This window comes from Anomaloglossus baeobatrachus, chromosome 1 (genome assembly GCF_048569485.1).
Source record: "Anomaloglossus baeobatrachus isolate aAnoBae1 chromosome 1, aAnoBae1.hap1, whole genome shotgun sequence".
In the NCBI taxonomy this organism is placed as follows: domain Eukaryota; kingdom Metazoa; phylum Chordata; class Amphibia; order Anura; family Aromobatidae; genus Anomaloglossus; species Anomaloglossus baeobatrachus.
In genome coordinates, this window is record NC_134353.1 from 288,329,511 (window position 1) to 288,617,868 (window position 288,358).

General features: G+C 45.1%; 1 protein-coding gene across 2 annotated transcripts; it reads left to right on the forward strand.

Moving 5' to 3' along the window:
* The first annotated feature begins 22,817 nt into the window (after positions 1-22,817).
* EMCN (endomucin) lies at positions 22,818-239,748 on the forward strand. Of its 2 annotated transcripts, XM_075336840.1 has the most exons (12): positions 22,818-22,962; positions 43,763-43,828; positions 67,439-67,519; positions 114,804-114,857; positions 115,044-115,106; positions 119,753-119,860; positions 213,183-213,275; positions 218,673-218,741; positions 222,051-222,140; positions 233,728-233,752; positions 236,975-237,036; positions 238,664-239,748. In XM_075336840.1, exons 1-12 carry the CDS (start codon positions 22,908-22,910, stop codon positions 238,708-238,710), a joined length of 813 nt encoding a protein of 270 aa, XP_075192955.1. In that variant the 5' UTR covers positions 22,818-22,907; the 3' UTR covers positions 238,711-239,748. The 2 variants fall into 2 exon arrangements, with proteins under 2 accessions (XP_075192955.1, XP_075192965.1); XM_075336850.1 differs by lacking the exon at positions 233,728-233,752.
* The last annotated feature ends 48,610 nt before the right edge of the window (positions 239,749-288,358 follow it).

Below are 288,358 nucleotides of genomic sequence, written 5' to 3' on the forward strand. Positions count from 1 at the left end.
TAGTCCTGTTCCCCGGTTCTCCCTTTGCTACTGTGTTCCGAACGTCAAGGTCAGTGAGGTCCTTGATGGTCCCCTCACTGTGCAGATTTTATCAGGTCTGACTGAAACGTTTGCTTGACCTAGGATTCTGTACCCCGTCAGTGCTGTGGTTCCGGGAGTACTCCACCATACTCCTCCGGTAGGGTAGGGGCGCTACACAAACAAGATGGGAATGTCCAGCTATCATACCACTCAGGAAGGAGACTGCTTCTGACTACCAGAGATGAACTTACTTTGGTCAGACATGTGCATTTCAACCCAAGAACAAAAGCAAAAGACCTTGTGAAGATTCTAGCAGAAGCTGGTAAGATTGTGTTATTATCTTCAGAGAAACAAGTATGGTATTAACTTGGGCTAAAAGGCCACTCTGCCAGGATGAAGCCATTATTCCAAAAGAAACATAAAAAAGCCAGATTAATGTTTGCAAATGTACACAGGAGCAAAGACCTACATTTTTGGAGAAATATCCTGTGGTTTGACAAAACTAAAATTGAACTAATTGGTCATAATTAGAGTTGAGCGATGTTCGAGCCGAACGGTTCGCCAATTTCAAATTCGAGTGATTTTGGCCGACGTTTGAGTCGATCGACGAACTCGAACGATTTGCTTCAAGTTCAGCTGTTCGAGTTACGTTCGATAACGGTTCGATCACCAAAAAGCGTAGCTAGTTACTAGCTGGCTTTTCACTGTAATACTGTGAGTCACTGTGAATCATGATATTATCAAAATTCAGCGTATAGTGTACGAAGAGTTTAGATCAGTGCTGCTGCAGAGTGCTGAAAGAATGGCGATCGCCATTTTTTTTTTCCTAACCGTACAGTGGGGCAGGCCAGGCTGTCAGCCAATCACAGACACACACACAGCAAAGTGGATTTTTGCCAAACAAGCAAGGGCATGTGTCATTGGCTGTGCATGTCACATATCTTTGCCCTATAAGACCCGGCCATTTTCCATGTCGCCGCCATTGTTTCTCTGCTGCACGTGGGTGACAGTTACCGCTCCCGCTGCTGCCGCTGTGTGCGCTATATACATACAGTGCAATCTACACATCGCTTTAGGGACCTTTTCAGGGCTACATTACAGCTGTTCATAGCCATTTCTGCTAGGCAGGTCTGTGCCAGCGCTGTGCAGGGGTTTATATCACAGCGTCTGCCTAAATCAGCTCAGGCAATTCCTTGGGGCATTGTTTCATTGGCAGGGATAGAAAGTGAGGCTTCCTTTGCTGACCAGCTAGCTACAGCACCTGTGCATTCTACATACCTGTCCATTTCTGCTTTGCAATTGTAATTTCCAAAAGTGCTGCCACTTTTAGGGGCATACTAAAATTGTCTGGGATACTAACTTAGGCGGGCTTTGCACACTGCGACATTGCAGGTGCGATGTCGGTGGGGTCAAATTGAAAGTGACGCACATCCGGCATCGCATGCGACATCGCATGCGACATCGCAGTGTGTAAAGCCTGGATGATACGATTAACGAGCGCAAAAGCGTCGTAATCGTATCATCGGTGCAGCGTCGGCGTAATTCATTATTACGCCGACGCGATGGTCCGATGTTGTTCCTCGCTCCTGCGGCAGCACACATCGCTGTGTGTGAAGCTGCAGGAGCGAGGAACATCTCCTACCGGCGTCACTGCGGCTTCCGTAGGATATGCGGAAGGAAGGAGATGGGCAGGATGTTTACATCCTGCTCATCTCCGCCCCTCCGCTCCGATTGGCCGCCTGCCGTGTGACGTCGCAGTGACGCCGCACGACCCGCCCCCTTAACAAGGAGGCGGGTCGCCGGCCACAGGGACGTCGCAGGGCAGGTGAGTGTGTGTGTGAAGCTGGCATAGCGATAATTTTCGCTACGCCAGCTATCACCACATATCGCTGCTGCGACGGGGGCGGGCACTATCGCACTCGGCATCGCAGCATCGGCCTGCGATGTCGCAGTGTGCAAAGTGCCCCTTAGGGTTCCTCTGTTGTCAAGCAAGGTACACCAAGTGTGAATTCTACACACCTTTCCATTTCTGCTTTGCAATTTTAATTGCAAAAAGTGCTGCCACTTTTAGGGGCATACTAAAATTGTCTGGGATACTAACTTAGGGTTCCCTGCTGTCAAGCAAGGTACACCAAGTGTGCATTCTAAACACATGTCCATTTTTGCTACGTAATTTTATTTTCCAAAAGTGCTGCTACTTTTAGGGGCATACTAAAATTGTCTGGGATACTAACTTAGGGTTCCTCTGCTGTCAAGCAAGGTACACTAAGTGTGCATTCTACACACCTCTTCATTTTTGCTACGCAATTTTAATTGCAAAAAGTGCTGCCACTTTTAGGGGCATTCTAAAATTGTCTGGGATAGTCAATGTTGGTTCTTCAGCTGTCAATAAAGCTAGACCACCTCTGCAATCTACACCACCTCTCTAGTTTTGCTACAACATTTTAAGTGTCCAATTTGGTCACAAACAAAATGAGTGGCAAAAGGACAAATGCTGGTGGAAAGGGGAACAGGCATGTTGCAAAGGGAAAAAAAGTTTGTGTCCGTGGGGTAGGTGGTAAAGCTACAGTAACATCTGCTGAAGAAAGGCCATCTTCCAGCAAAAGTAAGATGTCTACTACTTTCCATGGACAATCTGATGTGATCCCTTTTTTACGGAACCGAACAATTTTAACAAAGGTAGATGATGCACATAAAAAGCACATGCTTGAATGGATCTCAAGTGCTCCATCAAGTGGCCTCTTCTCCACCTCAACTTTAACATCCAAAAAACTCCAGTCCTTTGAGTTGTCACCCCAATCGCACTTGCTTTCTACCAGCTCTCAAGTCTCCACCCGCCCTGCAGAGTATGTTGTAACAAAGATGGGTGAGTCTGTAGAGCTGTTCAGTCACACTATAGCCTGGGAATCAGAGGTCTTCTCCAAAGCTACAGTGAGTCCAGAATAGGAAATGATCTGCAGTGATGCCCAGAAGCTTTGTGAGTCAGATTCAGGCCCTGATGAAGAAGTTTATGAGCATAATGTAAACCCTCATTCCCAAACTGTAACTCCTCTTGGTGGAGACAATGAGGAACATACTGATGACGATGAGACTCAGATACCTGATTTGAATGACAACTTAACTATTCAGTCAGGGCCGGAAGAGGTTAGGTCTGAGGACGAGGGGAGTGCAAACACACAGGTTGATGATGAGGTTGTAGATCCTACTTACTGTCAACCCACAGTCAGGCACTCGAGGAGGTCAGCAGAGGCGGTGGAGGAGGATGCTACTGACGACGAGGTTAGCTTGCGCCTTCCTGGACAGAAACGGAGTACTGGAAGCACGTCAACAACTGCATCGTCAGCCACAATTCTACCTCTGAGCACAAGTCGTGGTAGCTCTGCAGGTCGCATGGGCTCTAAGCCTTCTCTAGCCTGGTCCTTTTATGACATCGCAAAGGATCTCCCAACTCATGTCATCTGTAAGATTTGTCACCAATGTCTAAGAAGAAGCCCAAAACTCACTATTTTGACTACTTCGTCCATGAACCGTCACATGAATTACAAGCATAAGTCCCAGTTGGAAGCTCACTGTGCTACAATGCGGCCTAGCGGAGCGGGCCAACCACCGTCTGCCCCTTCAAGTGCATCCGCGCGCTATTCATCCTCTATGACTGTGGGGACAGCAATCACACATGCTTTGCAATGCAGACCTTCCTCCTCTTTAACCACAACAGGCAGTGTGATTGGCAGGTTGTCAGTTGTTTTTGAAAGGGAAAAAGCTGCTGTTGTAGAGCTCTCTCAGACATCGAGAGCACCACCTTTAGATGAAGGCAACATTATGTCTCCGCCTGCACTTTCCTCACAGACCAGCAGTTTTCATGGAACACCCTACTCAACGTCATCTCAGCACAGCAGCCAGCCCTCGGTCCCTCAGATGTGGACAAGTAAAAGGCCATTTCCTCTGAGCCATGACAAAGCTAAGAGGTTGACTTTCACCCTCTGCAAGCTGTTGGCTACAGAAATGCTGCCTTTCCGCCTGGTGGACACAGAGGATTTTCGAGACCTTATGTCCGTCGCAGAGACCCAGTACCAGATACCCAGTCGCCACTACTTCTCCAAGAAAGGTGTGCCTGCGCTACACCAGCATGTCGCACACAACATCACTGCTTCCTTGAGAAACTCTGTGTGTGACAAGGTGAATTTCACCACTGATACTTGGACCAGTAAACATGGACAGGGGCGTTACATGTCGCTGACTGGGCACTGGGTAACTATGGTAAGAGATGGAGAAGGCTCTGCTGTATAAGTCTTGCCGTCCCCACAAGTTGTGCGTCAATCCTCTGTATGTAGAAGTTCCTCCACTGCTTCTGCCTCCTCAACCTCATCTGGGTCCTCCAACTCCGCCCAAAGCCTGTCTGGTTAGGCCACCCACGTTACTCCTTACTATGCTGGCAGCAGAGCTCAACGGCATCAGGCGGTCTTTACGTTGAAATGTCTGGGAAATAAGAGTCACACAGCTGAGGAGTTGTGGTCAGCTCTGGAGAGCGAGTTTCGTAAATGGTTGTCTCCACTCACCTTGCAGCCAGAGAAGGCCATGTGCGACAATGCTGCAAACCTGGGTGCGGCCCTTCGCTGGGGCAACGTGACACACATGCCTTGTATGGCTCACGTGTTGAACCTTGTTGTCCAGCAATTTTTAACCCACTATCCCGGCCTAGATGAGCTTCTGAACAGGGCACAGTCACTATCTGCTCACTTCCGCCATTCAAACGGCGCAGCTCACCGACTTGCATCGCTCCAGAAGTCTTTCAGCCTGCCGGTTCACCGCCTGAAATGCGATGTGGCGACACGCTGGAATTCGACTCTCCACATGTTGCAGCAACTGTGGCAGCACCGCAGAGCCCTGGCGCAATACGTTATGACGTATAGCCTGGGTCAACAAGATGCAGAGGTGGGGCAGATCACGCTGATGGAGTGGTCTCAGATCAAGGACCTATGTACCCTTCTGCACAGTTTCGACATGGCGACGAATATGTTTAGCGCTGACAATGCCATTATCAGCATGACAATTCCAGTCATTTACATGCTGAAACACACTCTAAACAGTATTCGGAGTCAGGGGGTGGGACAAGAGGAAGGGGAGGAAGTACAGGAGGATTCATATGCAGAAGGGATACCAAGATCTACAAGGTCCAGACGTTCAGCATCACCAAGGCGGCAGGCATGGAAGGGTGGGGGAGAGGGACTAACAAGGGCGCATGGTAGCAGCCAAGCTGTTGAGGAAGGTGCAGGAGCCCAGTAAGAAATGGAGGACGAACTGGCAATGAGCATGGAAGACTCAGCAGATGAGGGAGACCTTGGTCAAATTTCGGTTGTTCGAGGTTTGGGGGAGATGTCAGAGGAAGGAAGCACTGTTATCACCTCGCCGACACAAACACAGCAAGGACTTGGTCCGCATGGATGCGCAAGACACATGAGCGCCTTCTTGCTGCACTACCTACAATATGACCTTCTGATTGTCCGAATTAGAAGTAATGCTGACTACTGGGTTGCCACACTCTTAGATCCCCGGTACAAGTCAAAATTTGCCGAAATAATTCCAGCCATAGAAAGGGACGCATGTATGCAGAAGTATCAACAGAAGCTGTTATGCAATCTTAGCTCGACTTTTCCACTAAACACCAGTGGTGCACAGAGTGAATCTCACAGGAGTATCTCCAAGTGAATACAGATGCCATGACTCTGCAACTGGAGCCTTGCTCATTTTGGGCTTCCAATCTTGAAAAATGGCCTGAGCTTGCCACTTACGCCTTGGAGATCTTGTCGTGTCCTGCAGCCAGCGTTCTCTCGGAATGTGTCTTCAGTGCTGCTGGGTGTGTGCTGACAGATAAGCGCACGCGTCTGTCCAGTGACAATGTGGACAGACTAACGTTCATCAAGATGAACAAGTCATGGATCCGCAAGGACTTTGCTACCCCTGTGACATCCTGGGGAGAGTAAAGGTTTGTGTATTTGGATTGTGCTTGATGCAAATCAACATGTCAAGTTTGCAACTGGGGGACAAGTGATGCCACTGAAGTGGTGTCTGTGGCCCAATTTTTGGAAAAAAGAAAGACTCTGCTTGGAGTCCCATTGCTGTTTTTTTTAAAAATGTTCCAAGATGAACAAGTGATGGTTCAGCAAGGACTTTGCTACCCCTGTGTCATCCTGGGGAGAGTAAAGGCTGGCATATTTTATAATGTGCTTGATGCAAATCAACATGTCAAGTTTGCAACTGGGGGACAAGTGATGCCACTGAAGTGGTATCTGTGGCCCAATTTTTGGAAAAAAGGGAGACTCTGGTTGGAGTCCCTTTGCTGTGTTTTACATGATTTTAGAAGGGCATGACATTCCTCTATCTGTGTCTCCTCCTCCTTTTACTCATCCAGCTCTTTTGTTTTCACATGAGTATATGTGCTTGTCACTTTTCCATGTGTTTGTGGTGTCTTGTGAGTTGTTTGTCACCTTTTGAACACCTTAGAAGGTGTTTTCTATGTGTTTGTATGTGTTTGTGGTTGCCTGCCATTGTTTTCAATGGGGTTCAAAGGTGTTCGTCGAACGGCGGCTCAGTTCGGCGAACGTTTGACGAATGTTCGACAAACCGAACTCGAACACTGGGGGGGGGCCAAGACTAGTCATAATGACCATTGTTACGTTTGAAGGAAAAAGGAAAAAGCTATGAAACCTACAAACACCATCCCATCTGTGAAACACGGGGGTGGCAGCATCATGTTGGCGGGTTGTTTTGCCGCAGGAGGGACTGGTGCAGTTCACAAAATAGATGGCATCATGAGGACAGAAGATTATGTGGCAATACTGTCCTTTGATGCCTTGAACATGCTGCAACAGACAACATCCCCAAGCATGGCCGTTGGCACTTTAGTCAGTAATGGTGTTGAGAGGCATTTCTATGGAGGGCCATACAGCCCTCCATGTGCTAGCCAGAGGTACCCTGACTCCCATTATGTACCAGGATGAGATCGTCAAACCCATTGTCAGCCTATATGCAGATGCAGTGGGCCCTGGGTTCCTTCTGATGCATGAAAGTGTTAGGCCTCATGTTGCTCAAGTGTGTCAGCAATTCCTGCAGTAATTGATGCTATGAACTGGCCTGCCCATTCCCCAGACCTGAATCCCATCGAGGACATGTGGGACATCATGTCTCATTCCATCCACAAATGCCACGTTGCACCCAGACTGCCCAGGAGTTGACTGATGCTTTAATCCAGAACTGGGAGGAGCTCCCTCAGGAGAACATCCGCCGCCTCATTAGGACCATGCCCAGGCATTGTAGGGAGGTCATACAGGCACATGGAGGCCACCACACGCTACTGAGCTTCATTTCCTTGCCTTGAGGCATTTCCACTGAAGTTAGATCAGCCTGTAATTTGATTTTCCACTTTGATTTTGAGTATCATTCCAAATCGAGACCTTTTTGGAATTTTCATTTTGATTTACATTGATCATTTTTATGTTTTATTGTTCTCAACGCATTCCACTATGTAATGAATAAAGATTTGCAACTGGAATATTTCATGCACTGATATCTAGGATGTGGTATTTTAGTGTTCCTTTTATTTTTTTGAACAGTGTATATGCACAGCAGGTGAAATAAGTATTGAACATGTCCCCAACTTTCTACGTGAATATATTGTTAAACATGCTATTTTCATGAATTTCTCACCAGATGTTAGTAACATACAATCCAATCCACACAGGCAAATAATTCAACAATAGATGTCCATAAATTTTGTGATGTCTAATAATGAGAGATGACATGGGAAGAAAGTATTGAACAACCTTACTGAAATTTATTTAATACTTCATACAAAAGCCATTGTTGATGATGACAGTTTCAAAATGCCTTCTGTACTGCTAAATTAGTTGCATGCATTGCTCAGGTGTGATTTTGGTCCATTCTTCTGCACAAACACTTTTCAAATCCTGAAGGTTCTTTCTATAAACTCTGAGCTTTTGTTCCTTTCAAAAATGTTCTATTGGATTTAGGTCAGGTGATTCCTGGGCCATTCTAGTAGTATTTTTTTCTCTGAAACCAATTGAGTGTTTCCTTGGCTGTGCGCTTGGGATTATTGTCTTGTTTAAATGTCCACCCTCATTTTATCTTCATCATCCATGCAGATGGCAGCAGATTGCTATCAAAAATGTCTCTGTACATTTGTCCATTCTTTCTTTTTTCAATTATGTGAAGATGTCCATAAATTTAGTGATGTGTAATAATCAGAAATGACACGGAAAAGTATTGAACGCATGAAGAAAGAAAAAGAAAGAGAGGTGCATAAAGCCATGGAAAGTTATTACACCAGCTGAAATCTATCAGTAATTATACAGCAATCCTGCCACACAGTGAAAAATATTAGCTGGTTTAACTGATTGAAGTGTCTCATTACCAAGGTGCCACACAAGAAACATCTCATTATGTATAAATCCCTTGTACTATCTCAAGAATTTCGCAAACTTATTGTTGCAAAATATATTGATTGTCATGGCTTGGTTTTGAGATTTGATCTGGTGACCTTGTGCATCTTGGTTGGTTCCCCACTCTGTTGAGCTACAGTCTGCTTAGTCTCATACATCTTTCTGCTTCAAGTAAATTATACTTTCGCCTATGTCCCATATCTTTAGGGGCCGAGAGTCAACAAGTTATTATTATTTTGTCTTTATTTCATTGAGATCTACAGGCTTCGACATTTTCTGTTGAGACATTCGTCTCAGGTCTTGGGCTCATTTATGACAACCCTGACAAGGTCGCTGTAGCTAAATCCAAAATCCTTATATTGGCTCTGGGAGGTCATAGAGTTACTATTACTGTACTACTACTACTACTACTACTACTACTACTGCTTGGAGCTTAGATGCTGGACAGTGGAGACTTCCTTGAATGACCCAACTCTTCAGAGTCAATTCTACCAGGGACTTTTGGATCATATTAAGGACATGATGGTTTATAGTTCCTGTCCACAATCTTTGAAGGAAGCTACGACACACAAAAGGTTGATGCATAAAATGAGATTAATGGAAATAGGGGAAATATGTATAACTGGGTTAAAAACTGGCTCAGTAATAGGAAACAAAGACTGGTTATTAATGGAATACATTTGGACTGGGTTACAGTTAACAGTGGGGTACCACAAGGATTAGTATTGGGCCCTCTTTTTTTAACTTGTTTATTAATTATCATGTAGGAGGCATTGAGAGTAGAATATCAATATTTACAGATAATACTAAACTATGCAATGTAATTAATAAAGAGGAGGATAATTTAATATTGCAGAGGGATTTGTGTAAGCTGGAGGCTTGAGATGAAAAATGGCAATTGATGTTTCATGTGGATAAATGTAAGGTCATGGATTTGGGCATAGGAAATAAAATGTATAACTAGGTACTCACTTGTAAAAGACTGGGTAAAACTGTTACTGAAAAAGACGGGTGTACGGGTGGCTGGCAAATTCAACTTTACTGACCAGTGTCGGACAGCTGCTGCCAAGGCTCATAAAATAATGAGATGCATTAAAAGAGGCAAATAGATGTTAATGAGAACAACAAAGTTTTACCCCTATAAAAGTCATTAGTACAACTATACAAAAATAGTTGTACTAATATAAAAAATATTACAATTTTGGTCTCCGGTGTATAAAAGGACATAGCTGAACTAAGAGAGCAGCCAAGGTTATTAAGGGAATGGGTTGAAGGCAGTACCAAGCAAGTTATTAAATTTGGGGTTATTCAGTTTGCAAAAATTAAGGCTTAGGGGCAATCTTATTACAATGTACTAATATATGAAGGGACAGTACAGAGCTCTCTAATGATCTTTTTACACCTAGGCCTGCAACAGGGACAAGGGGGTATCCACTATGGTTAGAGGAAAGAAGGTTTAATCATAATAACAGATGCAGATTCTTAACTGTAAGAGCAGTGAGACTATGGAACGTTTTGCCACATAATATTGTAATGGTTGATTCATTACTAAAATTTAAGAGAGGCCTGGATGCCTGTCTTGAAAAATATAATATTACTGTTATGTGCACTAGATTCTGTGATTGGGCGATGATCCAGGGAACTAGTCTGATTGCCGTATGTGGAGTCAGGTAGGATGAACATGTTAGGTTAGATCATAGATTGAACTCGATGGCCATATTTAAAGGTTCTTTGGTGATATCTGAGATTGTCTCTGGTACAAGCTTCCGGGTTCTTTTCCCACAGATGTCTCTGGACGCTAAATTTGGTTTTATGTTACACCTGCCTTGAATCTTATTGATCCTGACTTAGCTCTAAACTGTGATTAATATCTCTTCTCTCTGTCAAATTTCAGTGATTGATATTGCTCCCCTTTCACAAAGCCAAGTTAATTTGAAAGTCGAGATTACCATATATTCAAAAGAGTCTGGATAAGGGTAATATGCGGCCATCCACCTCTTCAGACTTTTGCAAAGAAAAAAGATGGAGGATTGCATCCATGGATTTTAGAGAGAGTAATAAGATCACAGTCTGCAATCTGAATGGAAGATTGCTTTTAATACACCTGAAGGTAATTTTGAAAGTTTGGTAATGCCATTTGAATTAACCAATGCCCCAGCAGTCTTTCAAATTTTCATTAATTCAATTTTTTGTTCTGTTGTGGGTAGGTTTCTAGTAATTTATCCGGATGACATATTGGTTTATTCTCATACTCAGGAGTAGCACTGTTAGAATATCCGACAGGTCCTCTAGATTCTACATGACAATCATTTATTTGCGAAACTGAACAAATGTCAATCTGAAGTACAGCAGTTTCAGTTTTTAAGGAATTTGATTTCTGATTTGGGGTTTCAATAGATCCTTTTAAGGTACCGGCCGTCCTTGAATGGATAATCTAAAAGCATTGCAGAGATTTCTAGGCTGTGCAAATTATTATCGTAAGTTCATTAAGAACGTTTTGGTCACAGCCAAGCCTTTAACTGACATGACCAAGAAGGGAACAGACTTTTCTTTCTGGTCAGTTGAGGCAGTTAATGCTTTTTCTAATTTCAAGACAACATTCTTTAAAGGATCCTGTTCCATCAACCCGAGGTAGATCTGTCTTTCTTGGTCACGGTAGATGCTTTCCCTGTGTGGATGGGGTCTTTTCTTTCACAGAAATAGAATGGGTACCTACATCCTTATGCTTTTAACTTTCAGAAGTTATCTAAAGCGGAGTCTAATTATGATATTGGTGACCAAGAGCTCGAGGCTGTTAAAAGAGCTTTTGAGAAATGGAGACGTAAGAACTTGTTGGATATTTATACTGCTAAATGTTTAAACAGCAGACAGGCATGTGCTGAGGCCCTGGACAAACTGGGGGCCCACTCATAATTGGCAGGGGTGGTGACATTTTCTGTGGCTCCTAGGCATATTTCCAAGGACGGCATTGCTTAGGCTGGCAGCATCACTTTGCTGAATGCTGGCCCTTAAAACCCACACTTGCAGTACGAGAACGTGCTGAATGCTGCAAGCACATGTATTGTAGGACAGTGTTAATCTGTGGTCGGTGTTAGTGCGCAATGCACTTCCGTCCCACAGAGGAAAAGGAACAGCAGCCCCTGCGTCCATCAGTGCTGTATGTAGCCCCCCACCCCAGTAATATGTATGCCCCCAGTGCTTTATACTCCCCCACCCATGTAACATGTGTGATCCCCAGTGCTGTATGACCCTCCCACCCCAATAATGTGTATGCCCCCTAGTGATGTTTAACCCCACTCCAGTAACATGTATGTGTGGCGCCCCTGACCTGGTCAGGCACCACTGAGTACTGCACCCATGCTGGGGGCAGTACAATACAGGTAATACAGAAGGCTGACCGAGGTGTGACTACACAGGCGCATAGTGATCAGGTCTCACACATGTACCTTTGGGAGGACTCCTGAGAGCTTCCAGGAGGGGGCGTAGCCTCCATGTCCACTCAAGGGGTGTGGTAGAGAGCCTGGTTGCTAGGTGGCGTAGGCAGGCATGAGTGGGGAAAGGAAGTAAAGAGGAGGAGGAGTTGAGCAGTTAGTGAGAAGACAGCGGAGAGAGCAGATGTGCAGAACCCATGAGTGAGCCGGTTTAGTGTACAGCTCAGGGAGAGCAGAAGCAGATCCTGGAGCTGTGGCAGTCTAACAGCGTCCACGCAGTGACTACTGACGGGGGAGAACGGTCACCTGGTAGTGCCGCCCGAAATCCACCCAAGGCTAAAGAGAGAGCAATGGAGTGGAGAGTAAGAGGACTGCCAGGGAGGAACCAGGCCCAAACGGGTAACAGGTCCCAGTGCAGAGATAGATCCACCTTTCTTCTGCCAAACCTGCCTGAGGGGGCACTTCAAACCCCCAAGATAACACCACAGAGTCCGCAGCCACGTAGCAAAGTGAGGGCCCATAGCTCACAGGAGGCAAGCAGCCGGAGTGACCTGGTCCAGGCTACAAGCAAACGGGCCGAAACGAGGGGAGCAGTAACTTCCCTGGGTGACCCCCGTAGGGACTGCAAGTCGGGGTCATCACAAACAACAGAAGGGCTAAGGAAGGCGAGTCAGTAGCCACCCTCACAAGTCAGCCTGAAGGACACCTGGTTCCAGCCTGGTTCATCCCAGCTACGCCCGGGTTACTCACCCTTTCATCAACAGTGAGTAAAAACCCTGAAAGACATTCTGCTTGTGTTGAGTTATTCTGCAACTTGTGGTTCCACACACCTACACAGGGCCCTGGGGCTTGCCTCACTCTCAGGAGGATATTACAACTGACTGCACCCACCATCAGCCCCAGGTATCCCTTAACCTGCAGTGGCTGTCCCCATTGACCGCAATTCTGAGAGTGGCATCACGACAATCCCAAGAAGGTTCCCTACCTGTGACCAGAACCGTCCCATCACGTGGAGTCCCTAAAGGTAATGCACCGCTACACCGCACCTGTGGGGCTTCACATATGCCCCCTCAGTGCTGTATGCCCCCCAGTGCCATATGCTCTCCCACCCCAGTGCTGTGTATGCCCCCCAGTACTGTGTATGCCCCCCAGTAACATGTATATCCCTCCAGTAATGTGTATGCCCCCCAGTAATATGTATATCCACCGCAATGCGTATGGCTCACAGTAATATGTCTGACCCACAGCAACATATATTCACCCAGTGATGTCTACGCCCCAGTGATGTCTATGTCCCCAGTGATTTCTATTCCCCCAAGTCTCCCCAATGATGTCTATTCACCCAGCGATGTATTTGCCCTAGCCTCTCCTGTGATGTCTATGGCCCCAGCCACCTCTGTGATGTATTTGACCAGGCCCACTTGTGATGTATATACTGTAGTTCCCATGTCTCCTGTGATGATTCAGCACTCTTAATGTGCACTATGCAGCCTTGTCTGCTAGCAGTGACACTGCCAGGCTGTCACACAAACAGAATTAAAAGTGCAGTTGCAGCCCGACAGTGTCACTGCTAGCAGACATGGCTCCACAGTGCACTGTACAAGGCCATGCCTGTTAAAGTGATGGCCACCAAACAGCATGGCCTGAACAGCCACATGCCCAGGAGCAATTGGACTGGAGACAAGTGGGGGAGGTGAGGGAGGCTTGTTGTTGGCTTCCTCATATTAAGAATATCTCTAATTTGTCGGTGTGTACATGTAAGATGAGTATATCTATGTATGTCAGTGTATATGACAGTGTATATATTTATGTATTTTGTGAACTTAACTTCAAATATGTACGTATTGCTCTATGTACACATGTTTATGTATGCGCGTGTCAGCACATGCATGTGACCCACTGAGACTCTTTTGCCTGGGGCCCACGAAAACCTGGAGCTCGCCCTGCTTGCTGGAGTCTTCTTTTTGCCCTGTTTTATTTTACTGTGACTTATCTTCCTGGATCTAAAAATGTTAAGGCTGATGCTTGTTACTGTAGCTTTGTCCCAAAATTGAAGGACAAATAGGCAGTTAAGATTCTTAATGAGGAGGTGCTTGTGAGTGCTCTGGGGATAGATCTTAGTCCAAGATGCTCAGGACAGTGCTCTAAAAGATTTACCTATAAACAAGATTAACGTACCGCCCTCTTTATCCGCAAGTCTTAATAATGAAGTACATGATTCCGTCTTAGCTGGTCATTTGCCACTTGGAGATGTCTTTATAGGTTTTTTGATGGCAGAATGCTCTTATGGATGTGGATGAGTTTGTCCTTAAATGCAGAGTTTGTGAAAGGTCTACAGCTCCTTGTCGGGTCACTGGGGATTATCTTGTGCCTAACGAGGTTCTTTTGCAGCCCTGGATGTACACGTCTATGGATTTTGCCACAAATTTGCCAAACTCTTGTGGTAATACTGTCATGTGGTTGTCAGTGGACCGTTTTAGAAAAATGGTTCAATTAATCACACTTCAAAAAATGCCTACTGCTAAGAGCTTAGCTACATATCTTTTCTAATATTCTTAATATGCATAGTCTTCCCAAAAATATTATTTCTGATAGAAAGGTTCAATTTCTGACTGTCTCTCCAGTAAAGGAGACAAACTCTAGCACAGCGCCACCTATTGGAAGTAGCGATCCTAAAAGTCACAAGTGGATTTTCGACAATCCTTTGCAATATGACTCAGGATATATAAGCCAGATCAGAATCCCAATTTGCAGACACGGTGTTTCGGGGTGCTTGCCCCTCGTCAGTGCAAAGTATGGGGGTGTCTGATCTGGCTCATGAGAAAGCTATGTGGGGACCACGGGGGAACACTATTCTCCTTAAGGAGACTTTGCAAGCCAGTCTGGCTGCCAGGTAAGGGGACTTATAGCTGCAATGCCCCTCTGGGAAATATTCAAATTGTCTCTCCAGTAAAGGAGACAAACTCTAGCACAGCGCCACCTATTGGAAGTAGCGATCCTAAAAGTCACAAGTGGATTTTCGACAATCCTTTGCAATATGACTCAGGATATATAAGCCAGATCAGAATCCCAATTTGCAGACACGGTGTTTCGGGGTGCTTGCCCCTCGTCAGTGCAAAGTATGGGGGTGTCTGATCTGGCTCATGAGAAAGCTATGTGGGGACCACGGGGGAACACTATTCTCCTTAAGGAGACTTTGCAAGCCAGTCTGGCTGCCAGGTAAGGGGACTTATAGCTGCAATGCCCCTCTGGGAAATATTCAAATTGTCTCTCCAGTAAAGGAGACAAACTCTAGCACAGCGCCACCTATTGGAAGTAGCGATCCTAAAAGTCACAAGTGGATTTTCGACAATCCTTTGCAATATGACTCAGGATATATAAGCCAGATCAGAATCCCAATTTGCAGACACGGTGTTTCGGGGTGCTTGCCCCTCGTCAGTGCAAAGTATGGGGGTGTCTGATCTGGCTCATGAGAAAGCTATGTGGGGACCACGGGGGAACACTATTCTCCTTAAGGAGACTTTGCAAGCCAGTCTGGCTGCCAGGTAAGGGGACTTATAGCTGCAATGCCCCTCTGGGAAATATTCAAATTGTCTCTCCAGTAAAGGAGACAAACTCTAGCACAGCGCCACCTATTGGAAGTAGCGATCCTAAAAGTCACAAGTGGATTTTCGACAATCCTTTGCAATATGACTCAGGATATATAAGCCAGATCAGAATCCCAATTTGCAGACACGGTGTTTCGGGGTGCTTGCCCCTCGTCAGTGCAAAGTATGGGGGTGTCTGATCTGGCTCATGAGAAAGCTATGTGGGGACCACGGGGGAACACTATTCTCCTTAAGGAGACTTTGCAAGCCAGTCTGGCTGCCAGGTAAGGGGACTTATAGCTGCAATGCCCCTCTGGGAAATATTCAAATTGTCTCTCCAGTAAAGGAGACAAACTCTAGCACAGCGCCACCTATTGGAAGTAGCGATCCTAAAAGTCACAAGTGGATTTTCGACAATCCTTTGCAATATGACTCAGGATATATAAGCCAGATCAGAATCCCAATTTGCAGACACGGTGTTTCGGGGTGCTTGCCCCTCGTCAGTGCAAAGTATGGGGGTGTCTGATCTGGCTCATGAGAAAGCTATGTGGGGACCACGGGGGAACACTATTCTCCTTAAGGAGACTTTGCAAGCCAGTCTGGCTGCCAGGTAAGGGGACTTATAGCTGCAATGCCCCTCTGGGAAATATTCAAATTGTCTCTCCAGTAAAGGAGACAAACTCTAGCACAGCGCCACCTATTGGAAGTAGCGATCCTAAAAGTCACAAGTGGATTTTCGACAATCCTTTGCAATATGACTCAGGATATATAAGCCAGATCAGAATCCCAATTTGCAGACACGGTGTTTCGGGGTGCTTGCCCCTCGTCAGTGCAAAGTATGGGGGTGTCTGATCTGGCTCATGAGAAAGCTATGTGGGGACCACGGGGGAACACTATTCTCCTTAAGGAGACTTTGCAAGCCAGTCTGGCTGCCAGGTAAGGGGACTTATAGCTGCAATGCCCCTCTGGGAAATATTCAAATTGTCTCTCCAGTAAAGGAGACAAACTCTAGCACAGCGCCACCTATTGGAAGTAGCGATCCTAAAAGTCACAAGTGGATTTTCGACAATCCTTTGCAATATGACTCAGGATATATAAGCCAGATCAGAATCCCAATTTGCAGACACGGTGTTTCGGGGTGCTTGCCCCTCGTCAGTGCAAAGTATGGGGGTGTCTGATCTGGCTCATGAGAAAGCTATGTGGGGACCACGGGGGAACACTATTCTCCTTAAGGAGACTTTGCAAGCCAGTCTGGCTGCCAGGTAAGGGGACTTATAGCTGCAATGCCCCTCTGGGAAATATTCAAATTGTCTCTCCAGTAAAGGAGACAAACTCTAGCACAGCGCCACCTATTGGAAGTAGCGATCCTAAAAGTCACAAGTGGATTTTCGACAATCCTTTGCAATATGACTCAGGATATATAAGCCAGATCAGAATCCCAATTTGCAGACATGGTGTTTCGGGGTGCTTGCCCCTCGTCAGTGCAAAGTATGGGGGTGTCTGATCTGGCTCATGAGAAAGCTATGTGGGGACCACGGGGGAACACTATTCTCCTTAAGGAGACTTTGCAAGCCAGTCTGGCTGCCAGGTAAGGGGACTTATAGCTGCAATGCCCCTCTGGGAAATATTCAAATTGTCTCTCCAGTAAAGGAGACAAACTCTAGCACACTGACTAGCTTTTTACTCCAGATTGGCTATAAAGCTGTCGTTTTCCTCAGGTTATCATTAGAGATGAGTGAACTTGTTCAGTTTGCGTTCGCCAATTTAAAATTCAGTACAAGCATTTCGCTATCCGGTTCTAGGTTGCGTACTCAAGCATTTTTGGAAAAACTCGGTAATGATCAGCTATGTTCATTTTCCAAAATGCTTTTCTAATAACATATGATGCTTTTGTATAGGATTGTGGCGCTTTATGATGAATGGGGGAATGTGCTTAATGACGAAATGGGGTGGGGAGAGGACAGAGGAGCGAAACATTCTTTTTTCCTTAACTTTACCTTTGAATGTATCTGCAGCCAATGATCGCACAGAAAACATCCACAGACATAATGGTTTGTTTCATTGGCCTCCTAAGTCACATGTGTCTCTGCATGTAAAATGCTGACATGTGGCATCCGCACAATTTTGTGATTGTTAATGCTTAGGGAAGGTGCTGCTGCCAGTGCTGCTAGACAGTTATCTAGGGGTTTAATCATAGGTAGTTGACATAGCTAGGAGAGCGATACTGTAGAACAGGGATGTGCAGTGTAGAGAAAGGTGTGTGCCACAAATCAGCATTTCATAATATAAATAAGGATTGCTACTTGTGTGTGCTTGCTAAAGAGTTGCCAGTGAACAATCTAAATAGGTATTGGTAATTTACAGTGGCTGCTAAAACTTTGCCAGTGAACCATCTCATTAAGTATTGGTATTTTTTAGTGCCTGCTAAAAAGCTTCCAGGGAAAGATCTAAGTATTGATACTTTGCAATGCCTTCTAAAAATTTGGCAGTGAACCATCTCAATAGGTATTGCTACTATTTAGTGCTTGTTAAAAAATTGCCAATTTGCCAGTGAACCATCTAACTAGGTATTGATACTTATGTGGGCCATCCAAATATTGCTATCTCATTTTGTGTCATGTGTCTAAAAAGTGTGAGCCTAGGGTTGTGAAACATGTGTTTCAAAGAGGAAGGGTACATCAAACATAAGTTGGAAATTACGAGGATGTGGTGGAAGCGGGAACAGCTGGGGTGTTTGAGCTTTACGTGGAGGACGTTCTAATGGTAGTCAAAGCTCTACTGAGCAAACACTGGCTTGTCCTATCTCAAGAGAACTAAGAACAACTTCCGTTACTGGATGGGCCACTCCACTCCATTTTTTTGGCAGCCACACATTGCTTCAACTTGTAAATGAGGGCCAGAAACAGCATGTGCTATTTTGGATGGTAAGTGCTGCATCAAGTGGCCTCTCTTCTTCTTCCTGCACCTTAACATCACACACAGTTCATTCCTCAGAGGTGCTATCCCAATTACACTTGTTTCCCCCATGTCACAACTCTTCAACTGCCCAACTGTGGAGAACCACATATTGGCGAGTCTGAAGAGCTGTTCACATCTTCTATCTTCACATGTTCTATCACATGGACATCAGAGATCTGCTCCAAAGATTCACAGACTGAATAGGAGGAAAGCATCTGCACTGATGCCCAAAATCTTTGCCAGTTGAATCCGGACCCTCATCAACATACTTAATCCCTGGGGGTGGAGGTGATGATGATGATGATGCTGATGATGAACGCTAATACCTGAAGTGCATATTGTGATGTCAGGTCAGGAAGAGGAGGAGGGTGACTGTCTGGGCAGGGAGTGGGACAACAGAGAGGATGACGATGAAGTTGAATATTCCACTCGGTGAACCCAGATGCATGGAGTTGAGTAGCTCAGCTGAGGAGGCGGAGGAGGAGGAAGACAGGGTGCTTCCCACACAGACACGGAGTGATGCAACCAGGACACTGCATCCTCAGTCACAATTCTGTGACAGGTCTATATTTCGCATGGGTGGCAAGGGTTACCTAGCTTGGGTTATTTTTGTGACCGGAATGGATGACCCAACTCACGTTCTCTGCAAACTTTGTAAAACTACTCAGTAGAGGCAGAAATACAAATAATTTGTCTGCCCATATAACTGAATCTGATGTTTCTTCCTCCTCCGTCACCCTCAAAACTGTTCTCACCCTGGTCTCCACCCACAGAACCTCCACTTCTTTACCAACTACAGTTGGGGTGAGTGAGAGCTCATCAGTTGCTATGGAAGTGGACATGCCTGTGGATTTTGACCGATCTTTCAAACCAAGTACACCACATTTTGCAATGCACCATAACATATCTGTCTGCACATCCCTCACAGTGCACTAGTTTGTAGTGTACAACAAACTCCGCCCTCTCTCAGCACATCAGCCAGCCCTGTGTCCCACAGTTCTGGTCATGAAAAGGATTATTTCTTCCTACACACGCTAATGCTAAGAGCTTGAACCATATCAAATCTGTTGGCCACAGAAATGCTACTTTCCGCTTTGTTGATACAGAAAGTTTCTAAAAGCTGATGGCCATGGCAATCCCCAAGTACCAGTTGCCCAGTCATCAATACTTCTCTAATAAAGTTGTGACTGCGCTACACCATAAAGCTGCAAACAACATTAACTTTTCCATGAAAATCTCTGTGCCTCCCAGGGTGCATTTCACCACTGACACCTGGACAAGCAAGCATGATCAAAGGCGTTACATCTCGCTGACTGGGCACTGGGTTATTCTGGTGGCTGAGAGGACAAGTGGAAAAGGGGCTGCTTCCCAAGTCTTGAAATTCCCAAAGCTTGCGGGAAAAACCTCTGGATCTACCGCTTCCTCCACTGCTTCTGCTTTTTCCACCTCCTATAGGGCCTACACCTGCACCCTCAACCTCTGCCTTAATGTACCATGCATTAAAACAGTGCAGAGAGAATCCTCTCACCTCCATACAGCTCAGCCAAGGCTCAATGCAATCAGGCAGTGCTGAAATGATTATGCATTGGAGATAGCTGCACGGTTGTGGCCCACTATGCAGGCTGAGTTTGATCAATGGCTGTCTTCACTTAATGTGGAGCCAGGAAAGGCAAGGTGCGATAACAGCGCAACCCTGGTAGCGGCCCGTTGCCTGGGTGACATTACACATGTGCCTTGCATGGCTCACGTCCTCAAACTGGTTTTACAGCAATTTCTAGGCCACTGTCCCAAGCTGGATGCATTGCTGAAGAAGGCACAGTCGCTGTGTGCTTAATTTTAAAATTAGAAATACCAGGCCAGATCCTGTGTGTTGCATGGCTCATACCTGACTGCTGTGCAAACACTCTATGGGACAAAGGGGGGACAATAGATGCTTCTGTCCTGCTGTCTGCCTGATATGCTTTCAAGTATCAAGACTCCAAGATGGTTCTCCAAGCTGTCTTTTGTCTGTATTGGCAGGGGTGTGGGAGCAAGAGGCCTAAACCTGTCACTCATACACCTCTTGATTTGTAAAATGGAAATGCCAGGCCACATCCTGTATGTTGCAAGGACCATACCTGAATGCTGTGCAAAGACACTACTGGGAAATGGGGGAGGGGATTGATGCCACTATCCTACTGTCTGCCTGAAATATTTTTAAATCTCAAGACTCCAAGATGGGTCTTTAAGTTGCGTTTTGTCTGTACTTGCAGTGGTTTGGGAACACAAGGCCTAATCCTGTCACTCATCTACCTCTGGAGCTTTAAAATGGAAATCCAAGGTCACATACTGTGTGTTGCATGGACCATACCAGACTGATGTGCAAAGACACTATGGGGAAAAGAGTGGAGTGCAATTGGTGCCAATAACCTGCGGTCTGCCTGAAATTATTTTAAATAACAAGACTCCAAGATGGGTCTCCAAATTGTGTCTTTTCTGTACTGTGGGAGCAAGAGGCCTAATCCTGTCACGCATCCAGTTCTTGATTTTTAAAATCTAATTGCAAGGCCACATCCTGTGTGTTGCATGGACAATACCTGACTGCTGTGCAAAGATACTATGGGGTAATGGGGGGGCAATTGATGCATTTTCCTACTGTTTGCCCGAAATGTTTTTAATTATCAAGACCCAAAGATGGGTCTCCAAGTTGTGTCTTGTCTATATTGGTAGAGGTGTGGGAGCAAGAGGTCTAATCCTGTCACTCATCTACCTCTTGATTTCTAAAATAGAAATATCAGGCCACATCTTGTTTGTTGCATGGAGCATACCTAACTGCTGTGCAAAGAAACAATTGGGCAATGAGGGGCAATTGATGCCACTGTCCTCCTGTCTGCCTGAAATATTTCTGAATATCAAGACTCCAAGATGGGTCTCCAAGTTATGTCTTGTCTGTACTGCTAGGGGTGTGGGAGCAAGAGGCCTAATCCTGTCACTCATTCACCTCTTGAATTTTAAAATGGAAATGACAGGCCACATCCTGTGTGTTACATGGACCACACATTACTGTTGTGTAAAGATACTATGGGGCAAGGGAAGGGGGTGAGGGCAATTGATGCCACTGTCCTACTGTCTTCCTGAAATATTTGTGAATATCAAGACTCCAAGATGGGTCTCCAAGTTCTGTGTTGTCTGTACTACCAGGGGTGTTGGAACAAGAGGCATAATCCTGTCACTCATACACCTCTTGAATTTTAAAATGGAAATGACAGGCCACATCCTGTGTGTTGCATGGACCATACATGACTGTTGTGCAAAGATACTATGGGGCAATAGAAGGGGGTGGGGGCAATTGATGCCACTGTCCTCTTGTCTGCCTGAAATGATTTAACATATCAAGACTCCAAGATGGGTCTCCAAGTTGTGTATTGTCCATATGGCAGGGGTGTGGGAACAAGAGGCCTAATCCTGTCATTCAGCAACCTTTTGATTTTTAAAATGGAAATGCAAGGCCACATCCTGTGTGTTGTGTGGATCATACCTGACTGCTCTGCAAAGATACTATGGGGAAATGGGGGTAATTTAATGGTGATATAGATAGGTATTTACAGATGTTTACCCTTTTTTACAGTTATATTGAGATCACATTGCAGCTGGTTATCAGGCTCACGTGGATTGGCCAATATATAAGGTAAAAATCTTTTTGTCAATATTTCCAAAACAGTAATGCAATGTCTATGTCTTGTTACTCATTTTTCACATTATCTATGTATTTTTTTCCTTTCTCCAATATTCTTATAGCAGTAATGCAATGCAAATGGACCCTTATATTATTGAGTGCCACTGGATATTCTTTTGCACTAACAGTGAAATAGGCAGAAATGAAACAGCTCAGGTAAAGACTCGGAGGTCAGGCTGGATCTTCCTAAGCAAGATGTATAAAAATGGCCTTACAAACTGACCACAAAAGGGATGTGTGAATAACCCCTTATCTGTGTTTAGCTACAAGAATACTGGCCTAACTTTAAAGATGTAAGTTAAGTAACAAACGTTTGGCACATAATAACTACCATAATGTAAAATGTATTAATATATTATAGAATATTATGCATTAATATTATTATAAATACATACTTTGAAGATAATTATTTGGAAAATTATTAATTATAGTTTGCAACCTTAAGATTTCATGGGATACTTATATTGCTTGTTCTCACGCAGTGAAAAAAAAAATAATATTTAAGAACAACACATTCAAACACCAGATGAAAAGAACTTCCTGTGAACAATTTAAACAATACATCCCCCATGTCCTGAACTCCCAGCGGGAGCTTAGTGCATTTCCTCCAGTTCTTTTTCAGCCCTAAAATAAGCAGAAAGAGGCAGAGCCGGCACACACCTTTTCCACATAATAATTAAACCCTGCCTTGTTAGTAAAACGATTATGGGACAATAAGAGGACTATGTCATAGAGAACCATGAAGACCATTGGAGCTGATACTCTCCTTCTATCTGTCCTAATTCTGCTTATTGGTAAGTTACACGTATATATGTATACTAAATCTAGCTCCTATAATGTAGCTAAATTGTCTGAACAGCACTAACACTAATTAGGAATATACATGAAAACTTGGTGTATATGTCATATAAAACAATTACGTCTTCTTTTCCTATTTTTATATTTATACTGTATTACATCATTAATCTGAAGGATCATGAAAGTATGAAAACATATATGTTAACATCGGTAGCAACTTCACATATACTTTAAATAATCTTTTTTTTTTTGTTTGCACTTAACCAAGATGTCTGCCATTTACTTGAGCCGTAATGTTTTTCATATGCTAAAACTCTTTCTCTATCTCTCACTTCTCTCTCATTATAAATTGCTATGCATTTCTTAGTTGAAGATATTTGTTTTATATTTAAAAACTTTTAGACTTTGTTACAAAAATTGCACATTTTTTTTCTGTGACATTTTTGCTTTTTCTAATATTTAAAATTCTGAAAGCCAAATTATTATTTTTAGTGCATGATTACAATTATGAAATCTAAAAAATATAACAAAATAGGTAATAGAAAATTACATCCTTAAAAAATTTTGGTTGGTCTTTGTGAGGCAAGAACAGGGCATATATGAATAGCAATAAACTAAACATAAAAGCTCCATATACATATATTGATATTAATTTGACTTACAAATTAATAATTGCTCAGCTTAATATACTCGGCTAAGTCTAAAGGCCCCGTTACACGCAATGACATCGCTAACGAGATATCGCTGGGGTCACGGAATTCGTGACGCACATCCGGCGTCGTTAGTGACCTACGAGTGATCGCTAACGATCCGGAAAAAGGGAAAAATCGTTGATTGTTGACGCGTCGTTCCTTTCCAAAAAAATGTTGATATTTTCGGACGCAGGTTGTTCGTCGTTCCTGAAGCAGCACACATCGCTACGTGTGACACCCCAGGAACGACGAACAACAGCGTTCCTGCGTCCTCCGGCAATGAGGAGGGAGTGACGTTAATGCGGCTGCTCTCCGCCCCTCCGCTGCTATTGGTGGTCCGCTGTGTGACGTTGCTGTGACGCCGCAAGAACCGCTCCCTTAAAAAAGAGTTTGTTTGGTGGCCACAGCGACGTCGTTAGGTAGGTATGTGCGCGTGGCGTGTACTACCAATATTGTTCGCCACGGGCAGCGATTTGCCGGTGACGCATGCACGACGTGGACGGGTGCGATCGCTAGTGTCATCGCTAGTGATGTCGCAGCATGTAAAGCGGCCTTTAGGCTAAGTTTTATCAAGTGTATTAAAAGGTTTTATCCAGACGATTTTTTACTCTTTTCTCATGCAATCCATGTGCAAACAGTTTTCATACAGCAGCAGGTCCTAACGTTTTACAAGAGTAAATGCAATTTCCTATGTTAAACAATTAAAATGTATCAGTAAAAATTAGTTGCTATACGGTGCTTTATGTTGAAATCCAATTTTTGGGAGCACCCATAGTCTGGAATATAGGAGTCTAAAGGGTACTTTACACACTACGACATCGCTAGCGATCTCATTAGCGATGTGAAATTCCGGATCGCATTAGCGATCTAGAATTTCACATCGCTAATGAGATTGCTAGCGATGTCGCAGTGTGTAAAGTACCCTTAATTTGACAAACATGGAAAAATACTAGTGAATACTGTGATTTTTCCACACTCAAATTCGGTCGGTAATTTTTCCAATTTTCACTGCCCCATTAAATAAATTTGGTCTGAGTGCCTTCTCTTTTTTCACAGAAAGCACTCAGACCCAAAATACACTCTTGTGAACCTGGCCTATATACTGTATGTAGGCCTTGATTTTACTCCATGCATATGAAACAGGGCAAAGTTAAGCCAAATACAAAATTCATAGCAAGACATTAAATGGCCCATCCTAATCTCCTCTGGATCTTACTCGATGTGAAAATAAACTACGTTGCCACTCAGACTTCTTCTCCTTCCTCCTTGGGAAGCAAACAATAAAGGGAAGCATATAGAACTTACATAGGATGCTCCTTAAGTTCTTAGAAAAGTATTTCCCCCTATGACAGCTATAGTTTCTAGATGGTGGATTGTCTAGATATATTAAGGTTGCACAAGTAAACCTAAAGTATATCACCTATAGGTTGATATGATCATTTTTGTAATTAACATTCCATTCAAGGTAAATTGTATCTATCTCTTACTTCTGGCTACGGGTAATGGGGAGCTCTATTTTTCTTAAACACTGGGAATCTCAAAGATCTTTTCCTCAGTTGAAATACAGTAGAAGCTGCTCTCAAATATTCCTTAGGAGCAGATGTATAAACTTCTATATTAGCAATAGTATTTTCTGACAAAGTGATTGTTTTATCTCTATTGCTAAGGAACAAATGAGAAAATGTATGTCTGAAATTGAATTAATACTTTCACCAGTTAGTTCTTAGGCCAAAATCACACTTGCTAGTGCCTCGCGTGTAATTCGCGCAAGTCTCTCATGGCAGAACCCGGCTTAGCCGCACACTCCCCTGACAGGAGCGGGTCGGTTGCATGTATCTCTATGCAGCTCAGACGCTCCTGTATGCATAGTGTGCGGCCAAGCCGGGTTCTACTATGAGAGACTCGCGCGAGTTACACGCGAGGCACTAGCAAGTGTGATTCTGGCCTTATTGTTGTCTTGTGGGTGGTAATTTATTAATGTAGTATAATTAGCTCTATTGAGCTTGCCTTGGTGACCATTCGCAAGTGTTATAAATTTATTTCATACATTGGAATAGAGATTAAAAAAAAGACTTAGTGTCTCTCCTTACATGTCTATTTTCAGAAACAATTGTATCCTCAATAATATACAGTGATAGGTTAGGAGCTATTCCTTTGTTATCGCTACTAGAAATGCAGATGCCGATACAATTGAAAGCAATGATGATACAGGGAGCGGTGCGCTGCCTCTCTCATCATTCTCCTGCAGCGTCTGTCTGAGCTCTGCCTCTGACGACTCAGTACAGAGGAGTGCGATGACATCATTAGTGTGGCGCCTGCGTCCTGAGTTGTCAGAGCGGCAGAACAGTGGACATGCTGAGGAGACCGGAGCAGCGGGTGAACAAGGAGGAAGTGAGTATGTATTGATCACGGTGGCCAGATGACTATGGGGCTGCATAGTGCTGCTACATGGGGCTGCATAGTGCTGCTACATGGGGCTGCATAGTGCTGCTACATGTCCTGCATAGTGCTGCCACATGGGGCTGCATAGTGCTGCTACATGGGGTCTGCATGGGGCTGCATAGTGTTTCTACATGGGGGGCTGCATAGTGCTTCTACATGGGGGGCTGCTTAATGCTGCTACATGGGGGCTGCATGGTGCTGCTGCACGGTGCTGCTACATGGGGGCTTCTGCATGGTGCTGCTACATGGGGGCTGCTGCATGGTGCTGTTACATGTGGGCTGCTGCATGGTGCTGCTACATGGGGGGCTGCATGGTGCTGCTACATGGGGGTTGCATTATATTATGTGGAGCAATCTGGGCTGCATTATATTATATGGATAAATATTTGGTGCATTATTTTACATGGATGAATATTTGGTGCATTATTTTATATGGAGGACTATGGGGGCTGCATAACACTATGGAGGAATATGCGTATGCATTATATGGAGTAATATGAGGCTGCATTACATTATGTGGAACAATATGGATGCATTATGTTATATGGAGAAATGTGGGGGATGCATAATTCTATACCCCCCGAGCTGTATTTCCCCTCCACCCCAGTGCTGTATACCCCCCAGAGGTCTACGTCCCTTCTACCCCAGTACTGTATACCCCCCAGAGGTCTATGTCCCTTCCACCCCAGTGCTGTATACACCCCAGAGCTCTGTCCCTTCCAGGCACAGCTCATGATCCAAAGCATACCACATCATCTGTGAAACACGGCACGGGCAGTGTGCTGGTCGGGCATGCGTGTCTGTGAGTGGCACTGTTTATTAATGCGTGACACAGGACAGAAGCAGCCGGATTAATTCTGGGGTTTTCAGAGACATACAGTGTGCTCAAATCCAGCCAAATACAGCCAAATTGATTGGTCGGCGTTTCATAATACAGATGGAGAATGACCCAAAACATAAAGCCAAAGCAACGTAGGAGTTTATTAAAGCAGAGAAGTGGAAGATTTTTGAATGGCCAAGTCAGTCACCTGATCTCAACCCAATAGAGCCGCATTGCACTTGTTAAAGACTAAGGCGGGCTTTGCATGCTGCGACATCGGTAACAATGTGTTACCGATGCTGCAGCGATAGTCCCCGCCCCTGTTGCAGGTGCGATATCTTGTGATTGCTGCCGTAGCGAACATTATCGCTACGGCAGCTTCACATGCACTCACCTGCCCTGCGACGTCACTCTGGCCGGCGACCAGCCTCCTTACTAAGGGGGCGGGTCGTGCGGCATCATGGCGACGTCACACGGCAGGCAGCCAATAGAAGAGGAGGGGCAGAGATGAGCGGGACATAGCCGGCCGTGACGCAGGTAGGAGATGTTCCTCGCTCCAGCGATGTGTGCTGCCTGCTGGAACGAGGAACAACATTGTACCGTTGCAGCAGCGGCATTATGGAAATGTCGGACCCTACACCGATCATACGATAACGACGCTTTTGCGCTCGTTAATTGTATGTAAAAGGCTTTACACACTACGATGTCGAGAGCGACGCCGGATGTGCGTCACTTTCGATTTGACCCCACCGACATCGCATCTGCGATATCATAGTGTGCAAGGCCCACCTAAACTTCAGACAGAAAGGCCCACAAACAAACAGCTACTGAAAACCGCTGCAGTAAAGGCTGGCAGAGTATTAAACAGGAGCAAACACAGCGTCTGATGATGTCCATGAGTTCAAGGCTTCAGGCAGTCATTGCTAGAGATGAGCCACCCCCCTAGTGTTCGAGTTCGGTTCGGTTTGTCGAACGGCGGCTCAGTTCGGCTAACGTTTGACGAACACCTTCGAACCCCATTGAAAACAATGGGAGGCAAACACAAACACATACAAACACATTATACATGTACAAATACAGTTAATAAACCTTGCCATTACACTTACAGGTCCCCGTGATGCGTCCTGCACTTTGTCTCCCGCCGCTTTTCCTTCCGATCATCGCTGCACCCTCCCGGTAACCAGCACTGATGATAGGACCTTCTGTGACGTCGTAGTATGTGACCGGTCACGTGTGTATTATCTCATTGGCTACAGACTGGTCACATGGCTAGACGTCATGCTAGGTCCTCCTGACAGTGCATCTCTCCGGTACGCGGTGCTCGTTTGAGCATCTCCGTGTACCAGCAAGATGCTTGGGCACATGCTTGGCTCCCTGTTCCTGCATATGGATGCTCTTTACAGAGTCAGCCCACATGCAAGGACTGGATGCCACAGCCGGTGAATAATGGAGATCACCGTTGCTATAGTAACCCGCCTGTCAGATTACTATTTCAATGGTGGTAGCGGTGACGTCATCGCTTACAACTCACACCCTCCCCTCTGCTCACTCCCTGAGTGATTAGACTGCACGGGAGCAGCAGCGTTTTCCTCCCATGCAGTGCTGTCTGATGTAGCAGAGCTGCATGGGTTGAAGGAGAAAGAAGACAGAAGACCAGGATCGTGGAGGGGTGAGAGGGAGTAATAAACATGGAGTCTCTAAGTGTGTCTGTGTATTTATTTCTATTAAAGTATTTTTTCTCTGTGTGGTGTCTTTTTTTTAACCCTTTATTGGAGATTCTTAATGGCCGGGTCAAACTTGCCTGACATTAAGAATCTCTGGCTTAATACTAGCTAGTTAAACAAAGCTAGTATTAACCCATTATTACCCGCAAGCCACTCGGCATCAAGGCAGCTGGAAGAGTTGGATACAGCGCCAGATGATGGCGCTTTTATGAAAGCGAGATGGAGGGAGGAATGGAGGGATGGAGGGAGGGATGGATGGAGGGATGGATGAATGGATGGAGGGATAGATAGGGGATGGATGGATGGAGGGATGGATGGATAGAGGGATAGATGGATGGAGGGATGGATGGATGGATAGAGGGATGGATAGAGGGATGGATGGAGGGAGTGATGAAGGGAGGGATGAATGGATGTAGAGATGGAGGGAGGGATGGAGGGAGGGATGAATGGATGGAGGGAGGTATGGAGAGATGGATGGATGCATGGATGGGAGGGCAAACACCGGCACTACCGCACTCATCACCGCACACACACACCGCACTACAACCCCCATCATCACCGCCCACGTAGGCATTAGCTCAGTGACGTCCCCGCTGACAGCGCAGCTCATTCAGCTGCTGCGTGGATCTGACACAGAGCACTCGTGTTCTACAGCGCTCCATGTCAGCTTCATGTAGCAGAGCTGGATGCATCGCGGGACCTCTGTGGATTACGTCGGACCTGGAGGGGTATTTGGGGATTTTAATAAAATGGTGAAAGAGGGTGTTTTTTGTCTTTTATTCCAAATAAAGGATTTTTCCTTGTGTGTGTTTATTTACTTTCACTTACAGGTTAATCATGGAAGGTATCTCAGGGAGACGCCTGCCATGATTAACTCCTTATTACCCCAATTGCCACCGCACCAGGGCAATTCGGGATGAGCTGGGTAGAGTCCCAGGACTGTCACGTCTAATGGATGCAGTAATTCCGGGCGGCTGCTGGGTGATATTGTTAGGATCGTGGGCTCTCCATAACGTGGCGCTCCCCATTCTGAGAATACCAGCCTCCAGCCGTGTGGCTTTATCCTGACTGGTATCAAAATTGGGGGGAACCACAGTTTTTTTTGTTTTTTTTTTATTACTTATTTATTTATTTTACTGTACGAAATAGACACGCCCGCCGGCGGCTTTGATTGGTTGCAGTGAGACAGCTGTCACTCATCGTGGGGGCATGTCAAACGGCAACCAATCATGGGCGCCGGTGGGCGGGGAAAGCAGGGAATACCAGATTGAATAATGAGCGGCAGCCATTTTTAAAAGAGGAAAAGCCGCCAGAGCTTTGTGACAGCCGTGCAGCGCCACGCCCGTGATCGGTGAGTAGGAAAGAGAGAGGGATTGTGCTGGGGACGCAGGACGCATGCAGATATGCAACGTGCGCACATAGCCTTACTGTGAAAAGCCACGCTTTTGGTGATCAAATTGTTATTGAACGGTAACTCGAACTGCCGAACTTGAAGCATATCGTTCAAGTTCGTCGAACGACTTGAACACCGCCCAAAATCGCTTGAATTTGAAATTGGCGAACCGTTCGAATCGAACATCGCTCAACTCTAGTCATTGCCAACAAAGGGTTTCCACAAAGTATTAGAAATTAACATTTTATTTCCAAATATTTAATTTTGTCCAATTACTTTTGAGCCCCTGAAATGAAAGGATTGAGTTTATAAAATGCTTTAGTTCCTTACATTTTTATGCAATCTTTTTGTTCAATCCACTGAATTAAAGCTAAAAGTCTGAACTTCAACTCTATCTGAATTGTTTTGTTCAAAATCCATTGTGGTAATGTACAGAACAAAAATGTGATAAATGTCTCTGTCCAAATATATATGGACCTAACTGTATGTGCATTTAGATTGCAAAGTAGTATACTTACCTCATAAAAATAGTGATAGATTTTGCTTCTGGTACAATCTGTTAAGCTTGAAGGAGCAAATGTTGGCCATTTTTTAAAGAAGACGTCCCTCTAACCTTTTTCTCCCTAAACATGTTGAATATGCATACAATATGTACTGCAGTGTCAGTGGGTTCATATATTCACCTACCTCTGTTTTCTCTGGTATCCACCAACGTTCTGGTCCTCTTCATTGATGTCACCGCTCTTCAGACTCTCTGGGTCACACTGTGCTCTGTATGACCCAGAAATGGCTTTTATAATGTAAGCGAGTGAAGCATCAGAACAAGGCTTCAAATACTTACAAAGAGCATAGAATGAGACAAATAGCCTGATTAGCAGTGGCATCACTCAAGAGGATCAGGACTAAAACTCTAGTGCCGCCTATCGGAAGTAGCAATCCTCTGTGGATTAGTATTTTTAATAGGTGGTACTAGAGATAAAGTCCTCTTCTTCTCTAAAGAGGCAATTTGCATATTTAATTTCCCTTAGGAGCATTGCATGTCTTATAAACCGCGTTACACTGGGATGTCAGGCATGTCACTGTCCGCAAAGAGAAACATTACCCCTAAGACCCTAGTCAAAAGCCTCTCATACAGCCAAATCAGATGTCATGCTTTACACTGACTAAAGGCTGCTTTAGCGCTAGCGATGTCGCAGGTGAAAGCACCCGCCCCCGTCGGTTGTGCGTCACGAGCAAATCATTGCCCGTGGCGCACAACATCGCTCAGACACATCACACGTACTTAAATGCCTAGCGACGTCGCTGTGGCCGGCGAACCGCCTCCTTTCTAAGGGGGCGGTTTGTGCGGCGTCACAGCGACGCCATTTGGAATCCGTCCAATAGAAGTGAAGGGGCGGAGAGCAGCCGAAAGAAAGTGACGCCCACCTCGTTGCCGGAGGATGCAGGTAAGCTGTTGTTCCTCGTTCTTGGGGTGTCACACATAGTGATGTGTGCTGCCTCAGGAACGATGAACAACCTGCGTCCTGCAACAGCAATGATATTTGGGATTAGAATGACGTGTCAACGATCAACAATTAGGTGAGTAATTTTGATCGTTAGTAGTCATTCGTACGTTTCACACGCAACGACGTCACTAACGAGGCCGGATGTGCGTCACAAATTCCATGACCCCAACGACATCTCGTTAGCGATGTTGCTGCGTGTAAAGCCCCCTTAAGAGCAATACCCCATAACACTGTGTCTGCAACTTGAGATTCAGGCTTGGATTTTATCCTAAATCATATGACAAAGCTCATTAAAGGATCGATATTGCCTTTTAGGATTCATACTTCCAATAGCTGGCACTAGAGTTACAGTCCTATTCCTCTCTGAATAAGCAATTTGCATACGTAATTTCCAGAGGAGCATTGCATGGCTCATAAGCCTCCTTACACTAGCATGTCATCCTCCACAAGGAGAACTGTTACACCTTAGATCTCCAAAGAGGAGCAGAACAGTGTGGAAGATAGAGGAAGGTGAGTCTCACACTACAATGCATACACATATAGATAAGATAAATGGAAGATAAGGTTAATGCTACTTTAAAGGCTACTTTAAATTTCGGTATTATAACATGGAAGTTATTAGGATTTAACAAGTTTGAGTGGGATTTCTTGGTTTCTATATATACGTCTACAGGCTGCCTAATGGCAGTGTTTTGGAATTCCATAATTGTATATAATTAAGGAAAATTGCTACAGACTGCTCTGACCTTGTTATCAACTATATCATAATCCACGAAGAAAAGGGAATGAGGATCTGAACAGAACTTGTCCCAGATTAAGATCGATTATTTACTGGAAACATTTACAGTGTTTGCAAGAGGTTCTTGTTTTGTCTAAGAATTTGTCTGTTTAGCAACAGGGAACGTGCGTATTTTGGATTAAAGTCTTCCTTTCCTTTATGGATAGACTTTTTTTTAAAATTTTAATCAGTATCTTAATGATTTGTATATCTTAATGACTTTACTTTGTACTTTAAAGTAACAAATTAGTCCTTTAGAAAGCAGAATAGATGTGATGGTTAATAGGAGCGGCATTACAGATGTTGGAGAGTGAGCGTGGAGCACTCTGTTCTTCTTTCAATGATGCTCTATTTTGAAAAGTTATTTTTAATGTAACTTGAAGTACCCTGGAGAGATTTTGTTTAATTGGCATCTGCTCAGTTAAAGTATTATCTATTTATGTAAACCACTTTTTAAGAAAACCATTCAGTAAATGAGTGATGATAATAATAAGTATATGAATGAGTTTCTGCATTATGCCTTTCTTTCAGTGATTTGTTTAGCTTCTTTTTAATGTAACTATGCTACATTTGTGACCATGGAATCAGAATAGATAATTAAACACACATATATACCGGAAAATAAAGACTGCCTTTATGTCACGTCGTAGCTAACACACACATTACAGATTACCTTTCCTTCCATTGTTACTTCATGGATTTCTCTTCAAAGAAAATCTCTCTTAAGTACTGCCAGTTCTCCAGGTTGGCATATTTGCTTGTTTTTTTCTATGTGATAAATAAAGAAACATTTATGTATGGAGAAAAGCTTTACTAAGCCATTCGTTAAATCATAAGGGCAATTTTGTACATAGTAGTGTGGAGGTATACCATATCTTAACTAGAGTTGAGCGCGGTTCGTGGTTCGTGGTTCTCCAGTTCGCGGTTTGAGTGATTTTGGGGGTTGTTCTAGATCGAACTAGAACTCGAGCTTTTTGCTAAAGCTTGATAGTTCTAGTTACGTTCGAAAACGGTTCTAGCAGCAAGAAGCCAAGCTAATTACTAGCTGGCTTTCCGCTGTAATAGTGTAAGTCACTCTGTGACTCACACTATTATGAAATTTCAGCGTATAGTGTGCGGGAACAGCGCATTCAGATCACTGCTGCTGGGATAATGGCGATCGCCATTTTTTTTTTCTTGTCTTCCTTCCCTAAGCGCGTGCATGTAGTGGGGTGGGCCAGCATGTCAGCCAATCCCAGACACACACAGCTAAGTGGACTTTTAGCCAGAGAAGCAACGGCATGTGTGATAGGATGTCCATGTCACATGTCCCTGCATTATAAAAATGGGTATCTGCCCGTCCGGACGCCATTATCTCTTCTGCGTCTGGGTGTCAGTCACCGCTGGCGTAGCTCCTGTCTCCGATACTGCTGTGTACGGTCTACACACAGCGCTATACAGAATAGGGATAGAAGTTTCTATTAGCCCTTGTAAGGGCTAATAACAGCAGGCTCAGAGCCATAGGTGACAGTCAGGTCCGTGGAAACAGATTTTAACAGCTACAGAAGATAACAGCGTCTGTGTAGCTAAGGTCAGGGACTTCCTCGCTGCATTTCCCCATTAGGAGGGATAGAAAGTGAGGCTTCCTTTCCTATACACTAACCCACAACCCTGCCACTGTACCCTCATTGTTACTAAGCCATTATACTATCAAACACTGAGTAAACTTAGTGGCATCCTAAAAGTGGCTGTTGGACTTCCATTAGTGTTCCACTAGTGCAAATCTATTTGCAGCACCTCTGCATTGCACACTCAAACTCATTGTTACTAAGCCATTATACTAGCAAACACTGAGTAAACTTAATGGCATCCTAACAGTGGCTGTTGGACTTCATTAGTGTCCCACTAGTGCAAATCTATTTGCAGCACCTCTGCATTGCACACTCAAACTCATTGTTACTAAGCCATTATACTAGCAAACACTGAGTAAACTTAGTGGCATCCTAAAAGTGGCTGTTGGACTTCCATTATTGTCCCACTAGTGCAAAGCTATTTGCAGCACCTCTGCATTGCACACTCAAACTCATTGTTACTAAGCCATTATACTAGCAAACACTGAGTAAACTTAGTGGCATCCTAAAAGTGGCTGTTGGACTTCCATTAGTGTCCCACTAGTGCAAATCTATTTGCAGCACCTCTGCATTGCACACTCAAACTCATTGTTACTAAGCCATTATACTAGCAAACACTGAGTAAACTTAGTGGCATCCTAAAAGTGGCTGTTGGACTTCCATTAGTGTCCCACTGGTGCAAAGCTATTTGCAGCACCACTGCATTGCACACTCAAACTCATTGTTACTAAGCCATTATACTAGCAAACACTGAGTAAACTTAGTGGCATCCTAAAAGCCAAAAAAAGAAAATGCTTGAATGGATCTCAAGTTGTCCAACAAGTGCCCTCTCCGCCACCTCAACTACCGCATCCAAAAAACACCAGACCTCTGAGTTGTCATCCCAATCACAATTGTTTTCTCCCAGCTCTGAAGTCTCCATCCACCCTGCACAGTATGGTGGAACTGAGATGGCTGAGTCTGCAGAGCTGTTCAGTCACACTATAGCCTGGGAATCAGAGGTCTGCTCCCAAGCTACAGTGAGTACAGACCAGGAAATGGTCTGCAGTGATGCCCAGAACCTTTGTGACTCTGATTCAGGCCGTAAGGACCAAATTTCTGAGCATAATGTTGACCCTTATTCACAAACTGTAACACCTGTTGGTATAGACAATGAGGAACATACTGATGACGATGAGACTCAGATACCAGATTGGGATGACAACTTAAATATTGGTTCACGTCAGGAAGAGGCTCGGTCTGAGGGTGAGGGGAGTGCAATCACAACGCTTGATGAGGAAGTTCTAGATCCCACCTACTGTCAACCCACAGTCAGGCACTCGAGGAGGTCAACAGAGGCGGTGGAGGAGGATACTCCTGACAACGAAGTTACCTTGCGCCTTCCTGGACAGAGAAATAGTACTGGTAGCACGTCTACAACTGCATCCTCAGCCACCACTCTGCCTCTGAGCACTAGTCGGGGGGAGCTCAGCAGGTCGCATGCCCGCTAAGCCTTGCCTAGCCTGGACCTTTTTTGACATAGAAAAAGATCGCCCAAATTATGTGATATGTAAAATTTGTCGTGATTCTGTTAGTAGAGGGCAAAACCTCAGGAGTTTGACAACTTCTTCCATGAATCGTCACATGAATAAATATCATATGTCCCAGTGGGAAGCTCACCGTGCTGCAATGCGGTCTAGCGGAGCGAACCATCCACCGCCTGCCCCTTCAAGTGCATCTGCGCGCTCTTCATCTTCTAGGACTGTGGGGACAGCTGTCACACCTGGTTTTCCACGCACAACTTCCACCACTGTAACCGCAACAGGCAGTTTGCTTGGTAGGTCGTCATTTCGTTTGGAAGGGGAAACAAGTGCGTGTGTAAAGCTCTCTCAGACATCGATAGCATCAACGTTGGATGAAGGCAACATCATGTCTACGCCTGCACTTTCCTCACAAACCTGCATTTTTTCACGGACACCCTACTCACCACCGTCTACACACAGCAGCCAGATCTCTGTCCCTCAGATATGGACAAATAAAAGGCCATCTCCTGCGACCCATGACAAAGCTAAGAGGTTGACTTTATCCCTCTGTAAGCTCTTGGCTACCGAAATGCTGCCTTTCCGCCTGGTGGACACACAGGATTTTAGAGACCTTATGTCTGTCGCTGTGCCCCAGTACCAGATGCCCAGTCGCCACTACTTCTCTAAGAAAGGTGTGCCTGCGCTACACCAGCATGTCGCACACAACATCACTGCTTCCTTGTGAAACTCTGTGTGTGAACGGGTGCATTTCACCACCGATACTTGGACCAGTAAGCATGGACAGGGACGTTACCTGTCGCTGACTGGGCACTGGGTAACTATGGTGATAGATGGTGAAGGGTCTCCTGCACAAGTCTTGCCATCCCCACGACTTGTGTGTCAATCCAAAGTCTGTCCAAGTTCCGCCACTGCTTCTGCCTCCTCCACCTCGTCTGGGTCCTCCACCTCCGCCCCAAGCCTGCCTGGTCAGGCCACCAGCATTGTAACTGCGCAGAAGGAATCACGCACCCCTCATTACTATGCTTGCAGCAGAGCGCAACGGCATCAGGTGGTCTTTAGCTTGAAATGTCTTGGAAATAAGAGTCACACAGCGGCTGAGTTGTGGGCAGCCATGGAGACTGAGTTTAATAAATGGTTGTCTCCACTCAACCTGCAGCCTGGTAAGGCCGTGTGCGACAATGCTGCAAACCTGGGTGCGGCCCTTCGCCTGGGCAAGGTGACACATGTGCCTTGTATGGCTCACGTGTTGAACCTTGTTGTCCAGCAATTTTTAACACACTATCCCGGCCTAGATGGCCTTCTGAACAGGGCACGAAAACTGTCTGCTCACTTCCACCGTTCAACCACCGCAGCTGAGTGACTTGCATCGCTCCAGAAGTCTTTCGGCCTGCCGGTTCATCGCCTGAAATGCGATGTGTCGACACGCTGGAATTCGACTCTCCACATGTTACAGCAACTGTGGCAGCACCGTCGAGCCCTGGTGCAATACGTCATGACGTATAGCCTGGGCCAACGAGATGCAGAGGTGGGGAAGATCACCCTGATGGAGTGGTCTCAGATCAAGGACCTATGCACCCTTCTGCACAGTTTCTACGTGGCGACAAATATGTCTAGCGCTGACAATGCCATTATCAGCATGACAATTCCAGTCATTTACATGCTGGAGCACACGCTAAACACTATTCGGAGTCAGGGGGTGGGACAACAGGAAGGGGAGGAACTACAGGAGGATTCATATGCGCAAGACACAACAACATCACCAAGGTCCAGACGTTCATCATCACCAACGCGGCAGGCATGGGACCATGGGGGACAGGGATCAACAAGGGCACATAGTAGCAGGCGAAATATTGAGGAAGGTGCAGGAGAACATGAAGAAATGGAGGACGAACTGTCCATGGACATGGAAGACTCAGCGGATGAGGGAGACCTTGGTCAAATTTCTGTTGAAAGAGGTTGGGGGGATATGTCAGAGGAAGAAAGAACGGTTAGCACCTCTATGCCACAAACACAGCGTGGACTTGGTCCGCATGGCTGCGCAAGACACATGAGCGCCTTCTTGCTGCACTACCTCCAACATGACCCTCGTATTGTGAAAATTAGAAGTGATGATGACTACTGGCTTGCCACACTATTAGATCCCCGGTACAAGTCCAAATTTTGTGACATAATTCCAGCCATAGAAAGGGACGCACGTATGCAGGAGTATCAGCAGAAGCTGTTACTCGATCTTAGCTCGGCTTTTCCACCAAACAACCGTGGTGCAGGGAGTGAATCTCCCAGTTCTAACTTGACAAACATGGGACGGTCTCGTCATCTTCAACAGTCTACCCGTACCAGTAGCACTGTATCTGGTGCTGGTAGCAGCAATTTTATTTAATCTTTTCATAATTTTTTTAGACCATCCTTTGCAAGGCCACCAGAGACAACAAGTCTGACACATAGTCAACGGCTGGAGAGGATTATACAGGAGTATCTCCAAATGAACATCGATGCCATTACTTTGCAAATGGAGCCTTGCTCATTTTGGGCTTCAAATCTTGAAAAATTGCCAGAGCTCTCCACTTACGCCTTGGAGATTTTGTCGTGTCCAGCTGCCAGCGTTGTCTCTGAACTTGTCTTCAGTGCTGCTGGGTGTGTGCTGACAGATAAGCGCACGCGTCTGTCCAGTGACAATGTGGACAGACTAACGTTCATCAAAATGAACAAGTCATGGATCCACAAGGAATTTACTACCCCTGTGTCATCCTGGTGAGAGTAAATGCTTGTGGATTTTGAATGTGCTTGATGCAAATCTAGCTGTGAAGTGTACAACTGGGGCACAAGTGCTGCCACTGATGGGGTGGGTGTGTGTGGGGCCCAATTTTTGGAAAAAAGGGAGACTCGGCTTGGAGTAACCCTTGCTTGCTGTGTTTTTTAAAAGGAGCCAAGATGAACAGAGCTGGGATCAGGAAAGACTTAGCTACCTACCCCGGTGTCATCCTGGGGACGGTTAAGGATGGCATATTTTTGAATGTGCTTAATGCAAATCTACCTGTGAAGTGTACTTCTGGGGCACAAGTGCTGCCACTGAAGGGGTGGGTGTTTGCGTGGCCCAATTTTTGGAAAAAAGGGAGACTCCGCTTGGAGTAACCCTTGCTTACATTGTTTTTAAAAATGATCCAAGATGAACAGAGCTGGGATCAGGAAAGACTTAGCTACCTACCCCGGTGTCATCTTGGGGATGGTTAAGTATGGCGTATTTTTGAATGTGCTTGATGCAAATCTACCTGTGAAGTGTACAACTGGGGCACAAGTGCTGCCACTGAAGGGGTGGGTGTGCGTGTGGCCCAATTTTTGGAAAAAAGGAAGACTCCGCTTGGAGTAACCTTGCGGTGTTTTACATGATTTTAGAAGGGCATGCCATGCCTATACAGTCAGGGCCAGAAATATTTGGACAGTGACACAAGTTTTGTTATTTTAGCTGTTTACAAAAACATGTTCAGAAATACAATTATATATATAATATGGGCTGAAAGTGCACACTCCCAGCTGCAATATGAGAGTTTTCACATCCAAATCGGAGAAAGGGTTTAGGAATCATAGCTCTGTAATGCATAGCCTCCTCTTTTTCAAGGGACCAAAAGTAATTGGACAAGGGACTCTAAGGGCTGCAATTAACTCTGAGGGCATCTCCCTCGTTAACCTGTAATCAATGAAGTAGTTAAAAGGTCTGGGGTTTATTACAGGTGTGTGGTTTTGCATTTGGAAGCTGTTGCTGTGACCAGACAACATGCGGTCTAAGGAACTCTCAATTGAGGTGAAGCAGAACATCCTGAGGCTGAAAAAAAAGAAAAAATCCATCAGAGGTATAGCAGCCATGCTTGGAGTAGCAAAATCAACAGTCGGGTACATTCTGAGAAAAAAGGAATTGACTGGTGAGCTTGGGAACTCAAAAAGGCCTGGGCGTCCACAGATGACAACAGTTTTCGATGATCGCCGCATACTTTCTTTGGTGAAGAAGAACCCGTTCACAACATCAACTGAAGTCCAGAACACTCTCAGTGAAGTAGGTGTATCTGTCTCTAAGTCAACAGTAAAGAGAAGACTCCATGAAAGTAAATACAAAGGGTTCACATCTAGATGTAAACCATTCATCAATTCCAAAAATAGACAGGCCAGAGTTAAATTTGCTGAAAAACACCTCATGAAGCCAGCTCAGTTCTGGAAAAGTATTCTATGGACAGATGAGACAAAGATCAACCTGTACCAGAATGATGGGAAGAAAAAAGTTTGGAGAAGAAAGGGAATGGCACATGATCCAAGGCACACCACATCCTCTGTAAAACATGGTGGAGGCAACGTGATGGCATGGGCATGCATGGCTTTCAATGGCACTGGGTCACTTGTGTTTATTGATGACATAACAGCAGACAAGAGTAGCCGGATGAATTCTGAAGTGTACCGGGATATACTTTCAGCCCAGATTCAGCCAAATGCCGCAAAGTTGATCGGACGGCGCTTCATAGTACAGATAGACAATGACCCCAAGCATACAGCCAAAGCTACCCAGGAGTTCATGAGTGCAAAAAAGTGGAACATTCTGCAATGGCCAAGTCAATCACCAGATCTTAACCCAATTGAGCATGCATTTCACTTGCTCAAATCCAGACTTAAGACGGAAAGACCCACAAACAAGCAAGACCTGAAGGCTGCGGCTGTAAAGGCCTGGCAAAGCATTAAGAAGGAGGAAACCCAGCGTTTGGTGATGTCCATGGGTTCCAGACTTAAGGCAGTGATTGCCTCCAAAGGATTCGCAACAAAATATTGAAAATAAAAATATTTTGTTTGTGTTTGGTTTATTTGTCCAATTACTTTTGACCTCCTAAAATGTGGAGTGTTTGTAAAGAAATGTGTACAATTCCTTCAATTTCTATCAGATATTTTTGTTCAAACCTTCAAATTAAACGTTACAATCTGCACTTGAATTCTGTTGTAGAGGTTTCATTTCAAATCCAATGTGGTGGCATGCAGAGCCCAACTCGCGAAAATTGTGTCACTGTCCAAATATTTCTGGACCTAACTGTATCTGTGTCTCATCCTCTTTTCCTTGTAACGCTGTTTTGTTTTCACATGAGAATTTGTTCTTGTCACTTTCCCATGTGTTTGTCTGGTGTTGTGAGTTGTTTGTCACCTTTTGGACACCTTTGAGGGTGTTTTCTAGGTGTTTTTATGTGTTTGTGATGCCTCCCATTGTTTCCTATGCGGTTCGAGTGGTTCGCCGAACCGGTTCGCCGAACCGAACTCGAACGAGACCTCCGTTCGGCAAACCGAACTTAAGCCGAACCGCGACCGGTTCGCTCATCTCGAATCTTAACCTAACAAAGCACATCAATGTTATAGGAATGCTTGTTACCCAATTAGCGTTCATTAAAAGCCTTCTTTCGTCTTGACTTAGTGAGTGCCCCTATGTTACACAAAGCAGTCACCAAAAAGTTTGTTACAGATCATTCCACTGCATATGTTAGACTGCATGGCCAGTTGGTCCAAGCTGAGTATTTAAAAAACCATGACGATATCCAAGTTTTCCAAAATGCAAAAATTATTTTTTGTGATTGTTTTTAAAATCATACAGTGTGTAAATATACAAGATAAAAAGCATATCCTATTTGTTTCCTGTATATGTGCACACTAATGGGATTTGCAACTCTTTGACACCATTACATTCACGCATATAACTACATCAAGAGCGATGTCTGTATTCACTGCTGATAACAGTCAAGAAAAGTGTTATTAACAAAGTTGCCCACATACAGGTACATCATCTGTCGGAAGTAATTCCCTAACAATGTAGGTTATCACCCAAGCATAGACATTGTTCATGCAATCACCAGCTGAAGTTTGGTTGACATTGTTGGTAACTAGTCATGAGTGAGCATGCTTGGCACTGTTTGATAATCAAGCATCATGGTGGTCAAGGTATTTGATCGAGCATCGAGGTGCACTAGATGTTTGGTACTCAATTGAGCATCATTGTGCTAAAGACACTTTGTACTAGATCAAGCATCATGATGCTCGACAGCCTCACTACTCTATCAAGCATCATGGTGTTCCAGATGCTTGGTGCTTGATCGAGTATCTTACAGGAGCTCAACTGCCCACCTGGGAGGGGAACAGAGATATTTTCCAGAAAAATGCTCGAGTTTCCCATTGAGTTACATTATGCTTGGTACTAGAGTCGATCCCATCCGAGCTTCTTACCTGTTCGATTTGAGTACCAAGCACCCAAGCATTTTATTGCTCTCTCATTAGTAGTAACTAGTTATGAGAGAGCATGCTCACTACTGCTTATTGCTCGATCGAGCTCCAAATTTTAAAAATGTTCAAGTTTCCCATTGACTTTCTTAATACTCAGTACTCGAGTTGTGCCAAAACATCCTGATGCTCTATCAAGTTATGAGCAATGGCGAGCACGTATACTCATCACTTGTTGTAACCCTTTCACACTATCTGCTTCATTTTTTAACCACTGTGATCAAAACTGATTCCAGGACTAGTATGGAAGGAGTCTCTTTTTACCGTTTGCCAAATCAGCCCTCTCATTGCCATTATCTGATCGATGTTTCAGAAATTAATGGAATTATAACAATTATTTAAAAAAATAAATATAATAAATCAATGATAAAATTTACAATTAGAAAAAAAAATGAAAACCTAAAAGAAAAAAGTTACCATATATGTATCAAAATTTACCTGAAAACTCTACATCTAGTTTGGCAAAAACAAACAAAAAACAAGGCCTGAAATAGTTATACTGCTTTTATTTTAAAATATTAGTTCTGACGTTTAAGGAGGCAAAAAATGTAAAAAAAAAGCTTTTAAGGGAAAATGTCGATTCCCCAACTGTGATTATCCTGCAGATATAGGGTTATTCTACAGGTTAATAATGTTACAAAGTTGTCTGGCCACCTTACTGAAAGTTGAGTTATATGGAGGAAAATGAACTTTATTACTCCAGGTTAGAGATAAGTGAACCTGACTACCAAAACAACAAAGTTTGAGTTTGAAGCTCAAATGAGTTATGAGTCCAAACCACTCAAGCGAGCAGCGCTGTGCTTGGGTATGAGTGGTGCTCAGTCTGTGTGAGCCACGTGCCGTGTTTGAATAGCTTGCGATTGGGGTAAAATCAGTGTGATCAGATGTTCAGATGTAGTGTGCACACACAAGTAAAAAAAAAAATGTTAAAAACTCCGCTCACTGTCTCCCGGAAGTGTTCTGCTTATGGTTGGCAGCATGTGGGTGGAGACGCAAACTGCCCAATTACAGACTTCTATTGAGGTTCAGATCAAGTCGGGGTCAAAAAACAAACTTTTTTAAGGTTCAACTGTACCTGCCAAACTGAACTTCCAAGGGTTCGCTCATCTCTACTCCAGGTAGCCAGAGGCTTTCAGTCATAGAGGCATGCCCGGAGTGGTTTCAGTCACCTCTCAACACAAAGTGACTGATGGCTGTAAGCTGACAGATAGCTCACTCTGCACACATGCAGTTTCACAAATGCTACAGAGCAAGCTGTCAATCAAAGTACAGGGGTATGCTTACAGCTGGAGCTGACTGTGTTCTGAAGCCGATCTGGCACGGATCTATGACTAAAAACTGGAGGTTCTTGAGAGGAATAAAGTTAATTTTCTCCTGGTAACCAGGCTTTCAGTAAGGTGGACAAACAACATTAAAACACTATTATCCTACATATTGACCCCAGATCTGCAGGTTTATAGCATTAGGGGACATGACAAGTTGTTTTTGAGACAAAAATTGACTAAAGAGCAAAAAAACTCATTTTGTGAGCCCCTTTAATGTTTTGTAGGACCCATTTTCAGTTAATTCATCCTTTTTTTTCCTTTCTTTCACAAACCAACCTACATCACTTTGTTTGTAATCAGTTCCAGAATACTGTAGCACTCAGAGGTCCACTTGTGGGAAGTCAAAAGGGTTAAAATAAAGGAAACAATGACCTACACAGAAAACCTCTTGCACTGGGTGAGTTGCTTTAAAACTCAGCCGCCCAAATGTAAATAGAAGCTTTCCTGTCCCAGGATGATGTTATGTAAACTGAAATAAGGAGCTGCGTGCTTTGTTTTTGCAGTATGGATGAATGCACCAGACTATGTGAGCGCCTTCTTATTACTGTGAATGCATTGCATTCTGTATTGTAGTAAGTGTTACTGTGTTAATAAAGTCCTAATTGCATAAATAGGATTTAATTATTTATTCTAATGTTTGATACATTGCATTCTCATACTTAATGAACTTTCCTTTTCTTAACTATGTAGCATTATTGAATAATGTCAATGGAACAGATGAAAAACAAACCTCAACCAAACAGACAACATCTACAGGTAATTCCGAGTTTACAATCTTTACTTTCAATTGCTATGTAACATTACTTCATTCTTTAAAATTGAAAAATGACATTGCGAATCAACTAATTTCAATCAGTAATCAGAGACTATTAAAAATACACTCCAGCAGGGTCATGAAATTACACCTCTCAAAGGGGTGGTGTAGAATTAGCAAAAATGGGTGCTTTGTTTTAGAAACAAGGTATTAGCATACTTCCCCATGGGTTGTGACTTGTATTGCAGGTTTGTGTGACACCCCTGGACTATTTAGGGCGTCACAGGGTACTGCACTTCCTATTCTTGGTGCAGTATTCAATCCCTCATGGTTCTGGGTTCCCAACCTATGGTACCTCCTCCATCAGCATACAAAATTCCAACCACACCTTATACCACATCCTGTCAGGCACACCAGTGGACTACCTAGCTGCAATAGGGCCACCCACCTAGGGGTCAGGCAGACTGGTGGGAGGGAAATAGTCAATGAAGTTGTAGCCCTCGAGAAGTGAGGAGCTGGGGAGTGGTGGCTCCCTGTTTGTGGCAGGTTGGGCCGCAGACGGTGGTCTGGGCCAGAGGAGTCGGAGACCCGGTCGCAAGGTATTGAGGCTGGGTGACTAGACCTGGTCTTGGAGGATGGGAGGCATCTGAGTCTAATAACTGGTCCGGGGTACAGGACCCTAGGTCGGGGAGTAGCTTCAGGCAACCCAGCAATTAACCTGTGGAGGATAGTGACTTTATGGACTGTCCCCAAGAAGCTCAGAGATCAGGGACACTAGCGCAACAAGGGGATAGGGCTTTCCAACCCATGCAGCCCACATAAATCCTAAAACATAAACATAAATCATCTGGCTGCCCCACTTCATCCTCCCCGGGTACTTCCATCGGCAGTGGCGGTACTCCCTTACCGCGAACCACGGGTGGCGTCACGAATGCTAATCTCCTGTAAATAGTCCCCCCCCTTTACATTTGAGTGGCCGCAAGCCCCCGGGTCCGGAGACCCTTGAGCAACAGCAGCAACCCCGGATTCGAGTGGTTCGACCGCTGCAGGGGCTGCACACCTCAAATTTACGTGGCGTCATGAACAGGATTCGGACTGGACCCACTAACCTGGGTGACATGCGCCTTGAGAGTCCAAGATGCAGAGTCAATATCCTGTTCCCGCCATTTTACACCATCTTGATGCCAAAAAACCATCTGTCCGACCAAAAGAGCGCAAAGCTGAAGCTCCGCCCCTTGTCCTGAGAGCGTGGCCGGAACCGGAAGTTCCCAGGGTTCCCCTGCGCGAGAGTGATTGGCTGATGAAAACCAAGGGGGCGTGACGGGATGTAGCAGCGGAAGTGGAGCAGGGACGCCAGGCCATAAAGTTCCTGGACACCGCAGAGGCAGGATGACGACAGCAAGGGACTAGTCACCGGAGTGCGCTGCTCCTGGGACCGCGACCTGGATTGAACAAGAGACCGAGCAACTCTGCAGGAGGATGCGGACGCAGTTCCTGTACATCCTGGACCATTGGAGGAAGGAGATGAGGAGTCTGGCTGTGGCGGTGCGGGCCCGTGAGATGGAGGTCCCACGCGAGGAGCGGGTAAGCAGCTACCCATTCCCGGTTGACCCGGCCTACCCGGCAATGGGATTTGGTCTGCCTCCAGCCATCGCAAGCCCCCAGCCACTGCCAGCCCTGCCCTCGGTGGACGCCGAGCCACTACCCCCAACACCGACAGCGGAACCTTCAGTCCCAGTCTGTAGAGCGCAGGCTGCAACACCCCTAATCTCACCATCGTACAGACCAAGCCAGGCCGTGACGCAGCTAGTCTCAGCACCGGCCCGACCAGACCCAGCCGCATCACCGGGCCCGTACCTCGGTACGGAGCACCCAGACTCTTCAACCCCGGCTGTGGAACAGCCGGTTTCTGTACCCATCACAGCGGAGGCGGAGCCTGAGGAGATGCCGGTTTCGTGGCCGTGCGGTATCCCAGCGGCTGCCGGGGCCGTAGGAGTTTACTTGCAGCCAGTACCTGTAGGGGAGGCGAGGCCAGATGCTGACGCCCCCTATTGGGAAAGACAACAGCAAAAGCTGCACCTGGAAATTACTACCCGAGAACAGCGACGACGGGAGATTGCTGCCTGCACCAACTGACAAAAAGATCACCTGAACAATGCCACCTACCAAGTCAGAGGGCTGTGGTGCCGTGGCCTAGTGGAGCTATTTGTCCCCATTAAAGGATGGGGCTTGATTACGGAAGCGGGCCTCACGGCTGGAGTATTCGTTTCCCTGTGGGATGTGGAGGAGCACCTCCCTAGAGGGCACCCAGGTCGTGACCTGGAGCCAGGAGAAGTGGTCTCCTACTGCTGGCATTGCGGTGAGCTGGGCTGGTATGCCCTGGAGGTAAAGAGGCTTGTCCTCCTAGATGGGAAAGCCATGCCGGCCTCTGCAGTAAATTATGGGCTGTAATGGTAGTGGGACCCGGCTATCATAATGTTAAATGTTGTGTTTTTTCTAATGTTTCATAAGCTGCTATCAATGACAAGAAGAATATTGCAAAAATGTTGATTTATGCTTATTTATATGTTTACTAATTGACCAACTGCCTAATTTGATTAATGATTGCATTCAGTGAATGGACCCTGTTTTACCTTGTTGCTTATAATATATATGGACCTTGGCTGCGGGACTGGCGGCAGCAAGCACGAACTTGTGCTATTGTATATAGTTGCACCTAGTGCGCCCACCAGAATCATCTTTTAAGCCTCCAGGACTTCAACACCGTCACAAGGAACCGGGGGATCCAGGTTGTTTGGGTGGCGGGTTGAAGGGAGAGGGATAATGGGAATGGATTGTGGCAGGAATGGCTGCAGCAGAGTAGGCTGAGCCACCAACTACCGCTGCAACCGGTAGCGTTTCCATGATCCTTATAATAAAAATGAACTCTACGAGTTTGGTTATGTAACGTTTAAGTGATGTGCCTCCCCTGTGCGACCAGAGAAATTGTTAATTAAAGTTGTTATTCTTTTTCTTCCAGTTAAACAAAAATGAACCTCTGGGTGTCCTGTAGCTCGGGGACGAGCTACGTTTAACCAAGGGGGAATGTGACGCCCCTGGACTATTCAGGGCATCACAGGCAGGGTACTGCACTTCCTATTCTTGGTGCAGTATTCAACCCCTCTTGGTTCTGGGTTCCCAACCTATGGTACCTCCTCCATCAGTATCCAAAATCCCAACCACACCTTACACCACACCCTGTCAGGCACACCAGTGAGCTGCCTACCTGGAATAGGGCCGCCCACCTAGGGGTCAGGCAGACTGGTCGGAGGGAAGTCGTCAGTGAAGTTGTAGCCCTCGAGAAGTGAGGAGCTGGGGAGTGGTGGCTCCCTGTTTGTGGCAGGTCGGGTCGCAGATGGTGGTCTGAGCTGGAGGAGTCGAAGAACCGGTCACAGGGTATTGAGGCAAGGTGCCTAGACCTGGTCTTGGAGGACGGGAGGCATCTGAGTCTAATAGCCGGTCCGGGACCGAAATCACGGCGGGGTACAGGACCCTAGGTCAGGGAGTAGCTTCAGGCAACCTGGCAATTAACCTTTGGAGGATAGTGACTTTATGGACTGTTCCCAAGAAGCTTAGAGATCAGGGACACTAGCACAACAAGGGGGATAGAGCTTTTCAACCAATGCAGCCCACATAAATCCCAAGCGTGAGCCCTTGAGAGCACAGCTCCACTACTAACAAGGAGGGAGCGGGGCCCGGACAGCTTTAAGCCAACGGGCCATCAGAACACTTTGAAATTGTGCATGGAGGCAGGCTCCGGATCACCCGGCAGTACTATAGGGGACGGATACACTGACAGGCTCCCCCAAGAGGGCAGTGGCACCGAGAGACTTGGTTCACCTTGTTGTCAGAGTCTAGTTTGCGGTCGCACCATCACCGATGCTGCCTGAGTGAGTACATGGTCCTCCCCTGCTTCCAACCGGCCCTGCGCACCCCCCGCTTCACCATTATCCAGAGTCCCGGGGCCTCCCCTACCCATGGAGGGAACGTCATCTGGCTGTCCCACTTCATCTTCCCCAGGTAATCCCATCGGCAGCGGCAGTACTCCCTTACCACGAACCACAGGTGGCGTCACAAGCTCTCATCCGCTGTAAATAGTCCCCCCTTTACATTTGATTGGCCGCAAGCCCCCGGGTCCGGAGACCCTCGAGCCACAGCAGCAACCCCGGCTCGACCGCTGCAGGGGCGGCACATTTGCTTTACAAAAGACTGGCCTGAAATCTACACACAACTTGTGGGCAGTAGTGGTGGTGTTTTTACAAGAAACCACAACTGGGCAACTTTAGCCCACATGTCAACAGTGTTCTTATATTTTCACAAGGCAATCTTTAACCCTAAAACGCATACCTTGGGCCTCACAGGCCTGCTAGGTTACTTGTTTTCTATAGTAGATTTATGCGGTTGCGCGTTCTAGATTAATTTGCATTGTTAATGTTAGATGTTATATTTAGAAATCTTATGTATTAAACAGTGAATTTGCAAGTTTTATAGCAAACCCTTGGACAAACCCTCTCTGGGGTTGCGCGATAACTCAGCTGAGCCTGACTGTCAATGCTGCATGTTTTCCGTCTGAGGTTGCGCAGCGTGCACAGCAGACTTCCATCTCTGAGATATCGGTTAAAATGGCTGATCAATGGCAAGAATGTAGTATGGAGTTTACTGTTCAAGTAGCCATAAGAGCTGGAGTGGTTGTATGTGCAGCATTGAAGGAGGACGTTTCTGTGATAATGAAGAGCTCACCGACAGATCTAGTGATGGCTACAGATCAGAAAGTTGAAGAGATGATTATCTCCTCAATCAAACAGAAATATCAGTCTCCAAGTTTTATTGGAGAGGAATCTTTAGCCATCCCATCGATGGCACAACTAATTTTATTCACAGGTTTCCCTTTGTGGTCGTATCAATCGGTTTTGCAGTGGACCTGCTGATTAGTTGTCATAGACATAAGAAGCTTTTCACATTTATCCTGCAGCAGCTACATTGGCCTCTATGTGATGATACCTGGTTGTGTGAAAGGGAACATGTTACCTGATTCCTGCTGCTCAAACCGTGGGCAGTATTGATCAGAGGCGGGCTGCATAACTGCAGCAAGGGATATTTTTTTTCTGTGGCATGCTCTGGTGCTTCAGAGAAAATATACTGTAAAGGTCCGGCCAGGACCGCCCCTGCGAAGCTTTCCCCAGTCCTGCTCTAGGTGATTGACAGGTCTCTTACTATGGGAGAGACCAGTCAACCACCTGTAGCAGTGTTGTGAAAGCCTGGCCAGGGGAGGCACAGGTCTAGTCTCATCTCCAGCTAACTCAGTGGTTCCCAAGCACCAGTCCTCACTTGCCCCTAACAGGTCATATTTTCAGGATTTCCTTGGTATTACACAGGTGATGTGTTGGTAATGATTCCATCACCTGGAAATCTTGAAAACATGACGTCTTGAGGGTCGTGAGGACTGAAGTTTGGGAAACACTGTTCTAACTGATCTTCTCTGGCATTTCAGTGAAAAATGTACCTGCCTATAAGCATGCAGCCAGGCTCCTGATTCATGCTGCCAATGTTTTGGGCAGTATGAATCTAATTACAGGATCTCTGAGTTGTTCATATTAGTCAATATTTGTACTATAAGTGCACTATGGCAAACTAAGGGATTCATGATCTGGGAATCCCCACCCTTAATTCCCATATTTTGTAACTGTTTAATGGGGTAACCCATTTAAGAGCAAGACGTGCACATTAATTCTAGCAGTGGGAGGAAATCTCGCCCGCTATATATTCTAACATTAGAAAATTGTTGATTCACTTTACATTGATTTGTCTCATTGTCAATTCTAAATGCCCATGAAAATGAAGCCTGGACAGTTAATATACCCATCTCTATAAATGCTCTTATTTTAATGAAATAATTGAATTGATATATTTTAAACAGAAGAAGCACTAACGTTGGCAATATATTATACATCTTCATCCTGCCTTGCTACACATATTATTTTATTAGCTTTATACTAATTACAATTTGCCAACTTTCTAAATGCAATAATCAATAAATCCATTTTATCATTACTCATTTCAAAAGTCTCCTAATACAATTTAGTTTGCAAAATATACGCATTTGGGACAGTCATTGTAAATGAGATTTACGTGATTGGTCAATGCAAAATGTTGCTGCCACACTTTGTGTGATAAATTCCATGGACCGTTCCGCCATCAATTACTTGGCTGAAAAGCAAAAATACATGCAGACAATTCTAGACAGTAATCATTGAATAATTTTCGTTACATTACACAGGTACACAAAATTTGTGTTTATGAAAATTGTTTTCAAATACAATGACTGAAACACACTTATATTTTTAATACGTATGAATTTTGCACAAAATGTGCGTGAATTTACGTATGAATGAGATGACAAAGAAAAATCTTTATTGTAGTCACAACTGTTGTGCACAATATTATATTTATATATATATATATATACATACAGTCCAGACCAAAAGTTTGGACACACCGTCTCATCTCTAGAACAACTGTTAAGAGGAGACTTTGTGCAGCAGGCCTTCATGGTAAAAATAGCTGCTAGGAAACCACTGCTAAGGACAGGCAACAAGCAAAGAGACTTGTTTGGGTTAAAGAACACAAGGAATGGACATTAGACCAGTGGAAATTTGTGTTTTGGTCTGATGAGTCTAAATTTGAGATCTTTGGATCCAACCACCGTGTCTTTGTAGAAAAGGTGAACGGATGGACTCTACATGGCTGGTTCCCACCGTGAAGCATGGAGGAGGAGGTGTGATGGTGTGTGGGTGCTTTGCTGGTGACACTGTTGGGAAATCATTCAAAATTGAAGGCATACAGAACCAGCATGCCTACCACAGCATCTTGCAGAGGCATGCTATTCTGTCCGGTTTGCGTTCAGTTCCACCATCATTTATTTTTCAACAGGAAAATGACCCCAAACACACCTCTAGGCTGTGTAAGAGCTATTTGACTAAGAAGAAGAGTGATGGGGTGCTACACCAGATGACCTGGTCTCCAGAGTCACCAGACCTGAACCCAATCAGTAAAGTAATCAAAGCAAAAGGTGGCTACTTTGAAGAACCTAGAATATAAGACATATTTTCAGTTGTTTCACACTTTTTTAAGTATTTCATTCCACATGTTTTAATTCATAGTTTTGATGCCTTCAATGTGAATCTACAATTTTCAGAGTCCTGAAAATAAAGAAAACTCTTTGAATGAGAAGGTGTGTCCAAACTTTTGGTCTGTACTGTATATCTATATATATATTTAGTTATTGAATATTCTGCAACGTTATTGGAAATTAATTCATGCACCTTTTCCTTTTCACTTCAAAGCTTCACTTGCTACCTTTTTTCTTATAGAAGGACTGCAGATCTTCTCTGTGAAGCATCCAGCACTAGTCCCCCTCATGTTCATGTACCATCTACCTTGGCATCGTTGTTCCATCTCCTTGATATCCTAATGACATTTTTTTTCCTTGCCCTTTGCTAGCAACATCAAGGTTTTCAGAAAAGTATTCCAAATAGGACCATCAAAAATGTCATTTCAAACTCATGAGACAACCCAAAGCTTTGACATGTTTCGGCATGTTATCGACGATGGACTTAAATTTTCGATCTTTGTTGTTCCCTAGAAATTTCTTCACTTCTTTAAAAGAATCCCAAGCATTTTTTTTAATATCTTTCTTTTTTATTTCAAACATGTCATCCTTCATGAGTTTCCAAATAGCTGAACCCACAAAAAGGCCTTCCTTCAGATTTGTTTTCAACAGTTCTTGAAACTTAGTACACAGGTACACACAAATGTTTCTCCTTCTTTTGGTAGAGTTTTTACAAACTATTACATCAGTCCAAGCTTAATAAGGAGTGGTGGCAGGAGAACTTTAGTGGGATCAACTTAACTTTCCGCAAACATATTCTTGAGTCCAGGTTGCAAAGATGTTCTCATTGGCCAACTGGTTTGGCTCCACTGGTGTGTCCTATCTCGGCTATTCGATTCATATATCCTCCTTGCTGCCCAAGGAGCAAAGAGAGAACTTTCAGATCATCACATATTGACCATCCATGATCCTTGTAGTTAATTTTTTTAAGAATAAAGTCTAAATTCTCTTATCTTTCTTTGAAGTTCCCAGAATGCCCTACAGGTATTGAAGCATACATGCTGCCATTGTGCAATAGCACAGCTTTCAGACTATTTTTGGATGAATCCATAAAGAGTTTCCAACCACTCACAGACAAAGCACTCAATGTAAATTTTTTTCCATCAACCTAGGAACATCACTGGAATACACTAGAGCACCATCTTGAGAAAAGAATAAAAGGAATTGCTTGTGGAATTTTATTGTTTTGGAAGACTATGGAATCAGTATTTGTGAAAAAAATGTAAATGATGGAATTTTTTTTCATATTTTTACTGTCTATAGCTATCGAAAGTATATAAAAATCACCTCTTACCTTTCAAACAATTTTACCCTTGCAAACCTGTTATTATATATTTAACAGCTAAATTGTGATTAGTAATAAACTATAATTTACATAATTTTTTATTTGATAATTTTAGTAGTAAAACTGTGTTAGTTATTTGTTAATCCCTATTCAAACTGGCATAATGAGAGCTACACCAATTATGTGCCCTTTAATAATTGAAAAAGATGTTTCGTTGACAAAAGGTTTTACTGGAATGTGATGAAATAGCAAAGTATGACAAACTCTATTAAAGTTAACAGACTTAATTTAATCATATATTGAAATATGCCTCAGCAAACAATATTCAAATTCTTACTTTTCCATTCAAGTTTTCATCTTATTTTTATTTAGAGGGCATGTATGTAGACTGTCAACTGAATGTTACCCCCTTGGTTTAGGAGTGGTTTACTCCACTGTACTAATCCAAGTAGATAAAAAAAAGTAAAAGGCTAAGGGCCGCTTTACACGCTACGGCATCGCTAAAGCGATGTCGTTGGGGTCACGGAATTTGTGACGCACATCCGGCCGCGTTAGCGATGTCGTTGCATGTGACACCTTTGAGCGATTTTGAATCGTTGCAAAAACAGTCAAAATCGCTAATCGGTTACATGGTGGTCAAGTCCCAATTATCGTTGCAGCTGCATGTACGATGATGTTCGTGGTTCCTGCGGCAACACACATCACTATGTGTGATACCACAGGAACGAGGAACCTCACTTTACCTGCATCCACCGGAAATGAGGATGAAAGGAGGTGGGCGGAATGTTATGTCCCACTCATCTCCGCCCCTTCGCTTCTATTGGCCGGCTGCTTAGTGACGTTGTGGACTCTCATGGACTATGCCCTAGGACCACAAAGGCTGTGTGTTACGTTGCCCTATAGGCCCCCAGTTAAACAACTTGGACACTATTGTTATAGGGTCTCAACATAGTGGGATTGAGATCATAATGTCCCAGAGGAGGAGAACATCATCCATCTTCTGAAGCAGAGACTGTAGTTTATTTGTGTTTTGTGTAATGTGATTGGTGTCTTAAAGATTGTGAATCATCAAACACTACCATTGTTAAAGAGGGGAGGAATGTGAGAGTATTGGACTGTGGCTGTCGCGTTCCTACCCCTCCCCTGAAGTCATCAATTGCATCATATATTGTATTGTGAACTGTGGTGATAATGTATGGATTGTAATATATTGTCATTTATCAATAAAGATGTATAAATCCAGTGCAGACTTGTATTGAATAAAAAAGTTTTTTTCTTTCTTTATTGGAATAATAGAATGAATAAAAAATCCAGGGACATGCAAAAGTAAATTCTAGCCCCAGTTCAGAGCGACGCGTTTCAACAAGTTGTCTTAATCATTGTCATTTATAGTGTAAAAATGTATATGTAGTAATGATAGGGACAGAGACAAATTAACATTGAGACTAGCCCACCCTAGGATGTGTCAATTGAAAAGAGCAGTGACGGTTCGTTATGGAATTAGTCAGTGAAGGCCTAGTGAGCAAATGTGACAGATGTGTAGTTGGCTGGTCTTGAAAGCTTCATGCAGTAGGTGGCTTGTGGCAACAAAGGAAAAGAGACAGAAGGTAAGATAGCGTGAACCTCGAGAGTGTCTGGATACATAGGGGGAATAGCTTTGTAACTAGAGACTGATCCTTAAACAGGGTGGCCTCAGATGATGGGAGCCGGAAGACAGAACCCTAGCAGCAAGGCTCCTTGAACCATCAAGGTACTAGTTGACTTCTACTGATGCAGGACTCTAGTGGCAAGGCCCCTTAACCGTCAAGGTACTGGGTTAACCTCCCCTGTTGCGTAAATGTTCTCAAACAACCGAGTGGTATTACTCTAGACGTCTGGGAATTCAAAGCCTTACTCTGTTCATTATGGGACCCTTAAAGAGACTGGACGTGGGGCTGCAGGAAATGAGGGTGACTGTCACAGTGTGTGTTGTAACGCTTCACAGGGATGCACTGGTAAAGAGAAAAAAGTTGTTATTTAAAGTGAACTCTTGGTCTCCTTGTAAGTGTGAGTCATCATCTGATCCTGGCCAGCTGACATCAGCAGCAGTATGCGACCTACATGGGTTCTCAGCCACACGGCATAAGTGCACACTCTCAGCCAGGAGCAGATATAACACATAGCATGCCAAGGTATCTGGAGTCAATCCCTCGCCCATGACTACCGCCCCATGCAACTCTATAGAAGGAGCGCCATGCATATCGCTACCATCGTAGCTTCATCAAGGGTCATTCAGACACATAGACCCATAAGTCCCAAGTAACATTGAATATATACCATATTTTTTGGATTATAAGACACACTTTTCCTCCCAAAAATTTGGGAGAAAAATGAGGCGTGTGTCTTATAATGCGAATGTAGCTTACTGAGAGGTGGAGAATGGATGCTGTGCTGACTGCGAAGCCCTGTGCTGGCTGCGGTGGGGATGTGCTGACTGCGGTGGGGGCTGGACTGGCTGCGGTGGGGGCTGTGTGCAGCAGGGCGGTGCAGAGGGTGAAATGCTCTGTCGGCGGTGTGGGCTTCAAATAATGGTCAGGGCGTGTGCACATGGAGCTCTCGGCTCAAGATCTCATCTGCACAGGCACCGTCTCCAGCCTATTGATCTCATAGGAGCAGGCGTAAGGAAAATGGCGCCTGTGGGTGGTGCGTGCGCAGATTGAGATCTCGGCTTGTCATTGAGCCGAGAGCTCAATCTGCACATGTGCCGACTCCGGGTGCCATTTTTTTGAAGCTCGCACCACAGACAGAGTATCATTGACATCCACCACGCCTCTTTGCTCCATACAGACAGCACAACCCCCACCACAGCCAGCACAAACCCCACCACAACCAGCACAACAACCGCCCCTGCTTCCTGGGACGTCACTCCACCACCTCTGCCGCCCCCCCCCAGTAAAACACCACCGAAGTATAAGATGGCCCCCCTTTTTTTTACCTTTTTTTATCTTTAAAATTGGGGTGCATCTTATAATCCGATGCATCTTATAAAACAAAAAATACGGTAATTAGTGTTTTACCTCAGTATTTTTAATCCAAAACCAGAAGTGGATCAGTCAGAGCAAGAGGTTAGATACATGTTCACCACTTCTGAATTTTTACTCCCTCATGGTTTTGCCTTACAAATACTGAGGGGAAAAAAATCACCAAATACTCAGCATGTGCACATGACCTGAGAGTTTAGATCAGGGTAGAGTCACACTTGCGTATCGCTTCTGATGCGGATACGATATGCTAATGACCACCGGCTCAGACTCTGCTCCGAGCAGTGCCGTATTTGGATGTTTGGATGGTATTTGGATGGATATTTTGATTTCATGCTGCCCTAGGCACTGTCAGTGGTGGCGCCCCCTTCTGATCAGTCAGATTAAGGGTATGTGCACACAGCATTTTGTTTTCAGACAGATCCGCCCTGTAACCTGCCCAAAAAACCCAAACTCTAAATATAAAAAGAATGAACTCATATACTGCAATATAAAAATGACTTGCTGTCCATATGTTCAGTCTTTGGAGCTTTTTAACCGGGTCAGGTTTCCTCACATATAAAGTGGCTGAAAGTGACCGGACCATTATATGGGCGGCTGCTGCTTGGATGCCGCTTACTAGTTTATTTAAAAAATAAGTAAAATCCAGTAGCTAACAGATGTTGACAAAAACAACCAAGAAGCAACAGCAAAAAAAAAAATAAAAAATTGCTTCAGGATAGAATGACGACTATGTCCTCAAACGTCTTGTGTCTGAATAACTCAGGGAGTTCACAGACATCTACAAGACATGTGCACATGCCCTGAGGGTGCCTAAAGCCTTCAGATAGTAGTTATAACCTCCATACACATTAACCTAAAGTTGTCTAAACCCACCACTATCGACAGGTTCTGCTGACAGTCCAATGTGAATGGGGGCTCTAACTTCTGATTGTCGGGGGAAAAAGGTTCCAGCATGTCTGATTACAGAGTGTAGATCCTATTATCCTCTAAATGATAAGCTGCTGCCGGAGATGTCTAGCAGTGGCTCTAATAAAGAACATAGAAACACTTTGCAGAATGAGTGGTCCTGTATATTGGAGAGCCGAGCAAGATAGGTGTCGGACGAAAGATCAGACTACAGTCTATGGGGGCTTTAGTCCTTTACTTATTCGGCTGACAGACATGCAGATAGCTGTAATTTTAGTCCAGCACACTGCCCTATGTTTTAGGATCAAGACTGATAAGGTAAAGATTACAACAGCCACATGACTATCACCAGAACCACCATCAGTACAGTAATACATCACTAAAACCACACTAAATACAAGAATACATCACCAAAACCACAGTTAGTACAGTAATACATCAGCAGAACTACTGTCAATACGGTAATACATCACCAAAACGACCCTAAAGACAATAATACATCACCAAAACCACCATTAGTACATGGATACATTGCCAACTTTGTACAGCAATCAAGTGCAGTGTCAGGTTAGACCCATATACATATATGTATTGCATTAACATACAACTCCCAGTATGTCCTGAACAATGGTAAGAAGATGCTGGTAGTTGTTACCAGCCATGATTAGACTGTGGACCATATAGGAACCACAATACTGTTTAGTCACAGGCACTAGACTTAACTTTTGGAGGATATCTTATATGTTTGGGTCCATTAATTCTGAGTAGATTAGTAGGGCAGAGGTGGGCTCAGTAGGGAGAAGTGGCCTCATGGGGTGGGACTTGAGACCCCCACCAAATGCTCAAAAGACCTCTTAAGTGCACAGCTCAGGAGACAGGACTATGAAATTCTACTCCCAACATCCATTCTGTCTGCATGTTCTGGTTCTCTGAAACACTGGGGGCCACAGTGGTCGGACCCCCAGCGATTGGAAAGTTATTCCCCATCCCAAGGATAGGGGATAAGTTTCCAATGTGAAAAAACCCTTTAAAGCAGCCTTAACACTTCAGCCAAAGATGGGAAACTGATCACCCGATGCACGAGCAAAAACTTTCATTCGTTGGGTGAGATGATTTGTAAGCTGACTAAAAGGGAATCTGTCACCCCAAAATGACACCTAGACTGCAGAAATATTTATATGAAGGACGTGGTCTGAGGAGAAATAATCCCACCCATATAGAGTTCAGCTTAAAAGGAACCGGTCACGTAATCTTTTTAATATTAAAGTAACCCAAATGTTTTGTTAGTCAGAAAATGTGCATCGCCTACACTGCGTCACTAACAAGACATTGGGGGCAGTTTAATATCGAAAAATGGTGACAGGTTCTCTTTAATATTTACTGAAAAAGCCACATATATTTGATATGAAAATGAGGACATTTCTGTGCACCCTCAGCGCGGCCTAAGCCTGGGTGCACCAATACCACCAAATATAGGAAAATAGCCAAGTCTTTGTCTTGATTAATAGTGATCTATTGGTAAGAGTGAGCACTATAACATCAGATCTTCTGTCTGCACCGCACCCAACACAGGAGGAGCATAGCAGCACACTCCGAGTGTCAGTATAAGTGTGCACACAACACTGGAGGAGCACAGTGGCACACTCCAAATGTCAGTGCTGGTGTGCACACAACATGGCAGAGCACAGCGGCACAATCCAAGTGTCAGGGCAGGTGTGCACACAACATGGCGGAGCACAGTGGCACAATCCAAGTGTCAGTGCAGGTGTGCACACAACATGGAGGAGCACAGCCGCACACTCCAAGCGTCAGTGCGGGTGTGCACACAGCACTGGAGGAGCACAGCAGCACACTCCAAGCGTCAGTGCGGGTGTGCACACAACACAGGAGGAGCACAGCAGCACACTCCAAGTGTCAGTGCGAGTGTGCACACAACATGGCAGAGCACAGCAGCACAATCCAAGTGTCAGTGCAGGTATGCACACAACACAGTAGGAGCACAGCAGCACACTCCAAGCATCAGTGCTGCGTTCTGATGCCTGAATCCTTTGTCTGTAGCTGCCACTTGATGCACCTGGAAGTTTAGAAGTGAGCGGCTCCAGCGAGGAGGGGGACACGGCGCTGTGATGTGCTGTCTGCTCACTTCAACACCCTTCCTCATTGAATCTGCAGTCATATACAGGCAGCAACCAGGTATCAGAATGTACCTGCAGTCACATTGTGTGCACACCCACACTGACACTGCAGTCACATTGTGCACGCACCCACACCAACACTGCAGTCACATTGTGCACGCACCCACACTGACACTGCAGTCACATTGTGCACACCCACACTGACACTGCAGTCACATTCTGCACGCACCCACATTGACACTTGGAGTACTACTCTGCTCCTCCAGTGTCACAAAAGGTGCAAGTGAAAAGGTTTTGGTACCATGTTAGCCAGTTGAAAAATTATTGAATGTTCTCAGTGAGAGGAGCAAAATTATAATCTTGTGATACCTTTTAATGGCTAACTAAAATAAAATAAAGTGATGTTATAAAGCAAGCTTTCGAGACATCTCAGGTCCCTTCATGGTATGACAAAATATCTGAAAATATGGATATTGGGACAATAAAACTCACAACTAATCAAAGCTAATTAAGGATTCCCTTTCTAAGCTCAGTGTTTGTTTATTTAAATGTCTTTTATTATGCCATCCTTCTGCTCTGTTTGTGCATATATTTGTGTTTCTTCAGATATTTTGTCATACCATGCCTGATGAAGAGACCTGAGATGTCACTGAGAACATTCAATAACGAAAGGTGCAGAAATGCTAAGTGATTTTAGACAGCACTGACTCTCACCTAAGGACGAGGGACTGTATTTAATATGCAAATGGAAGAGTGCACCTCTGCACCAAGACATCGGCCGCGCCAGGGGGGACAGAACCGTCTGCATATATAGAATAAAATATTAAGTTAAAACTGTACATGCCAGAGCGACGTCCCCTGTATAAATGTGTCTGCAGATTAATTGCCATTTTGGGAGAAAAAGTAAAATGTCATCGTTCTTAGCAACACATTGTCCTGCGTCTCCCAAGACTTCCCTCTTGTTTGGTTTGCTGCACCACATACTGAAACAGTGCCCGTAAAGGGAATCTGTCACCAGGTTTTTGCTCCCCCATCTGAGACCAGCATAATGTAGATACAGAGACCCTGATTCCAGCAATGTGTCACTTACTGAGCTGTTTGCTGTTATTTTCTCTGCTGCAGATCTCGCAGTTTTACAGTGCTCATGAATATGCGGGACTACCTGCAGCACACCTGTAAAGATAAGCTACTGCTGATTAAAACAGTGATTTTATCAATACTACAGTAACCAGCCCAGTAAGTGACATCGGTGGAATCAGGATTTCTGCCCCTACATTATGCTGCTCTCAAATTAGGTGGCAAAAACCTGGTGACAAACTCTCTTTAAGACAAACAGTGTCAATATAATACTACTCACTAAAGAGTAACCACCATAAGTAAGCTCTAGGCTGTGCCCAAGAATAAATAATTGCCCATCACTTAGCTCACAGCACAAACAATGACCCCTCACACTCACTTATAGTATATAGCCTCTACATTATTCTCTCCTATAACATATTCCCACTACACTGTTCCCTCAAATGAAAACCCCCACTGCCCTCCCCACTATGAATTACACCCTCCAGACCTTCCTCATTTATGAACTATGTCCTCCACTGTCCCCACCTCTCCATGCAGCACCCACTTCACTGCCCCCGTCATGCTGTCCCCACTCTATAATGAACCTTCTAATTCGCATTCTGCATACCGGGCCCACCCAGGGTCCTAACTAAATGCTCCCCATGCCTTCCCTTCTCTATATCAAGTCCCCTCATGCTGCCCCTTATCCATATCAAGTCCCCTCATGCTGCCCCTTCTCCATATCAAGCCCCTCCATACCAAGCCCCCCCATGGTGCCCCTTCTCCATATCAAGCTCCTCCATACCAAGTCCCCCCATGGTGCCCCTTCTCCATATCAAGCCCCTCCATACCAAGCCCCCCCATGGTGCCCCTTCTCCATATCAAGCTCCCTCCATACAGAGCCCCCCATGCTACCCCATCCTCCATACGATGCCTCCCCCCATGCTACCCCATTCTCCATACGATGCCTCCCCCCATGCTACCCCATTCTCCATACTGCAACCCCCATTCGCTATGCTGTCCACCACCCTCAATTTCCATCCCCCCATTCTCCATGCTGCGCACCCCCATCCTGCTCCATCCCCCATGCTGCGCACCCCCATCCTGCTCCATCCACCATACTGCGCACCCCCATCCTGCTCCATCCCCTCATCCTCCATGTTGCGCCCCAATATCATGCTTCACCCCCCCATCCTCCATGTTGCACTCCCACATCATGCTTCATCCCCCTATCCTCCATGTTGCACCCCCACATCATGCTTCATCCCCCCATCCTCCATGTTGTGCCCCCACATCATGCTTCATCCCCCCATCCTCTATGTTGTGCCCCCACATCATGCTCCATCCCCACCCCCCATGTTGCACCCCTACATCATGCTTCACCCTCCATCCTCCATCTTGCACCCCCACATCATGCTTCATCCCCCATCCTCCATGTTGCACCCCCACATCATGCTTCATCCCCCCATCCTCCATGTTGCACCCCCACATAATGCTTCATCCCCCCCATCCTCCATGTTGCGCCCCACACATCATGCTTCATTCCCCCATCCTCCATGTTGTGTCCCCACATCATGCTTCATTCCCACCATCCTCCATGTTGCGCCCCCACATCATGCTTCATCCCCATCCTTCATGTTGCACCCCCACATCATGCTTCATCCCCCCATCCTCTAGGTTGCACCCCCACATCATGCTTCATCCCCCCATCCTCCAGGTTGCACCCCCACATCATGCTTCATCCCCCCATCCTCCATGTTGCACCCCCACATCATGCTTCATCCCCTCCTCCTCCATGTTGCGCCCCCACATCATGCTTCATTCCCCCCATCCTCCATGTTGTGCTCCCACATCATGCTTCATCCCGCGCATCCTCCATGTTGCCCCCTCCCTCCTCCAAAAAGATGCAGGATTAAATAAAGAGTTTGGATGAGAGAGGAAGATTTAAAAAAAAAAAATAATTTTTTTTTTGTTTCAGTTTTGGCGCCGCCCCCTGGAAGGCGCTGCCCCAGGCACGTGCCCTCCAGTGCCTAGTGGTAAATACGGCCCTGGCTGCGAGTTGAGCCAAGTATCGTGCGACTGTGATCCGTTCCTGAGAACAAATCACAGCTGTGGAGGAGAGGAAAAAGTGTAAGGAAAGAGTAAGGTCAAAGAAGAAGTCATAAAATGGCTATTTGTTAGCAACGCATATAAACCCAATTAGCTAATTAGCATGAGTGCATAACACATGTGTTGGTATTGTCCGATCACATTATTTTTTTCACAAAGCTGAGAATGTAGAAGGCACTGGTAAACAGCTATGGCAATGACCAAAATCACATAATATCTGATAGTATAGTAGCTTACACCACTGGATCTGTGAAATCTAATCATGTAGCCCAGGGGGAGTCTACAGATTGTTTTTTCCATCAACAGGAACATATCTTTCTAAAAGAGGTGTAAACAGGACAAAGACAGACATCTGTTAATCCCTGAGGGCGGTTTGAAAGGAAACACAACTACTGATAAATATGATACTCATGGCTCTGGTGCTATAAAGCCATGTTTTCCTTCATTACTTTTACGGTTAAATATATTAAGTGGCCAAGTATCTTATTGTGCTCCAAATGGCTGCATAATGTTTTATTCTTGCCACTTCCTGATTATAAGTCCAGTAACATACTTGGCATACCGCTACACTACTTTGAAATGGAAAAGTGCCACTTTATTGGAAAACAACAAAACCCTAATGACGCTAGGGGTGTAGGACATGAGATCAAGCAGAAACTGCAGCTACAATAGAAGATGTCTCAAGAATGCATTATGTTTTAAACAGCATTGAAACATTCTTTATATTGTTACAGGTAAAATTTTGGTATTTAAAGGGTTTGTCCATTTTGACAAACCTTGCTCAGGATATAGACTATTTTGAATGCATGGGGTTTTTTTCATGTTAGATTTAGATTTATTGAACACATACTGTCTAAGACTGGATTCACACGATCGTATGGCATCTGATGCATGCATCGGATGTGATATGCTAATGACCTTCGGCTCCCACTCTGCTGCCAGCATGAGCCGAGTGTCATGCAACTGTGATCCGATCCTGCGATCAGATCACAGCTGCAGAGGAAAGAAAGGGATTAATCTTCCCATCTCCTCCATTGTCAGCTGATGTGATTATAACACTGCATTTGGATGTCATCTGAGTGCAGTCTAATGTTTCTCCCGCACCCACAGACTTGTATGGGTGCGAGTGACACATCTCTCCTGACAATCGCAGCATACTGCGACTTTTCATTCATTCAGAATCTGGATGATTAAAAGGTTAACCACCTGCATTCCTAATGCGAGATTTTCTCGAATTGCACTCATCCGAGTCATACGCTCGTATGAGCATACCCTAACAGTGGCACTCTGTGTGGCTTGTAGCTACCAAAGGTAGTGACACTTGTTCTGATTGCCTAGGTACCTTGGGGTACCATACTGATTTCCACACTGGGTAACTAAATTTCAGGAAATGCACCTGCACTACATAGAAACTCGATCATTAGTTGACTAATTGACTAGGGTTTTTAGTCACCCATTTAGTCAGGCAGTGTAATTTGATCACTCAACAGTATGGCTATATGTGCACTGCATTAAAGTATTATTTTACCGCTATTCAGCATATTATCATGGTGGACATCAATATGAGATACCAGACACAGCACCAATCTAAAGCCAGCTCTAGCATTGATGTGTGGTCATCAATTCTACATTTATGCTGCTACTGCCTCTGCTTCCCCATCTGTTTTCAAAATGGCCAATGCAGTGCTATGGTGAATTCTGAGGAGAGCTTGAGACACCCATCCCCTGCTTGTCCTCTGCTGGGCTCGGCCAGCACCTAAGATGTTGGTACTGTATTCACTGTTGTCATCAGTATTCTTGGTTAGGTTATGGACCACTTTCCTAAGTAGGGCAGTCTTTTCTTAGTAAAATTTAAAGTTGGGATAAAGGGTCTCTTTAAAATGAATGCAGCAAAGAAAAGAAGGAGGTAGTGGTTAGTTATGGGCGATCCTGATCTGTAAAGATCGGGGATCCTACCGATCTCATAGTGATCGTGTAAACGATGCCAATCATAAGCTTTCCTGGGAAGCTCGTGTTACAGATCGGGTACAGATCGGGTCCAGGGGCTGTAAAAAAAAGCACATGATTAAACGCGTTCTTTAAAAAAAAATAATAAAAACAAATGCATGGGCTCCCGCTGTATTTTGATCACCAGTCAGGTAAAGGCTGGGGGCTGGGAGTATTTGCAGCCCGCAGCCGCCCCTGGAAATGGCACATTGTTTCTTAGCGCCATTTCCTGGCGCTTTACCCGACTCGTCCAGTGGCCCTGGTGGTGCTGGCATGCTGGGTAATAAAGGGATTAATACCAACTTTGTATTCTCCGATGGTACTAAGCCCGAAATTTATGGTGTCATGCCAAATTAGACGTGGCCACCATGAAATTGTAATAAGCAGTAAAAAAAAAACACAACACAGAGAAAACATTTTTTTATTAGAAATAAAACAAAAAAAATATTTAGAGACTCCATCTTTACTATAAAAAAAATCCTCAGTCCGACGTAGTCCACAGGGACAGCAATGTCATCTGTGCTTCATCACTCTGTACAGACACAGTCTATACACAATGAGAAGCAGAGAGCATTGTCAGCTCTGCTACATCGCTCCGTACAGAGCATGTAGCAAAGCTGACACTGGGGGTATGACTCGTGCCTGACAATCTCCGGACAGGAGCACCTCAGCTACATAGAAATATAAGCAGCTGACCCATGGGGAGATTGTGTGCTGTGATGTGACACTCGCACAGTGACAGTCAAAGTTCATTTCAAAGGACCTTTGATGATGTTGTGACGCCCTGGCACAGCCAGGGTGTCACATAAAGAGTTAATCCTCCTTGGTAATATGATCTCACACGGTGCAGCATGACAAAGCACAGCCCCAGTGTAAGGGAAAAGCAGAGGAGAGGGGAGGGGCTGGAGCAGAGAGTGTGAGGAGTGCAGACAGGACAGAGGTCTGGAGTTTAGCTCCCGGCTGGGAGTGAAGCGTTCTTCAAAAGGGCCGGGGCAGGCCGTAGTGAGGAAGGGGCCAGAACAGGTAGCCGGAGCTGGGCGGTGGCCCCTCGGTACCTGGGTACCCGGATCACTACAGGGGAGAGGATTCCCCGTTCCCGGCTGAGGAGAAAGAGAAAGAGAAAGGAGAGAAAGGCACTTTGCTGCAGGGAAGGAACAACCAGGGCTGCTGCACCGTGTGTGGGACACTAACACCCCCGTACCAGAGGCCTCGGACACCGGCAATTCTTAGTTCACCAGTGACTCCGTGTGACTTTCTTGTGAGTACACCCGTGCCCTCGGGCACCGCACTGCAGCACTGCACCCTGCCCCCTGCTTATCCCATCACCGGGCCCCGGGACAACCAACCCCCCTACCCACGGAGGGGACATAACAACTACGCTGCTCCCTGTCATCGCTCCCGGGATCCCCTTCCAGAGCAGCGGTGGTGTTCCACCATCACCACAGCCGTGGGTGGCGTCACGGACAATCTCCCCTAACAAATCCCCTTTTACTGTGGAGCCTGGGATCACAGACCGGGTCACGCCATCGTGATACCCACAGAAGTGACTCTATGGCCCGGATCTGAGTACCCCTGGTCCCCGGGCGAAACATTTGGCGTCACGAACAGGATCGAACCCGTCCAGTTACCTGGAGGAAGTGCGCCTTATTGTGGACTGTCAGCGGTGATCCGCTGCAAAAATCTTGAAATCCGCCATTTTAGCCGCCATTTTAGGCGCCAAAAACAACAGCTTGGCGCCTTCTCCGAGCGGTGGGCGCGAAAAAGAGGCTCCGCCCCCTGAGAACGCGGGCGGAAGTGAAGCTCCGGAGGACCGGAAGCGAAAAGAGAAACTTTAAAAGCTGCTGGAAGGACTGCTCCCAAGTACCAGGGGGGAGCAGAAAGAAGGAACCGCAGCTTATGTGACAAGGACTGTACAGGCAGGGACGCCAGGACTCTGCCAACATTTGGTTCCTGGAGAGGCCGCCGCAGCGATGCACCGACCCGTTACCCCTGTTACTGGTAGCGGAGCCCGCAGCGCCTGTTGGGGAGGACCCAGACCTGGGGTCCCCAGGCCTCACCTTTGTCACCACCATGCCACCGGCCCCGGCAGTCCGCCCGGCCGCGACGGAGATGACGACGGCTCCGGCAGTCCGCCCGGCCGCAACGGCAGCGGAGTACCGGTCCCGTTGACCAATTTGGGGCTGTTCCTGGACTGGGGTCAAGGGGTGCTGCCTGGGTTTTAGGGGCAGCACCAAGGCTAGGTTGTTTGGGTGGGTGACTAAAGGACCCGTTACGTTAACAGTATTAAAAGTGTTATTTGTTGTTGCAACGTTTAAGCAATGTGCATCCGGCTGTGGGAAGATTGAAAATGTTTACAATGTTTTATTCTTTTCCAGTTTAATAAAATGTCGGTGCCTAGCCGGCCCGAGGACGGGCCGTGTTTTACCAGGGGGGTGTGTGACGCCCTGGCACAGCCAGGGTGTCACATAAAGAGTTAATCCTCCTTGGTAATATGATCTCACACGGTGCAGCATGACAAAGCACAGCCCCAGTGTAAGGGAAAAGCAGAGGAGAGGGGAGGGGCTGGAGCAGAGAGTGTGAGGAGTGCAGACAGGACAGAGGTCTGGAGTTTAGCTCCCGGCTGGGAGTGAAGCGTTCTCCAAAAGGGCCGGGGCAGGCCGTAGTGAGGAAGGGGCCAGAACAGGTAGCCGGAGCTGGGCGGTGGCCCCTCGGTACCTGGGTACCCGGATCACTACAGGGGAGAGGATTCCCCGTTCCCGGCTGAGGAGAAAGAGAAAGAGAAAGGAGAGAAAGGCACTTTGCTGCAGGGAAGGAACAACCAGGGCTGCTGCACCGTGTGTGGGACACTAACACCCCCGTACCAGAGGCCTCGGACACCGGCAATTCTTAGTTCACCAGTGACTCCGTGTGACTTTCTTGTGAGTACACCCGTGCCCTCGGGCACCGCACTGCAGCACTGCACCCTGCCCCCTGCTTATCCCATCACCGGGCCCCGGGACAACCAACCCCCCTACCCACGGAGGGGACATAACAACTACGCTGCTCCCTGTCATCGCTCCCGGGATCCCCTTCCAGAGCAGCGGTGGTGTTCCACCATCACCACAGCCGTGGGTGGCGTCACGGACAATCTCCCCTAACAAATCCCCTTTTACTGTGGAGCCTGGGATCACAGACCGGGTCACGCCATCGTGATACCCACAGAAGTGACTCTGTGGCCCGGATCTGAGTACCCCTGGTCCCCGGGCGAAACAATGTCATAGTCATGTGACCAGTCTGTAAGCCAATCAACATTCACACCAGACTGGTCACATGGCTATGACGTCATTGAAGGTCCTGTAAGTCAGTGCTGGTTACTGGCGGCACAGCAATAATAGGATGCAGAAGCATAAGCAGCCGGGAGTCTGCAGGACGCGTCGCGGGACCTGTAAGTATAATGACAATGTCTATTATTAACTATATTCTTTATTTTACAGCCCCCCCCCCGCCCCTTGCCATAACTGTAAAGCCCGAGATCGGTGATCGGACGCAAGATCATGTTATCTCGATCCCGATCTCGATCTTTACAAAACGATTGAGCAAAGCTCTCGATCCCGACCATCATGGGGATCGCCCATCATTAATAGTGGTTCTTCATATATACTGTATGAAAAACAAGCAAGTCTCACCACTAATCCAGCTAGTCAGGTAGTGTGACATGATACTAATTTTGCTGTATTGATGCAGAGGCATAAAACAGTAAGACCAGTCTATATTCTGGGGTTATGAATTAACAGAATTGCAAGAATTATCTGCAATAATTACATAGATTTTTGGGAAAAATTATCATTGATTATATGTATTTATTAAATATTTGGATCAATTGAGTACTTACTGTTTTATTATTGTTTGCTTCTATATTACAGGTCCCAGTGTCTTAATTACTACTATCGCTGTTCCTGCTAGTGTTCCTACTATTTTACCAACAAATACTACATCTAAAACTGGTAAGTGGGCTGTTTCTAGAGATGTGGCATTAGATGATATAACTCTGTGGCATAAGTTAAACGAATCCTCAAATATCCACCACTCCATATTTCTCCATCCACTATTGGCTACCTAGTTTCTACCTAGCTCTCCTGCCCACTTAACACAGTGATCAACCTAGTCCACTGTATCCACAAATTACACATATAACAAAGGTTGTCTTGACATTTAACATGTTACATACCATGACGCAGCAAATCTCTGATGAACATTTAAGACTGCACATGCAATTGAAAATATCAAAGTAATTTCATTACAGAATGATGTGTAACCATATTAACTGTCAAGTTAACATATGCTACATCAGTATACCCTGTGCTTTTTTTGTGGTGGTACGCGCCGGTATGGCGTACCGGAAAATCTGAAGAGCGCTGAAGATAAGCACCTCTGGCTCTGTCCACATGGCTAATTTGTAAATTTGCTATATCATCAGCCATTGGCTGGAGCAGGGTGACCTCTGTGTCTCCCCCCCTCCAATCTGATTGGAGCTAGCATCCCTCCAATCAGATGTGGAGGGGTGGTGGGTGCCCGCCCTCTTCAAGATGTTTATGGACGCTGAAGATCGAGGTCACGGCCGGTCAACCCGATCTGCTGCCATCCGGTAAGGTATTTGCTCCCCTCTGCTGTCTTCCACTCCCCCCCCGACCTCCGTTGCCCCCCGTCGTCCGATTCAACCCCCCCACTGACCTTCGCTCCCTCCCACCTGTCCTGTAATCACTGTGCTGCTCCTGCCGCCGGTGATCGGGTCCCCCGGTACTCAGCCCCCCCCTGCTTCCCCCTGCTACCACCGGCGCCATGTCCGCTCCCAGCTGCTAAGCGGGAACACTAGAAAAAAAATCTCACACTTACCGGTTTGCAGCCTCCCGGGACACGTCTGATCGGCTTTAGGACCTGCCGGTAATCAGCAGTCACGCTACGGCATCAGCTGACAGTCTAAGTCCAGCGGTGGGGCCGGCTTTTTACCGCCCAGCTGGTTTAAGCGATCAGGTGATGCTCTGAGGTGATTGCAGCAGCTGATTACCGGCGGCTCCAGGAGTGATCAGTCGTGTCCCAGGATTTTGCAGACAGGTGAGTAGTTTTTGTTTTTTCTGCACTGATGCATCAGCTGATTGTATAACCAGCTGATGTGTGATGTGATTCATGTCCTTTAACCTGACATCATCTGATCGCTTTGCCTTCCAGCAAACCGATCAGATGATATTGGATCCGGATTGGACGGCGCGGGACCCTTGACCCAGGATTACTGCGGAGGGGGCTTCATTATTTCAATAAAGATGGAGTCACTAATTGTGTTGTGTTTTCTTTCTAATAAAAATATGTTCTCTGTCTTGTGGGATTTTTTTTCTTTACAAGAAATTCATGGTGGCCATGTCTAATATTGGCGTGACACCATGAATTTCAGGCTTAGGGCCAGTTGATAATATACATCTGGCCCTAACCCCTTATTACCCAGCAAGCCACCTGTCACCAGGGCAGCTGGAAGACTTGGATACAGCACCAAAATATGGCGCTTCTATGAAAGTGCCATTTTCTGGGGTGGCTGCAGAGTGCAATTCGCAGCAGGGGTGCCCAAAAAGCTTGGGCACTCTGCGGATTCCAATCCCCAGCTGCCTAGTTGTACCTGGCTGGACACAAAATTTGTGCGAAACCCATGTCATTCTTTTTTTTTTTTAATTATTTCATGAAATTCATGAAATAATTAAAAATAAGGCTTCCCCATATTTTTGGTTCTCAGCCAGGTACAAATAGGCAGCTGGGGGTTGGGGGCAGCTGTACCTGGCTAGCATACAAAAATATGGCAAAGCCCACGTCATTTTTTTTTTTACATTTTACGTTTTTGGGCAAAAAACTCCTGCATACAGTCTTGGCTGAAGGATGCTGAAGCCTTGTAGTTCGGCAGCTGCTGTCTGCTCTCCTGCATACACTAGTGGATGGAGTATGCTGAGCCTTGTAGTTCTGCTCCCCCTACCTCTCTTTCCTGCATACACTAGTGGATGGAGTATGCTGAGCCTGGTAGTTCTGCTCCCCATGCCTCTCCTGCATACACTAGTGGATGGAGTATGCTGAGCCTTGTAGTTCTGCACCCCCTGCCTCTCTTTCCAGCATACAGTACTATTTGTAGTATGTAGTAAACCGTGCACAGGATCTCCCGGCAGCACAACAGCAACAACAGCACTCCCTCCCACTCCTCAAACTCGGCCGCCGGCTGACAGATCGTCCCCACCCCCCCTCCTCAATCTTAGCCGCCGGCGCCTAACAGCACCCCCCCCCCGCGCTCCTCGTCTCAGAGATGCGTACCAGCAAATATTTTTTTACAAAAAAAGCACTGAGCATACCATTCCAAAAACTCTTTTACTGATGAAAACCGGGTGCCTAACCCCTTCTCGTAAGTTGTATCAGGCATTAAAAAATCGTGCCAGACACAACTGACTATGTACCCAACCTTAGAGAAAATCCCCAAATAATCTCTGAAACACTAAACTTAAGAGGGATAAATTGTAAAAATGTACAGTTGTGGCCAAAAGTTTGCTGCTTCAATGTTTTTAGATCTTTTAGTCAGATGTTTCTATGGTTACTGAATTACAATTTTCAGCACTTCATATATTTTTACACTTTTATTGATAAATACATCAGGTCAATGTAAAGACTTAATATTTACATTGTTGATCCTTATTTTTCAAGACATTCGCTATTTACCCTGACATACAATCATAGAACGGTAGAGTTGGAAAGGACCTCAAGGGCCATCGGGTCCAACTCCCTGTGAATGCAGGTTCTCTTAAATCATCACAGCTATATGTTTAACCACTTTCCGCTTGATGATTTCTATTGATGGAGAGCTCACTATCTCTTATGGTAGCCTGTTCCACTACCCTCACTGTCAGAAAGTTTTTCCTAATGTCCAATCTGAATCTCCTTCCTTTTAGTTTTATCCCATAGTTTCTTGTACTCCCTTGTGATAATGAGAATAGGGTGGTTCCCTTTGCACTGTGACAACCGTTCAGATATTTGTAGACCACTATTAAGTCTCCTCTCAGCCTTCTCTTTGCAAACTAAACATTCCTAGTTCTTTTAACCGGTGTTCATATGACATGGTTGGCAGGCTTACCATCTTGGTTGCTCTTCTTGGACTTGCTCCAATATATCAATGTCTTTGTTGAATTGAGGTGCCAAGAACTGTACACAGTATTCTAGGGGTCTGACCAGGGCAGAGTATATGGCAATAATTACCTCTCTTGATTCTAGTCAGTGAAATCCTGAGTGATGACTCATGCTTGTCTAAACATTGCTTGGTTTTTACTAAAATTTCTGTACTTTTGTTTAATTGTTGAGGATTAACCACAGGTTCTCTGAGGAGTTTCCTGGGCATGGACTAAAAAGGACAATGGTTTGTTCACCGAGCTACTTAGTTATCACTTTTGCTTTGTTACATGGTCTCCATTATGCTGGAAAAAGCATTGTTTATGATCAAATTGTTCCTGGATCAAGAAGTTGCACTTGCTGAATGGTTAGATTCCATTCTTTATTCATGGCAGTGTCCTTAGGTAAAATTGTGTGTGTGAATCCACTCCCTTTGATGAATGTCCTCAGGATGATTTACTCCTGGAATGACAGAGGACCCGCAGTACCCCTCACCTTTTCTTCTCTGTGCAACCTTTTGTCTACATGTCTCAAACTGTCTTAAGGGGGGGGCTTCAGAAAAATTAACTTTACCCCAGTCCTCTGCAGTCCAATCCTGTACTTCTTACAAAGTTTTTTTGTCTGATAAATACTCCTTCAGCGTATTTTGACACAAAAACGGAAAATAATATAGATTAGAAATGGATTCATGGAATGGCACAGACTCTTTCGGCATTGCTGATATTTGCCAAAATATATCAAATTTCGAGAAACAGATGTTTCTGAACTATATGTCAAAGGGCTTAAGTCCTTGCATAGAGCTCTTTTTCTTAATTTCAAGGGTGATCTATAATCATAAACCAGGGTTGCCAACTTGACTTTTTAATTTTTCTGGACAGCCTAGAAAAAAATAACGGAGAGATCAATATTTTTTACCGATACATTGGAAAACCATAATAAATCATTAGGATTATAAATGATACAATTCTACACCCCATAATTCTGATATGGCGACATCAGCTGTATTCACTGTAATCTGTAAAATATTGATAATTTCAGTCAAAATTGCCTACATAAGTTTCTTCAGCCTAAAAAAAAATCATGTACACCTCAAATGTTTCTTCTCTGTGGACAGGTCCAAAAAGTGCCCAATTTTTCTGGACTGTCCAGGTATTTCTGGACGGTTGGTAACCCAGTCACAGACATTACCTACTGGATCTTTTCACATATACAGGTGCATCTAAATAAATTAGAATATGATCTAAAAGTTAATTTATTTCAGTAATTCAATACAAAAAGGGAAACGCACATATTATATAGTCATTACAGAGAGAGGGATCTATCTCAAGTGTTTATTTCTGTTAATGTTGATGATTATGGCTTACAGCTAATGAAAATCTAAAAGTCATTATCTCAGAAAATTAGAATATTATAGAAGACCAACTGAAAAAAATATTTTAAACTCAAAAATGTTGGCCTAGTGAAAATTATGTACAGTAAATGCACTCAATACTTGGTTGGGGCTCCTTTTGCATGAATTACTGCATCAATGCAGTGTGACATGGAGGCAATCACCCTGTGGCACTACTGAGGTGTTATGGAAGCCCAGGTTGCTTTGATAGCAGCCTTCAGGTCATCTACATTGTTGGGTCTGGTGTCTCTCATTTCTCTATGGGGTTTGGGTCAGATGAGTTTGCTGGCCAATAAAGCACAGTGATACTGTGGTTATTAAACCAGGTATTGGTACTTTTGGTAGTGTGGACAGGTGCCAAGTACTGCTGGAAAAGGAAGTTTCCAACTCAAGAAAGCTTGTCAGCAGAGGGAGCAATTTTAGTGTTCTAAAATTTCCTAGTAGATGGCTGGGCTGACTTTGGTCTTGATAAAACACAGATGACATGGTTCCCCAAACCATCCCTGATTGTGGAAACTTCACACTAGACCTCAAGCAGCTTGGATTGTGGCCTCTCCCCTCTTCCTCCAGTCTCTGGGACCTTGATTTCCAAATGAAATGCAACATTTACTTTCATCTGAAAACAACACCTTGGACCACTGAAGAACAGTCCAGTTCTTTTTCTCCTTGGCCCAGTAAAACGCTTCTGGCATTGTCTATTGGTTATGAGTTGCTTGACACAAAGAATGTGACCCATGTTGTAGCCCATGTCCTGGATACATCTGTGTGTGGTGGCTCTTGAAGCACTGACTCCAGCAGCAGTCCTTGTGAATCTTCGCCCAATTTTTAAATGGCCTTTTCTGAACAATCTTATCAAGGCTGCGGTTATCCCAGTTGCTTGTGCACCTTTTTCTACCACACTTTTTCCTTCCACTCAACTTTTCATTAATATGCTTGGATACAGCACTCTGTGAACAGCCAGCTTCTTTAGCAATCACATTTTGTGCTTTAACCTCCTTGTGTAGTGTGTCAATGACTGCCTTCTGGACATCTGTCAAGTCAGCAATCTTCCCCATGTTTGTGTAGCCTACTGAACCAGGCTAAGGGACCATTTTAAATGCTTAGGAAGCATTTTCAGGCATTTTGTGGTAATTATTGTAATTTTCTGAGATAATGACTTGGGTTTTCATTGGCTGTAAGCCATAATGATTAACATTAATGGAAATAAACACTTGAAATAGATCACTCTGTTTGTAATGACTCTATATAATATGTGTGTTTACCTTTCTGTATTGAGTTACTGACGTAAATTAACTTTTTGATGATATTCTAATTTATTGAGATGCACCTGTATCATATATTACAAATTTATTTTCTGAAGTCATTTAAGCACCTGAAAAAAATATTCTGCACAAAACTCCCTACCCCAAAGAATAGAAAAACGTGACATTTTCAACAATATTATTCTTATTGAATTCTCAGTTTGGAGTATTTTCTTATTCCTAGTACTTTGTAAAAAAAAAATGAATAATAATAAAAAAATGCTCAGATATATTGAGCCGAACAAAGTATATTCATTGCCAACAATGGGAGTCACAACTGACTAGATCTAAATACTCTGATCAGAGCAGCGAAACAACAGTGCTTACACATCTCCATGGTAACCAAGGAGATAGGTGGAATCTTGTAGATGGAATGTGTCTTCATTAAAAGAAGACGACAGTAGATGAGCAAATGAAACAATAGCCAGGGTGTACAAGACAAAGACTAGTTCCTTAATATAAACTGTTCTTGACTGTATGCAGAGCTGTAAAATGATGCATTTATTGTAAACTGGACTACTCATTGACCACCACACAATGCTAAAGGATACAAACTAACCACCAAAAATGCCCAAGAGTTACATTGGTGCCCACGAGATAAAATTTAATCTATATATATAATTGCCTTATTCTGTCTGTCTGTCTGTCTGTCTTGCTCCAAAATTGTGTCCTTACGGTGACAAACAGCGGATTGGCCGCTGGCCTCGCCATGGCCCTGCCCCCCCTGCTCGGATTGGCCGTTCGCCTCGGCTCCTCCCCCCACACGGATTGGCCGCTCGCCTCGCCTCGGGTCCGCCCCCCATGCACGGATTGGCCATGCCCTTACGGTGACAAACAGCAGATTGGCCGCTGGGCTCGCCATGGCCTCGCCCCCCCGCACGGATTGGCCGCTCGGCTTCACGGATTCGCCATGGCCCCGCCCCCCGCACGGATTGGCTGCTCGCCTCGGCTCCGCCCCCCCGCACGGATTGGCCGCTCGCCCAGGCTCCGCTCCCCACACGGAATGGCCTCTCGCCCCGAGGTGAGCGCATCAAGGTCCTGCAGCGGCGGAACACACACACACGCACATACATAAGAACATACACACACACACATCAGATCACACTCACTCTCACACACACCTCACACACACATCAGATCGCATCCACGTCCTGCAGTGGCGGAACACACACACACGCACACACATAAGAACAGACACACACACATCAGATCACACTCACTCTCACACACACCTCACACACACATCAGATCGCATCCACATACTCACAACATCCCGTGATATCGCTTGCTTCTCGGTGGCGATACTATGCAGTGACCTTCCAGGACCTGCTGGAGGATCACATGGCCGGAAGCATGTGGTATCTCCGGATGTTGTGATTGTGTCAGCGCGTATGTGCGATATCGTCAGTGTGTGTGTGTGTGTGTGTGAGTGTATGCAATCGGATGTGCGTGAGTGTGTTCTGATGTGTGAGTGTGTGTGTGTGTGTATGCGATCGGATCTGTGAGTGTCGGCAGAGGAGCATGGCGTGCAGCACAGCTGCTAGGACCGCACACCGGTGGGCACAGGGAGAAGTGGGGTGTGTGTGTGAGTGTATGCGATCAGATGTGTGCGTGTTTACTTTCTGATGTGTGACTGTGGAGCACGATGGGGGGTGCGCAGCATGGGGAATGGAGCACGATGGGGGGTGTGCAGCATGAGGGATGGAGCACGATGGGGAGTGCGCAGCATGGGGGATGGAGCACGATGGGGAGTGCACAGCATGGGTGATGGAGCACGTTTGGGAGTGCGCAACATGGGGGATAGAGCACGATGGGGAGTGCGCAGCATGGGGAATGGAGCACGTTTGGGAGTGCGCAGCATGGGGGATGGAGTACGATGGGGAATGCGCAGCATGGGGGATGGAGCACAATGGGGAGTACGCAGCATGGGGGATGGAGCACGATGGGGGGTGCACAGCATGGGAGATGGAGCACGATGGGGGGTGCGCAGCATGGGGGATGGAGCACGTTTGGGAGTGCGCAGCTTGGGGGATAGAGCACGATGGGGAGTGTGCAGCATGGGGGATGGAGCACAATGGGGAGTGCGCAGCATGGGGGATGGAGCATGTTTGGGAGTGCGCAGCATGGGGGATGGAGCACGATGGGGAATGCGCAGCATGGGGGATGGAGCACGATGGGGGGTGCGCAGCATGGGGGATGGAGCACGATGGGGGGTGCACACCTCCCCCCAAAACACACACACACACACACTGCCACACACGCACTGCACAACACACCACACACACACTGGGAACCACAAACACTGCCCTACACAGACACCCACACACACAGACAACGCCGCACACACACAACACCCAACACACAAACACCGCGGCACACACAAATATACGCACATACCGCACAACACACACATTGCACAAAACATACCTCCCCCCAAAACACACACCCCACACCCACACAAACCGCGCAACACACATTCACAACGATACAGACACATAGCGCTCCACAAATAACGACACACAACGCAACACACAAACACCGATCTCACCCCCCGCCACACCCAGACAACACCCAGAACATGTACAGCCCCTACACAAACACTTGGTAACTACAGACAACAAGATCTATATATATATATAACAAAAATCATACATTAACTACACAATACGTAAATTCTAGAATACCCGATGCGTAGAATCGGGCCACCTTCTAGTATATATATAATTCATTAGACATTTACGACTTCTTTTAATTGTTTTACTGTAAAACATATGAAATACTCTCTGAAAAACCACTATCTATGGTAGAACAATGCAGTGTCAGACACCACTGCATGGACATAAACAGGGCTGCAGCAGGTACAGCCATAATCCACGGGGTGGTCACACCCCAGAACGCATTGAAGGCATATCACAATCATTAGGTTCTGAAAAGTCTGTAAGCAGGGAGGTCAGGTCATTATTAAAGAAGTGAAGAAAAGGAGAAATTCCAGCAACTCCAGGAGAAAGTAGAATTTTCTTTAAAAGCAGATTCTTTATTGATAATAAAAATATTCCATCCAAGCAAGACAAAAATAGAAAGGCAAGACAGAGGAGCTGTTTCCTAATCGTTTCAACCTGAATAGGTCTTCCATGATTAAGACCTATTCAGGTTGAAACGCGTAGGAAACAGCTCCTCTGTCTTGCCTTTCTATTTCTATTTTTGTCTTGCTTGGATGGAATATTTTTATTATCAATAAAGAATCTGCTTTTAAAGAAAATTCTACTTTCTCCTGGAGTTGCTGGAATTTCTCCTTTTCTTCATGTGTTCTCACCCAGGTCAGGGTGTTTCCGTGCACCAGAGGTAAGATTTGGGAGTGAAGAGGGGAGAGCTGAAGTTTCCTCTTTTTTGACATTATTAAAGAAGTGGTTCACCCATATTTTTTATTGGCCACAACGATATTATGTGGAGAAACAAGGTTTCACTCAAATACCTTGTGTTGCCAATACTGCCTGTAAGCGGCGTTATTGCAGTCCACTCTTCCCCATCACCTGACCCTCGGGGCTCCGTAACCTCGGGGATTCGGTGATGTCATGTCAACTTTCTGCTCACCTCACATCACCGTGGCTGCCCCCGATCTCCATGAGTGACTGGGCTGTGGGCGGAGTTTCACCAATAAGCACAGTCCAGCATCCCTCCTGCTTGCGTGCTCTGCAGTGAAGGTGGAGAGAGCAGGGAGGTGCTGCGTTGTGACGCTAAGCTGTGACGAGCAGTGAAACACCATCCACAGCCCAGTGACTCATGGAGTACTAAGCGAAAAACAGAGCTGCACAGCTATGGTCATGGAGAAAATATATCAAAAAGTGAGGGTGCAAGGCCTACCAAGCTAATTGTATACAAGGAAAAAGAAGTAGGCAAAAAGCACTCAACCCACTAGATAATTACACAAAATATAACATGAAATTTCTTGAAGAGTAATACAGTGCAAACACCATAAAAACATTTAAAAAAGCAGGACACTCATTCCATGGACCCAAATAATAAAGTGCTAATGCAATATATATAACAATGCATGTACATCAATACAAAAACAGGACATAGATGTCGACTTTAACAATATAAGTCAGTATAAGATCCAGAAATATCAGTCTGGGTAAAGCCAATAAATGTAATGGCCCCAATAATAAAGTGCTAATGCAACAATGCAGATACAACAGTGCAAAGGCAAGGCATAAATACCGACTGTAGCAATGTAAGCCTGTATAAGACCCAGAGATGTTGGTCTAGGAAATCAAGAGGAAAAATAATACAGGCAAAGTACCAGCAAAGGAATAATCCCCCAAAGGGGTCCAGGGAAATATCACCTAAATCAGGGAACCATGTAAGAGTGTCAGGGAGTACTACTTCTTTTTTCCTTTTTTCTTTCACACAGCACTTTAAGCACTTTATTTCTATTATCAGTATTTATATTTATATATTTTTTAAATTATTTCTATATATTTATTATACCCTACCCAGTACCAGAGGAATTTTTTAGGTACCTTAATGATCAAAGTGAATTTTTATGAATGAATTGTTTACCGGATTGCGGCTTAATATGGCTTCATTGGTTTTACCCGCCCTTGCTCTGCATCCATACTCCTCTCCTTGATTTTTTTTATTTTTCTTATTATCCCTATATCTTTTGTGAATAAAGGATTTTTATTGTGCATAATTTTTTGTATTGAGTCTATTCTATTTTGGATTTTATGTATTTATCTTTACAGTTTGGTTTGTAATGTAGTAGTTATCACTGTGGACTGCACATCCACATTACCTGTAGTCACAAAGTAATCATTGTGTTATCTGTGGTGTTACATAGGACAGCAGGTGACATCTACTACATTATCTGTACTTAGAGAGTTATCACTGTGTTATCTGTGATGTTACATAGGACTACAGGGAACATCTACTACATTATCTGTAGTCAGAGAGTTATCACTGTGTTTTCTGTGACGTTTCATAGGACTGCACATCCACGTTATCTGTAGTCAGAGAGTTATCACTGTGTTATCTGTGGTGTTACATAGGACTACAGGGAACATCTACTACATTATCTGTAGTCAGAGAGTTATCACTGTGTTTTCTGTGACGTTACATAGGACTGCACATCCACGTTATCTGTAGTCAGAGAGTTATCACTGTGTTATCTGTGGTGTTGCTTAGGACTGCAGGTGATATCTACTACGTTATCTGTATTCGGAGAGATATCACTGTTATCTGTGATGTTACATAGGACTGCAGGGAACATCTACTACATTATCTGTAGTCAGAGAGTTATCACTGTGTTATCTGTGATATTACATAGAACTGCAGGTGACATCTACTACGTTATCTGTACTTGGGATAATCACTGTGTTATAGTGATATTACAAAGGCCTGCAGATGACATCTACTACATTATCTGTCGTCAGAGAGTTATGTTGTTGTGTTACATAGGACTGCAGATGACATCTACTACATTATTTGTAGTCATAGAGTTATCACTGTGTTATCTGTGGTGTTATACAGTTAGGTCCAGAAATATTTGGACAGTGACACAATTTTCGCGAGTTGGGCTCTGCATGCCACCACATTGGATTTGAAATGAAACCTCTACAACAGAATTCAAGTGCAGATTGTAACGTTTAATTTGAAGGTTTGAACAAAAATATCTGATAGAAATTGTAGGAATTGTACACATTTCTTACAAACACTCCACATTTTAGGAGGTCAAAAGTAATTGGACAAATAAACCAAACCCAAACAAAATATTTTTATTTTCAATATTTTGTTGCAAATCCTTTGGAGGCAATCACTGCCTTAAGTCTGGAACCCATGGACATCACCAAACGCTGGGTTTCCTCCTTCTTAATGCTTTGCCAGGCCTTTACAGCCGCAGCCTTCAGGTCTTGCTTGTTTGTGGGTCTTTTCGTCTTAAGTCTGGATTTGAGCAAGTGAAATGCATGCTCAATTGGGTTAAGATCTGGTGATTGACTTGGCCATTGCAGAATGTTCCACTTTTTTGCACTCATGAACTCCTGAGTAGCTTTGGCTGTATGCTTGGGGTCATTGTCCATCTGTACTATGAAGCGCCGTCCGATCAACTTTGCGGCATTTGGCTGAATCTGGGCTGAAAGTATATCCCTGTACACTTCAGAATTCATCCGGCTACTCTTGTCTGCTGTTATGTCATCAATAAACACAAGTGACCCAGTGCCATTGAAAGCCATGCATGCCCATGCCATCACGTTGCCTCCACCATGTTTTACAGAGGATGTGGTGTGCCTTGGATCATGTGCCGTTCCCTTTCTTCTCCAAACTTTTTTCTTCCCATCATTCTGGTACAGGTTGATCTTTGTCTCATCTGTCCATAGAATAATTTTCCAGAACTGAGTTGGCTTCATGAGGTGTTTTTCAGCAAATTTAACTTTGGCCTGTCTATTTTTGGAATTGATGAATGGTTTGCATCTAGATGTGAACCCTTTGTATTTACTTTCATGCAGTCTTCTCTTTACTGTTGACTTAGAGACAGATACACCTACTTCACTGAGAGTGTTCTGGACTTCAGTTGATGTTGTGAACGGGTTCTTCTTCACCAAAGAAAGTATGTGGCGATCATCCACCACTGTTGTCATCCGTGGGCGCCCAGGCCTTTTTGAGTTCCCAAGCTCACCAGTCAATTCCTTTTTTCTCAGAATGTACCCGACTGTTGATTTTGCTACTCAAAGCATGTCTGCTATCTCTCTGATGGATTTTTTCTTTTTTTTCAGCCTCAGGATGTTCTGCTTCACCTCAATTGAGAGTTCCTTAGACCGCATGTTGTCTGGTCACAGCAACAGCTTCCAAATGCAAAACCACACACCTGTAATCAACCCCAGACCTTTTAACTACTTCATTGATTACAGGTTAACGAGGAAGAGTTAATTGCAGCCCTTAGAGTCCCTTGTCCAATTACTTTTGGTCCCTTGAAAAAGAGGAGGCTATGCATTACAGAGCTATGATTCCTAAACCCTTTCTCCGATTTGGATGTGAAAACTCTCATATTGCAGCTGGGAGTGTGCACTTTCAGCCCATATTATATATATAATTGTATTTCTGAATATGTTTTTGTAAACAGCTAAAATAACAAAACTTGTGTCACTGTCCAAATATTTCTGGCCCTGACTGTATAGACTGCATGTGACATCTACTCCGTTATCCGTACCCTGGGTATTCATTCTGATTTCTGTGGTGTTACATAGGACTGCAGGTGACATCTACTATGTTATCAGTACTCGGGGTAATCACTGTGTTATCTGTGATGTTACATAGGACTGCAGATGACATCTACTACCATTATCTGTAGTCAGGGACTTAGGTTGTGGAGTACTAAAGGATAACTGAAGTGAGCACCAATATGTATATATTTATACAGAGTGCAAGCCAAAAATACATAATCAATAAAGATGAAGGCTGCACATCCAACAATATAATAATGGTATAATGCTACAAGCATGCTGACAATTATAATGAAAAATGCAATTTGCTAACTGGAAAGTGAAAACATGAATAATGATATGCATACCTGCCAAGACTATTAGGAAAAGAGAGATATTGAGCAATCGCATTGATCATTGTAACCAAGCCCCAATACCTCGCCAAGGTATATCTCTATATTGTGGTCTCTAGTATTTTTCAGAATGTGAACACAGCTCTGCTCCTTTCGGCCATGTTCACTTTCCAGTTAGCAATTTACATTTTTCATTATAATTGTCAGTATGCTTGTAGCATTATACCAGTATTATATTATTGGATGTGTAGCCTTCACCTTTATTGATTATGTATTTTTTGGCTTGCACTCTGTATAAATATATACATATTGGTGCTCACTTCAGTTATCCTTTAGTATTATGTAGTTTTTCTTAAAAAGAACACAGGTCCGCCCCTTTTGGCCATGTTTTTTCCATCTCCTACATAAGCAAGTCCTTGGTTACCCCTCTCCACACACAGAAGTTTTTAATTGCAATGAGATGACACAGAGCTAGGGACCCCAATATAGAGATACAGTGCCTACAAGTAGTATTCAACCCCCTGCAGATTTAGCAGGTTTACATTCGGAATTATCAAGATCAAGATCAAGACAAGATCGTGGAGGGTCACAAGGCTGGCAAGGGGTACAAAACCCTTTCCAAGGAGTTGGGCCTACCTGTCTCCACTGTTGGGAGCATCATCCGGAAGTGGAAGGCTTATGGAACTACTGTTAGCCTTCCACGGCCTGGACAGCCTTTGAAAGTTTCCACCCGTGCCGAGGCCAGGCTTGTCCGAAGAGTCAAGGCTAACCCAAAGACAACAAGGAAGGAGCTCTGGGAAGATCTCATGGCAGTGGGGACATTGGTTTCAGTCAATACCATAAGTAACGTACTCCACCGCAATGGTCTCCGTTCCAGACGAGCCCGTAAGGTACCTTTACTTTCAAAGCGTCATGTCAAGGCTCGTCTACAGTTTGCTCATGATCACTTGGAGGACTCTGAGACAGACTGGTTCAAGGTTCTCTGGTCTGATGAGACCAAGATCGAGATCTTTGGTGCCAACCACACACGTGACGTTTGGAGACTGGATGGCACTGCATACGACCCCAAGAATACCATCCCTACAGTCAAGCATCGTGGTGGCAGCATCATGCTGTGGGGCTGTTTCTCAGCCAAGGGGCCTGGCCATCTGGTCCGCATCCATGGGAAGATGGATAGCACGGCCTACCTGGAGATTTTGGCCAAGAACATCCGCTCCTCCATCAAGAATCTTAAGATGGGTCGTCATTTCATCTTCCAACAAGACAACGACCCAAAGCACACAGCCAAGAAAACCAAGGCCTGGTTCAAGAGGGAAAAAATCAAGGTGCTGCAGTGGCCTAGTCAGTCTCCTGACCTTAACCCAATTGAAATCTTGTGGAAGGAGCTCAAGATTAAAGTCCACATGAGACACCCAAAGAACCTAGATAACTTGGAGAAGATCTGCATGGAGGAGTGGGCCAAGATAACTCCAGAGACCTGTGCTGGCCTGATCAGGTCTTATAAAAGACGATTATTAGCTGTAATTGCAAACAAGGGTTATTCCCCAAAATATTAAACCTAGGGGTTGAATAATAATTGACCCACACTTTTATGTTTAAAATTTATTAAAATTTAACTGAGCAACATAACTTGTTGGTTTGTAAGATTTATGCATCTGTTCATAAATCCTGCTCTTGTTTGAAGTTTGCAGGCTCTAACTTATTTGCATCTTATCAAACCTGCTAAATCTGCAGTGGGTTGAAGACTACTTGTAAGCACTGTATACCTTGGCGAGGTATTGGGGCTCGGTTACATTGATCAATGCGATTGCTAAATATCTCTTTTTTCCTTATAGTCTTGGCAGGTATTCATTTCATGAGTCACATGTTCACTTTCCAGTTAGCAAATTGCATTTTTCATTATAATTGTCAGTATGCTTGTAGCATTATACCATTATTATATTATTGGATGTGCAGCCTTCATCTTTATTGATTAGGTTGTGGTGTGACATTTTTTATTTGGCAGAGGTGATTGGCTGCAATACATATTGCTTGAGACTTGGGCCTGTGATCTTTTCTGACCCAAGTAATGCCCCTGGTGACCATATGGCTTGGAAAACTGTCAGTTATATTATGGCTATTTGTTCCAATCCCCCATACACATGAGCATTTCTGCGTTTCCAATGAGAAAAGTGGAATAAGCATCATCTGTTGGAGAAGAGTATAGGTCCCCACATACATTAGATGGTTGTTTGTCGCCATGAAAAGAAGGCTTTAATCTAATGTCTATGCGGTCTTTATTCTTCATGATTTCTATATTCTTACATAGATCACAAAGGTCATCAAACTCTTCATTTTAAGTAAAAATCTCCTTTAAATACATGTGAAAGAATCCATACAAATATATACTTTATAATATTTGTAATCCAGGGAGTTGAATGTTAACTACTTCTCCCTGACACATAAGTCTGCAGCTTGTAAATATATAACACTACACAAACAGAACAGAGTGAATAACATAACCTAAGCCCCAGAGAACAATACCCCTTCGGTTAGTAGATGGTTTTATTTGCATGTGTTGATAAAATGTAAAGAATAAAGCGCACAGCTTGTGGAAGATCGCCTAATAAATTATGTATATCACACAGCGCCTGCTGCGTTTTATCATTGTCCTCAAACAACCTTAAATTTATTATATTCAATAATGAGCCTGAATTATTCATTGGAGAATTGTACCGGTTAATACATTTGCCGACTTTGCTTAGTTTTATAACATCTTTGTTCTAATCTTGTAACTATTGTATCTCCCTTTTTAACTGCTATAATAATTTGCAAATCATTAATTTACATAAATTGTAGATGACCAGGCAGAGAACTATGGTTATTCAATTTTGATGTACATAATGATCCATTAGGATTGACTTGTGCGGTATTTTATTTTAGCTATTAGAATGATTTATATTACCATAGCGTGCATTGATGGGATTCAAGAGTATGAATTACTGCGCAGTATCTCAATCAGGATCTGTAAACTAATAGAACTGGAAAACAATACATTTAGTTTGGACGCAGATATCACAAACAATGTAAAAAACATTTTTCCAGTATTTCATTATCCCAACCCTACTCAATGTAGATAAAGCAGATAGGTCATTTCGTACTTCTGTATTTCCATTGTGAAAGCAAAGTCTGAAAGTAAATGTGGATATCTGTATAAAATACTTCCACTAAGGGGCGACAGTGTAGATAAGAATTAGATCTAAAACTATGCAACCTGGTCTTAAATCTTAAGCTGGTGTCACACATAACGACGACGACAACGACGTCGCTGCTACGTCACCATTTTCTGTGACGTTGCAGCGACGTCCCGTCGCTGTCGCTGTGTGTGACATCCAGCAACGACCTGGCCCCTGCTGTGAGGTCGCCGGTCGTTGCTGAATGTCCAGCTTCATTTTTTGGTCATCACTCTCCCGCTGTGACACACACATCGCTGTGTGTGACAGCGAGAGAGCGACGAAATGAAGCGATCAGGAGCCGGCACTGGCAGCTGCGGTAAGCTGTAACCAGCGTAAACATCGGGTAACCAAGGGAAGACCTTTCCCTAGTTACCCGATGTTTACGCTGGTTACCGGCCTCCGCTCTTGCTGCCAGTGCCGGCTCCTGCACTGTGACATGTGGCTGCAGTATGCATCAGGTAATTAACCCGATGTATACTGTAACAAGGAGAGCAAGGAGCCAGCGCTAAGCAGTGCGCGCGGCTCCTTGCTCTCTGCACTGTGACATGTAGCTGCAGTACACATCGGGTTAATTAACCCGATGTGTACTGTACCTAGGAGAGCAAGGAGCCAGTGCTAAGCGCGGCTCCCTGCTCTCTGCACATGTAGCACAGCGACGTTATGATCGCTGCTTCTGCTGTGTTTGACAGCTAAGCAGCGATCATAACAGCGACTTACAAGGTCGCTGTTACGTCACCGAAAATGGTGACGTAACAGCGACGTCGTTGTCGCTGTCGCTTAGTGTGACACCAGCTTAAATCAACAACTGGCAGCATCCAAAAGCCGGAGAGAAAAGACGACTGAAAAACTTTTCTACCCTTTTATGCTTTTCATATTACAGTATAACAAAAATATGCACCTCATATACTTCTATGCTTGATTTTCTTTAATATTTTGCATACGGTCCTAAATGCAACTTCCGCATAATACTAGTTTCTCTGACAGTGTAAGGGTAAGTTCACACAGTGCGTTTTTCGCGGCGTTTTTGCGCGTTTTTCGGGTGCGTTTTTGGCCTCAAAACTGCATGACTTTGCTTCCCCAGCAAAGTCTATTAGTTTTCATTTTTAGGCTATGTGCACACGCTGCGTTTTTTTGACAATGCGTTTTTGGCACAACTTTTTTTTTTAGCTGCGTTTTTGAGCTTAAAAAAAAATGGACATGTCAATTCTTTCCTGCGTTTTTCTGCGTTTTCCCTCCTTGCAATGCATTGTAAAAACGCAAAAAAATGCAGAGATCAAAAACGCAGCAAAACGCAGCCAAAAACGCACCAAATCGTGGTAAAAATGCGTTTTTTGCTGCGGGTGCGTTTTTGTGCGTTTTTAGCGGCCAAAAACGCACAAAAACGCAGTGTCAAAAAAAGCAGCGTGTGCACATAGCCTAAGAATGCGGAGGCAAATCAGGATTGGTCAAGACCCAGAGCAGTTCAGACTTGTCGTAAGTTACATTTCCATATTAGGCTATGTGCACACGCTGCGTTTTTTTGACACTGCGTTTTTGTGCGTTTTTGGCCGCTAAAAACGCACCAGTGGCAAAAAACGTTTTTGGCTGCGTTTTGGATCTCTGCATTTTGACGCTGCGTTTTTGGCCGCTAAAAACGCACAAACGCACCCGCGGCAAAAAAAAACGTTTTTGGCTGCGTTTTGCTGCGTTTTTGATCTCTGCATTTTGCTGCATTTTTCCAATGCATTGCATGGGGGGAAAATGCAGAAAAACGCAGGAAAGAATTGACATGTCCATTTTTTTTTAAGCTCAAAAACGCAGCTTAAAAAAAAAGTTGTGTGCGGACAGCAAAAATGAAAACTCATAGACTTTGCTGGGGAAGCAAAGTCATGCAGTTTTGAGGCCAAAAACGCACCCGAAAAATGCAGCGAAAAATGCACTGTGTGAACTTACCCTTAGTGTGACACATCCGAGTAATGTCTGATTTTTTCATGAACAGCACTCAGACCCATAGAGTGGAATAGATTCATACACTCATCCATTAAAATCACAGATCTGAGAGGTCCATGTGACTCAGAGCATGTCCTATTCTGATCTAATTTGTGGATCAGACTAGACCATTTAAGTCTACGGGGATCTGATTTCCACAAGGGGGAACCCACTTCCATGCCTACGGGTCTTCTGATTTCCTTCCGCTTTTGTCTCATAGATCTGTTGCTTAGTGATGTCATTGAATCAAAACATATGACCTTACAAGAGTTTATATTGACATGAAATAAAAACAGAAATAAAAATGGAGGTTAAATGAGAAAAAAAAACAGCTACCAGGATGACATATGAAAAAAATGTGTATTTCTCTCAGAGATTTCTTATCTCTTAACTCGACTTGAATATAGGAGAATTTGTGGGGACCCTAATCATCTGATCAAGTGACATATTACGTGACATGTAGGGATGAGCGGACCCGTGGATGTTTGGGTTCAGCAGGTTTGGCCGAAGTATAGTCAAAACTTTGGTTCAGTACCCGACCTTGATCCCGAACCCTGAACCCCATAGAAGCCAATGGAGAGCTGAACTGTGGTGGTGTAAAATGGCTGTAAAATGGTCCCAGTTAGGGCTAGGGGACTGCAAAAAGAAGCAAAATGAGGTTAAGAGCAGGACAATTGCCCTGCAAATAAATATAGATAGGGAAAGGGAAATAACTTAAAACAAGATAGAACATAAAAATAAATAAATAAAAAATAATAATCTTGAACCAGGAGGCGGAGGTCAAAGTAGAGGAGGAGGTGGACATAGCGGTTTAGGTGGAAGAGACAAAGGAGGAGGTAGCCAACAATGTTTTTGTGGGTTTTTTGTTTCTTTTTAAATTGAGGAGGCCCCAAAACATTGTGAATGGCAAATAGAATGAACAAACTGCGGTGGTGTATAATGTAGCACCCAGAGAAGGGGGTACTCGGTCCCGGGCAGTAACAAATGGGAATGTCACTCTGGTGGCCATTGCCCGGTCCCGTGTCCTGGGCCCCTTTTGTTAATGGGAGATATTTACAAGGGAGATAAGCGTTTTTGTCATGTGATGCCACTTGCGGGTTGCGGTTAAGGATAGAGAACTGCCGCTGCTGTATGTGGGTACTGCCAGAGCTGATGGTAGTGGCAGCTGTGATGGTAGGCCCTCCGCAGGTAGGGCTGTGCCTGGGAGATGTAGTGGGGAAATAATGGAGACCACACCAGGTTGTCTTTAACAGTCTCTACTCACTGTTAACCCAGGGGTTGCTGGTTCAGGTCCCTTGGAGGACCAGTGCCGATGTAGTGACCCAGGTTGCTCTGTCCCCAGCACTCTCTGTAGATTGAGTCCCCATAGCGTGGAGCGTTTGGGGACCCCGACTGTCCCTTTTGCGGTACAGTCTCCTTCTCCGTACTGTGGGAAGTGTGGACCCTGCGAGGAGGTAAATGTCCGAACCCCGATCCTAGTTTACTGCTGATGCCCCTGGATTATTTGGTTCGGTGAAGTCCGTGAAGGTGTCCCCACTAGGCAAGTTTGCCAAACAGTCTAAAACTTGCGCTTGACCTAGGGCCCTGTACCCCGTGCATGCTCCGGTCCCAGCAGTATCTCAGTATCCATTCTGGTGACCTCTCTCCTGTGCCCCAGGGTTACCGTTACACGGACCCAGCTCAGGCACGTTTGCACACCTCTCCCATTTGCTACTCTCTGTGTCCTCTCTGACTGACTGCTGACCCCTCCCACCAGGCTGGCTATACCTATGGACTCATTCCCATGGCCACCATCCCCTTACGTGGTTAACCCTCTATGCCTAGTGTGGAGAGGAGAACTAGGATTTAGATTGTGTTTTGGTGGAATTGGCACTGGTACTCCAGGTCCGAGGTCCCAGGGATAAGGTCCTGCATCCCCAACAGGATGCAGCTCCCTGTAGTGCCCTGAGGGTCACAGGGGCGCTACAATAACAATGGCTGGGTGTGTGGCTGATATACTAATCTAGTCAGCCAAAGGTACAGACAAGTCATGTTGGATTAATGCCTAGTTCGTTTTAATGAATGTGAGCTTGCTCACATTAGCTGTGGACAGGTACATGCACCTGTCTTTGATCTCGCCCACCTGCTGTGCCAAACACACATTTGTAAAGTACACTTGCCACAAGGCAAGCCAGCACCTCCAAGACGTAAAGTGCAAGCTCAGGCTATATGTCTAATTTGGAGACCCAGAAGTTAAATGGGGCGGACCCATCATTCAGTACAAGGAGATGTGTGAACAAACGTACTCTTCCACCATATTGTTGAATGGAGGGTTATGTGGTTCATCCACACTTCCTTGAATAATGGAACATGATGAGTTTTCAGAATATTGTATAGTTTATTTATCTACTTGTTTCAAGGTTCACTTGCCTCTTCATCAAAATGAAACCATCTATTATGGTTTTATCCTGATGGAGAGGCAAGTGGGCCTTGAAAAACATTCAGCATTTTGTTGGTTATTTCACCCATGAGTCTGCAACAGCCTTTTCTCTGTCTCACACAACCACTTCACATGAGGCTTCACACGTATCCTCACCTATCCCTTGTAGACTGTGAGCCCTCGCGGGCAGGGACCTCTCTCCTCCTGTACCTGTTTGTGTCTTGTATTGTTTATGATTATTGTATTTGTCCCTATTATGTACACCCCTTTCACATATAAAGCGCCATGGAATTGATGGCCCTATAATAATAAATAATAATAATGAGGAGATTTCCCCTTTCTGTTACATTCACTAACAAGTTAAGACCTATTGCGCTATATCTTTGCCCTTGTATCTTCTGCAGCATGTTGTTGAAATGCTGCTTCCTGCTAATACGAACTGTATCAGATGGTGGTGCCGGATGTTGTGGTATGCTGAGGAAGATTTTCCACATTTCGGCCATGCTATCCCTTCCTTTTGAGGTTTTGCTGATGCCTCAACTGCTTTGCTGAATTCCTCCTCCTTCTCTACCTTGTGTTTCCAGTGAGCCCACACTGTCACATAGGAATGCCGTCAGTAATGTGTCTACCAGAGTGAGCTTGTATTCCCACATTTTTTGATCTCATTCCAGTGACAGAAATAAGGATGGCACATTGTTCTTCTAATGGGGATCCAGCATGGTGACCACTCAGTAATTGGCACTGGTAACAATACGGCCAACTTGGCAGTCGTTGCAAAGGTACAGCAGCATGTATTCGCTCATGTGTGCCAGGCTACCCAGAGGCAATAACATTCTGTCTTCAGTGGTAGTTGTATTGTCTGTGTCCTCTGTTTCCCCCCTTAGTTACGCTCCATTGTTCCTGTGAACTGCTTTGGTGCCACCCTGCTGTGAACACGGTTCCTGTTCCTCCTCATCTTTGTCTTCCAAAACTTTTTCTTGGCTGGACATTTGTGTACCTGGCTGCTGTTGGTACAGGAAAACACCCTCCGAGCCATGTGCGGATGATTGGCCTGATCATAGTGTAAATGGTCCCTCTTCTTCCTCTTCCTCATGTGCCACCACCTCATTGATCATCACCTAAACAATTTTTTCAAGGAGGCATAAAATTGAATAGTAATACTTATGATGGCGTCATCAGTACTGGTCCTGTTTGTGGAGTACTTGAAGCAGCATAACACATCACACACATCCTACATAGAGGCCCACTCATTGGTTGTGAAGTGGTGTTCTTCGACACACCCGTGCATGCTGCAGCTGAAACTCCATTATTGCTTGATGCTGTTAGCACAGAGTCTCCCATATATAGAAAGTGGGTTCCACTTTGTGGGGATGTCACATATGAGGCCATGAGCGGGGAGGCAGAAGTAACATTGCAGTGCAGACAGGCAAGCAGCAGGGTGAGAACACTGAAAGAGAACACAGATGGCGTGTATCAGCGGCAACAACTGATCAGTCTGTTGTTTGATCTCCATCCACAACTTCTGCATGGTGTGGGATTTTTGCCCAAACAGATGAGTTTCAAAACAGCCTGCTGTAATTTCACCTGGCTGTACTGAAGTTAGTGGTGCAGGTTTTATGCTGACCGCAAGAGGAGGCAGTAGAAAAAGTGGAGTAGGAGGCAACATGGACACAGAAACTTCCAGCAAATCATCGGGGGTGGTGGGACTAGAGTTGAGCGCGGTTCGAGGTTTGAGGTTCTCCAGTTCGCGGCTCGAGTGATTCTGGGGCTGTTCTAGATAGAACTAGAACTCGAGCTTTTTGTTAAAGCTCGATAGTTCTAGATACGTTCGAGAACGGTTCTAGCAGCAAAAAGACCAGCTAATTAGTAGCTGGCTTTCCGCTGTAATAGTGTAAGTCACTCTGTGACTCACACTATTATGAAATTTCAGTGTATAGTGTGCGGGAACAGCGCATTCAGATCACTGCTGTATGGATAATGGCGATCGCCATTTTTTTTTTTTTCCTTGTCTTCCTTCCCTAAGCGCGCGCGTGTAGTGGGGCGGGCCAGCATGTCAGCCAATCCCAGACACACACAGCTAAGTGTACTTTTAGCCAGAGAAGCAACGGCATGTGTGATAGGATGTCCATGTCACATGTCCCTGCATTATAAAACCGGACATTTTTCTCCAGCACGCCATTATCTGCCTTCTGCGTCCTTGGTGTCAGACATCACGGCGCAGCTCCTATCGCCGATACTGCTGTATACGCTCCATACACAGCGCTGGACAGCTTAGGGATAGCACTTTCTATCAGTCCTTTTAAGGGCTCATACCAGCAGGGTCAGAGCCATAGGTGACAGAGTTTAAAACAGAGTTTAATAGCTACACAAGATGACAGCGTCTGTGTAGCTAAGGTCAGGGATTTCCTCGCTGCATTTCCCCATTAGGAGGGATAGAAAGGCAGGCTTCCTTTCCTCTACCCAGAGACCCACAACCCTGCCACTGTACCCTCCTGCCCTTTGCACACTCAAACTCATTGTTACTAAGCCATTATACTAGCAAACACTGAGTGAACTTAGTGGCATCCTAAAAGTGACTCTTGGACTTCTGTATTGTCCCACTAGTGCAAAGATATTTGCAGCACGTCTGCCTGCATTGCACACTCAAACTGATAGTTACTAAGCCATTATACTAGCAAACACTGAGTGAACTTAGTGGCATCCTAAACGTGGCTCTTGGACTTCTGTATTGTCCGACTAGTGCAAAGATATTTGCAGCACGTCTGCCTGCATTGCACACTCAAACTGATAGTTACTAACTCTAAGCCATTATACTAGCAAACACTGCTGCCAGTTTAAGGGCCGTAGTTGCATTGACAGGAATAATTATTGTTGTTTATTCTCCTGTTAATAAAGCTAGACCACCGCTGAAATCTACACCACCTCTCAATTTTTACTACCACATTTTAAGTGCACAATCTTGTCGCAATCAAAATGAGTGGCAAAATGACAGATGCTGGTGGAAAGGGGAAGAGGCGTGTTGGAAAAGGAAAAAAAGTTTGTCCGTGGGGAAGGTGGCAAAGCTCCATTAACATCTGCTGAAGATAGACCATCTTCCAGCAAAAGTAAGATGTCTACTACTTACCGTGGACAATCCGATGTGCTCCCTTTTTTATGGACACGGACAACTGGAACAAAGGTAGATGATGGCCAAAAAAGGAAAATGCTTGAATGGATCTCAAGTGGTCCAACAAGTGCCCTCTCCGCCACCTCAACTACCGCATCCAAAAAACACCAGTCCTCTGAGTTGTCATCCCAATCAAACTTGCTTTCTCCCAGCTCTGAAGTCTCCATCCGCCCTGCACAGTATGGTGGAACTGAGATGGCTGAGTCTGCAGAGCTGTTCAGTCACACTATAGCCTGGGAATCAGAGGTCTGCTCCCAAGCTACAGTGAGTACAGACCAGGAAATGGTCTGCAGTGATGCCCAGAACCTTTGTGACTCTGATTCAGGCCGTGAGGACCAAGTTTCTGAGCATAATGTTGACCCTTTTTCACAAACTGTAACACCTGTTGTTATAGACAATGAGGAACATACTGATGATGATGAGACGCAGATACCAGATTGGGATGACAACTTAAATATTCGGTCAGGGCAAGAAGAGGCTCAGTCTGAGGGTGAGGGGAGTGCAAACACAACAATTGATGAGGAAGTTCTAGATCCCACCTACTGTCAACCCACAGTCAGGCCCTCAAGGAGGTCAACAGAGACGGTGGAGGAGGATGCAACTGACGACGAAGTTACCTTGCGCCTTCCTGGACAGAGTAGGAGTACTGGTAGCACGTCTACAACTGCATCCTCAGCCACCACTGTGCCTCTGAGCACTAGTCGGGGTGGATCAGCAGGTTGCATGCCCTCTAAGCCTTGCCTAGCCTGGTCCTTTTGTGACATAGCAAAAGATCGCCCAAATTATGTGATCTGTAAAATTTGTCATGATTCTGTTAGTAGAGGGCAAAACTTCAGCAGTTTGACAACTTCTTCCATGAATCGTCACATGAATAAATATCATATGTCCCGGTGGGAAGCTCACCGTGCTGCAATGCGGCCTAGCGGAGCGAACCATCCACCGCCTGCCCCTTCTAGTGCATCCGCACGCTCTTCATCTTCGAGGACTGTGTGGACAGCTGTCACACCTGGTTTTCCACGCACAACTTCCACCACTGTAACCGCAACAGGCAGTTTGCTTGGTAGGTAGTTGGTTTGGAAGGGGAAACAAGTACGTGTGTACAGCTCTCTCAGACATCGATAGCACCAACGTTTGATGAAGGCGACATCATGTCTACGCCTGCACTTTCCTCACAAAGCTGCATTTTTCCAGGGACACCCTACTCAACACCGTCTACACACAGCAGCCAGATCTCTGTCCCTCAGATGTGGACAAATAAAAGGCCATTTCCTCCGACCCATGAAAAAGCTAAGAGGTTGACTTTATCCCTCTGTAAGCTCTTGGCTACCGAAATGCTGCCTTTCCGCCTGGTGGACACACAGAATTTTAGAGACCTTATGTCTGTCACTGTGCCCCAGTACCAGATGTCCAGTCGCCACTACTTCTCTAAGAAAGGTGTGCCCGCGCTACACCAGCATGTCGCACACAACATCACCGATTCCTTGAGAAACTCTGTGTGTGAACAGGTGCATTTCACCACCGATACTTGGACCAGTAAGCATGGACAGGGACATTACATGTCGCTGACTGGGCACTGGGTAACTATGGTGATAGATGGTGAAGGGTCTGCTGCGCAAGTCTTGCCGTCCCCACGACTTGTGTGTCAATCCTCTGTCTGTCCAAGTTCCGCCACTGCTTCTGCCTCCTCCACCTCATCTGGGTCCTCCACCTCCGCCCCAAGCCTGCCTGGTCAGGCCACCAGCGTTCTCACTGTGCAGAAGGAATCACGCACCCCTCATTACTATGCTGGCAGCAGAGCGCAACGGCATCAGGCGGTCTTTAGCTTGACATGTCTTGGAAATAGGAGTCACACAGCGGCTGAGTTGTGGGCAACTCTGGAGACTGAGTTTAATAAATGGTTGTCTCCACTCAACCTACAGCCTGGTAAGGCCGCGTTCGACAATGCTGCAAACCTGGGTGCGGCCCTTCGCCTGGGCAAGGTGACACACGTGCCTTGTATGGCTCACGTGTTGAACCTTGTTGTCCAGCAATTTTTAACACACTATCCCGGCCTAGATGGCCTTCTGACCAGGGCACGAAAACTGTCTGCTCACTTCCGCCGTTCAACCGCCGCAGCTGAGCGACTTGCATCGCTCCAGAAGTCTTTTGGCCTGCCGGTTCATCGCCTGAAATGCGATGTGCCGACACGCTGGAATTCGACTCTCCACATGTTACAGCGACTGTGGCAGCACCGCCGAGCCCTGGTGCAATACGTCATGACGTATAGCCTGGGCCAACGAGATGCAGAGGTGGGGCAGATCACCCTGATGGAGTGGTCTCAGATCAAGGACCTATGCACCCTTCTGCACAGTTTCGACATGGCGACGAATATGTTTAGCGCTGACAATGCCATTATCAGCATGACAATTCCAGTCATTTACATGCTGGAGCACACGCTAAACGCTATTCGGAGTCAGGGGGTGAGACAACAGGAAGGGGAGGAACTACAGGAGGATTCATATGCGCAAGGGACAACAACATCACCAAGGTCCAGACGTTCATCATCACCAACGCGGCAGGCATGGGACCATGGGGGACAGGGATCAACAAGGGCGCATGGTAGCAGGCGAAATGTTGAGGAAGGTGCAGGAGAACATGAAGAAATGGAGGACGAACTGTCCATGGACATGGAAGACTCAGCGGATGAGGGAGACCTTGGTCAAATTTCAGTTGAAAGAGGTTGGGGGGAAATGTCAGAGGAAGAAAGAACGGGTAGCACCTCTATGCCACAAACACAGCGTGGACTTGGTCCGCATGGCTGCGGAAGACACATGAGCGCCTTCTTGCTGCACTACCTCCAACATGACCCTCGTATTGTCAAAATTAGAAGTGATGATGACTACTGCCTTGCCACACTATTAGATCCCCGGTACAAGTCCAAATTTTGTGACATAATTCCAGCCATAGAAAGGGACGCACGTATGCAGGAGTATCAGCAGAAGCTGCTACTCGATCTTAGCTCTGCTTTTCCACCAAACAACCGTGCAGGTGCAGGGAGTGAATCTCCAAGTTGTAACTTGACAAACATGGGACGGTCTCGTCATCTTCAACAGTCTACCCGTCCCAGTAACACTGTATCTGGTGCTGGTAACAGCAATTTTATGGAATCTTTTCATAATTTTTTTAGACCGTCCTTTGCAAGGCCACCAGAGACAACAAGTCTGACACATAGTCAATGGCTGGAGAGGATGATACAGGAGTATCTCCAAATGAACATCGATGCCATGACTTTGCAAATGGAGCCTTGCTCATTTTGGGCTTCAAATCTTGAAAAATGGCCAGAGCTCTCAACTTACGCCTTGGAGATTTTGTCGTGTCCAGCTGCCAGCGTTGTCTCTGAACGTGTCTTCAGTGCTGCTGGGTGTGTGCTGACAGATAAGCGCACGCGTCTGTCCAGTGACAATGTGGACAGACTAACGTTCATAAAAATGAACAAGTCATGGATCCACAAGGAATTTACTACCCCTGTGTCATCCTGGGGAGAGTAAGCGCTGCCACTGGTGGGGTGTCTGTGTGGCCCAATTTTTTGAAAAAAAAGGGATACTCCGCTTGGAGTAACCCTTGCTTGCTGTGTTTTTTAAAATGATCCAAGATGAACAGATCTGGGATCAGGAAAGACTTTGCTACCTACCCCGGGGTCATCCTGGAAACGGTTAAGTATGGCGTATTTTTGAATGTGCTTGATGCAAATCTAGCTGTGAAGTGTAAAACTGCGGCACAACTGCTGCCACTGAATGGGTGGGTGTGTGTGGGGCCCAATTTTTGGAAAAAAGGGAGACTCCGCTTGGAGTAACCCTTGCTTGCTGTGTTTTTTAAAAGGAGCCAAGATGAACAAGTCATGGTTCAGCAAAGACTTAGCTACCTACCCCGGTGTCATCCTGGGGACGGTTAAGAATGGCGTATTTGTGAATGTGCTTGATGCAAATCTACCTGTGAAGTGTACAACTGGGGCACAACTGCTGCCACTGAAGGGGTGGGTGTGTGTGTGGCCCAATTTTTGGAAAAATGGGAGACTCCGCTTGGAGTAACCCTTGCTTACATTGTTTCTAAAAATGATCCAAGATGCACGGAGCTGGGATCAGGAAAGACTTTGCTACCTACCCCGGTGTCATCCTGGGGACGGTTAAGTATGGCGTATTTTTGAATGTGCTTGATGCAAATCTAGCTGTGAAGTGTACAACTGGGGCACAAGTGCTGCCACTGAAGGGGTGGGTGTGTTTGTGGCCCAATTTTTGGAAAAAAGGGAGAACTCCGCTTGGAGTCACCTTGCTGTGTTTTACATGATTTTAGAAGGGCGGGCCATGCCTATATCTGTGTGTCCTCCTCTTTTTCCTTGTCCAGCTCTTTTGTTTTCGCATGAGTATATGTCCTTGTCACTTTCCCATGTGTTTGTGTTGTGTTGTGAGTTGTTTGTCACGTTTTGGACACCTTTGAGGGTGTTTTCTAGGTGTTTTTCTGTGTTTGTGATTGCCTGCCATTGTTTCCTATGCGGTTCGAGTTCGGTTCGTCGAACGTTCGACGAACCGAACTCGAACGGGACCTCCGTTCGACGAACCGAACTCGAGCCGAACCACGGCCGGTTCGCTCATCTCTAAGTGGGACATACTCCAGAACACCTTCTGCCTCAGGCCCAGCTGCCACTACATTTACCTATTGGTTAGTTAGGGAGATATGTAATGTCCCTACTGTGCTAACTGGTTCACATATCTATAGTTATGTGGACCTTGCCACTGATGGCATTTCACCGTACACCCCTGATTTTGTTTGCAACAGGTTTGTGTAGGGCAGGGATTGGCTGCTTGGAAAAGTAGTGAAGGCTGGGAACTATGCACTATGGGATAGCCACCACTATAAGTTTTTTTTCTAAAGTGTCTGTCTCCACCAGCCAGAATGGCAGCATTTCAAAGGCCAAGAATTTTGAAATGCTGTCATTCAGGACCAGGGATCATGGGTGAGTAGTGGGGTACTCTCTGTTTCTCTCCAGTGTTTGAGGTATGGACAGTTGAACGCCTCCATGGAATGGCGTGAAGATTCTCAGGGACACTGCTGGTGGTGGTGATGGTGCTATTGCGGTGACCCACGTGGAGGTGCCAGATGTTGCAGAGGGACCAGCTGGGATATGTAGTTCCACTGGCAGCAGATGGAACTGTCACGGTAGCTGAAGTGGGCCGCTGGAGCCCTAAATTCTCCCTCGTGTCCACAACAATTGTCAATAGCGGGAGGTGGCACTTAATGGTATAGGAGACCCCCGGGGGCGCTCCTGTAAAATAGATGTCTGGGTGCAGGTGTTGGAGTGTTCTGGATGTTTGTGCAATTACAAGCAGCTAGACACATGGGTGAACTTGCAAACATAACACTTTACTCGAGTGAATAGTGGCATACAGCCTGTTTCTTAAAAGCAAAGTGGTGGCAGTTCACTGTATAGGGTGCACATAGTATTTTGCCTATGAAAGTAGGTGTCTTCTCCTTATGAAACAAGCAAGCTTAGGTCTCTCAGGGCAGCTGGAGCACAGTTCTCACTTGTTGCAGGAGGTAATATAATGCACAGTCGAGGTAATGCTTTGTTGATGAAGGAACCTTCACGGGTTGGCTCCCCATGGCAACACACTGGTGGTATGTAGCTACTCATGGTTTTGACACTACCGTTCCCTATTAAAGGGGGTAGGGCAGACAGAGTTTGTGGCATAGAAGTTACGTTATACTGGTTCTGACAGGAAGCACAAAGGAAACCAGTATGCAAGAGAGCTCATGTTCAGCCTTATCCTTGTTGTAGTAAGCTTCACTCCTTTGTGGAGGTGATTATATGAAGAAAAAAATGTTCTCTCAGCATGGACTGGGATAGAGATTCTGGGAGCTTCTTCTCTCGCCTGACTAGACCTGTTTTTTTCCAGTTTACTGGATATGTCAGCACTGAGATGGGAGACACCTCCCAGCTGTTCCCATGGCAGCTTGTCGTGAGGAGACTGAACACCTAACTTTCGTATGCATACATTGACCAGTAGATGGCAGCAAAGTACATTTAACAATCCCCAGTGTATGTGCAGCATAACACAATACAAATGGTTGGGTATCAGTGTACTTAATCTCTGCAGTGACTGGTGCATAACTTGGAGCTCAGGTTACTTGGCTGATTTTCAAGGGGATGAGGTGGAAGCCCTTTCAGCAGATCACTGGGTGAAAGACAGAGAAAGAACCGGAGGCATGCTCAGTCATTCAATCTAAAACCACCTCTACTTGTTCTGGCCTCACAATTTGTCCAGAGGTACTCGGACCTACGACGTTATGATGAACATCCTGTTGCCCGCATGCACCAGAGGAAATTGTTTCATTTGGGTGCATAGCAGGCACAGAGTGACCACACCTTCTCCCTGCAGCAGCTCGACCACCACCACTAGAAGCACCAGAGCCACATCTACGTACCCTATTTCATACTCTCTCCATTGTCTGCACCCCAAAATGTGCACAATAGAGAAGAGAGAAATTGAGTGCTCAGGAGATTACTACACTGTAAACATATTCAATACTAGGCTCTATTAGATAGTTTACTCTGCAACAGGCTCTTTTAGGGTACTTTGCACCACGGTCTATTAGAGCACTCTGCACCAGACTCTGTTAGGGCATTCTGCACCCAGGGTCTGTTAAGGCACTCTGCACTAGGCTCTGTTAGGGTATTCTGCAACAGGTTCAAAACAGAATAGTGGCACAACTCATGATCCGGTGTTCATACAAGCCGGGTCACGTGATGCGTTGACCAATCACAACCATGACAATACTTGGCATGGCTGTGATTGCCCCTGAACTGGAACCATACAATGGACTTTGTGAGAATTAGATGTTCGGAGCTCTATATTGGATACTGGGTATCAGGTATGTACCCCAAACTTTACAGTTTGGGTTCACTCATCACTATAGATAAGAAAACCTGAATTGTAAATTTTGTGGTTTGTACAAAACATGGAATTTTAAAAAAAAACCTCATTGTCCAAGTTTGGAGCTTGGGTGCTGTTCGTATGCTAAACACTTTATCGAGCATTGGGGTGCTCGGGTACACTCGATGCTCTGCAAAGTGAGAACAGTTTGCAGTCTCTAGATGGCTGGGGGTAAAAAACACATTTTCGGATGCTGTGTGTAAAAAAAAAAGCAAAACAAAAAAAGTCATCTCTGCTCTGTTTGAAATGCTCTGTTTATGGCTGGCTGTACATAGGCAAGAGCCGAACTGCCCAATTATTGACTTGCAATAGGGGTTCAGGCTCCGGAATCAAGTTCGGGTCAAGTCTGGGTCCTGAATTGAACTTTATCTAAGGTCCACCTGATCCCAGCGAGCCCAAATTTCCACGGGTCCGTTCATCTCTACTCATCACTAATGACATGTTATTGATGGTTCATCTGATGATGTTCAGGTGCATAGTATGGGAGACAATGAAATGGCATAGCAAAAGTGTAGCACATTGATATCCATTTTTTTTTCAGTCTGCACTACCTATGGAATTTGACCCTCAACATGAATACATACCGCACCTTATATGAAAACAAATCACATACATAATCATCACTCACTGTATACAATAAGGGAAGACATTGTACATATTATTAAATGCAATCTATCAGATTATGATTATCTACATATATAAAGGCAGAAAAGGCTAGGGGTTATAACTAGCATCAAGATAATTTCTTTCATAGGTAACATTAAGAAAGGAGAAACTAATATTAGAACTGCACTGCACCCGCCTTGGTCCATTCCAGTTTTTGGGCTATAGCACTGAGCAGCCACAGGTATTGTCCAATTATGCTTAAGCCTGCTTTACAAGTGTCGATATGTCGTGTGATCGCATTTGCGATCGCACCCGCCCCCATCGTTTGTGCGGCACGGGCAATTTGTTGCCCGTGTTGCACAAAGTCATAAACCCCCGTCACATGTACTTACCTTCCAAACGACCTCGCTGTGGGCGGCGAACATCCTCTTCCTGAAGGGGGACAGACATTCGGCGTCACAGCGACGTCACACAGCGGGCGGCCAATAGAAGCGGAGGGGCGGAGATGATCGGGACGTAAACATCCCGCCCACCTCCTTCCTTCCGCATTGCTGGCGGCTGCAGGTAAGCTGCAGTTCATCGTTCCCCGGGGTGTCACACGGTGCGATGTGTGCTGCCTCGGGAACCATAAACAACCGGAGCACAGAAGGACGTTAGATTTTTTTAAAATGAGCGACGTGTCAACAAGCAACGATAAGGTGAGTATTTTTGCTCGTTCACAGTCGCTCATTTGTGTTACACACTACGATATGTCAAATGAGGCCGGATATGTGTCACTATCGACGTGACCCCGACGACATATCGTTAGATATATCGTAGCATGTAAAGCGGCCTTTATTGTTCAATTGCTTGACTTCTCACTCAACACATTGCAACAAAGTGGGTTACAGTGCAATTAAAATGTTGCTTACCCCTTTCACAATTTAGTGCTACCAATAACACAGACATGATTTGTATGCTAATTATACCATCTAGCCTACTGTGCCTTCAATTAGATAGGGAATCCTGACTTGATTAGTTCCATTTAAGTAAAGACAAGTAAAAATCTAGAAATGCTGTGATTAACTTAAAGTAATCTGCAGTATCTGTATGAGAAAAGTACCTTTTTGTAGCATTTTTCCATTTATGTGCCCAGCTTGATGCTGCTGCTAATCTTTGCTATCAGGAAAGTTCTCTGGACTCAATCAGTTTCCTCAAATTTTTTAAAATTCACAATTTATACTCTTCTTCATTCTACCTGTGTGTTACGGCTGAGACTTTGCTCCTTCCTCCGACAAGCAGGGCAAAATGCTATATCTATTGGCTTCTTCACTGTGCAGAGAACTGGCTGTAGAGAAAGTGACTATGCCGAATAACCATCAGTACTCAGCTTTTTGGATAGACCTGCACATTGATATATGCATTGAGCACCAGGATCGCTTTTTAGTGTTAATTTTAAATGATCTACACAACTAACAACTATTGGTAGTACAAACTTACTTAGAAAACTTGCTTTGCAGCCTGCACTTAAATTGCATCCTCGCCTGCTCAGCAGCTCTCACTTGGTGTGAATGGAATTTGTAGGCCTCTAACCACCTAGCATCACTTTCTGAAATGCCCAGTAGTTTTAGCCTGGCAGGTTTTAATGGACTTTTTATTAGATACAGTCCATCACTTCTTCCCAGTCTTCCAACAAGATCAGAGATATATACCCTCCACTTACGACTGGGGCCACATGGGGATTACTGTGATCCCCTCGCATGACACTCAGCTCACGCTGGCTGTACAGCAGAGCCGAGTGTCATGCGAGTGTCCCTGCGACTGAAGTACCATCATGCGATCAGACCTCAGCTGCGGGGGGCGGGCCGGCACTGAGGAGGGGAGGGAGGGATTTATCTCCCTCTCTCCTCCGTAGCCGGCTATTGCCATTCTCGCCCTGCACTCGCAGTACACCGGTTTACCGCGAGTGCAGTGCGATTTTTCTCTCGCCCCATACACTTGAATGGGTGAGAGAGACAACAGGATCGCATTACACTCGCAGCATGCTGCGATTGTTATTTTGGTCCGATTAGGGCTGAGAAAATAATCGCTCATATGTGCTGTCACACAGGCTAATATTCGTCCGAGTGGAATGCGATGTTTTATCGCACTCCACTCGCATCGATTTTCATGCCGTGTGGCTTAGGCCTACGTAGGACTGTATGAAATTATTTAGTACCACTAGAATGGAGAGAGGCACAGATATCAGAGAGTGGTTTAGTTATATCTAACATGTCCAATGAGTTTTCTAAGCTAACAGGTAAGTTTATAATTAGAGATCCAAATTCTGTAACATTCAAGTGAGGGTGCAAGGGGCTGTAACCAGGGGCGTAACTACCACGGTCGCAGCGGTCGCCACTGCGACCGGGCCCGGGAGGTTAGGGGCCCGCCCTGAAGATAAACAGCTGATCGTGTCAGGGAGCGAGAGCTGCATTACTTAACTTGTAACTATACTATACAATCTCTTTTACAAGTGGCCGGCTCCGCCCCCTCTAGCCTCTTTACCTGTGACCTCGGGCTGACTGCCTGCCGCGTCATCTACTCTTTTACAGCCAGGGTATGGAGACAGTGACTGGCTGCTGTTTGTGACTGTGGATGAATGTCGGGCCGGCAGTGCAGGAAATGAAGATTCAGGTCAGGACTGGAGGCTGCAGACAGTGGCCGACACAGTTACAAAGTTGGTGACTTGTTTGTGAGGCTCAGCCTCTGCTGCCTCCCTCTCCCATTAGCTCTGTAGTAATGGGCAGCCATGTGCTGGACAGGGTCAACAGTAACTATAATGCAGAAAAGTGGATCTGGCCCTTTTTGCATTATATCTTTATTATAACATGTAAAGATTCACCAAGCTGCCAGTGCTTGGAACACTAGAATCTGGGGGGATGGGGGATAAGGGACTGAGGCTGATCTATGAGTTGGTGGGGGTCACAACCCACAGAATCAGTGCCATACAATGAGTGTAAGCAGTGGGCGACGCATTTGGAGCAGTTTGTTGAAGGCAGCCAGGTGCTTTGCACTATATATGGCTAAATGACTGTGCACTGCTGAGTGCTATTACACTGTAACGCTATGTGCACAAGATGGAGATTTGTTTGCAGAAATTTCTGCATCAAGTCTGCATCTACTGGCAGGAGAAATGCTGCAGCAAAAACAAAGGGTTTTGCCACAATTTGGTGCATTATATGTATTTTTGGTTTCGTTTTTTTTTTCCATTACTTTTAATGGGGAAAACGCAGCATAAACACAGAAAGAATTGACATGCTGCAGTTTTTTTTTCTACAACCAAATCTGCAAGGAAAAGATCCTGAACGTGTTCACAATACTTCAGGATTCTCATTTACCATATTTTTCGCTTTGTTAGACGCACTTTTTTCCCCTGAAAACTGGCGGTAAAATGAGGATGCATCTTACAAAACAGATATGGCTTTATGAAGGCGGCGGTGATCGAGCGGGCTCATAAGATGCGCTCAGAGGTGTCGCGTGGACAGCATTGATCTGCGGGCAGGCGGGCTGTGAGGGTGTCTCAGCGGCGGGTGCATTGAGCTGACTGCAGGCTCAATTGAATCGCTCACAGTTCACGCGATGAACTTCAAGAAAATGGCCACAGAAGCAGCGCTTGCGCAGATTGACACAATGGACTTTAAGAAAATGGCCATGGAGTCCTATCTACGCACGCGCCACCTCCGCGGCCATTTTCTTGAAGTCCATCTCGTCAAACGCGGATGATTCAATGGAGCCGGCAGTCAGCTCAATGCACCTGCCGCCGAGTTGCCTCCACAGACTACCCGCCGCCATGACACCCTGTGTTGTGACACCTCCACAGCCCGCCCGCAGATCAATGGCGGCCGCTGCAACAACCTTGAGCGCATCCTGTGACCCTGCTCCATCACCACCGCCCTGGTAAGCCATAGCCGAGGGATTCAAATGCGCCCATGGCTACACCCCGAGCCACAGCATCGCTGACCCTCCTGAGCCGCAACACCCCCTCCTCCAAGCCTGCAGAATCGCGACCCTCCTGTGACCTTCCCAAGCCACTACACCACTGCCGCTCCCCCCTGGTGAGCATTAGGATTAAGACGCACTGGGATTATAAAATGGACCCTCTTCAACATTAAAACTTATTTTTTTGTATTTTCCTCCTCTAAATCTGGGGTGCATCTTATGCCAGAAAAGTATTTTATTTTTCATTTTATAAGGATTTCCTGCAGCAGCATTTACTGAACTGTACACTGACAAGCTGCAGAATTTATGCTAAACTGTGAACTGTATATATATATATATATATATATATATATATATACCTGTCCTCATGGGTGTAACTACCGCGGTCGCAGCGGTCGCGATTGCGACCAGGCCTCGGAGGTCAGCGGCCCGCGGCCGCCCGGCAGATCAGCAGCCATCTCCTTTCTGTGAGAGGAGCTGCGCTGTTCTGCACCAGACCACGCGGCGGCTGCTATATGACCCAGTCGCCGCTGCTGACACCGGGCACCCCCTGTTTGGTGTCAGCAGTGGCGTCACCGCGCTCCCGTCTCTCACCGCGCTCCCGTCTCTCACCGCGCTCTGCTTTGATATTGCATAGAGTGGCCGGCGCCGCTCTATGCATCATCAGTCTTCCCCTGTGTCTGCGCGGTGACATCCCTCCTGTGCAACTGCTGTGTGTGGTGAGAGCACAGAGCACAGGAGGACGCCGACCGGAGCCACGGGGGAACGATGACAGAAGTGAGGACGGACAGCGGTGAAACAAGTAGAGGTGAGGACAGAACTGCAGTGGAAGGAGGAGAGGTGAGTACTTGTTTTTTTATTTTTTTTTTTTATAAATCAGTGAGTACACGGGGAGGCTGGCTGCAGGACACATGGAGTCCTTGGGGAGGCACTGGCTGCAGGACACATGGAGTCCTTGGGGAGGCACTGGCTGCAGGATACATGGAGTCCTTGGGGGGGCCCTGGCTGCAGGACACATGGAGGCCCTGGGAGGTGCTGGTTGCAGGACACATGGAGTCCTTGCGGGGGAAATTGGTTGCAGGACACATGGAGTCCTGGGGGGGGGGGCGTGAGGCTGGCTGCATGACTCATGGAGGCCTGGTAAGGGGCTTGCTGCATGACACATGGAGACCCTGGGGGGGCTGGCTGCATGACACATGGAGGTCTCTGGGGCTGCATGATACATGGAGGTCTATGGGGCTGCATAATAAACATGAAGGACACCTTATACATGGACTATATAAGTGCATTGTACATGGAGAAGTATGGGGCTGCATAATACAATATGAAGGTTTATGGGGCTGCATTGTAATACATATAGAACTATGGGGGCTACATTATAATATATGGAGGCTACTTTATATATGGAGGACTATGGGGGTGCATTATAAAACATGGAGGACTGTGGTGCAGTATAATACATGGAGAACTATGGGGTGAATTATAATACATGGAGGACTATGGGAAATGCATTATAATACATGGAGGACTATGGAAGGGTATTCTAATATATGAAGGGTTATGTGGGACCCTTTATACTATATAGAAGGCTATGTGGGGGCCATTATAGTTTTTGAAGAACTATATACGAGGGGGGACAAAGATACAAACATGGGATGGGAACGTTTTATGCTGAGGAAAAAAGGCTCTTTCCCTCAGCACCCAGATTTCCCATGCTCTGATATGGGAAAGCTGGGTGCTGAGGGAATGATGTATAGCAGAGCATGGGAAAGCTGGGTGCCGAGGACAAGATGGATATCAGAACATGGGAAAGCTGTGTGCTGAGGGTAAGAGCCAAGTGTCAGCATCATAATCCTGTACCCCGAGTGTCAGTGTCATTATCCCGTACCCTAAGTGTCGGTGCACGTACAGGGGGGGCCCCGGTACAAATTTTGCACCAGGGCCCATCAAATTCTAGTTACGCCACTGGCTGTAACTATAGGCGAGTGTGGATAGCTCCGCAACACAACACGCTGCTTTTAAATGAGAGGTTTGGGTGTGTGTGTGCTGGGGTTGTTTCCTTAGTTATCTCTAGGTCAGGCCTGTTGCACGCCTCACCTGGTCCAGGGGAGTCACATACACTCTTAAAAACAAAGCAGACTTTACTGGGCACAACACTTGTGAATAGGATGCAGCAGGCAGTACAGTTCATTTTGTCTTCTGCAAAGCACAGAGGCACAAACACAGCGGTAACTGACAATGGCACTTTCTTGTGAATGTTTTACTGGCCAGCAAGTTAAAGTCCTCCTTCTTCCTAAGGCACTGGCACCCATGGGTCAATATGTTTCGCTGGGTTCCCTGCACACTACCACAGACGGTACGTCTCCGTCAAGGCCCGCTCTAAAGGCCCCATCACACACACAGATAAATCTTTGGCAGATCTGTGGTTGCAGTGAAATCATGGACATATTGTTCCATTTGTACACAGCCACAAACCTGGCACAGATTGTCCACAATTTCACTGCAACCACAGATCTGTCGCAGATTTATCTCTGTGTGTGACAGGGCCTTTAGACCTTCCATCTCTCCATTGTATTCTCAGCTGGGCAGCACCTACACTTTACTGGGTCCTCCAAGTGTGAGTAACACTGGACTCCCTCAGTTCTGTGACTTTTCCTCCCTTCAGGTCTACTCCAACCTGCCACCTCTATGATCGCTGTTGCCTCAATCAGTTTCCTTTTACAATTTCTTTCCGCTCTTCTCTCTTCTGTCCCCACAGCAACATACCCCGTTCTCCACGCTGCTGTATCTATTTTCTTCGCTTCACTGCTACTCCTAACTAATACCAGAAAATGCTCCACACTATATACCCTCACTGTGGGCCAGATTCTTCTCATTAACCTTCTCAGAGCCCAGGACCAGTGACCCCTAGTGGTGGCTAATAGCACAGCACCTAAAGACACACACAAGGATTTTAAACATATTATTATTAGGCTAGTTTCACACTTGCGTTCAGCACAGTCCGTCACTATGGAGAATAGCGCAGTCCGTTAACGCACTGCGCTATTCACCATAGACTTGTATGGACGACGTACTGTAACGTAAGTGTCAGCGTTGCATCCGCTGGACGGCACAGCGTCATTATTTTGACGCTGCGCCGGGCGGATGGAACGCTGCATGTAACGGGTTTTTTTGAGCAGCGGAAACCTTTATTTCTCACTGCGCATGCTCTCTTTTTTTTTTTAAATCAGAAACTTTATTTTATTTCTCGGTGGCCAAACGTTCAGCTGATCGCCCGGCCGCCGGCATGTCAGGGCACTCAGCTGAGCGCTCGGCCGCCGGCATGTCAGGGCACTCAGCTGATCGCCCGGCCGCCGGCATGTCAGGCCACTCAGCTGAGCGCTCGGCTGCCGGCATGTCAGGGCACTCAGCTGATCGCCCGGCCGCCGGCATGTCAGGGCACTCAGCTGAGCGCTCGGCCGCCGGCATGTCAGGGCACTCAGCTGAGCGCTCGGCCGCCGCCATGTCAGGGCACTCAGCTGATCGCCCGGCCGCCGGCATGTCAGAGCACTCAGCTGAGCACTCGGCCGCTGGCATGTCAGGGCACTCAGCTGAGCGCTCGGCCGCCGGCATGTCAGGGCACTCAGCTGAGCACTCGGCCGCTGGCATGTCAGGGCAGTCAGCTGAGCGCCCGGCCGCCGGCATGTTATAGTGCTCAGCTGAGCGCTCGGCCATCGGCTATTAAGAGCGATCAGCTGATCGTTCACAATAGTCGGCTGCCGGTACTGTAAAGAAAAAAAATTAAATAAATAACGCTTTCCGTTATTTTGTACGATCCGTAGCATTGCGTTGTGCCACTATATGCAACGCATCCGTTGCATCCGTCACACAACGCAATGCTACGGAAGCCGTTCAACGCAAGTGTGAAACTAGCCTTACACATATAAAACTCTCTCATAGAACAACCACGTCTTCCAGGGCTTACAAGGCACAGACCACTCCTTACATACAACCTATAAATTTGTTTCTTTCTTTATCAGAATTGATCAGTCATTATCAAAATTCTAATTTCTGAGGTAAAATCTGTATCCAGTGAAGAGTTTCCCAGTACTGAGATAGGAGATGGCAGATGTTACTGATGAGAATCCATGATGGAAGGAGGGAGGAGCTAGAGGCAGAGGGAGGAGCTACAGGCAGAGCTCCATCCCCTCCTTCTTCTATCTACATAGACTCCCTCATTTACCTCTTAGCTAAGGGGAACTGTATATTGATCGATATCAGAAGTCACCTGAAAACAACAATTATTGAACTGAGAAACAGGGAAATGGGAGTGAGAGAGAGCTGATACAGAATCTTTAAGGAGAAATAATGGAGATTTAGCCAAGTAAAAATGGTTGTCCAAGTTAATTAAAAAATTGTAGCTTGGCGGTGTGCGGTAGCCATGGGCAATGTGCTTGTCCTCTATGCCCCGCCATGCTATATGAAAATGGAGGTCCTGGCTAGGTGTGTGTGTGTCTTGGTGTTGCTCTTTACCTGAGCAATACGCCTCCGCAGACTGCTCATAGCCATTTAATACTGCAGGCCAGGACCAGATGGTTCACATTGAATTAAAAGAGGCCAAGGCCCGAAAATATGTTTTTTTACTGAACTTGAACTCTATTACACCTTCATACACCAGGAAGCAGGCACAGTTATTCTTGTACGATTACTTTTTAACAGCAGGCATGGACACTTCTCAGTTACATCAGATGACAGTTCCTTTCTTCTGTTCCCATACACTTGTATCTCACCACAGTCCAATCAACAATTTTGAAAACTCTCATAATTCCTCTAAAGAGGTTGCATTAGTATGACACCTCACCGTTGCATACAAGGTCAATTCTAAGAAGATCATAGTCAGGCATCATCAATCCCCCTGTAGAGGAACTCGGGTACCATTAGGCGACTATTAAACACTTCCACTATTCACAAATAGGGTACCTTTGGCTAATGTCCCTCTGACACACGTCTCTTCTTCTCCATACAGGTCTCTCGTTTCACCTGGGTCTCTCTTCGCTTCGTTTACTCGGCCTTCCTGGCCTGAGTTCTGGTCTATTGGACTTTACCATCTATTGGTTTCTATAATCTTTCACATTTCTCTTCCCAGTTCCCTGGTCCTTAGATCTTACTTTCTGATATAGTCTCTTCTTTCAACACACAACTACCGTGTTTCCCCGAAAATAAGACCTCCCCAAAAATAAGACCTAGCAGGAGTTTTCAGGGAGGCTTAAATATAAGACATTCCCTGAAAATAAGACCTAGCAGCGGTCAATAATGAAGTGTCCGTGCAGTGGTAAAAAAGTTAAAGACACTGCAGGACACTTCATTATAGACCAAGGACACCACCAAAGGACAGAAGAAAGAAGAGAGAAGACCGTGCAGTCATACTCACCAGACACTGACCGAGAGCAGGTGAGCGCATCAAGGTCCTGCGGCGGAACACACACATCAGATCACATATACACACACACATCACATCACGCACGCACACACACTACAGATCGTATACACACACTCACCACATCCAGCGATATCTCTTGCTTCTTGGTGGCGTAAGGACCTGCGGCGCTGTGCAGTGAGCTTCCAGGACCTGCAGGATGATCACATGGCTGGAAGCACATGGTATCTCAAGATGTTGTGTGTGAGCGCAATTGTTCCAGTATGTGCGATTTCGTGAGTGTGTGTGAGTGTGTGTGAGTGGATGTGATCGGATGTGTGAGTGTATGCTGTCTGATGTGTGACTATGTGTTCTGATGTGTGAGTGTCGGCTAGACGCAGGGCAGCACAGCTGCTGGAAGATCACAGGGAGGAATGATGTGGAATGTGATTGTGTGTGTGTATGTGTGTGTGTGTGAGATTTGATTTCTGCAAGTGTCAGCCAGACGCAGGGGAGCACAGATGATAGGAGATCACAGGGAGGAATGATGTGGAATGTGAGTGTGAGTGTGAGTGTGTGTGAGATCTGATGTATGCGGGTGTCAGCCAGATGCAGGGGAGCACAGCTGCTGGGAGATCACAGGGAGGAATGATGTGGAATGTGATGTGAGTGTGAGTCTGTGTGTGTGAGATCTGATGTATGCGAGTGTCAGCCAGATGCAGGGCACCACAGCTGCTGGGAGATCACAGGGAGGAATGATGTGTGTGTGTGTGTGTGTGTGTGTGTGTGTGTGTGTGTGTAACGGGGGGCTGTCTGATAATAAAATCTAAAGGAATATCAGACAGTCAGGGTCCACCGTGCAGAGACTCTGTTGCAGACTATGGCAGAGGATAAGGGGTATATAAGTGTGCCACTGTAAATAATAATAGCAAAAGTGCAGAGTGCAATACCTCTGTTAAACTCACAGAGGAATATAATAAGAAAATAAAGCAATTCCTCCCTTACTTGGAGGGTGTGTGGAATGGTCTCTGTTAAAGATCACAGAGACAAAAGCAGTGAGTGTGAAATGGCACGTACCTAGGTCCGTTCCTCTAGTGGTGCCAGGAGACGGACAGCAGCGTAAGCCGCACAAAGCTCCTACCTGCGTTCGCTCCACTAGTGTGCGAGGAGACGAACCACTAGATATGGCACCTGCCTAGGTCCGCTCTTCTAGTGGTGCAAAAGAGACGGACAGCAGCATAAGCCGCACAAAGCTCCTACCTCTGTTCGCTCCCCTAGTGTGCGAGGATACGAACAACTGCCAGACGCAGTATAAGGAATGTTACCCTAGCGGCAACGTCCACCTACGAGTAGAATCACAAGGCCCAGCCGGACCATGTGCCTCAGGCACCTGCCTATGTCCGCTCCACTAAAAGGTAAGGATACGGACTGCAGCCGAAGCTGTAAGGTATAAGAACGCTATCCTGCCGGTAGCGCTCACCTAACATAGACAGAGAGATGCCTAGAGGAACGTGCACAGGGCGTCTACCCTCATGCATGAACCAAGAGGACTGAGCGCTGGGCTGCGTGCGTCTGGGTCTTATATAGACTCTGTGCCTCATCCAAGATGGAGGACACCAGAGCCAATCCGCTGCCAGAATGACAGCAATGACGTCACGCTGGCCTATCACCGAGCAAAGTGTCACAAGCACATGACCAGCGACCAATCAGCTTAGAAGGTGTCAGAGACATGTGACCTCGTGTCAGCGATGATGTCACCCGCACATGTGCAATGGCTCCAAGATAAGACTTAGTCTCCAGCACTTGCACATGTGCAGTAGCAAGAAATCCGGACATAGTCTCCAGAGCCACAGCAACCATAACAGTACCTCCCCCTCAAGGGCCCCCTCCTGGCGACGCAGGTAATCGGCAACTAAGTCGGGAGCATGGACAGCCTCCTCAGGCTCCCAAGAGCGATGTTCCGGGCCATAGCCCTCCCAATCTATCAAGAAGAACCTGCGCCCTCTAACCATCTTAGAACCGACTATGGCTCGTACTTCATAGCTAGAGCGAGAGGAATCAGAGGCAGGAGAGTGCACTTCACGAGCGTGAGGTAAAATAGCCGACTTTAGCAGTGAAATATGGAATTTGTCATGGATCCTAAGATGGACGGGTAACTTCAATTGGTAGACTACAGGATTTACCTGTCGAAGAACCTCATAAGGACCCAGGAAGCGAGGAGCAAATTTGACAGAGCTCACTCTAAGTTTCACATGTTTTGCAGAGAGCCACACAAAATCCCCTGGAGAAAAGACAGGAGCCGGGCGACGAAACCAATCGGACACTGTCTTCATACGGTCCTTAGCTGCTTGGATCGACTCTTGAGTCCGATCCCAAACCTCTCTGGCATTAGTTGCTCAGTCGGCCACAAGAGGAGAAGGTGCAGCAGCGGGAAACGGTGCCGGTACCCTAGGATGTTGCCCATTATTGAGTACGAATGGTGTCTGCCCAGTGGCCTCAGCCAGCGAATTGTTAAGGGCAAATTCTGCCCAGGGTAGGAGGGAAGACCAGTTATCGTGGTTCTCAGCAACAAAGTGTCGAAGGTATATAATCATGGATTGATTGGTACGCTCAACCAAACCATTGGTCTCCGGATGGTATGCCGAAGAGAGATTCAACTCAATTTGCAGAAGGCTACAAAGATCTCGCCAGAAACAGGAAGCAAATTGCGGGCCTCTATCACAAATGATACGATCTGGCATCCCGTGAAGCCTAAAGACATGCTTGAGGTATAGTTTGGCTAGTACCCTGGAAGACGGGATTCTCAATAACGGTACGAGATGAACCATCCGGGAGAAATGGTCCGTAATGACCCACACAAATCTATGTCCCTGTGAACACGGAAGATCACCCACAATGTCCATGCCTACCACCTCCCATGGTCTATCTGGCACTGGTAAAGGATGCAAGAGCCCAGCCGGTCTCTGCCGTAATGGACGGTTGCGAGCACACGAGTAGCAGGAACTGACATATCTCTTGACATGGCTGGCTAAGTGTGGCCACCAATACCACCTCTCCAGTAACTCTCGTGTCCGCCTAATACCAAAATGCCCACCCACCTTTGAGGTGTGGGCCCACGACAGTATATCATTCTGTCGATCAGGCGGCACAAAGGTCTTGCCCGGTGGGATTTGGTCTAACGTCACAGGGGAGAGCGTATGAAAAACCCTGGAGGGAAGGATAAGACGAGGTTCGTCAATCTCTTCCTGGGTAGAAACCATAGAGCGAGACAGAGCGTCTGCCTTGTTATTCTTACTCCCAGACAGATAGTTGATGGAGAAGTGAAAGTGGGAGAAAAACAAGGACCAGCGGGCTTGGCGAGGATTCAGACGCTGAGCGGTTTGTAAGTATGTCAGATTCTTATGGTCTGTATAGATCTAACAGTCTCAGGGCCGCATCATGGGTAACCTGCGGACCCATGAATACCACAGGGCGTCTACCCTCATGCATGAACCAAGAGGACTGAGCACCGGGCGGCGTGCGTCAGGATCTCATATAGACTCTGTGCCTCATCCAAGATGGAGGACACCAGAGCCAATCCGCTGCCAGAATGACAGCAATGACGTCACGCTGGCCTATCACCGAGCAAAGTGTCACAAGCACATGACCAGCGACCAATCGGCATAGAAGGTGTCAGAGACATGTGACCACGTGTCACAAGCACATGACCAGTGGCCAATCAGCTTAGAAGGTGTCAGAAACATGTGACCTCGTGTCAGCGATGATGTCACCCGCACATGTGCAATGGCTCCAAGATAAGACTTAGTCTCCAGCGCTTGCACATGTGAAGTAGCAAGAAATCCGGACATAGTCTCCAGAGCCACAGCAACCGTAACAGTGTGTGTGTGTGTGTGTGTGTGTGTCAGCCAGATGTAGAGGAGCACAGCTGCTGGGAGATCACAGGGAGGAATGATATGGAATCTGATGTGCGTGTGTCTGTATAAGTATGAGTGTATGTGAGTGTGATGTTATCTATACGAGTGTCAGCCAGATGCAGGGGAGGACGGCATGCAGCACACTTGCCGAGAGATCACAGGGAGATCTGGGAGCCACACAGGCGCTCAGGGCTGGTAAGTATGATGATCCTGGAAAGGGGGGGGGGTCTGTTTTTGTGGGAGATAAACTTACCCCCAACCATGTCTCCTCGAGAATAAGACACCCCCTGAAAATAAGACCTAGTGCTCTTTTCAGGACAAATAAAAATATAACTCAGTGTCTTATTTTCGGGGAAACAGGATACATCACAGCAGTCAGTTAAGTAACAGGCCTTAGGTCTTGCTACACCAGACTCTTGTTACTGTCACCTCCCAGGAAACACCTCTCTTGTCTTCCCATATAATTCCTCACAGACTGATTCAGTCTCACCCTTAACTTTTCCTGGGACAGACTAAATACATCTCAACCATCAAACACATTTAAAACAGCGCATTACATTGCAAATCTTCACATTGTCTTCATGGAGGTGTGGGCAGCACTTCCACTCCCTTATAAATTTACTGTTTTATCCCATTACCGCATGCTTGCAATAAGGTGGCACAATCTGAAACTAGTTGATGGAAGTGAGAAAAAGTGATAGATTGCTTGTAACAAATTTTTAGCCAATGTTCATACATGCTGAGGATAATCAGAAATCAAATCAAAACATACAGATTAACAGGGACTAATTTAGAGACAGAATATACAGTTTACATGCCATCAGTCTTCAGCTGTGTGTTTGTATCAAGGGACCAGTAGTGAACTGATCCATATGAAAGATGAATAGAGAAGAGCTGTTGGATACTCCAAGGAATACACAACAATCAATAACATAGTTTTATAAAGAACTGTCCCCTTTTAGGTATTACTAATCATATCTACTGGTATACTGAGAAGTTAAACAAATAAAAACCTGCAACACATTTTAGAAAAAATGCAGTTTACTGCTCATCTATATAGTAGCAGTATCCTGCGATCACTCCCCAAAACAATTGGATAAACAAGAAAAAAGAGTTTTTGACTGGTCAAAAACCATGCAAAATTTTTATTTATATATAATTAGAAAATGAGGTTCAGAACAAGGGACCTGAAGGTACATAAAGAATGCACAAATGCAGACACATAGAGAGAAATTACAGTGCGTACAGCACATAAAGGCACTACAAGTATGTTAGGTCTCAAATATAACAAACATATCAAAGTATATAAAGAATAAGAGTGATAGCAGTACAGTTAGTAAAATACAGATTGAGACCTCTAAAAATAGTAACCATACCTATTAAAGTCCCAGTGCTAATGAAAGTGGTGGATAACCTCCTTGAGGAAACCCCAATGCATGTTTCACGTTGATTCTTACTGCTTATTCATGAGGAAACACATGCTTAATGGCGAAAAATGCGTTGGAGTTTCCTCAAGGAGGCTATTCACCGATTTTATTAGTACTGGCACTTTAATAGGTATGGTTACAACTTTTAGAGGTCTCAATCTGTATTTTACCAACTGTACTACTATGACTCTTATTCTTTATATACTTTAATATGTATGTTATATTTGAGACCTGACATATTTTTAGTGCCTTTATGTGCTATACTCACTGTAATTTCTCTCTGTGTCTGCATTTGTGCATTCTTCTATGTGCCTCCAGGTCCCTTGTTCTGGACCTCATTTTCTAACTATATATAAATAAAGATTTTGCATGTTTTTTTGATCAGTCAATAACTCCTTTTTGTGGTATACTGAGAAGGCAATATGGAAATATTTTGATCCTGGCAATGTAAAGCTTTGCCAATGATAAGTGTTATTATTATTATTATTATTATTACTATTATTATCATCATCATTATTATTATTGTCACTTAGGTTGAAAAAACAGTTTTCTTAACTTATTATTAATAGCAACAGTTACAGTTGTAATGGCATTATGATTCTTTTATTGTATATTGCAGTATTTCTTGGAAATAAGATCCATACATATTTATAACTACCTAAACGATACTTATCTGAATACATTAGACAATCTGCAAATTGTCCACAATGCTATGTATTCCCAAACAAATGACAGTTCTAGTTTAAGAGGGCTCATATAATTTTCACGTAAGCTATCATAATTTTTATCATGTTCATTATACAAATGATAAAATGTGTTGATTTGCAGAAAATGGCTCGACTCCAACACCTCCAACAGATCTCCCTACGACCAGCACTTCTGGTAAGATGTTTTATGGACTCTGACATTGAAATCTTTATGATGTTTATAAGCCGTACACCTTGTGCAAATAAACACTGAATGTTTCATGCTGCTAAATATGGAAACATCAGGTTGTTACATTTCACTTCATTTGTTATTTGATGCATTGTCCAGATGTTCCAACAACAAATGATTCTGTTATTCTAGATCCGAGAGATAATCAGACAAAGAATGGAACTGAAGCAACAACAAAAACGAGTAACACAACTGGTAAGACAAGTGATCATTTATCTGTATCATATGTGAGCTGTTCACTTCTTTGAGTTGTACCTGTGGACCTTGATCAGACGTCCATGTAGCATGTAAGTGTTTTATCTGTTTCTTCACGGATACCACATGTACCCATTCTAATCTATTGTAGTATTCACATGTACGTGTTTTTACACATATCGAGTGTCTATGCAAAATACATAAGACATTGTCCTTTTTTTCTGGCAGCATGGATGCCAGGGGCTAATACAAGTCTATGAGTCCGAAAAAACAAGTACAGCACACAGTTGGTATGGGTGTACAATCCGTGTTCTGCACTTGTTTAACATTTCAAAGTACTACACTCCAACCTCTCCACCATGGCCAAGACCAAAGAGCTGTTTAAGGACAGTAGGGACACAATTGTAGACATTCACAAGCTAGGATGTTCTACAGGAAAATAGGGAAGCAGCTTGGTGCGAAGGCAACAACTGTTAACACAAATATTAGAAAATGGAAGAAACAGAAGATGACTGTCAGTCTTACTCAGTCTGGGGTTCCATGCAATATCTCGCCTCGTGGGGTAAGGATGGTTCTGAGAAAGGTCTGGAATCAGCCCAGAGCTACATGGGAGGACCTGCTCAATAACTTGAATATAGTTTGGACCACAGTCTCAAAGATTACAGTTGGTACACTACGCCGTCATGAATTAAAATCCTGCAGGGCATGCAAGCTCCCCTTGCACATGCCAGCACATGTCCAGGCCCATTTGAAGTTTGCCAATGACCATCTGGATGATGCAGAGGAGGCATATGGCGAGATGAGACCAAAATAGACTTTTTTGGTATCAACTCCACTCGCCGTGTTTGGAGGAAGAATAAGAATGAGTACAACCTCAAGGATGCCATCTCAATCGTGAAGCATGGGGGTGGAAATATCATACTTTAGGGGTGCTTCTCTGCCAAGAGGATAGGATGACTACACTGTATTGAAGAGAGGATGAATAAGGTCATTTATCACAAGATTTTGGCCGAAAACCTCCTTCACTTAGTGAGACCATTGAAGATGGCTCATGACTGGGTCTTCCAGTACGACAATTCCCCCAAAACACACAGACAACTAAGGAGTCGCTCAATGAGAATCATTTCAAGGTCTTGGCCTATCCAGTCTTCAGACCTAAACCCAATAGAAAACCTTTGGAGGGAGCTGAAATTCAAAATTACCCAGTTACAGCCCTGAAATCAGAATGATCTGTAGAAGATCTGTATGGAGGAGTGGACAAAAATCCCTGCTGCAGTGTGTGCAAACTTGGTGATGAACTACTGGAAACATCTGACCTCTGTAATTGCAAATAAGGGTTTCTGTACTAAATATTCAATTGTTTTTCTGTTGTACCAAATACCGTATATGCCGGCGTATAAGACGACTGGGCGTATAAGACGACCCCCAACCTCTGCCCTAAAAATATAGAATTTGGGATATACTCACTGTATAAGACTACCCCGCTCCCAAATGAAAAAAAGTCTGCTTTGATTGCAACATGTTAATTTTAATTCCGCGAGAGCCGTACAATATGTTTTTAAAGGGCCATTGACAGATCAATCGCTCCAATGTTCACTTAGTACAGCAAGGAATGCTCCTCCCTGCTGTATAAAGCCACAACTGGACTGAAACAATGGTACTACACTCTGCTACAAACAGACACACACAACTCTGCTACAAACAGACAAACACACAACTCTGCTACAAACAGACAAACACACACAACTCTGCTACATACAGACAAACACACACAACTCTGCTACATACAGACAAACACACACAACTCTGCTGCTCTGTGGATACCTGAGGAAGGCATTGATTTAATGCTGAAACGCGTTGTATTGAATAACAGGAGCAGTTTGATATATTCTGATATATTTCAATAATAAAACAACTTTAATATTAACGGAACCTGTGTATTGCAAGCGCTCAATAGACCGATAATTTAATCACCTACTACATACAGACAAACACACACACACAACTCTGCTACATACAGACAAACACATACAACTCTGCTACATACAGACAAACACATACACCTCTGCTACATACAGACAAACACATACAACTCTGCTACATGCAGACAAACACACACAACTCTGCTACATACAGACAAACACATACAACTCTGCTACATACAGACAAACACATACAACTCTGCTACATACAGACAAACACATACAACTCTGCTACATACAAACACACACACACACAACTCTGCTACATACAGACAAACACATACAACTCTGCTACATACAAACACATACAACTCTGCTACATACAGACAAACACATACAACTCTGCTACATACAGACAAACACATACAACTCTGCTACATACAGACAAACACATACAACTCTGCTACATGCAGACAAACACACACAACTCTGCTACATACAGACAAACACATACAACTCTGCTACATACAGACAAACACATACAACTCTGCTACATACAGACAAACACATGCAACTCTGCTACATACAGACAAACACATACAACTCTGCTACATACAGACAAACGCATACAACTCTGCTACATACAGACAAACACATACAACTCTGCTACATACAGACAAACACACACAACTCTGCTACATGCAGACAAACACACACAACTCTGCTACATACAGACAAACACATACAACTCTGCTACATACAGACAAACACATACAACTCTGCTACATACAGACAAACACATACAACTCTGCTACATACAAACACATACAACTCTGCTACATACAGACAAATACACACAACTCTGCTGCTCTGTGGGGCCTGCACCCGCGGCTCGGTGGGTACAGCACCCGCGGCATCGGCGGGGGGGGATTGGCAGGGCATACATCTGGGGGGTTAGAAGCAGCTCACCGGGGCCCCTAATGGGCACAAGTCCCCCTGTGTTAGATATCTCCCCCATAGTGCTGCCCATGGCCCCTATATAGATCGCACAAGTCCCCCTGTGTCAGATATCGCCCCCATAGTGCTGCCCATGGCCCCTATATAGATCGCACAAGTCCCCCTGTGTCAGATATCGCCCCCATAGTGCTGCCCATGGCCCCTATAGATCGCACAAGTCCCCCTGTGTCAGATATCGCCCCCATAGTGCTGCCCATGGCCCCTATATAGATCGCACAAGTCCCCCTGTGTTAGATATCGCCCCCATAGTGCTGCCCATGGCCCCTATAGATCGCACAAGTCCCCCTGTGTCAGATATCGCCCCCATAGTGCTGCCCATGGCCCCTATATAGATTGCAGAAGTCCCCCTGTGTTAGATATCGCCCCCATAGTGCTGTCCATGGCCCCTATATAGATCGCACAAGTCCCCCTGTGTTAGATATCGCCCCCCATAGTGCTGTCCATGGCCCCTATAGATCGCACAAGTCCCCCTGTGTTAGATATCGCCCCCATAGTGCTGCCCATGGCCCCTATAGATCGCACAAGTCCCCCTGTGTCAGATATGGCCCCCAGGCTGCTGCCCAAAGTAAAATAAAACCCTCTTTCCTTATCTCCTCCAGCGCTGAGCTCCCTCCTGTCTGGCTCCGTGCTTCTGTTCTTCCACTTCCTGGTTGTCAGTGCGGTCATGTGATCGGCACAGCAGGCTGAGCTCTCTGCCTGCCTGATCACAGTGGAAGCAGGGACACAGGGAGAAACGCTGCAGGGGTAAGTAAAGATTTTTTATTTTAGAATGAGCAGCAGCCTGGGGGCCAAATCTAACACAGGGGTGGGCATGTGCGATCACACTGGGACGCAGGCTCATATAACATGCACCGCTGCCCCAGCCCCTCACTGCGTGCGATTTCAGCACCATTGGAGATGGACAGCGGCTGTGCATATTATATGAGCGGGTGCAGGAGATCAAAGGCTGCAGCCCGCAGCGTTCCCCTGTGCTCCAGAGCTGCTGCCCCCACCTCCCCTGGACGCTGCAGTGTACACCCCCCCCCCCCCGTATATCCGGCGTATAAGATGACCCCCCACTGTAGCCATTATTTTAAGGGGGTAAAAAGTCATCTTATACGCCAGTATATACGGTACTTATTTTATGCAATTAAATGCAAATTCATTATTTAAAAATTATGCAATGTGATTTTCTGCATTTTTTGTGGGGGATTCTGTCTGTCACATTTGAAGTGTACCTATGATAATAATTAAAGACTTCTCCATTTTTTGTAGGTTGGAAAACTTGCAAAATCGGCAGTGTATTAAATATTTATTTTTCTCACTGGCGTAATTAAGAGTAGTTCATCCCAGCACTAGTGACCAGTGGCTTAGTCTTCACAATAGGTTCCTTATAAAGCAGTAGAATTTGATAGACTCTTTGAGCATGCAGGGGAGCAGCTAACACATGACTTTTACCAGCTCTGAAACTCAACACTAGCTGGGATTGGGAGCTCTTCTTAGCAACACATGACTGGTCAGCATCATTATTCAGTTTCTTATGATGAAAGGAATGATGATATTCAACCATCTAAAGTATCTTCTCTTCCATATAAAGTCTTTTTCATGTCTTAATCTCAAATAGGGTCTGGGATCCAATCATTCATGGACAGGATTAATTTTACAAAATTGGAAAAGCTTAAAACTGAATGACTTGTATTTACGTAACATTCATAATTGTCTTTACAGATCAGTACCAAGTGCAAAATTCTTCTAGTACATTATTAACCAATGATAACCTCACTACAATAAGCTGGACCACCACTATATCAAACCACATTGATATCAAGCCATCAGGTAATACAATGTTGATATTTCAGAGAATATATACAACTCTATTTACCATTTGTCACATGTTTTTATTATCATGACTAAAACGTACACTTCATATTATTAAACTATACATTAATAATTCAAAAGGAATGTATTGCTGATAAAACATTTTGGTGCGGCTCACAGTCCCTTGAGTCCCTACTGTAGAAGAATATATTTTGGTTTACTTGGTTGACCCAGTATCCAGGTATCACTTTTTATACTTCGTAAGCTATTCATTTTTTTTTTTGCAGAAAACACACATTTGGGGAAAATCTAATTATATTTAATGTACTCTCTTACTCTCTTATCAGTCTATACAAATCAAACGTTGAACCTTATTGATGGATTTGGTGCAGATTACGCCTGTGCATGCTGTGTAAGCAAGTTAGTAATTTCTTAAAGGTAATTTTTGTGAGTGAAATACACTCCTATGCTATTGGAACTCCAAATTAGTAAGATTTGCTTTACAAGCACTTGGGAAATCAATGCAGCACATACGCATTGTGGTGTACTGACAGATTCTGCTTTATTACATCATATAAAACACAAGACACAAGAGTCTTTATATTCACCAATAGTTGAAAACACCCCATAGACATCATGATGCAAATGTATAAAACATTTTATTAGTAATAGTGCACAGGGTATTACAAAATAACAGAGCAATAATCAAAGAGAACCGGAATGGGTAGTGAAGGAAGAGGGGAGAGCCCCACGTGACCCAGGAAGTCAGTTTAATAGAGGCAGGACCTGCCAAACAATCTAATATGAGTAGCAGCCAACTATCCATAGAAGGCCCATATAGGAACCAAAACATCCAAGTGCCACTAGTCAATAACCCAAAAACATAGACAATAGCCTTATGTTAGGTCATACATCCGTATGACTAAGGCCTGTGTGTGGGAACCTGACATGAAGGCCGGGGTGTGCCACACAGCAGGGCTATAACCCTAAATGACAAACAAACAGGGGTGCCCAGGCTGTGTAGCTCAACCGACTAGCTATGAGGCTTACCCGTAAGGCAGACAGTCCCGGATCCTGAGGCACGTGGGGACCGACGTCCCAACACGTGTTTCGTCCAATACTTCGTCCCCCGACGAAGTATTGGACGAAACACGTGTTGGGACGTCGGTCCCCACGTGCCTCAGGATCCGGGACTGTCTGCCTTACGGGTAAGCCTCATAGCTAGTCGGTTGAGCTACACAGCCTGGGCACCCCTGTTTGTTTGTCATTTAGGGTTATAGCCCTGCTGTGTGGCACACCCCGGCCTTCATGTCAGGTTCCCACACACAGGCCTTAGTCATACGGATGTATGACCTAACATAAGGCTATTGTCTATGTTTTTGGGTTATTGACTAGTGGCACTTGGATGTTTTGGTTCCTATATGGGCCTTCTATGGATAGTTGGCTGCTACTCATATTAGATTGTTTGGCAGGTCCTGCCTCTATTAAACTGACTTCCTGGGTCACGTGGGGCTCTCCCCTCTTCCTTCACTACCCATTCCGGTTCTCTTTGATTATTGCTCTGTTATTTTGTAATACCCTGTGCACTATTACTAATAAAATGTTTTATACATTTGCATCATGATGTCTATGGGGTGTTTTCAACTATTGGTGAATATAAAGACTCTTGTGTCTTGTGTTTTAAATGCATGTTTGAGTTGTTGCCTATAACCTTTGGATCTCAATGTTATATTTATTACATCATATGACCACTTTATATAGTATCATATACAAAGAAATAACTTCTCAGAACTATGCACCAATAAGAGCGGTAGGGGTGTGTATAGAAATGTGAAACTTCCACGCCCATTATAGTTAGCTGAGCCCTATGACATCATTCGGTAATAAGACAAGATGGTTTCTATAAAAACAAAATGTATTGTATTGTCTCACATTTTTCAGCAGGTTTTTACTATGTAATTTGAGAGCAACATGATGTAAGGGAAGAGATGCTGTGTAACGACTCAATGAGCAATATCTGGCCACTTTTGAAGGGGTGAACAATTTTTAATTAGACATATTATTGATATTATTAAGTGAAGGGTCATGAGCCATTGTTTCATGTGAGACTGTCTTGTGCCTTTTTTGCTTACTAATTTGTGAACTGCCTGCTGATAATGGAAGGCATCACACGCCTGCCATGTACTAATTTGCATCATTTGGAGGACAATTATGCAGTCTAATTGAGCAATGGACAATGAGGAAAAAGCCATGTTTATCATCCCCCCCACTCTGAAATGGGAGCTGAGGGATATAAAAAGGAGCCTGCACATGGCACTGGTGTGATTCCACAGGACGTCAGCCTAGGGACCATGGTTCCAGTTGATGGAATACTGAATTGTTCCACTACCCAACACTGAGTCCACAAATTAACTTGGAGAACCCAGGTTGTGACTATCTGGTCACCTGGCCACATACCTCACTGTGTACAGTCAGCTTCCTAAGCTTGCCGTTATATGCTCTCAGGGAGTGTCTGCCAAAAGTGTGATGCTGCTGGCTGGGATAGTGTCACTAGATACCTCAAAGTTGCTTAGATTCTAATCCATGGTGAGCTAGCAGAAGGGTGAAACGGTTTCAATTTCACTATCTCATGTCCTTGCTGGGAATGCACTATATGCTGTTGTCTGTTTGGAACCCAATAAAGTCTTACCCTGTGTTGTCTTAGTAGTGTTCTGCCCATGGAGAAGTAGTACGGGCGTTCAGTGGGACGAGCCCTAGTCCATTCAGCTTTTATAAAGACAGCCAAGCCAGTGGATGAGAACATCCCTGACCCTTGTGTCTTGACACCCTGATGTCATCATTGTGTCAGTTAGTAGGCAAAATTTAGCTGTTTCAGTAATATCAGTGTCTTATCAGCAGATATTATCACTAAAGGACTAGGTATTGTATGCCTCCTGGTCCGACCATGCCCAGCACTGATTAGCGGTTCTATGTATATATATATATTTATATATATATATATATATATATATATATACAGTACAGACCAAAAGTTTGGACACACCTTCTCATCTCTAGAACAACTATTGAGAGGAGACTTTGTGCAGCAGGCCTTCATGGTAACAAGCAGAAGAGACTTGTTTTAGCTAAATAACACAAGGAATGGACATTAGACCAGTGGAAATCTGTGCTTTGATCTGATGAGTCTAAATTTGAGATCTTTGGATCCAACCACCGTGTCTTTGTAGAAAAGGTGAACGGATGGACTCTACATGCCTGGTTCCCACCATGAAGCATTGAGGAGGAGGTGTGATGGTGTGGGGGTGCTTTGCTGGTGACACTGTTGGGGATTTATTCAAAATTAAAGGCATACTGAAGCAGCATGGCTACCACAGCATCTTGCAGCGACATGCTATTCCATCCGGTTTGCGTTTAGTTGGACCATCATTTATTTGTGTTCTTTAGCCCAAACAATTCTCTTCTGCTTGTTGCCTGTCCTTAGCAGTGGTTTCCTAGCTGCTATTTTACCATGAAGGCCTGCTGCACAAAGTCTCCTCTTAACAGTTGTTCTAGAGATGAGACAGTGTGTCCAAACTTTTGGTCTATACTGTATATAATTCAGGGCCAACTAGTCTTGAACTGTGTAATACAAATTACTGAATGACAAGAATATATATTCCATGCTTACATTTCTGCTCCTTGATGGTGGCAGCAGCAGGTATAGAATCAACAATGTTCTCATACTAAGAGAACTGTATAACATTCAATGTATGGGAAAATACATAATATGAACAGTTTGTTGCACTATTTTCTCTGTCACCTGTCAATTTCCAGAACATTGCAACAATTTAAAACCACATGTAATGCCTCCTAGATCTTTTTTCCTTAGCAAATACTGATTTTATGAGGAAATACTGTCAGCACAAAACAAAAATGTTATTAGTGTTTCTATCTAAATACTGTGAGCTCCGCAGTGAGTGGAGTGACAGGCTGAAGTAGCCAGCTGCATGGTTTATCTCCTATTATGGATGGATAGGGTTTAATTAAATGGAATTAAGGAATCAGTAATATAGTGTCTTTCTGAGCAGTCAGTCATCGCTGCTTTTGTGTGAGCGGATATTGTTAGCGCTGAGTATGGTAGCCTTCACTTGTATATTAATCACAACAACAAACAGACGAGTGAGTATAATGTGTTCTCGCCTACATGCTTTACAATTGCTAAATTAGTGAAATAGAAATTAATTTCCAAGGCCGTCATTCCGTAATCTATTTGTAGTCGAGGTTCTAAGAGGGCATCCTATGTGACGTGATGAAACGCCTGTTTTGTGAATATCGTATGCAAGAAATGAATGAAAAAAGGAAATGAATTGCAAATTATATAAGACATAAGTATGTCTATATTAGGTACTTTTATTCAGATGAATGTAATGTATTAATCTAAAATCTCCTATACAGAGTATACTAAAGTAAGCCAAACCAACAGATATAGACCCGCAACACACATCCGTTTTTTTTGTACGTGTGCGGTACGTATTTGCATGTACCTGAGACATGTACACACGGAGACCCATGTTATTCAATGGTAGATGGCACACACACGTAAAATCACACGGAACGTGTGTCCATGTGGTAAGTACGTGTGTGCGCTTTTCTACATGGACGACATGTCCGTTTTTGGCCGGCAGCACGCAGGCACGGACCCGCTTTAGTCTATGGGTCCATGCCTGCATGTACCGCACATGGAGTATGTCCGTGTTCAGCACGTATCGTCCGTGTCCGTTTTTCATCACAAAATCTGCAACACTTGTTACCAATCTATCAGGTCAATTGATGGCAAACAAAAACACCAGGATCTCATGATGAATGATTAACAACGTTAATTGGGTAAGAATGCGGGCCTTTATAAACGGACAGCACACGTACGTATTTTATTTCAATACGGACATTCCACACACACACACGGCTCACATACGCCATCACATGGATGCCATACGTACCGGAGAAACGCCCCTAAAAAACGGAACACGGACCCGAAAAACGGAACGTGAGACACGTACGTTTTTTTTTGCGGAAGTGTGTTTTAGGCCATAGGCAGAAACTGGTGGCATTCTAATGTATATGGGGCCCGCGCACTCTCCCAAGTCAGATGAAGTCAGGAAAAGAAGGATCTGGCCTGTTAAATTTCAAAGGATGATCACTTTGTTCTTCCTGGAAATAAAATGAGTCTGGCAGCAGCTCCCTCATAAACAACAAAGATGCCCATAACAAAGTATAACTGTCTAGGAGGGATTTGGAAGAGATAGCTGTCATGTGAATGGTGGCCTCAAACAAAGTACATTGTAAACAAATGATCTTGGAATAATAATTTGTTCCACTTTTGGATGTGTTAAAAACTGTTCCTGTGCCGAGATAGCATTATAAATGTGCCTTTGCTATGTACCATGTAATGGTTGTGTTTGACTGTGCAGGAACCTGGAATGCACATGCCATATCTTTTGGGCAGGGGAGGCAGCAAGAGAGAGTCTACAGACAGGATAGTATGGGATCACAGCTGATTCTTTCTGTGAGGTAAACTATTGTTAACAGGCAGCCAAATGTTTTATCTCACAGAAAGTCAAAACTTTGATCTCATACTGTCCTGACTGAATACTCTATTGTTTCTGCCTCTGCCTAGGAGATTTGGTAGGTTCTGAGGGCAGGCACATCATTGGTTCAACATATGCAGCCCATGGAGAAGGGGCCCTAGAGATAAGGGGGCCTATTTCTACTGCCAAACCAGGTGGGATTGTGCATTATGATGTGCTATTGGACTGCAAAAGGTCCATTTACTGTTTTTCCACATGGGCCCTTTTCTGTCTGTGTGATGACCTGGCCTATCGGGGGGGGGGGGAAGGTTGATTAGGGGGCGGTCAGGAGTGTCAGTACCCCCACCATCGCCACCGGGTACTCCCAATTGCAGCGGTAGTACTCCACCTTACCACACACCACGGGTGGCATCACAAACTTTCCACATCCTCCCTTGTAAATATTCCCCCTTTTATTCCGAGTGGCCGCGCGACCCCGACCCCTGGGTCCGGAGATCCCTCAACCCACCGCAGATCTGAATCCGAGCAGCACCGGCAGGCTGCTGACGCGGGGGCGGCACATCTGCGCCCACCAGTAGTATATACAGAACATGTTCCTGCATGATCAGAAGCAGACATTCCATAGTACAAAGTAGGGCAACATTTATAGAATTATCTCACCACAGGAACATTTTTTTTTATCATATCCAGTTATAAAAAATGTTATACTCCACGATCTGTTGAAAAAAAATGTACTTTGACAACTCCTTTAAGAGCTAGACTTTATCCTCTTAATATATTTGTTTAGTGCGGTGCAGTAAAGGGACTTGTATGCAGTGTATAAGATTTCTGTTGTACCTCTGTATGCCTCCAAAATATCACACAGATTTTTTTATGTGAAATTCCATACAAATAGTAGCATATATCATGGTACATCTTATTACGGACTGTTGTCCCTTAGGAATATTGCTCCGTGCACCTCTACATTCGCACTGCACAGAAAAGCCTCCACACTAAGTGGCCGTACAGTCCCCTACAGTACAGGGAAGTATTAAGTGATACTTCAGATGGACTGCCCAGAACAAATTATTCTTCTGAGGGAACACTGTATCCTCCTATGACCGAATATTAATCTTCCGTCTTCTGTCTTAATCTTCTGTTTTATAGGATTCTTTTATTGTAAAAATGTAATTTTGTTTTCAAGGGATTTGAGCTTTAATTAATGTAACATTAAATCTTATCTGGAACTTCGAAATTTCTGAACCACTGGTCTTATTTTTTCGATTCTTTGTATTTTTTAATTTTTTTAACCCATTTACAACAAAACAATTTTCAGCTTTTGCCCGCTGATTTTTATATTGCCCCCCCTTCCAAGAGTCATACATTTTTTTTTGTGATCAAAGAAGTGTAAAGGCCGCTTTGCATGCAACGACATCGCTAACGAGATGTCGTTGGGGTCACGGAATTCGTGACGCACATCCGGCCTCGTTAGCGACTTCGTTGCGTGTGACACACACGAGCAACCGCTAACGTTGCAAAATACTCACCAAATCGTTGATTGTTGACACATCGTTCTTTTCCCAAATATCGTTGCTGATTTTAGATGCAGGTTGTTCATCGTTCCTGAGGCAGCACACATCGCTACGTGTGACACCCCAGGAACGACGAACAACACCTTACCTGCGTCCTCCGGCAACGAGGTGGGCGTGACTTTCATGGAGCTGCTCTCCGTCCCTCTGCTTCTATTGGACGCCTGCCGTGTGATGTCGCTGTGACGCCGCACTTAGAAAAGAGGTTGTTTGCCGGCCACAGCGACGTCGTTAGGAAGGTAAGTATATGTGACGGGTACTAGCGATTTTGTCCGCCACAGGCAGCGATTTGACTGTGACGCACAAATGACGGGGGCGGGTGCGAGCGCTAGCGACATTGTTTTTTGTGGGATCACTTAGTTTTGTATAATGACAGTTAATTTAACCATGTAATGTACTGGAAAACAGGAACACAATTTTAAGAGCAGAGAAATTGTGCCAAAGATCTTTGGGTTTAGTTTTTACACAGTTCATTGTGTGGTAAAATTATTACAGTAAAATGACTCTTCATGTCATTACAATTATGGTAATACCAAATTCTACCAAAGTTATTTTATAAAAATAAATTAATTTGTTAAAAAAAACTTGTTTTATCATTTTCCGAGACACATAACGTTTTTTATTTTTCCAATAATGGAGCTTTTGGGGGGCTTTTTTTTGCACTGTGATCTGACAATTTTAATGGTATTCTTTTAGAGTGCATATGACATTGCATGTTTTGAGGAAAGAGCGGGGCTAAAACAGCATTACTTGGGTTTGATGGATTTTGCTTTTTGGTATTTACTATCCAGGTTAATTAATTTTATATTTTGATATATCTGAATTTAAAGTACAGTTTTATATTTATAAAAACATTTTTTTACTTTATTTATTTGGCCCACTTGAACATGCGATCATTTCATTGCTTGTTCTGCATACTGCTTTATTTCAGCATATAGAGACAATTATTGTCTTCCATTAAGGGCCGTTTCACACATCCGGCTTTTCACTGGATTTGAAGATCCGGCGCACTCCAGTACAGTGTGATACAGTACAATGGCAGAGCGGCAACTCCCGGATCACATGACCGGAGCTTGTCGCACTGCCTTTCTAGTGTATACAATGTACTGGCGTGCGCCGGGTCCGCCAATCTGGCAAAAAGCCGGATGTGTGAAATGGCCCTTAGGCTAGCCTATGGCATTGAATACTAGACTACTGATATAGTAGCCAAGGAAGCTTTCAGCAAAGCCGCAGCTGCTATCTTGTAGCAAGCAGAACTAGACTACTGAGTTAGCAGCCAAGCAAGATTTCAGCAAGACCGTAGCTGCCATCCTGTAGCATGGAGTACTAGACTACTGAGATGATAGCCAAGCAAGGTTTGAGCAAGACTGCAGCTGCCATCTTGTGGCAGGGAGTACTAGACTACTGAGATGATAGCCAAGCAAGCATTGAGCAAGACCACAGTTGCTATCTTGTGGCTCAGGTGACAGTTTGATAGAAGTCCAGGATGATAGATGTTACATCCTAGGAGCAGCCGGAATCAGGGTGCTTGAGGAGGATACCTGATTAGTGCTTAGTCATCTTGATCTGTTTTTTTTAACATTTGGAATTATTTTTCACTATTTTTGGATGTTTATGTTTACTGTAGGGTGAGTTAGGGACTGTTAGGGTTTCCTGTTGGTGAATGGGGGAACCACAACCCTAGGGTGTCACACCCTCCATTGCTACGTAGGGTCAGATTTAGGGCTCATTAGGGCCAGCTGTATTGCTAATTTTAGTGTTACCTTTCATCTGTCCCCTGCACTATGAGTGTTTTTGAATTTTGGTTCATTTTTAGTGATGAGCGAGTATGCTTGTTACTACTCGGTACTCGCACGAGTATCACTGTACTCGGGCTACTCGGCGGGTACCGAGTAATTTTGCAATACTCGTGCTTTACTCGTGGTCTTCATTTCTGCATGTTGGCGCTCTTTTGAGAGCCAGCCCTCATGCAGGGATTGGCTGGCAGACCACTGCAATGCCACAGCCCTGTTAGTTGTGGAATTGCAGTGATTGGCCGGCCTGCACAGCGTGACCGAGCCTTTATACCGGCGGGCGCGCTGTGCTCTGTACACAGCCATCTCATATTCCCTGCTTTCCACGCCCACAGGCGCCTATGATTGGTTGCAGTGAGACACGCCCCCACGCTGAGTGACAGGTGTCTCACTGCACCCAATCACAGCAGCCGGTGGTCGTGTCTATACTGTGCAGTAAAATAAATATCTAAATAATTAAAAAAACCGGCGTGCGGTCCCCCCAATTTTAATACCAGCCAGATAAAGCCATACGGCTGCAGGCTGGTATTCTCAGGATGGGGAGCTCCACGTTATGGGGAGCCCCCCACCCTAACAATAACAGTCAGCAGCCGCCCAGAATTGCCGCATACATTATATGCGACAGTTCTGGGACTGTACCCGGCTCTTCCCGATTTACCCTGGTGCGTTGGCAAATCGGGGTAATAAGGAGTTATTGGCAGCCCATAGCTGCCAATAAGTCCTAGATTAATCATGTCAGGCGTCTATGAGACACCCTCCATGACTAATCTGTAAATTACAGTAAATAAACACACACACCCGAAAAAATCCTTTATTAGAAATAAAAAACAATAACAAAGTCCCTCATCACCAATTTATTACCCACAACAAAGCCCTCCATGTCCGGTGTAATCCACGGTCCTCCAGCGTCGCGTCCAGCTCTGCTGCATGCAGGTGACAGGAGCAGCAGAAGACACCGCCGCTCCGGTCACCTCCACGCAGCTAATGAGGTGAGTATAGCGATCAGCTGAGCTGTCACTGAGGTTACCTGGATCCAGCGGTGGCCGCGATTAACCTCAGTGACAGCAGCTGATTGCTATACTCTCCTCAGTTGGTGCATGGAGCTGACCGGAGCGGCGGTGAGTAGCGCGATCAGCTGCTGTCACTGAGGTTACCCGCGGCCACCGCTGGATCCAGGTAACCTCAGTGACAGCTCAGCTGATCGCTATACTCACCTCATTAGCTGCGTGGAGGTGACCGGAGTGGCGGTGTCTTCTGCTGCTCCTGTCACCTTCATGCAGCAGAGCTGGACGCGACGCTGAAGGACCGTGGATTACACCGGACATGGAGGGCTTTGTTGTGGGTAATAAATTGGTGATGAGGGACTTTGTTATTGTTTTTTATTTCTAATAAAGGATTTTTTCGGGTGTGTGTGTTTATTTACTGTAATTTACAGATTAATCATGGAGGGTGTCTCATAGACGCCTGACATGATTAATCTAGGACTTATTGGCAGCTATGGGCTGCCAATAACTCCTTATTACCCCGATTTGCCAACGCACCAGGGTAAATCGGGAAGAGCCGGGTACAGTCCCAGAACTGTCGCATATAATGTATGCGGCAATTCTGGGCGGCTGCTGACTGTTATTGTTAGGGTGGGGGGCTCCCCATAACGTGGAGCTCCCCATCCTGAGAATACCAGCCTTCAGCCGTATGGCTTTATCTGGCTGGTATTAAAATTGGGGGGGACCGCACGCCGTTTTTTTTAATTATTTAATTATTTATTTCACTGCACAGTATACACACACACACCGGCTGCTGTGATTGGGTGCAGTGTGACACCTGTCACTCAGAGTGGGGGCGTGTCTCACTGCAACCAATCATAGGCGCCGAAAAGCAGGAAAGCAGAGAATACGAGATTGATTAATGAGCGGCCGGCTTTTTCAAAAGAGGAAAAGCCGCCGGAGCAGTGTGAATGCCGTGCAGTGCCGCAGCAGTGATCGGGGAACGGTGAGTAAGAGAGAGGGGGAGAATGACCGACAGACTGTGAAAGGGGGACAGACAAGACAGAGAGAGACCGACAGAGCGAGACCGACCGACGGGAGATAGAATGAAGAAAAAAAATGACCGACATCGCTAGTAAAAAGCACAAAACGTGTGTTTTGGACATCGGAGTGCCACACAATGTTTATGTAAAATCTTTCATGTATTAATCTCAAAAAGTAACATACACCAGCTCTATCTCACTATTGTGTATGTGCCCTTAACATTTCCGCCATGAAAATTCGTTTTGGGGTCATTTTGCAAGGTTTTCTGGTGAGTCCGTAAAAATGGCGTAAAACGCGGACAAAATTGTTCACAGCTGTGACTTTTGAGTGATAAATGCTTCAAGGGGTCTTCCCCATGCTGTTGCCATGTCATTTGAGCACTTTTCTGAGACTTTTGTGACATTTTTAGGGTTTCTACATGCTGCCGGGGGGTCATTTCACAAAAATACTCGGTTCTCCCATAGGATAACATTGGGCTCGTTGCTCGGGCTGAGTACACGAGTATCTTGGGATGCTCGGCCCGAGCCTCGAGCACCCGAGCTTTTTAGTACTCGCTCATCACTATTCATTTTGCCTTTTAAATGTATTATTAAAGGTTATATTTTATGTGTGTTTTTTTCCTTGGTCTATATAGTATGTGACACACCACTGGAATCAGGATCTTTGCCCCTATGTTATGCTGCTCCCAAAAACCTGGTGACATATTCGCTTTAAGTTCTGCTGTCAAAGATTTACAGTGGCATTTAAGAGGTTAGCAGTAGTAAAGCCATATTGAAGCCTAGCTGCAAATGCTGATGTTTGAGACAGAGGACAGCTGTATATCACAGTTGGCATCATCTCCTTAGCTAGCTGCATCCTCCTACACTTAACATAGGATGCATCAGTACATCCTATGTTGGGAAAGGGTTAAGCGTTGTGTTCTCTATAATTTCTCCATAGTTCGTTTCTGAGACCAAAAAGTTGCCCTTTGTAACCAATCAGATTCTACTTTCCTGTTTTCAGAAGCCTTAGGTCCGTTTCACACATTCGTCTTTTCGCCGGATTGCCGGATCCGACACACTCCAGTACAGTGTATACAGTACAATGGCATCGCGGCAAGCTCCGGTCACATGCTCTGGTCACATGACAGCATGTGATCGGAGGTTGCGGCGATGCCATTGTACTGTATTACACTGTACTGGAGTGTGCGCGATCCGGCAATCCGGCAAAATGACGGATGTGTGAAACGGGCCTTATTGAAAAAAAAGCAACAAACTGACTACTTTTCTTAACCATGTATTCCACTTTTCCTTTGATCCAGGCTTGTTCCTAAATAAAGAGACATATCAACAATAAATTAAGACTGTTGTTACATACGCCAGTCTTAATGATGGCCCCCTATCTCATGAAAAGGTTCCTCCGTTCGCTTTGCCGCAAATGTTACTCCAATTGGTGGCTGGCACAACATTTTTGGTGTAAGTTACAACACAAGTTTTTTAAATATATTGATGGGCTTTGCCATATTTTGTAAAGTCCATGCTTTGCCAACCTTGATGGAGCTGGCCTAAAACTGCCATGAAAATAGCAAAACTCACCAAATTTTTGCGCAACATCAAATTGACTTTTTAAAGATATCTGCCAGAAACACTTTGATGAATCGGGGATTGTGAAGCTTCCAAAACAGAAAAAGAAAAAACATTATTCAGCAATTAGTATAGCCACATCAGATGTGAGCCACATGAACTGTTCATGAAATTAGTAAAAATAAGAACTCCAATGAACCCTATGTATTTTGAGGCAAACCTGCATTTTAATACTCACTGGGTACAAAGTATCTACTACGAAATAGAACTTTACCTGCATTGCCCTTTTTCAATTCATAATCATAATGGCTAAATTAGATTTAATGATTTCATAAATGAATCCTGTAAACTATATATTTGATTATTCTTCCATCTCAGTTTCAAGCCTATATCCACAGTTGTACGCCACAATGGAAGCTACAACCATTCCCACAAAAATGTGAAATATTGGAACACATTGCCTATTGAATGCCATTGTCAAAAAAATATACCATGTTTTATTACTGTCGTTCTGCATAGAAAGCCATAGCAGACTACGCTTTCCTAAAGGTGCCAACTCAATCCAACCCAGTGTATGCCAAAATGACAGTGACACAATGACACCTAGCATATGCTGGGAGCTTGGAGCTAATGGGCATGTCTGAGGTGTAATCCACATATAACACGTGATTATCATGTGAGTTATAATTTTAGTTTATCTCATCCACAACTGTCCCCATATGGTCTGCACTATTGACCATTCTTTATTATTCAAGGACCTGTCCAAGTAAGGACTGACAACTTGTGGCTAAAGACTATATACCTTTTCAGATTATTTGTAACCTAAGCAGCAATGACACGTTGAGACGTTATCGTCCTTATTTCTACTGGATGCTGATGCTGTCAACAATCTTAGGTTGTTATTGTACATTACTTCTTTATGTCCTGGTTCTGCATAACAATTGGTCCTGATGTTTTCTGTTTTTGTATATGTTATGTCTTTCTGTTTGATTGTTTTTTGTTTCCGTGACTTTGATTCTTTTGAGAAAATAGGTCAAACATGACTTCTTAACTACGAATATGTCATATAGACAAGTTAGGTATAAAAAGATCCAAGATAGGCACAAATCTGTAATGTCAAGAGATGAAAGAATCTGTTGCAGGAGGGAATGGTCCACTATATCAAAGGCAGAGGAGAGGTCAAGGAGGAGGACAACGAAGTAGTGTCGCTTGGCTTTCATGGTTAGTAGGTCATTGGTGACTTTCGTTAGAGCAGTTTCCATGGAATTATGCATTTCAACGCCAGATTGTTACAGGACAAAGAGGGAGCAGGAGGAAAGGTGGGAGGAGAGTTCAAGATGGACATGCTGTCTAGAAGTTTTGATACATAGGGGAGAAGTGATTTGGGGCAATTGCTAGGTACAGAGGATAGGTCGAGGTAGGGCTTTTTGGGGATGAGTGTGTTCAAGGCATGTTTAAATGAGGGGAAGACACCAGTTTTTAGTCATAAGAAGAAGAGCTGGGTTATAGTTGGGATGAAGACTGGGTTGAGGTTGAGGTTTGGAATGAGGTGAGATGGGATCAGTTCAAGTACACATGTGGTGAAATGTGATCTGGAGAGTATAAAGGAAAGTTTATCTGCTGTAATAGCAGAGAAGCTGCTTTTGGAGGAAAAGGGCATCTGCTTGAAGAAAGAGGCAAAATCTTCAACTGAGATGAGAGGAGAGGGAGGAGAGTATTGAAAGTGTTGAATTGATGTTTAGGGTTGTGAGACAGGGAGAATATGAGTGATGAAAAGTAAGTTTGTTTTGCAGCAGTGAATGTGGACTTGAAATTGGTGAGGACCTATTGGTGAGGACCTATTTGTATGTGATGAAGTGCTTGTTGTAATTTCATCTCCACTCTGCAACTCTGGAAGTTTCCCGCAGGTCTTTAGTCAAGCTGGTGTGTCAGGGTTGCTTGTTTACTGTGCAATTTTTTTTGTATGTGTGAGGGGGTGACCGATTCAAAAGTTGCACCTATTGTGGAGTTATATAAAACAGCAGCAGTGTCTGCATCATGTAAGAAATCTATGTTTGCAAGAGGGAGAAGGGACTCAGAAAGTGAGTGTAAATCAAGGTGTTTCAGCTTTCTGCCAGGATGTGTAAGTTTATGAAATGTGGATTGAGCACTTGGAAAGGAGAGGGAAGTGAATGTGAGTAGGTTGTGGTCAGAGAGGGGAAGAGGGGAATTAGAGAGGTTAGTTAGGAAACAGAGGTGGGTGAATAGGAGATCCAATATGTGGCCATCTTTGTGACCATTGAGTGAGGCCAAAAGAGGAAGTGAGCAATAGAAGCTTAGAGACCGCTGAGTGGGAAATATGAATGGGGATGTTGAAGTCACCCATGATGATAGTGAGGATGTCAGTGGAAAGGAAATGAAGTTTCCAGGTGGTGAAATGATAAAGTGGTCAAGCGGTGGCTGACTCTGGAGGGCAGCAAAATGTCAGCATGTTGGAGATTGGAGGGGGAGAAGATGCGGACAGAATGCACCTCAATAAAGCAGAGTACCTGAGGGTGGCAGTGGAATTTTGGGTGAATAAGCAGTTGTCTGACAGAAGTAAACCAACTTATCCACCTTATGTGTGGCTGGAGTGTGGGGGGAGACAAAGGAATTTATGCTGGGAAACAGATTTGTAGGTATAGGGATTAATGGGGTTAATAGAAAATGAAGGACTATAGGAGTGATAGTGGAAACAGAAAAATTGTTTACGAGAACTATGTATCCAGTTACCTTCAGCTCCCTTCTGTTTCAATTCTGGTGTAATTCATTACAGTATATATATATATATATATATATATATATATATATATATATATATATATATATATATATAGACACACACGTAGATGAAGAGCAGATTAAGTTTATGCAGACTTATTGTTCACAATTTATGCTTAAAAAATTGTTTAAAAGAACTGAGAGTCCTCAGTGGCTGATACCTTTTAATGGCTAACTGAAAAGATGGTAATAATAGCAAGCTTTCAAGACTCTCAGGTCTCTTCTTCAGGGTCAATATAACCCGGACTACAGGTAAAAATTAAGTATCCGAATTATTTTCTTTGGAGCAGGAATGCACAAGCATTTTTTGTTCCAAGGGCTGCATTGTCGTATTGAATGTTTCCAAGAGAAGAGGTTTATGGCTATGTGCGCACTTTGCGTCATCCTACTTGCGTTTCAGAGCGCACGTTTTGACTTTAATTGATTTAGCCAAAGTTGCCTTTTTCCCGACTTTTGCGCTGAAAACGCATGCGTATTTACCGCGTTTTAGATGCGTTTTTAGCTCTTTTTACATGCTTTTCCCCTTGTGTTTTGACAGATGCGTTTTGAACATCAAGACACTACTAAATAAAGTTTAAACAGTCAAAAAGAATGAAAAAAAGAGTAAAAAAGGGACAAATCTATATTAATGGGAAAAATAATGGAAAAAGATATATTTAATAAAATTATTGCGGTAATATACATTTTATCGGTAAAATAGCAATAAATGCATATTATTCTTAAATGTAATTGTCAGACTATGTGTGTGTGTAAAGGGACATATCAAATCATTATTTTGATGTCCAAAAAAAAGCGTTTATGTAGTCCAAAACGCATGTTTTCTGCACTGAAAAAGCAGGTAAAACGCTGAGATTTTGATTTAGCTTGCGTTTTGCTACTTCTTTTTGACTTCAATGTTAACAAAACGCACCACAAATGGCAAAAACAATTGACAGGGTCCTTTTCTGAACGCATGGTTTTTGACCAAACTTATGCAAATTTTGAGATGCGTTTTGAAACGCAAAGTGCGGACAAGAAATCATGAAGTCTCATTATCTTTAATGGAAAACCAAAACGCATGCATTTGGGCACAAAAATGCTGCAGTTCAAAACGGACCCTAAACGCACCTGAAACGCAGGTGAAAACTGAAAGTGCGCACATAGCCTTAGGGTTGTGATTGCACAGAGGAACTCAAAAAGTCCCTTTAGCCTAATGCTTTATTGCAATTATTGGGGGTCCGTTGAAGTTTTTGCACTGAGGCCCATGAACTTCAAGGTAAGCCGCTGTTTATGGCTTATCTGAAATATAATATGATAAAGAAGGATAGCACTACTAGATATGGATAGGGTCCCAATCCATAACTATATAGAAAAGAATCCAACATTTAAAGTTGTGGGGTATGAAAAAATACCTATAGGGGCACAAGCCATATGACTCACATGAGTCTCGCATCGCATCAAGCGACACGGCCGCACACTCTCCAGACAGGTGCATGTCAGCTACATGGAAATACATGCAGCTGACCCGCTCCTGTCTGGAGAGTGTGCGGCCATACCGGGTGATGAGATCCGACACTCGTGCAAGTCATATGGCGTGTGTGAGTGAACCCTTATAATGTGGTCCAAGATCAGTGTAACAGTCAGTGATGTTTGGGATAGGCAGATCTTCAAAAACAGGATAAACTGGAGTGTAAGACCATGGTGGAAAAGTAGGTAGGCAGCGTTAGAGAAAGTTCATCTGTATTGTGCAGCAGTAAAGTGTCTTACCCCAGGGGTTGTGCAACCCTACTGTAACCCCTTAATGACTGTCCGATTTTGCGCTTTCCGTTTTTTTTTTCGCTATTCTTCTTTCGATAGCCAAAACTTTTATATTTTTCCATCAATATAGTCATGTCAGGGCTTGTTTTTTGCAGAACGAGTTGTTCCTTTAAATCAAAATATTAGTTTTACCATACAGTGTATTGGAAAACAGCAAAAAAATTCCAAATGCGGAAAATTTTTAAAAAAAGTGCAATTGCACGGTTGTTTTTGAAATATTTTATTCACTGTGTTTACTATATGGTAAAACTGATATGTCCATATGATGCCTCAGGTTAGTGTGAGTTTGTAGATACCAAATATGTATAGGTTTACTTTTATCTAAGAGGTTAAAAAAATCTGAAGTTTGCCCAAAAGCAGTGACGCACATTTTGTGCCATTTTCCATGACTCATAGTGTTCTCATTTTTCAGCATCTGGGATTCAGTGATGGCATATTTTTTGTGTCTCGAGCTGACGTTTTTAATGGTTTTATTTTTGCACAGATGCTACGTTTTGATCACCTGCTATTGCATTTTGCGCAAAATTTGCCACAACAAAAAAATATAATGTTGACGTTTGGAATTTTTTTGCTGCTATGCCGTTTACCGATCAGATTAATTTATTTTATATTTTGATAGCTTAGGCATTTCTGAATGTGGCAATACCAAAGGTGTGTATATTTTTTATTTTTTTAACCCTTTAATTTTCAATGGGATGAAAGGGGGGTGATTTGAACTTTTAGGGGTTTTTTTTGTTTTTTTAATTTTCAAAACCTTTTATTACTTTTTAATTTTTATTTTACCAGTACCCCTAGGGACTATATGGATCAGCAGTCTGATCGCTCTTCCATATCTGCTGATGACAGCTACACAGCTGGGAACACCAGATATGCTCCTCTCCTGTCTCACACAGCTCTCGGCCGGGTGAAACAGGAAGTGAGTCATGTGAGCTACAGGAGTCATCACCTGACCCCCTGTTCTACCATGACAACCATCGGATCCACGTGATCCCGTCACATGACTTCCGGTGTTGGGCGGTGAGTAAACTTTAATCGCGACCGCGATTATAATGGTGCTGTCTTATTTGTGCTGTCCCATTTTGACAGCACCATTTAAGGGGTTAACAGGTATGGGCAGATTGCGGATCTGCTCGTGGCGGCTAGGCACACATGTCAGCTGTGCAAATCAGCTGACATGTGCGTGGATCCCCCCAGCTGCCCGCGGCAGCTAGGTGGGATTAACATTCTGACCGCTGGGACGTAATTTTACTTCCCTCGGTCATTAAGGGGTTAAAGGAACTACTCCAGTCCATGGGAGAATTTTTTTTCTATTCTTGTGATCACCGAAACGGAGAGAACATGCTGCAGTTAAAAAAAAGAAACAACTAAACAAATCATTATATAACGCAAGTATAAAAACGGCAACATACGACTGCACTTTTCATTTCTTGTCTATTTTAAGCATTAAAAGCCATAACAGAAAAACACGAATTAACCTGAATGTGTGAACACACCCTAAACCTTTTTATTTCTCAGACCAGAAATTCCTCTGGTATATAACACTGCTCAGGCATTTACAAGGATATGTTTTCAAACTGATCTCATATAAATGACAGTGCCCTAATTGAACTAACACACACAATTAACTTTGCTCTGTCTGTCATCTTAATGTAGTCCTCTTCTAAACTCTTATTTCAAATAGAAAAATGTTATGATAAAGCCAGGAATACAGCAGAGACATGTTCACTTAATTGGCCCGCTATAGCGAGGACACATCTCTGACTGCACTGCCATCATTTGTTTTACTGTATTAACAGCTGCAGTACATTTCAGTCCCAAATGAAAATGTTACAATGTATTTCAAGAAATGTGATTTATCATAACATACCAATGATGTGTAGTCACGGAACTGTCTCTAATAATGCTCCTGGCTTCTAGTGTAAAACGAAAGATTCATCATCATCAGTTTTGATCTGATACACAGGCAATGTTGGAAGCAAAATAAAGTTTTATTAACTCCACCTATATGATAGTAAGAAGTCAAATGTCCGCTGGGTGTTCATCAACCATGGACGTGTCCGGGCTCTCAGCTTCTGGTCTTGATTATTGTCTTTATGGGTCTTTGATAGAACTATGTATTGATATTAGCAGTTTAGATGGAGAGCTTAAAACTGCTGACATTTCCCTTTACCCTGACAAAACAGCTGTTTAGATTGGAAGGGTTTTATGATGAATCTTAAAGGGTAACTCTATGTACTTCACTGAAATTTACGAGAATTAGAGAATCACACTGCACTCCAGTGATCCCACTCAGCTTCAAAGCAGAGCTTACAAGCTCAATGGAAAAGAGCTCGTAAGCGCTAAGCATGTTCATTCACTACTGCTAGACAGCAGTGGTAGTCGGTCAAAGATAAAATAAAAATAGATTAAGTATATCTGGTGGAGATTTGTAGACATTTAGCAAAATTGTGACATTTTTTAGCTTTATAATTTTAAGATGCAATGTTGAAGGTTGGAAAATCTTTCCAGTTTATAAGTGAAAGGTAGAATTATGCACCCATTTTATTTCTGATGATCTTAAGGCGACTTTACACACAGCGACATGTGAATGCACCCGCCCCCGTCGGTTGTGCGTCATGGGCAAATCACTGCCAGTGGTGCACAATATCGTTAGTCCCCGTCACACATACTTACCTGCCTAGCAACTTCGCTGTGGCCGGCAAACCGCCTCCTTTCTAAGGGGGAGGTTTGTTCAGCGTCACAGCGGTGTCACTAAGCGGACGCCCAAAAGAAGCGGAGGGGCGGAGATGAGCGGCCGGAACATCCCGCCCACCACCTTCCTTCCTCATTGCCGGCGGCCGCAGGTACAATGTTGTTCCTTGTTCCTGCGGTGTCACACATAGCGATGTGTGCTGCAGCAGGAACAACAAACAACCTGCGTCTTGCAACAGCAATGATATTTGAGTTAGAATGACGTGTCAACGATCAATGATATGGTGAGTAATTTTGATCGTTAGCGGTCGTTCATGCGTTTCACACACAGCAAGGTCGTTAACGAGGCCGGATGTACGTCACAAATTCCGTGACCCCAACGACATCTCGTTAGCGATGTTGTTGCGTGTAAAGTGGCCTTTAGATTCCCCTTAGATTATGTCTCAAGGACTCTATTACAAGCATCACTGATTGTCATGGCAGTGTCAGGATCTGTGGACACTCCAAATTCTGGCACTCTGCCTTTAAACTCTGCCTCCTGATGTCTGTCATCAGTGTAGGGAGACTTGGGCCTTGACTTAAAGACTTGTAGTAGTTCCTAGGCATGCTAACAAGAGTTAAGGCCGCTTTACACGCTGCGATATCGCTAGCATTTGCTGGCGATGTCGAGCGCGATAGCACCCGCCCCCGTCGTACGGCCGATATGTGGTGATCGCTGCCGTAGCGATAATGTTCGCTACGGCAGCGTCACACGCACATACTGTCACGCTCCCCGTGTCCCAGCACCGCTCCTTACCCACTGATCCAGTCCATGTGGTCACCAGTCATGGCTGCCGCTCCCGCTCTTGCTCCCCTGAGTCCTGGGACTCTGACTCTGACTAATGCCTCTGTATAGGACCAGGCCGCGCCCACTCTCCTGGTCTTATAGGCCCAGCACACCTGAAGCAGGAAATGACATAGGGCTGTGCTGGGTATATAAGACTTGCCTTTCCATGTGGGCGGGGCCTGATCAACGTGTCCTTTAGCTTGTCTTTAGAGCTAGATGCTCAGGTCCCTTGTGCTATCTCCTGTGACTCCTTGTCTTTGCTCCCTGGTACCTGTGCCTGTTTTCCTTACCGTCCTAAAGAACTTTGTGACTCTGCTGACCTGGTTATACCTGTCCCGGCCACGCCAGTGCTCCGGCTGCCGTGTACCCTGCCCCCCGGTGGGATACTCGGTCCAGTGGATCCACCTCCTGGGCCCACCAGTCCTCCCTGCCCTGACAGATTGATCAGGCCATGGATCCCGCTGGAGCACAAACATCTGAGCTGGCCGAACTACGCCAGGAACTGGTGCAACAGCGTGACACCTTACACCGGATGCTGAAATTCCTGGCGTCCATGGACCACCGGTTATATACGCTGCAGACCGCTGCCTCGTCTGAGTCCACGCAGCAACCAGTCTCCGGCTCCGAACCAGTTTCCGCCACGGCCTCGCAACTTCGCCTCGCTGCTCCGCCTCGCTATGCAGGGGATCCCAAGTCCTGCCGCGGCTTCTTGAACCAGTGCTCCCTGCACTTCCAGTTGCTCCCGCACTTGTTTGCCTCAGACCAGGCCAAGGTGGCGTTCCTGATGTCACACCTGGAAGGCGAAGCCCTGGCCTGGATTAACCCCCTGTGGGAAAATGAGGACCCGATGATCACCGACATCCAGGAGTTCCTGCGAGCCTTCAGGGGCACCTTCGACGAACCCGGACGAACTACCGCAGTGACCTCTACGCTCCTCCGGCTACGCCAAGGGACCCAAACAGTCGGCCAATACGCCATCCAGTTCCGCACGCTCGCTTCGGAGCTGGGCTGGAACAATGAGGCCTTAACAGCGGCCTTTTGGGAGGGTCTCTCGGGTCGTATTAAAGACGAACTAGCCGGCCGTGATGTTCCACGCACCCTGGATGCTTTGATTTCCCTGGCCACCCGGATTGACCTCCGCTTTCAGGAGCGTACCCAAGAAAGAGTCCGGGAGAAGCGACCACCTTGCCATGCCTTGCCCCCGCAGAGACCTACCGCTCCCTCGTCCCTGCCTTTCCGTGACTTATCGCCAGAACCCATGCAAGTGGACCGTCTGACCCAAGCCAAGCAACGCCGTGCAGAACGGCTCGCCCGGGGCCTGTGCTTCTATTGCGGAGACGGTTCACATATGCTCCGTTCTTGCCCGGAGAAACCAAGTAGACCCCAGGTCCAAGGGATGGTGGGAACCGCCATCCTTGCCACCGAAATCCCTTTGGTTCCAGTTAAACAGACTGTCCGGGTGACGACAGAGGGGACCCGGTTTTCAGCTGAGGCCCACATCGATTCCGGGGCAGCAGGCAACTTCATTCACCAGGCCACGGTAGACAAATACCAGGTCCCTGTCACCCCGCTGAAGAAGCCTCTCTGGTTCGCCTCAGTGGACGGAAAACCACTCTACAAACCTGTCCGGTTTACCACCGAACCCGTGAACCTCCAGGTTGGCGCTTCGCATACCGAGACTATAGCCTTCTATGTCATCCCAAGAATGGCTCCTGAGCTCCTGCTGGGTCTGCCCTGGCTTCAACTCCATGACCCTGTCATAAGTTGGCGCTCTGGCGCTATTTCCCGCTGGGGACCCTTGTGTCATGACCACTGCCTACAGCCCGTTCCTCGACCCCTGTCACCTGAACCTGTTATGCCGCAGGAAGAGGAAGAGGTGACGACGCAGTCCAGTGCCGTGCCACAACTCTTGTCTCCTGTGCCTGTGGTGCCATCGGAACCAGAGGAGACGACGCACTCCAGCGACATTCCACCGTCCCTGAGAATTGAGACTGTGATGCCACCGGCTACCGAGGAAGAGCCACTGTCCGGTACCCAGTCCGAGACGCCCGATCCGGTCGTCCAAGACTCCAGTCCTGCCTCTGACTGTCTCCCCCCGCTTCCCGTTGCCCCCGTTGCCACTGCTGGTGGAACGGCTAGGCGCCGTGCGGCCAGGAAGCCGGTACGGGGTCAGCGGTCCTTCCCCGCCTTCGTGTTGGATCCTGGTCCGGTGACTCGATCCGGGGTGCCCCTGGGGTTCTGTGCACGGAGGGGGGGGCATAGAGGGGGGGGTACTGTCACGCTCCCCGTGTCCCAGCACCGCTCCTTACCCACTGATCCAGTCCATGTGGTCACCAGTCATGGCTGCCGCTCCCGCTCTTGCTCCCCTGAGTCCTGGGACTCTGACTCTGACTAATGCCTCTGTATAGGACCAGGCCGCGCCCACTCTCCTGGTCTTATAGGCCCAGCACACCTGAAGCAGGAAATGACATAGGGCTGTGCTGGGTATATAAGACTTGCCTTTCCATGTGGGCGGGGCCTGATCAACGTGTCCTTTAGCTTGTCTTTAGAGCTAGATGCTCAGGTCCCTTGTGCTATCTCCTGTGACTCCTTGTCTTTGCTCCCTGGTACCTGTGCCTGTTTTCCTTACCGTCCTAAAGAACTTTGTGACTCTGCTGACCTGGTTATACCTGTCCCGGCCACGCCAGTGCTCCGGCTGCCGTGTACCCTGCCCCCCGGTGGGATACTCGGTCCAGTGGATCCACCTCCTGGGCCCACCAGTCCTCCCGGTCCTGACACATACCTGCTCTGTGACAGCGCTGTGACCGGCGAACCGCCTCCTTTCTAAGGGGGTGGTTCGCTCAGCGTCACAGCGACGTCACAGCAGCATCACTGAACCGCCGCCCAATAGAAAAGGAGGGGCAGAGATGAGCAGGACGTAACATCCCGCCCACCTCCTTCCTTCCTCATTGCCGGCGGCTGCAGGTAAAGTGAGGTTCCTCGTTCCTGCGGTGTCACACATAGCGATGTGTGCTGCCTCAGGAATGACGAACAACATCATACATGCAGCAGCAACGATAATTGAGAATAGGGGGGCATGTCACCGATTAGCGATTTTGAACGTTTTTGCGACGATTCAAAATCGCTCATAGCTGTCACACGCAACGACATCGCTAATGCGGCCGGATGTGCGTCACAAATTCCATGATTCCAACGACTTCGCTTTAGCGATGTTGTAGCGTGTAAAGCGGCCTTTGATCTCTGCTGGTCTGGTTGTTAATCTTTTGTCACATGCTATAGGAGGACAAGTCATCTTCACTCTCCTCCTATATATGCTGGCTGGACTGTTCTTATAGTGTCAGCTATAGCTTGACGATTCTTATCTGAAGAGGTATGATTTACCCAGGCTTACTGATGGTTGTGTATTATACTGTTGTGAACAGTTTTGGTGTTAACTCTTTTTTGTCTTTTGTTGCTGCCTTGCTTCACTTGCTTTTCACTTACTTTCTAAGTGTTAGCTCCTGAGAGTGTGAAGTGTGACTGAGCTTCTGCTATTCCTTTTCTAAATCTATGTTTTCCCTTGTGGGGGGCATGGGGCAGGCAGTAGTAGTCGTGTATACAAGGGATAACCTGCCAAAGCGCAGCCGCTCAGTAACCCTTTGCCTCCCCGTTGCCTCTTGACTTACAGGATGACTCCACAGCAGTCCAATCTTCACTCCATTCTCACTCTGAGACAATAAATTGCACAATATAGAATTCTCTTTGAATAACAGAACTTTTCTTCTTTGAGTCACAGATTGTGTCTTCACTAGCAGTACATGGGCACTGCTGCTGGCCCCGATGGGATGTAGAGGGTGGAACAAAGCAGTCTTGTACGTTGTTTAGCAAACTTCTTATATTTTAAGTAAAAATTTGCTGCCATGAAGATAAAACAAGGGTGGACATTTCAGCAAGACAATCATCCCAAACATAATAAAATAAAGTTGCTAGAATGGACGAGCTAATCACCCAACCTTAATACAATAGAAACTTTATAGAAGGAACCAAAGCTCAAAGTTCATAGAAGGAGTCTATGGAACCTTCAGGATTTGAAGAGTGTTTGTGTGGACGAGTGGTCTAAAATCATATCTGAAGAATGTATGCAACAAGCTTCTCCATACAGGAGGTGTCTTAAAGTTGTCATAATCAACAAAGGCTTTTGAAAGAAGCATTAAATAAATTTTACAAGCATGTTCCATACTTTCTTCCTGTGTCATTTCTCATTATTTATTACCCATGACTAAGTTTAGGGACATCTATGGTTTGATTTCTTTGCCTGTATGGATTGGATGGATTGTTATCAACAACTGTTGAGAAATTCATGGAAATAGCACCTTTAGAAATATATTTACTTAGAAAATTGGTGACATGTTCAATACTTATTTCACGCCCTGTTTATCTGTCACGAGTGAGTCTTGGCCTGATAAAATCACTGTGGCATCTGGGATCAGAAGGTCACAATGTATAGTTGATCACAGATCCTCTTTTATGCTTGCTAGTCTTATATCTTGATTTGGAGCATTTTTAATTCCATCCGGTTTTGAAGGGGTTAAGGTTCATTTCTATCCTGCTGTAATCTAACAGTTAGTTGTATTCTCAACTGCAGCCACTCACTTCTGCAATAAGTATCCACTCTTCCCTATGCCGGCTATAGTTCATATCTAGGCTGTCCATTTTGAAGGAGCCAGTCTCTGGAGTAGCTGAGGTGTTGCTTCTGTTGCAGCTGACAAATTCCTGTTGGAGAAGCTGTGGAGTGTTATTTGTTATGTCTCCCCACCTGCTTGTCTTACCTTCCTCATGTTGTCTTATTGCAGTGACTAGTCAGGGTGAGTTCAGTGAGAAATCCACCAGCGCCTGTTAACTAGTTATGTCAAGCCATCAAACTTTGACAGCATGATCTAACAAGCGCTGGCAGGGATCATGCCATTACTTGTAGCCATGGGTGGTTCCATGAAGCGATCACAGGGCGCTGATAGGTTGTCATGACAGCCAGGGGTCAGCTGATGACCACGGTCACTGTCATGACTCAGCTCCTGTGAATGCCAGCAGAAGCGATTGGACAGTGCAGGCTTCAAGTCTCCTAAGGGTCTAATAAAATCAATTAAAAAATGAAAACAAATGTGAAAAAAAAACCAAAAACCTAAAAGTTCAAATCACCCCCCTTTTGCCATTTTGAAAATAAAATTATAATAATAAAAAACAAAAATACACATATTTGGTATTGCCGCATTCATAAATGGCCTCTCAAATTATAAAATAAATTCATCAGATCGCCCCAGAATTATTCGTGACAACATTGCATTAAAATGCAGTAGCAGGCTATAAAAAACCATCGCATCTACCCAAAAATGTCAAACAGCAGCTCCTGATGTAGGAGAATAAGCCACTTCAAATTAGAGAAATTAGCATTCAGAGGCTAAAATATAACTTTTAATCTATGGGACGAGGGCCAGGACATTGTAGGGGCATAAGAGAGGACTAGATGTGGTCTGTTCTTGTAAGAGCAGAAGCCTTGGGGTGTCAGGTGTTATAAAGATTTCCTAGGGTCAATTGTAGGGCCAGCTGATGCTGTGTGGACCCATATAGAGGAAGTCCTGTGTACCCCAAGCTGCAAGAATGGGTGAGATCATTCCTAACTCATTCTACAAAATTTGAATTGGTGAATTCCTCTTTGAGGATCACCGTGCACTATTTGTTTATTATATTGAGTTGTTTTTGATGATTTTTTAGATACTCATATATTGGACCACTGTCCCTATTGGAGTGATAATCATCTTACTCAATTTTGTTGTGTTTTTTTGTGTTTTTTTTGCTTGTTTTGTTTTGTCTTAGGTTCTCTGGAAACGTGAATGTTGTATCTAATGACAACAATCCAGAGAACTTTGGGTTATTACATATTTTAATCTAAAATTTTAATGGAATAGATTAAAAGTTATATTTTAGCCTCTGAATGCTAATTTATCTACCCAAAAATGGTATAATTTAAAATATCACCTCAAGTTGCAAAAAATAAGCCAACACCGAGCCCCAGATCAAAAAATATCATAATGCTATGGGTCTCGGAAAATGGCAACAAAAGCACAATTCTTTTTTTTCACCACTTAGATAAAAGTAAAACCATACATGTTTGGTATCTACGAACTTGTACTGACCTGGGGAGTCATACCGCCAGGTCAGTTTTACCATGTATTGAAAATGGTAAATAAAATACCAAAAAAATACCAAAAAAACAATAGCGGAATTGCACTTTTTTTACAATTTCACTGCACTTGGAATTTTTTCCGCCTGTTCCAGAACACAGTATAGTAAAATTAATGATGTCATTCAAAAGCCCAGCTTGTCATGCAAAAATCAAGCTCTCATATGGCTATATGATTATATATATTGAATATATATAGATGGAATAATAAAAAAAAGTTATGGCTCTTGGAAAAAGGGGAGTAAAAAAAACAAAACGAAAAATGGGAAATCGCTCTGGGGTGAAAGGGTTAACGTATTAAGAAAAACTTATTCTTTTCACCTTCCTGCCCTCCCCCACTATGTGGTGTCCTTTTCTACAGCAGCTTACATCAGCATGCGAACATTGGCACATGACGTCAACTGCCGGCCTCTTATTGGTCAGTGGGTGTATTGCAGTGCAGAGACCCAATGGGTACTACACTTTAGTTGAATCTGAGTCCACAAATGCAGATCCAGCTGAAGTAGGCACTGGGGTCAGCGGTCCTGTCTGCAGCCTGAACCTGGTCACAGTCGCTATCTCTGCAACAGCGATCGTTACACCCCTGTTTGAAGGTAGCTCACAATAAGCTACTACCATCTCTATTAAGTTGTTTAGATCACATTCTGTCCATTCTGGCCATGAATGTGAAGATTCTCTTGCTTAATCATTACCATAGTTAACCATCATATAGAAGGAAGACTAGACACAAAACAAGTTCTTCATCTTTACTGATCAATTTGCTGATCAGAACATTTACAATCAGTATCGCAAGAGCTGTTGCATTGCCAATGATAAATGTTTTGACCAGCAGTTGAATTACACTCGATAACTAGTAGAGAAAAGTTTCCTTCAAGCTGATGAAAATACCCATGAAATTGTCATTTTTCTTTTTTCCCCACATGATCTTTCTTGTGTGATTCTATCATAAATTTGCCATTTTCTACTTATCAACAATAAAGCGGGCTTTACTCGCTGCGACATCGCTAGCATCGGCTAGTGATGTCAAGCGCAATAGCACCCGCCCCCGTCGTACGTGCGATATTGTGTGATCGCTGCCGTAGCGAACATTATCGCTATGTCAGCGTCACACGGATTTACCTGTCCTGCGACGTCGCTCTGGCCGGCGAACCGCCTCCTTTCTAAGGGGTGGGTCGTGCAGCGTCACAGCGACGTCACACGGCAGCCGTCCAATAGAAGCGGAGGGGCGGAGATGAGTGGGACGTAAACATCCCGCCCACCTCCTTGCCTCCGCATTGCCGGTGGAGGCAGGTAAGGAGATGTTCGTCGCTCCTGTGCTGCCACAGAAACGAGGAACAACATTGCTAACATCCTGAAAACGATTTTTTGTTTCAGGACGACCTCTCCACGGCAAACAATTTTGCCCTCTTTTGCGATCATTTAAGATCACTCTTAAGTGTTACAGGCTGCAATCTCGTTAATGACACCGGATGTGCGTCACAAACAATGTGACCCCGACGATAATTCATTAATGATATCGTAGCGTGTAAAGTCTGCTTAAATCTTATGACAAAGTTGTATTACCAATAATACAACAGTTAAGGGCACATTTATGCATCAGTTTTTATCCCATACGAGTGCTATACATTTTGTTCATGGATTGCACTTGTACCCATGATAGTCTATGGGGCTGTTTACATGTCAGTGATATTTTGCAGACCCTGTAGTCTCTTCAAAATCATGTAGACATGTCTAATATTATTCCAAGTGTCGGATTAAACATGGCAATGAAAGTCTATGGGTGTGACAATCCTGGGTGGCTGCAGGCTGCTATTTTTAGGCTTGGGAGAGCCCAATAAGCATGGGCCTCCACCGCCTGATAATACCAGCCCCCAGCTGTTGGGTTTTATCTTGGCTGGGTATAAAAATTGTGGGATCGCACACTAGTAGCGATGGCTTCATCTGTGCTGGGTATCATAATATGAGAGACCCTATATCAATTTTTTTATTATTTATTTTTACAGTAAGATAATCCTGCAGACAGGGTCTGTGAATGGGAGTGCTTCTGACTGCAGCCAATCACAGACACCAGTGAACGAGGAAAGCAGTGAATATATTTGAGGCTAATAAGTGGCCCTGGAAGCAGTTACAGCCATGCTGATGACTCTGTCAGTACAGTCATGGCCAAAAGTTTTGAGAATACTACAAATATTAATTTTTACAAAGTCTACTGCTTAAGTTTTTCTAATGGCAATTTGCATATACTCCAGAATGTCATAAAGAGTGATCAGCTTAACAGCAATTACTTGCAAAGTCAATATTGGCTAAGAAAATGAACTTTAACCCCCAAAGCACATTTCAACATCATTGCATTCCTGCCTTAAAAGGAGCAGCTAACATTGTTTTAGTAATTGTTCCATTAACACAGGTGTGGGTGTTGATGAGGACAGGGCTGGCGATCAGTCATGAATAATTAAGAATGACACCACTAGACACTTTAAAAGGAGGATGGTGCTTGGTATCATTGTTTCTCTTCAGTTAACCATGGTTATCTCTAAAAAAACACGTGCAGCCATCATTGCTCTGCACAAAAATGGCCTAACAGGGAAGAGTATCGCAGCTACAAAGATTGCACCTCAGTCAACAATCTATCACATCATCAAGAACTTCAAGGAGAGAGCTTCCATTGTTGCCAAAAAGGCTCCAGGGCGCCCAAGAAGGACCAGCAAACGCCAGGACCGTATCTTAAAACTGTTTCAGCTGTGGGATCGGACTACCAGCAGTGCGGAGCTATCTCAGCAATGGCAGCAGGCTGGTGTGAGTGCTTCTGCACGCACTGTGAGGCGGAGTCTGCTCGAGCAAGGCCTGGTTTCAAGGAGGGCAGCAAAGAAGCCACTTCTCTCCAGAAAAAACATAAGGGACCGACTGATATTCTGCAAAAGGTACAGGGAGTGGACTGCTGAGGACTGGGGTAAAGTCATTTTCTCAGATGAATCCCCTTTTCGATTGTTTGGGACATCTGGAAAACAGCTTATTAGGAGAAGAAGAGGTGAGCGCTACCACCAGTCTTGTCTCATGCCAACTGTTAAGCATCCTGAAATGATTCATGTGGGGGGTTGCTTCTCAGCCAAGGGAATTGGCTCACTCACAGTCTTGCCTAAAAACACAGCCATGAATAAAGAATGGTACCAGAATGTCCTCCAAGAGCAACTTCTCCCAACTGTCCAAGAGCAGTTTGGCGCCCAACAATGCCTTTTCCAGCATGATGGAGCACCTTGCCATAAAGCAAAGGTGATCACTAAATGGCTCATGGAACAAAACATAGAGATTTTGGGTCCATGGTCTGGAAACTCCCCAGATCTTAATCCCATTGAAAACTTGTGGGCAATCATCAAGAGACGGGTGGACAAACAAAAACCAACAAATTCTGGCAAAATGCAAGCACTGCTTATGTAAGAATGGACAGCTATCAGTCAGGATTTGGTCCAGAAGTTGATTGAGAGCATGCCAGGGAGAATTGCAGAGGTCCTGAAGAAGAAGGGTCAACACTGCAAATATTGACTTGCTGCATTAACTCATTCTCACTGTCAATATAACCTTTTGGCACTCATAATATGATTGCAATTATATTTCTGTATGTGATGTAAACATCAGACAAATACAATTAAAAACCAGAGGGCAACAGATCATGTGAAAATATAATTTTGGTGTCATTCTCAAAACTTTTGGCCATGACTGTATAGCGCGATCGCTTTATTATTTTTTTCTTTATTTTTACTTTTTTTTTTATTTCTCGGGTGTCGGACCTGGATCAATACCCGGAATTACCTGAGAGTTCTGGCCCAGGCCTGGCACTCTGGTGCCTTTGAATCCAAGGGGGTTGGACTTTACAACCCGGTCTGCCCATCACAATTTTTAACCCATTAAATAAAAAACCGCAATGTTCAAAATCGCATCAAAAACGCATCTAAAAATGCATCAAAATGCATGCAGTTTTTGGATGCGTTTTTAAGCCCCAGGCTGTGTTTCTGTGGCCACAGGCTGCATTTTTGTGGTCACCAGAAAGATGCAGCATGTGCACATAGCCCAAGTGTGCCACACCATCTCATAAAAGCATATCTTTGCCATGAAGTCAACTTTACAAATATTTCTTAAGTCTCGATTAATCAAACAGTTTTCGTAAGAACCCTGGTATACAACTATTTGATATCTCATAAATCTTTTGTGCATTTTAGTTGACCAAAAACTTAGCAAGTTTTGGACCTATTCATTAAAGTGTTTATACCAAAATTCTGCAGTATAACACCTTAATAAGTAAAAAAAAAAATTGCACAATGCAGAAGTTACAGAAAAATATTGCAAAGTAATATTGGCAAAGCATTGGTAGAACAAGACATATTCCTTCAAAATAATGTCAAACTACACCACTTTAACAGTATAGATCACTCCAGTCCCTCACTGGAGTACATTTCTGTTGGAGGTGCAAGTCACTTGTAAAATGCCCTTAATTCATTAAGTGGAGTGTGCCTTTTAATGAGTGAGGTGCAGCTTGCGCCAATGGCCCCATACATTAAGACTGGCATATACAACAATGATCTTATTGAATTAAGGCCTTTATGTTTTTATGCAAGCTCCATTATCTTTTTGATTAGTGAGAGAAGCTTAGCATGTAGAGGAATATACAGTTAACAAATTCATTAAAATGTATATTACAACAGAAATGTAGTCCAGTTTCTACACTGGCATTTAAAAGGAACGGTTGGACATATCATTGGTGCAATCTGCAACCACATAGGGGCCTGAGAGGTATGGGGCCCATTTCTATCTCCAATTGTAATAGTGCATTATGATGAGCTATTATGCTACAAAAGTCCCATATATTGTCTTTGCTAAAGGCCCTTTTTTGTCTGTGCCCATCAGTGTTGAAAGATATGCCAAATTCACTATAAATTAAATCATCCTTCTTTTCTCTTCTCCTGAAAACTAACTCCTTCCTTCTACACAATCCAGGCTTCCATTGAAACAACACATATTTACTACTATTATTAATTTTTATAAGAGAGTGGGTGTGGGCCCATAGCATGTTGAATGTCTAGTACCCCTGGTATTTGAAGATAGTACTGCACCTTTGGCATTAGCCTTAAAAACCTTAAGGCTATGTGCCCACGCTAGAATGTCCCTGCGGATTTTTTTGCCTGAAAATCCGCGACTTTCGCGGCAAATCCGCACCCGCGGATTTGCCGCGGATTTGCCGCGGATTTACCGCGGATTTGCCGCGGATTTTGATGCAGATTTTTTTTTTTTTTTTTTCCCCATTCAAAGCCAAAAATCCGCACCAAATCTGCACCAAACAATTGACATGCTGCAGATTTTTCCAGATCAAAATCCGCGGCAAATCCGCCGCGGAAAAATCCGCAGCATGGGCACAGCATTTCCAAAATGCCATTGAAATGGCTTGGAAGTGCTGCTGCTGCAGATTTTCGGCAAATCCGCGGTAAATCCGCGGCAAAATCCGCGGAAAATCCGCGGTAAATCCTGTAGCGTGGGCACATAGCCTTAAGGGAACAATTGACAGTATGACATGAGTCAGAACCAGGTTGCACAATTGCAACCAGGTATGTCTTCCTCTTTTTCTATCTTTTTTGTTATCTTTCTCTTAAAAGTTGGCATGGCACCATAGTGAGAGACTTGAGTAGTCCAGTGTGGCCCTAGGGCAGCTTCTTGCCCTTATCCGTGTTATTAATAGGTTCCTGCTTATGAACATACATGGGAGAGATCTGTCAATCAATTGGAGAGGTGCGGGGAGAAGCATGGAAAAAACATAGTTTAGAAAGCCAGCAGGGCTAAAAGGAAAAATGCATGACTAATTTAATGCAGCTTCTTTCTGCCTCTGTCCAGTTCGTTGATAGCTCTCTTCCATGTCTATTCATAGAGAGGGACCTGTCAATCAATTGGACAGATGCGTGGAGAAGCGGGGAGAAAACATAGTTTGAAAAGCCAACTGGGGACAATAGGGTAAGGTGTAATTAGTTCAGTGCAGCTTCTCTCCGCCTTTCCAGTTGATTGACAGCTCTCTCCCATGTGTGTTCATATGGAGGGACCTATCAATAACATAAAGCAAGATAGGGAGAAGCCACCCAGACACCTCACTGGACCAACTGTCATCGAAAAATATTGTTTCAGAAAAAGTGATACTAAGCTGCAACCATGCAGCCAGACTCAGATTCCTCCTTTCCATAGTTTGGGCGAGATGAATTTTGTTTTAGATCCCTTTTAAAGAGAACCTGACACCAGATTAAAAGTCAATGGTTTTTCTCTTATTTTATTTCACACTGCTCCCTTAAATATTCCATTTTTTTGGTTGTTTTTTTGAAAATTGGCAAACTATTCTTAATTGGACTTGGTGGACATTTGTCTTTTGTAAACTGTATTAACTATGTAACTATGCTTCAGATCTATAGGCCTTAGTTTATAATGCTAATTTATTGGACTTTATCAAGAGGCAGCAGCCTAAAAACACATCCCCATAGAATCTAGTGAGCCATACCCCTTAGTAAAGAGCATAAAAATGTCCACCATAAAAGACAAACATTTCTGAAACCATATGACAAATTTAAAAACAAAAACTAAAAAGGTTAAAGTTAAATTATGATAATACAATTATGATTTCATAGTTAAAAAAGTAAATTACAGGCTAATTGAATAGACAGGATTTGTCCACATCTGGGGTGTCGGTAGCATAGCCAAAAACAAATAGATACAAAAGAGAGATAGATGTGTAAGATGATGACTCTCCCCATTTTTTTTTACATTTTTTTCTGGACACTTCAATGGGGGGTTTACAATGGAAGTGGCTGTGAACTTGACTAATGAGGGAACGTCAACTCTTGTCTAAAGGGGGCTTTACATGCTACGATATCGTTAATGTTTTAATGTCGGGGTCACGTCGTTAGTGACGCACATCCGGCGTCAATAACGGTATCGCAGCATGTGACACTTACCAGTGACCCTAAACGTCCTCCAAAGTGGTGAAAATCGTTCACTATGGAGAGGTCGTCCTAAAACCAAAAATTGTTAATGGTTGTTTATATATGTTGTTCCTCGTTCCTGCGGCAGCACATATGTGTGTGACACCGCAGGAGCGAGGAACCTCACCTTACCTGCGTCCCACCCGCAATGAGGAAGGAAGGAGGTGGGCGGGATGTTCGTCCCGCTCATCTCCGCACCTACGCTTTGCTTGGTCGGCCGCTTAGTGACGTCGCGGTGACGTCGCCGTGACGCCGAATGCACCTCCCCCTTGAGGGAGGGATTCTTCCGCAGTCACAGCGACGACGACGACCAGATAAGTGTGTGTGACGCTGCCGTAGCAATAATGTTCGCTGTGGCAGCGATCACACGATATCGCATGCACAACGGGGGTGGGTGCTTTTGCGTACGATATCGCTAGCAATTGCTAGAAATATCGTAGCGTGTAAAGCCCACTTTAGTGTCATGAAAACATTGCTTATTAGAATCTGGTGGTGTGATAATGGACGTCTTTCCACAAGATGAGAATCTGCTTTCAATTTGGGGACAATAGTAGTTAATGAACCTAATTGCACTCCTGCAAACCTCTTATAAGCTCCACTTTTAAGGACTTGCTCGTTAACTTGGGGAATTAATGTGGTAGTAAGTTGCTCTTATCGTGACACAGAGGCAAAGTCACCTCTGTAATCACAACCGATGGGTTTGTGAGCTCAGATCCGACTCTTTGTTTGGATTTCTGCATAGTTGTCATGCATTAGAAGAGCTACTATATAGACAATGTTGTCATAAAGATATTGTGGCATCTAAAGTTCAGTAAAGTGTGTTCTTCAGCAACGCAAGCCAACATGTACAGACAAAAAGCCTTTTTGATTGCAATGCACCATTATGGTTAAAAAGAAAATAAAGTAATATGACTTGTATGTGAATGTCACAGAGATCAATACTTATTTGCTAGTGACATAAAAGCAGTCATACCCCAATGATAATTTCACAATTCTTGCTAGTTGGATCAATCTAAAAAAAAGTAGGTTAAAAAGGCAGGATCCTTTTGTCTCTCATTAAAAAGTGACAGGCCATAGTGAGTGCTGAGCTCCACCTAGAGGCCCTGTCAAAAATGAAACATGGCTATTTCAAGCAAAATAAAAGTAACAAATAATAAGTGTACTGAATGTACAAGGTTACGACTTTCAGTGTTACAAAATAAGGAGCAAGAATAAATTCTTAAGATTAAATATCAGGAGGCTGAACAGGTGAAACGTTTCTCTATTCAGGGAAAAAAGTGCAAGAAATAATCCCTTTAACTATACTTACATTACTGGAGCTAAAATATTTTGAAATCATCAAATCAAAGAGTTTATAAAAAAACATTAACTAAACATTACTAAATAAAATGCTTTAATATACAAAAAATAACAGAGTAAAAAAAGCAAAAATAACTAAAAACCATCAACTTACAAGATTCCTTACGCAATATAATGCTCTATTTTGTAGTATCTTTAATTTAGCTGAAATGATACCCTTTTAAATAGGGCAGTATAATGGTATGAAATAGAAATAACTAAATGTTGCTCATCTGGTGCCACAGCAAAATTGCGGACACTGTTCATTATAGTCTTTATCAGTGAATGGATATTACAGAGCCCAGTGCAACTGCTGCCACTAGATGCTCGGTGATTAGTGGCAGTGATTTGTTTCCTTAGTGCTCCTCTTCTGTATTTCTTAAACCTTCCTGCTTGTAGAAAATTCTGTAAGAAACCCCAATATGGCTCCAATATTGATGTCCAAGATAGAATTTGTCAAGCTGCTCTTATTTTAAATTCTTGTATATGTAAAGGCCCCGTCACACACAGAGATAAATCTTTGGCAGATCTGTGGTTGCAGTGAAATCATGGACATATTGTTCCATTTGTACACAGCTACAAACCTGGCACTGATTGTCCACAATTTCACTGCAACCACAGATCTGCCACAGATTTATCTCTGTGTGTGACAGGGCCTTTAGCCTCAGGTTTGTAGCAGAGTTTTATTGAAATGCCTTTTCAAGCGTAATATTTCTGGCTTTATCCCTGTACTTGTACATGTCCACTTTTCAAAGGGGTTGTTCACTACTTGGACAACTCCTACTCATTGCCCGTAAAAATAAATAAGCCTATACTCACCTTGGATGCGGCCGCAGTTCCAGTGATGTCTGAAGTCGCCTTCCTGGGGCCCACGTGACATTATTATGACACACGAGCCCCACGATCAATCAGTGCTAGCTTTCTTCACCTTCACCCCACCTTCGGACTTTGGAGCAGGAAGTCAGTGCAGCGCTCACATCCTGCTCAAATGTCCGTAGGCAGAGAGACAGACGCCAGGGGCTGATTGGTTGCAGGGCTCGAGTGTCATAACAATGTCATGTGGATACCGGGAACTCAACTTCAGACATCGCTGGAAGCGAGGACATACCAGAGTTGAGTATAGGCTTATTTATTTTTATGGGGGTAAACAAGGGAAATGAGTAGGGGATTGTCTTAATTAATGGACATCTAATCTTTAATTAACTGAATTTTTATTGTTATTAAGTATTTATAATAAAGTAGTTCTAAAAGTATTATTACAACTTTGATGGAAACCTGTTGTTTCTTAAAACTTTTTGACTTTTTTTTTGTTTGTGTTTGATGTTGTGATTTATGCTGGCATGGGTGTTGACACCTTCATAGATCATTGTGACAAATCTGCTGAGCATTCTTAGGTGGGCTTTGCACGTTGCGACATCGCAAGCCGATGCTGCGATGTCGCACGCGATAGTCCCCGCCCCGTCGCAGGTACGATATTTTGTGATAGCTGGCGTAGCGAAAATTATCGCTACGCCAGCTTCACATGCACTCACCTACCCTGCGACCGTCGCTCTGGCCGGCAACCCACCTCCTTCCTAAGGGGGCGGGTCATGCGGCATCATAGCGACATCACACGGCAGGCGGCCAATAGCAGCGGAGGGGCGGAGATGAGCAGAATCTAAACATCCCGCCCACCTCCTTCCTTCCGGAGAGCCTCCGGCGGCAGGTAAGGAGATGTTCCTCGCTCCTGCGGCTTCATACACAGCGATGTGTGCTGTCGCAGGAATGAGGAACTACATCGTACCTGTCGCGGCAGCATAATTATGAAAAAGTCGGAGCCTGCACCGATGATACACTTTTGTGCTCGTTAATTGTATCATCTAGGATTTACACAGTACGATATCGCAAGTGACGCCGGATGTGCGTCACTTTCGATTTGACCCCACCGACATCGCACGTGCGATGTTGCAACGTGCAAAGCCGCCCTTAATCCAGGGCTCCAATCAGCTTTTTTTGCGTACATTTTATTAAAACTTGGCAAAAGATTTTTCGTATGTTTTTGGTGTTGTTGGGTTATGTACATGAGGTACATAGATTTCAGAGTTTCGAGAAAATATATGGAAAAAAAATTACAGGCAAGCAAACATATTTAGACACTCAGTATTACATTCAGGTTACCTTGTCAAAGAAAAGCAAACAGGTGTAGTCCAACTCTCCTTAGTTGAGGGTTTCAAAAGTTCTCAGCATAGATATACCACTCATGCCTCTTTTGGCGAAAACTGCACAACAAATAGATTTTCCAGCCAATTTTTTATTTAAAAATGCCCAAAACTTTTATTACATACAGTGCCTACAAGTAGTCTTCAACCCCCTGCAGATTTAGCAGGTTTGATAAGATGCAAATAAGTTAGAGCCTGCAAACTTCAAACAAGAGCAGGATTTATTAACAGATGCATAAATCTTACAAACCAACAAGTTATGCTGCTCAGTTAAATTTTAATAAATTTTCAACATAAAAGTGTGGGTCAATTATTATTCAACCCCTAGGTTTAATATTTTGTGGAATAACCCTTGTTTGCAATTACAGCTAATAATCGTCTTTTATAAGACCTGATCAGGCCGGCACAGGTCTCTGGAGTTATCTTGGCCCACTCCTCCATGCAGATCTTCTCCAAGTTATCTAGGTTCTTTGGGTGTCTCATGTGGACTTTAATCTTGAGCTCCTTCCACAAGTTTTCAATTGGGTTAAGGTCAGGAGACTGACTAGGCCACTGCAACACCTTGATTTTTTCCCTCTTGAACCAGGCCTTGGTTTTCTTGGCTGTGTGCTTTGGGTCGTTGTCTTGTTGGAAGATGAAATGATGACCCATCTTAAGATCCTTGATAGAGGAGCGGAGGTTCTTGGCCAAAATCTCCAGGTAGGCCGTGCTATCCATCTTCCCATGGATGCGGACCAGATGGTATAGGGATGGTATTCTTGGGGTCGTATGCAGTGCCATCCAGTCTCCAAACGTCACGTGTGTGGTTGGCACCAAAGATCTCGATCTTGGTCTCATCAGACCAGAGAACCTTGAACCAGTCTGTCTCAGAGTCCTCCAAGTGATCATGAGCAAACTGTAGACGAGCCATGACATGACACTTTGAAAGTAAAGGTACCTTACGGACTCATCTGGAACGGAGACCATTGCGGTGGAGTATGTTACTTATGGTATTGACTGAAACCAATGTCCCCACTGCCATGAGATCTTCCCGGAGCTCCTTCCTTGTTGTCCTTGGGTTAGCCTTGACTCTTCGGACAAGCCTGGCCTCGGCACGGGTGGAAACTTTCAAAGGCTGTCCAGGCCGTGGAAGGCTAACAGTAGTTCCATAAGCCTTCCACTTCCGGATGATGCTCCCAACAGTGGAGACAGGTAGGCCCAACTCCTTGGAAAGGGTTTTGTACCCCTTGCCAGCCTTATGACCCTCCACGATCTTGTCTCTGATGGCCTTGGAATGCTCCTTTGTCTTTCCCATGTTGACCAAGTATGAGTGCTGTTCACAAGTTTGGGGAGGGTCTTAATTAGTCAGAAAAGGCTGGAAAAAGTGATAATTAATCCAAACATGTGAAGCTCATTGTTCTTTGTGCCTGAAATACTTCTTAATACTTTAGGGGAACCAAACAGAATTCTGGTGGTTTGAGGGGTTGAATAATAAATGACCCTCTGAATAAACGCTTCACAATTTAAAAAAAAAAAAAGAAATAACATTCTTTTTTGCTGCAGTGCATTTCACACTTCCAGGCTGATCTACAGTCCAAATGTCACAATGCCAAGTTAATTCCGAATGTGTAAACCTGCTAAATCTGCAGGGGGTTGAATACTACTTGTAGGCACTGTAATATAAAAATTGGCAAGCACAATAAATCCAAGCATAATATACAGTCATGAAAAAGTTTTGGCACCCCTATTAATGTTAACCTTTTTTCTTTATAACAATTTGGGTTTTTGCAACAGCTATTTCAGTTTCATATATCTAATAACTGATGGACTGAGTAATGTTTCTGGATTGAAATGAGGTTTTTTGTACGAATAGAAAATGTGCAATCCACATTTAAACAAAATTTGACCAGTGCAAAAGTATGGGCACCTCAACATAAAAGTGACATTAATATTTTGTAGATCCTCCTTTTGCAAAAATAACAGCCTCTACTCGCTTCCTGTAGCTTTTAATGCAATCCTGGATGAAGGTATATTTGACCATTCCTGTTTACAAAACAATTCCAGTTCAGTTGTTTGATGGTCGCCGAGCATGGACAGCACGCTTCAAATCATCCCACAGATTTTCAATGATATTCAGGTCTGGGGACTGGGATGGCCATTCCGGAACATTGTAATTGTTCCTCTGCATGAATGTCTGAGTAGATTTGGAGCGGTGTTTTGGATCATTGTCTTGCTGAAATATCCATCCCCTGCGTAACTTCAACTTCTTCACTGATTCTTGCACATTATTGTCAAGAATCTGCTGATACTGAGTTGAATCCACGTGACCCTCAACTTTAACAAGATTCCCGGTGCCGGCATTGGCCACACAGCCCCAAAGCATGATGGAACCTCCACCAAATTTTACTGTGGGTAGCAAGTGCTTTTCTTGGAATGCTGTGTTTTTTTGCCTCCATGCATAACGCCTTTTTGTATGACCAAAGAACTCAATCTTTATTTCATCAGTCCACAGGACCTTCTTCCAAAATGTAACTGGCTTGTCCAAATGTGCTTTTGCATACCTCAGGCAACTTTGTTTGTGGCGTGCTTGCAGAAATGGCTTGTTTTGCATCACTCTCCCATACAGCTTCTGCTTGTGCAACATGCGCTGTATTGTTGACCGATGCACATTGACACCATCTGCAGCAAGATGATGCTGCAGGTCTTTGGAGGTGGTCTGTGGATTGTCCTTCAGTGTTCTCACCATTCTTCTCTGCCTTTCTGATATTTTTCTTGGCATGCCACGTCTGGGCTTAACAAGAACTGTACCTGTGTTCTTCCATTTCCTTACTATGTTCCTCACAGTTGAAACTGACAGTTTAAATCTCTGAGACAACTTTTTGTATCCTTCCCCTGAACAACTATGTTGAATAATCTTTGTTTTCAGATCATTTGAGAGTTGTTTTGAGGAGCCCATGATGCCACTCTTCATAGGAGATTCAAATAGGAGTACAACTTACAAGTGGCCACCTTAAATACCTTTTCTCATGATTGGATGCACCTGCCTATGAAGGTCAAAGCTCAATGAGGTTACAAAACCAATTTAGTGCTTTAGTAAGTCAGTAAAAAGTAGTTAGGAGTGTTCAAATCAAGAAATTAATAAGGGTGCCCATACTTTTGCACCGGTCAAATTTTGTTTAAATGCGGATTGCACATTTTCTGTTAGTACAATAAACCTCATTTCAATCCAGAAATATTACTCAGTCCATCAGTTATTAGATATATGAAACTAAAATAGCTGTTGCAAAAACCCAAATTGTTATAAGGAAAAAAGGTTAACATTAATAGGGGTGCCCAAACTTTTTCATATGACTGTAGTTACCTCCATGCTTCAGACTAAAAAAAGTCAATGATTATTTAATTTTTTTAGTCTGAAACGTATAGGAAACTGCATCATGCTTGGATTTATTGTGAGCGCCACTTTTTACATTATGAAATACAAGTATTTGAAATTTTTTAACTAAAGATTATTCTTTTAGAAGCAACTGAGCTGCATAATACGCTTGATTTACCTTTTGTTGATTTGCAACTGATTGGAATGCATTGTTGAATAGGTTCACTGTGCTTGTCCTTTACTTTTGGAAAATTTATAAGAAAATTCTCTCATTGTATTCTAAAGAAACAGCAATTCAACCAGAGAGTGAAAAATTAAAATTAGTCTCTTTACCCAAAATTCTGACCTATTCTAAGCCGAACACTATGATTTTCATTCGGCTGCTGTATAGAATAAAATTTAATTCCCCTTAGGCTATATGCCCACGGGACAATGTACCCGCAGATTTTGCTGCGGAAAACCCACGGATTTATCTGGATTTTCCAGATAAATCCGCAGGTTTACGCAAGTATAAACACTCCATGTTATACTATGGGATTTAGGGAGTGCTGTATCAATGCTGCGGTATGTGCGGCTACGGAATTTGCTGCGTATGTCCCGCAGCCGCACGTAACTGCATGTCAATTATTCATCTGCGGATGTCCCACCTTTCCACTATGGAGATAGAGGCCGGAACTTCCGCAGGTATTTCCGCACTTGTCTCGCAGGTTTACCGCAACAAAAACGCTCGAAACCCGCAGCAATGTATAGCTGCGGATTCCGGGGAGCAGCTGCGGTAAACCTACGGACAAACTTGCGGCAAAGTCTGTGGGTACATTGTCCCATGGGCATATAGCCTTAGATTACAGACTTTCCAATGAAGATAATATCCCCAGATTTTGCAACCTCTATGCTTAAATAAAAGTAAAATGTACTTCCCTGAAATACTGAGGGAAATCAATCTACTATTGGTGCATGTTTTGATGATGAGACACAGTTTCCAGCAAGTCAGGTGAAGTCTAGATTTCAGAAGGGGGAACAGAGTGTGGAAGTAGAAGACTATGTGGTGGATGATGAAGTTACTGAGCCAACATGGCAAGGAGAGTGAAGACATGGAGAGTGAAGACATTGCACATGTCCCAACACAAGCACGTGTCCCAACTGAGTTGTAGCTTGGGCCATCCCATACACACTACCGACACCTAGAATTTCAGGCAATAATTCTATCAGTGTTTCCTCAACATCCCTACGTCAGTTCCTGCACCCCCTCTGCCCCTTCCTCGTTCATCTCCAAATTCTTGTCCCTATCAATCTCAAGCTGGAAGCGCTGCAACACTGCCTTGGTGAGGCTGCAACAGGCACTGCTGAAACTCAAATCTTTAGGTGACAAACGACACATTGCAGCCGAGTTTTGGAAAGGTCTAAAGGGTACTTTACATGCTGCGACATCGCTAGCGATGTGAAATTCTAGATCGCAAGTGCGATCTTTCGAGATCGCACATGCGTAAAATGAGACCACACAGATCTGCAGCGCTCTCCGCTGAACCTTCAACCAGGTATGGTCGTATGTGATAATGGGCATAACCTGGTAGCGGCTCTGAAGCTTTGGAAGCTGACACACATACAATGTCTGGCCCATGTGCTCAACTTGATGGTTCAGTACTTTCTGAAAACCTACCCAGATTTGGATGAGCTACTTGTGAAGGTGCGCCGAATGTGCGCCCATTTCCACAAGTCAGCTACAGCTGCTGCCAGTCTAGCAATGCTGCAGCAGTGATTGTAAGTGCCAGGTCACCAACTGATTGCGACCTTCCCATGAGCTGGAACTCAACATTACAAATGTTGGCAAGGCTTTTTGAGCAGCAGAGGGCCGTAGTTGAATGCCCGCTCCAACTCCCGTCAGTATTCCGGTCAGTCTTTACACATTCAAACAGTGGGCATGGATGTCTCATACAGTCATATGAAAAAGTTTGGGCACCCCTATTAATATTACCCTTTTTTCTTGATAACAATTTGGGTTTTTGCAATAGCTATTTCAGTTTCATATATCTAATAACTGATGGACTGAGTAATATTTCTGGATTGAAATGAGGTTTATTGTACTAACAGAAAATGTGTAATACGCATTTAAACAAAATTTGACCGGTGCAAAAGTATGGGCACCCTTATCAATTTCTTGATTTGAACACTTCTAACTACTTTTTACTGACTTACTAAAGCACTAAATTGGTTTTGTAACCTCATTGAGCTTTGACCTTCATAGGCAGGTGTATCCAATCATGAGAAAAGGTATTTAAGGTGGCCACTTGCAAGTTGTTCTCCTATTTGAATCTCCTATGAAGAGTGGCATCATGGGCTCCTCAAAACAACTCTCAAATGATCTGAAAACAAAGATTATTCAACTTAGTTGTTCAGGGGAAGGATACAAAAAGTTGTCTCAGAGATTTAAACTGTCAGTTTCCACTGTGAGGAACATAGTAAGGAAATGGAAGAACACAGGTACAGTTCTTGATAAGCCCAGAAGTGGCAGGCCAAGAAAAATATCAGAAAGGCAGAGAAGAAGAATGGTGAGAACAGTCAAGGACAATCCACAGACCACCTCCAAAGACCTGCAGCATCATCTTGCTGCAGATGGTGTCAATGTGCATCGGTCAACAATACAGCGCGCGTTGCACAAGGAGAAGCTGTATGGGAGAGTGATGCGAAAGAAGCCGTTTCTGCAAGCACGCCACAAACAGAGTCGCCTGAGGTATGCAAAAGCACATTTGGACAAGCCAGTTACATTTTGGAAGAAGGTCCTGTGGACTGATGAAACAAATATTGAGTTGCTTGGTCATACAAAAAGGTGTTATGCATGGAGGCAAAAAACCACGGCATTCCAAGAAAAGCACTTGCTACCCACAGTAAAATTTGGTGGAGGTTCCATCATGCTTTGGGGCTGTGTGGCCAATGCCAGCACCGGGAATCTTGTTAAAGTTGAGGGTCGCGTGGATTCAACTCCGTATCAGCAGATTCTTGACAATAATGTGCAAGAATCAGTGATGAAGTAGAAGTTACGCAGGGGATGGATATTTCAGCAAGACAATGATCCAAAACACCGCTCCAAATCTACTCAGACATTCATGCAGAGGAACAATTACAATGTTCTGGAATGGCCATTCCAGTCCCCAGACCTGAATATCATTGAACATCTGTGGGATGATTTGAAGCGTGCTGTCCATGCTCGGCGACCATCAAACTTAACTGAACTGGAATTGTTTTGTAAACAGGAATGGTCAAATATACCTTCATCCAGGATCCAGGAACTCATTAAAAGCTACAGGAAGCGACTAGAGGCTGTTATTTTTGCAAAAGGAGGATCTACAAAATATTAATGTCACTTTTATGTTGAGGTGCCCATACTTTTGCACTGGTCAAATTTTGTTTAAATGCGGATTGCACATTTTCTGTTAGTACAATAAACCTCATTTCAATCCAGAAATATTACTCAGTCCATCAGTTATTAGATATATGAAACTGAAATAGCTGTTGCAAAAACCCAAATTGTTATAAAGAAAAAAGATTACCATTAATAGGGGTGCCCAAACTTTTTTCATATGACTCTATGTGTGTTGTTCTCAAAAGCTTTGTGTAATCAACCAAGAAGGTGAGCAGCGATGACACCATAATCAGCATAACCATCCCGTTTTTTTTTGTAAAAGGCTCGCTGCTCACAATAAAAGAGGAAGCTTTGCGTGCAGAACAGATTAAGATGGAGGAAGAAAATACACAGGATGATACTACCCAGCCCAGCCTCATCTCATCTTCACAGCATGGATAGGGTGATAATGAGGAGGCTGAGCCTGAGGAGGAGGAGGAACAAGAGATGATTGCCTGCACTACAGAAGGTATTAGCCCCAACAGCTTTATCCCGTCTGTTCAGCATGAATGGCCTGAAAAGGAAAAGCAGGAGGAGGAGCGGGAAGAGGAGAAGATGTACAGTCATCCCTGTGATGGGGACAGGTAAGTCTTGACTGTTCGAAGTCAGGCACACATGACAGACTTTATGTCCCTCTGCCTTTCAGGGACATTTTGAGCAATACAGATTACTGGTTATGCACCCTTCTTGACCCACACTACAAGGAGAATGTTACATCTCATTCCTGTGGTCGAGAGGACTACTAAAAAGGTGCAATATCAGAAGACCATAGTTGAAGAATTGCTAAAAAAAATTCCATCTGACAATGCTGGTGGCAGAAATCAAAGTACTTTGCACAACCAAGGAATAAAGAGGAAAAAAACACACAGCAGAAACAACAAAGGCAGGGGAACACTATTAAAGTGATGGGACAGTTTCATGGCACATTCTGATCGCCCAGGCCCTGTTGCACATGTGACTCTGACAAGGAGGAAAATGTTTAGGCAGATGGTGAAGGTTTACATAACTGAACATAGCACCATCCTCTGTGATTCCTCTGTGCCATACAACTATTGGGTATCCAAGCTGGACACATGGCATGAACTGTCCCTCTATGCCTTGTAGGTGCTAGCCTGCCCTGCCTCTAGCGTTTTGTCTGAGTGACTTTTAGTGCTTCTGGGTGCATAATGACTGATAGGCACATCTGTTCGACAACTGATAATGGTGACAGGCGGACTCTTATCAAAATGAACAAAGTGTGTGTTAGCTCACAATCCTCATCCCCACCTGATGACAGCAGCCAGACCTAAAGTCAGTTGAAATGTTACTTTTATTCCCTTGCACAGCCTTCCACACAAACAAGGGTAGAGTCCTTGTTTTCTTCTTTTTTTGTGTGCTCTCCTCCTCATTCACCATATCAACATGGTCATGATTAGGGATGAGCGAACTCGAACTGTAAAGTTTGATGTCCGCAATGAACACCTTCTGTTCGGTGCTGAACACCGAAAACAGAATTTTGACTATATGTTTTGTTCCTGTTCATGTTTGTCACTTGAATAAAGATTATCGAATGGTTATAGAGCAGCCAATCAGCAAGCTTTTAGGCTGTGGACACTTCCGGAGCCATCGCAGGCATGCCAATTATTGGCATCGCTGTGATTGACCAAGGAAATTACTTAAAACCTTTTTAGAAAAAAGTGATGTGGGCTACAAATGGAAGTTAATTGATAGTAAGAGCAGGAAAGCTAAACATACTGTGTTTCCCGGAGGATCACACCATAGTCAGACTCTCTTCCGAACCCGCTAATTAGAGTTCATCAATGTTCACTGCTTCCCCGACACCCTGTGTGCCAGTGTCTGTGTGTTACGGGAGCTGTCGGATAATAAGGGAATGGAAGGCTATCCGACAGTCAGGGTCCACCGTGCAGAGCTCTGCTGCAGAGTATGGCAGAGGATAGGGGAAACCTGTACCAACAAAGCGGTACTGACACTGTTGCGTCACAGTGTCACCAAGACCAATAGCGGCGTGTACTGTTTAAGTCACAGCGACTACCTTATTAGAATAACATAGGAGTGGAAATGCAAAAGAGTGAGGAATACAACATAAAAGTGCATAGAAGTCTCACAGTCTGTAAGCGTGAAAGCACCTGTCTTAGTTAACAGTCAAAGAGACTAGGTGTAGTGTGTGCAATATGGCACCTACCTATGTCCGCTCCACTTGTGGTGCAAGGATACGGACAGCAGCAAGGCTGCTAGCTTGAAACTCCTGCCTATGACCGCTCCCCTAGTGCGCGAGGATACAGACTGCTGCAGGAGGCAGCGTAGTGGAGCGTTACCCTAGAAGGCAACGACCACCTAACCTACCTATGTCCGCTCCACTAAGGTGCGAGGACACGGACAACAGTACGGCTGAAAGGTACAGGAGCGCTACCCTACCGATAGCGCTCACCTCAGAGTAGAACCACAAGGCCCAGTCAGACCATGTGCAGCAAGCACCTGCCTATGTCCGCTCTACTAAGGTGCGAGGATACGGACCACATCATAAGCTGCAAGGTACAAGAGCGTTACCCTACCAATAACGCTCACCTAGATAGAATAGGTGCCGCAAGGGACATGCACAGAGCGTCTACTCCTATGCAGGAACCAAGAGGACTGAGCGCCGAGCAGCGTGCGTCAGGGTCTTATATAGACTCTGTGCCTCATCCAAGATGGAGGACACCAGAGCCAATCCGCTGCCAGAATGACAGCAATGACGTCACGCTGGCCTATCACCGAGTAAGGCATCACAAGCACATGACCAGCGACCAATCGGCTTAGAAGGTGTCAGAGACATGTGACCTCATGTCACAAGCACATGACTAGCGGCCTATCAGCTTAGAAGGTGTCAGAGACATGTGACCTCGTGTCAGTGATGATGTCACTCACACATGTGCAATGGCTCAAAGATAGGACTTAGTCTCCAGCGCTCGCACATGTGCAGTAGCAAGAAATCCGAACATAGTCTCCAGTGCCACAGCAAAGGGAAAGGAGACACGCAGATACCCAGAACGGAAACCATAACAGTACCTCCCCCTCAAGGGCCCCCCTCCCGGTGGTGCAGGTAATTGGCAACTAAGCCAGGAGCATGGACAGCCTCCTCAGGCTCCCAAGAGCGATGTTCCGGGCCGTAGCCCTCCCAATCTATCAAGAAGAACCTGCGGCCTCGAACCATCTTAGAACCAACTATGGCTCGTACCTTGTAGCTAGAGCGAGAGGAATCAGAGGCAGGAGAGTGCACTTCACGAGCGTGAGGTAAAATAGCCGGCTTTAACAGTGAAACATGGAATTTGTCATGGATCCTAAGATGGATGGGTATCTTCAATTGGTAGACTACAGGATTTACCTGTCGAAGAACCTCATAAGGACCCAGGAAGCGAGGAGCAAATTTGACAGAGCTCACTCTAAGTTTCACGTTTTTTGCAGAGAGCCACACAAAGTCCCCAGGAGAAAAGACAGGGGCCGGGCGATGAAACCGTTCGGACACCATCTTCATACGGTCCTTAGCTGCTTGAATCGACTCTTGAGTCCGATCCCAGACCTCTCTGGCATTAGTTGCTCAGTCAGCCACAAGAGGAAGAGGTGCAGCAGCGGGAAACGGTACCAGTACCCTAGGGTGTTGCCCATTGTTGAGTACGAACGGTGTCTGCCCAGTGGCCTCAGCCAGAGAATTGTTAAGGGCAAACTCTGCCCAGGGTAGGAGGGAGGACCAGTTATCGTGGTTCTCAGCAACAAAGTGTCGAAGGTATATAATCATGGATTGATTGGTACGCTCAACCAAACCATTGGTCTCCGGATGGTATGCCGAAGAGAGATTCAACTCAATTTGCAGAAGGCTACAAAGATCTTGCCAGAAACGGGAAGGAATTGCGGACCTCTATCACAAATTATACGATCTGGCATCCCGTGAAGCCTAAAGACATGCTTGAGGAATAGTTTGGCTAGTACCCTGGAAGATGGGATTCTTGCTAATGTCGCGGGCGGAGGAGGGGACGCTGCGCTTTCTCACTGCTCGGGTCCGGCTACCGCTGCTGCTGCGGCCGCTGCTGCTCGGTGGCTCGAGTGATGGGCCGGATCCCGGGGACTCGAGCGGCAGAAAGCTTCGCAGGATCCATTGCAATCCCTCATGAGAAATGATATAGCCTAAGAAGGGTAAAGAGGCTTGCTCAAATATACATTTCTCGAGTTTGACAAACAGAGAGTGCTCCCTTAGACGTGACAGAACCCTGATCACATCCAACCGATGTGTCTCCAGGTCGGGAGAAAAAAAATAGTATATCATCCAGATATACCACCACCGATGATAACAGTAAATCCCTAAACACGTCATTTACGAAGTCCTGGAACACTGCGGGTGCATTACACAGACCGAAAGGCATGACGAGGTATTCATAGTGACCGTCTCTGGTGTTAAAAGCGGTCTTCCATTCGTCACCCTCTCGAATTCGCACTAAGTTATAAGCACCTCGCAGATCCAACTTCGTAAATACCTTAGCTCCCCGTAGTTTGTGAAACAGTTCCGAAATTAGGGGCAAGGGGTATCTATTCTTTACAGTAATGGCGTTAAGACCCCTGTAGTCTATGCAGGGACGCAGATCACCCTCTTTTTTCCGCACAAATAAAAAACCAGCCCCTGCAGGTGAGACAGACTTGCGGATGAAGCCCCTCTCCAGACTATCCTTTATATAGGCCGACATAGCCTCGGATTCTGGGATAGACAAGGGATAGACCCTGCCCTTTGGTGGAACAGAACCCGGCAAGAGGTCTATAGCACAGTCATAAGGCCTATGAGGTGGAAGTGTCTCAGCACCCTGCTTGGAAAACACATCAGCGAAATCCACATAGGGTGTAGGTAAGGGAGAGAGATCAGTTGATGCTACCGTAACGACCTTAGGTGGTAAGGGAAGACATCGGGACTGACATTTCGAACCCCAACTAATAATGCTGTTGGACTCCCAATCAATTAGAGGAGCATGAGTCCGAAGCCATGGGAGACCCAGAAGTACGTCGTCTATACCCTCAGGCAAAACAAGAAAAGAAATCTCCTCTATGTGACCATGAGACAGGGAAAGGCGCAAGGGAACTGTCCTCAATGTAATGGAGTCAGACAACATAGTCCCATTAACAACCCGGACAGGATTATTCCCTCTAACATGATAGAGGGAATATTGTGTCTCTTTACAAATCCTGAGGACACAAAAGTCCCGTCAGCTCCGGAATCCACAAAAGCCATAATAGGCCATGTAATCTCAGAGAATGAGAGCTGACCTGGGACACTACACTTAGAGGGTGCAGAAGGCGTCTCTAGTAACCCCCCTCTAATGGTTACTAGGCCTGGGAGTTTCCTTGACGGCTAGGACACTTGTTGGCATAGTGCCCAGCCTGACGACATATGTAACAGATAGGAGAGCCCGCCTTACGAGGTCGGGAAGTAGTATAACCCAACTCCATAGGAGTAGGAGATGTCTCAGATGCTGAGGAAGATGGAGAAGGAACCACAGCATCTGAACCAACTCGACGCTTGGGACGTGGCAAGGTATCCTCGAGTCTACGTTCCTTATGGCGTACATCGATCCTAGTTGCTACCATAATTAAGTCCTCCAGAGAAGGAGGAACTTCCCGAATAGCAAGAGCATCTTTGACATAGCCTGCAAGACCCCTCCAGAAGATAGGTATTAACACCTTCCCAGGCCAGTCTAACTCTGCTACCAAGGTACGAAAAGCAATGGCATAAGAGCTGGTAGATAACGAACCTTGAGACAGATCTAGCAGTCTCAAAGCCGCATCATGGGTAACCTGCGGTCCCATGAACACCGCTTTAAGAGCATCAAGGAAGTCTTGATGTCTCTGAGTAACCAAATCAGAGCGCTCCCATAAGGGAGTAGCCCACTCTATGGCGGGCTTTGCACGTTGAACATAGCAAGCCGATGCTGCGATGTCGCACGCGATAGTCCCCGCCCCGTCGCAGGTACGATATCGTGTGATAGCTGGCGTAGCGAAAATTATCGCTACGCCAGCTTCACATGAACTCACCTGCCCTGCGACCGTCGCTCTGGCCGGCGACCCGCCTCCTTCCTAAGGGGGTGGGTCGTGCGGCGTCATAGTGACGTCACACGGCAGGCGGCCAATAGCGGCAGAGGGGCGGAGATGAGAAGGATGTAAACATCCCGCCCACCTCCTTCCTTCCGTATAGCGGGTAAAGTGGGTAAAACAACACCTTCAGGCTGCAACCACACCTGTGAGCTTTATCTTGGCTGGATCTCAAAATAGAGGGGAAGAAAAAGAAGTAGGTCCCCCCCATACTTTAGATCCAGCCACGTTAAAGTAGACAGCTGGGGGCTGGTATTACTGATAGGGAATTTAGATTCTGAGCCCCAGTGGGGACAGTGTTGCCAATGTATGTAAAGTGCTGTGGAATTAACAGCGCTATATAAATGAATAAAAAATATTATATATTACATCATGATGGAAGGAACCATGGATATTGCCTCCCCAGCTCTAAAATACCAGCCTGCAGCTGCCCAGAATTGGCACATCACATTGGATGTGCCAATCCCGATGCTTTACCCAGCTCATCCCGATTGCCCTGGTGCAGCGACAAGTGGCGTAATATAAGAGGTTAATGACAGCTGTGATATGTCAGCTGTCATCAAGTCCTAGATTAGTAATGGGAAGCATCAATGAGAACCCCCCCGATTACTAATCCTGTACGTGAAAAGAAATAAAATAAAAACAATGAAATAATCCTTTATTTGAAATAGAATACACACATCCTCTTTCACAGCTTTAGTAACCCTCAAAACACCCTTGAAGAGCCCATGTAATCAATACGAGGTCCCACGACAATGTGTGTTTTATTTCTTTTCACTTACAGAAGTAAAGCTGAAGGAAAAAGATCGCCAATATGGTCTTACTAAATATTATAGGGAGATGTTCATAAAGAGACACTCAACTAAGGAGGTTGTGCAAGTCACAGCCCCTATGCAAGCCTGAGGTAATGACAGCTGCCGCAGCCCCACATGGGTTAAACTTCAATGCTGGAGAGCAGAAACAGGGTTAATGCCGCTCTGCTGCAAAGGACATTGTTGATTTTTCCTTTGTGCTAATGAAGGAGGCTCTGACCTCTGAAATGCGTAGACCTGTAAAATAAAGAATTTATTAAATCAACAGTCTATTACTTGGCAGCAGTGCGGCATTAACCCCATTTCTCCTCTCCAGCATTGAAGATGAACACTTATAGAACTAGTAATGGGGGAGGGATCACTATGCCAGAAAAGTCAATGAGAAGCCTGAAGTGTAGTGCACATGTTGAGGTTTTTTCCTTGCAGATTTGTTGCAGAAAATAATCCGCAGCATGTCAATTCTTTCAGCATTTGTGCCTGAGTATTTCACCATTGAAAACAATAAAAAACAGATGTAAAAAATTCATCAAAAACACATGGTTTTGCCCTGTGGTTTTTCTGCCAAGAGACGCAGAAACTTCTACAACCTAATACTCAACGTGCGCACATACCCTAAGGCTGTGTGCCCATGATCAGTGTTTGCAGCATTTTGCAGGGCACTGCGGCCGATGCCGCTGCCCCTGACTGCTGAGCCCCTCGTTACGTCCCCCATGGTCACCTCTCCCTCCTTCCCATTGTGCAATGCCCCCCGCTGACCCCCCTTCCCTGCTGGGACCTCCTCCAGGGCATAAAAGCAGCCTCCGGAGTCCCTCCTTCCTCTTACCACAATCTGCCCTCAGGGTGAGCATCGCCGATGGACCCCCTGGAAGCAGCGGTAAGAGAAAGGAGCGGACGGGAGGGAGCCGAATGGCTTGCCTCCCTTGTGGGCACCAGCTCCCTCCTGCCGGTTCCCAGCAGCGGTGGGCGCAGGTCTTTCAGACCCTCCCGTCCACTGCAGCGTCTGATTCCAGGCGCAGGGCGGCCCGGTCCAGAAGGTCCGGTCCGCTTTCACCTTCTGCTCCCGGCCCTAGCTCCCGGCCCTAGCCCCTGATCCCCCCCAACATCACGCCGGTCGCCATGGCCACCTCGCGCACCTCTCCCGCCGGGATGACGCGGCCCCGTGTGACTCCCTGTGGCATACGGAGATCGCGTCACATCCTGCTATCCATGTTCGCCGCGTCACTTCCTGTGACGCGGCGATCACATGATAACTCGTCACTTCCGGTTTCGGGTCCCGGACCGGAAATGACGTCAGGATCCGGAAAAAAAAAGAGTATGCGGCGTTCGGCGCACATATCAGCTGTTTTTAACAGCTGACATGTGTGACTACAAGTTACGGGTGGAATCGCTTCCACCTGCAACTTGTAACCCCTTACATCTCGCTGCCAAAGTCTGGCAGCGAGATGTATATGAGCGGGCATTACTATCACTTACCACCGCCCCCACCGAAAGTCACGTGCGTGATCACATGACTTTCGTTGGTTGCCATGGTAGCACAGGGTCATGTGATGACGCCTGTAGCTAACCTTGAGTCACTTGCTCTCAGTGCCGGCATACTTCCGGCATTGAGGGTAAAGCAGTGTATCTGCAGATCTCAGCTGTGTAGCTGAGATCTGCAGATAGCGCAGAGCGAACGAATTGTTGATCCATACATCCCCCTAAAGGGACAAGTTTTAAAAAAAAAAAAATAAATAAATAAATAAATAAAAAAAAAAAATAAAAATAATAAAATAAAAATAAATAAATAAAAAAAAAAAAAAAAAAAAATATGTATACATATATACACATATTTGGTATCGCCACGTTCAGAAAAGCTTGATCTATCAAAATATAAAATCAATTAAAGAATAATAATGCTAATAATTTTATTCACTTGGGTAGCGCTGTCCACGGCGCTTTGTATGCATTGGCGACGCTGTCCCCATTGGAACTCACAATCTAGAGTCCCTAATCTGATTGTTAAATTTCATAGCAGCAAAAAAAAAAACAAAAAAAAAAAAAAAAAAAAACACAAAACACCCAAAATTACGCTTTTGGTCACCGCATGTTTTGCGTAACATCCAATAACAGGCGATCAAAAGTAGCATCTGCGCAAAATGGTACCATTAAAAAATGTAAACTCGAGACGCAAAATAAGCAGTCATTGCGCCATAGATCCCAAAATGAGAACGCTACGGGTTTCGGAAAATGGCGCAAAACGTACGCCACTTTTATTGGGCGATCTTGTTAACACCATCAGGAGTAGCTCTGGTTAACCCCGCGTTTGTACAACATCAGGATGTAACGCAGCAGCGCCCGACTTACACAGGGACGTGTTCTACTGCTGTGTATCACAGCTGGGAACTCACCTAACACCAGATACAGTTAAAAAAAAAAAAAAAAAAATATAAATAAAAATTCGCGCAAACAAATACGTCGATATCTGTTCCCTATCAGTGGAGCAAAACACAGTCAAAAAAGAAAAGAGAGTCAATTCGCAAAATACTGCAATACCATTTTCAACTCCTATAAAACCCATGTCGGTTCTCATTGGTGGAAGTACGACGAAGAATTTAGAAGATGCTTGGCATTCCAACCGTTGGGAAGTTAAGGCCACCGATTCGTGGCTTATGATGGCGCAAAAGTCCCACCAGTCGTTTCCAGGCCCACCAAACTTTTCCTCTCACCACGCTACACCTGGAGCTGCAAATGTCCGTAGACCAGGTCGCTGTTGGCTTTTCAATGAAGCCCATCGCAGGTTTCAAGGACTCCGCAAATACAAGCACGAATGCTCATCGTGCGGAGGCAATCACACCTCCTCCAAATGCGATAAGCAACTACACAGGCGTCACACTAAAAATGCACCACCAAGTCCCAAAGACTCCAGTGAACGTGCACGTGGTGGAGCCATTGCTAGAACGTTACCCCAATAAGGCTGCGGCCAACGCTATTAGGGACGGTTTCAACCACGGTTTCTTTATCCCCCTTTATGTTCTCCTCAGAACTAACCTTCGCCCCCAACCGCAAATCGGCCCGGGACCTCCCACAGGTCCTGGGGAACAAACTACTGAAGGAAGTGGCGTTAGGCCGACTAGCAGGCCCATTTATAGATTTACCATTCTTAAACCCTTGCGTTTCACCCCTAGGGATATTGCCTAAGAAAGAAAAGGGTGAATTTCGCCTCATACACTACTTGTCCTTCCGGCTGGGCGGTCAGTCAATGACGGCATCCCCACAGAGGACTGAGCAGTTTCCTACGCATTTTTGACAAAGCGGTCGCACTGGTGCGAAAAGCAGGGTAAGGAGCACTAATGGCAAAATCGGACATAGCATCTGCCTTTCGCCCGCTACTAGTGCACCCCGATTGTCCCACCTGCTAGGGTGCTATTTCAACAAAAATTCTGTACCACATGTGAATTACCATGGGTTGCTCCATATCCTGCTCACACTTCGAGCTCTTCAGCTCTTTCCTGGAATGGGTGGTTAAGGACGTAGCAAAGAATAAATTGGTCACCCATTATTTGGATGATTTCTTGTTCGTTTTCCCACACCAACTCTAAAGCATGCTCAAGCGCGTTAAAATCTGTCCAGGTCATAGCGGACAAGTTTGGGTTTCCGCTGTTGGCCGAAAAAACAGTTGGCCATGTGACCTGCCTTTTCATTTGAGAATCGAAATAGACTCAATTATCATGATGTTTCGGCTACCACTCGAAAAGGTTGAAAAAACCACATCGCTCATTGACGGGTTCTGCGCGGTTCGTAAGGTAACCCTGGCGCAAATGCAATCTCTATTAGGCTTGCTCGCCTTCGCCTTTAGAGTCATGTCCATGGGAAGGGGCTTTTCCCTGAGGCTCTGCCTGGCCACTAGGAGCATAACTGCCTCCCATCAAAGGATTTGCATCACCAGCGCTCTACGTGAGGAGCTCGGTGTATGGAGGTCCTTCATAGCTACTTACAATGGGCGTTCATGTTTCCAGGAACAGGAAGTTTCCAGCGCTGATATATCTATTTTCGGATGCTGCCGGGTCCACCGGATTCGGCGTTTACCTTGGTCCCAATTGGTACGCTAATCGCTGGCCCAACACATGGCACCTGTCTGGGTGGACAAAAAAAAACAAAAAAAAAAACCTTTACTCGAGCTGTTCCCTATAATAGTAGCTACAAGTCTTTGGGCAGAAAAGTTGGCGAACAATCAGACCCGCTTCAGGACTGACTACATAAGTGTCGTCCACGCCGTTAACCACCTCGCATCTTCCTCACCACCGGTGATCAGCTTGCTACGATACTTAGTTCTTAAGTGCCTTGAACATAATATCTGGGTCAAGGCCAGCCACATACCGGGGATTGATAACACTATCGCTGATGCCTTATTGCATTTGATTTTCAGAAGTTTCGAGCATTGCACCCAGAATCTGACAACAATGGCCAAAAGTGTCCACAGTCCCTCTGGACGGCCCCGTGGACAGTTGATTCCGCTGGTTAAGGCATCCCATCAACGTGGCATTTGTATGGTAAGGCTTGGGACGAATGATTTCAATATAGTTCAACCGCTGCCTAGCCAGGTGTCCGCGGTTTTTCTTAGCAATTCCGTTGCTCGAGACATAACGCATCTACATACCAGTGGCTTGCCGGGCACAGTAGCGTAGTAGCGGGTTGCAGGAATAGCCTCTCACTTTCAGGTTCGTGGATGGACCGATGGCACCAAGGCCTTTCTGTTCAAACAGGCCGTTAAAGGCTGGAAGCCCTGGTGCACGGAGAGCAGGAAGGCCAATTCATTCGCCATCCTTTCCGGCATAATAAACCAGCTAGGTGACGTTTGCACCAATGACAGCGAGGTCCTCTTGTTCTCGGCCGCATTCTCGCTAGCATTCTTCGGAGCCTTGACGGTCAGCGAATTAGTTAGCAGGTCCCTAGGTCGCACCGGTTGTCTGTTACGCGACAATGTTATAGTTTGCAATGGTGGAGTACGGGTTCGCATAAGGCGCTCCAAAATAGATCAGCTCGGTAGAGGAGTTTGGTTCCCTATTTTCCCGTTTTCAGGTATCCTATGTCCCATCCTTACCTTGCAGCGACACTTAGAGTCTTGGGTTCCCAACAAATTCTTCTTGGAGCACGCAGAGTGATCCCGCTCACGGTGACACAACTTTCGGCATTGCTTAAAATGTCTATTTCCTACCTGGACCTACAACCAGGAGATTATGGCATGCACTCCTTCCGCATCGACACGACAACCGAGGCAGCAAGGGCCAGCTTCATACCTATCCGTGCAGTCCTGTAGTTCCCTGCCACCAGTTGTCCACTGTTTGGCACGTTTATATATTACACAAAAAAAAATAAAAAAAAAAAAAATAAAATAAAATAAATTGTTAAATAAATATATGTATATCATTTCGGTTATCTAAACACCTTCAAACCTAAAGAAACATTAATACAATGATGTTTGCTGACACGATGATGGAAAATGTTTTGCATACAAGAGAGGTAACCGTTTTTCTTTTAGATCTGTCGAGACCTAGCATCTGGATCCTAGGTCACTCACACATATTCTGGGCAGCACGGCGGACTGAGTCGAGACCGGGTGGAAGCGTGCTGGGAGTTTGTGACCTCAAGTTTCACTGGAGAAGAGTTCGGGGCCTGGCCTGGGCCCAGGTCCTGCCCGTGGTAGTGAGCATATCCAGAGTAGCCACTGGCCTAGTAGTGCCGGTCATTCACGGGTGGAAATGACCTGGTAAATGTGAGGATCCAGGATCTGCTTGCGGTCATGCAAGTGGTCCTAGATAAGTTCAGCAGCTTCTTTCCTAGATAAGTTCAGCAGCTTCTTTAGCAACGTAGTGGGGGTATGGTCCAGTATATTACCGAGATTGAGTTGTACAGGGGCAAGGAACATAGCAGCTGTGGAAAGGTCAAGGCAACACGTTAATATGCAGATCGCCAAATTTATAGCGTCAGGAAGAGGGATAGTGCCTGGACACGAGATGCTGGAATCAGAGGTCAGCCGTTTGGTGCTAGAGGATGGTTGTAGCCTTAATGATATAGGCCTAGACAATTTCCTGTCGGACAGTAAGGACGGGGTTGAGCGGGCCATAAGGGCCCTGTGTGGGGGTCGCAGCTCAGGCTTGGGCCTTCGCCACTCCGTGGCCGGTGGAAGAGGGATTTGGTGAGAGCCAACCTGCCACGGACGGCCGTAGGCATCGGGCCTCCTCCCTCAGGTTTAAGGCGGATTTGTGCCTGTGGTTAAAGCTGTGGCCAAAATAACAAGCAACCCCCTTTTTATATCAAAATTGAATGGTGTTACGTGGATACCTTCAATAAAGAACAAAAGAAAGATATTCCATGTGTGGTCTCATTCATTGCGCGGTGGGGAGGGGGAACCGGTTGGTGGGTCTCGGCAGTCTGCAGGGCACTGCGGCCGATGCCGCTGCCCCTGACTGCTGAGCCCCTCGTTACGTCCCCCATGGTCACCTCTCCCTCCTTCCCATTGTGCAATGCCCCCCGCTGACCCCCCTTCCCTGCTGGGACCTCCTCCAGGGCATAAAAGCAGCCTCCGGAGTCCCTCCTTCCTCTTACCACAATCTGCCCTCAGGGTGAGCATCGCCCGCCCTCCCTCCCTTAAGAAGGTTCTGTTACAAGTTCGGAAGTCAAAGCCGGTGGAAGAGGTATTTGGAGAGCCAACCTGCCACGGACGGCCGTAGGCACCGGGCCTCCTCCCTCAGGTTTAAGGCGGTTTTGTGCCTATGGAAAAAGGTTATGGTTCAATTTCAAAGTCACAGCCGGTGGAAGAGGGATTTGGTGAGAGCCAACCTGCCACGGACGGCCGTAGGCATCGGGCCTCCTCCCTCAGGTTTAAGGCGGATTTGTGCCTGTGGTTAAAGCTGTGGCCAAAATAACAAGCAACCCCCTTTTTATATCAAAATTGAATGGTGTTACGTGGATACCTTCAATAAAGAACAAAAGAAAGATATTCCATGTGTGGTCTCATTCATTGCGCGGTGGGGAGGGGGAACCGGTTGGTGGGTCTCGGCAGTCTGGATGCAGCAAGCTTCAACTGTGTCCAAAACGCTGCGGTGTACAGTACAGGCATAGCGGACAGGATTTCTAGAAATCCCATGCCCACTGTGCTTTATTTCGGCAGCAAACACTGACCTGCGGTGTGACTTTCCAGACCGAGATGTACCGCCCCGGCGCAGACCGGGGTGCTTGGATCGGGGGTGGTCGTGGCTCGAGGGGTCCGGACCCGGGCTCAACAAACACTCCGATCCTTGAAGGGGGATTATTTACAGCGGAGTAGTTTGTGAGTCGTGACGCCAGCTACGGGTTGCGATAATGGGAGTACTGCCGCTGCTGGAAGGAGTACTGGGGCAGATGGTGTGGAGCTGCAAGGTGTCAGTCCCTCCGCAGGTAGGGAAGGCCCCGGCCTCTGGGGTTTTGGTGGTATATTTGGGAGCGCAGGGTGCAGGGGACCAGAGTACTCACTGTGGGTAGTCGTGGTGCTGGATGAGGATTATAAAGTAGACACTCACACTGAAGATAAATCAAAGTCTCTGTGAATCACAGTCACTACGGGGAGCCCGTCCAGGTGTCCATTCCCACCGGTGTCACTTGGTAATCCGGTGTCGCCTCCGTGCACAATTTAGTTCTCTGTGGTGGCCCCTCGGCTTGAAGCTGTTAGGGCCCCGCTCACTTTATTTAGTGTAGCTGTGCTCTTGATGACTGGCACTTGGGATTTTAGTGGGCCGCTTTACTGGAAAGCCCTATCCCCTGCGGTGTGCTGTCGCCTTCAATCTCTGAGCTCTTAGGGAAGTTCATAAAGATACTCTCCCTCCCAGGTTAGTTATCAGGACATTGAATCGGTTCCTGACCTAGGGTCCTGTAACCCGTCGTGCTCGGTACCGGTCAGTTCTTTTGGGTTTCTGATGCCGACAGTCCTCCTAGACTACGTCTGTCGCACCCTTTCCAATGTCACTGCCACCGGTCCCCGACTCCTCTGGTCCCAGACCACTGTTTGTGACCCAACCTCAGTCTAGCTCCCTGGGAGCTACTACTCTAGCTCCTCACTCTTTGAGGTCTCTCCCTACTCTGCCTCTTTCTCCCTCCCACTAGTCTGCCTGACCACTAGGTGGGTGGCCCTATTCTAGCTTAACCAACCCACTGGTGTGTCTGACAGGTCATGATGTGAGGTGTGAATAGGATTTGTGGTGCAGATGGTAGTGACACCAGTTTCTTAGGAACCTGGAACCATGGGGAGTAGGCCCTGCACCCTGGGTAAGGATTGCAGTAAACTGTGACACCCTGATATACTCAGGGGCGCCACAGCAGCATGTCAATTGTTTGCTGCGGATTTGCATGCGTCCTCCATAAGGAGAACACAAGCGAGAGACGGCAGCGCACTGAACCCTGATCGTGGGTACAAGTAGCTATAGTCTCCTAGGTTCTCCTGCGGATTAGACTTGCGGTCCCACAGATCAGGATCCGCTGCGTCAAGGACACAGAGAGTCCTGATCGTGGGCACATACCTTTAGTCTGAATATAGCCAAAGGAATGGAGTAGGCAGTTTTTCTCTCTATAGCTAAATTTGCCTTAGAAACATGTCATTAAATGGGAAATAATGTTTCCCAATATTTTGTCTATTAATATATATTTTACTATTGGGTTTGTACGTATTCTTGTTACTCCGTTAACAGGGTATCATACTCTGACAACATTCTTTTCATCAGAGACTTGGGAGTCAGAGATGCATCCAGGCATCTTCCCCATGCTGTTCCCATTCCATTTCAGCTGTGTTTCTTTCCATTTCAGTGATTTTCAGGTCCCCCTCAGACCTTTCGAGGGATCTGCCAGAAAAACTCGAGTTTCCCATTGACTTCCATTATGCTCGTTACTCGAGACGAGCTCCCGAGCTATAGAAATTGCTTGGCTTGAGGAACAAGCACTCGAACATTTTAGTGCTCGTCCATCATTAATTATATTTCCAAATTCTGTTTACTACAACTAATGGAGGTGCTAAACACGAATGGATGAAATCTCATGTTGGGTCCTCTAAAGACAATAGGGCTGATTTATTCTTTCCATCCAATAAGTAGATGAAGTAAATATGTCTGAAGCAAAGAATAAATGTAGTGCATGTGTGGAGGATTTAGTATAATAAATCTTCCCTGATGTTAGCAACCACGCTCCACTTCAGCTAATTACAGTAAGCGCTGATTAATAGGATTGTTTAATGAAAGATCAGTCCTTTTGAAATATGGTCACTGGGATGATCAGTTTATTACCCCTTGTTCAGCTTTTGGCGCTCGAGGTATCTCCTCTGCAGCAGAAAATACAGGAAAAGTGTAAAACTAGATGCCAAAAAAATCAGAAAAATGATTGATCATACAGTAAGTGATGAGCGAGCACTAAAATGCTCGAGAGCCCGTTACTCGAATCAAGCACGTCGGACTGCTCAAATGCTCACTCGAGTTTCAAGTATAATGGAAGTCAAAGGAAAGCACTTTTCCAGAAGACCCTCCTAGGAGATCTGGGGGGGGCAGGAAATATTTTCAAATGGATGGAAATAGCGCTCAAATAGAATGGGAACAGCATAGGGAAGATGCCTGGATGCATCTCTGACTCCAAGGTCACCGCTGAAAACAATATTGCCAGAGTATTACACCACTTTTATGATGTGACCAAACATACAAAACCAAAGATAAAATGGATTTTACAGGAAAACAAAATCTTAGGAAACATTCTTTCATGTATAATGACTTGTATATAAGGCACATTAAAAAAAAAAATCTAACCCTGAGGCTATGTTCACACATAGTGTTCTTTCAAAAACCACATCAGGTTTCCAATTTTTTTTTGCTGGTTGTGTAAAAATCAGCTTTTATTTAGCAAAAAAAATCATTAAAAACACTGTAAAAACAGGAAAAAATGCAACATGTGAACAGTCTTAATAGTCGGGCTACCAGATAGCAGCAGAACATAATTGTATTGTCTACATAGTTGAGCCAAATCTGAGGGTCCCAGGACACAGTCACTTCTACCTCCCTGCTTAATTTGATTCTGTGGGCTTTTAGTGCCACCAGGGGCATTATTACTGACAGGTTCATACGCTTGACAACTGAAAATGCTAACAGGATGACTGTTCTCAAAGGAACAATTCCTGGATTGGCCCAGACTTGTGAACTCCACCAGAAGACAGCAGCTGAGCATAAAGCCAAATCTTCCTCTGTTTTTCTGGTGTATTCTTTGTACCCCTTTCCACCCAAAAGAACACCATCAGGCAGCCCTAAATAAATAAATTTTAGAGGGCTATCAGGTGACCTCATTTGTATAATATATATAAGATAATATATGATATAATTTGTATTGTCCACAGAGTTTGGCCAAATCTGAGGTTCACAGGCCACAGTCACTGCTGCCTTCCTACCTAAGTTGATTGAAAAGTGGGGTTTTAGTGTTACCAGAGGAATAATTAAATAATTACTGATAGGTGCATCCATTTAACTGAAAATGCTGAAAGGCTGACTGTTTTCAAAGTGAACAATGACTGGATTTAGCCCAGACTTCTCAACCCCACCGGATGACAGCAGGGGAACGTAAAGCCAAATCAAATCTTCATTTTTTTCTGGTGTGTTTCCATGCACCCTCTCCCGACCAAAAAATGGTACACAGTTCATGGTTTCTTCTGTTTCTTGTCCTTATCCTCCTTCTACACCATATCAACAGGGTCATCAATGGGCACTCAGTCTAATTTTTTTGAGGGCCATCAGGTGGCCCTTATTCACAAATTTAGGTGAGTAATCAGGCTTTCCTCACTAATTAGGAAGGCCTGACTCATAGGGCTATCAGGCGGTCCTCACTCATACATTTTGACAGGGCCCTCAGGCGGCCCTCACACATAAATTTGAGAGGGCCATCAAGAGGCCCTCACTCATACATTTTGGAGACCCATTAGGCAACCCTGAAGCCAAATTTAATTTTTCAGAGCTCAATATTTGTTTTAAAAAATAAGACAATAAAATTTGCAGGCAGGAGCACAAAAAACATACTCATGCTAGATTCCTGTCCCACTTCGCAGGGGGGCATGGAACAACAATCTTGAAGCCAGAACAGTACGAACAAGTGGTCGGTTGGATGGCAGATGATGCTTCTAGTCTGTTTTCCAGCACCACACTGTCTTCCACACTGTCCAGTCTCACTAGCCAAGAGTCTGCAACCCAATCCTCACCTTGATCCTCCTTCCTCCCACCATGGCAAGTCACAAGAGACAAATGATCCACACTCGGACACTCCAAAGTGCTCTTTACATTTCCATTTATTAGTTCTTCTGGCCTCTTACCCTACACATTTCAAGAGGGATATTAGGTGATCATGTGTAGTGGTTCACAAATATTTGATCAGCCACGGTTCAAAGAAGATCACTGTGGGGAATGGCAATTTGTGTCTCAAGAGGGTGATGATGATGATCAGACACAGTTGCCAACAAGTGATGTTCTTAAGTCAAAAAGTCAGGAGCAGGACCAGAGGGCAGAAGGGGAAGTTAATGGGTGGACTATGAAGGCACTGATCCAGCCAGGCAAGGTACCATGCAGAGAGTAAAGCAACGCACAGGGAAAAGAATCCTCAACACAGCAACAGGCAGGAAGAGGCAGTGGGGTGGCCAGAGGAGGAAAGCAGGCAACAGTTCCCGAGATCGACCACAAATGGCAAGTTACCAGGCAAGGGTTAGGTGTTGCCTAGTCTAGAACCTTTTTAAAGAAAGTGCAGACATTAAAAGAACAGCCATTTGCAATCTGCGCTGTACCAAGATCAGCAGTGGCCTTACCACTATCAGCAACACCAGCACCAGGATGCTCAGGCACATCATTAAAGCACCCGAGTAGGTGGGCTGATCTCCTGTGTCCACAATCAGTGTCCTCTGGTGACACCAGTGTCTCTTTCCCTATGCTATAAGCTGGCAAATCCCTTTTCCAAGATGCAGGTACAGATGCCTTCTGCCCTGCCCCTGTCCTTGCACATTCAGAAGTCCAGTCAGCAATAATGTCCAATTCTTTGTCCAAGGCCTTGAAACGCAAATGGAAATACCCAGCCACCCATCCACCAGCCCAAACACCAATTACTCACATTTTTAGACTGCAGACTTCAAAATGTTGCTGTTTAGGCTCATGGACACTGAGGCTTTCTGCAACCTCATGGTGGTGACTATTCCTTGCCACTTGTTCCCCAGCAGTTACAATTTTTCCTGGTGTGCAGCCCCTGCCTTACACTATCACGTGTCCCTTAACATCACCCATGCCCTCATTAACACAGTTACTAGGACAGTCCACTTAACCACGAAACTTGGAAAAGTATTTGTGGCCAGGGTTGCTATATTTGCCTGACAGCATACTGGGTGAACCTTATGGAGACTGGGAAAGAGTCAGACCCTTGGACAGCACACATACTACGGTCACTGAGGATTGAAGCCCTAGATCCATGAGGGTTTCCTCTACCTTCTAATCCAATTGCTGCACCTCCTCCTTCATCCTCCATCTCCGAATTGTCTTCTTAGAGCACATCATCTATGTCAGTCTCAAGCTGTAAGCACTGCAGCACTGTCTCTGTGAAGTGGCAATAGGTTCTGCTGAAACTAATTTGTTTAGGTGACAAATAGCACACTGTCCACGAGTTGTGGAAAGGTATAACAGACCAGACAGAATTGTGACTCTCGCAGCTTAAACTACAACCAGGTATTGTCATGTGTGATAATGGCCATAACCTGGTGATGACTTTGATGCCTGGCAAGCTCGCACATGTACCATGCCTAGCCCATGTGCTCAATTTAGTGGTTGAGCGGTTTCTGAAAATGTACCCAGATTTGTCTGAGCTACTTGTGAAGGTACACTGTGGGTGCTTATTTCCACAAATAAATTACAGCTGCACCCAGTCTGGCAGTGCCACAGCAGCGCTTGCAAATGCAAATGCAACCTCACCGACACACATTTGTTGGCAAGGCTTTGTGAGCAGCAGAGGGCAGTAGTTGAATACCAGCTACATGCCCATCGGTATTCTGGTCAGCCTCCGCACATAAGCATTGACGGGTGAGCATGGATGTTTGACATCTGTGAGATTCTATAACATTTGAGGAATCAACAAAGTTGGTGAGCAGTGATAATTCCATAATCAGCGTAACAATTTTGCCTCTGTGTCTACTCAAATGTTCATTGCTTACAATTAAAGAGGAAGCTTTGCATATAAACCAGGTGGAGATGGAGAAAGAAAGTACACAGGGTTGCCCAAGAAATATTACCGGTTAGGCGTCTGGACACTAAAGCTTTCCGCAACCTCATGGCTGCAGTCGTCTCGTGGTACCTTATCCACTATATTTTTTGGTGTGCCATCCCTGCCTTACACCAGCATGTGTCCCATAACATCACCTGTGCCCTGACCAATGCTGTTTGGTTGCAGCAGCAGTATACTTATGGTTCAAAACTAATAAACCCTGCCTATATGACTCTAATCCAAAACTATACTTCATCTAACAGCAATCCCTACACTGAATGCAGCTAACAGAAGTATTAATATGGAATAGAATAGATGTAGGACCAAAAAGGAATTTCATTTTAGTTTGCAGCAGCAAGGACTGTAAGGCTATAATCCTTGCCTAAATGCCTCTAATAAAATATCTTTTCTCCAGCAGCTCTCCATACACTAATTGCAGCAAAGTGTGGTATTCTTTTGAATTAGCCCTGAAAAGGAATTTTGGCTTATAGTAGCAGCAGCAAGGTCTAGAAGTCTAGAATCCCTGACTACATGCCTATAATACATTATCCCTTCTCCAGTAGCTTGATCTACACTAATTGCCGCTAAGAGCGGTATTATTAGAAACTAGAATAGATTCAAATTAGCCCTGTAAAGGAACCTTTGGTTACCAAAGCAGCAGCAAGGTCTATAAGGCTAGAATTACTGATTACATGATTCCAATGCACTATCCCTTCTCCAGCAGCGCTCACTACACTAATTGCAGCTAAGAGTGCTATTATTAGAGAATAGAATAGATTTAAATTAGCCCTGAAAAGGACTTTTGGGTTATCATTGCAGCAGCAAGGTCTGTAAGTCTTGAATCCCTGACTACATGACCCTAATACACTATCCCTTCAACAGCAGCTTGCCCTACACTAAATGCTGATAAAAGCGGTATTATTATAGAATACTTTTTTTTACATAGCAGCAGCAAGATCTGTAAAGCTAGAATCACTCTAAAACACTATACATTCTCCAGCAGAATTTCTCCCTACACTATATCCTGGGTACAGTTCGCTGAGCATGGTGTCACTGAGTCTTATAAAGATCTGATGATGCTATGCAAACGATCATTCACAGTAATGCAGTAGCTAATATGGCTACGGTATTATCGTGATTGGCAAGCAATTCCCACATGTTTAGTGACTGAAAAACAGTCACAAAACATCCGGGGCAGGGACTTGAGTATGTCGCCCGAGCACCAGGATACTCAATCAAGTATCGGGGAAAAAAGAGATTAGTATCCGCTCACCTGTAGCCGAGGGGGACCACTATATCCAGGACTTGTGCAAGGAAAAAAAAAGAATCTGGCACGCTTGTCCATAGAGATACGAAATTCCAGCAACAAAGTCCAGGGAATCAGATAAAACTTAGAAAATGTATTAAGGTGTAACGGGGTGCCGGGGGTGCCTCGTGGGGTGTAGTCGTGGCCCCTTTGCGTGACAGGCTAGCCCCGGGCCCCGCCGTCACTATTGGGACAGGGGATTGTTTTGTGGGGCAGAGTGTGGATGGAGGGAGCGCGCTGACCGACTCAGGAAAATTCCGCAGGCAGGCATCAGTTGAACCAACAGGCATGTTTATTGCACGTATCTTCACAACAGAGGCAACAATCTGATAGCGTCGATTCGCAACTTCTGCTGGGGAAAAACTCTTCCTGTCGTCTCTTCTCAGGGGACTTTGCCCGGCTACTCTACTTCACCTGGGCTCCCGCTCCGGCTACCGCAGACTTGACCCACACAACTCTGTTTCACCATCTAGGACACTTTCTCTTTCCTTTCCTTCGCTAGCTGTCAACATAGCTCCCACACTCTGCCCCCGTTGCGCCTTCTCCCCCGTCCCGGAATCAACTGCCTCAAACTCACACTTTCTTCCCTACAGCACTTTCTCACCCTCCCCCTTAAGCTGTCGGCTCCTCCTTTTTCCTGCACTGTTTCTATGGGGACAGCCGTCCCACCCGGCCACTAGGGGAAACCCATCTATACAGTAAAAATACAGTAAAACATAAACATTAATATTAACGGCTTTGTCTACCCCAGCGGGGGTATCTTCAGGGGGAAAACTACGCCTCCTTGTAAGGGGTCCGTCCACCCTTTACATTCCTCCCCTCTTTCTGCCTTAGCCTCCCGGCAAGGCTCGCACCTGTAAAACAACATCTTAACCAGTACGGCAACTCTTTATAAAACTTTCATGTAAAAAACACCATCAATGGGCGCACAAGTCCGGCGCCCGGAGTCCCTCCAAGGGAGCTCCCGGTCTTTGTAGGCAGTTTGCCCGGAGGCCCTTAACAGGCGCTCCCGGTCTTTGCTGGTCTTCTGCCCGGAGTCTCTCACCGCACTCCCAGTCTTTGTAGGTGAAAACAACAGACATAAAGTCTCCATCACGGAGGGAGTCCTTGCACAGTCCGGCATCAGGCTCCTTCCGGGCTCGGTAACTTAAACGTTGCTGCAACGACAACTCTTCACCGGTTCTTTCAACAATACCGGTTCTTAGCACAGATATGTCCACCACCTCCGGTCGCTATGATTCACACGGGGTGGTAGGCACGTAGCCATTCGGCCCGCTGGGCCCTCACGTAATCGGAGAGGGACTGGCCTGGCAAGCGGCGCAGCCTCCGGAACGGTTCATAGTTAACCGGTGTCTCCGATTCCTCTGTCTCCGGTTTTGGCCCCTCGGCTCCCGGCGGAGGTGACGGGGTAGCTGGACGGGACGGCTGTGGACTCCCAACAACGATCACCGGGTGCGTCACCATACTCTGATGTATCGCTAATACTGCCGGCGTTCCCTTTTCCGGCGCAGCTATCAGTTCTGTAATGACTTCTGGTGCCACCGCCAGCGTGTTTCTCGGCCGGCAAGTCTCAGCCAGCACCGGTCTCTGCTGCGTACGTCTCCGGTACTGACATTCTTCCCATTCAATCTCTTGTTGCCACTGTGCGGCCTCTTGCGCAGTGGGCATCCGGGTCACTCCCACGGCAAATAGGCCCCGGCATCCTACTTCTCTCCGGAACTTTACTTTCTCCCCCGGGTACAGTGTATGGAGGCATTGGGGTAACCCCTCAGTGCCCAGATTAACCCGGTTATAGAAACAATGATCCCCGGTCTCATCGTCTTCGATGAACCCGTAGCCTTCGGCCTGATTGAACTTGACCACGGTGCCAACGGTACACTGCCGATCAAACTCTTCACTAAGGGGACCGGCCATTATCTCCCGGGCCACGGTCTCGGCCAGTAACCTTTCTTGCACCGGATCTGTTTCAGGCGGCGGGGACTGTCGTCGGGTCAGGGGCGCCGGCTTTATCGGCTCCCAGAAAAATCCCCACTCGTCTTCTTCAAACTCCGGGGCATGCTGCTCTTCCGGGGCTGAACCTTCTGTGGGGGCTGGAGGTCCTACCTTGGCTGGCGTAACCACCTCCGGACTCTGGAGGGGAGTTCCCAGGCTTTCGCTTCCCGGCTGTAGTTGCGTCTTGTAGATGGCCCGGACTTCAGTGGATGTTTCACCGGTCGCGGCATCCCATGAAGTGACCCACGTTACTTTTGCGGGCTGCTCCGGACCTCCTGGCACAGCCGGTAGCTTGATGGTAAGTGCCTCCTCAGCCACACTCTGCCTCGGGCGTCCTCTTCCCAGGCTGGTTGCCACCAGCGCGCCCGCTGCAGCTCGCTGCTTTGTCGGTGTCTCCATCTCAGTCAGAGTCAGTTGCTGAGTTGGCGTCTCTTGCAGCTCTTCCTGTAATGGCGCCGGGGAAGGTGGAGATGCTGGGGAAGGTGGAGGCGGGCCTTCTTTTCCCGCTCTTGCATACACTCCACCCCCAGTCTCGCTCACCAGGTCAACCCAGTATAGGCGACGCCTCTTCTTCTCTATCACACCGGCCACGTCTACAGTCTTCATCAGCATCCTAGGGCCGGTACCTCCCCTCTTTGGGCGGCGCACTCTGCACTTTTTTTTCTTTGCCAGCCAGCTCAGGGTTTTTCGTTTGGCGCCAATTCTTCGCGCACTCACTGTGTTCGTGAAGATGGCGGCCATTTTAGTACCGTCCTGTGCCTGGTCCAACGCCTTAGGCACCACTTGGTCTTCACACTCAGGGATCGGGGCCCCCTGCAGATAATCCGTATCCTGCCAACTACGCCACATGTAACGGGGTGCCGGGGGTGCCTCGTGGGGTGTAGTCGTGGCCCCTTTGCGTGACAGGCTAGCCCCCGGCCCCGCCGTCACTATTGGGACAGGGGATTGTTTTGTGGGGCAGAGTGTGGATGGAGGGAGCGTGCTGACAGACTCAGGAAAATTCCGCAGGCAGGCATCAGTTGAACCAACAGGCATGTTTATTGCACGTATCTTCACAACAGAGGCAACAATCTGATAGCGTCGATTCACAACTTCTGCTGGGGAAAAACTCTTCCTGTCGTCTCTTCTCAGGGGACTTTGCCCGGCTACTCTACTTCACCTGGGCTCCCGCTCCGGCTACCGCAGACTTGACCCACACAACTCTGTTTCACCGTCTAGGACACTTTCTCTTTCCTTTCCTTCGCTAGCTGTCAACATAGCTCCCACACTCTGCCCCCGTTGCTCCTTCTCCCCCGTCCCGGAATCAACTGCCTCAAACTCACACTTTCTTCCCTACAGCACTTTCTCACCCTCCCCCTTAAGCTGTCGGCTCCTCCTTTTTCCTGCACTGTTTCTATGGGGACAGACGTCACACCCGGCCACTAGGGGAAACCCATCTATACAGTAAAAATACAGTAAAACATAAACATTAATATTAACGGCTTTGTCTACCCCAGCGGGGGTATCTTCAGGGGGAAAACTACGCCTCCTTGTAAGGGGTCCATCCACCCCTTACAAAGGCATATTAAAAAGTCCAAACATGGTTCTAAGCGTGACCGAGAGGACTCAATAAAGTACCGAGTATTCCAAACACCACTATGCTCAATCAAATACTGAGCAGTGCTAAGCACGCTTGCTCATCACTACTGATCATGTAATATCAAGAATAGTCTGAGTTCATCAGAACAGGTGCTTCTTTCGCACATAGATAGGGTCCCGATTGAGTGATCTACCTCTTTGACCTTCATAGCTTCTTACATGGGATATGGATAGTGGCTGTCTAAATCAGACAACTCTTTACTTCAGTATGCTCTAAAAGGGAATTTGGAAATGTTTATTTTAATTAGACAATTCTTTAACATTGCATTCTGCTTTGTATAGTTATTTAATGTGAATGTTTAATTTTTTTATATACCTCTCATTAATGTACCCAAAATTTGAGAGAACTGCTGGTCCAGATTAAGGAAAGCTTGTCTTAACAATCCTCTACTGAGAGTGACCATTTTATTATAATTGGAAATATTCAAGCTGCTTTTTCATCACAGTGTTAACATTTTGTTACCTTCACCTTTGTGCTAATAGTCTGAGGAGATGGCAGGTCATTTGACATGTCTTTGGCTTTATCATTCAGTAGAAGCAGAAGTGCCATAAACGTAGATGACAGCAATGACTCAGCTGAACACTTGGCAGGATAGAAGTCATTGGGCCCAGACGGGAATTTTGCTGCAGTCTAACATTAACAAATCTGAATGACTGCAGAAATGAACCTTTCCAAAAAGAATAAAACATGAACAGTCAATGAAGGTGCCCAACGCTAGTTTTCATTATGACTACTTTCCAGTATGTCTTTCTATCCCTTATGTCTCTTTCACACATCCATTCATTAAGCGCATGTGTATGACAGTCCATGGGGAAGGTATTGTACATAAGGCCATTCATCTTTCCATGTGTGTGTGTGTCCATGTGTGTGTTGTACATATGCTGTTCATGTGCTAGCCGTGTGACATCTGGATAGCACATGAACAGTATGAACCTGTATACTTACCTGTCTCCAGCGCTGCTGTTACTTCAGGGTCCGCAGTCGATGCAGTGAATATGCATGAGCATAATGAGTGGGACCCAGAAGCAACAGCAGCGCCAAAGACAGGTAAGTATAAAAATTATTTTTTCTCACAAGTATTTTCTCACACAGATCACATCAGTAAGCGGTCCGTGTGACATCCGTGCTGCCGGCAGAAAACGGGCATGATACCATAGCTTCACACGAACACACGGTCCATGTGAAAACACAGACATGTGTGCAAACCCATTGAGTTTAATGGGTCTACATGTGTCCATGTCTCTGGTATGAGTGGAAACCGTATCGGAAAACACGTATCGTAAACACAGACGTGTGAAGGTGGCCTTATACCAATCGCACCTAAATGTTCCTTTGTTATTTGTGCTTAACACAATGAATCATTGCTGAACTTTAACAAAATCTAATACAGATGGACATTCCCTGAAATTATTGTCTTTGCTTAATACTTTTTCCCAGTCTTTTCAGGGGGTTTCTCTGTCCATATCCATTCTATATCATTAGCTCATTCGCCTCGTAGCTTGTCTGGCTTGCCAGTACTCCCTGATTGTAACATGCTATTCCCGTGCAATCCAGATGGAGTAAAAATGCTGCAATTCTTGATTTTATTTTTTTAATGACTTTTTATTACATTTTCTGTAGAAAAACTGTGAGATTGACACAATTTTGAAAACAAATTATATGATGATGGGGTGAGATAATACTATTTCCTGGTATGTAGATGACGCACCCCAGGGCTTTGGGGTACTCTGTCCTGGGCCTTGTATTCACTGGGACATATGACGAATGGCCGTTGCCCGGTTGCGTGACCCTGGGGGTCGCTTAAAAATGGAATTTTGTACAAAGGGAAAAATAAAAATAAAGTGTTTTTCGTGACGTCACTTGCGGTATGCGGCTATATGGATAAAGCCGGCGCTGCAAAGTCTCTCATGGCTGGGGCTGTTGGTATTGGGCAGCTTGGATATTTTGGCTTTACGCAAGTAGAGCTAGGCCCCAGGGGAGGATGATGGTGGTTGTAGTCTGGTGATGTAAACGTATAGGAAGAATTCAGACAACACCAGAGCTGTGGTTTAACTTGTGCTTTACTCACTGGTTTAGAGTAGCTGCAACCCGGCTGGTGCTGGTCTCACCAAACCAGTATTCCCTTTGTTCCAGTGCCTTGGTGAGCTTTCTTTCCATGGAAACATCTGTAGTTGGTGGGTTCCCGTGGCCTGAAGCATTCTTGGGGTCCCCTCCTGTTGTCACCGTCGTGGCCCATATGGCAGGCAGCTTGAACCTCTCTTGGGTCAGACCATTGTCCCCATTCCCAGGTTCCCTCTTTGCTGCTGTGCCCCGGACACTAACGTTGGTGAGGTCCTTGATGGTCCCCTCTCCAGGCAGATTTTATCAGGTGAGCTTGAAACGTCCTCCTGAACTAGGGCTCTGCACCCCGCCGGTGCTCGGTCCAGTGACTACTCACACCGTACTCTCCATGGCAACCGTACTCCTTTTACTCAGTCAGTCGCTTTAGACTCTTCGTCTGTGTACTGACTTCTGACTTGATGTCTTACTGACTCAACATCTAACTGACTTCTGTCTGACAAGATGTCCATCTACCATCACTCCACTGACTAGCCCCTCCTCCTCCCAGGTTTCTGACTAGTGGATTGGATGAGTCCCGACCAATAGGTGGCCATCCATCAGTTCCGTCTCTAGCCTGTTACTCAGTCTGGTGAAAAGGGTGTGGATTTGTGTGTGTGTTGTGGTGATAACCGTTACTGGTCTACCAGGAATCCGGGGTTAGATGTAGTACCCTGGGGCACCTTGACACTCAGGGGCGCCACATAGAGGCTAGCGATTATTGTTCAAATAAGGTCCCCATACTGAGGACCAACAGTTCAGCGGGCTTTACACGCTGCGACATCGCTAGCATCGGCAAGCGATGTCGAGCGCGATAGCACCCGCCCCGTCGTACGTGCGATATTGTGTGATCGCTGCCGTAGCGAACATTATCGCTACGGCAGCGTCACACGCACATACCTGGTCAGCGACGTCGCTCTGGCCGGCGATCCGCCTCCTTTCTAAGGGGTCAGGACGTGTGGCGTCATAGCGACGTCACACGGCAGCCATCCAATAGCAGAGGAGGGACGGAGATGAGCGGCCGTAACATGCCGCCCACCTCCTTCCTTCCTTATTGCCGGTGGATGGAGGTAAGGAGATGTTCGTCGCTCCTGCGGTGTCACACATAGCGATGTGTGGTGCCGCAGGAATGAGGAACAACATCGCTAATAAACAGGCAACGATATTTGGTTTTAGGACGACCTCTCGAAAACCAACGATTTTGGCCTGTTTTGCGATCGTTTAAGATCGCTCGTACGTGTCACACGCTGCAATGTCGCTAAGGCCGCCGGATGTGCATCACTAATGACGTGACCCCGATGATAAATCATTAGCGATATCGCAGCGTGTAAAGCCCCCTTTCCTTTTTGGAATAATCCCACATTTTCTGTAAGAATGGGTAGAAACTAGAGATGAGCAAATCTAAACTGTATTGTTCGGAGTTCATACCAAACATCTTGTGTTCACCCCTTTGAGGTCACACCTGGGCTCCCTTGCTGTCCTTAGGGAAAGTTGAAGCTGCTGCCAGACTGTTGGATTGTGGGTCTCAGCCGTGACCCACAAGCAGTCAATCCAGCAGCACTTTCACTGAGACCAGCTGGGCAGTCCGGGTTTGACCTGAGTTACATCACCTGCTCACAGCTGAGTCCTACCACTGCTGTCAGTGTTTCATGGAGCCTGCGCAAAGCATACATGTTTTCTCTCTCTGCAGCTTCCGGATGTAGCAGGGCTGAGGATATAAGTGGGATTTCGTATGGATTACGTCAGATCTGCAAGTGTTTTATAGGTTGATAAATGGGTGAAAGAGGGTGTGTGCATTTTATTTCAAATAAAGGATTTTTTCGGTAATTGTATTTTATATATTTTCACTTACAGGATTAGTAATGGGGTGTCTCTTAGATGCCTCCAATTACTAATCTAGGGCTTTATGGCAGCTTTCATTTGTTGACAAATATCAGCTGTCATTAACCCCTTATATTAACCTGATTTCCACCACACCAGAATAATCTGGATAAGCCGGGTAAAGTAGCAGGATTGGTACATCTAATGCAATGTGCAATTTTTGGGCAGCTGTGGACTACTATTTCTAGGCTGGGGGAGCCAATATCCATAGCTCCTCCTATCCTGATAATAGCAGCTCCCACCTGTCTGCTTTACCATGGCTGGATATCATAAATGGTGGGGACTCTATACCTTTTTTTCCCCCTTTATTTTGATATCCAGTCACGGTAAATCTCACAGGTGGGGGCTGCAGCCTGTAGCTGTTGTTTTAAGTGTGCTGGCTATCAAAATATGGCAGAAGGCTGAGTCATTTTTTTTTAAATAATTTAATTCTTTTTACACTACTATATAGTAAACCGACAATTACAGGCTTGAACACAGGCCGGGGGGCATGTGTAGCAGTCTGCAACCAATCACAAACAATGACAGAAGGTGAGCGGGGGGAAGTAGGGAATATTTATCAACCTTAACTAGTGGGCCCGGAAAGAGTCTGACTGCAGTATGATTCTCTGGGAAACACGGTATGTATAACCATCCTGCTCTTACTACTTTCTAACTTCCATTTGCAGCCCCGTAACACATACTACGGCCATTTTACAGCCCCAAACATCTCGCCCTTATTGTCCTGCCTGTAAGGGGTTCGTTGTTCAGGCTCAAGTTTGCCTACCGAACCTGATTTTTTTTGTTTCCATGCTGACACGTGAAACCGGAATAGCCAGGGGTTTGCTCATCACTAGCAGAAACACATTTTTGAGGATTTCTGCTTCATCATGGTCACAGATTAGGCAGGATCTAATGGATGGTGTACTACAACTGCTTACATTTCTGAACGCAGGGAGACCAATTTCCCCTGTAGTATGATATCAAAAGAATAAGTGAAAAGAATTTATAACCACCATTGAGTATGGTTGTTCTTTTTTCACTGACTATAACGAGACAGTATGGCATTGATTCATCATTGATTTTGTGCCTTTTTATTTGTCTAGTTTTGTGCTTTTTTTATTTGCACCCAATTCATTATTCTATTTTTGCCTTTTTAAAGTATATTATTTGTGCTCACCTGTTTTTTTCTGTTCTCCACTTTGTTGTTGGGTGGAGTTTCGTGATTCCAGATATTTTTGCCCGATTATCAATGGTGACAATTTTTTTCTTGTATAGAGGAAGACTCTGGTCACATTTGGGTTTTTGCTTTTTTTTTCCAGAAAGAATGCAACGACACATTACTATAACAAATTTGTTGTATAACCAATCAGAAACCAATGCATCCAGTGATATATAATAGATATATAAAAGAGTTCATCTGCTGCCGTAATTAACTTAGTGGCAGCACATCACCCAGACTGGTAATGCCAATCCTAGAAACAGTCATTATAACAGCTTGTTAGCACACGGCAACTCATTTCTACCTATACCCAGACTAAGTCAGTGAAAAGTGGTCTAATGCTGGACTCAGACAAGCATATGGCATCCGATGCGACAGCATCGAGTGCGATATGCTAATGAGTCCCGGCTTAGTCTCTGCTGCGAGCGTGAGACGAGTGTCATGCGACTGTGATCTGATCTTGCACTCAGGTCACAGCAGTGAAGCTGAAGGATGGGCACTGCGGAGGAGAGGGAGGGGTTAATCCCCCCATCTGCTCCATCGTCAGCCTGTGCGTATATTGCACTGCACTGGGATAACATCCGAGTGCTGTCCGATGTATCTCTCGCACCCATTCGCTTGAAAATCGCAGAAAATCGCAGCATGCTGCCGCTTTTCTCACATCCAGAAGCTGGATGCGAGAAAAGCTGACTAACTGCTCTCCCTCATTAACTAGCATAGTCTCGCATTGAACTCGTTCGATTTTCACGCTCCTGTGAGCGTACCCTAAAAGTAAGGTTCATCATGGGTTAATGTCAGTGACATGGTGCCTCTCTGATCACACTCCCACTTGATCCCAATTAAAGTTTTTCCTTACAGCATTGCACCTGAACCAACTTTGTGCTGAGTGACACGGCCATACTACCCCAAAAACACACCAGAGAGCTAACATAAACACATGTTCCTATGTGGTGGCCAATTTAGAGAATCATGGCAGAAAGATAATCAATACGTGCAATAATTCCCGATTTGTACCGATAAATAAATATGGATGTAAACTATGTGACACACAACATATACATAAGAATACAAGAAGGAGAACAGTCGAGTGTATATGCAAATAGAAATGTATTTATTATCAAAAGAGACAAATGCAAGACAGCAATATAAAGGAAGTTAAAAACTACCACTGAATCAAGGGGGGCAAACACTGTGATGAAAATGTACAGTATAGTTGTTATCAATAGCCGTGGGAGTGGTGAACATATATGGCTATTCTGTTAAACCATCAAAAATAGATGTGATATAATGATAATATCTATTGTTCACACTTTCTACTAGTCGTGGGAGAGGCATGCGGTTTAAAACAATGGAGGAAACAATTAGCCGTGGGAGGAGAGGTGCTGAATGTTTTACAATCCTCTAGTCGTAGAATGAGGGAAGGTAAAGGTATACTGAAAGATAGTCAAACACACTGGGGTAGGTGGAATATATCAATACTCTATTCAACTGACAATTGCAGTATATATACTGGTAAAGCCCAACCCCACCCAGGTATGTAAAAAACCATATCAGCAGTCTAAAGTGCAAGTGCATATCAATAGAAAATGTCCAATGTCAAAAAAAAAAAAAAAAGTCACAGTAAAAAACCACATGCCAACAAGAAACCAGCCATGGAAGTCAAAGGTATAGAATCACATGATGCACATACCCAAAGAGGAGGACGGGATCGCCACCAACGCGCGTTTCGCGAGGTGTTGTTGCTTCTTCAAGGAGGAGACCCTCCATGGCTGGTTTCTTGTTGGCATGTGGTTTTTTACTGTGACTTTTTTTTTTTTTTTTTTCTTTGACATTGGACATTTTCTATTGATATGCACTTGCACTTTAGACTTTGTGATAATTTGTCTGCCAGAGAACTATTGGTAACTATTGGCCTTTGGTTGGAAACTGCCGATATAGTTTTTTACATACCTGGGTGGGGTTGGGCTTTACCAGTATATATACTGCAATTGTCAGTTGAATAGAGTATTGATATATTCCACCTACCCCAGTGTGTTTGACTATCTTTCAGTATACCTTTACCTTCCCTCATTCTACGACTAGAGGACTGTAAAACATTCAGCACCTCTCCTCCCACGGCTAATTGTTTCCTCCATTGTTTTAAACCGCATGCCTCACCCACGACTAGTAGAGAGTGTGAACAATGGATATCATCATTATATCACATCTATTTTTGATGGTTTAACAGAATAGCCATATATGTTCACCTCTCCCACGGCTATTGATAACAACTATACTGTACATTTTCATCACAGTGTTTGCCCGCCTTGATTCAGTGGTAGTTTTTAACTCCCTTTATATTGCTGTCTTGCGTTTGTCTCTTTTGATAATAAATAAATTTCTATTTGCATATACACTCGACTGTTCTCCTTCTTGTATGCTATTACGAGTGGTGCATATACCCCGCCAGCGCAAGTGTACTGGCGGAGTATTTACCTTATGGCTCAGTCCTTGAGAAATTGTTTCATAATATACATAAGAATGGACGATATGAATTCTCACTTTACTTGATAATAAATAGTTCAGGGCCTGAACTTCAGGCCATAACTTTTGGCCAACAATAACTAAAAACCTCAAAGGGCATAAACAATGCAATGTATGACAAGCCAAATCATACACACCTTACACATGTGACAAAAGATGGAGCCTTGTACTTCACCTTGGATGTTGACTACTGTAAATTAGTATCTTACAGCTATATTAATTAGTATTGGATATTGAGATCTCGCTGCTCTACATCAGTAAAACTACGGCTCTCATGCTCTTCTCAGTTAATTGGTGCCGTCTGTCATTTGCTGATTCATTCTGCTTAAATAATTGCCTGGACCTGAATACTGTCAATACAAAGCTTTTTTTTACCGAATATTTCGGTTAGTTGTCCTTTTTTCTCTCTTCCATGATTTCACAAACTATGACAGATGCTATCTAGTCACAGTGAGTAGTTTGCTGCGCTAATAGAAGTGAATTTCTATGTGTAAAGACAGTCAAGGATATGTGCAACGCTTACCTAATGTTACAGACCACACTGTGCCAGACTTTTTATGTGTCTGAGTCTGGACATTAACGCCAGCAGCAAACTAATGAATATACAGTATCTCTTGCCAAGAGTTGCTAAAAGATTTTTGTCCTATAATTTATATTACCTACGGTATTCAGAATGTTGTATATACAGTATATAGGATTATGAAAACTGCATAACCATTAAAAGTGGACCCAAACAAAAGAGGGTTCGCATATAATAACAATAAATGGGCCAAGCAGTTCAAAAGCTCATCATAATGTGCAATTCCACCTGCTTTGGAGATAGATGTTGCCCCTTTACCTCTTGGGTATCTGTATCGCTAAACAGTTTGCACCAATGATATGTCCGCCCCGATATGTGGGCAAATGGAGAATAGTAAAATTCTAAATAGCCATATCTTAGTAATAGAATGGTAGCAAATTAAGCCTTCCATTAATGAATGTAAGTAAGGTAGTAAGGTTGTGTCTTAAGGCCCCTTTACACACTGCAACATCACTAGCGATATCGCTGTAACGTCACCGGTTTTGTGACGTAATAGCGACATCCCCAGCGACATTGCAGTGTGTGACACGCATCAGCGACCTGGCCCCCGCTGTGAGGTCGCTGATCGCTACAAGTCATTCAGGAACATTTTTTGGTCCTTTGTTTCCCGCTGCGCAGCATGCATCGGTGTGTTTGACATCGTTACAACGACATCGTTAGCGAGTTAGAACCCAGCCCGTAGGTGTGCTATAGCGTTCCCTTTCCCGCCTCCTTACCTCAGATTGGTGGTCGCTGTTGTGTTCTGATTGGGAAGCTTTCACTGAAAAGAAGGCAACTTTAGCACTTCCGTCCTTTGTTTCAAAGATACTTTGTTCCTGAGCATGCTGGTTTGTGGATCATTAGAGAGTTCTCCAGTCTGCAATACTATAAAGCCTATACGGTAAGCATAATTTGATTGAAGCTGTATTGATGCTGTATAGATAAACCAGTGTGGAGTTGCCGCACAGAGAACTCTACAAAGATCCGCTAAGCAACAGAAGCTCAGAAACAAAGGATATGCAAGCGCGACTTTTGCCAATCTTTCCAAGCTCAGGGCCACCAATAAGAACGCACTAGCGATCAGCAATGAGAGCTGAGGGGGGGGTGTTAAAAGGACACCTAGATGGCTTCAGCGCCAAACACCATGCCCCTAACATAGGTGTGAGTCGTCAAATAGCTTCTGTGTCCCCAATGACCAGCGAGGTTGTTCTGCAGGTCCGGATCGCTGCTACGTCATTGGCCAGATCTGTCTGTTTGACAGCTCACCAGCGACTTCCCAGCTATCCCGGCCAGGTCAGGATCGCTGGTGGGATCGCTAGAAAGTCTCAGTGTGTAAAGGGGCCTTTAGACTAAAAGGTTTCCAAGAGATCTAATGTCTGTTTTATGAAATAGCAGTATTAATTTGCAAAGCCACTGAAATACTGTACATTAAGTATATATGCCTTCATAATAATAAAATGGGCATCTCTACTGTTGTTCTACAGGTGCCATCAGGTTATAGGCATCATCTATACAACGGGTGCACAATCTTTAGCCCTGGGGTCAAATGTGGCCCACCATGCCATTCTGTGTTTATGGCATCTGTTCATATATAGTTCCTTTGTCCAAGAAAACCGGAGACGCACATAGTTCAGAGTCACAGACAATGAAGTACTCAGTGATAGTTCATGAGAGTTGTGAAATGCTATGTAACACCCTTGACTTTCATTGAAGAAAGCGTTCCATGCATCTAACAAACATTTAAAGTATACACTTTTGATACTTTTCCCATGTACAACAGCTAGGCATTAAATTTACCATCAGAAAATGTTTTTTTCATTGAAGTCAGATTTTTATGTTAAAGGGGTTGTCCCATGAGCAAAGTTCATTTTAATTAACTGATGTTGGAATAATAATAATTTCCACAACTGGATGTTTAAAAAAAAAAATGTTCCTGTGCTGAGATAATCTTATATATAATGTGTCCCTGCTATGTACTGTGTAATGGCTGTGGCTGACCGTACAGGGACATGGTCTGATCATACCACATCTCCTGGGCTGGAGAGGACGCAAAAGAGTGTACAGACAGTACAGCACAGGATGATAAATGATTCTTTTTGTGAGGTAAAACATTTCCCTGTCTATTTTTGAAAAATGTTTTACCTCAAAGAAAGAATAATTTGCAATAACGTCATTTGATATCTGCATACTTTTTTTCTTCCTCCTCAGCCCAGGAGATGTGGTATTATCAGACCATGTCCCTGTATGGTCAGACAAAGCCATTACACAGCACATAGCAGGGACACATTTATCTGATATCACAGCAGAGGAACATTTTTTAAAAAACACATCCAGAGTGAAACCTATTATTTCAAAGTATATTGATTTAAAATTGAGTTAATTTGTCGAAAAGCCCCTTTTAAATGTATTTTTTAGCTATTTTCATATCACCATCTATATAAAAAAAAAAATCTGAAACCTATCTATTATGGCTCATATTTGTCTCATACAGTCAGGGCCAGAAATATTTGGACAGTGACACAAGTTTTGTTATTTTAGCTGTTTACAAAAACATGTTCAGAAATACAATTATATATATAATATGGGCTGAAAGTGCACACTCCCAGCTGCAATATGAGAGTTTTCACATCCAAATCGGAGAAAGGGTTTAGGAATCATAGCTCTGTAATGCATAGCCTCCTCTTTTTCAAGGGACCAAAAGTAATTGGACAAGGGACTCCAAGGGCTGCAATTAACTCTGAAGGCGTCTCCCTCGTTAACCTGTAATCAATGAAGTAGTTAAAGGGTCTGGGGTTGATTACAGGTGTGTGGTTTTGCATTTGGAAGCTGTTGCTGTGACCAGACAACATGCGGTCTAAGGAACTGTCAATTGAGGTGAAGCAGAACATCCTGAGGCTGAAAAAAAAGAAAAAATCCATCAGAGAGATAGCAGACATGCTTGGAGTAGCAAAATCAACAGTCGGGTACATTCTGAGAAAAAAGGAATTGACTGGTGAGCTTGGGAACTCAAAAAGGCCTGGGCGTCCACGGATGACAACAGTGGTGGATGATCGCCACATACTTTCTTTGGTGAAGAAGAACCCGTTCACAACATCAACTGAAGTCCAGAACACTCTCAGTGAAGTAGGTGTATCTGTCTCTAAGTCAACAGTAAAGAGAAGACTCCATGAAAGTAAATACAAAGGGTTCACATCTAGATGCAAACCATTCATCAATTCCAAAAATAGACAGGCCAGAGTTAAATTTGCTGAAAAACACCTCATGAAGCCAGCTCAGTTCTGGAAAAGTATTCTATGGACAGATGAGACAAAGATCAACCTGTACCAGAATGATGGGAAGAAAAACGTTTGGAGAAGAAAGGGAACGGCACATGATCCAAGGCACACCACATCCTCTGTAAAACATGGTGGAGGCAACGTGATGGCATGGGCATGCATGGCTTTCAATGGCACTGGGTCACTTGTGTTTATTGATGACATAACAGCAGACAAGAGTAGCCGGATGAATTCTGAAGTGTACAGGGATATACTTTCAGCCCAGATTCAGCCAAATGCCGCAAAGTTGATCGGACGGCGCTTCATAGTACAGATGGACAATGACCCCAAGCATACAGCCAAAGCTACCCAGGAGTTCATGAGTGCAAAAAAGTGGAACATTCTGCAATGGCCAAGTCAATCACCAGATCTTAACCCAATTGAGCATGTATTTCATTTGCTCAAATCCAGACTTAAGATGGAAAGACCCACAAACAAGCAAGACCTGAAGGCTGCGGCTGTAAAGGCCTGGCAAAGCATTAAGAAGGAGGAAACCCAGCGTTTGGTGATGTCCATGGGTTCCAGACTTAAGGCAGTGATTGCCTCCAAAGGATTCGCAACATAATATTGAAAATAAAAATATTTTGTTTGGGTTTGGTTTATTTGTCCAATTACTTTTGACCTCCTAAAATGTGGAGTGTTTGTAAAGAAATGTGTACAATTCCTACAATTTCTATCAGATATTTTTGTTCAAACCTTCAAAGTAAACGTTACAATCTGCACTTGAATTCTGTTGTAGAGGTTTCATTTCAAATCCAATGTGGTGGCATGCAGAGCCCAACTCGCGAAAATTGTGTCACTGTCCAAATATTTCTGGACCTAACTGTATATCCTGTTCTGGCAGACCAGAAAACAATAAGGGAGCATTCATACAACCATATACTGTAAATATGACCGATATCAGACCACAATGCTCGGACTGGCTGCAGCTCTCACATCCTGAGAGTTACAGCTTCATATATGTCTATACAGCTGACACACGAGTCAGGAGGGCTGCAGCCAGTCCAAGCATTGTGGCCCAATCTCAGTCCAATATACAGTACAGACCAAAAGTTTGGACACACCTTCTCATTCAAAGAGTTTTTTTTCTTTTCATGACACTAAAAATTGCAGATTCACATTGAAGGCATTAAAACTATGAATTAACACATGCAGAATGAAATACTTAACAAAATATTGTGAAACAACTGAAAATATGTCATACTGTATTCTAGGTTCTTCATAGCAGCCACCTTTTGCTTTGATTATTGCTTTGCACACGCTTAGCATTTCCTTGATGAGCTTCAAAAGGTAGTCACCGGAAATGGTTTTCACTTCATGGGTGTGCCCTGTCAGGTTTAATAAGTGGGATTTCTTGCCTTATAAATGGGGTTTGGACCATCAGTTGTGTTGTGCAGAAGTCTGGTTGATACACAGCTGATAGTCCTACTGAATAAACTGTTAGAATTTGTATTATGGCAGGAAAAAAGCAGCTAAGTAAAGAAAAATGAGTGGCCATCATTACTGTAAGAAATGAAGGTCAATCAGTCCGAAAAATTGGGAAAACTTTGAAAGTGTCCCCAAGTGCAGTGGCAAAAACCATCAAACACTACTGGCTGTAACTGGCTAACATGAGGTCATGGCTCACATGAGGTCCACCCCAAAAAAGGAAGACCAAGAGTCACCTCTTCTGCGGAGGATAAGTTTATCCGAGTCACCAGTCTCAAAAATCGCAAGTTAACAGCAGCTCAGGTTAGAGACCAGGTCAATGCCACACAGAGTTCTAGCAGCAGACACATCTCTAGAACAACTGTTAAGAGGAGACTATGTGCAGCAGGCCTTCATGGTAAAAATAGCTTCTAGGAAACCACTGCCAAGGACAGGCAACAAGCAGAAGAGACTTGTTTGGGCTTAAGAACACAAGGAATGGACATTAGACCAATGGAAATCTGTGCTCTGGTCTGATGAGTCCAAATTTGAGATCTTTGGATCCAACCATCGTGTCTTTGTGCAACGCAGAAAAGGTGAACGGATGGACTCTACATGCCTGGTTTCCACCTTGAAGCATGGAGGAGAAGGTGTGATGGTGTGGGGGTGCTTTGTTGGTGACACTGTTGGGGATTTATTCAAAATTGAAGGCATACTGAACCAGCATGCCTACCACAGCATCTTGCAGCGGCATGCTATTCCATCTGGTTTGCATTTAGTTGGACCATCATTTATTTTTCAACAGGACAATGACCCCAAACACACATTCAGGCTGTGAAAGGGCTATTTGACTAAGAAGGAGAGTGATGGGGTGCTATGCCAGAAGACCTGGCCTCCACAGTCACCAGACCTGAACCCAATCGAGATTGTTTGGGGTGAGCTGGACCGCAGAGTGAAGGCAAAAGGGCAAACAAGTGCTAAGCATCTCTGGGAACTCCTTCAAGACTGATGGAAGACCATTTCCGGTAACTACCTCTTGAAGCTCATCAAGAGAATTGTCAAGAGTGTGCACAGCAGTAATCAAAGCAAAAGGTGGCTACTTTGAAGAACCTAGAATATAAGGCATATTTTCAGTTGTTTCACACTTTTTTGTTAAGTATTTCATTCCACATTTGTTAATTCATAGTTTTGATGCATTCAATGTGAATCTACAATTTTCAGTGTCATGAAAATAAAGAAAACTTTTTGAATGAGGTGTGTCCAAACTTTTGTTCTGTATTGTATATGGTTGTCTGAATGCTCCCTGAAAGTTATCAGCTCTATACTAAATAGATAACACAAGATTGTCTGTTCACAACAGGTGATGGTTAAACTCACCTCCTCCCCTTCCATCGCAATGACCATATGCGCAGGTTAAAACATACTTGGATAATGCTTCTATGGAAACACATGAGGTCTGAGTCAGTCTTTTGCTGTTAATGTCCATGCAAAAAGCAAGACGTACAAATCTTATAATAGGCCTAGAGACCATTGTGATGTTGCAATATGTTTTTGATTAAAACATGTCACTATAGATGATGATATGATAAAGAGAAACAAATCTAAATAAAAAAAATACATTTAACATAAAATCATGATTTAAACAATAGGTCATATCTTATGATACAGTCATAATAGGTGCTTTAAAAAAAAGAATAATTTATTTTTATTAATAGTATTGTAATTATTATTATTATTATTATTGTTATTACTGCTAATTATAATAACCATATATGCTTTTGATGTTAATACGCTTTAAGTTTTATTGTTGCTTTTGGTATCAGCTTAGTGTAAACAATGTGTACCTATTCTATTGCATAGTTGCAAACTGTTTTTGGAGAATTTATGACACAGTGTACTTTCGCTGAGTAAATGTGCTGCATCTTAGGGGTACTTTGTACACTACGACATCGCAGGTGCGATGTCGGTGGGGTCAAATTGAAAGTGACGCACTTCCGGCATCGCAGGCGACATCGTAGTGTGTAAAGCCTAGATGATACGATTAACGAGCGCAAAAGCGTCATAATCGTATCATCAGTGTAGCGTCGGCGTAATCCATAATTACGCTGACGCGATGGTCCGATGTTGTTCCTCGCTCCACAGCAGCACACATCGCTGTGTGTGAAGCCGCAGGAGCGAGGAACATCTCCTACCGGCGTCACCGCGGCTCCCGTAGGATATGCGGAAGGGAGAAGGTGGCCGGGATGTTTACATCCCGCTCATCTCCACCCCTCTGCTCCTATTGGCCGCCTGCCGTGCGACGTCGCAGTGACGCCGTACGACCCGCCCCCTTAATATGGAGGCGGGTCGCTGGCCAGAGCGACGTCCCAGGACAGGTAAATGCATGTGAAGCTGCCGTAGAGATAATGTTCACTACGGCAGCTATCACAAGGATATCGCAGCTGCGACGGGGGCGGGGACTATCGCGCTCGGCATCGCAGCATCGACTTGCGATATCGCAGCGTGCAAAGTACCCCTCACACTTACAGCACAGTAGATGGATCTTATAGAAATCTGCTGCCCACTGTGCTTTTTTTATGCTGCGTAACAGGACCTGCAGTGCATGTTTTATATCCATAGCATGTCAGTCTGTCTTGCGGTTACGCTGAGTTTTATGTCTGTATTTTCCCCATAGAATTGCGGTAAGTACAGTCAATCTGCAGGTAACAAATGCATTTGTTTTTTGAGACCATTTCAGTTTGTGGAAATGTACTAAAAACGCATGTAACCTGCACATGACTGCACCAATAAGGTTTTGTCAAAGCCAAATACCAGGAAGTATCAAAAACAAAGCAACTTTATTTAACACATGAACATACCAAAAAAAGAAAAAAAATATGCATTGTCAAAAACGGATGTAAAAAAAATGCACTTAAAAATGCAATGAAAAGAGGCAACTAACCTACAATACATAATATGTGCAGAAATGAGGCAGAAAAAGCAAAAAAATCTGCAACATCAAAAGATCATTAAAACCTTATCGTGGGAAACATAGCCTTTGGGTGAGAAACATTGTGACTGTAAGCAAGTGAAGTGCACAACTGAAAATGTTCCCGAAAACTACGTTCTTTTCCAATTAACGCTCCCTAACATGGCTCTCTTACTGCCTTCATGCCTCTTCCACATCTCCTGAATATGTGTTTAGATGCTGAAATGTCCTATCTAATACCAGTAGGCAGGCATTGGAACAAATAAATGTCTAAAAGCACTGAAAAGTTAAGGGAAGCTTATGTGATGTCCACATTTTATTTGTACTCTTTCGGGATTCTTGAAGGTTTCTCCTTTTACTGTAGCCTTCTGGATGTTCCAGGAGATCTGACAAGTATCTTCCAATTTAAAAGTGCACAGTTGCAGACGTTAAACTAAAAGTGGCTTTCAAAAGTACTATACCAAAGGCGTCCATACACCTATCTCTTGTTACTCCTTCAATCACATGAACATTAGGCTTAGTCAAGCATTGATGTGTTTTCATTGGTGAGAGGAAAATAAAAACATTAGGCGTTTGAATTTGAAATGTCCAATCCCATTTCACCCCTTCCCTTCCCCTCAGCTGTCTACAGGCCCCCATACATATTAGAAGGTAGATTGATCACCCAGGCTCAGCCGACTTTAAAGGGAATCTGTAGGTAGGATCAACCCTCCAAAGCTGTCCATTTGGGCATGTCGGTCATAAAAAGATGATACATTGATATCTGTAATCTGATGTCTTAAGCCTGCTTTACACGTTGCAATTTCGCATACGATATCGTATGCGATTTGCAACGCCCCATTGTATGTGTGGCACGTTTAATTTGTTGAATGTGCCGCACAAACGATTAACCCCCGTCACACGTACTTACCGGTCCATACGACCTCGCTGTGGGCGGCGAACATCCACTTCCTGGAGTGGGAGTGACGTTCGGCGTCACAGCGACGTCACGCGGCAGCCGGCCAATAGAAGTGGAGAGGCAGAGCTGAGCGGAACGTAAACATCCCGCCCACCTCCTTCCTTCCGCATTGCCGGCCGGGAACCGCAGGACACAGGTAAGATCTGTTCATCGTTCCCGGGGTGTCACACACTGCGATGTATGCTACCACGGGTACGATGAACAATCTGACATGCAATTCTAGAGAAATGAACGATGTGCGTGAGATGAACGTTTTACCGTTCAATCGCAATCGCGTGTACCTGTCACACACTGCAATGTACCTTACGATGCCGGATGTGCGTCACTTACGACGTGACCCCGCCGACACATTGCAAGATACATTGCAGCGTGTACAGCGGGCTTTACTCCAAATAATTCCATGTGTTACTTTTATGTAAATGAGCTGTAGGACAGAAACAGATCATCCTGGGAATCTGTCTCCTGAGCATATTTTAATAAAAGGGGGGTTAACAGTGTCTTAATACATTGGATCTCAAATATCAAGATATCATGTTATTCAATTTTCTATGACCTACATGTCTATATAGATAGCTTAGGAGGGTTGATCCTACTGACAGATTCCCTTTGTGTTCAGATAAAAGGAACTAGAAACTTTTGAGACTCCTCTACCATCGTCCTTAAAAAAAGCAGTGTGAAAACACCTTTAAGGATACACACATCTATCAAGGAGTCCCTATTATTTAAAAGAATCACATGTAATGTGACGTAATAGAAACCCACTTAAACGATATTAAGATACCTATGGCCTCATTTTAACCTTGTATTACTTTTTAAAAATAATAAGAATAATAATAAAGTTTTATTTCTATAGCGCCAACATATTCCGCAGCGCTTTACAATTCAGAGGGGACATCTACAGACAATATGAGACAATACAAAATAACAAAATTAAGATACCAGTAGGAGTGAGGGCCCTGCTCGTAAGCTTACAGTCTATGAGGAAATAGGGGAGGCACAAAAGGTGAATGGGGGGGAGAAAAGCTTGTTATATATGGTTCAGCCATCAATTTAATTGGGTATTCAAAACCAGCTGCATGAACCCGTCATCGGCCAGAATTTATACAGGTACAGGGGACAAGAATTGGAAGCAAATTTTTTTTTTGAAGGGCAGAAAGGGACTAGATTAGATCAGGGCAGTGAGGTGATAGGCTAGTCTAAAGAAATGTGTTTTTAGGGGCCTGCTTAACACTAGAAGTCCTAGAGAGGGGTCATTTAACATTTCTATCTTTGGAACCCAGAGACGGGTCAAATGACCTGAAGGATTTTAGTTAACATCCTATAATCACCATCTTTTGTTCTGTAATTAAGGCCATTACTGTCGCACCACATGAGGTTGTTGTTTTCCATCGAGTTTAGCCATTTAGTTTCTAGTTAGTTCTATTCAGGTTATTGTATGTCATTTGACCCTCTTTCAGGACTTCAGGGGGGAGCTCGAAATTTCTGGGACTTCTAGTGTTAAAGGTGTGGATGTTGGGAATTAATCGGGTTGCTCTTGGTAGTGTGTTCCAGAGCATAGGCGCAGCTCGTGAGCTCGTGAGAAATCTTGAAGACGGGAGTGGGAGGTTCGAATGAATATTTTCTGATAGAAAATCTTCAAAATCAAAATAGAATTAAGAAAAGAGACAACTATTATCTTTATCTCTGTAAAATATATACACACACCTTGACATTGAAATTGCAACACCAAGAAGGGAAAGTCATGGAATAATGGAAACCCAGGATTAATAGACATGTTAATGACACGCAAATAATGAAAAATTGGAAACAAAATTTTCAATAAAAATCTCAATTTATTCAGTGTCAGGTATAAGAGCCGTGCACAGAAATACATTAACTTACATGAACGTACACTTTTTGGCATGGCATCATTCAGGTTATTAATGGTTTGACTGAGGAATGTTCTGCAATTACTAAATGCACTTGGGCTTGCAAATCATCGAGATACCCTGCTTGCAACTCCCTTTGAAACTGCAGACGAATAACGTCCTAGACCCCACAGGCCATTGTACCACATTTAGGTCATGCAGACTGCTCACCGTAGTAAAAGCAACATGCGGCTTGCAGTTGTTGTTTTGAAAAATGGCTCCTAGAACACTTCGGAGAAATGGCTGCTTTAATAACCAAATCAATATTAAGATGTACCTGTACCTGGATTGAAGATTAGAGAGGTCCAAAATATTTTGTACACAGACACAAGCATAAAGTAAAAACTAGTTTGAAATGTTACTTATTAAAATCTGAGGCCTTTTTTCATTGTACTTTAAGATTTACTCAAAAGGGCACCCAAATATTCCGTAATAATTGTTGTTGAGAAGGAGCAATTTGAACAAAATAACATAGAATTTGCTCCTCAGTATATAGAGCTTCAAAGAAGTCAGGATGCCCATGGTATTAGAGCGATTAAATGGGCTTCAGACAGCTTCAGGGAACACCCAAATATGGACCAATGAAAATCCATTTGCTACTCACCAAAAACCACTCCTTGATCAAAAAGTTAGTGCATGGTGTGCGATGTCTCGATTGCACATCACAGGCCCCATTTTCTTTGGCAACACCATGAACACCAATGTGTACCTGGACATTTATGAACAGTTTGTTAATTTACGATCATCAAGTTGATTCTAAAATGGTCACTTCCACCAAGATGGAGCAATGGCAAGGAGCATGACAGAAATTTGACTTTGGCAACCAAGGTCAATAGATCTAACACCACCAGACTTATTCATTTGTAGTATGCTCAATGGAAAAACTATTGAAACAAGCCTTGTACAGTGCAAGATTGGAAAGAAAACATCCAAGGTGAAATCACTGTTATTTTTCTGCCAATATGCATGCTGGAACATGGAGTGCCAAATCGAAATGTGTCTGGCAAGAAACGGAGATCACTTTCAGCATTGCATGTAATGCAATCAATTACACATACATCAAGGTATCTCATGTTTTTCGGGCTCAGATGGCTTCATCCTAACTGTAATTATTACAACAGATTATTTGAAACCTCTTTTGAGGGAAGCTCCCTGTATTCTGGAGTTTTCTCAAATAGAACTTTGTTCATTTATTGTTAAAGCTATAATTTATTAAGACATAATTTGGCCTAAGTTTGATATTTAAAATTTGCCCTCTATACTGGTGTATAAGACTAGTGAACCTAAAAGAGTCCATGCATTCTACTTTCCACAAGGTATAGGTGTGCATGACTTTGAGAAGTGTTATTGATGTTTCTATGTGTCATGTTAATGTTGTATATTTGTTGTGCATTAGTTGTCCCTCTCAGAGCACATGAACCTATCAAACAGTTGCCTCACTTGAAACTTGTGGGCTCTAATGCAAAATGTCCAACAGGTCCTCCAGCTATCATGGGTCTTTAATACCATTAACCTTTTCATATGGGCCAACAGGAACTTTTGAGCCCCCTATAGGTTCCAAGCCCAGGTGCAATTGCATACCATACACCCATTTTTAGTTCAGCCCCTGCTGTCTAATGCCTTAGTGATCTGCTGTTCTTAGAAGTGTCATTATTTCCTGTATAAGTATGTGATACTACAAATGATGTTCCTGGGTGACATCTTGCAGGAAGAGGAGATATCAGCAGAACTCAATGTCTTTTGAAGCCCTCCTGTTATCATTGTACAGCAACTCACAAGGGGTAAAGGGAACACACTAAAAAACTGCAACTGACCCTGCCGATTCATTTACAGACTAGAGATTCAAACCCTGTAGTCTCTAGTGGTTCCTGTGGGAGTTGGAATAGCCCTGTCCACAGACTAAACAATGGCAAATTAGGCCTATGCTGCCTGATCGGTCATCAAGCACTTCAAGTTTCTGCTAAGGGCCGTTTCATACATTCGGCTTTTCGCCGGATTGGCGGATCCGGCGCACTCCAGTACAGTGTGATATAGTACAATGGCAGCACGAGAAAGCTCCGGTCACATGCTGTCATGTGACTGGAGCATGTGACCCGGAAGTTGCCACGCTGCCATTGTATTGTATACACTGTACTGGAGTGCGTCAGATCCGCCAATCCGGGGAAAAGCCGGATGTGTGAAACTAGCCTAAGGAAACAGAGGGCAGGGCAGAGTGCAAATTACCTACAGATGGGAAGGTTGCTTAAGTACAAAGTGATCCTAGAATGAGTAAAGGGGGCTTTACATGCTACGATATCGCTAATGCTGAGTCGTTGGGGTCACGGAATTTGTGACGCACATCCGGCCGCATTAGCGATGTTGTTGCGTGTGACACCGATGAGCGATTTTGCATCATCGCAAAAACGTGCAAAATCGCTCATCGGTGACATGGGGGTCCATTCTCAATTATCGTTACTGCAGCAGTAACGAGGTTTTTCCTCGTTCCTGCGGCAGCACACATCGCTCCGTGTGACACCGCAGGAACGAGGAAGCTCTCCTTACCTGCCTCCCGGCCGCTATGCGGAAGGAAGGAGGTGGGCGGGATGCTACATCCCGCTCATCTACGCCCCTCCGCTTCTATTGGGCGGCCGCTCAGTGACGTCGCTGTGACGCCGCACGGACCGCCCCCTTAGAAAGGAGGCGGTTCGCTGGTCACAGCGACGTTGCCGGGCAGGTAAGTATGTGTGACGGGTCTGGGCGATGTTGTGCGGCACGGGCAGCAATTTGCCCGTGTCGCACAACAGATGGGGGCGGGTACCCACACTAGCGATATCGGGACCGATATCGCAGTGTGTAAAGCGGCCTTAAGATAAATTTATTGTAAGACAAATTTATTTGTGTCAGAAAAACTCACCTTAAGAAAAAAATTGTCATCTTCAGAAAACTGTAGTAAAGATATTGTTAAATCTGCTCTTTTTCTTCATTATAAGTAATGTTTTCTTACACTAAAATAGTTTGTTACTACATTACAGTAATCAATACTAAATCCTGTGCAATTACCAGAGTAAAAAAAAAAACAAATATCTTCCCTAAATGTATTCAGTATTGGATATTTTTCAATCTAACCAGTAAAAACATTTCCGCTTGGAGATGGTTGGTCAAAAGTTTGTTCTGTTAAGGCATAATAAAGGAATATATTTTATACCATACTCAGTAATTGGTGAGATTTTGCAAAAAAATATATAAAATTGCATAGAAAATGTGATATTCTCTCTCCCCTGATAATATCTGCAGTATTGTACTTGTCATTAAACAGTGAGCAGAGCTGCTCTCCTGAATGTAAAATGGGAGAGTTGATTATGTGTGAGAAGCAGCAATTCTTTCTTTCCTTTTTTCATAGTTATACGTTTTTTTTCATCGCCTATGACCTTCATTTAAATGGACACATTTTATACACTTTACAAGTGTATAAGCAAACTAGAAAAAGATGATCAAATATAAAAGTACTGTGAATGAAAATGTTTTTAACACCATCTTGCCTGCTTGGTCTAATGGAGTGATTGGTCAAAGTATGGGGCAATATTTAAATAGTAAGAACAGCTGCACCTTGAAAGTGTTGACACCCTTGAAATTGTTCCAGAAAATTAAGGATTTCTCCCAGAAAAGTATTGCAATTATACATGTTTTGTTATACACAGGTTATTTCATTGTGTGTTTAGGAAGAACACAAAAAAAATAACCGAAAAAAATGCAAGTTTGATATACTGTAATTTCACACAAAACCCCAAAAATGGGCTCGACAAAATTATTGGGATTTTTCCACAATTGTAGGTAACAACTTTGTTTTAAGCATGTAATGTTCGTTCAAACTCACCTCTGGCAATTAACACATGTGGGCAATATGAAAATCACATCTGAAACCAGATAAAAGTGGAAACATTGAACTCAGTATTTGGATTGTGTGTCTGGGTGTCACACTAAGCATTGAGAACAGAAAGAGAAGAGAACTGTCTGAGGTCCATCTCTAGAATCCTTTATATTCCTTTGTCCATGGTGCACAACATAATCTAGAAATTTACAATCCCCGTTACTGTAGTTAATCACCCTTGACATGGAAGGCAGAGAAAAATAAATGAAAGGTTGCAATGCAGCAAAGTTCGGATGGTGGATAAGCAGCCCTAATCAAGTTCCAGAGAAATTCAAGCTGTCCTGCAGGCTCAGGGTGCATCACTGTCAGCGTAAAGTATCCATCGACATTTGAATGAAATTAAACTTTATGGCAGGAGACCCAGGAGGACCTCACTGCTGACACAGAGACATAAAAAAGCTACACTGCAGTTTGCGTAAATCCTACTATGAAAGCATCTTATGGACAGACAAGACCAAGATAGTTTTTTGGTAACACATCATTCTACTGTTTACTTAAAATATAATGAGGCTTACAAAGAAAAGAACACAGTACCTACAGTCAAATATGGTCGAGGTTCAAAGGTGTCTTGGGGTTGTTTTCCTCCCTCTGGCACTAGGTGACTTGCCTGTGTGCACAGCAGTTCCCAATGTCAGAAAGCCGGGTTTGAGTCCTAGGTCATGGGTCTTCCAGAAGGACAATGACCTGAAACATACTTCAAGAAACCCCAGAAATGGATGGAAACAAAGTGCTGGAGAGTTTTGAAGTGGGCAGCTATGAGTCCAGATCAAAATCCCATTGAACACCCGTTTAGAGATCTTAAAAATTCTGTTAGGAGAAGGCACCCATCAAATTTGAGAGACCTGGAGCAGTTTGCACAAGAAGAGTGGTTAAAATTTCCAGGTGAAAGGTGAAAGAAACTTATTGTTGGTTAAAGGAAGCGATTGAGTGCAGTTATTTATTCCAAAGGGTGTGACCCAAATATTAAATTGAGGCTGCCAACAATTTTGTCCAGGCCAGTCGGGGGGGGGGGTGGGGTGGAGTTTGTGTAAAATTATGTGCAATTTGCCTTTTTTTCCCTCAGTTTTTTGTATTCTTCCAATACAAACAGGGGAAATAAACATGTGTATAACAAAAAGTGTAATTGCAATACCTTTCTGGGAGAAATATTTCATTATCTGTAACAATTTCGAGAATGTCAACACTTTTGGCCGTGACGGTAAACATATGACTATAACACATAAGTAACCATTTGGTTCACAACAGATAAAGTCTTAAATCTGGGCTTCTCTATGTAGATATTATATAGTCATATATCAAATCTCAGCGTTCAGTATATTCGGAAAGTAATTTATTCATAAAGAATGTTTTTAATATGCTTTACAGATGGAAAGATTGATATTAACTCGACTGCTGGCCAGGATCAGATTCATCAAAATCCAAAAGAGTCTTCTGATAACATACCAACAGAGCATAAAGGTAAAATAATGTGCTCACTGAAAATAAGTCTGTCCAGGTCATATGTGGGGTGCACTAAGAAGTCAGTATAACCCATGATTATAGTATTGGATAAAAGAAAAAACTCAGTCCGGGACTGACGATCTGCTAGAAACATTCTGAGCATCTGTAGAATGGCCGGTCTGTATACATAACGATAGGTAAATCTGCCACAGATCAGAAGTGCCACAACCGCAAAAGTCTTCATGTAAGACGAGGACTATTACTACTCCTAAAATTAACTGATCAAGTTAAAAACTTTTCTCTTCATTTCAAAATAACCTTGTTTTTGAAGACCTCTTATATATATTTTTTTGCCTCGCTGTTTTGTGAGCAATATTTTTGTTAGTCTTATTGTTTTTTAAAGGTTTATTTATGCACTGATTTATTTATTTTGACCCATAACATTTAACTGATATTTGTATTCTTTTGTTTTTGGGGGGGGGGGGGTTTATGCAGAATGTGCAAAAATATAAAATACTTTATTTTTTTTACTGTGCTTAGTTCTATAAACAACTTAAATGATGGTTGTTTCATATTATTGTATGGCTTGTAGCAATTAATGAAATATGTATGTATTCATCATTCTTTTCTAGCTTTTATTAAACAAGAAAAAAATAATTTTTAGAAAATAATTTTATTATGCATTATTTCAATGCAATACTGTTTATGGAAACAAAAAATATCGGCTGCTGTTAAGTAGGGATGAGTGTACTCATAGATGTTTGGCCGGACTTTACTTAAAAGTGCAGTTCTGTCCTTAATCATTGCCTGTGCTGTAAAATGGCTGTAAAAGGGTTGTAGTAAGGGTTAGGAGACTCCAAAAGGAAGCTAAATGGATGTAAGAGCAGGACAATTGCCCTGCAAATAAATGTAGATAGGGAAATAACTTAAAAGAGTTCTGTCACCATAGCTATTATAATTAAATAGGTAGTAAAGTAATAAAATAAAAGTTTTAAGAGTGCCCCCATAGAGACTGATTTCAGAGTTCCCGCACAGCTCAAACATGTTTTAGAGTGCCCCTACACAGCTAAAATTTTAATACTGCAGCCACAGAGCCTGTTTTCACAGTTCCCCCACAGAGCCAAAATTTCAGTTCCAGTATATTATACTACAGTTGCTGCAGTTAAAAAGCTTGTAGTTGGATTTGGGATTGAGCTGGGGGTCCACCGCGAGTTATTGTTCAAAGCAGGCAGCCACGCCTGAATACTCCAGCTAGGAATAATAGAATAGGACTCCGGTTTTATTTTGTTGTTTGTCAGAACTGAGGCCATGATTAAGAGGGGACCCAGTGGAAGACAAAGTGAAGAAACTGGAGGCACTCTCAGTCTTCCAATGTAAAACCATCTCTACTTGTTCTGGACTCATCATTCATACAGCAGTACTCGGGCGTACAAAATTACGCACCTGTTCACACGTCAGGTCGAGGAGTGCAGTCAGTCTTTTTTGTCTGTACAAAATTACGCAGACCGCCCTGTCACATGTGCACCAGAGGAAAGTGTTTCATTTGGGCACATAGCAGGCACAGATTGACCACATCCTCTTCCTGCAGCAGCTCCACCACAAGCAGAAGCAGTACCAGGAATCGGCCCAATATTTGATGCTCTCCTCATTCTTTGCACCCCAAAAAAGTGTAGAGAATCACATGGCCTGTATACAGAGAGAGCTTGCCCAGTAGATTATTATACTGCCTGTTTTCACAGTTCCCCACAGAGCCAACATTTCAGCCCCAGTAGCGTACACTACAGCTGCTGCAGTTAAACAGCTTAAAGTTGGACTTGGGATTAAGCTGGCGGTCCACTGTAAGGCTTAGAAGAGTTCCCCCATAGAGCACACAGAACCTCTTTAAAATAACATAGAATAAAAATATATATTTTGAACAAGGAGGCAGACATTCAAATAGAGTAGGAGGTTGAGAAAGAGGTGGACTTGGTGGCTGGTATAGTTCTCTAACACAAAGGAGGCAGTTGCACTTTGTAGTGCTAAGATATGTGTAACAATGAATATAGGAATATGGACATGCATTAATGCTATAAAAACATGTAAAAATTGAGATAATTAGCACACAAAATTGGTAAATTTTATCTAAACCCAAAAACCAACGGCAAAGCAACTTGTTTTGTTGTGTCCTTATCAAACTAATGCCTCTCTTTGGGTAAAATAAAACAATTTATGAGCAGACAGGAACCTGCAAATGGAGAATTAAAATACCGTAATGCAGAGGATCAGGAGGGCTCAATCAGAAGGCCAAAAGGCCCCGTTACATGCTACAATTTATCTGCCGATATGTCGTTGGGGTCACAAATTGCGTGACACACTACCGTCGTTGTTAGCGACGTCGTTGCGTGTGACACCTACGAACGACTCCGAACGATCACAAAACTAGCGGAAATCGTTGATCGTTGACACGTCGTTCATTTTCAAAATATTGTTCATCGTTGCGAACGCAGCAGACATATTCTACGTTTGACACCCTGCCAACGGCGAACAACATCGTTAGTGCGTCTGTCATCAGTGACGCGGGCGTGATGTTACGAGCAATGCTCCACGCCTCCTCCGCTCTGATTGGTGTCATGCCAGGGTGTATGCTATGGACAATTATACGCCTCTGTCATTGCCGGAATCGTTGGGAGGAATGCTGTGTGACGGTGTCCACATGACCGCCTTGGTCAAACAATATATCGCTGACCTATGAGCAATCTCGGCAAATCGTAGCAACGATCTGGGCGTGTCACATCGCTAACGAGATTGCTAGCGATATCGTAGTGTGTAAAGCAGCCTTAACCTTGTAATCTAAGAAAAAGAAAGACTGATGGCACATCCTACCTTTCTAATGTGAACAGGTGCAAACTGAACATGAAACATATTAACAAAATGGAGACAGTTGCACTCTGTAGTGCTAAGATGTGTGGAACAATGAATATGAGAAGATACTGTAGACATGCATTACTGCTATAAAAAAACATGTAAAAATTGAGATAATTAGCACACAAAAATGTCTTCGAGTTCTTTCTGTAGTCGGTTTTCAGTATTCTTCTGGAACTGATAGCTGTCGGGCTCTTCTTTAGTAATGTTGACTGTATGCCTGCTCTGCCACTCACACAACTGCTTTCTTCCAGGTGTAGGTGCCAACTCCTCCCCTTCATGGTTTGTCCAGGACTTTTATATTTAGTAACTGCGACACAACTGTCCCCTGACCAGGAGTCTCTTCTAAACTTCACCCTCATGCAAACACACATTCAACTCTTTAGTTCCTGTTGCTCTTTTTGACCAGTAAGACGTCAACTGAGTGCATTTTCATTCACTATCCATATACATGTATGCAAAAAAAAAATCATGGCGACAAGTCCTTTTAGATTTGTATAATGGAGCAAAATTACCCATATAAGTCTATGAGGCTGTGAAAATCACAGGCATAATCACGACCAGTACACGGATTGTACACTGATGCCATCTGTGTTAACATTGTAAGAAATAGGAGAATCTTTGCAATTTGTTTATTTTTTCATAAGAGAAAATCGGTGCTGAAACACTGATGGTAAAACTCAAACATTGCTAAACACTGATAAAAATCCAATACAAAACATTGATGAAATTTAGACCATTTTTTTGCATACCTGACATTCTACAGTAAATATGGGATTTCCAGGCCTTAGCTACATTTCTGCACTTGTTCTAAGTGATTTGTAAACTGCAGAATTTTAACAGTGCATAAAATATACACAGTCAGGATTCTCCTGTATTTTAGGCTCCAGCAGGCAATTAAGTGATTGCAAATATGTGATATTCATGCTGGTGCTCACAAGTTGACTAACGTCTCATCACATTTTCTCAATAGAACATTGAGATAAGCAAATGAAAGACTAGTTTACATGTGACCAGAAACATACAAATTACAATTTTGTGGTCAACTTGTAAAGAATTGTACCTCTAGTCCAGGCCTCTTTTGTCACCACATGACATCCCATGGCCTAGGAAGTGACAGAAGTGCCCAGAAGATGTCAGGCTGAGGATAATAATGACTGCAAACGTGATGTCCGTATACAACAGAGGACCAGACTAGGAGTTAGAACTGAGTACTGGAAGTCTTTTTCCTCATTTCTATTTCCAATTATGATAACATGTAACCAAATAGCAATTTTAAAGTTTGGTTTCCAAGCAACAATAACTGGAAAACTGCCAATTGGCTGCAGCACAGTGATAAATAGCTAGAACAATAATAAAATTATCATACTGAATCCCGGACCTCCCTCTAAACCAGATTTTAATTCAACTGTTAGGTTCTTGCTAGGTGGGGTAGATCCTCTAAACTCAGCCACTAATGTCGGTGCAGCAGATTTGTGAAGCACAAGGAGAACAGACAGGAGAGGGACTGGAGAGCGCAGGCAAACAGTTAATGTTGGAAACTGTAAGCAGGTAGTGCAATACTGGAAACCTCAGGCATGTAGGAAACTGGGAAACTGGAAGCCTCAGACATCCAGGAAGAAGTCATGGAAACCGCGTACAGGTAGCAGGCAAAACTCCAGAGTAACTAGAAAGTCTTAATACCATGGAAGTGCACACAGCCAGGAAGATGTCCTAAAAATCACAGGCAAACACGTAAAAGAGGCCCTAGAAGACCGGGAACAGGTAGCAAACAGAACTCCCAAAAAAACTTGAAAGTCTGAATGCCATGGAAGCTGCAGACAGCCAAGAAGACGTTCCGGAAACCACAGGCCAGTTGATGCTGGAAATCGCAGGCAGGTAGGTAACTCTGGAACTTGAACCGCACACAGCCAGGAAGACGTCTTGAAAACTGCAGGCAGGTTATGTGATACTGGAAACTGCAGGCAAATAGATAACGATATTGAAAACCATAGGAGCATAGGAAGCTATGGAACTGAAAGCCGCAAACAGCCAGGAAGATGTCCTGGAAACTGTACAGAGGTTGTGTGATACTGAAAACTCCTGACAGGTAGGTTGCAATACTGTAAAGTGCAGGCAGGTAGATAACTGTAGAACTGGAAGCAGAAGACAGATTGTAAAGGTACTACAATTTCAGGGAAACAGGAGATGTCATGAAGACTGCAGACAGGTTGCTGAGCACAAACAAACTAACAGTCATAATACCAAGATAGAGGTGTGTGTCTTGGAAGCCCTTATATAAGGCTAGGACGTTTAAGCTACCTGGAAAGCCCGACGTGGAGCACAAGAACGTCTAGTGAACTGTAATGGCAGAAGACAGACCCAGGACAGGTGTGTAACAGCAGCATGTACTATGGATGACTTTTGTTAAATGTTATCTTATACCCAATCTTTTTGTCTATTTTGCTTCCATTCTTTCTAAAAAGTTACTGGTGCTTTCAAAAAGTAATATCTATATATTATATTCTTAAAAAGGTCCAAAACAAGATGATGGAAAAGATCAAGAAGGTGACCCACCACCAACACCATCCAAAAGCAAAAAAGGTATTTAAATCCATAAAGCTTGACTTGGTTATTGTATAACGTCCCACTGTTTTCTCCCCATTAAGGATACGCTCATGCTATCGTACGTTCTCTCATATGAGATAATTGGATGAATTATACAAATGACACTCAGCTCAAACTCTGCTGCGTGCGTGATCCGAGTGTCATTTTACTGTAATGCAATTCTCTCGCATGAGCACATGTGTAGAAAAGATAGAGGAACTTAATTTCTCCATCTTGTCCATTGTCTGTGTCACCATAGATTGGACTGCAAATGGATGACATCCAAATGCAGTCCGATGTCTTGCACGCTCCTATTGTGTTAAACGGGTGCACACCATTTCGTATACGCTGCAAATCGCAGCTCGCAGTGCTTTTTTTACTCATGCCAAATCGGTATAAGAAAAAAAGCTCTGTTCGGCACTGTCCCATAGTATAACAATAGGCCATGTGCTATTTGATAAAACATGGCATAGCATTTGTCCGAGTTACAAGCTAGTGTGAGTGAACCCTTAAATTGGTTACACATTATTGTAATATCACTGAATTTAGCATTTGTGTAATAGGCACAACGTCCAGAGCCCCAATGGTTCTACTGACCCAATAGTCATCTATGTTCAGTTTAGTAATATAGTAGATACTTGTTGACAGTCACATAATTTATTGAATTGTATAACTACTTCCAGTTTAGACAGTGTTCAAAATAAAAACTTCTCTGTAGGAAGAGGGTGGTAAGGTTTCCGAGTCACTTTTTGCTGCCTATTAGAAAATCCAATTAACTGATCCTTATCTCCCCCAATATCTTACATTTGTAAAATTTTGAGGACCCCCATACACATGAGATCTCCTGCCGATTCAACAGAAATTGGATATTTCAGCTCGTATACATCTAATATGTAAGGATGTGCCAACACCTTACACAGTTGTGGACTATTCACATGTTCACTCGAAATATATATAAATTCTTCATCTTACCCCTCAATTGTTCATAATAAAAAGTAGAGTGGTGAGATCATAATATAACAAGGAGCTCCGTAGTCTTGGTCCTCCAGATGTATCATCAGGCGCGATCTTCTTTATATTCTAATATAAAGATGGACACTAGCACTCCCACAAGGAATGGGAAAGGGGCTATACTTAACTCTGGGGGTAAGCAGGCGATGCTAAGGAGGGGACACAGGACTTAAAATATCTGTGAAATATAAAAAGTGGGGGGGAAGAAATGAAAGCTGCAGGCAGTTGGCAGGGTCCGCGTAAACCTGTCAAAAGGAAGAATTAAGGGTACCGTCACACTTTAGCAACGCTCCAGCGATCCCACCAGCGATCTGACCTGGTCAGGATCGCTGGTGCGTCGCTACATGGTCGCTGGTGAGCTGTCAATCAGGCAGATCTCACCAGCGACCAGTTACCAGCCCCCAGCCAGCAGCGACGCGTGGAAGCGATGCTGTGTTTGGTAACTAAGGTAAATATCGGGTAACCAAGCAAAGCACTTTGCTTGGTTACCCAATATTTACCTTGGTTACCAGCGCACACTGCTTAGCGCTGGCTCCCTGAACTCATAGCCAGAGTACACATTGGGTTAATAAGCAAATCGCTTTGCTTATTTACCTGATGTGTACTTTGGCTACGTGTGCAGGGAGCAGGGAGCCGGCACTGGCAGCCTGAGAGCGGTGGATGCTAGTAACCAAGGTAAATAGCAAAGGGCTTGGTTAACCGATATTTACCTTGGTTACAGCTTACTGCAGGCTGCCAGACGCTGGCTCCCTGCTCCCTGCACATTCAGATCATTGCTCTCTTGCTGTCAAACACAGCAATGTGTGCTTCACAGCGGGAGAGCAACGTCCAAAAAATGAACCAGCACTGTGTGTAACGAGCAGCGATTTCACAGCAGGGGCCAGATCGCTGCTCAGTGTCACACACAGCGAGATCGCTGATGAGGTCACTGGTACGTCACAAAAACCGTGACTCAGTAGCAATCTTGCTAGTGATCTCGCTATGTGAGAAGTACCCCTAATTGAAAAACTATCGCAGTAATTGGATGAATGGGAAAAGGGAGTGAATAGGTAGACCTAAATTCAGGTAAACAAATATGGAGACACAGCAGGGAATTAGTAAAATGTAAACTGATTTATTGTATAATAATTTAAGATAAAACACAAGGTTTAAAATTATAGCTAAAAACAAAACAAAAAACCTCTGTGTGGAGGTGTTGTTGAGAGGGTCCTGGTGAGGACCTTAAGGACAGAAGGGGACACTTGGGACCTCTTAGGAATACAAAATGACAGGAATGACTACAGGTAAACTGATAATAGGAATATTAAGGATCTGGATTAAATACTAATTACCTGGTGGTTATTAACACATTGAGGAGGAAAATTTAGAATTTGTGAAAATGACAAGAGGAGGAGAGTACAACTTTTGATGTTTCACCTTTATGTAGGAACCTGTAAACCAAGGTAAGTAGGTTAGTATGTGGGTTGACAGTAAGCTCCACACTGTGGTGCTTCCTAAAAGGGGGGGAAAGGAGTGGGGGAAACCTACCAGTACTGGTCTTTTGAGTGTCTGTGTATTTGCTTTTGGAGGCCTGATAGATTAGCGATATTCAGGAAAATGTCCTAAAAATAATGAATAAATTAAAATTAGTATTAACCACAGGAATCCGAATGTTACCGATGGTGATAAGAAAAATACCTGATGAGATGAAGCATGTCTATAGGATATAATATGTAGTGCTGATTTCAGCAACTAGATCGGATAAAGATTGGAGTATCACCGGGTAAAAATGGTATAAGATATTAAAAGTATGAATGAAAATGATATAATCACATGAAATAACCACATGAAAATAAGGGACAGTATAAAAATTGATATTAGTAATGTATAATAAGTATAAATACCTGATAGGGTGTTTGGTGAATATAAAAAGATAAATAGTGAGGATGTTCATATGATTACTGACACTGGATAATTTAGCTGGTGCCACCCATTGAAGATAGACAATACAGGTCAGAGTTGAACATGGTTAATAAAATCTAGACTAGTGCTGTAAATAAAACTAGGTGATAAATTATTGTATCAATGGCAGTCTGTATTCTGCTGATGGTTCTGGCCGGACAAGAGCAGCTATGTAGGATAAAACATACTATGTATGGCTGCGCAAAGTTATACCAACATTTAAAAAAAAAAAAATATTGGAAATTGTCTTTTAAGTACATACCAAAATGTATACTTTGCCAAGAGTTATAGCATGGGTAGATTTATTTGCTAGTAATTTAGTAAAAATACTCTTTACCATTTTTTTCCTTGCAGGAATTATTATAGGAGTAGGCTGTGTACTAGCTGCAGTGGTTTTTGTTGTCTTAATATTCCTGTACAAGATGTGCCAGAAAAAGCCACCAGGTGAGGATAGCCTTTTAAAACTGTCAAAAAATGGAGGTGTATTGTATATTTAAATAGGATTATGCTGTATATTTAAACGCTAAATAATTGACTTCATGCATTCAATGAATTGTACACCTACTCCAGATAACTACACAAATACTGTATATCTAACAGTAGTTGTAATTCACAATTGCGTTTTAAAAAGTTGTCAATATTTTTAGCTTGAAGGCTGAATTCAAATACAGTTAGGTCCAGAAATATTTGGGCAGTGACACAAGTTTTGTTATTTTAGCTGTTTACAAAAACATGTTCAGAAATACAATTATATATATAATATGGGCTGAAAGTGCACACTCCCAGCTGCAATATGAGAGTTTTCACATCCAAATCGGAGAAAGGGTTTAGGAATCATAGCTCTGTAATGCATAGCCTCCTCTTTTTCAAGGGACCAAAAGTAATTGGACAAGGGACTCTAAGGGCTGCAATTAACTCTGAAGGCGTCTCCCTCGTTAACCTGTAATCAATGAAGTAGTTAAAAGGTCTGGGGTTGATTACAGGTGTGTGGTTTTGCATTTGGAAGCTGTTGCTGTGACCAGACAACATGCGGTCTAAGGAACTCTCAATTGAGGTGAAGCAGAACATCCTGAGGCTGAAAAAAAAGAAAAAATCCATCAGAGAGATAGCAGACATGCTTGGAGTAGCAAAATCAACAGTCTGGTACATTCTGAGAAAAAAGGAATTGACTGGTGAGCTTGGGAACTCAAAAAGGCCTGGGCGTCCACGGATGACAACAGTGGTGGATGATCGCCGCATACTTTCTTTGGTGAAGAAGAACCCGTTCACAACATCAACTGAAGTCCAGAACACTCTCGGTGAAGTAGGTGTATCTGTCTCTAAGTCAACAGTAAAGAGAAGACTCCATGAAAGTAAATACAAAGGGTTCACATCTAGATGCAAACCATTCATCAATTCCAAAAATAGACAGGCCAGAGATAAATTTGCTGAAAAACACCTCATGAAGCCAGCTCAGTTCTGGAAAAGTATTCTATGGACAGATGAGACAAAGATCAACCTGTACCAGAATGATGGGAAGAAAAAAGTTTGGAGAAGAAAGGGAACGGCACATGATCCAAGGCACACCACATCCTCTGTAAAACATGGTGGAGGCAACGTGATGGCATGGGCATGCATGGCTTTCAATGGCACTGGGTCACTTGTGTTTATTGATGACATAACAGCAGACAAGAGTAGCCGGATGAATTCTGAAGTGTACCGGGATATACTTTCAGCCCAGATTCAGCCAAATGCCGCAAAGTTGATCGGACGGCGTTTCATAGTACAGATAGACAATGACCCCAAGCATACAGCCAAAGCTACCCAGGAGTTCATGAGTGCAAAAAAGTGGAACATTCTGCAATGGCCAAGCCAATCACCAGATCTTAACCTAATTGAGCATGCATTTCACTTGCTCAAATCCAGACTTAAAACGGAAAGACCCACAAACAAGCAAGACCTGAAGACTAAGGCTGTAAAGGCCTGGCAAAGCATTAAGAAGGAGGAAACCCAGCGTTTTGTGATGTCCACGGGTTCCAGACTTAAGGCAGTGATTGCCTCCAAAGGATTCGCAACAAAATATTGAAAATAAAAATATTTTGTTTGGGTTTGGTTTATTTGTCCAATTACTTTTGACCTCCTAAAATGTGGAGTGTTTGTAAAGAAATGTGTACAATTCCTACAATTTCTATCAGATATTTTTGTTCAAACCTTCAAATTAAACGTTACAATCTGCACTTGAATTCTGTTGTAGAGGTTTCATTTCAAATCCAATGTGGTGGCGTGCAGAGCCCAACTCGCGAAAATTGTGTCACTGTCCAAATATTTCTGGGCCTAACTGTATAATGGGAGAAATAGGTGGTCTAAGCATCATTTATTATTAAAGCTAGGAAATAAAACTGTCAAACATTAAGGAGCTATCTAGAAAGCACTACTTCTTCAGTAAATAAGAGAATTACCCAATAATGCTCTTCTGTCTTTGCTGGTTTAGGCAATTATAATTGCCATACATTGACTTAACCCCTTAACGACCGCAGGCAGTAATCTTCCGTCCTATCGGTCATAGTGTTACTGCCCGCGGTCTGATGCAAGCAGCTTGCAGCGATCGGCGCACATCTCAGCTGATTTTTACAGCTGAGATGTGTGCCTACCAAGCACGAGCGGTATCCTTATCCGCTCGTGCCTTTTATCCCAATAAATGGCGTTGTCAATATGTGACAGCACCATTATAATAGCGATTGCGCTATAATGTTACTCACCGGCGAATACCGGAAGTCACGTGATGTGATTGCGTGACTTTCGGTAGTTGTCAGGGTAGCACAGAGTCATAAGATGACTCCTTTGGCTCACAGGACTCACTTCCTGCCTCACAGCCGAGAGTTGGGTGAGACAGGTTAGGAGCATATCTGCTGTTCACAGCTGTGTAGCTGTAATCAGCAGATATGGCAGAGCAATCAGACAGCTGATTCATATAGTCTCCTAGGGGACCTAGTAAAAAAAAAAAAGTAAAAAAAGTTTTAAAAATTAAAAAAACACCTAAAAAGTTCAAATTTAATTTACTGTAAATTAAAGGGTTAAAAAAATATACACACATTTGGTATTGCCGCATTCAGAAATGTCCGATCTATCAAAATATAAAACAATTAATCTGATCGGTAAATGACAAAGCGGCAAAAAAAATCCAAACGCCAATTAAATTACGTTTTTTGGTCACCACAAATTTTGTGATAAAGGCAATAGCACGCGATCAAAACATAGCATCTGCGCGAAAATGGTACCGTTAAAAATGTCAGCCTGAGGCGCAAAAAATAAGCCATAACTGAGCCAGGGATCCTGAAAAATGATAACACTAGGGGTCACGGAATATGGCATAAAACGTACGCCACTTTTTTCGGACAAACTTTTGATTTTTTTTTAACCTCTTAGATAAAAGTAAACCTATACATGTTTGGTGTCTACAAACTCGCACCAACCTCAGGCATCATACCCACACATCAGTTTTACCATATAGTTAACACAGTGAATAAAATATATCAAAAACAATAGTGCTATCGCCCTTTTTTTGCAATTTTTCTGGATTTGGAATTTTTTGGCCGTTTTTCAGTACACTATATGGTAAAACTTATAATTTAATTTACAAGTACAGCTCATTCTGCAAAAAATGAGCCCTCACATGATTATATTGACTGAAAAATAAAAATGTTACGTCTCTCGTAAGAAGAATGGCGGAAAAAACCCGAAAAGCGCAAAATTTGCCATCGTGAAGGGGTTAAAGGTGTATTACTATCTCCATGATCCAATCCCAATAAGTAGTAGGTGTAATAACAATAATAATAATATTATGAAATACCTCCAATTCGAAATGTAGCGCAGTTCTCCTGATTAGTTACAAGTGCATCTCAATAAACTAAAATATCATCAAAAAGTTAATTTCAGAAATTCAATACAAAAAGTGAAATGCATATATTATATAGAGTCATTACACACAGAGTGATCTATTTCATGTGTTTATTTCTGTTAATGTTGATGATTATGGGTTACAACCAATGAAAACCCAAAAGTCATTATCTCAGAAAATTAGAATATTATATCAGACCAACTGAAAAAATGATTTTACACTCAGAAATGTTGGCGCCTGCTAAAAAGTCTGTACAGTAAATGCACTCAATACTTGGTCGGGGTTCCTTTTGCATGAATTACTACATCAATGCGGCATAGCATGGAAGCGATCAACCTGTGGCACTGCTGAGGTGTTATGGAAGCCCAGGTTGCTTTGATAGCAGTCTTCAGCTTGTCAACATTGTTGGGTCTGGCGTCTCATCTTCCTCTTTACAATACCCAATAGATTCTCTATGGGGTTTAGGTCAGGCGAGTTTGCTGGTCAATCAAGTACAGTGATACTGTGGTTATTAAACCATGTAGTGGTACTTTTGGCAGTGTGGACAGGTGCCAAGTCTTCCTGGAAAATGAAATTTCCTTCTCCAAAAGCTTGTCAACAGAGTGAAGCATGAAGTGCTCTAAAATTTCCTGGCAGACAGCGGCGGTAACTTTGGTCTTGATAAAACACAGTGGACCTACACCAGCAGATGACATGGCTCCCCAAACCATCACTGATTGTGGAAACTTCACACTAGGCCTCAAGCAGCTTGGATTGTGGCCTCTCCCTGTTCCTCCAGACTCTGGGACCGCGATTTCTAAATGAAATGCAAAATTTACTTTAATAATTTTATTTATTTATATAGCGCTATTAATTCCACAGCGCTTTACATACATTGACAATACTGTCCACATTGGGGTTCACAATCTAGAATCCCTATCTGTATGTCATTGGGAGTGTGGGAGGAAACCGGAGAACCTGGAGGAAACCCACGCAAACACGGGGAGAACATACAAACTCCTTGCAGATGGTGTCCTTGGTGGGATTTGAACCAAGGACCCAAGCTCTGCAAGACTGCAGTGCTAACCACTGAGCCACCGTGCCGCCCTAATATTATTATTATTATTATTATTATTAGACCTGCTACATATTGGGATAGCATCTTGCAGATGGGAATACCCCTTTAAGCAATGCTGAGTTTATCCTTAAACACAAAAACACAAAAGCCAATCTGAACAAGCCAAGCTGCTTATTTATAAAAAAAATTAGGACAAAATAGGTAATAGGTAAGCAGTATGAAAAATTAAGTACACCCCTTGAGTCAAAAACATGTGGAACCACTTTAAGGGTACATGCCCACAATGCGGTGGGTCCTGACCTGCGGAGCCGAAAGTCTCCTCCACTGGAGAAAGCAGGAGACCGCAGCTGTTCGTGCTCAGGGTTCGGAGCGCTGCTGTCTCTCGTTTGTGTTCTCCCTACTGAGGACGCTTGCGACTCCGCTACAAAGAATTGACATGTGCACCACAGGTAAGTTTTCGCAGCGGGCTGTACACGCACAGTAGGCATGGGATTTTTTTACATCCCATTCACTGTGTTTGTACTGTAGAACACAGCATTTTGGACACAGCTGAAACACGCTGCAGCTGCAAACACTGATCGTGGGCACATACCCTTAGTAGCAATGATTTAAAGGAATTGCTTTCTGTATGTCTAGCAGTTTTTTACATTATTCTGGATTAATTTTGGCCCCCACTTCTTTACAAATTTGCTTAGGTTCATTGAGGTTTGTGAGAATTCATTTATGCAAAGCTCTCTTAACCTGTTCCCAAGCACCCATTGTAGATAAATGTCAGCTTCTGCTGGACTTTGTGCAGTGATAATGATTTTCTACGGTCAGTGTTCAGGCTGGGATCAGCTCCCCCAGAGTCCTGAAAACAGCGGGGTTCTGGTGCAGAATGCTAGTTCTGACTGAAGACTTCATAAGAACCTGATTGGAGCAGGTCCCGATGATGTTAGCTCTTTGCTTTTTTACATATACTGCACTCAATAGCAATCGCTGCATAAAGAAGTTTGTGAGAGGGAGAGGGCTCCTCCTCACAACCCTCCAGCACCCTGATGACATAATCACGGGGAGCTGTGGGTTGTAATTGTAGCCGGAGGTTGAACAATGACCTCTAGGTCTGCCATGTACGGAGGCCTTTTAAACCCAGCCAAAACCAGGGTCTAACACACAACCTGTCAGTGTAAAACTGACAGGTGTAATGTATTGCCATCATTGCAGTCATGCTTGCAATCAGACTAATGCATCTATGTAACTATGTAACTATGCTGACGTGATGTCAAAGATACAAACAAATATAGACATCAGGCACAATAGCAGTTTGTATATTTTCTATAACAAAAGGATACATCAGACATCAAGAGGTGAGAAGCCAGCCTCATGTAAGGGGTACTTACATGAATACATCACCAGAACCACCATCAGTACATTAATACATCATTAGAACCAAGTTTTGAATATTTGAGGGACAATTGGAGAGATAAATGTGAACATTTGCTAATTTACGTTTTTGGAGCAGAACCTGTACATTTTGAGGATTTTTTTAAATTTTAGGGTCTGTGCGCACTGGGAAATTTGCTTTTCTTAAGAAAAATCTGCACCCACAATTTTGCCGCGGTTTTTCCATGGGTTAGTCTGTTACGGGGGGCTGTCTGATAATAATACCTAAAGGAATGTCAGACAGTCAGGGTCCACCGTGCAAAGACTCTGCTGCAGACTATGGCAGAGGATAAGGGGTATATAAGTGTGCCACTGTAGAAAATAATAGCACAAGTGCAGAGTGCAATACCTCTGTTAAACTCAGAGGAATATAATTAGAAAATAAAGCAATTCCTCCCTTACTTGGAGGGTGTGTGGAATGGTCTCTGTTAAAGATCACAGAGACAAAAGCAGTGAGTGTGAAATGGCACCTACCTAGGTCCGTTCCTCTAGTGGTGCCAGGAGACGGACAGCAGCATAAGCCGCACAAAGCTCCTACCTGCGTTCGCTCCACTAGTATGCGAGAACACGAACCCCTAGATATGGCACCTGCCTAGGTCCACTCTTCTAGTGGTGCAAAAGAGACGGACAGCAGCGTAAGCCGCACAAAGCTCCTACCTGCGTTCGCTCCACTAGTGTGCGAGGACACGAACCACTAGATATGGCACCTGCCTAGGTCTGCTCTTCTAGTGGTGCAAAAGAGATGGACAGCACAATAAGCCACACAAAGCTCCTACCTCTGTTCGCTCCCCTAGTGTGCGAGGATACGAACAACTGCCAGACGCAGTATAAGGAACGTTACCCTAGCGGCAACGTCCACCTACGAGTAGAATCACAAGGCCCAGCTGGACCATGTGCCTCAGGCACCTGCCTATGTCCGCTCCACTAAGAGGTAACGATACGGACTGCAGCCGAAGCTGTAAGGTATAAGAACGCTACCCTGCCGGTAGCACTCACCTAACATAGACAGAGAGATGCCTAGAGGGACGTGCACAGGGCGTCTACCCTCATGCATGAACCAAGAGGACTGAGCGCCGGGCGGCGTGCATCAGGGTCTTATATAGACTCTGTGCCTCATCCAAGATGGAGGACACCAGAGCCAATCCGCTGCCAGAATGACAGCAATGACGTCATGCTGGCCTATCACCGAGCAAAGCGTCAGAAGCACATGACCGGCGACCAATCGGCATAGAAGGTGTCAGAGACATGTGACCACGTGTCACAAGCACATGACCAGTGGCCAATTAGCTTAGAAGGTGTCAGAGACATGTGACCTTGTGTCAGCGATGATGTCACCCGCACATGTGCAATGGATCCAAGATAGGACTTAGTTTCCAGCGCTTGCCCATGTGCAGTAGCCAGAAATCCGGACATAGTCTCCAGAGCCACAGCAACCGTAACATGGTCCCTGTGGTTTTTTAACTTTAATGCAAAAATGCAACTACCTGCGGGAAAGAAGTGACATGCTACTTCTTTTTTGCGGCAGAAAAGCTGCAGAAATTCTGCAGCAAAACCTACAGGAAAAAAAATGCTGTGTGCACACAGCATTTTGGTTTTCCCATAGATTTTGCTAGAGAAGGACTGCAGAAAGGTTCTGAACAAAAAACGCACCTTTTCTGCAGCAAAAACTGCGGCAAATGCAAGTAAAAAAACGCAGTGTGCGCACAGGGCTTTAAGATAGATATGAAGCTTGTTTTGGATTTTTAAAGTGTGCAAGATCAAATCTACCATCAGTACAGGAATGCAGCACCAGAACTACTATCAGTACATAAATGCAGCTCCAGAAACACCATCAGTACATGAATAAATCATTAATCAATATAGATGAGCAAACCTGAGGTTTGATGTTTGGTGTTCGTACTAAACACAGACTTTACAAAAAATAGAGTTTGAATTTGGAGTTTGGGGGCTTTGCATATGAACACACTCACGCAATTATCGCTGTGCTTGGGTACACTCAGTGCTCAGCCCAGTGCTAGCCGCTACAGTGTCTGAACGGCTCGCACTGGGGGTAACAGCAGTTTGATCCAATGTAGTGTGCACCCCCAAAGAATGAAAAAACCCCACCCACCCTCCACCGGAAGTGATTAGATACCTTAACTGCAAAATTTGTGACTTCCATTGGGGTTCAGGTCCGAGTCCTAAACCAAACTTTATCTAAAGTCTGGCTGTACCCGCCAAACCAAACTTCCTTGGGTCCACTCATCTCTACCCATGTATCTACAACTCCCAGTATGTCTTTAACAATGGTAAAGAGATAGTGAGAGTTGTTGTTAAAAGTAGTCATCAGACTGCTGACCATACAGGAACCTCAGTACTAATGAGACGTAGGCAGTATGACAAATAAACATTTACAGTGGAACCTTGGTTAACGAGAACAATCCGTTCTGGGAGTGTGCTTGTTAACCAAGTCACTCATTCAGCAAAGCAAGATTTCCCATAGGAAATCATTGCAATGCAGACAATTTGTTCCACAATTTGTTAAATGTCCCATCCTGGTCCCCTATTGTGCCATTCTACACATGTACAAACACGCACAAACACACACACACATATTAAGCATACCTTACCTTCCGTTCCATCGCCGGTCTCCTGTGACTTGCTATCCACTGGTACGGGATGTGTATCGGGTAACCATCACGATGAGGGAGGAACTTCCGCTGCCAGAGCGCTGACGTCAAAGGCAGGAGCCGCTTGCCTCTGATTGGCCAGCGCGCTGCCTTTGAGTAGCGGCTGACAGGGGAAGTTCCTGCCTCGTCGCGATGCTTGCCGTATGCCGATACACATCCTATACCGGCGAACTGCAGGACCCAGGAGGCCGGTGATGGAACGGAAGGTACACATATTATGCTCACCTTACCTTCCATTCCATCGCCGGCCTCATGGTTCTTGTAGTTCACCACGAGGATTCCTCTCTCGTCGCCATGTACCGGCGAACTACAAGAACCATGAGGCCGGCAATGGAACGGAAGGTAAGGTGAGCATAATACTATATGTGTGTGCGTGCGTGTTTGTTTGTGTGTGTTTTGCACGTGCTTGTGTGCATTTGTGTGGACTGCAAGTGTGGGTTAGAGCACGGTGGATGTACGGAACCGGAAGTGTGTGCGGTGAGTATTTTGCTCGTACAGCAAAGCTTACTCGTAAACCGAGTTACAAATTTACAGCAAGCTTTGCTCGTTAGGCAAAATACTCGCTAACTTGGTAACTCATTAAGCAAGGTTCCACTTTATATTCAAGTGACATCTTCTCTGATTGTTCCCATTCCTTTTGTCTCCATGAAGTACAGACGCTATGAAGAGATTTCATGCACAAGAGCTCATCTTTGCAGACTTTCCTCTTCTTCTTCTTCTAAGGCTATGTGCGCACTTACCGGATTTTGCCGCGGATTTTCCGTGGATTTGCTGCATGTTTCGCTGCAGAAAATGTTCATAACATCTCTGCAGTGAATCACCAGCAAATCCTATGGAGAAAAAAAATCCTGTGCGCACTGGGCGGAATTTGACAGCTGCATGTTTTGCTGCGGGAATCCCGCAGCAAAAACAAGTGCATGTCACTTCTTTTCCGCACATCGCTGCGGGATTTCACTCCATTGACTCCAATGTTAATCATGAAATCCCGCAGGGAATAATGCAGGCAGCAAATTCTGTGCGGTTCACTGCGTTTTCCTGCGTTATTCCCTGCGGTATTTCGCGGTTTACCTCCGGTAATGTACATCGCTTGTCTGCGGTTTTGTAGGGAAGTGATGTAATTACAGGAAGAGGAAGCAGAGCAGAGAGTAAACACACACATCGCAGACACAGAACACATCACAGACCTAGAACACATAGACATAGACACATAGAACACACATAGAAAGAAAACAGAAATATAGAAAACAAAGAACGTGGGCTCCGCTGCATATTTACCTTCCAGCCGAGGTAAGCACACAGCGGCGGCCCGGTATTCTCAGGCTGGGGAGGGAGAGGGGCAGGGTTAATGTCCCCCGCCTCACTCCCCCTCCGGCAGCCGAGAATATCAGCCGCAGCTGCCCCGGCACTGTCGCATGCATTATGCGGCACTACCGGAGTGTCCTCGGCTCTTCTTGCCACCGTGTAGCAGTGGCAGCAAGGTAATACAAGGGGTTAATGATGGTGGGGGACCACCGCCATTAACTCCAGGCTTGATCATGGCAGCGTCTATGTGACAGCTGACATGATCAACCCGTAAGTAAAGTGAAAAAAACACAGACACCGAAAAATCCTTTATTTTAAATAAAACAAACAAGCCTCGTTCACCATTTTATTAACCCCTCCCGCACCAAAGCTCCGGCGTAATCCACCGCTCCGGCGTAATCCACAGGTCCTGCGCTGCTTCCATCCAGCCGTGACTGTCACAGACACAGCGCTGAATGAAAGCAGCAGACAGCAGAGGTAATTACCGGTCATTTCCCACGGCCGGTAATGTGAACTCACTGCCGACCGTGGGAAATGCAGCGATCTGTCATCTATCTATCTATCCCTCTGTCTGTCTGTCTATCTATCCCTCTATCTATTCTTCTGTCTATCTACTATCTCAGAATTAAATGATTTTTTTTTTTTTTTTCAATGTGCTTTATTGCATTGAATGCAATAAAGCACATCCCAACCCGCACGCGGCAAAACCGCGGCAATACCGCAAATAATACCGCGGTAAAACTGCAGCAAACCGCGGCAAACCGCATGCGGTTTTCGGGTGCGGTTTCCCGCGGTTTTTTACCGCGGGTGCGGTAATCTTTGAGAGCATGCTGAATTTTCTCAAGAAAATTCCATTTCCCAGTGCACACAAGGCCTTAAGCAGCAATTCCCAACATGGTACCCTTAAAAATAAAAGTATCATTATACTGCCTCATAAATATAAATGTCTCCCATACTGTGCCCTTGAATAAATAATTGCCATGCTCCCTTCACAAAATAAACTCCTACCAACACACACACACACACACACACTGCCCTTTTGCAAAATATACCCCCTCACACTGCCCCTCTTCAAAATATCACCCCACACTGCCCCTCTTCATAATATTTCCCCCATGCTGCTTCTCTCCATAATATCCCCCTACATTGCCCCTCTCGATAGTATTCCCCTCTTCATAATATTTGCCTCATGCTGCCCTCTGCAAAATATCCCATCCTATGCTGCTACCCTCCAATATACCCCCCCACACACACACATTGACCCTCTTAATAAAGTACCCCCCACCACCTTTCACAATTGTTCTCTCAAGATGTGCTCAAACCCGCTCGCTAACTTATCAGCACACAATTGCACTACACAACTGAAATTAGCAAGACCAAGGGGCAACACAGAACAGCACAGTGTGCCTACCTCATGGTCCTGCTGATTTCAGCTTTGCAGAGTAGCACGATCATGTGTGCAAGGCAAACTATTGCTGCCTGGCATGCATGCTGCTGAAGAGAGAGTGGCGGTGATGATAGATTGAGCGACCCAGTACAGGGACCGGCTCTTCTAGTAATTGCCAGAAATGCCAGATGGCCAGTCCGGCCCTAAATAATTAGTGTAAATATATTATTTTAATATATTTATAGGTTCTCCTGTATTTGATCTTAAGTTTTACCAGATAATGAGATAATAATTTCTGACAATATTTTCTCTTTTAGTTGCTGAGAATAGTGAAATAAAAGTGTAAGTATCTCATTACCAAAATTATATTAATATGTAGTAGTAATTGAAAACAAGCCAGCAGTGAATGTCTTTCTGAACCATCTGTCCTGTTCTATGAACATCACAAATGTCAGTGGCTCTTATAGTTTAATATGTATGTGATGGTGGAGCGAAGAGTCATTTTGTATAATGTTTCATTAACATTACAATTATGTTTAGAGTTTATGTCATCACTTTCCCTAGCTTACAGGAATAGATCAGCTTTCATCATTAGCCTCACTATAGTAGTGATCAGGGTTGGACACATACAGTAAATAGCCCTTGTACCCCTGGGCATTGTTCATGCCGGTTTTGATGAGGATGTGCTTTGGGGTCAGATGCTCCTTAACCATGAATCAGGAATGCTGGATGAATGGCAGACATCTCTGTGTGTGCCTCAACACAAATATAACTACAGCCCCTGCTATAATAAGGCTTGTGGAATAGCAAATGCTACAGCTTGTCATGAATTTGACTAGCAGCAGTCGCCACACCACCATTCCACCCCAACACTGTGTCCTTTGTCGGAGTTGGGCGAAAAAGGGAGTGAGAACTTCCTAAGTTGCTTAATTTTAGTGCAGCCTCAAGTTTCTCCAAAGTGATGCAACGTTCAAAGCATGTTAAGTCAGACTACTGGCGTACAAGCTTTGATGTATTGGGCCCAAAAAGGGATTATATAAAATAAGCAGAGACATGAATATTCACATTCCACACAAATATACACATACAAATAATTATTATGCATGTATACAGTGCCTTGAAAAAGGATTTATATCTCTACTCTACTCTACTTTTTTCACATTACACCCACAAACTTACATCTATTTCACTTTGAATTTTTGTGACATAAAAACATTAATACAAAAATTGACGTGTAAAGGAAATGATATATGGTTTTCTAAATATTTAATAAATATATAAATCTGGAATCAGTGACGTGCACTAGTATTCAACACATTTGAGACAATAGTTTGTATGACCACCTTTTGCATTAATTACTATTGAAAGTCTTTTGGTGTATGTCTCTACCAGCTTTGAACATTTGGGCCAATCAAACACATAAATATATTTTGATCTAAACTTTTCTATAGTAGCCCTGGCAGTATGTTTAAGGTTGTTGTCCTGCTGGAAGGTAAATCTATGGCACAGTCTCAAGTCTTTTGCAGCTTCTAATATTCCTCCAATATTTCCCTGGATTTGGCTCTATTCACGCTGACCAGGTTCCCTGTCCCTGCTGAAGAAAAGTATCTCCACAGCATGATACTGCCACCATTATGTCTGACAGTGGGGATGGTGTTTTCAGGGTAATGTACAGTGTTAGTTTTCAACCACATAAATGTTTCTTCAAAAGACCCTGAACAGAACATCTTGAAATGCCAGTCTGCATTTAAATCTTTATCTGGGAAACCCCTTTCATATGCAGTATACTACTAACTACTGTTTTGTTGTGGTGCTTAGTATTGCAATGGGGATCAGTGACATTAAACTGTCTTCCAAACTTCACCTTTGTATCAGTGTTTGTCTGTCACCCACCAAGTTTTGAGCCTCCTACACAGGTGTTTCTGTTTCAGTTAATGACTGTTTCAACCTTCATTGAAGTAAAAAGGATCATGTATTTAACCCCTTCACGACCTTGGACGGATCTATCTGTCAAGGATCGTGTCCCGTTAAGCCCCGCCCCCTGCCGCGGGCAGGCGGCGGTCGGCACACATATCAACTGTTTTCAATAGCTGACATGTGTGCCTGCATGTTGCGAGTGGAATCGCTTCCACTCGCAACATTTAACCCCTTAAATCTCGCTGCCAAAGTCTGGCAGCGAGATCTATATGCGCGCGGCCATGTTTTTTACTTACCGCCTCCCCCACCGGAAGTCACGTGAGTGATCACGTGACGTTCGGTGGTTGCCACCGTAGCCCAGGGTCATGTGATGACGCCTGCAGCTATGAAGTTTCACTTTCGTTTTTCCTCGGCACGGAGCAGAGGGAAACCGGAAGTGACTGAATCTGCTGTTTACAGCTGTATAGCTGTGATCAGCAGATAGATAACAGCGATCGGATTGCTGATCGCTATAGCCCCCTAGGGGGACTAGTAAAATAAAAAAAGTAAAAAAAAAAACAAAAAAAAACAAAAAAAACTAAAAGTTCAAATCACCCCCCTTTCACCCCATTGAAAATTAAAGGATTAAAAAAATAAATAAATATACACATATTTGGTATCGCCGCGTTCAGAAATGCCCGATCTATGAAAATATAAAATTAATTAATCTGATTGGTAAACGGCGTAGTGGCAAAAAAATCCAAACGCCAAAATTACGTTTTTTGGTCGCTGCATGTTTTACGCAAAATGCAATAACAGGCGATCAAAACGTAGCATCTGCGCAAAAATGGTACCATTAAAAATGTTAGCTCGAGACGCAAAAAATAAGCCATCACTGAGCCATAGATCCCGAAAAATGAGAACGCTACGTGTTTCGTAAAATGGCGCAAAACGTATGCCACTTTTATTGGACAAACTTGTGAATTTATTTTAACCCCTTAGATACAAGTAAACCTATACATGTTTGGTGTTTACAAACTCGCACCGACCTGAGGCATCACATAGATTCATCAGTTTTACCATATAGTGAATAGGGTGAATAAAACATCCCAAAAACTATTGTGCGATCACACTTTTTTTGCAGTTTTTCCACACTTGGAATTTTTTTGCTGTTTTCCAGTACAATATATGGAAAAACCTATGGTTTCATTTAAAAGTACAACTCGTCCCGCAAAAAACAAGCCCTCATATGGCAAGATTGACGGAATAATAAAAAAGTTACGGCTCTCGGAAGAAAAGGAGCAAAAAACAAAAACGCAAAAACGGAAAGTGCCCGGGGGCTGAAGGGGTTAATCATTATCAGATCAAGTTGGCGGACCATTTGAAGGCTGGGCCAATGGAAACTAACATGTTTGACCAACTTATTTTGTATTAAGGGCCATTAGCTGCATTATTGTTTATGACAGACAGTTCTTCCCTTCCAGGATGTCATTTGATGACAGAACTTTGATGACTCAGATGTCACAGAACCTAGACCTTAATTCTAGTTATTAACATAGGTCTATATAGTTATTAGCTTTTATTTCATTCTAATTATTTAGTTCTTTTTTTAAAGTGACTTTTAAAATGACTTTACAAGAAACTTACATATTTTTTTTACTTTAATAGATCTGCTCAAACTAAAGAAAGTGTTAAATTGCTTTCTGTAAAAACGGCTACTCCGTATTCCGGTAAGTGTCTGCGAGTTTCCAACGTCAGTGTCTTCATATGCTTTTGGCAAGCATTGCCTAAATATTTAAACACTCTTTTCTGATATTAAATATTTGCTGCCTGCTAGGCTAATACCAGGTATATTAAAATTAAGTGCAATTTGATTTTTCTGTTCCCTTGGGAAGCAAAGCAGGGGTGGACTTGATAGTTTCACTAGAAAGGAAATCAGATGAATGGAAAAGATATATTAATACATACTAAACTGTGATAAATATAGTCACTTCTTTAGAATTTTACCTCCTGTTGTAGTAAGAAACCATCAGCGTTAAGAATCTTGCATCTTTTACACAGATATTTAATTAAGTAATAGCCCCCCCTAATTAAACAGAATGCCATCACTGTATAGCTGGTGAAAATACACTCCTCAACATTGCAACACCAGGATGGAAAAGTGAGGGCATTATGAAAACCACAATAACGATAGACATGTTACTAACATGCAAATGATGAAAATATGGAAACAAAGCTTTCAAAACATCTCAATATATCAAGTATTGAGTATGAGCATCACGCACCTTGTCATGCTATCAATGATGTTATTAAAGGTTGTCTAAGGAAAGTGAAAGTGTCCCTGGAGCATTTTTTTCAAACTCTATAATGCCAGTCCATATGTTGGCTAGTGCTACTGTGAGCAGCCTGCATAGTCTAGATGTTCAACCGTGGCCTGAGTGGTCTCCAGACTTGTCTACCATTGAGCACATGTAGGAGGTCATTGGTCATCAGTTGCAAAGAGAGCTGCCAGCAGTGGATCTTGATGAATTACATGCCAAAGTGTATTCAACAAGGCAAAACATTCCTCACACAACTATTAATAATGTCATTGATTGTATACTAAGCTGTGTAACTGCATGTATTCTTCTGTGTGGTGCACATACTATATAATGAATAAATTGAGATGTCTTGAACATTTTGTTTCCATGTTTTCATCAGTTGAACATCATTAACATGTCTATCGATCCTGTGATTTTCAAGACTCCATAACTTTTCCTTCTTGGTTATATACAGTAATTTTAATTTTTGAAAACTGCCTAAAATAAAAGAACACTACATTCAATAATACAAACATATTAAGGACTACAGAGTGAAATAGCAACACTGTTTCGTCACCACTTCTAAAGACAATAGTACAAGGCAAACTTTCCTTATTGAACGAATTTATTAACACTGTACATTTTAAGTGTTAATGTCATTATATAAATATATGTGACAGAAGCAATCTTGTGAAGAGGCTCCTCTCTGTATCTTTAGAAAATACAGCAAGCAATGTATTGATTCTTAAAAATTCTCTGAATCCTCATACCGCCTACTCTGCTCTTCTAGATGAACCAATTAAAACGGCAGTATTTCAATGCTCAATGTTTCTGCGCCTTAGTTTTACCGGTCCATGTGGGACTTAACACATGGACCACCACCAATCAAAACTTACATTTCACTATTATATGTCAAAAACTTTGTTTGTTTGTTTGCTTTAATTATAGGGGCACTCTAAATAATGCCACAGGCAGAACTTGTACATTGTGTATATCTGAAGTCTACTATAACATGTTGTAAAAACAGTGACACTATTTTTGTTTTCTATTTCATAAGATTCAAAAAGGATGGCATCAAACCAAATGGAATCGATCGAATGTTGAAGATATTGCCAATCGACTACAATTAAATACCTGTAGCGATAATTCCACTATATTCCATGATGAAAGTAAACTTTTGCACTGATTGTATGCTGCCATTTAGGCAAAATGCTAAAATACCAGCTTTTCAGAACTAAAACCATAACATTTTTCAAAACTTTTTTGATATTTTTATATTGTATATTATTTGTTTTATACTTTCATCTTTTGACATTTGCCGTTGCATTTGCATAAATTGTATATCATTTTATATTCTTCATCTTTTGACATTTATCTTCTGTTTTGCTTAGATTGTATATGATTTTTTTATACTTTCATCCCTTGACATTTACCTTTGTTTTAGCTAAAATATGTCTCGTTTTTGTTATTTGGTTTGTTTTTGAAAGAAAACTAGAAGAATAATGTAGTAATACTAAAATGTTCACCTAAGACAGGACCCTTTCTGAATCTATTTCTCAGAACATTTTGGTATCTTAGGGATTTACCAAATAAATTTTCTTTAAAATGGTTGTCCAAGACTTTAGAATTGATGTCCTATCCTCAGGATAGTTCATCAGTATCTGATTAGTGGGGGTGCTCTGCCCAGAACATCTGCTGATCATCTGTTTCCAGTGTCACCGCCGACCGGAACAACTCAGTTGTAGAGCTACACAGCTCCGTCAACTAAATAGTTGCTGCTGCACGGTACTGCACAGCCGCTCCCTAGTGATTTGATTAGGGAGCCTGAGGATAAATCATCATTGTTAAAGTCCTGAACAACCCCTTTAAGGCATGCTAATGGTAGATGTATTTTCTGTTTTGTGGAAACATATTATGACTGTACCATTGTGCTTGGAATGCCAGGAAACTACAATGTACATTTTCTCCAGAGTGCTATTATTAATTCCTACGATCAGTTCAAGGGGAGCACAGGTCTCAGGGATAGGACATCCACCTTTTGGTATTCTGTATATTCAATTATACAATATGCCTGAGCAACAAATCAGATCGATTTTGAAGCATGTTGCTTGTCCTTAATAAATGTTTGTTGTTTTATACCTCCTTCATCTATTAGTTTTTTCTTTCTTTTTTTTATAATTCATTGTGTTATGAACCAACCTGAGAGCTTAAATGGGTGGAGCAGCATTGTATATAAGGAATACTAATCTACTACTACCCTCATCAAACACCGATTCACAAATGATATATAGCCTTGAATAATTAAAGGGGTTATCCGGCTTATTTTGACTTTTTTTTATTATTACCCTATTGGGCTACATTGGGGCAGGTAAGTAGATAGTGAGCACTTACCTGCCCTGCTGTCAGCCCCTCTCCCCCAGGTCAGAGTGGTCATGTGACCGCTCCTGCCGCGATTTTGCTGCTTCTGGGTCATTTCATGTCAACATGGGCAGGAGCATGTTGACATGCAAATCTAGAACAGCATGTTGCCGCCCTACTGGGCTGTACAGTGCGTGGAGTCCCCGCCCCCCTTCCCTGCACCCTCCCACACATTCTCCCGCACCCGTACTCTCCCCGCAACCTCCCACACACTCCGTAGTGTTCCTCCCCCACCTCCTGTGCCCAGCTACGTGCGCCCTGAATTCCAGCCGATTCAGTGTCCAGTTCAATAAGGCAAGAAACAAGAAAGTTGCCCACTTGCTTTCAGATACACTGTCAGCGCTGTGTCCCCTGCGCTTTATCATGTTTACTGCCTGACGCCCTGGGAACTGTCTCCCCCCCCCTCCCCTGTGTGCGCTGTCTGTGTCATCATGTGTCATCTGTGTCTGTGCATCAGTCTGTGTCCCACGCCATCCCCACGGCTGCTCGCACTGCAGCCTGTCAGTGTTTGCCCCCCTCTGCAGTGTATCAGCAGCTTCTCACACTGCAGCGCTGGCAGCCGTGGGGATGACGAGCGCTGCTGTCTGGAGGTTAGATGACAAAATTACCTGCTGTGATGATCTCCTCCTCTGCCGACGTCACCGCTGTCACTGCCTTCTATGCCCGCGCGTCGTCACATCACATCTAGCGGGCGGCCCGAGACTGTCACTAGCGGTGACGTCACGGGCTCTCGCGATACTGCTGAGAAAACGGCGGGCATAGAAGGCAGTGACAGCGCTGACGTCAGGAGTGCAGGAGATTGTCACAGCAGGTAATGATCTCATCTAACCTCCTGAAGTCAGCGCTCATCATCCCCTAGCAGTGACCTGGGCTGACCTATTGATGTTAGCTCAGGTCACTGCACTGGTCTCCCAGCCAATGGGGAACATTTTGTTCTTCATTGACTGGGAGTCTCATTGACTATGGTATGGATCACCGTGGGATCCCCTTATTGGATTTCGCTGGACCCGACTTTGATTGTTCTTTTGAATAAATTGGTTAAAGAGGGAATGTGGGGAGTGTTTTTTCAAATAAAACTTTTTTTGTTGTCTATTTTTTTTTCTTACTGATTGGGTTGGTGATGTCGGGTATCTGATAGATGCGTGACATCACCAACCCCAGGGCCTGATGCCAGGTGGCATTACACATCTGGCATCAACCCCATATATTACCCCGTTTTCCACCTCACCAGGGCAATGGGATGAGTTGGGGCGAAGCACCAGGATTGGCACGTCTAATTGATGCGCCACTTCTGGGGCAGCTGTAGCCTGCTATTTTTAGGCTGGGGAGTGTCCAATAACGGTGGACCTCCCTAGTCTGAGAATACCAGACCACAGCTGTCCGCTTTACCTTGGCTGGTGATCCAATTTGGGGGGACCCCACGTTTTTTGTTTTAAATTATTTAATTTTAAATAACAGCGTGTGGTGCGCTCTGTTTTGGATTACCAGCCAAGGTGAAGCTGCCAGCTGTGGTTTGCAGGCTGCAGCCGTCTGCTTTAAGCTGGTGTCACACTAAACGACAGCGACAACGACGTCGCTGTTACGTCACCATTTTCGGTGACGTAACAGCGACCTTGTAAGTCGCTGTTATGATCGCTGCTTAGCTGTCAAACACAGCAGAAGCAGCGATCATAACGTCGCTGTGCTACATGTTCAGAGAGCAGGGAGCCGCGCTTAGCGCTGGCTCCTTGCTCTCCTGCAGCACACATCGGGTTAATTAACCCGATGTGTGCTGCAGCTACATGTCACAGTTCAGAGAGCAGGGAGCCGCGCTTAGCGCTGGCTCCTTGCTCTCCTGCAGCACACATCGGGTTAATTAACCCGATGTGTGCTGCAGCTACATGTCACAGTTCAGAGAGCAGGGAGCCGCGCTTAGCGCTGGCTCCTTGCTCTCCTGCAGCACACATCGGGTTAATTAACCCGATGTGTGCTGCAGCTACATGTCACAGTGCAGAGAGCAGGGAGCCGCGCTTAGCGCTGGCTCCTTGCTCTCCTGCAGCACACATCGGGTTAATTAACCCGATGTGTGCTGCAGCTACATGTCACAGTGCAGAGAGCAGGGAGCCGCGCGCACTGCTTAGCGCTGGCTCCTTGCTCTCCTTGCTACAGTATACATCGGGTTAATTACCCGATGCATACTGCAGCCACATGTCACAGTGCAGGAGCCGGCACTGGCAGCAAGAGCGGAGGCTGGTAACCAGCGTAAACATCGGGTAACCAGGGAAAGGTCTTCCCTTGGTTACCCGATGTTTACGCTGGTTACAGCTTACCGCAGCTGCCAGTGCCGGCTCCTGATCGCTTCATTTCGTCGCTCTCTCGCTGTCACACACAGCGATGTGTGTGTCACAGCGGGAGAGTGACGACCAAAAAATGAAGCTGGACATTCAGCAACGACCGGCGACCTCACAGCAGGGGCCAGGTCGTTGCTGGATGTCACACACAGCGACAGCGACGGGACGTCGCTGCAACGTCACAGAAAATGGTGACGTAGGAGCGACGTCGTTGTCGTCGTCGTTATGTGTGACACCAGCTTTAGCCTAGCTGGCTACTAAAGATAGGGGGGATCCCATGTCGTTTTTTTTTTTTTAATTGTTTATTTTTGGGCTAAATACAAGGCTAAGCACCCTTTAGTGCCACATGAAAGTCACTAAAGGGTGCCAGCTTAGAATATGCAGAGGGGGTAGGACATTATATAGGTCTTTCTCATCTATTATCTATCCCTCTATCTATCCCTTCATTCATTCATTCATTCATCCATCTCTCTATTTATCCCTCTAGCTATCTGTCTCTTTATCTATCCCTCTATCTATCTAGCTGCTTCCGTTTTTTTTGTAGTACACAAAAAATAGGAAGGCACGTGGATGACACACAGACCATATACTGAAAGGAACGGATGCCTCACAGATGCCAGCTCTGCCCAACAATATGTGAACACACATATTTCTCCCCATTTATGTATAAAATTTGACAAATAATAATTTGTAATAATATTATAATAATATTTATTCATTTATATAGCGCTATTAATTCCACAGCGTTTTACATACATTGGCAACACTGTCCCCATTGGGGCTCAGAATCTCAATCCCCTACCAGTATGTTTTTTGGAGTGTGGGAGGAAACCGGAGGAAACCCATGCAAACAGGGGGGAGAACATACAAACTCCTTGCAGATGGTGTCCTTAGTGGCACTATAGAACCCAGGACCCCATCGCTGCAAGGCTGCAGTGCTAACCACTGAGCCAATTTACTCACCTTTCCTCTTTTCCCTGCTGCTCCATTTTCTGCAGCGTGCGTCCTGAAGCTCAGTACAGAGAGTGCGATATAGTGACATCATGCACAGAGCGCTGAGTCTCAGAGCTCACATAAACAGGGTGAAAGATGGAACAGGGAGCTTATGATTCATTCTTGTTTTCAACTGTATGTGCATCCAGAATGTTGATGCCATTGAAAGAGTGATGCTGTGAGGGATGGGACTATTAGCAGTGCGGAAATGAAAGCCACCTCACGGACCTGCATTATGCTAGTAGTGACATAGGCATGCTGCGATGTCTGACAGCATGACCAAAATATCATGTAGCCCAAGGAAGAAATAGTGGTCAAGGTTTTCCACAAAAATCTGCAGTAATTATATTTTATTGCAGATTATTATTATTATTTATTATTATCGCACTATTTCTTGCTTGCTGCTACACAGTGCACATAAGTGAATCCTCACATCACATGCAGCAGACACAGTTGTCGACAGTCAGAATGAATGGTCATGTCACCACTCGTATGCAATCTGCATATTCCACATTCTGAGCCCAATGTGTCACTTCATATAGTGACACATAGAGGGATAAGCCTGGACAAGCTATGTGCAAATATATATATGTACAGTGCCTAAAAGTAGTATTCAACCCCATGCAGATTTACCAGGTTTGATAAGATGCAAATAAGTTAGAGCCTGAAAATTTCAAACAAGAGCAGGATTTATTAACAGATGCATAAATCTTACAAACCATCAAGTTATGTTGCTCAGTTAAATTTTAATAAATTTTCAACATAAAAGTGTGGGTCAATTATTATTCAACCCCTAGGTTTAATATTTTGTGGAATAACCCTTGTTTGCAATTACAGCTAATAATCGTCTTTTATAAGACCTGATCAGGCCGGCACAGGTCTTTGGAGTTATCTTGGCCCACTCCTCCATGCAGATCTTCTCCAAGTTATCTAGGTTCTTTGGGTGTCTCATGTGGACTTTAATCTTGAGCTCCTTCCACATGTTTTCTATTGGGTTAAGGTCAGGAGACTGACTAGGCCACTGCAACACCTTGATTTTTTCCCTCTTGAACCAGGCCTTGGTTTCCTTGGCTGTGTGCTTTTGGTCGTTGTCTTGTTGGAAGATGAAATGACGACCCATCTTAAGATCCTTGATGGAGGACCGGAGGTTCTTGGCCAAAATCTCCAGGTAGGCCGTGCTATCCATCTTCCCATGGATGCGGACCAGATGGCCAGGCCCCTTGGCTGAGAAACAGCCCCATAGCATGATGCTGCCACCACCATGTTTGACTGTAGGGATGGTATTCTTGGGGTCGTATGCAGTGCCATCCAGTCTCCAAACGTCACGTGTGTGGTTGGCACCAAAGATCTCGTTCTTGGTCTCATCAGACCAGAGAACCTTGAACCAGTCTGTCTCAGAGTCCTCCAAGTGATCATGAGCAAACTGTAGACGAGCCTTGACATGACGCTTTGAAAGTAAAGGTACCTTACGGGCTCGTCTGGAACGGAGACCATTGCGGTGGAGTACGTTACTTATGGTATTGACTGAAACCAATGTCCCCACTGCCATGAGATCTTCCCAGAGCTCCTTCCTTGTTGCCCTTGGGTTAGCCTTGACTCTTCGGACAAGCCTGGCCTCGGCATGGGTGGAAACTTTCCAAGGCTGTCCAGGCCGTGGAAGGCTAACAGTAGTTCCATAAGCCTTCCACTTCCGGATGATGCTCCCAACAGTGGAGACAGGTAGGCCCAACTCCTTGGAAAGGGTTTTGTACCCCTTGCCAGTCTTGTGACACTCCACAATCTTGTCTCTGATGGCCTTGGAATGCTCCTTTGTCTTTCCCATGTTGACCAAGTATGAGTGCTGTTCACAAGTTTGGGGAGGGTCTTAATTAGTCAGAAAAGGCTGGAAAAAGAGATAATTAATCCAAACATGTGAAGCTCATTGTTGTTTGTGCCTGAAATACTTCTTAATACTTTAGGGGAACCAAACAGAATTCTGGTGGTTTGAGGGGTTGAATAATAAATGACCCTCTGAATAAACTTTTCACAATTTAAAAAAGAAATAACATTCTTTTTTGCTGCAGTGCATTTCACACTTCCAGGCTGATCTACAGTCCAAATGTCACAATGCCAAGTTAATTCCGAATGTGTAAACCTGCTAAATCTGCAGGGGGTTGAATACTACTTGTAGGCACTGTATATGTGGCGCCCTGAACAAGCCAGGTCATCACAGGTACTACACCAACACACCCTACACCCCAGTTAGGCACACCGAAGCCAAACACAAAATCCTTGTTGCCTTCCTCCAGGGGCTGATGTCCACACCAGGGGGTTGGCCAGGTGGTTGGTCCCGCCCACCGAGGAGTTCACAGTCCTGGAGGCGGGAAAAGGAGTCAGTTAGAGAGCAGTTTTGGAGAGAAGTGGTAGAGGAGCAGACTGACCGTGTCCGGGTGTGTGTTCCGGACATACAGCAAGGTTGGCAATTGGTGGAGACTAGTGATGAGCGAGCATGCTTGTTACTACTCGGTACTCGCACGAGTATCACTGTACTCGGGCTACTCGGCGGGGACCGAGTAATCTCGCGATACTCGTGCTGTACTCGTGGTCTTCATCCCTGCATGTTGGCGCTCTTTTGAGAGCCAGCCCTCATGCAAGGATTGGCTGGCAGACCACTGCAATGCCTCAGCCCTGTTAGTTGTGGAATTGCAGTGATTGGCCGGCCCGCACAGCGTGACCGAGCCTTTATACCGGCCGGCGCGCTGTGCTCTGCTCACAGCCATCCAGACAGTCAGTGCAGGGAGAGTGTCGCTGCTTCAGGGAAAGGTTTGCGGACCTTTATAGCTATTTCCGTAGCAGGGCTGCAAACAGTGTGACCAAAAGTCCTTCTCAGGACTATTGTAGTTGTATACAGGCAGGCAGGGTATAGCCAGGTCGGAGTACAGTAGCAGAGTCCTTCTCAGGACTATTGTTGCTGTATACAGGCAGGGTATAGCCAGGTCGGAATACAGGCTGGTGACCAGAAGAGTCCTTGTCAGGACTATTGTAGCAGTATACAGGCAGGCAGGGTATATAGCCATTCCTAGTGGTGACCGTATACCAGCCTTCATCATATCTGGGGCTGGTGTACACAGTCTAAAACAGTCCAGATAGTGTCAGACTTCTCAGTAATTGTCGCTCCTAAAAACCTGTTAGGTTCTTAGTGCGTCCGTGCTTGCATTTAAAAACCGCACGTGTGTGCCTGTCGGTGGCAGCGTACAGGTGCACTTGTGTGCGTTTTTACCAAACTATTATATAACGCACAAGTGTAGTGTATGATACACGTCAGTCAGCAGTGGCTGATAGTGTCAGAGTTCTCATTAATTTTTGCTCCTAAAACCTGTTAGGTTCTTAGTGCGTCCGTGCTTGCATTTAAAAACCGCACGTGTGTGCCTGTCGGTGGCAGCGTGCATGTGCACTTGTGTGTGTTTTTACCAAACTATTATATAACGCACAAATGTAGTGTATAATACACGTCAGTCAGCAGTGACTGATAGTGTCAGAGTTTTCATTAATTTTTGCTCCTAAAACCTGTTAGGTTCTTTGTGCGTCCGTGCTTGCATTTAAAAACCGCACGTGTGTGCCTGTCGGTGGCAGCGTACAGGTGCACTTGTGTGCGATTTTACCAAACTATTATATAACGCACAAGTGTAGTGTATAATACACGTCAGTCAGCAGTGGCTGATAGTGTCAGAGTTCTCATTAATGTTTGTTCCTAAAACCTGTTAGGTTCTTTGTGCGTCCGTGCTTGCATTTAAAAACCGCACGTGTGTGCCTGTCGGTGGCACCGTACAGGTGCACTTGTGTGCGTTTTTACCAAACTATTATATAACGCACAAGTGTAGTGTATAATACACGTCAGTCAGCAGTGGCTGATATTGTTAGAGTTCTCATTAATTTTTGCTCCTAAAACCTGTTAGGTTCTTAGTGCGTCCGTGCTTGCATTTAAAAACCGCACGTGTGTGCCTGTCGGTGGCAGCGTACAGGTGCACTTTTGTGCGTTTTTCACAAACTATTATATAACGCACAAGTCTAGTGAATAATACACGTCAGTCAGCAGTGGCTGATAGTGTCAGACTTCTCAGTAATTGTCGCTCCTAAAAACCTGTTAGGTTCTTATTGCGTCCGTGCTTGCATTTAAAAACCGCACGTGTGTGCCTGTCGGTGGCAGCGTACAGGTGCACTTGTGTGCGTTTTTCACAAACTATTATATAACGCACAAGTGTAGTGTATAATACACGTCAGTCAGCAGTGGCTGATAGTGTCAGACTTCTCAGTAATTGTCGCTCCTAAAAACCTGTTAGGTTCTTATTGCGTCCGTGCTTGCATTTAAAAACCGCACGTGTGTGCCTGTCGGTGGCAGCGTACAGGTGCACTTGTGTGCGTTTTTACCAAACTATTATATAACGCACAAGTGTAGTGTATAATACACGTCAGTCAGCAGTGGCTGATAGTGTCAGAGTTCTCATTAATTTTTGCTCCTAAAACCTGTTAGGTTCTTAGTGCGTCCGTGCTTGCATTTAAAAACTGCACGTGTGTGCCTGTCGGTGGCAGCGTACAGGTGCACTTGTGTGCGTTTTTCACAAACTATTATATAACGCACAAGTGTAGTGTATAATACACGTCAGTCAGCAGTGTCTGATAGTGTCAGACTTCTCAGTAATTGTCGCTCCTAAAAACCTGTTAGGTTCTTATTGCGTCCGTGCTTGCATTTAAAAACCGCACGTGTGTGCCTGTCGGTGGCAGCGTCAGGCTCCATATTGTCCCTGGATAGAGATGTGCATGAGGGCCTCAAAACATTGTTCCCATTGCAAAGGAGCGGGTCTCCTGTCGTAATGCCCATTCTGAAAGAATGGGCGAAAAAATTTACCACTGGGGTATACCTGAAACAACGGCCTAACTATTGTAACGGTCATCATGATGGCGCATGAGGAGAAGGAGGAGCAGTCCAGCGATTAGCCAAAGTCCAGAAGTGTGTTACCATGGGTGAGTGGAGGTACATGGCAAAATCCCGTTACAAACTTTAAATTCCGCTGTCATTTGCTGGTGGTGTGGTGAAGTCTGGCCCAATCCAACCCTTGTTCATCTTGATCAGAGTCAGCCTGTCAGCATTTACAGTTGACAGGCGGGTGCGTTTATCTGTAATGATTCCACCTGCGGCACTAAAAACACGCTCTGACAAAACGCTAGCGGCAGGGCAGGCCAGGACTTCCAAAACGTAGAGAGCCAATTCATGCCACGTGTCCAGCTTGGATACCCATTAATTGTAAGGCACAGAGGAATGTCGGAGTACAGTTGTTTGATCTGCAAGGTACTCCTTGAGCATCTGGGCAAACTTAGGATTTCTTGTGGCACTACCCCGCACCTCAGGGGCTGTGGTATGTGAGGGGCTGAGAAAACTGTCCCACATCTTAAAGACTGTTCCCCTACCTCTGGCGGATTGGACTTGTGCCCCTCTCGGCTGTACGCCTTGGTTGTCCACTGATTCCTGACCTATGCCGCTAGCGTTTTGTGAGGGGAATGCTTTGCCTACTTCCGTGACTATGGCCTTCTGGAACTGCTGCATTTTTCCTGACCTCTCCGCCTCGGGAATAAGAGACATAAAGTTCTCCTTTTAGCGTGGGTCTAACAGTGTTACCAACCAGTAATGATTGTCGGCCAAGATGTTCTTAACGCGAGGGTCATGAGACAGGCAGCTTACCATAAAGTCAGCCATGTGTGCCAGACTCTTAACAGCCATCACTTCAGTATCCTGACCAACACGATGACTGAACAAGCTGTCCTCCTCCTCCTCCTCCTCCTCCTCATCTACCCTGTCCTCTGGCCAGCCACGCTGAACCGAGGATATGACTGCATGTCATATCCTCAATTTGGCCAGAGAGTTGCTACATGTCTTCATCCTCCTCCTCGTCATAGTCCTCCACTGCACGTTGTGATGAGACGAGGCTGGGCTGTGTGTTATCACCCACACCCACTACTGTTTCTTGCTCAAACTCATCGCGCTCCGCCTGCAATGCATCATGGTTGTTTTTTGAGCAGAGACCATTTTAGAAGGCAGAGAAGCGGTATGGTGACGCTAATAATGTCGTCATCGCCGCTCACCATCTTGGTGGAGTCCTCAAAGTTTTGGCGGATGGTACATAGGTCGGACATCCATCTCCACTCCTCAGGTGTTATGTGTGGAGTTTGACCCATTTCCTGACGGCTTAGGTGATGCAGGTACTCAACAACTGCCCTCTTCTGCTCACATATCCTGACCAACATGTGCAGAGTTGAATTCCAATGCGTGGGGACATCACACACCAGTCTGTGAGCCGGAAGATGCAAATGGCGCTGAAAGCCGGCAAGGCCGGCTGAAGCAGTAGGTGACTTTCGAAAATGTGCAGACAGGCGGCGAACGTTTACCAGCAGATCAGACAGCTCTGGGTATGACTTTAGAAACCGCTGAACCACGAGGTTGAGCACATGGGCCACGCATGGAACATGTGTCAGCTGGCCTCGCCTCAAAGCCGCCACCAGGTTCCGGCCATTGTCACACACGACCTTTCCTGGCTTTAGGTTCAGAGGTGTGAGCCCGTGATCTGCCTGCTGTTTCAGAGCTGTCCACACCTCTTCTGCATTGTAGGGTTTGTCACCTATGCAGATTAGCTACAGCACAGCCTGTTGCCGCTTCGCCGAGGCAGTGCTGCAGTGCTTCTGTGTCGCCCTGGACAAGCCAGGGGCCACAGAGCACAACACTTACACACCCCACACTCCCTGCAGGCATATCATAGTCAAAACACAAAATCCTTGTTGCCTTCCCCAGGGGCTGTTGTCCACACCAGGGGGTGGAGCCAGGCGGTTGGTCTCCACCCACCAAGGAGGAGGGAAAACACAGGCAGTGAGAGTTAAGCTAAGGAAGTGGAAGGAGGAAAGTAGTAGAGAGGAGAAAAGTGACAGCAAAGAGCCTGAAGTTGGTCCGGGTGTGTGGCCCGGACAGGACAGCAAGGTTGGCAGGATGTGGTGACCGTCTGCAGTGGAGGCCGATTGGAGTCTGCTGTAAGGACCGTGGACGGGTGGTGACCCAGCCGTACCGGACCGGTATACAAAGAGAAGCCAGCACCATTGGCAGGGGCCTTTCGGATCCCGGCAAGGCTTGGTGTCGCCGTGAATTTGCCAAATCCGTTAGTGAAGGGGACCTCAGGGTTTCCAAACAGCCAAGTCACGATAGAAGGCAACCGTCCAACTGTGAAGGGGAGACACCGCCACCGCCAAGGGCAACCGTCTCCCAGGGCCAGCGCCTGTGGGCAAAAGGGGCTCCTCCGGCCCATATCCAGGTCGGGGAGCGGGTTACCGGTGGGAAACCATCACTACCAACACTGAACTTAGGTGCAGGGAGAGACAGTCATCACTAACCTGCAGGGAGCAACAACCGCAGCCGTCCGAGGGACCCGTCCATCCAGCCACTTGTTTTACCGTGAACTGTGTCATCATCATTGGGCTGAGTGAGTACCTCCGTGCCTTGCGGCACAGCGCTGCCCCTGCGACCCTGCACCTCATCAGGCCCCGCAACCCGCCTGTCATCCATCTCTACCCCATCACCGGACCCCGGGACAACCAACCCCCCTACCCACGGAGGGGAGAAATAACAACAAAGCTGCTCCCTGTCACAGGCTCCCGGGATCCCCGTCCAGAGCAGCGGTGGTGTCCACACAATCACAACAACCGTGGGTGGCGTCACGGACAATATCCCCAAAACCCAAACGACCCCTTTTCACTCACGGGCGATGAGCGCCGCTCGAGTCCCCGGGATCCGGCCATCGCTCGAGCCACCGAGCAGCAGCAGCCGTAGAGCAGCGGCAGCCGGACCCGAGCAGTGGGAGAGCGCAGCGTCCCCTCCTCCGCCCGCGACACTTCCAGCTTGGGACTGGTGTGTAGGGTAAAGTGGATGAGGATGCGCAGGAGGAGGAGGAGGCTGAGGAGCATGACATTCCGGAGCTGTAGAGTGTGGGTGAAACCCTGACTGAGGTAGGGTCTGCAAAACTTGGTGTGTGAAGGACGTGTTCCGTCCCTCGCTCAGACTGGGTCCCAGCTTCCACAATATTAACCCAGTGTGACGTCAACAAGATGTAGCGGCCTTGCCCACATGCACTTGTCCACGTGTCTGTGGTTAGGTGGACTTTGGCTGAAACAGCGTTGTTCAGGGCACGTGTGATGTTTTGTGACACGTGGTTATGCAATGCGGGGACGGCACACCGGGAGAAATAGTGGCGGCTGGGGACCGAGTAATGTGGGACAGCTGCCACCATCAGGTCGCGGAATGCTTCTGTCTCAACCAGCCTAAAAGGCAACATTTCCAGTGCAAGCAGTCGCGAAATGTTAGCATGTAGAAGTGTGGCATGTGGGGCGTTGGCAGTGTATTTGCGCCTGCGTTCAAAGGTTTGCTGAATGGATAACTGAACACTGCGCTGGGACAAGGACGTGCTTGATGATGGTGTTATTTCTGCATGGGCAACTGCAGGTGCAGGGCCGGAGGAGGCTTGTTCGCGGGCAGCATGGACAGGGGATTGGCTCGCATGCACAACAAGCGAAGACGTAGCAGTGACATCAGCAAGCACTGCTCCTCGACTCTGTTGTACATACCACAAAGTCGGGTGCTTGGCTGACATGTGCCTGATCATGCTGGTGGTGGTCAGGCTGCTAGTTTTGGTACCCCTGCTGATGCTGGCACGGCAGGTGTTGCAAATGGCCTTTTTAGAATCATCTGGAGCCAACTTAAAAAACTGCCAGACTCGGGAAGACCTAACATTTGTACAGGCACCTTGTGTCGTGTTGTTCCGGGGAACAGTTGCCTGACGTCTGCCTGGGGCCACCACCCTGCTTCTTACTGCCTGTTGGGATGCTACGCCTCCCTCCCCCTGTGCACTGCTGTCCTCGCTCTGCATAGCCTCCTGCCAGGTTGGGTCAGTCACTGGATCATCCACCACGTCGTCTTCCTCTTCCGCACCCTGCTCCTCCTCCTGACTTCCTGACAATTGTGTCTCATCATCGTCCACCCCTTGTTGAGACACGTTGCCAACTTCGTGAGAACGTGGCTGCTCAAATATTTGGGCATCTGTACATACGATCTCCTCATAACCCACTTCAACATGAGCTGGCGAGAGGCCAGAATGTGCGAATTGAAACGTGAACAGCTCTTCCGAGTGTCCAAGTGTGGGATCATTAATGTCCGAGGACGTGTACTCAGCCTTGTGGTAGGAAGGAGGATCAGGTTCTGAAATGTGCGGTGCAGTATCACGGCTACTGACACTTGACCGTGTGGAAGACAGAGTGTTTGTGGTGGTGCCAATCTGACTGGAAGCATTATCCGCTATCCAACTAACAACCTGTTGACACTGGTCTTGGTTCAAGAGCGGTGTGCTGCTGCGGTCCCCAAGAATTTGGGACAGGACGTGCGAGCGACTAGATGTGGCCCTTTGTTCTGGCGAAATTAGAGCTTGCCCACGACCTCGGCCTCTGCCTGCACCACCATCACGTCCACTTCCTTGTTTCTTGCCAACGCCCTTGCGCATTTTGCAATGCTGTGCTGACGTGTATTCACTAGACTTGTGCGTTATATAATTGTGCTTCTTACTGCCTGTTGGGATGCTACGCCTCCCTCCCCCTGTGCACTGCTGTCCTCGCTCTGCATATCCTCCTGCCAGGTTGGGTCAGTTACTGGATCATCCACCACGTCGTCTTCCTCTTCCGCACCCTGCTCCTCCTCCTGACTTCCTGACAATAGTGTCTCATCATCGTCCACCCCTTGTTGAGACACGTTGCCAACTTCGTGAGAACGTGGCTGCTCAAATATTTGGGCATCTGTACATACAATCTCGTCATGGCCCACTTCAACAGGAGCTGGTGAGAGGCCAGAATGTGTGAATGGAAACGTGAACGAACAGCTCTTCCGAGTGTCCAAGTGTGGGATCAGTAATGTCCGTGGACGTGTACTCGGCCTGGTGGTAGGAAGGAGGATCAGGTTCTGAAATGTGCGGTGCAGTATCACGGCTACTGACACTTGACCGTGTGGAAGACAGAGTGTTTGTGGTGGTGCCAATCTGACTGGAAGCATTATCCGCTATCCAACTAACAACCTGTTGACACTGGTCTTGGTTCAAGAGCGGTGTACTGCTGCGGTCCCCAAGAATTTGGGACAGGACGTGCGAGCGAGTAGATGTGGCCCTTTGTTGTGGCGAAATTAGAGCTTGCACACGACCTCGGTCTCTGCCTGCACCACCATCACGTCCACTTCCTTGTTCGTTGACAACTCCCTTGCGCATTTTGCAATGCTGTGCTGATGTGTATTCACTAGACTTGTGCGTTATATCCAAGTTTTTGCAAAACGCACACAAGTGCAGCGGAAAGCTGCCACCAACAGGCACACACGTGCGGTTTTTAAATGCAAGCACGGAGGCACTAAGAACCTAACAGGTCTCTATCCAGGGACAACGTGGAGCCTCCCAATTTTTGGCTGCCCTGCCAAAGGGCTATACTACAATAGACCCACTTCCTTACAATAGGCACTTCAGGTTTACAGGCCCTCATGCACGTCTCTATCCAGGGACAACGTGGAGCCTCCCAATTTTTGGCTGCCCTGCCAAAGGACTATACTACAATAGACCCACTTCCTTACTATGGGCACTTCAGGTTTACAGGCCCTCATGCACGTCTCTATCCAGGGACAACGTGGAGCCTCCCAATTTTTGGCTACCCTGCCTAAGGGCTATACTATAATACACCCACTTCCTGACAATGGGCACTTCAGGTTTACAGGCCATCATGCACGTCTCTATCCAGGGACAACGTGGAGCCTCCCAATTTTTGGCTGCCCTGCCTAAGGGCTATACTATAATACACCCACTTCCTGACAATGGACACTTAATGTTTTGAGGCCCTCATGCACGTCTGTATGCAGGGGCATTGGTGAACCTCCCAATTTTGGACTGCCCTGGCAAAGGAAAATACTACAAAGACTCACTTCCTCAAAATGGGCACATTAGACTCAGAGGCCTTTATGTACGTCTCTTCTCAGGGACATCGGAGTGCCACACAATGTTTTACGTAAAATCTTTCATGTATTAATCTCAAAAAGTAACATACATTAGCTCTATCTCACTATTGGGTATGTGCCCTTAACATTTCCGCCATGAAAATTCATTTTGGTGTCATTTTGGAAGGTTTTCTGGTGAGTCCGTAAAAATGGCGTAAAACGCGGACAAAATTGTTCACAGCTGTGACTTTTGAGTGATAAATGCTTCAAGGGGTCTTCCCCATGCTGTTGCCATGTCATTTGAGCACTCTTCTGAGACTTTTGTGCCATTTTTAGGGTTTCTACATGCTGCCGGTGGTCATTTCACAAAAATACTCGGGTCTCCCATAGGATAACATGGGCTCGGTGCTCGGGCCGAGTACACGAGTATCTTGGGATGCTCGGCCCGAGCCTCGAGCACCCGAGCTTTTTAGTACTCGCTCATCACTAGTGGTGACCATCTGCAGGAGAGGCTAATCGGAGCAAACCGTATGGGCCGTGGACGGGCGGTGGCCCGGCGGTACCGGATCGGAGAGTAAAGAGAAGCCAGCACCATCCGGCAGGGCTTGTGAACCCCGACCAGGCTAGGAGTCGCCGTAAAACTGGTCAAACCCGTTAGCGAGGGGAACCTCCGGGGTTTCCTAGCAGCCAAGATCCGATTGAAGGCAACAGCTCACACTGTAGAGGGAAACACAGTCACCGCCAAGGCTACAGTTCCCAGGGCCAGAGCCTGCGGGCAAAAGGGGCTCCCTCAGCATCCATCCAAGCTGGGGAGCGAGTTACCGGTGGAAGCCATTGGAACCATAACACAACACAGGTGCAGGGAAAGGCAGTCACCATCAACCTGCCGGGAGAAGAACAACTGCAGCCGCCTGTGGGACCCGTCCATCCAGCCGTTTGTTTGACCAGAGACCCTGTGTGGAATTACTGGCTGAGTGAGTACCACCGTGCTGTGCGGCACAGCGCTGCCCCTGCGACCCTGCACCTCACCAGGCCCCGTAACCCGCCTGCCATCCATCCCTAAAGCCCTCACCGGGGCCCCGGGACGACCAACCCCCTACCCATGGAGGGGAGAAGCAACATCCAAGCTGCTCCCTGTCATCGCTCCCGGGATCCCCGTCCAGAGCAGCGGTGGTGTCACAACTTCACCACAACCGCGGGTGGCGTCACGGACAATAAATCCCCCAAACCATTCCCCCTTTCACTCACAGGCGAGGAACGCCGCTCGAGTCCCCCGGGATCCGGCCCACCGCTCGAGCCACCACCGAGCAGCCGTAGCTGCAGACGCTCAGGGCCGCCCTGAACCGCTCTTGTGGGAGCTGCCAAGACCGCGGCCCCTTGACGAAGATGTATCAGAGGCCCCGGCAAGGATAGCACCAGGCGCTGTGCCCGAGGCCGGGACCGTGGCATGGATGAAGGCCAGAGTAATTGAATTCAACCAGCGCCAACAGAGTCAGATATGCCTCATGATGGAGCAGTGGACCAATGAGGTGGAAATGCTGGTTGCGATTGCCCCGATGTATGGGATGGAAGCCGATGTGAAGGAGCCGACAGGTGACCCACGTCCCCATGTCCTATCAGAACCGGCCACCGCGGCTGGGGGGTCTGGCTCGATCTCGGCCCTCGTATCTTCCCTGCCATCACCTATGGGGCGCATCAGCGTTAGCCAACCTGACCTGCTGCCCTGTGCTAATACATAAGGATCTGATGTGCTGAGTGTTGGGAGTCTGCAGGCTGCGGCAGCTGGCGGCAACCCGCCTGGCGCAGAGACAAATGATAGTGACTCCAGCTCCGGCACTGAGCCCACCTCTGAATTTGAGAGGGCGAGTGAGCGTCTCCGCTACGAGGGAGAGCCGGTGGTTTATTACATCCCGCGCACCGGTGGGAACGGATACCGGGCACCCCTCTCCCAACAGGCCTGTCACTGCATGTTCGATATGTTGGTGGCAGAGGATGAGGCCACCTCAGCGGAAGGTGAGCAGTGATGGCAGCGGAGCTCCGCTGCAAGTTGTCCCCGTTGGGACCATCAGCAACGTTGTTTAGAAAGTTTTTGAATGATAAGTGAATTAACCGATGAAGTCACCTGATTGGAAACCGTGATTGAACCGGTCGTTGCCGGCAACTGGTCCCCGTTGGGACCCCTTGAAACCGATGCATAGAAACTGCTACGTACAAGCCAGAGAACTTGCAGGGCAACCACAAACTTAGTGGCATGTAAATAAAATGTTTTTGGCTTGAAACCGTTACCGCCTCCGGAGAGGCTGATTTGGGAGGATGGGCCTTGAGGAAAGGGATGGCCCAGGCCCGCCACTACCGTAACCAGTGGCAATCCTCCGGGGGTTCAGGGGTCCCCTTGGACGCGGGTCCCCTGAAAGGGACAGAACCCGCTCGGGCAACTTGGTGCTGGACTGGGGTCAAGGGGTGCTGCCCATTTGCTTAGGGGCAGCATCAGGGCCAGGTTGCTTTGGTGGGAGAGAGCGGAAGCCGTAACCGTTATTTATTAAAATGTTGGTAACGTTTAAGTGATGTGCCTCCCGTTATGGGAAGATTGAAAATGCTTGTTTACCTGTTCTTATCTTTTTACAGTTAAAATAAAACCGGTGATGGATGGGCAGCCCGCGGACGGTCTGCATTTTAATAAGGGGGAATGTGGCGCCCTGGACAAGCCAGGTCGTCACAGGTACTACACCAACACACCCTACACCCCGGTTAGGCACACCGAAGCCAAACACAAAATCCTTGTTGCCTTCCTCCAGGGGCTGATGTCCACACCAGGGGGTGGGCCAGGCGGTTGCTCCCGCCCACCGAGGAGTTCACAGTCCTGGAGGCGGGAAAAGGAGTCAGTTAGAGAGCAGTTTTGGAGAGAAGTGGTAGAGGAGCAGACTGACCGTGTCCGGGTGTGTGGCCCGGACATACAGCAAGGTTGGCAGATGGTGGTGACCGTCTGCAGGAGAGGCTAATCGGAACAAACCATATGGGCCGTGGACGGGCGGTGGCCCGGCGGTACCGGATCGGAGAGTAAAGAGAAGCCAGCACCATCCGGCAGGGCTTACGGACCCCGACCAGGCAAGCAGTTGCCGTAAAACTGGTCAAATCCGTTAGCGAGGGGAACCTCCGGGGTTTCCCAGCAGCCAAGACCCGATTGAAGGCAACAGCTCACACTGTAGAGAGAAACACAGTCACCGCCAAGGCTACAGTTCCCAGGGCCAGAGCCTGCGGGCAAAAGGGGCTCCCTCAGCATCCATCCAAGCTGGGGAGCGGGTTACCGGTGGGAAGCCATTGGAACCATAACACAACACAGGTGCAGGGAAAGGCAGTCACCATCAACCTGCCGGGAGAAGAACAACTGCAGCCGCCTGTGGGACCTGTCCATCCAGCCGTTTGTTTGACCAGAGACCCTGTGTGGAATTACTGGCTGAGTGAGTACCACCGTGTCATGCGGCACAGCGCTGCCCCCCGCGACCCTGCACCTCACCAGGCCCCGTAACCCGCCTGCCATCCATCCCTAAAACCCTCACCGGGGCCCCGGGACAACCAACCCCCTACCCATGGAGGGGAGAAGCAACATCCAAGCTGCTCCCTGTCATCGCTCCCGGGATCCCCGTCCAGAGCAGCGGTGGTGTCACAACTTCACCACAACCGTGGGTGGCGTCACGGACAATAAATCCCCAAAACCATTCCCCCTTTCACTCACGGGCGAGGAACGCCGCTCGAGTCCCCGGGATCCGGCCCACCGCTCGAGCCACCACCGAGCAGCCGTAGCAGCAGCAGCCGGACCCGAGCAGTGGGAGAGCGCAGTGTCCCCTCCTCCGCCCGCGACATATACACATAACTATATGACACACAACACGCATGCACACACATGTACCATACATACATGGCGTATATATCTACTATAGACTCACATTGGGTGCTATATATAATCTGCCTTACACAGTGTTCATTTATCTATAAGGGGTGAGGAACATGTAACATCTCTGTGTCACCATTGTGCATGTGAGGTGATTGCTGTGTCACAGATGAGAGAAGCTGGATCTCTGCTCTGTCACTTATGCTGAGAGGTCAAGGCTGAGCAGAATACTGACAGACAATGAATGTGCAGAGGGTGGGCAGGGGGGCGTTTCTGGACAGTGAGGCTGGGCAGGGGGCGGGGCGGGACAGTGAGGCCGGGCAGGGGGCGGGGCTGGACAGTGAGGCTGGGCAGGGGGCGGGGCTGGATAGTGAGGCTGGGGAGGGGGCGGGGCTGGATAGTGAGGCTGGGCGGTGCAAGCTCTGACTGAGGTTTGGCAACCAAGAATACAGGAAGTTGTCATGTTTGCTTGTGCTGAATATAAACAAAGATCTGCAGAGAATAAAGGGTGAATTCAAGAGGAACAAAAGTCAGAAAACAAAAAATAACAATGTAGGGGTGATTTATATGACAATACAGCACAGATTAGCTTAATTTTTTTTGGAGTGTATGTCGGATAACTCCTTTAAGATATAATATCTTTATTGAGTGAATTGAAGCAAATAGCATGAACAAGGTTTCAGAAACAAAAGAAGCACACACAAATCGCAGCACAAAACAGAAGATGGGATAAAGACATGATGAGACAGTGTAAAAGAATGTAACAAGTGTTTAGGTAGTCGAGCATTAATATTATAAGAAGCACAAACACAATCATGTAGGTAATAAAAAGTTAAGGCATGTAGGTAAACCTGTGTTCCCATTTTCCTGTTGAAATGGCGCCAGACCCTGACGCGCATTTCAAGGCAAGACTTCATCAGGTAAGGTGGCGTCAGATCAGCAGGAGCAGGGTCGGCTCCAGGTTTTTGTGGGCCCCGGGCAAAAGTGTCTCAGTGGGCCCCATACTCACGCAGACATACATACACAGATACGTACACATGCAGGCATACGTACATATACATATTAAAAGGCAAATTCACAAAAAAATACATATAAACAGACATAAATCCATACACAGTAATATACACTGACATACATAGATACACATCATACATACACACAGACACATTAGAGATATTATTAATATAGGGAGGTCACCAGCAGCCTCACTCACCTCCCCAGCTTGTTTCCCATCCAGCTACTCCCGGGCATGTGGCTGTGCAGTGCTGATTGGTGGCCGTCACTAACAGACATGGCCATACAGTGCACACTGATACTGCTGTATATACATCACAGGAGGGGCTAGGGGCTACAGTATAAACATCAGAAGAGAGACTGGGGGCTACAGTATATATATCACAAGAGAGGCTGGGGGCTACAGTATATACAGCTAAGGAGGGGCTGGGGGTTACAGTATATAAATGACAGGAGGGCCTGGGGGCATAGACATTAATGGGAGGCATACATGTTACTGAGGTGCATACATATTACTGGGGGAAATAGATGTTACTGTGTAGCATACCACTCTGGTGAATATACACATTACTGGGTTGAGTGGCATAGAATTCTGAGGGGCTGCACATATGGCTGTGGGGTGACAGCGCATACAGCTGTGGGGTGGCAGCACATACGGCTCTGGGGTGGCAGCGCATACGGCTCTGGGGTGGCAGCGCATACGGCTCTGGGGTGGCAGCGCATACAGCTCTGGGGTGGCAGCGCATACAGCTCTGGGGTGGCAGCGCATACGGCTCTGGGGTGGTAGTGTGACGTCCTGGCCTATCAGGTCGTCACAGGGTATTGTGTAATCTGCCCTTCTGTGCAATATCCACCTCCTCCTTGGTTACAGGTCCCTAACCAATGGTGTTGCCAAAACCAGCTAATCAAAATCCTAGGAACACTCTGCACCACACCCACCAGACACACCAGTGGACAGCCTAAGTGGAATAGGGTCGCCCACTTGGAGGGTTGGTTAAGGGGCGGTCAGAAGTGTCAGGAGTAGGCCAGTGTAGTGCTGGAAGTGAAGGTGAGAGTGTAACGCCTGCCTGGATCAACAGACTCAGATGGGATATAATGGACAGGCTAGAGGGAAGCCAGTCACCAAGCAGGACCCCCAGAACCCTGAAACCCTTTAACCCCTATACAGGGATTTGGAATTACACAGGGCCCTGGAGATCACTACCTGTGGAAGGCTGCAGTCCGATGAGAGCAGTCATCAGGGAGGGTCAAACCAGGAATAGCAGAACAGGGACAGAATCGGCAGGCAAGGACGTAAGCAGAAAACGTAGCAGAGGTCAAATCTGGATCAGGCAGTGAGGTACAAAAACAGCAGGCAGAAGGGTAGTCAGAAAACACACAGAAGTAAGCACACAGGAATCACAAAACAGAATAGGGTGGATCAGGAGCCAGGAAATCAGAACTCTCTCTGGCAGAGGTCAGCAGACAGGAGGGGAACTAAGAAGAGTGTGGTGTCTTCCCATTGGCTGTAGCTGAACGCTGGCAACTTCAGCTGGAAGACACACGCCACCCGCAGTTAGCCAGTGGTACTGCAGATCCCAAGATAACCCAGCCCAGTGGATAATCGGAGCCTGCGCCCACCGGTGCCGCTGGCATCGACTCCTCTCCCATCACCAGCACCATCCACGGCAGGAACACGGCGTCGCCTGGCGATCGGAGCAGTAGTCGCTGGGGCGGACTCCGGTGGTGACGTAACAGAGAGGAGGTCAGGAGCTGGGCTCCTTGGAGTTACTAGGTAGCAGATGTTGGTTTGTTCCTGGTTGCAGCTGGATCCCCGGTCACAGGGGATCGTGACAAGGGGCACGGTATTGTCGTGGAGGACAGCCGGCGGCCTTGTACCATCACCGGGCTGGGACCAGGGCACGACGGGGTACGTGGACCCTAGGTCAGGGAGTAGCTTCAGGCAACCTGACAATTTACCCGACGAGAATGGAGCCTTCAAGATCTGCTCTCCACCCGCTCCAAAATCGGGGTACTAGCGCAACGAGGGGGATAGGACTTTCTACACATACGGTCCAGGAAATCTCAAGCGTGAACCCTGAGAGCAAGCTCCCTCAGTTAGCCACACTGGGGAGTGGGACCCGACTAGTTTCAAGCTACAGGGGTCAACTAAGAAAAGAACAAGGTGCCAAGGGAAAGGTCACAGATCAACAGGCAACACCAGCGGAAACGGGACCCAAACGTGCTCCCCTCAGCGGCAGCGGTATCCAGAACTTTGGTTTACTAAGTTGTCAGTGTCAGCGTTATTGGACTGAGTGAGTACGCAAGTGACCCTTACCTCCCCAATGGCACATCCCTGTCAACATCACTGAGTCCCGGGGCATCCGCCCTACTCATGGAGTGGTTAAACACCTGGCTGCCCACTCCATCGTCACCGAGTACTCCCCAGCTGCAGCGGTGGTACTCCACCTTACCACACACCATGGATGGCGTCACAAACTGTAAATACACCGTCCACTGTAAATACCCCCTTAATTCGAGTGGCCGCACGACCCCCGGGTCCGGACGCCACTCAAGCCACCGCAAATCCGGATTCGAGCAGCCCGGCTGCTGACGTGGGGGCGGCACAGTAGCACATACGGCTCTGGGGACCGCACATACGGCTTTGGGGTGGCAGTGCATACGGCTTTGGGGGACTGCACATACATGGCTCTTGGGTGGCAGCACATACGGCTCTTGGGGTCTCATATAGCTCAAGGGGGCACCTACTGCTTTGAGAGGGCCCATACAGCTTTGGAGTGGGGGCCCTTACAGCTGAGTAGTGGGGGCACATAGAGCTTAAGAGTGGGGGCCCATACAGATCAGGGGGTGTGAAGCATATAGCTCAGGAGGGGGGCATACAGATCGGGAGGAGGGAGAACATACAACTCCGGAGTGGGGGCACAAACACCTTGGGAGTAGGGGCCCATTCAGCTCAGGGAAAGGGGCACATACAGCTCAAGAGGGAGAGCACCATACAGATCAGAGGGATGGGGGGTGAAATGTACAGCTTAATAGGGGGGCCCATACAGTGTCGGGAGACATTTGCTGTGCTCAGTGTGCTGTGAGACGCTGGCTGGAGCTGCACTGCAGCTCCTCTTCATCTGTGGGACTAGAGCACATTGCATGGTAGGTCTGCCCACAGATGAACTTCAATGGAGGAGCAGCACGGAGCATTCAACAGTGAATGTTGTGTGCCAGTGTGGATTTAAGGGCCAGCAACCGTACTATCCAGGATCCTGCATAGTGCGGCTGCCAGCCCAAGCACTGCAGTCCCCTGAACTCAACCTGGGACCCGCAGGACTGGAGACCCCCAGGCTGTCAAGGGCCTCGGCATTTTCCCAGTTGTGCGGGGTGCTGACGCTGGCCCTGAGCAGGAGGCACCTTTGAAATCAGCCTTTACCAAGTAAACGCCATTACAGTGTTACTTGAATGTTGAGTGCCATAATATACTATTACTCTATATTTATAGGAATATTCTTTGTATTTTAGCACCTTTCTGTAGGCTGATTGTTTGTTTCAGAGTACCTGTTCAGAATTGTGCCTGATCTGCGTGACTCCACCAGTGAGCAGACTCAATATACTCTTCCCTGTACAGTGTTATCAGGACTTCACTGCAGATCACTTCTATTTTGTCTTCTCTGCAGAGTCTGCAGTACAGAGGAACAGCACAATTTTCTGTATTTATGTCTGTATATACATTAGGCCTGAAACACACATCCGTGAAACACGTGTGTGTTTGGTCCGTTTCCGTGTATACTGGAGACACGGCCAAACGTGCACCAATGTTATTGTATGATAAAAGCTCCACGTGCGTTTTTGATGCATGTCCGTTTGTCCGTGTCCGTGATCCATACCTGTGTGCGTTTTGCACGGCAGCATGTCCGTTTTCTGAACGCAACACGCAGCACGGACCCAATGAAAGTCAATGGGTCTGTGCGCACGTCTGAGTGACACGGACGCATCTCTGTTTGCTCCCTGTACGTTTTGTGCTTTTTCATGTGATGTCGGTCTTTTTTCTTTTTCTGTTTCGTTCTCTCCCTCAGTCCGTCAGTCGGTCTCTATGTCTGTCGGTCGGTCTCTCTGTCTTATCTGTCCCTCTAGCTGTCTGTCGGTCAGTTCCCCCCCCCCTCTCTCATACTTACCGTTCCTCGATCTCCGGAGCGGCGCTGCACGGCTGTTATAAAAACTTCGGCGGCTTTTACTATTTTGAAAAAGCCGGACGCCCATTAATCAATCTCGTATTCCCTGCTTTACCCGCCCACCGGCGCCTGTGATTGGTTGCAGTCACACACGCCCACCACGCTGAGTGACAGCTGTCTCACTGCACCCAATCACAGCAGCCGGTGGGCATGTCTATACTGTGCAGTAAAATAAATAAATAAATAATTAAAAAAACCGGCATGCGGTCCCCCCCCATTTTAATATCAGCCAGATAAAGCCATACGGCTGAAGGCTGGTATTCTCAGGATGGGGAGCTCCACGTCATGGGGAGCCCCCCAGCCTAACAATATCAGTCAGCAGCCGCCCAGAATTGCCGCATACATTATATGTGACAGTTCTGGGACTGTACCCGGCTCTTCCCGATTTGCCCTGGTGCATTGGCAAATTGGGGTAATAAGGAGTTATTGGCAGCTATAGCTGCCAATAAGTCCTAGATTAATCATGTCAGGCGTCTCCCCGAGATACCTTCCATGATTAATCTGTAAGTGACATTTAAAAAACACACACACACCCGAAAAAATAATTTATTAGAAATAAAAAACACTAACAAAGTCCCTCATCACCAATTTATTAACCCCAACAAAGCCCTCCATGTCCGGCGTAATCCACGGACCTCCAGCGTCGCTTCCAGCTCTGCTACATGCAGGTGACAGGAGCTGCAGAATACACCGCCGCTCCTGTCACCTCCACGCAACAAATGAGGTGAGTAGCGCGATCAGCTGCTGTCAGTCAGGTAACTCTCAGCCACCGCTGGATCCAGTGTAATAACCTGCAGGTAACGGGATACGCAAGGACTGCACGGAACCACGGGGGTTAATCAATGCAAATTTAATAACATATTGCACAACACAGGTGGAGGAATAGTGTGGGAAAGGAGGGAGAGAAAAGCGGGAATGTGCACAGCAGTAGATATAATGTAATATACATACAACCACTTTGAATAGCTTGTCAAGGGTGGGAAGCCTCAGATTGTACTCCCAAAAGCAAAACACAAAAATCCTTATTAAGCAAAAAAAACGCAGGGTCCTTGTTACCTTACTTGCATAACACAGTGCAGAATCATTTCCTATCTGTCCCTAACTAAAAGTAGTGTGCACACTTAACTGCAGGTTTCAGCGTGGGGTACCTCGTCACCGTTGGGGCCCGTATTCCGCCGGCAGACACCTCTAAAGTTCAGTCTTTGTCCCGTCTCTGTAATTTGCCCGTGCTGTCTGGCTCCTCGCTCCACATCCAGCCTTTCTTGGATCTGTGTCTTGGGGAGATGTCACGAACACTCAGGTACTTGGACCTTGTTCAGCAGGGCAGAATGCGGCCTTGCCTTCTTCAGCACGTCCGAACACACACACCTCAGCATAAACAGCTACCAAACAAAACTAGCTCCTCCTCACATCCTGTTCAGGACTGTACCAAGTAAATCAAGCAGCAGGGGTTTGTGCCCGCTGTTCTTTGTTTTGACAGCAGGTGGCAGCATAACAAGGAAAAGTTCACAGTCTTCTAACCTATATATGTAAATGTTACAGGTCTTACATTTCCCCCCCTCTTTAACCTCGGCCGTCCCGGCCGATACTCTCCTGAGGCGCTCTGCACAGGGGCACACGGTGGCAACTCCTGCCCTGCTTCACAACCTGTTGCTTGGGAGCCAATGTTTTAAAACAGGATCCAGTGACAGAACACACAAATTCATCTGCCAAGTACCGATCAGGGGGAATACCAGCATTAGCCCGCTCAGTCCGGCGTGGTACTACAGCTAAGTCACCAGATGTCGGCACCATATCAGGGAGTACAGTATTCTCGTCCCCATCTCTGGCGATTGGTGACTCCTGCTCTGCAGGGGTGGCACCTGTGTCTTGAACGGATGGGGGCGTGGATCTCTCCCAGTCTGCTGGGTTGGTCGAGGCCCGCCACCATTCTTCATCGTCAGAGCCCTCTTCGAGGGTAACAGGAACGGGCACGGGCACCGTCTCCGAGGTACTTTGTCTGGTCCTGTCTTCTGAATAGCAGGGCCTCAGCATATTGCGATGCAGGATGAGGGTGCTGCCTCTTTGCTCGCCTCTCACTTCGTATACTGATCCGTGGGGCGAGATTCTTCTGATCACAATGTAAGGCTCTGTTTTCCAGCGCTCGCTCAACTTGTATCTCGGGTGCTTCTCTGCAACTAGTACTCGGTCCCCTGGCAAGAACGGGGTTTCACACACAGGTTTCCGCTGTGGATGTGTCTTTTCTTGCAGCCGCTTGGTGACAATTCGATGGATAGTCTCCAGCCGTCGACGGTGACAGTCAACCCAGGAACCCACACTCTGACCTTCACTGATCTCGGGGGGAGCTAGGTTCAGCTCTTCAATGCCTCTTCCGGCTCTTCCAAGCAGTAGCACGTACGGGGTGTACCCAGTGGTGGAGTGGACACGATTATTGTACGCCCACACGAGTTCTGCGAGATAGCCGGGCCAGTGATTCTTACGATCATCCTCTAACGTGCGTAGCATTTGTAGGAGGGTCCGGTTAAATCTCTCGCAGGCTCCGTTGCCCTGTGGATGATAAGGCGTAGTCCTTGACTTCTGTATTCCGTAAATCCTTTGCAGCTCTCTCATGACACCGCCCTGAAAGCAAGCCCCTTGGTCGGAATGTATTCTTTTGGGGCAGCCGTACACCCGAATAAAGTCATCACTGATGGCTCGAGCAGCTGATTCAGCCGTCTGATCTCTGGTGGGCATCACCACTGCAAATTTGGAGAAGTGATCTGTCATCACAAGGCAGAACTGATAGCCCTGGTGGGAGTGACCAATCTTCAGATAATCGATCATGAGTACTTCCAATGGCTCTTTGGTTGCAATAGTCTATACTGGTGCTCGCTGTGGGGGAGCTTTACTTAACTCACAGGAACGGCACAGTTTACAGGCCTTCTCTACTGCCCGAAGCATCCGAGGACAGTATACTATTCTTTGCAACCACTGGTAAGTCTTGTCCGGTCCGAAATGGGCTCCCTTCTCATGCGCCTCTCGGGCCAATGGTACTGCCATCTTCTGGGGTATCACTACTTGCCACCATACTTCCAACTCTGTAGCTAGGTGCACCTTCCGATACAGCATCCCTTCCTGCACCGACAGCTTATCCCACTGGCTGAAAATCTGGAGGGCCACGTGCGACAGCGTGGCCCGTATTTCCTTTCTAGGCTTGCACTGCTGGATCACCCACTCTTTCACTTGAAGCAGTTCTGGGTCAGATGACTGGATTTTCACCCATTCCTCTCTGGTTTGGCCAAGCAGGCGTGATGTCGTGCCCGATGTAATTTCCAGCATACGAGCCTCTACCACTTGAGCGGTGAATTTACTGAAGTCCGGAATTTCGTCTTCCTTCAACTGTTCATCTCTCTCCCCCACTGGGGCTTCGGTGGTAACACGAGAAAGGGCATCCGCATTCTGATTTTCATGCTTGGAGCGGTACTGCACATGATAATTGTATCTGGAGAGTCGTGCCAGCCACCTCTGTTCCATTGCTCCCAGTTTGGCGGTGGAGATGTGAGCCAGGGGATTATTATCCGTTGTGAGGCAGTGACAGGGGTAATATTTGAAGACCGCTATGTGTCCCCCAGAATGTGTCTGGAAACCCTCTGAGTTTGCTATAGCTATTACTGGGAGTATAGCACAAAGGGTAACAGGGAGACAGATCCCTCCTCCCAGTCCAGGTTTTGTAGCAATCCTCATGTCCGGCATTTTCATTTAAAATCATGCAGAGCACAGCAGGGTGTGTCTCAGTTGAGAGCCAGGCTTGGTGAAGCTAACACATGCGGTGTGAGCTGGGCTGGCTCTGTGTGGCGTGAACACAGGCCAAGAGTGTCAGCCTAGGAGAACCTTATACAGATCCCTGCGGTTATCGGGGTCCTAAGGTAACAAGACTTTTTTGATGCAAAGAATTTGTCTATATGCACCGGCTGTGATCCGGAAGAGACTTTGACTGTGGGAAATTGGATCTATTTATGCTGCAACAATAAATAGACTGTTGGTGTGAACACGCTGCTGCCTCACTGCCTCACGTTTTTGCCCAAACAACGCTGCTACCTCACACCATATAGACTTCAATTTGGGCTCCCGTGAGATATTCCGAGAACCTTTCGGTTATTGCCCATACTAGTGCCAGTAACTCCAGCCGAAAGGAACTGTAATTCTCGGGGTTGCGCTCGGCTTCCCGTAACGTCCGACTTCCATATGCAATCCCCCGTTCAGTACCATTCTGTACCTGGGCCAGTACTGCACCCAGGCCGTAGAGGCTTGCGTCTGTATACAACCAAAAAGGGAGGTTATAGTCTGCATAGGCAAGCACAGGGGCGCTAACCAAGGCCTCTTTCAATCGGTGTAAGGCTTCTGCTTGTCTTGGTCCCCAGCAAATTTTCTGTGCTTTTGGTCCTTTCGCAGTCCCTCAGAGCAATTTGTGCAAAGGTTCTGCCTCCTTCGCGAAATCTTTGATAAAGCGACGGTAATATCCGGCTAGTCCCAGGAAAGCTCGAACCTCCCGCACTGTGCTGGGTGTGGGCCATTGTAGCACTGCTCTCACTTTCCCATCGGAGGGCTGTACGCCGGCTTCCGACACCTTGTGTCCGAGATATTCAATCTCTTCCTGAAAGATCCGGCAGTTTTTTGGTTTCAGTTTAATCCCATGGGCCCGTAACCGCTGAAACACTTGACCCAGGTTTTCTAGATATTTTTCGAAGGTTGCAGAATACACTACTATGTCATCCCGGTAAATCAACATGGCCTCGAAGTTCATGTCTCCAAGGCAACTTTCCATGAGGCGCTGAAAAGTTCCTGGGGCATTATTTAGTCCAAACGGCATGCGATTGAACTCGAAGAGTCCCATGGGTACAATAAATGCGGTCTTGGCCTTGTCTTTCTCTGCCACAGGGACCTGCCAATATCCGCTGGTCAGATCAAGGGAGGAGAAGTAACGTGCCTTTCCCAGCGCCGACAGGGACTCCTCTATCCGGGGCAGAGGGTAGGAATCACGAACCGTGCATCCATTAAGCTTGCGGTAGTCAACACAGAAGCGGGTAGACCCATCCTTTTTCTTGACCAGCACGATTGGGGCAGCCCATGGACTCTGACTTTCTCTTACCACCCCGCTCTTCAGCATCTGCGCCAAGAGCTCTTTTACCTCTTGGTAGTACTTTGGGGGTATTTGGCCGCGGTGCTGTCGTTCTTACTTCTGATGCCGGGGCTTGCATATTCTTCAGCAACTCTTGTAGAGCAGTAACCGTCTCTTGTAACTGATCGACTTTAGCCTCAAGTTGGCTCGGTTCTCGGTTTTTCTCACCCGGCACTATCTCATGCATACAAACTTCTCCCCAGGCGTTCTGCGGGTCGCAATTTTCAGTTTCTGCGCGGGAGACTGCTTCTTCCAATATTTCCTGGAAAGTTAGTTTTTTTCTACCCTGAGCCGTTCACGGAGGGCACCTTTGATCTTGGGGTTATGTAATCCGCGGAGGAATTGATCTCGCAGGGTACGGTCAGCATAACCGGGGGTTTGTGCTTGCTCTGGCTCTGCTGTAAGCATTTGTCTCATTATTCTCTGGAGTGCATTTGCATACTGTGGCAGACCTTCTTCTTCACCCTGCAGCCTGTAGAACAGTTGCGCCTGTAAATCTCCTGCTTCTGGTTTCCCGCCATACACTCTCTCAAGAATCTTCACCACCTGCTCTAACGTCTTTCGTTCACTCTCAGGGCGCAATAAAATAGTCTCTTGAGCATGGCCTTCAAGGGCAATCAGCAATATCTCCCCTTGATTTTCTGCAGTCACTCCTGCTACTCTCAACATGCCCCTCACTCTCTGCGCCCAGTCATGGAGAGGTACATTGTTGCCAGTAAATTTTGGTATATGGGTCAGCATAGCCCCCAGGGACAGCTGCCTTGCTGGTATTCCCCCATCAGGTTGTATTAGAACACCTCCATCAGCGACACCACCCTGTCCGTCCATTGTTCCGTGCCAGCTTGCGTATCCTGCCGACTACGCCAAATGTAATAACCTGCAGGTAACGGGATACGCAAGGACTGCACGGAACCACGGGGGTTAATCAATGCAAATTTAATAACATATTGCACAACACAGGTGGAGGAATAGTGTGGGAAAGGAGGGAGAGAAAAGCGGGAATGTGCACAGCAGTAGATATAATGTAATATACATACAACCACTTTGAATAGCTTGTCAAGGGTGGGAAGCCTCAGATTGTACTCCCAAAAGCGAAACACAAAAATCCTTATTAAGCAAAAAAACCGCAGGGTCCTTGTTACCTTACTTGCATAACACAGTGCAGAGTCATTTCCTATCTGTCCCTAACTAAAAGTAGTGTGCACACTTAACTGCAGGTTTCAGCGTGGGGTACCTCGTCACCGTTGGGGCCCGTATTCCGCCGGCAGACACCTCTAAAGTTCAGTCTTTGTCCCGTCTCTGTAATTTGCCAGTGCTGTCTGGCTCCTCGCTCCACATCCAGCCTTTCTTGGATCTGTGTCTTGGGGAGATGTCACGAACACTCAGGTACTTGGACCTTGTTCAGCAGGGCAGAATGCGGCCTTGCCTTCTTCAGCACGTCCGAACACACACACCTCAGCATAAACAGCTACCAAACAAAAACTAGCTCCTCCTCACAGCCTGTTCAGGACTGTACCAAGTAAATCAAGCAGCAGGGGTTTGTGCCCGCTGTTCTTTGTTTTGACAGCAGGTGGCAGCATAACAAGGAAAAGTTCACAGTCTTCTAACCTATATATGTAAATGTTAACAGGCCTTACACCAGCGGTGGCCGCGGGTAACCTCAGTGTCAGCTCAGCTGATCACGGTGCGCCGGAGATCAGGGAACGGTAAGTATGAGAGACGGCTGCTCAATTCAGTCAGGGGATTAGCGGTCACCGGTGAGTCCTTCACGGGTGACCGCTAATCAGTACGCGGCACACAGACAGAGCCGCAGCATGACAATGAAGTCGGGTGAAGTTCACCTGAGTTCATTCTCATCGCGCAACTCTGTCTGCTGTGTGCCGACATGTATCAACGACATTGTGCATCACACACACACGGAACATTTTACACGGACAACACACATACATGTCAGTTATTTCACTCACGCACACACGGACATTCCACACGCACATACGGTTAGCATACGGGATACACACGCTGGCCACACATACCATAAAAACGGACCTAAAAAAAACGGAAAACGGACCCGAAAAACGGCCCGTATCACACGTGCGTGGTTTTAACGGATGTGTGTTGGAGCCCTTAAACAAATTCCCATAAAAATAATTTTTTTATTTAAGATAGTATCAAGAACAAGCCTGACAGTAGACAGACAAAAATGTACAAATACGTGACCATTGATATAAAAGGGTTATTTGTCACAATAGGACAATAAGGCCAAAAATAGCCTAACAAACTAAATACAAATACAACCCTACCTTAAGCTGAAGTATGCTTAGAACTTAGTGTCTCCATATAACGACTGATTATCCTTCCTTCACAGAAAACCCCAATGACAGGGCATCAGTAACATAAGAATAAGGATGGACATTAAACTATATATAAAACCGCAGGAGAACTATTATTATTATAATTTATTATTATAGCGCCATCAATTCCATGGTGTTTTACATGTGAAAAGGGTATACATAAGAGGGATAAGTACAATAATCATAAACAATACAAGGCACAGACTGGTACAGGAGGATAGAGGTCCCTGCCTGCGAGGGCTCACAGTTTACAAGGGATAGGTTAGGATACAGTAGGTTAGGGCAGAACTGGTTGTGCGGCGCTATATTAGACTGAGGGTTACGGCAGGTTGTAGGCTTGTCGGAAGAGGTGGGTCTTCAGGTTCCGTTTGAAGCTTGTCAAGGTAGGCGAGAGTCTGATGTGCTGTGGCAGAGTATTCCAGAGTATGGGGGAGGCACGGGAGAAATCTTGGATGCGATGGTGGGAAGAGGAGATGAGAGGGGAGTAGAGAAGGAGATCTTGTGAGGATCGAAGGTTACGTGCAGGTAAGTACCGGGAGACTAGGTCACAGATGTAGGGAGGAGACAGGTTGTGGATGGCTTTGTATGTCATGGTTAGTGTTTTGAACTGGAGTCGTTGGGCAATGGGAAGCCAGTGAAGGGATTGGCAGAGAGGAGAGGTGGGGGAGTAGCGGGGGTACAGGTGGATTAGCCGTGCAGCATAGTTTAGAATAGATTGTAGGGGTGTGAGACTGTTAGAAGGGAGGCCACAGAGCAGGAGGTTGCAATAATCCAGGCGGGAGATAATAAGGGCATGTACTAGGGTTTTTTCAGCTTCTTGGGAAAGGAATGTATGGATCCGGGAAATATTTTTGAGTTGGAGGCGGCAGGAGGTGAAGAGGGCTTGGATGTGTGGCTTGTAAGAGAGAGTAGAGTCTAGGATTACTCCCAGGCAGTGAGCACGTGGCACTGGGGAAAGTGAGCAGCCATTGACATTGATGGATTTGTCAGGTGGGGGGGTTGAGTGAGGAGGAGGAAAGACAATGAATTCTGTTTTGTCCATGTTCAGTTTTAGGAATCAAGCAGAGAAAAAGGATGAAATAGCAAACAGACATTGTGGGATTCTGGTTAGTAGAGAGGTGATGTCAGCTCCAGAGAGGTAGATCTGCGTATTATCAGCGTAGAGATGATACTGAAAGCCGTGGGACTCTATGAGCTGTCCCAGGCCGAAGGTGTAAATGGAGAACAGCAGGGGTCCAAGAACTGAACCCTGGGGGACCCCGACAGATAGGGGGCGAGATGAGGAAGTGGTGTGAGAGTGGGAGACGCTGATAGTTCGGTTGGTTAAGTATGATGAGATCTAAGATAGGTCCAAGTCTGTAATGCCCAGAGACGAGAGAATTTGTAGTAGAAGAGAGTGGTCTACTGTGTCAAAGGCAGAGGACAGGTCCAGGAGGAGGGGGACAGAGTAGTGTCGCTTGGCTTTTGCAGTGAGTAGGTCGTTAGTGACTTTGGTCAGGGCAGTTTCAGTGGATTGATGGGGTCAGAAGCCAGATTGTAACCAGGCAAAGAGAGAGCAGGAAGAGAGGTGTGAGGACAGATCGAGATGGACATGTTGTTCCAGTAGTTTTGAGGCATAGGGGAGAAGTGATATCTGGCGATAGTTTGACACAGGGGAAGGGTCAAGGGAGGGCTTTTTGAGGATGGGTGTGATGGAGGCATGTTTAAAGCATGAAGTAAAAAACACCAGTTGTTAGTGATAGGTTGAAGAGATGGGTTAGGGTCGGGAGGAAGACTGTGGTGAGATTGGGGATGAGGTGGGATGGGAGTGGATTAAGCATGCAAGTTGTGAGATGTGATCTTGAGAGTAGAGTGGAAAGATGATCTTCTGTCATGGTGGAGAAGCTGGATTTGGAGGAAGAAGGCTGAGTGGCTGTGGTGATTGTGGGCCAAAGCTTGCTCTGATGTTGTCAATATTCTGCTTGAAGAAAGAGGTACATCTTCAGCTGAGAGGAGAGGAGAGGGAGGTGGTGCTGGGGGACGGAGGAGAGAGTTGAAAGTGTTGAATAGCTGTTTGAGGTTGTGGGATACAGAGGATATAAGGGATGAGAAGTAGGTTTGTTTTGCAGCAGTGAGTGCAGACTTGAAAGTGGTGAGAGCTTGTTTGTATGTAACGAAGTGCTCAGTGGAATTAGACCTCTTCCATCTGTGCTCAGCAATTCTGGAAGCCTGTCTCAATTCTTTAGTCTGATTCGTGTGCCAGGGTTGCCTGTTGATTATGCGGGTTTTGGTGTGTGAGAGAGGGGCAGCTGAATCGAGAGGTGCAGAGATGGTGGCGTTGTATAAAGTGGCAGCAGCATCTGCATCGTGTGAAGAAGCAATGTCTGCAAGAGGGAAAAGAGACTGAGAAAGTGAGTGTAAGTTAAGGTGATTGAGATTTCTGCGGGGGTGTGAAAGTTTGTGGAGGGGGGTTGTGTACTTGGAGAAGAGAGGGAAGAGAATGTGAGTAGGTTGTGGTCAGACAGGGGGAGACGTGCCTTAGAGAGGTTAGATGGGGAACAGAGGCGAGTGAAGATGAGGTCCAGCGTGTGGCCATCTTTGTGAGTAGCTGCAGAGGACCATTGAGTGAGGCCTAAGGAGGAAGCGAGTGTTAGAAATTTAGAGACAAATGAGTGAGACGTGTCAATGGGGATTGTGGAGACAAGGGAGTCAGTGGGTGCTCTCGTCCGCTGGCCCGGCCGCCTCATCCCAACTGAACGCCTGACCTTAACTGTGGGCGGAACACTACTCAGACAACACAGGGTGAGGGAATCACAATAGTAAGACTTTATTGGATCCCCAAACAATTAACGGCACATAGCACATAACCAGCAAAACACAGAAATGTAACAGGCAACAAAGTCTCACCCTTCTGCTGACTGACTAGGGATTAGAATGTCTGTGCTTCAGAGCTTCCAGGGCTACTTACTCCAATCCAGCAGCACCCCGCTTTTGGCGGGCACCCTCCGAGAATGGAATAACGCCAGATTTAGGAAGCTGGCGGAGGTCTGCAAAGTCTGTAGCCATGTGACCAAATTGTCCCGACATGGGTTTCTTCCTTTAGTAGTTTCTGGTATGATGAAATGATATAATCCAGGCAGCCAGAGTCGAAATCCCTAGAATGCGGTTATGGTCTCCAATTGGAATCGAAGTCCCTAGATTGAAGCCATCTAGCCAAGTGATCCTCTAGTCAGAGCCAAAGTCCCTAGACCGAGTCCACAAGACATCCTGGTTCTGATCCCCTAGCCAGCTCCTAAGAGCTTAGATTGGATCATGCAACATCCATCAATTCTGGTGACTCCAAGAAGTCCCCTTTTATAGCCACAGCCTTCCCTTAGGATATACTGTGCCCCTATCGGATTGGTTGTACAAAGTTGCTTCTCTTATTGGATAAACTTCAAGCTATATTCAAATATCCAGAGACAAGGGTGAAACAGGTAAGTTACATCACATCTAGCAATTCACTTAGTAATACAATGGGAAGTTTGCATAATTGAGCTATCTGGGTGTCTGGCCTTCAGTGGCCAAAACAATTACATGAGTCAACAAAAACTTCAATACTAAACTCCCAAGAGTCTTGTAGAACAATGAGGGATTGTCCCCCATCTATAAACAAACTATCTTCATGTCTGGCTGAATGTTAAGAAAGTTAACCCATGCTAGGCACTCAGAGTCCATGTCGTCACAGGGATGTTAAAGTCACCCATGATGATGGTGGAACTAAAGTCCATGTTGCAGCTGGATAATTCTGATAGGTCCAAACATGGATACTTAGCTTCCCCCAAGAAGATCTTTCAAGGTTCCTTATATTAAGGTAATGAGTTGATATATTCAGGGAGCCACTTGGAGCAATTTCCGTTGCTTCAAATATGGACACAGGTATACAACAGTCCTCCAGTTGAAGGCTAGAAACAAATTACCAGCTCACCTGTCCCAGTGCACGGACCATCAACCCAGGGAGACAGAAAAAAATGATCCCCTTAGGTTATTTCTCTCGAATTGCGTAAACCGGACCAACTAGACCTGGTATATCAAATATTTGTATGTCTCCGTTTTTGAAGATTTTATAAAAAAAAACCTTTGGAATAAGGGATGAGTCTTTTTTACATTCTGGACTTGCTACATTTTTCCCAATCCTCCAGTTGAGGTGCAGTTGTTATATGTGACAACATATGCCTCGACTCGTTTCCATGTTGAGCACGGATCATCAGGAGCCCAATAAGCTGTAAAGTCCAAAATGACTAAGAGATAATCAAAGATACATAAATGGAGACTCCTAGAGCAGCTACTCCACACCACAGATTCAGGCCAGTGCTGGAAATCCAGAAAATCATGCGATTTTGCCGGATTCGGCGCACGCCAGTACAGTGTATACAGTACAATGGCAGCGCGACAAGTGCCGGTCACATGCTGTCATGTGACCGGAGCATGTGACCTGGAAGTTGTGGCGCTGCCATTGTACTGCATACACTGTACTGGCGTGCGCCGAATCCGGCAAACCGGCGAAAAGCCGGATATGTGAAACCGACCTAAGCCTACTCCGGCGTAAGGCAGGGTTGTATTTGTATTTGGTTTGTTAGGCTGTATTTGGCCCTATTGTCATATTGTTGTGACAATTAACCCTTTATCTTCAGGTTTGTTCCTGATCTTTTAACTATCTTGAAAAAATTTGTATTTGTTACTACTAGGTTGTTCCCTTGCTATTACCATTATTCTGATCTTCTATACCTGTATATAATCAGGTTGGGAACCTAGGCTGTGACGCATTACATACATATTGTATATGCCAATTCAAAATATAAAAATAATGGAAGACTAAAAAGAATGACTCTATAACAATATCTCTTCCTACAACAAAATATCTCGTTTCTGGTTTCATGATTGGATTGTTCTTATCCTAGAGGTACGGTCCTAACTCATGGATGTGCAATAGAGAACAGTGCACTATTTTTTCAATTTTCTATTAGTTATATGAAGAAAATAGAAAGACAAGCCATGTTATTGGAATTATAATACACTCTATGGAAGATGTGATTGAAATAATAAAATATTAGGAAAACCAGTAACATTTACATTGGATTCATTCCTTCTGCGTTGTATATCACTATAGTCGTTACTCGGTAATTCTAGGAAAGATGAAACTCACTGACACTGCCAAAAGAATATAGCTTCTGCCTTTACTATCCAATAGAAATGCAACAGCGAATCACTAGGTTATTCCATTACATGGTAATGTGAAGAAAAAATAAAGATGTTGTATCATAAAAAAATCCAATTTTCAATCTTCCTTATTAAAGCAACACTCCAGCGGGATTTTTTTCAGCGCTGTAGCGGCGCTTTAAATCTGAACTGCCTGCACCTGGTCTAATGCTCACCTTCTGCGGCTTCACCTCTTAGTGACTTCACTTTGGTCTGCAGCACCATCTTTTGATTGTCTGGAAGGCAGACAATATGTCACAAACTCTCCTCAATGCATCTGTATGAGAGACAGAACGAGGCTCTCAGACATTTATTGTGTTGTGACTTCTGGCTGCTCTATGAGATATCAGGTCACAAATCATCAGAGACTGTCAGGAGCTATGCTGGAAACATAAGAAGCCACCGGAGGGTGAATTTAATACAGGGGGCAGGGCACTAAGGGGTACTTTGCACGCTGCGACATTGCTAGCCGATTGTAGCGATGCCGAGAGTGATAGTCCCCGCCCCCCCGTCGCAGATGTGATCTCTTGTGATAGCTGCCGTAGCGAACATTATCGCTACGGCAGCTTTACACGCACTTACCTGCCCTGCGACGTCGCTCTGGCCAGCGACCCGCCTCCTTCCTAAGGGGACGGGTCGTGCGGCGTCACAGCGACGTCACACGGCAGGCGGCCAATAGAAGTGGAGGGGCGGAGATGAGCGGGATGTAAACATCCCGCCCACCTCCTTTATTCCTCATTGCAGGCGGGACGCAGGTAAGGAGATGTTCCTCGCTCCTGCGGCTTCATACACAGCGATATATTCTGCCGCAGGAACGAGGAACAACATCGTACCTGTCGCTGCAGCGAAATTATGGAAATGACCGACACTACACAGATCACCGATTTACGACGCTTTTGCAATCATTTATCGGTGCATCTAGGCTTTACACGTTGCGATGTCGTTACTGGCGCCGGATGTGCGTCACTTTTGATTTGACCCCGACGACATCGCAGTAGCGATGTCGCAACGTGTAGAGTACCCCTAAAATTCAAAGAACCACTCCAGAGGTGCAATAAAAAGATACCCACTAGAGTGGTGCTTTAAAAAGAGCTTGATACAGAGCAGATGGCAAGAACCATGTTACACGTTTCAACCACATACTGGTCTTAATCATATCATCAAAAGCTTTTTTCTTCACCCAGTCCATACTTTGGTATACTAAGGTATCGTTCAAAGCTGAATTTTGAGTTTTATTTTACAGTTTTGTTCTAGTAACAAAGTACTTGAATTTACTGTATGTGAAAAACAGATCAGTTGTAGAATGGATGTAAATTGAAGCAGAAAGACCTCATCCATGTTTTGTGTAATGTCTATCAACATATTGAAAGCGCAATATTCAACTGAATTCTGTATTCTAAACAATCCATCCACATGTATCCTAAGGCGGGCTTTGCACACTACGACATCGCAGGTGCGATGTCGGTGGGGTCAAATTGAAAATGACGTACTTCCGGCAACGACGTCGTAGTGTGTAAAGGTTCGATGATACGATTAGCGAGCGCAAAAAGCGTCGTAATCGTATCATCGGTGCAGCGTCGGCATAATCCATAATTACGCTGACGCGACGGTCCGATGTTGTTCCTCGCTCCTGCGGCAGCACACATCGCTGTGTGTGAAGTCGCAGGAGCGAGGAACATCTCCTACCGGTGTCACCACGGCTTCCGTAGGATATGCGGAAGGAAGGAGGTGGGCGGGATGTTTACATCCTGCTCATCTCCACCCCTCCGCTCCTATTGGCCGCCTGCCGTGTGACGTCGCAGTGACGCCGCACGACCCGCCCCCTTAATAAGGAGGCGGGTCGCCGGCCAGAGCGACGGTCGCAGGGCAAGTGAGTTCATGTGAAGCTGCCGTATCATAATGTTCGCTACGGCAGCTATCACAAGGATATCGCAGCTGCGACGGGGGCGGGGACTATCGCGTGCGACATCGCAGCATCGGCTTGCGATGTCGCAACGTGCAAAGCCCGCCTAAGTCAATTCTACTATATATCAATCATATACAATTACAAGATGATCTTGCATGATAAAAAAAATTACTCTTCTGACTTAAAAAATAATTCATGCATTAAAGGGAAGCTGTCAGCAGATTGTTGCCACATCATTTGCATGACGTAGACAAAGAGACCCTGAATCCAAAAAAGTATTACTTAGTTTACTGGGTGCAGCAATTCAGACATTTGAACATTTCTATAGACAATGAGGTGCTAATCACAGCATGGGGCGTGCTGGACTAGCTGACGTCTAAGGGCGGCGTCACACGCTACGATATATCGGGCGATATGTCGTCGGGGTCACGGATTCCGTGACGCACATCCGGCATCGTTAGAGATATCGTAGCGTGTGACAGCTACGAACGACTATGAACGAGCAAAAATACTCACCTTATCGTTGCTCGTTGACACGTCGTTCATTTTCATAAAGTCGTTCCTCCTTCTGCGCGTCGGTTGTTCGTCGTTCCCGAGGCAGCACACATCGCTCCGTGTGACACCCCGGGAACGTCGAACACAGCTTACCTGCGTCCCGCCAGCAATGCGGAAGGAAGGAGGTGGGCGGGATGTTACGTCCAACTCATCTCTGCCCATCCGCTTCGATTGGGCGGCCGCTCTGTGACGTCGCTGTGACACCGAACATCCCCCCCCTTCAGGAAGAGGATGTTCGCAGCCTACAGCGAGGTCGTTCGGGAGGTAAGTACGTGTGACGGGGCAAATGACTTTGTGCGCCAAGGGCAACAAATTGCTCGTGATGAACAAACGACGGGGGTGGGTGCGATCGCTCATGTGATCGCACGATATATTGTCCCGTGTAACGCCGCCCTAACTCAGTGTTCCCCAACTCCAGTCCTCAAGACCTATCAGCAATGAATGTTTTCAGGATTCCCTTAGTATTGCACAGGTGATAATTTAATCACTTGCACAGATGAAGACTCCAACACCTGTGTAATGCTAAGGAAATCCTGAAAATATGCACTGTTGGTGGGCCTTGAGGTCTGGAGTTGGGAAACACTGCTCTAACTAACCTAGCCAAGCAATGATAAGCTCCATAAGCTAAACCAAATTTTCCCGGTGAAAAACTGCACACAGTGTGATAAGAGATGCAGCACTGAAGTCTCTGTATTAACCCCTGTAGCATGTTCTATTCGGCTTACATAGCAAAAACCTTTAAGATGTGCCATATATGATAAACTGGAATGATGATAAAACTATACTATAGGCACACATGCCAATACTTGAAAACTAAATTCTAGGGAAAGCCTCCATATGAAATATTTAATATTTTGATAGCCAGTGTCTCCATAACAAGAGTTACAATGACTCTATAATGATGTGAGAATACAATATATTTTTCTATGTGCTTTTCTACTGTGAGAATACAATATATTTTTCTATATGTTTTTCTATAACAGCTTTCTTTTGTATATGAGTAACAAAAAGATGGAGCCTGCCGCTGATGTCTAATACAAGAAAACAGAATGAATATGTTGATAATGATGACTGCCTGCATCTGCGTAAGTTTGGATCTGTCACTGGTGGGCTACGTGATAAGGACTTTTCAAGCTATGGCTGGAGAGGAAATTCCAAATATGGACAAACATCACAGGCTTTCTGCATATGCTTTTAATTTAACCAATGGCATACTTAGGGATTTTGCTAAGAAATTAAACCATTATCACTCTATATAAAGGTTTGTAACAATAAAGCACATCACATCTGCACCTGTTTTTCACTGAGAAAGAAATTTATACCAGCAGTATTTGGGTGGTCTGTATTTCTCTGCTGGCACTCAATGACCTTCAATTTGAGATCTCAGCCAACATTCACTGGAAGAAGGAGATTTCTTTCCCGAAACTGTGGAATTTCTCCTTAACAGTTGGTGCCGTGATTCGGATCGCTCCTGGAAGGAATGGAGACCTAGGAGAGCAACACAGACATCCCTGTGGTGACTATGGACTGCCGAACCCCTCGGAGCCTGATCAACTCCAACAGACTACAGTAACAGTTTTGATTTCTAATTATTCTCTTATCTGTGTCCTTGGGTGGCCCCCATTAGTCTGGGGTAGTCTAGTCGGTCCCGTTGGTCTATCTCTACAACCGGATCCCCTTCCTCCTGGGCGACCTTAAAGAACACGAAAAGGTTGTATGTGTCTGTCTACTGAAATTGTTCTCTGCGTGAGATTGAGGATATGTCTAGCCAGTTGTGCCTTCCAACCCTGGATTTTCAGTGTGAATTGTGTAGAATAGGTATGGTTGATTGGTAATAAGTGGCAAACTTAAATGTCATATGGTCCGGTTAAGGTATATGCCCTTGCTACAGACTTCGGACTAGCTGTCTTCTGAGAAGTAGGTAAAAGTCAATCAAGGTCCTGGTTTGGTGTCCTCCTGAGTGGACACGGTGTTAGGTACTGTCTTAGGAATCATAACCGGTCGGAAAAATTCCCCAACAAATGGACTCCCTTGAGTCCGTTTTTAAGTCCGATGGTGGCTTAACCCCCGGACACATGAAATCTTATGATTTGGTTAGCCACCAAAAAAGCAAGAAACATGTGAAAAGGAAGGGAAAAGAAAAGAGAAAGGAAAAAAATGAAGAAGTTGATGCTAATTTGCAGTATGCCAAAATATGGTTGGTTACAACATGAACAATGGAATGGAATAAGGCATTGAAAGAACAGAAGGGAACTTTGGAAGATGCAGGATTACTTGGGACAGCCCAAGCTTAGTATAGAATAGCCTGCACAATTGTAAAAGAAGGTTATGTGGAAGAAGTATGTGATAAGAAAGACAATATATTGTGTTATGCTTACTACAAGTCTCTGCCACAACCACCGCCCTATAATGGCGTCGAGGGTCCACATTTTTCTACCTGCCCAGACTGTGTCCAGCAAAACCCTCCCACTGCCATTTACTGTGCTTCCTGTGGGGTGGCCTGCCTCTCACCCAAACCACCCTGTATTTTTACATCCTCCACCCCCTCTGATATCACACTGCCTCCACTCAGTGACGCAGTTACCCATGTGGCAAGCTCCTCCCAGAACAGCCATCTTGGTACACCCAATGTGCCGAGTACACCCAGTCTCAGCCATGTTCCCCTATATCCATTACTGGCAGCTGATGGGAGTTATTACATTCCTCCGGAACACGTAGCAGCCCTGTTGAAGAAAAAAAAAAAGAAAGAAAACCGAAGATATTATCCTAGGCCGCCCTGTCACTATCTTTGCCCCACATGATTTCAAGGCTATTTTCGAACAAAGTCAACAGAAGAATATCTCCTCACATAGGCATACAAGACTCCAGTGTGCCTTGCTCCTACCCTGTAATGTTATGCTCCAGCAGTGAACTACTTTCAATCCATTGACTTCTTTTTTTTTTCTTTTTCAAGGGGGGAATACTTTTATATATGGGATATCCCCTCCAGGACTATGGATATTGACTATGAAGACCCAGACACCCAAGAACATGATTGCCTTGAACTTATGCGATCTGAGTGCGCCCACCTGCCCACAGTTACAAAGACCCTATTGCCAGATGCTGATCTAACCTTCTTTACAGATGGCTCATGCTATGTGGATGAGACAGGACAGTTTCACACAAGTTACGTGGATATCATTATTGTGGAACCATTACCTCCACACAAGTCAGCACAGAAAGCCAAACTTACGCCTCTCACTAAAGCCTGCGAACTGGTAGGAGAGATGGACAATAGCTACACGGACTCCATATACGTGTCTCTGTGGGCACTATGAAACTACAAAACAGCCAGTAGAGCACCCATAAAGAATTCTGAAGCTGTTGAAGCATAAATCACAGCTCTCAAACTACCAACGGCCGTGACAGTCATACAAACTAAAGCACACGGGAAACTAAACTCAATGATAGACTTAAGGAATCAAATAGAAAAATATTTTAGGGGAACTGTGAGAATACAATATATTTTTCTACATGCTTTTCTATAACTAAGCTTTCTTTTGTATATGAGTAACAAGATGGAGCCTGCCGCTGATGTCTAATACAAGAGAGCTGAATGAAAATGTTAATAATGATGACTGCCTTCATCTGTGTAAGTTTGGATCTGTCTCTGGTGGGCTACGTGATAATGACTTTGCAAACTTTGGCTGGAGAGGAAATCCCAAATATGGACAAACATCACAGGCTTTCTGCATATGCTTTTAATATAACCAATGGCATACTTAGGAATTTTGCTAAGAAATTAACCAATTATTGCTCTATAAAAAGGTTTGTTACAATAAAGCACATCACATGTGCGCCTGCTTTTTACTGAGAAAGGAATTTATACCAGCAGAATTTGTGTGGTCTGAATTTCTCTGCCGGCGATCAGTGACCTTTAATTTAAGATTTCAACAGACATTCACTGGAAGAAGGAAATTTCTTTCCTGAAACTGTGGAATTTCTCCTTAACAATGACAGCTCTAATGCTTTGATTACAAAGGTAGCCAAGGTTTCCCCCATAGCAGTGATATCCAGGGGCATAATGATCATGACCACAGGGGGTGTGACTGGAACTAGGCCCATAGGTTTCGAGTAACCATTCATCACACTGTACATCACGACAAAGCTGTCTGCACCATATTCTTATCTTGGTTACTAAATAGTGTTAGTGTCTGTTCATCTCACAAAGCTGTCAGACTAATAGTTATCCTGCCATCACCTCCTTCTTTTATGTGACGTTAGCAGGATGAGGAAGAAGACAGAAGCAATGGGTCCAGTAGCCCAGACCACACAAGTGCAAAGGTGCAGAATCACGGAATTTCATTTATGTAGCTGGGTATTGGAGTACAGAGCGACAGTCGCAGGGCAGGTGAGTGCATGTGAAGCCAGCGTAGTGATAATTTTCGCTACGCCAGCTTTCACAAGATATTGTACCTGCGACGGGGGCGGGAACTATCGCGTGCGACATCGCAGCATCGGCTTGCGATGTCGCAAGGTGCAAAGCCCGCCTAAGTCCATCTAGTTCAACCAGTAGCCTAACATGTTGATCCAGAGGAAGGCAAAAAAAACCCAGTGTGTCAAATAAGCTCCAATGGGGAAATAAATTCCTTCCCGACTCCACATACGGCAATCAGACTAGTTACCCGGATCAACACCCTGTCATAAAATCTAATACACATAACTGGTAATATTATATTTTTCAAGAAAGGCATCCAGGCTCTGCTTAAATGTTAGTAGTTAATCACTCATTACAACATCATGCGGCAGAGAGTTCCATAGTCTCACTGCTCGTACAGTAAAGAATCCTTGTCTGTGATTATGATTAAACCTTCTTTCCTCAAGACGTAGCGGATGCTCCCGTGTTCCAGTCGCAGGCCTAGGTGTAAAGAGATCTTTGGAAAGGTCTCTGTACTGTCCTCTCATATGTTTATACATTGTGATTAGATCCCCCCTAAGCCTTTGTTTTTCCAAACTAAATAACCCCAAGTTTGACCACAAGTATGCCAGGTACTGCACATCCGCTTCGTTTCTTTGAATAAGAGCACTATCAGAAGACGGAGCAGATGCGGAATTGAGCATTTCCGGCCACCTGCTGCTGCCACCAGCACCTAGACGAGTTGATTGGAGGGGGTGTTGGGTGCTGGACCCTGGCCGATCAGACATTCATGACCTCTGCTCCTAAAAATCTAAATTTAAATTTTTGTTATTTTGTTAGTATTTTGTAAATCCACCTTTTTCTTCCAACACTGCCTGAATCCTTCTGGGGATGCTATCAATCAGATTCAAGCGAGTGTCCAATGAAATCTGATCCCAGGTCTCTTTTACACTTTCCCAATGTTAGTGCATACTGGTCGACTCACTTGGGTATGTATACAGCTTTTTCTTCTCTACCCACAAGCGTTCAATTGAATTGAGGTCTAGGGACTGAAGGGGCCAATCCAGCTCTCTACTTCAGGCCTCTTCCACACGTCCGTTAAAAACCACGCACGTTTTTCACAGACGTGTCAAAGGTGCATTTTGCCCTCCGTGAGCCGTGTTTATGGCTCACGTGTGTTGTCCGTGTGTTATCCGTGATAACACACGGAAAACGGAAACTTTCTACTCACCTGTCCCTGGCGTCGCTGTCCGTGGTGCTGATCTTCTCCGTCTCCGGTCCTGCTGACTCCCCGCTGCTGCAGCTTCCGGCCGCAGTGAAGTGAATATTCAATGAGCGGCGGTCGGCAGCAAGTGACAGCAGCAGCAGAGACAGGAGGGCTGGAGAAGGTGAGTAAAATTTTGTTTGTTTTTTTCTCACAGACACATGTCTTCTCTCCGGTGTGTGTCCCAAGGAACACATCCGTGTGGTCCGTGTGTGTTACGTGTGACACATTTGCGTTCCGTGTGACACCCATCATGCCGGAGAGAAAATGAACATGTCGGCGTGAGAAACACACGGACACACGTAAGAACGGAACGGACACACGCTCCATGCGCGAATACTTACGTGTGTCCAAAACCAAAGGAATACCTAGGTTAACGTGTGTACGTGTCTCCGGTATGTGAGAAAACTGCCAAACACGTACCGGAGACACGTGCGTGTGAAGGGGGCCTCATTGTCATTGAACCATTTCTTCATCAATCTGGACATATGTAGCTAGGCTTTACAGGAAACAATGTTTTTTATTATACAGGCAATACTGAAGTATGGACGATCAGATGATCGTAAGTGCAAGTCCCTTGAGAAGACTAATAAACAGAGTAAAAAGATTTAAAAAAAGGAAAAATTTAATCAACCTAATGTTACGGGGCTGCCTGGTATTATAACTAATTACGAGTAACAGGCAGTCCGGACCCACCGTACAACTGCTGCTAGTGACAGCAGAAAAGGGTGTGTGTACCACAGAAGTAGTACTTGTTCCTGTTACTTCACAGCAACACTAGGACTAGTACGACACACCCTGTTTAACTCACAGCGAGTACCGTATTAGCATAAACTAATATGTGGTAGCAAATAAATAAGTTAGGGCGACTACCCCTTACGAATAGGAAATACCTCTGTTACTTCACAGAAGTAAGCTAGTAAATTAACAAAGCATAAACAATGCTCCTAGGTAAGGAGAGAATGCACAGGTCTCCTGTTAATGGTCACAGGCAAACCTAAGAGCTAACCTCTATTATGCTCATAGAGGAAGTGTAATATGACAACTGATAACAGAGAGCAATAGCTTTCTCTGAAATGGCTCAAGTGCAAGTCCCTGTCCAAGCCCCGTGTGCTAACCGCACTATAAGGAGCAAGGGAACTCTCTATGCTATCCGCAGAGAGTAAACAGGAGTGAAGGGGGAGAGGTTCCTACCTAGCCCGACTCCCCTAAAGCATGGGAAGCGAGTATATTATGCAGACTCACATGGAGCGTCTACTCCCACACAAGCACATGTAATGACTCAGCACTGAGAGGCGGGCTCCAGGGCCCTTTATAAACTTGGCTCCGCCCACAAGATGGAGGATAATTAACAGGAACGACCCTGGGCCAATAGTAACGAGCAACGACAGAAGTGACGTCGCCCTCGGCCAATTATGTAATGCCACGTCACATGCTGAGGACCATGTGATCCCCGCATCATCTGTGACATCACCCACGGCCAATCATGTAATGCCACATCGCAGACATGCTCAGAATAGAGTACACACTTAGCCTCAGAAATGACTAAGTCCGTGAGCATGCTCAGTAGCTCAAAATTGGGACTTAGACTCAGGAAGCTAAGAAGTTCCCAAACGACTGGAACGACGCAAACGAGAAGCAGAAGGGGAAGAAGGGGAATGTGGAGCAACAGACCCAGGGGCCGTAACACCTTTATTCTCTCATTAAAAGTATTAAAAATAAAAATATTTGGTACCTCTGTGTCCATCAAAATATAGCAAGACATTATGAACAGTAAAAAACACAAGCCAAAAAGGTCCTGAAAAATGGTGAAACAATCCAAAACATTTTTTTTTTTTTACAAATTTACAATTTTTTTTTACCAATAAAATAGTAATAAAAGAGCTAGTAATAATTGCACTACCTTCGAGAATTTCGATGGCAGGTAATTTTAACAACACAAAGAACGCCGTAAGAACAAATCTCAAAAAACAATGTTGGAATTGCAAACGTTTTTTTTCCGCAATGGCATGCTCCTTGAAATTTAATTTCCATTTTCAAATACATTGTGTGGTAAAATGGATGATGCTAGTCAAATACAACTTGTACTGCGACACAACAAACCCTCATATGTCTATGAGGATGGAATAATAAAAAGTTGTAGATTTTGGACGAAAGGGAGGAAACAATGAAAATTGTCAGTGGCGGGAAGGCTTTAATGACATGAGCTGTATATTTGGGCACGGTGTCATGCTGCAGAATAAATTTGGAACTATTTAGAGCCCTCTATGAGGGCATTGATTGACAGATAAGCATCTACCTGTATTTCTCAGCATTGAGGAAATGGGCAATGTTGAGGACCATAGATGAAGTGGTCAGCCAAATAAACCCAGTCCAGCAGGTAAAAAACACATTATGCTTAATTCAGTTGCAAATATCCAAATAGCAACATGTCCAGCAGTGCCATCAGTGATGTTGTTTTGAAGGCAAGAAGTGGTCACACCAAATATTGACTTGACTTCCCACACCTGCCTAAAACGTTTGCACAGTATTGTGTGAACAATTAAACCATCATAGGAACAGTTAAATGGATCAACCCTGGGTTCCCCTTTCCATGGCCACATAACATGGACAATAATTTCCAGGTGAGAACACTAAAAATAGCCATAATTTAGCAAAAATAACAATTCTTCTGCAGCTTTGTAAGTATTTTAGGTGTTATACTCGACTACTTAGTTAACTCATTTAATATTATAACATTATTAAGGCATGAGACATTACATCTTCATGAAACTGTTTGGTTTTTTTCTCTTGCATTCGGTCCTAATGCTACATTATGTACAGTCATATGAAAACGTTTGTGCACCCCTATTAATGTTAACCTTTTTTCTTTATAACAATTTGGGTTTTTGCAACAGCTATTTCACTTTCATATATCTAATACCTGATGGACTGAGTAATATTTCTGGATTGAAATGAGGTTAATTGTACTAACAGAAAATGTGCAATCCACATTTAAACAAAATTTGACCGGTGCAAAAGTATGGGCACCCTTATCAATTTCTTGATTTGAACACTCCTAACTACTTTTTACTGACTTACTAAAGCAATAAATTAGTTTTGTAACCTCATTGAGCTTTGAACTTCATAGGCAGGTGTATCCAATCATGAGAAAAGGTATTTAAGGTGGTCACTTGCAAGTTGTTCTCCTATTTGAATCTCATATGAAGAGTGGCATCATGGGCTCCTCAAAACAACTCTCAAATGATCTGAAAACAAAGATTATTCAACATAGTTGTTCAGGGGAAGGATACAAAAAGTTGTAAAGTTTTAAACTGTCAGTTTCCACTGTGAGGAACATAGAAAGGAAATGGAAGAACACAGGTACAGTTCTTGTTAAGCCCAGAAGTGGCAGGCCAAGAAAAATATCAGAAAGGCAGAGAAGAAGAATGGTGAGAATAGTCAAGGACAATCCACAGACCACCTCCAAAGACCTGCAGCTTCATCTTGCTGCAGATTGTGTCAATGTGCATCGGTCAACAATACAGCGCATGTTGCACAAGGAGAAGCTGTATGGGAGAGTGATGCGAAAGAAGCCGTTTCTGCAAGCACGCCACAAACAGAGTCGGCTGAAGTATGCAAAAGCACATTTGGACAAGTCAGTTACATTTTGGAAGAAGGTCCTGTGGACTGATGAAACAAAGATTGAGTTGTTTGGTCATACAAAAAGGCGTTATGCATGGAGGCAACAAAACACGGCATTCCAAGAAAAGCACTTGCTACCCACAGTAAAATTTGGTGGAGGTTCCATCATGCTTTGGGGCTGTGAGGCCAATGCTGGCACTGGGAATCTTGGTAAAGTTGAGGGTCGCATGGATTCAACTCAGTATCAGCAGATTCTTGACAATAATGTGCAAGAATCAGTGACGAAGTTGACGTTACGCAGGGGATGGATATTTCAGCAAGACAATGATCCAAAACACCGCTCCAAATCTACTCAGGCTTTCATGCAGAGGAACAATTACAATGTTCTGGA

Coding starts and splice junctions, on each gene's coding strand:
- EMCN (XM_075336840.1), top strand. CDS start 22,908: ATGAAGACCATTGGAGCTGATACTCTCCTTCTATCTGTCCTAATTCTG. Junction 222,141..233,727: donor GTGCCAGAAAAAGCCACCAG/GTGAGGATAGCC, acceptor TTTCTCTTTTAG/TTGCTGAGAATAGTGAAATA. Junction 233,753..236,974: donor GAGAATAGTGAAATAAAAGT/GTAAGTATCTCA, acceptor TTACTTTAATAG/ATCTGCTCAAACTAAAGAAA.